This window comes from Vicugna pacos, chromosome 22 (genome assembly GCF_048564905.1).
Source record: "Vicugna pacos chromosome 22, VicPac4, whole genome shotgun sequence".
Lineage (NCBI taxonomy): Eukaryota > Metazoa > Chordata > Mammalia > Artiodactyla > Camelidae > Vicugna > Vicugna pacos.
The window spans coordinates 23,374,786-23,658,547 of record NC_133008.1 but is presented as its reverse complement, the minus strand read 5'-3'; the positions used below and the strand labels follow the sequence as shown (position 1 = coordinate 23,658,547).

General features: G+C 48.2%; 12 protein-coding genes and 1 long non-coding RNA gene across 28 annotated transcripts in view; 5 read left to right on the top strand and 8 right to left on the bottom strand.

Annotated features, from left to right (window-relative positions):
- The window catches only part of TEKTL1 (tektin like 1), an 8,790-nt gene extending 1,417 nt beyond the window's left edge, over positions 1–7,373 (top strand). The window contains exons 2-7 of the mRNA XM_072946993.1: positions 488–592; positions 5,250–5,448; positions 5,856–6,022; positions 6,173–6,268; positions 6,358–6,471; positions 7,004–7,373. Of these exons, the coding sequence (XP_072803094.1) occupies positions 488–592; positions 5,250–5,448; positions 5,856–6,022; positions 6,173–6,268; positions 6,358–6,471; positions 7,004–7,267 (945 nt within the window). The 3' untranslated portion in view covers positions 7,268–7,373. The remainder of the gene's footprint in view (positions 1–487; positions 593–5,249; positions 5,449–5,855; positions 6,023–6,172; positions 6,269–6,357; positions 6,472–7,003) is intronic.
- A 24,824-nt stretch (positions 7,374–32,197) lies between these two features.
- CASP14 (caspase 14) lies at positions 32,198–39,407 on the top strand. Its single transcript, XM_006218311.4, has 7 exons — positions 32,198–32,385; positions 34,985–35,054; positions 35,913–36,062; positions 36,164–36,389; positions 36,531–36,647; positions 36,835–36,938; positions 37,450–39,407. Exons 2-7 carry the CDS (start codon positions 35,028–35,030, stop codon positions 37,552–37,554), a joined length of 729 nt encoding a protein of 242 aa, XP_006218373.1. The 5' UTR covers positions 32,198–32,385; positions 34,985–35,027; the 3' UTR covers positions 37,555–39,407.
- Positions 39,408–47,914: 8,507 nt separating this feature from the next.
- OR1I1 (olfactory receptor family 1 subfamily I member 1) lies at positions 47,915–48,856 on the top strand. Its single transcript, XM_015251212.3, is given in 1 exon segment — positions 47,915–48,856. A coding segment is annotated over 1 exon segment (942 nt).
- A 10,473-nt stretch (positions 48,857–59,329) lies between these two features.
- Positions 59,330–66,198, top strand: SYDE1 (synapse defective Rho GTPase homolog 1). Its single transcript, XM_072947495.1, has 8 exons — positions 59,330–59,470; positions 61,040–61,381; positions 61,482–62,126; positions 62,305–62,519; positions 63,150–63,276; positions 63,496–63,656; positions 64,266–64,491; positions 64,802–66,198. Exons 1-8 carry the CDS (start codon positions 59,383–59,385, stop codon positions 65,200–65,202), a joined length of 2,205 nt encoding a protein of 734 aa, XP_072803596.1. The 5' UTR covers positions 59,330–59,382; the 3' UTR covers positions 65,203–66,198.
- Positions 66,199–66,205: 7 nt separating this feature from the next.
- On the bottom strand, positions 66,206–75,850 carry ILVBL (ilvB acetolactate synthase like). Of its 2 annotated transcripts, none has more exons than XM_015251246.3 (16): positions 75,700–75,850; positions 75,024–75,168; positions 73,592–73,793; positions 73,348–73,475; positions 73,114–73,252; positions 72,910–73,021; positions 70,317–70,416; positions 70,087–70,184; positions 69,841–69,977; positions 68,727–68,861; positions 67,640–67,754; positions 67,381–67,550; positions 67,233–67,303; positions 67,079–67,150; positions 66,795–66,900; positions 66,206–66,667 (listed from the first exon to the last, which is right to left on the bottom strand). In XM_015251246.3, exons 2-16 carry the CDS (start codon positions 75,156–75,158, stop codon positions 66,489–66,491), a joined length of 1,899 nt encoding a protein of 632 aa, XP_015106732.2. In that variant the 5' UTR covers positions 75,159–75,168; positions 75,700–75,850; the 3' UTR covers positions 66,206–66,488. The 2 variants fall into 2 exon arrangements, with proteins under 2 accessions (XP_015106732.2, XP_072803597.1); XM_072947496.1 differs by having other exon boundaries at positions 75,619–75,720.
- Positions 75,851–80,685: 4,835 nt separating this feature from the next.
- LOC102531593 (olfactory receptor 10T2-like) lies at positions 80,686–94,984 on the bottom strand. The gene is made up of 2 exons (XM_015251213.1): positions 94,949–94,984; positions 80,686–81,639 (listed from the first exon to the last, which is right to left on the bottom strand). Exons 1-2 carry the CDS (start codon positions 94,982–94,984, stop codon positions 80,686–80,688), a joined length of 990 nt encoding a protein of 329 aa, XP_015106699.1.
- On the bottom strand, positions 94,473–125,696 carry NOTCH3 (notch receptor 3). Its single transcript, XM_072947494.1, has 33 exons — positions 125,512–125,696; positions 122,837–122,915; positions 119,165–119,307; positions 118,747–119,085; positions 118,532–118,654; positions 118,221–118,454; positions 117,447–117,602; positions 117,172–117,357; positions 116,429–116,542; positions 116,064–116,177; positions 115,260–115,493; positions 115,030–115,140; positions 114,355–114,547; positions 114,126–114,277; positions 113,790–113,903; positions 113,188–113,343; positions 111,981–112,206; positions 111,343–111,544; positions 110,938–111,091; positions 110,377–110,561; positions 109,700–109,832; positions 109,356–109,613; positions 109,156–109,274; positions 108,155–108,720; positions 106,445–106,777; positions 104,674–104,828; positions 104,334–104,556; positions 103,227–103,311; positions 100,956–101,118; positions 99,377–99,681; positions 98,967–99,114; positions 97,376–97,473; positions 94,473–96,557 (listed from the first exon to the last, which is right to left on the bottom strand). Exons 1-33 carry the CDS (start codon positions 125,627–125,629, stop codon positions 95,505–95,507), a joined length of 6,972 nt encoding a protein of 2,323 aa, XP_072803595.1. The 5' UTR covers positions 125,630–125,696; the 3' UTR covers positions 94,473–95,504.
- A 9,452-nt stretch (positions 125,697–135,148) lies between these two features.
- On the bottom strand, positions 135,149–139,244 carry EPHX3 (epoxide hydrolase 3). The gene is made up of 7 exons (XM_006218314.4): positions 138,380–139,244; positions 138,119–138,204; positions 137,525–137,682; positions 137,298–137,426; positions 136,156–136,259; positions 135,941–136,077; positions 135,149–135,831 (listed from the first exon to the last, which is right to left on the bottom strand). Exons 1-7 carry the CDS (start codon positions 138,620–138,622, stop codon positions 135,606–135,608), a joined length of 1,083 nt encoding a protein of 360 aa, XP_006218376.1. The 5' UTR covers positions 138,623–139,244; the 3' UTR covers positions 135,149–135,605.
- Positions 139,245–142,070: 2,826 nt separating this feature from the next.
- On the bottom strand, positions 142,071–223,736 carry BRD4 (bromodomain containing 4). Of its 4 annotated transcripts, XM_072947488.1 has the most exons (20): positions 223,484–223,736; positions 176,290–176,608; positions 172,540–172,677; positions 171,299–171,434; positions 169,487–169,776; positions 168,472–168,834; positions 167,490–167,618; positions 161,658–161,867; positions 160,830–161,029; positions 160,175–160,470; positions 158,973–159,083; positions 149,779–149,831; positions 149,274–149,652; positions 148,067–148,663; positions 145,223–145,335; positions 144,954–145,116; positions 144,690–144,820; positions 144,342–144,547; positions 144,016–144,259; positions 142,071–143,667 (listed from the first exon to the last, which is right to left on the bottom strand). In XM_072947488.1, exons 2-20 carry the CDS (start codon positions 176,572–176,574, stop codon positions 143,599–143,601), a joined length of 4,113 nt encoding a protein of 1,370 aa, XP_072803589.1. In that variant the 5' UTR covers positions 176,575–176,608; positions 223,484–223,736; the 3' UTR covers positions 142,071–143,598. The 4 variants fall into 4 exon arrangements, 2 of the variants coding, with proteins under 2 accessions (XP_072803589.1, XP_072803590.1); XR_012063162.1 differs by lacking the exons at positions 142,071–143,667; positions 144,016–144,259; positions 144,342–144,547; ... (4 more) ...; positions 149,274–149,652; positions 149,779–149,831 and adding exons at positions 152,217–154,495; positions 154,686–155,087 and having other exon boundaries at positions 223,484–223,730; XR_012063161.1 differs by lacking the exons at positions 142,071–143,667; positions 144,016–144,259; positions 144,342–144,547; ... (4 more) ...; positions 149,274–149,652; positions 149,779–149,831 and adding exons at positions 152,217–154,495; positions 154,686–155,079 and having other exon boundaries at positions 223,484–223,730.
- A 24-nt stretch (positions 223,737–223,760) lies between these two features.
- On the top strand, positions 223,761–244,508 carry LOC116285070 (uncharacterized). The gene is made up of 4 exons (XR_012063163.1): positions 223,761–223,880; positions 224,928–225,018; positions 242,493–242,829; positions 243,365–244,508. It is a non-coding gene; the product is annotated as an uncharacterized lncRNA (long non-coding RNA).
- On the bottom strand, positions 234,403–250,976 carry AKAP8 (A-kinase anchoring protein 8). The gene is made up of 14 exons (XM_006218315.4): positions 250,883–250,976; positions 248,337–248,375; positions 246,863–246,895; positions 246,063–246,339; positions 245,134–245,617; positions 244,502–244,631; positions 244,210–244,256; positions 243,076–243,109; positions 241,083–241,170; positions 239,238–239,379; positions 238,798–238,891; positions 238,287–238,417; positions 237,039–237,134; positions 234,403–235,726 (listed from the first exon to the last, which is right to left on the bottom strand). The coding sequence occupies exons 1-14, from the start codon at positions 250,899–250,901 to the stop codon at positions 235,274–235,276; spliced, it is 2,067 nt and encodes a 688-aa protein (XP_006218377.1). The 5' UTR covers positions 250,902–250,976; the 3' UTR covers positions 234,403–235,273.
- Positions 250,977–251,281: 305 nt separating this feature from the next.
- On the bottom strand, positions 251,282–280,001 carry AKAP8L (A-kinase anchoring protein 8 like). 4 transcript variants are annotated; one of them, XM_072947492.1, is made up of 15 exons: positions 279,859–280,001; positions 275,055–275,129; positions 270,879–270,911; positions 270,512–270,569; positions 270,329–270,409; positions 267,996–268,449; positions 267,808–267,904; positions 267,654–267,724; positions 267,222–267,285; positions 266,222–266,330; positions 264,627–264,768; positions 264,433–264,538; positions 264,066–264,196; positions 251,772–251,867; positions 251,282–251,669 (listed from the first exon to the last, which is right to left on the bottom strand). In XM_072947492.1, the coding sequence occupies exons 1-15, from the start codon at positions 279,992–279,994 to the stop codon at positions 251,355–251,357; spliced, it is 1,968 nt and encodes a 655-aa protein (XP_072803593.1). In that variant the 5' UTR covers positions 279,995–280,001; the 3' UTR covers positions 251,282–251,354. The 4 variants fall into 4 exon arrangements, with proteins under 4 accessions (XP_072803593.1, XP_072803591.1, XP_072803592.1 ...); XM_072947490.1 differs by having other exon boundaries at positions 270,329–270,569; XM_072947491.1 differs by lacking the exon at positions 279,859–280,001 and adding an exon at positions 278,648–278,747 and having other exon boundaries at positions 270,329–270,569.
- Positions 280,002–282,217: 2,216 nt separating this feature from the next.
- The window catches only part of WIZ (WIZ zinc finger), a 25,947-nt gene continuing 24,402 nt past the window's right edge, over positions 282,218–283,762 (bottom strand). For 5 of the 9 annotated variants that reach the window (XM_072947478.1, XM_072947480.1, XM_072947479.1 and 2 more), the window contains one exon: positions 282,218–283,762. This exon is cut by the window's right edge and continues 172 nt beyond it. The gene's annotated coding sequence lies outside the window, so the exon portion shown is untranslated. The other 4 variants (XM_072947483.1, XM_072947486.1, XM_072947484.1 and 1 more) reach the window with 1 other exon arrangement.

Genomic DNA, 283,762 nt, shown 5'->3' with positions numbered 1-283,762 from the left:
ACATTCCAGCCTCCCTGGAAAGAGAAGAGACCCCACCCACAGGGTGGGATTCCTAGTCCCAGCCCCCAGATCCAGATAGTAAGACCCCAAAAAGGCAAACCCTCATCATCCCTATGAGCCTCCTCCACTTCCAGCCAGGGAGAGGGTATAAGACCATCACCAAAGAAGGGAGAACCCCAGCCCCAGAGAGTGATGATAACCTTCCCCCAAGTTAAGTCACCTCCATCTCAACTCACTGGGCTCCTATCTATTAAAAGGGAGAAGCCCTCAGCTCCACTCTCTAGGGTGTGAGACCTCCCTCAGATGAGAGCCCCATAAAAGGGTAAAGCCTTCTTAGAGAATGAGACTCCCAAAGAGAAAGGGTGCCCACAACTCCACTCCTCAAAGCCAGAGTTTATGAGGATGGCAAACTCTCTACCATCCTGAAGGAGAGCTCTCCACCTAGTCCTCTCCCAGGGGTGTGAGAAATTCTCTTCTTGTTTTCCAGATCCCTGACAAAGCTGACAGTACGCTTACCTGGGAGAAAGAGGAGCTACAGAGCATGAAGAGGAAAATGGAGAAAGATATGGAAAAATCAGAGGCTCTGCTCAAGGTTGGGCATGCCCGGGGCCAAGTTAAAGGCTCTGCTAGGGGATCATTGGCTGCCTAATGGGTGAACCCCTCTAACCTCGGGAACTGTAGCAACAGCCGATCCCTCAACCCACACACCTACCGAACCCTGTCCTGACCGTCACCGTATTTCCACTTCCTAAATGGAAAAACTGGGGCTCTGAGATGGAGTTGGACCTCAGAACAGCAACAAACATCCCCTTTGTGCCAAGCCCTGTGCAGTCATTGAGTTAACTCCTTAAAACAGTCCTGTGAAATAGGAACTATGATCCCTTCATTAGGGATGGAGAAACTGAGGCTCAGAAAGACAAGGGCTCACCCAAGGCATGGGGCTAGCCAGTGGTAGGGCTGTGGTTCCAGCTCAGGTGTCTTTTCCCCCCAGCTTTAGTATGGTATAATTATTCACTTAAAATTGTGTATGTATTAAATAATGCCATTTGCAGCAACATGGATGGACCTGGAGATCGTCATAGTAAGTGAAATAAGCCAGAAAGAGAAAGGAAAGTACTATATGATATCTCCTGTATTTGGAGTCTAAAAAAAAAAGACATAAATGAACTCATTTACAAAACAGAGACAGACTCACAGACATACAAAATAAACTTCTGGTTACTGGTGGAGGGGGAGGGGATAGGCAGGGATAAATTGGGAGCTCAGGATTTGGAGATACTAACTACTATATATAAAACAGATAAACAAGGTCTTACTGTGTAGCCCAGGGGACTATATTCAGTACCTTGTAATAGATTATAATGAAAAAAAATATAAAAGGAATATACATATATATATGTATAACTGAATCACTTTGCTGTACACCAGAAATTAACACATTTTAAATTGACTATACTTCAACAAATAAAAAAGAAAAATTATATATATATTTAAAGTGTGCAATGTGATGATTTGATATATGTGAAATAATCATCACAATCACCTCACATCGTTACCTCTGTGTGTGTGTGTGTGTGTGTGCAGTTTAAGATCTACTTTCTTAGCATATTTCAATTTAAAAAGACAGTACTGTTATTCATAGTCACATTAGATCTCTAGAACTTAATCCTCTTGCATAAATGAAAGTTTGTACAACCTGACAGTTATCTCCCCATTTCTTCTTACCCCCAGTCCCTGGCAGCCACATTCTACTCTAACCTATGAATTTGACTATTTTAGATTCCACATATAAGTGAGATCTTTCTCCATCTGGCTTATTTCAATTAGTATAATATTCTCTAGGTTCATCCATGTTGTCACAAATGGCAAGATTTTCTTTTTTAAGGCTGAATTATATTTTATTATATATATTATTATACAATATTATAATATATTAAGATATCTGCATAGTATGTTATTAATATATTAATGTTATTGCCATATATTATTAGTATCATAATATACTTATATTAATATATAATACAGTAATATTACTATTACCTAGCAATATTATTATATTATTATATTATATGTCACATTTTCTTTATCTATTCATCTGTCAACAGACATTTACATTGTTTCCATGTCTTGGCTATTGTTAATAACGCTGCAGTGCACGTGGGAGTGATTTCTCTTCGACATCCTGATTTCCTTTGGATACATGCCCACAAGCTGGAGAACTACTTTATGATTCAATTTGGCTGGCTCTTTACACAGTACTATATGCTTGTCTTTGTTGACTTCAGCCAGAGATGGGTTCTCACTGCATCCTTCACTCTTGCAACAAGGATTACTTTATGAAAGCACTAATGGAGATGGGCGAGTAACCAGGTTTCATGGAGCCTGTGTGTACTCATCCACTTGACAAGTATTAATCCAGTATCCTGGTGTCCCAGGCACCATGTTTGACACTAGGGGCAAAGCAGTGAACAGTATAGAACTGGCCTTGCCCTCGAGGAGGTCACATTATAGGGCCCTTCAAAGAAGAGACTGGCCAGGGTTGGAGGCCGGGGCAGAGGGTGGGGGTGATGAGGGCGGGGCGGGGGGGGGGGGGAGTTGAGGGAGGGGATTTAGGAGCTCTTGCACCACTGTCCATGGTGCTGAACCTTATTTGTGCTCAGCCCACTGCACCTCTAGGTTGCTATCACATTCCTTTAAATCTGGTGATTCCTGAAAAATCCCCCAAGGAAGTCTGAAACAGACAAGGAAGAATACATGACGGTGGCACTAGTAGGGAAGGGCTCACAAGAGAGAAAGGGAAATACAGAGATGAGAAAATACAGACACACTAGAAACACAGAGGGCCACTGGAGAGGCCTGTAGTGAATATTTCTGCAGAAAAATGTTCACCACCAAGTAGACATGCTTCAACTTAAAATTATGAACTTAGATTTAAAGTTGACACTCAGAGTTTTCCCAGAGGTGTCACCATGTGTCTCTAGAAGTCTTGTTATCCCACTGTGCAAGTTATTTCATATCTTCTCTTCCTTCAAACTTTTCCAACTTCTTCCTCTTTCTTTATTCTCAGTGAATGACCTCAGTGCATGGAAACCATGGAATGACCTCACTCATTTTTCCTCTGCCAAGCCTATAATTCCATCTATCTACCACACCCACCTTCTGCCCCTTCTCCTGCATCATCAGTTTTTCTTTCTTTATTCTCACCAGTGAACAAATGGGGAATTATTCTTTAATGGGTACAGATCTGTTTGTGATGATGAAAAGTTCTGGAAATGGACAGTGGTGGTGGTTGCATAACATTGTGAATATACTTAATGCCACTGAACTGTACACTTAAAAGGTTTAAATGTCAAATTTTTATGTCTATTTTACCACAATAATAAAACCAACTCTCTTGATCCCATATACCCTTCCAGATAATCCCCATTTCTCTGATTCACTCACTAGCCAATCTTACCTGCACATGTCGACCCTCTTACTTCCTTTGGGCAGGAACTGGACCATTTTCCCCCACTGCAACCCTGCCACCTGGCACCTGCCCAGCATACAGGAGGGATTTGGTGAATAGTTGAATAAATGAATAAAAGACTTTTTAAATCCATTTTTTAACCCAAATGGATGAATCCCAAAGATAGGATATTCAGCAAAAGAAGCTGGACATAAAGAGTACACACTGTATAACTCCACTCATATGAAGTTCTAGATGTCAAAAGCTTTTTCTTAAAGAGTTGGGTAGTAAATATTTTAAGCTTTGTGTGTAATACTGACTCTGTCACAACTACAGATGGTCCCCAGCTTATGATGGTTCAACTTATGTTGGTGCACAGGCAATAAACATTCCGTAGAAACTGCAATTCAAATCTTCAGTTTTCATCTTTTCCCCAGCTAGCAATATGGGATACAAAAATCTCTCATGATGCTGGGCAGCAACAATGAGCCACAGCTCCCAGTCAGTCACTCATAGGGTAAACCAATCCACTCATAGCCATTGTGTCCATACAACCATTCTGTTTTTCACTTTTAGTACAGTATCCAATAAGTAACATGAAATATTCAACTGATACACTTATAACCATTCTGTACCCATACAACAATTCTGTTTTCTCATTTTCAGCACAGTATCTGATAAATTACATGAAATAGTCAACATTTTGTTATGAAATAGGCATTGTGGCTTTGTGTTAGATGATTTTGCCCAACTGTTGACTCATGTAAGTGTTCTGAGCACAGTCAAGGTAGGCTAGGCTAAGCTATGACATTTGGTAGGTTAAGTGTATTTAAATGCATTTCCACATTATATTTTCAACTTACAATGGGTTTAATGGGATGTAACCTCATCATAAGTTGAGAAAGATCTATGCTCAATTTCACAGCATCTCACAAAACAACCAGAAACAATACATACATGAATGAACGTGCCACATTCCAATAAAGTTTTATTTCCAAAGCCAGATGGACAGTCCATAGGCTGTAGTTTACCTGAGCCCTTAAAGAACAGACAAAATTAATCTACTAGGCAGATTAGTGGAGAAGGGGTATGGCACCAGGGAAATTTCTGGGGTAATGGAAATATCCTGTATTTTGATAAGGGTGGTGTTTACATGGGTATACACATATGCAAAAAGTCTTCTGTTTTAATATAATTCTCAAATAATTGCAAATATCCAAGGAATGCAATATATTTTATAATGGTGGAAGTAGGATTTGGGTGGGGATGGGGGTCCAGATGCAATGGAGCCTGGGAGGAGGAACTCTGAAGACAGCAGAGGGCTCTTGATATTGATTAGAGAAGAGGAAGGGAGACCTCAAGGCTGGTGCTGGGGATGGGATAAGCCCTGAAAGCAGTTGAAGAGACGGGATGGCACAAGAAGACCAAAGTGTAGATGCAGCTAGCTAGCTCTCCACTTCACAGATGGGGAGGGGATGCTTTCTTAGGGTGCCAGAGCAAAGCCAGGCACAGAAACCAAGCAAGTGATACCTGGGACATGAAAGCTGCCACCAGCCCCTAATGCTTCTCCTCTCCCCACCCAGGAGTGGCTTCTGGACAGATGATGAGAGTTTAGGGCATCTGAGCTTCAACTTGGAAACCAGTTTCTCCCTTCCAGCTGTGAAAAGAGCTGGAGAAAGCCAATTTGGAGGCAGAAACACTTTAAGGCCTCCTGGAGAGAGATCACTTTCAGCCACTTCCCCCAATCTCCCAGCTTACAATTGGTCTCTTCTCTGCCCTTCTCTCCTTCCTTGTACCCCAGGCCCTGGCCTCCTGTCGTGACACTCTGGTCTTCTGCTGTAAAGAGAGGCTCCAAGCTGTGGAGCTAATGAACCAGCCGTTGGACAAGGTTCTAGAACAGGCTGGCCGCCACTCTTGGGTGAACCTCTCCCGGGTTCCGACCCCGCGCACTCAGGGCCTGAAAACACCGCCTCCAGACCCCGTGGGCACCTACACCCCAGGTAACTCCCCACAGAGGGGAGTCCACTATACTGGGTGCTCTTGGTGCCAATTTCTCCCCCACTTCTCGGCTGCTGCCTTCCCTGGGTAATTGCCCCCCTTGACGAAACGGGAGGGCTGAGAGCAAAACCCATGTTCTTGGTTAGCTCTTCCCCCGTGAGCTCCTGCTTCCCACGCTCGAGCCCCGCCACCCCCCGCAGCACTCGCTCAGTCATTCCCTGACGCTGCTCCTACTACCCCCGCTATTGGTCCCTCCCCTTGGACTTTCTCCCGGCCCCTCAGTAAAGCCCCCTCGCTTGCCCGAGGCCCACCACCACCTGAGAATAGAGAGGGGGGACTCGGAAAACGAGGCTCAGGAAAAGGAGACCTGGCGCCACACACGCGTCCCACCTCCCCACCGCCTCCGCAGAGTGCGCCACCGCGCTGTATGAAGCCAAGCGACTGTTGATGGAGTCCAAGGACACTTTGCTAGATATGGCAAAGAACGAGGAGGACATCCGGGAGCAGCAACAGCAGATAAGCGACCGCGTGTGCGCCTCCCTGGCGCAGAAAATGCGCGAGACTTTGGAGCTGAAGGTAGGCGCAGCTTCTAGTTGGCAGCTGAGGTCTGGGATGGGAGAGTACCGAGGTGCGAGACGGGGGAGGGGGTGGCGGGGGAGGGGGAGGGACGCAGGAGGAATGGGGACGTGAAGCCAGTGTGATCCCCCTGTGCTCCCACCTACCCAGGAAAAAATGAACATGACCTTAGGGCTAATGAGGGGAACTGTCCACCGGTGCACAAAATTCAACCAGGAGATGTACATCACCCGTGACCTCATCAAGGTATGGTTTGAGGAAAGTGTCTGCAAGGGTGAGGCCAGGGGTGTCCGGGTAGGCTGGGCCTCACTGCTTCGTACACCGCACTCCTCCAGGGTCCTTTATCCAAAAATTACCTGGAGACTCGAGAGAAGTTGGACAGACCTCTGGTGCGCGTGTACCAGAGACACGTGGGCACCCAACTCCCCGAGGCCACCCGCCTCGCCCAGGTACGTCCCTTTCCACCCCCTTTCCGCGCCTATCCACCCTCTCCAGGAACCGCCCCGCCATGGTGAGACTTCCTCCTCAGGCACATCTAGCCCAGGTAATACCCTCTCACCCAGGTCTGTGAGTCTTTCAATTCCCACCCAGGAGGAGGTGCTTCAATCCCGACACCTGTCTCAAATAAGTTCTCTCAACCTCTGTCCAACCCCACCTTGAGCCCTTCCCCTCACTTTTTGGGTGCATTCCCTCCCTCAGCCCTGCCCTGCCTCGTGTTCTTTTCCAAGTACATTTGGCCCAGGCGTGAAACCCCCAACCGCATTCAACGCTGGCCTCTCCTAGCTGTCTGTGCCCTTCCACACGCACACCTGACTCAAAGGTGTACACCGCCCCCCCCAACCCGCATCCGAGGCCCGCCTCCTCTTCGGTTGTGCTCCTTTCACACATACACACACACCTGGCCCAGGTGTGTCCACCCATCCCACACAGCGCCTGGCCCGGGCTCGCCTGTCTCCCAGCACCGCCCTGCCCCCTCTCCAGGGCACTGACAAGCTGCAGCGCCACATCTCCCATGTGGAAAAGAACCTGCAGGAGCTGCTTGCCATGCGCGACAATCTCACCTGGAGCCTCAACTGCAAGAAGATCGGGCATGACGTGGACTACAACGTGGTGCGCCTGCGCCTCCGCCAGCGGCACCCGCACGTGTCTTATGAGCAGGCGCAGAGCCTGGTCAACGACTGGGACCCACGCACGCCGCCGCGCCCTGAATCCAGCACCTACCCCAAGGGACAGGTGCACCTCTGACCCAGTGGCCCTCCCTCTCTCCAGGCCCGCCCTCCCTCTGAGCGCCCTCCTAGCAGAATTATAATTAAAAATAACAATAATTGCCATTTGTTAGGCACCTAATATATATCAGCCACTGACTCTACTTTACAGGTGGTGTATCCTGGAGGTTAACAGGATGGATTTGAACACCATATTTCTGGGGTTCAAATCCTGGCTCCCCAGTTTCAAATTATGTGACCTTAGGTAATTCACTATTCCTCTCTGGCCTCAGTGTCTCCAACCCGTAAAACGTAAAATTGCAGCATTCACCTCGAAGCTTTGTCATAAGGATAGATGAGTCCATAGTTAAGGCTTGTGGAATGGTGGCTGCATATAAAACATCCTCAAAGCAGGTGAATTGTTATTCCCACCTTACAGCTGAGGAAAGGGAAGCACGTAAGGTTAAGCGGATGCCCAAGGTCACACAGCTTATAAACAGAAGAGCTGTCATTTTAATACCTGACTCTACAGCCTGCATTCTAAGCAGAACTTGGACTCTGCCTTTATTGACAGTGCACGCGCATGCGCGCGCGCGCGCACACACACACACACACACACACACACACACACACACACACACATGCAGCTTCCACTGGCGCTGTCTCTAGTGGAGGTTTTTTATTTTTCCAGATCCCAAGCAACTCCAATGAGAAGGTGGAAATTACTCCTCCCACTCGGCATTGCCTTCTCCATTTACATGGGGCTGGGGATACTGCTCCTTCAAAATCCACGGCATCCTTCGTTCATTTATTAACTTCCTATAAAGTGCCAGGTTCTGAGTCAGGTGCTGAGAGGGCAGCAGCGAGCAAGGCTCACATGGTCCCTGTTCCCAGAGGGCTCACAGGCTGATTAAGTGCGGTCAACATCGTCCTTTTGGACTCAGCTCTAGTGTGGCCGCCTGCAGGAAGCCCACCTGACTGCACCCACCCATTCAGGCATAGCTCAGTTTCTCCTCTCTGTTCCCTAGGACACCCTCCCATCACAGAACTCCTCACACCAAGCTGTGATAACCATCTGCTCTCACTGGAAAATTCCAGGGTGTGGCATATGTAGAATAAGGGGTGTTCATTCAAGCCACAAACATTTCCCGAGCAACTGCTTCATGTCAGAGTCTGTGTTAGGTGCTGGGGTTACAGCAAGGACCAAAACGCACATGGTCCCTCTCTCATGAAAGCGACTGTGCATATGCCAAGAATGGCCCTCACAAACATTATCTTTTTGGCAAAGCCAACCAGTCTCACAGACACAACCGAGCCCAGGCAATGTTTTACAGAAAAAGAAATGAAAGTCAGGAAGGGCCACAGAGCTAGCAAGGGACACAGCAGGATTTAAACCTGGATCTGAATCCATGCTTTCTCTCTTACTCCACACTACGAGCATCCATGGGCTCACATGCTCTTCACTGATCCTCGTAACAGCTGAGTGGATATGGGACAAATTATGCTCATTTGACAGGGAAATAAACAGGGAAAAGAGGGGAGGTGAATCATGCCTAGGATCACAGATCTGAGGAGTAGGGCTGGGAGTTCAAATCGGCAGTATCCGACTCAGAACCATTGGGCATCACAGCCAGTGCCCTTCTCTAAAGAGGGACTTCGCTGCCTGGGGGTCATCAGGGACTCCCTGAGGTTCCGATTCCCCCTGGAATGTTCTTCAGGCACTTCCTCCCCAGGAAGCAGATAGCACATGCAATCTGAAGGAAGTTGAACGAAGAAACAATCGTTGATCCCCATTATTCAAAGGTTCTGTATTTGTGAATTCACCTAACTCACCAAAATTTATTTGTGACCCCTAGTACTGCAGTGCTTTCCGGGTCATTTGCAGGCATGTGCAGAGCAATAAAAGATGTTAGTGTTCTGACAGCACATTCCCAGCCAAGGTCCAACAAGGCAACGCTCTGTCTTCCCGTTTCAGATCTCATCTGGAAACAAGCATCATTTTTGAGTCTACTTATTAACCCTTTTTGTATTTTGGGGGCTTTTCGTTGGTGATTTAACTGTTTTAAATGGCTTCTAAGCGTCCTGCCAAAGTGCTGTTTTAAATGGCTTCTAAGCATCCTGTGTTCCAAGTGCAAGAAGGCTGGCATGTGCCTTATGGAGAAAATGCATGTGTTACACAAGCTTCCTTTAGGCATAAGTTATAGTGCTGTTGGCCTTGATTTCAATATTAGTGACTCACATTAATGTATAATATATTTTATTGAATAATATATAATTATATGTCATCTTTAAGTAGAAAAACACATAAAGCAAAGCTATGTATTTATGAGTTAACGAAAATATTGTGACCAGAGGCTCACAAGAAATTACTTTCTGTGTTCTCCTGGGAGCAATGGTTCAGTATTTGGGCAACTTTGTAGAACATAACTGCCATAAATAATGAGAATGGACTGTATTTGCAAAGGTGTAGGTAAGATGTAGGGAAATCTCAAGGGCTAGCACAGTACCCAAGGGGCTAGTGATTATGGAGAGATGCCTTTGCCACTCATTAGTATGAAGAGACAAGGTGATCAGAAGCAGCCAACCTTGCAATGCCATTTTGTGAACATTGGAGGAATTAATGCCTCTATCCCCTCTCCCTCCATTGGCCAGTGCTCCCTATTGGTCAAAGCCAAAGGAAAGGGAGCGCCCATTGGCGCAGTCCATCCATCCTCCTGGGGCACAGAGCCATTACCATCCTTCTGACTTCTGAACCTCTTACAGATCCTTCCTGGATCCGAGGACTGACCCTTTGCCTGTATCTTTGTCCATCCATCAGCCCCAGAAACCTTGCATGGGGATGGACATACTCCCCTTTCACGTAATGCCTTACCCTCTGGGTTGCAACCTTGCTGACACAGCCCCAGTTTGTCACCTCAGCTCACCCAATGTTACTCAGTGTTTACACAATCCCACTGGTTGCCTCAGAGCTGAGATTTCAGCTGCTGCCCCCAGGTCAGGTTGTGGGCACTCAGGGAGTCTCTCAATGACACCATAAGGTGAATGTCATCATTCGTATGTTAGAGATGAAGAAATTGAGCAGTGGCAAGACTTAAAATGCCACCCAGCAAGTGAGGGGTTAAGTCTGGGCTTTTAAAAGTGTAGGGATGTCCCCACATGGGGATACTGCACTGTCCCCAAAGAATGGCCCAGGTGTCATTTGTATGAGAACACCTACAGTGCCTGACAATGATAAGATTCTTGGGCCACACTCCAGACCTACAGAATCTGGATCTCAGGGATATGAAATGCATACCATCCCAGCTGCCAACTTCCCAGGGCCGACTTCTGCATTGGCCACAGTAGACACTAATGAAAGGGCCCATGAAATTGCTTTCTTTTTAATTTCTTTTAAATCCAGAAGAAACATAGAAATAGGTAAAATAAATATATAACACATAACATTATGTATTATTCATACTATATACAATGTAGTAGGTTAAATGTCATAGGATATAATTATATAAAATATTATAAATATTAAAATTATTAAAGTTACAACTTCAGCCTGGGTTATATTCATCTTTATACCAATGCAAGAGATTTTTTTCAATTTTTTAAATTATGGTAAAATACACATAAAAATGTTTACCATCAGAAACATTTTTAAGTGCCCGGCTCAGTGGCATTAAAGACATCCACACTGTTGTACAACCATCACCAGCCACTCATTTCTCTTTTCATCTTGCAGAACTGAAACTCTAACCCCATTAAACAATAATCCCCTATCCTCGTCTTCCCCCAGCCCCTGGCAACCACCATTCTACTTTCTGTCCCTATGATAAAATTTTTAAATAACTTTTTTATACTTTTTTAGAGAGGAAGAGTCCATCAAGGTGAAATGCCTCAGGTCCATGAAAGCCACAATTGGGTCCTGCAACTGCTCCCTTAGATATTGTGTGCATTCCTGTCCTTCATTTAGTCACTCAATCAACATCATCCAGTAGCATCAACTGAAGCCATCAACTGAGCCCTAGAAGATATTTTTTTGCAGTCCAACACCTGTTTATTTTATTTCTAACAATTAAAAACCCATCTGTTTTCCTCCATCTCCTTCCTTACATATCCCTTTCACCTTCCGGTTTAAGTCATCATCAGTTCTTGCCTAGATGGTCCATAGCCTCCTGTTGCAGTCATTCCCCATAATGCACAGACACATCTTGTCCCGCATGAGCAGGTTCTAGTCTACAGAGCAGGTCATTGCATCACCACCAACAGCACCCACCACTCCTAGAACAGTCTTTCTGTCTGAGTATTCTTTAACAATCATTCTCATTCTTCCTACTCTAAGGAAGATTTTGCTGCTTCTCAGAGATGTCGAACCATAGGGGAGAGGAGAGTAACTTTGTGAAGCGGTGAGACCCTGACACAGCAACAATCAAGCATGGGCTAGAATTTGCCAGGGACATTGTACTGAGAGTCACATAGGACTAAAACAGTAGTTCTCAACCAACAGAGGTTGGATAAAAACAGAAGATCTCAACTAGGAGCAATTAGGGCCCCCAGGGGTCATTTGGCTGTATCTAGAGGTATTTTAGGTTGTCACAACTAGGGGGTAAGAGTTAGGGGATGCTGCTGGCATCTGTAGAGGCTGAGGATGCTAAATGTTCTGCAGTTCACAGGGCAAGACCCTAACCATGGCAAAGAATTACTCAGCCAAAGACAATTAATTGTGTTAAGATTGAGAACCCCTGGATTAAACTAAGTGCCTTTCAGAGTCATCTTCAAAATCAAAGATTCTTTCTTCATAAGAGCTTTTTTGAAATGTAATTGACAAATAAAAATTGTATCTATTTAAATGAGTACAACAATGTTTGATATATGTGCACATTGTCAAATGATCATCACAATCAAGCTAATTAGCATGTTCATTACCTGGCATAGTTATCATTTTCTTCCATGTGTGTGGTAAGAATACTTAAGATCTACCCTCTCAGCAAACTTCAATTACATAACACAGTATTACATAACACATAACTAGAATCACCATGCTGTACACTAGATCTCCAGAACTTATTCACATTGCATAACTGAAAGTTTGTATCCTTGGACCAACATCAGTCCCATTCCTTCCTCCCCCCAGACCCTGGCAATGACCATGTAACTCTCTGCTCTTATGAATTTGCAAAGTCAAAAATTCTTGAGCAAATCCTGGAAGAAAATACCACATGTTGGGAATGGTCATTTCAGTTCATCCTTCTTTCTATTTAGGCTAACACCCCAAGATCCCATTATAAATACTTCTAGTTTAAACTCTAGGACCTCTGGACAATGAGTAGTTCTCTCTGTCGTCTACAAGACTCAGGGTCTTGTAAGTAAACCAAACAGTGAGTCATCTGCCCCATACACATCCAATAAACACTGTGGAGATTCAAACAAGAGAGTGGAGATTTAAAATCTCCACTATGAAATGGGAAGAAGAGTTAACACTGAGCAATCCCTGGTCATTAGCAAATGGCAAATTCTTCTGTGCAGAATATTAAAGACTTTCTTTTCTGGCAATCGAATAAGCTCCTTTTGTTCAAGAAAAGCTCAGATGTTGTTTGAAGGCATATGTGTGCAACTAGCAGATAAATAATTCTTGGGATCTGATACACAGTACAGTCATTATAGACAACTGTATTATAAACATTAAACTTACTAAGAGAGTATATCTTCATAACTCCCACCACTAGAAGAAATTGTAATTATGTGATGTGACAGAAGGGCTAACACTACCCTGGCAATCACATTGCAACATAAATGTATCAAACCAATATGTCGTGCCCCTTAAACTTACACAATGTTAGATGTCAATTATAGCTCAATTTTTTAATAGTTAAAGGACAAACTCAGGATTAAATTTGAGAGCTGAGAACTTTTTTTTTAACTTGCAGGGAAGTCACACCTTCAGAAGACTGGATCTCAGAATTAAAATTTAGTACATATTTAAAAGCTAAGCCCACAAAAGTATTGTCATTTTGTTCAGTATTCTAATTGTTGGGGGAAAAGTAGCGGTTCCTTATTATGATTTAATGTAGGGGTCAGCATTGTGGAAAATCAAGAATATATTGTTTTCTTTTAAGGAGTCAGCAACATATGGTCGTATTAGTTATCTACCATTAGGTAACAAATCACCCAAAAACTCAGTGCCTTGAAACGACATTTATTATCTTTCAATTTTCCGTCCAAAGGTCTCTCACAAGACTGAAGTTAAGATGTCAGCTGGGCTGTGGTCTCCTCTGACAGCTCTACTTGGGGAGGCTGTGCTGCCAGGCTTACCCACAATGTCCTGGTAAGATTCAGTTCCTCACAAGCTGTTGCCCAGAGACCACCCTTCATTCCTTGACACACAGGCCTCTGCAACATGGCAGCTCCATCATCAAAGCATGAAAAGCAAGGGAAATGAGACAAGCCAGAGAGAGCAAGACAAAAATCAGTCTTTTTGTAAAGTAATTTCAGAAATGACATCCCATCACCTTTGAGATACGAGATATTCTATTCATTAAAACTAAGTCACTAGGTCTAGCCACACTCAAGGCAAGAAGGTTACAGAAGGGAGTGAGTACCAGGAAGTGAGGACCATTGGAAACAACGTCAGAAGCTGCCTCTCATGGGTCCCCATAGTTAATCTATTTGGGGTTTAGTGCTAGGCAAAACTTGTGAGTGATATAAGAAAAGACAAGGTGCGATTTGGAGGTGATTTTCTCAGGATGCAAGGTGTTTTTCTGACTATGCTATGTGATGTCCATGTTTAACCATGGAGGGAAAAGGTAGAAGCTGATGGTAGGTTGATATTTCACTTTCTCACTTTATTCTTCTCTTTTTAAAGAAATTTCCTTATCCAGTGTCCTCCATAACTTCTGGCTTTGCCTCTGGGAAGGTCTTCTTTGTCCATTGTTCTCCCCAAAATACATCTTAAGAAGGCATAAGAGATCGAAACTTGGGGAGGAGGAGTGCAGATCTCAAAGTTCACTTCCTGCTCATATAGAGTTAGAGCCAGAGATGTTTTGGTGATTGAACAGTTATGGGTTTTTTTGACACAAGCCAAACTTCTAAATTCTTCAATAATAAAATTCTCTCAGAAAGTTAGTAGGCTTCCAGTCTATTGATTTCTGGTCAGTTCCAAATGCAAGGAATAACTTAATCAACAAGTTCATCCAAATATACTTAATATGCCTAAACGTTCAGGATGGCTCCTGTTTCTCTCCTTCTCTCTCTCCTCTCCTTTCCTCACTCATCAAGCTCTCCTTCAGCAGAGCTTCAGTTCTTACATTCACAGTGTTCTGCAACCATCACCACTATCTAGTTCCAAAACATTTCCGTCACTGCAAAATAAAACCACCCCACCCCCCCTTAAGCAGTCACTACAGATTCCCGCTCACCCCAGCCCCTGGGAACCACTAATCTACTTTCTGCCTCTATGAATTTGTCCATTCTGGACACTTCACATAAAAGGAATCACACAACACGTGAGCTTTTGTGTCTGGCTTGTTTCATTCAGCACGATGTTTTCTCCTTCAGCACACAGGCTGGCTCCATTCTTAGTCCATCTTTTCTTTTCCTATAACTTTGCTGACAGCAGCAAGAAGTGGTCCACACACTCCAGCATTCTAAGTTTTTAAAAACCATTTCCTCTAGAGCCACAGGCTTTACCAAGTGTTTTATTGTTGCAGAGCATGAGTGACCAGCTCTCCAGGATATACACATGTGTCCTCACCACTTCCTGATGAGCCAGGGTTTCTCTATCATGGCACTGTTGACATTTTGGACCAATTAATCCTTTGCACTGGGGGTCTGTTCTGTGTATTGTGGGATATTTAGCAGCATCCTTGGCCCACTGAATGCTAGTGGCATCTCCCTCCAATTCAAGACAACCTAAAATGTTGCCAGACTTTGCCAAACATCCCACATAGAGGGGCAGAATTGGAGAATTGCTGCAGATTGAAAATCACTGTACAAAGTCAGTGTCATATATCTGGGGTTCTGCTGAGGAAACATTCTTCTCCTGGTATGAAGTCTTGTATCAGTTAGATTATAGATTTGTTTCTTAAAACTGAGACCCAGCATAACAGAGTAGCACGGTAAGAGTCCAGGTCCGGAACGGGAATAGGGTCTCCATGATTATCTTGCTATGGCTTCCACCTTATGTTCCCCAGTGGCTGCCCAGTGACCCTCCTCACACCTGTGGCCAGCAGGAAAGAGAAAGGAAGAAGGAAATGAGTCCTGGGACCTTGGAGTCCCACAGCCAGCCACATCAGGAGGCAGTCCTGACCACCAGGGACAACACCAGCTCCAGGACATCTTGGGCCCCTCAGTCAGCCACCCCAAGATCAGGCCCCACCCACCAGCGGGTCATCACTAGCTACAGGACCCCTGGTAACTACAGTCAGAGACCTGAAGACCTGGCTGTGCCTACTAGTGGGTCGATACCAGCACCAGATCCTCTCCACTCCAGCTTGTCTCTCCAGCAGGCTGACACCAGGACCAGGACGTGCCAAGCCCTGCGGCCATTCATGCTGGGACCCAGCCCAGCCCACCAGCAGCTGGCAGCCTCCACACAAGGCAGGGTCTGGCAATCAACCGGGCTGGGGGCCAGCCATGCCTACCAGCTTGCCCACAGTAGTCAGCCACCACATTTCATGGAATTCTGTGGAAGATGATGAGAAATGTTCTGGAACCTAGAAGAAGATGACAGAACACATGGCAAGGGGTTAAATAATTTACAAATGGAGATGCTGATACCCAGAAAGGAGAAACAACTTGGTGTAGGTCTCACATTGAGCTTGTAGCAGGTTATGGCTGGAGTTGAGGTACCCCCCAACTCCCTGCTGAGAGTTCTCTTCACAATTCCATTCATTTTCTAGAGCTGCAGTCTGAGGAAGCAAACCATAAGGCTGTGGCTTTGACATGTAGGAACCAGGACACCACCTGACCCTTGAGAAGGAAGATCTTGGCTGAGGCTGGGTTGGGAGGGCATGGAGAAGCCAGAGAGGCTAGGGATAGCTACAGAACTATATTCTGTGAGTAGAAGTGATACGTGCAATATCCCAGTCATTCCAGTAAAGGAAAGGAACGTGCTCCACCCTGCCCCTTTCCTCTTTCCTGCCAACTGGAATGTGGGATGTGATGTTGGGAGCTGGGGCAGCCCATTTGGGCCACAAGATAAAAGCTGCATATTGAGGGAAGCAGAGCATCAAAATAGAGGGAGTTTGGCTTCCTGGTGATTGCTGGGCTTCCATTCCCGCTCTGGACCATCTATCTCTATTTTCACATGAAATAAAAAATGGCCTTCTAATTCTTAAGCCAGTTACAACAGCCAAACATTTTCTAAATAATACCCTTTAAAAATATTATTCGTAAGGGGGAAGGTATAGCTCAATGGTAGAGTGCATACTTCGCTTGCACGAGGTCCTGGGTTCAATCCCCAGTACCTTGATTTAAAAAATAATAATAAAATAAAGTAAATAAATAAATAAATAAACCTAATTACCCCCCAAAAGAGTAGAACATAAAAAATTGTTAATTTATTATTACAGAGAGGGTGTAGCTCAGTGGTAGAGCACATGCTTAGCATGCACAAGGTCCTGGGTTCAATCCCCAGCACCTCCATTAAAAAATAAATAAATGAATAAACCTAATTATCTCCCCCTCCCCGCCAAAACAAACAAGCAAACAAAAACGTTTTATTCTTTTCCATTCCCACCTTTTGTTAACAGAAGTAGTCCAGGGACCCACTTGACTCTTTCCCCCAGAGACATAGCCACGCACCACTAAGCAGCTATCTGCTCCCACCTTCCCCATTTCATCACCTGAGCCACCTACTGACTCAGTCCTTACATGTCCCTGCAAGTCATCATATCCTTATTTGGCAAGAACTGTCATGAGGCTTAATGGTCCCGGTTTCCAGGGCAAGCTCCTAGTGTCATGGTGGCCTGGAAATAGCAAACCCATCTTGCTCTGAGAAGCCCCTGTGTAATTTACCCCTCTTTCTGCTACGCTGAAGGAAGTAGTGAAGAATACGGACACTGGCGTAAGAAATCAGCTCAATCACTGGTGCTGCCAAGTATTAGCTGAGAGACCTTAGCCAACTTATTGAACCTCTCCGTGCCTCAGTTTCCTTGAAATATAAAATGGTCTTAATTGGATGGTCACTAGACTTATTGTGGTGATCATTTTGCAATGTATACACAAATGCTGTACATTTGAAACTCACATAATGTTGTATGTCAATTATATTTCCCCCTTTTAAATGGTCATTATGACAGTTTTTAACCTCACAGGGCTATGAGAATTAAATGGGATAATCCATTTAAAGTGCTTAAGATAGTGTGTGACACACAGCGAGCACTCCATAAACAGGACAGATTTTGACCTGAGTAATTAGAAGTTTTATAAAGGAGAAGAACAAGGTGTAATGGATGCATAAAACAAGGGAGATCTTACCCAGGGGGAAGGAGGTAGGTCATAAAAAGCTGCCCTAAAGATTCTGGCATTAAAGCTGTCACCTGAAATATGAACAGGAATAAGTTAGGTAAGAAAAAGGAGAGTGGGAAAGAATGTTTCAGGATGGGGGAATAGTCTGGGCAAAGGTTCTGAGGCAAGAGAGAAAACGTATGGTGCACTTGGGAGGCTGAAAAACATTTTTAGGGTGGTAGTGGATGAGGCTGGATAGGTGGCCAGGGATCCAATTCTGCAAATCAGATTCCTGTTAGGATGCGGTACATATGCCTCCTTGCTTGTACTCATTTAAATTGGGACCACCCCACCACCACCGCCCACTTTATTCTGTATAATCCTCATTGTTTTTCTGTCACCAGACTCTGTTAGAAAGTCACTTTCTTCCATCAGGAATCTCATTAGTACTGATGGACAATTCTGCAATCCATCAGTATACTTGAGAGCTCAAGAACTGTCAGGATCAGTGGCCATGAGTACCAAATCCGTCTTTAGTAATCAACAGATTCCAAAAGGCTCATCCCCTCCAGGACATTTACCAAATGCCCGGCCTAATGCCTTATAAACTGAGGAGAGGCTCCTCTGGGATTGATTTGGATGGTCAGGGAGCTAGTTAGCTTTCTGAGTTCTGACACTGCCACCTGTAGCAATTGGAGGTCAAGGTGGGGAGATCCTATTTGGATCTCCATTTGGAGGAAAGAGTCATTTTAAGACAGAAATCTGAGGGGCTGGATTCTACCTCTCTCTTTCCATTCACATCTTGGACCATTCCCCCATCATTGTCCCACTGGCTTCTTCACCAGCCCCAGGTCCGTTTGTCCTCATTGATTCTGTACCTGAGCCACTCTTTCTTATTACCACCCCTATTCTACACATCTGCCCAGAAGATCCCACACCGGATTTCTATTAATTTGGGTTAATCATATGACTGCAGTGGCTGGCACAAAATTTACCAACCCTGAATAATATAACTTAGTCAAACTTTTATTTATGACTTAATTTTTATCACTGCTGTTTCCCATGGGGGTGTGGTTAAGCAAGGCGTTATTAGCTACAAAACTGTGTGCTTAATACCAGCTCCTTTATAATCTACCGTGATTTAGAGTGCATTCAAGCATGTCTCCCTCAGGGAAGTCTTCCCATGTCCTTTAGCAGCCTCAGTTGGTCTCCTTCAGTTCTCAGAGAACATAGTTCTCTCCTTCAGCATACTTATTTCAGCTTTTGATTATGTATTCATTGGTTTGATTGTTTTGCTATTGACTTTCTCCACCCAGTAAATGAAGGTCTGTGACAGCGTGGACATTGTCTAATTTTTCTCCATTATATTCACTATGCCTGGGACATAGTCGGCAGTTAACAAATGTAGCGAGAAGGAGGGGAAAAAAATGAAGGAGAGAGGGAGGGAGGGAGGGAGGAAAGATTGAAGGAAGGAAGGAAGGGAGGAAGCAAGGAAGGGAGGAAGTCCTACCTAAAAACGGTCCCCTTCCCATGTGGGGAAAAAACACTTTTTGTGTAACACCATTAAACATCCCCCCGGCAGGAACCCTCCTACATTGCTGGTGGGAGTGCAGTATGGTGCAGCCACTGTGGAAAACAGTATGGAGATTCCTCAAAAGACTAGGAGTAGACTTACCATATGACCCAGGAATCCTGCTCCTGAGCATATATCTGGAAAGAACCCTACTTCAGGATGAAACCTGCACCCCAATGTTCATAGCAGCATTATTGACAATAGCCAAGACATGGAAACAGCCTAAATGTCCATCAACAGATGACTGGATAAAGAAGAGGTGGTATATTTATACAATGGAATACTACTCAGCCATAAAAACCGACAACATAATGCCATTTGCAGCAACATGGATGCTCCTGGAGAATGTCATTCTAAGTGAAATAAGCCAGAAAGAGAAAGAAAAATACCATATGAGATCGCTTATTTGTGGAGTCTAAAAAAAGAAAACAAAAACAAACAAACAAAGCATAAATACAAAACAGAAACAGACTCATAGACATAGAATACAAACTTGTGGTTGCCAAAGGGGCAGAGGGTGGGAAGGGATAGACAGGATTTCAAAATTGTAGAATAGATAAACAAGATTATACTGTATAGCACAGGGAAATATACACAAGATCTTATGGTAGCTCACAGAGAAAGGAATGTGACAATGAATATATATATATTCATGTATGACTGAAAAATTGTGCTCTACACTGGAATCTGACAAAACATTGTAAAATGATTATAAATCAATTAAAAATGTTAAAAAAAAATCCCCCTGGCAGAAGCAGCTCTATGTCTTGCCCGCAATCAGGAGTCCTTCATGAGGTCAGCATTTGGAAGGTCTGATTTCACATAGACATTTCCCACTTCTGATGAAAAGGCACCAAAAGGATTCAATGTGTCATCACTAGATCCCCTTGAAATTCAAGATGTCTTATCAGTTGACAGGTAGCTTCAGCACTGGGACTGTCCCTCTGTGGAGAAATGGCTTTGTGCTGGCAATTCTATTGTAATTCCTCTTCCAGCCGTAATCTTCCACCCAGGCACCCTTTCATATACTCTCTGGGATTATCGCCTGTATTTGTTCCTGTCTCTTTCCTCACCCATTTCTGAACACAAAAACGTATCCGTGACTCTTCATTGCAAGAATAACCACAATTGCTATTTCTGCTTGTTCATGGCACTAATACACTATAATTATTCTTTTATCTTTATCTCTTGCCTCATTAATAGCACAACCATTTCAGCCATCATTAATTGCGATTAAGTCATTGCATCCCACAGCAGTTTGAACCTGTTCCCTCCCCAGGAGACTTGGCTCAGCCAAGTATCAGTTTCTGGCAACCTCTTTCCCTCTCCTCTCCTTCACTCTCATCATAAAAAGAACGTACAATGCATGCACCACATCTCCTCCAAAACACCAACAGGCAGAGTAAAGCCAATCTCCTTGTGTACAGCGAAGAGGCAGGTGTACTGAGGTGTGGCAGGGGCTTATCCAGGCAACACACCAGCTAGTGAAGATCAAATAGGAGTCTGCAGCTAAGTCCAGGTCATGGATGTTGGCCATCTCAACTAGGAAGTGGCGTTGGAGGAAAAAAAGATGAATTCAAGTAGTTTTTTGGAGGTAAAAATAGAGTGCTTTCTAAACAACAGACACTCTTCTAAGCGCTTTGAGTATATTAACTCCTCACAATATTCAAGTAAGGTGGGCGTTATTAGCTCTTATTCACAGACATTGAGCCACAAAGAGGTTACATAATTCAAGTCACTGAGGTCAGGCATTCAACCCGGAGAGTTTGATTCCAAAGCCTACATCTTTTACCATTATCCTATTGTGACTTTTGTTCAATTATTTACTTGCTATAGAGTGAAGATTGCCCACTTATTTGCATCTCTTCCACCTGCACCCCCTTACACATACACACAGGCACACTCTCATACACATATACGCCCATGCAGCAAATTGGTAGGGATGGGAGCAACTGAGACATATAGATGCCCAAGGGGTGGACCACGCCAGAGAATGTGGCTGGTCAAAGTGGGTGCACTCAGTCAAGATCAGAGAAAGAACTTCTTTGGTTGCCAACCTGCTTCAGGTCGCCTAACTCATTTATTCTGCTGAGCTCATGTGACCTTCTTAACTCTCAATTTGTCCTCTTTGATTTCTTTTTCATTGATCTGACCCTCGAACCATGAAGGAAGGAAAGTAAGAGGACTTGGGAGTCTGAAACTGTTGTTCTCTGAGACCAGTTGCATCACTGTTTAGCCAACTTAATTAACTTTTCTAAACCTCAGTTTTCTCCATGCAATCTCACAGTCATTATTGGGATTTGAGTTCCCATTATTCAAATGCTCCATGTGGGTGCCTGAGAAATGACACCCAATGTCATTTCCCCGTTGTATCGCAAGCTCAGTGACTTGCAAAACTTTGATACATTCAGGGAGGGAAGGACAGCCTGGGGCACATGGGTGTCTTCCTCGACTGTGGCCGACAAAATCCTGCCTGACGAGATGATTTCTTGTCCAGTCTTGCCAGGCACCCATGGATTGTTTACCCCCAAAGGGAGCCTGGGAGGGTGAGAACTTGCCAAGTCTTTGATCAACACCCACTCCTTTCATCATAATAACAGCTCACTGCTGTGGCTCCCGACACAGGCAAAGGGGGACCCAGAGGTCAGGACCTGAGGTTCGAATGCAACCATGAGCTGGTGTCACAGATGAGAACAGAGGCATTGAGAGAAAAAGTGCTCTATTGCTATAAAAGATGAATTCATGGATGTTCCCAGGAGGTGAGTGTGTGAGCTCTTTGAGTGCATGGCCAGTCTCTGGTCATGCGTGAAGGCAGGACATAGCCACCATGCCTCTGAACTCATAGACAAATAGCGCCCAGAAAGTGTATACCAGTTCAACAAAGCACTTCCCCTCACTTTCCTGCAAAACAGTCTGAGAGACTGAGCAGCTAGGGGACTGGGTGTCATCACCCCACATCTGGCTGAGAAATAAGTCCACTCTGGGTCTGGGATGCCTTTGCTGGTTTTTATTGTGGGCAGTGTCAACCCACACCTGGACACTGATCTTTTATTGATTGAAACCCAGTATGGAATAAAGCAGTGGTTTGCAAGCTTCATTGCACATTACAGCCCCCTGGGGCTTTTAAAAATCCTATGGCACCATACACTATACATTACATGGTCCTCTGTGTCTGACTCCTTGCACTTGAGCACGATGCTTTCAAGGTCCATCAATATTGTTGTATGTATCAGAGCTTCACTCTTTATGACTGAACAATATCCCATTATATGGATATAGCATATTTTGTTTAGGCATTCATCCATGGATGGACGTTTGGGTTGCTTCCACCCTGTGGTTAGTGTGAATAAGAATAGGCAAATGTATGCAGCAGCATGGTGGACCTAAAGATTTATTATATTGAGTGAAGTAAGTCAGACAGAGAAAGACAAATATCATATGATATCACTTTTATGTCAAATCTAAAGAGAAATGATACAAATCCTACTTACAAACTAAAACCAGACTCACTGACATAAAAAACAAACTATGGTTACCAAAGGGGAAAGGGTGGGGAGGGATTAATTAGGGGTTGGGGATTAACAGACTCACACTGCTATATATAAAATAGATAAACAACAAGGACCTACTGTATAGCGCAGGGAACTATATTCAATTTCTTGTAATAACATATAGTGGCAGGGGGAGGGTATAGCTCAAGTGGTAGAGCACATGCTTAGCATGCATAAGGTCCTGGGTTCAATCCCCAGTACCTCCTCTAAGAATAAATAGATAAATAAACCAAATTACCTCCTCCTACCAAAAAAAAAAACATATACTGGAAAAGAATCTGAAAAGAAAATAAATATGTATGTATATGTATAAGTGAATCATTTTGCTGTACACCTGAAACTAGCATTGTAAATCAACTACACTTCAATAAAAAAATTTTTTTAAGAAAAAGAAAAAAATGTTTTAAAGAATAGGTAAATGTATATAGAGAGAAATAATCCAGAGTTATGGCTGCAAGGGCTGGGAGAAGTGGAGAATGGACTGCTTAATGGGTATGGATATGGGGTTTCCCTTTGGGGTGACGAAAATGTTCTGGAACTAGATAGAAGCGATGGTTGCACCACACTGTAAATGCACTCAGGGCTACTGAACTGTACCTTTTAGAATGGTTTCAATGGTAAATTTTATGTTACTTATGGCTTAGGCTCCACTAAATCTGTTGGGCTCCAACTAAACCAGATCTCTGGGATTGGGAGCCAGGCATTAATATTTATTTAAACTCCCTCAGTGACTCCAAAGTGCAGCCAAGCTAGAGAACCAGTGGTATAAAGAAAAGAGGAAGAACCACGTGAATTAAACACCTACACTTCCCAGGATGCAGTAAGTGCCATTTCCTCCAAGACCTACCCTGACTATGCTCTCACCACTCCTGGTCATTTCTTGTCACCCCCATCTGGTCTGTTCCCATTTTAAATGCATGTCACCATCGAATTATCTTGTTCATTCATTTGTTGAGTTATTATCTGTCCCTTCCCAAAAAACCAATGGTGTTCGACCTTGCAATGCATTCAAATCACCTGATTTTTAAAAATGTCAGTGTCAGGACCCCAGCTTGATCACTTAAATCAGAATCTTCTGGAGGAGGGTCCAGGCATCTGTATTTTTAACAGCTCCCCCAAGTAACTGCAAAGTGCAGCCATGGAGGAGAAGCACTACCCTGCAACGTAAGCCTGGGAGGACTGTGTCTACAGCTCCGAGAACTGGAGCTGACGCAGAGCCTACCGAATGGTCAGGTGATGTCAGGCCACTTACAGAAATTATTTCACTTCATCCTCATAACAGTATCTCCAAGTAGGTTTTAACAGGTGAGGCGATTCTGGCCCAGAAAAGTTGAATGATGGGCCTGCAACCAAGGCAGAATGGGGACATAGTCTAGGAATAGCCCAGCCAGCTTTCTGTGCTAAACCAAGTCAGGGGTCTTCTGCCAGCTTCCTCTTGTATCCTCTGTTTATGGGCTGTCTGAATTCCCCCAGGAGAACTCCATGAAGACAGTTCACCATCAGAAGACAAAATAATAAAATGTTATCGAATAATAAGATTAGATAACTATTGAATTAGGAATAATAAATATAATTCAACTTAATTAGTTGATTAATTAACAGTTGCTCCAGTCCACGGTGACACATCCTCTCCTGCCTTATCATCCTGGTTCATACGCCAGTAAGACTGCTTGAGTCCCCATCCCTAACCTCAAGTCTTGTGTTAGGTGTGTTCATACTACAGTCTTGATGAGGGAGATGGTATTAGTCCCAGTTCATACTTGCAGGGTTAAGGAGCATGAGTATCAATTCTGAAAAGGTCAGGCTCCCAATTCAAGGACCTTTACTGAAAGTTTTCCAGGAGCCATGCTGGGTGTAGCTCACATACTTACTAGCCAGCTGTCCTTGGGGGAAGGAAGGCATCAAGCCAGCATTATCAGAGCAATGTGATTGCCCAGTAGAATGCAGAGAGCACTGGAAATTGGGATCTGACCTGGTCCAGGGAGGGTTCAGGGATGGCTTCCAGCAGAAGTTTCATTTCATTTGAGATCCAATTGATCGTTTAACAATGAAAAGTTACCAAATTGCCACAACCACTCAAAACCTATGGGACACAGCAAAGGCAGTGCTAAGAGGGAAGTTTATAGCGATACAGGCCTTCCTCAAAAAAGAAGAACAATCTCAAATAAACAAGTTAACCCACCACCTGAATCAATTAGAAAAAGAAGAACAAAAAGCCCCAAAAAGCAGCAGAAGGAAGGAAATAATAAAGATCAGAGAGGAATTAAATATAATAGAGATTAACAAGACCATAGAAAAAATCAACCAAACCAAAAGCTGGTTTTTTGAAACAGTAAATAAAATCGACAAACCTCTGGCCAAACTCACAAAGAAGAAAAAAGAGAGAGCACAAGTTAGCAAAATAAGAAAGGAAAATGGAGAAATTACAACAAACAAAATAGAAATACAGAATATCATACGAGAATATTACGAAAAACTATATGGAACCAAACTGGATAACCTAGAGGAGATGGACAAGTTTCTGGAAACATACTGTCCACCAAAACTGAATCAAGAAGAAACTGAACACTTGAACAATCCGATCACTAGAAAGGAAATAGAAATAGCAATTAAAAGCCTCCCTACAAATAAAAGTCCAGGACCAGATGGCTTCACCGGGGAATTCTACCAAACAGACAAAGAAGAACTCATACCAGTCCTTCTCAAACTCTTCCAGATGATTGAAAAGGAGGGAATACTCCCAAATTCATTCTATGAAGCCACCATCACCCTGATACCAAAACCAGGCAAAGACACTACAAAAAAAGAGAATTATAGGCCAATATCACTGATGAACATAGACGCCAAAATCCTCAACAAAATTTTAGCAAATAGAATCCAACAACACATAAAAAAGATTATACATCATGACCAAGTGGGGTTCATCCCAGGGACACAAGGCTGGTTCAACATACGCAAATCAATCAATGTAATACATCACATCAACAAGAGAAAGGACAAAAACCACATGATCATCTCAATCGATGCAGAAAAAGCATTTGATAAAATTCAACATCCATTTATGATAAAAACTCTCGCCAAAGTGGGTATAGAGGGAACATATCTCAACATAATAAAAGCTATATATGACAAACCTACAGCCAGCATAGTACTCAATGGTGAAAAACTCAAAAGCTTCCCACTTAAGTCTGGGACAAGACAAGGATGCCCACTATCACCACTCCTATTCAACATAGTCCTGGAAGTCCTAGCCTCAGCAGTCAGGCAAGAGAAAGAAATAAAAGGGATCCAAATTGGAAAAGAAGAGGTAAAAGTGTCATTATATGCTGATGACATGTTACTATATATAGAAAACCCTAAAAGGTCCACACAAAAGCTACTAGAGCTGATTGAAGAATTCAGCAAGGTAGTAGGTTACAAAATTAACGTTCAAAAATCAGTTGCATTTCTTTACACTAACAATAAATCAACAGAAAAAGAAAGTAAAGAAACAATCCCCTTTAAAATAGCACCCAAAGTAATAAAATATCTGGGAATAAATCTAACCAAGGAGGCAAAAGAATTATACGCAGAAAACTATAAACCATTGATGAAGGAAATTAAAGAAGACTTTAAAAAATGGAAAGATATTCCATGCTCTTGGATTGGAAGAATCAATATTGTTAAAATGGTCACACTGCCCAAGGCAATCTACAGATTTAATGCAATCCCTATCCAATTACCCAGGACATATTTCACAGAACTAGAACAAATCATAATAAAATTTATATGGAACCATCAAAGACCTAGAATTGCCAAAGCATTACTGAAGAGAAAGAAAGAGGCTGGAGGAATAACTCTCCCAGACTTCAGACAATACTATAGAGCTACAGTCATCAAGACAGCATGGTATTGGTACCAAAACAGACATATAGACCAATGGAACAGAATAGAGAGCCCAGAAATGAACCCACAAACTTTTGGTCAACTCATCTTCGACAAAGGAGGCAAGAATATACAATGGAATAAAGACAGTCTCTTCAGCAAATGGTGTTGGGAAAGCTGGACAGCAGCATGTAAAACAATGAAGCTAGAACACTCCCTTACACCATATACAAAAATCAACTCAAAATGGATTAAAGACTTAAACATAAGACAAGATGCAATAAACCTCCTAGAGGAAAACATAGGCAAAACATTATCTGACATACATTTCAAAAATTTTCTCCTAGAAGAAATAAAAGCAAGAATAAACAAATGGGACCTAATGAAACTTACAAGCTTCTGCACAGCAAAGGAAACCAGAAGTAAAACAAGAAGAAAACCTACAGAATGGGAGAAAATTTTTGCAAGTGAAACCGACAAAGGCTTGATCTCCAAAATATATAAGCAGCTCATACAACTCAATAAGAAAAAAATAAACAACCCAATCCAAAAATGGGCAGAAGACCTAAACAAGCAACTCTCCAAGGAAGACATACAAATGATCAAAAAGCACATGAAAAAATGCTCAATATCACTAATTATCAGAGAAATGCAAATCAAAACTACAATGAGGTATCACCTCACACCAGTCAGAATGGCCGTCATTCAAAAATCCACAAATGACAAATGCTGGAGAGGCTGTGGAGAAAGGGGAACCCTCCTACACTGCTGGTGGGAATGCAGTTTGGTGCAGCCACTATGGAAAACAGTGTGGAGATTCCTCAAAAGACTAGGAATAGACTTACCGTATGACCCAGGAATTCCACTCCTGGGCTTGTATCCAGAAGGAAATCTACTTCAGGATGACACCTGCACCCCAGTGTTCATAGCAGCACTATTTACAATAGCCAAAACATGGAAACAGCCTAAATGTCCATCAACAGGTGACTGGATAAAGAAGATGTGGTGTATTTATACAATGGAATTCTATTCAGCCATAAAAACCGACAACATAATGCCATTTGCAGCAACATGGATGCTCCTGGAGAATGTCATTCCACGTGAAGTAAGCCAGAAAGAGAAAGAAAAATACCATATGAGATCGCTCATATGTGGAATCTAAAAAACAAAAACAAAAACAAACAAACAAACAAAAACAAAGCGTAAATACAGGACAGAAATAGACCCACAGACAGAGAATACAGACTTGTGGTTACCCGGGGGGGTGGAGGATGGGAAGGGATAGACTGGGATTTCAAAATTGTAGAATAGATAAACAAGATTACACTGTATAGCACAGGGAAATATACACAAAATGTTATGATAACTCACAGAGAAAAAAATGTGACAATGAGTGTGTATATGTCCATGAATGACTGAAAAATTGTGCTGAACACTGGAATTTGACACAACATTGTAAAATGATTATAAATCAATAAAAATTGTTAAAAAAAAGTTACCAAATTGCACCCCAGCTCAGAATTCCTCAATGGATTCCCACTGCCTATTGTATAGGGGACGAATTCATTCTGCTTTGCCTGGGACTTCTCCAGGCTTTTTCACACTTAAATCCCTACATCAGTCCTGGACAAACCAGAATGGTTGTTCTTCCTACAACCCAACCAAATCCAGACTCCCTAGAGGAGCCTCAAGTCCCTTCATGATCTCACTCCTCCCTAGACTCACGTCTCACTTTTCATTCCCTGAACTCAACACTCACCTGGACTCACCTCTCACCACCATCACTTACACTAGCCACACGGAAGCCGGCATGGTACCTTGGAGCCACTGAGATCTCTCGTTCACCTCTGCTATTGCCAATGCTGGGATCTCTCTGCATAGGCTGCCTCCCCCAGAGGCCCACCTGGAAAGCACCTACTCACTCTTTTGGTCTCTGATGAAATGCCAGCTCCTTGGGTAGCCAACCTGCAACCCTATAACCTTATGCACGCACCCCTCCATGCAGTCTTTAACCAGGTTGCCTTCCTCTAGCTAATTGTCAGATAACCCTGATCTATATAATTAATCTATTTAACTAGATTAATTAACTAACAGTTACTCCAGCCTGTAGTGACACATCCTTCTCTCACCCACTGACCCCGTGTAAATATGTATCTCAGAAGAGACAGGACCTTCCGAAGTCTTGTCATTGATGGACTGAGGAGGAATTAATGAGGAACCATCTCTGCAACACTCCCTTTCAAGAGACAACTGGACTCGCCAGCATATTTATTCACCCAGCTCGTCCTCTTGTGACTGACTGTGGCTCTGAGTGAAATGTTCACACGTAGTCCCCCCGCCAAGGGATTGGTCTATCTGGACCCACATGCTTTCCTGAAGAAAAATGACCTCAGGCGACACCCTCTTCAACCCTGCGCACATGAGGTCGGACCCTCATAAGTACTTTCTCTTAGACACTCAGTGGTGTGCTGCAGCCAACTCTTCCCACCTCCACATTCAGTGATGTCACGTTGGTAACTTAAAATCAGCCACCATGGGAGTATTTACACCACAGCATTTGACAAACACCCCAAGTCAGGACTTTCTTGCTTTTGTGGTTTGTTTGTTGTTTGTTTAGAGCAAACCAGTTGTTAAACATTTTCCAGCACATCATTGCAAACACCTGCACTCCCAATTTCTTCCCCGTAGATCTGGTCTTCTTAACTTACCAGACTCTAGGAAAGAAAAAGATTTCAAGAAGGAAGAAGATGCATAGCTTAGCTAAAATGTCTGGCATGGGATGAGGATCAGATCTTGGGTCCAGTTTGATTAAGTCATTCTCTGGTTTTTGTTTCTCTTCCAGTAAACAATGTGTGCTTTTTAACATCGTCACAGGACAAAGTGACATCATGTTTGGAAAAATGAGTTTTGACAGATTCACACAATGGAATACTATAAAGCACACGCCCTTGGTGAGAGCAGTATTTTACCTCCACAAGGGCAAAAACTGGTCTGGGGGAGTAAAAAATATACAGATATACGTACAACATATAGATATAAATAGAGATAGATATATAGATAGATGGTAGGTAGGTAGGTTGGTAGATAGATACATAGAGTATATATGTGATATTAGATTTCATGGAGTAGCAATTAAGAAAAATGTCTAAAATGGCTTCTGGCAGAGGCAGTAATGAAAAAAAGATTGAGAAATAAAACAATAAGATTGAAGATCTACAGACACATACAAAAAAACAGCTGAATCTCACACAATTAATGTTGAGTGAATGTAGTCAGACACAAAAAGAATATACTGTGTGATTTCGTTCACATAATGTACCAAAAACAGGTAAAGTTCATCTATAGTGTTCTGTATCAAAGAGAGTGTTCAGCAAGGCAGGGGTGGGGTGGTAGGGACAGGAATCAGATCACATTCTTTTTCTTGATCAGGTCCTGGTTGCGTGGATATGTTCAGTGAATGAAAATTCATTGAGCTCCACACTTATGATTTCTGCTCTTTTTACTGCAGCACAATAAATGAAAGTTATTCTTCAATTAAAAATTTTTTAAGAAAACTAAAAATGAGTTTTTCATAAGGACTCCCATGGAAAGATGACTCAGACATATAATTAAGTGAACAAAGCAGGTAACAGGACAATTTGGTAGAGTGAGCCAACATGTGTAATAGCTACAAATGTGTCAGCCAATGCAGAAATGGAGATTTGGAGAAAGACCGCCCAGTCTGGTGCCTGAGTTACCTGTAAACAAAAGGATGAATTGGGGTAATGAGAATGTCCCTGCTTTTTAATTTTTGTTATTGTGGTAAAATATACATAATGTAAAATTTATCATTTTAACCATTTTTAAGTATCCAGTTCAGTGGCATTAAGTACATTCACATTGTTGTGCAAACATCACCACTATATTTTTTCATATTTTTTCATTATAGGTTACAACAAGATATTGAATATAGTTCCCTGTGCTATACAGTATAAACTTATTGTTTATATAGTTTATATGTAGTAGTTAATATCTGCAAATCTCGAACTCCCAATTTATCCCTTCCCATGCTTTTCCCCTCCCTAGCAACTGTAAGTTTGTTTTCCATGTCTGTGAGTCTGTTTCTGTTTTGTGAATAAGTTCATTTGACTTTTTTTAAGATTCCACATGTAAGTGATATCATACAGTATTTTTCTTTCTCTTCTTGGCTTTCTTCACTTACTATGACGATCTCCAGGTCCATCCATGTTGCTGCAAATGGCAGCATTTTATTCTTTTTATAGCTGAGTAGTATTCCATTGTATAAATATACCACAACTTCTTTATCCAGTCGTCTGTCAATGGATATTTAAGTTGTTTCCCTGTCTTGACTATTGTAAATAGTGCTGCTATGAACATTGAGGTGCATGTATCTTTCTGAATTAAAATTCCCTCTGGAAATATGTCCCAGGAGTGGGATTGCTGGATTATAGGGTAAGTCTATTTTTAGTCTTTTGAGGGGTCTCCATGATGTTTTCCATAAAGGTTTCTTTTTGAAGTGATGAAAATATCCTAAAATCGACTGTGGTGATGGTTGCACAACTCTGTGACTACAATAAAACCATTAATTGTACACTTTAAGTGGGTGAATTGTATGGTATGTGAATTACATCTCATTAAATCTGTTAACATAAAATAAGGGAATTTTGCTAAGTGAAATAAGTTGAACAGAGAAAGACGAATACTGTACGTTGTCACTTACATGTGGAATCTAAAGAATACATCAAACAAAAAAGAAGCAGACTCACAGATATAAAGAATAAACTAGTGGTTATCAGTGGGAAGGGGGAAGGGGAAATGAGAACTATAAGGGTCGGGAAGTGAGAGGTACAAACTATTGGGTGTAAGATAGGCTCAGGGAGGTTTTGTACAACACGGGGAAGACAGCCAATATTTGGTTATAACTCTAAATGGAGTGTTACCTTAAAAATTGAATTTTTTAATTTTTAATAAAATAAAAGTAAATTGAATGTAAAAGTAAAATAAAATTAAAATTGAAAAAGAATATAAGAGGAAGGTCATAAGGAAGAGAAGAGGGATTGAATCAGCTGTGAAGCAGCAGTTGAGGCAGCTGGACCAGACCCTCTGAGGCTGGACCCTCCTAGATTTGAATATCAACTAGACTAACTACTGGTTGGGTGACCTTAGGCAGTCCTTTTGCCTTTGTAAGTCTCAGTTTCTTCATCTGTAAAATGGGAGCAACAATGCTGATCTCTTAGGGCAATTGAGGACTCGGTGAGATGATAAACAAGGGAAGCTGGCATTATCCACAGTTGAATGTGGAAGGGATGGAAGCAAGTGTAATGATGGAAATGTTGGATCGATGACAGGTAAGCTGGACCTGGGGGGCGCTTTGTGGTTGGGCTGGCATAAAAGCCCTGACTAATCTGATGCTCCGATTCAGCCTCCTTAGCCCGAGGGTGTCGGCTGAGCTTCACTGTCATTCATTCCATGGGCATTTGTTTCTATTTCCTCACACAGGCTGTGCCAAGGGTGTGTCCCTCCTGTCTTAAGGTTTCTTGAGCAACAGAAAACTTACTGGCAATAAAGGCCCAGACAGCTGTGCTTCCCAGTTCACACGCTTGTCAGCAGAAACCTGGGAAGGTCCCACTCGAAGGTCAGCATGTGGGCCTGACCCCTCCTCGGTGCCCAGCTCTGTGGGCAGCTAGGAGAGTGGTGGGACAGCCTGGCTTTAAGGAGCAACTACCTCTAGATTCAGTAAGTGATTTGGAAAATATTAGGTCTTCTCTAACTCTGTCTCGCTCCTTCTCTCTCCCCTCCTCCCTTCTCCCTGCATGAATGGATGCTCTGGCCAGTTTGGGCCAAATTGAAGAAATTTCCACATTTATCCATCCACATCATCCTTTCTTTCATTCATTCATTTGTGATTTTGTTTGTTTGTTTGTTTACTCATAAATTCTCCTTGACACCAGGTCTGTGTCCATTCCCACACTGGTGACCCTGATGGAGACAGAGATGAAGAAGTCAGGCTTTCAACCCTAAAAATGGAGCTGTCCATTCAGCCACTAAAATAAAAATCAAAAGCACTGCTATAGCACAAGTATAAACAGGCAGCGCTGTGGGAGCCCAGACAAGGGAGAGGCGGGTTCCAGTGGGTTAACAGAGGTCGTAAAACCTACCTTGCTGTGCCATTGCTGTAAAGCGTCTAGTGCTCTTTCTAGGTCCTTTTCAAATGGGAAGAGTGAGTCTCAGAAAGAAGAGTGAGATGCTCAGGGTCACACAGCTGGGAAGGGGCCAAGGTAGGAGTTGATTCTGAATTGGCTCCAGACTCCATGCTCATTCCACTTTCTCGAAGTATTTGGCTCCTCCTTCTTCATAGCACTGGTTGCACTGTGTGTATGTGTGTGTGTGTGTGTGTGTGTGTGTGTGTGTCTGTAACCATGGAGGAAAGAGAGAGATTTAATGTTCATTCTGTCCTAGACTAGAGCTACATGAGGGCGGGGATCATGTCTGTCTTTCAGGTAGTGTTCTTCAAGTGCCTAGTATGTAATAGACACCCAGAAAATATTTGCTGGGTAGATAGATATATGGATGATTGGATGGATAAGTAGATGGAAGGATGGATGGATGGATCGATTGATGGATGAATGGATGGATGGATGAATGAATGGCTGAGTGGATGGATGGTTGCATGGATGGATGGATGGATGGATAAACGGATGTGGGGGAAGACATAACAGACCTGATCCCCCCTAAATTGGCAGAGAAGTGTCTTGACTAGTAAAGAAGCACTCCAGGCTGAGAAGAAAATGTAAGAAAAGGTCAAGATATGAAAAAATGCCAAGAATATGGCAAAAGCCAGTCTCCAGCCAGAGAGTAAAACAAGACTCAGAGATGAGAATAAAGAACTTAGATATTCAGGCTCAAGGTAGAGAGAGGGAGATGGATTGATCTGTTCAGATTGGAGACCTACTGGAGCAAAATAGTGTTCCCCACTTTGATGACATTCTCATATTATTTTTTTCAGTTTTATTGAGATATAATTGAGATATAGCACGATGTAAGTTTAAGGTGTACAACACAACGATCTGATTTACATTCATCATGAAGTGATTATCATAATGAGTTTAGTGTGCATCCATCATCTTGTATTAAAGACAATTGCAGTATAGTCAGTTTACAATGTTGTGTCAATTTCTGGTGTACAGCACAATTCATTAGTCATATAGGAACATACAGATATTCATTTTCATATTCTTTTTCACCATAAGTTACTACAAGATATTGAATATAGTTCCTTGTGCTACATAGTATAAACTTGTTGTTTATCTATTTTATATATAGTAGTTAGTACCTGCAAATCTCTAACTCTCAATTTATCTCTTCCCACTCCCCTTCCCCTCTTGGTAACCATAAGTTTGTTTTTTATGTCTGTGAGTCTGTTTTTGTTTTGTTAATAACTTCATTTGTCTTTTTTTTTTAGATTCTACATACAAGTGATATCATATGGTATTTTTCTTTCTCTTTCTGACTTACTTCACTTAGAATGACATTCTCCAGAGCCATCCATGTTGCTGAAAATGGCATTATTTTATTCTTTTTTAAGGCTGAGTAGTATTCCATTGTGTAAATATATACCACAGCTTCTTTATCCAGTCATCTGTCAATGGACATTTAGGTTGTTTCCATGTCTTGGCTTTTGTAAATAGTGTTACTATGAACCTTAATTCAAAAAGATACATGCACACTGTACTTTTCATACCCATGACTCATTTATTTTGTTACTGGAAGTTTGTACCTGTTGATCTCTCTCACCTATTTCTCTTAACCCTCTCACCTCTCCTCCCCTCTGGCAACCACCTGTTTGTTGTCCATATCTATAACTCTGTTTCTGTTTTGTTGTTTTTTTTTAGATTCTACATATAAGTGAAATCATACAGTATTTGTCTTTCTCTGTATGACTTATTTCATTTAGCATAATGCCTTGTAGGTCCATCCATGTTGTTCCAAATAGCAAGATTTCATTCTTTTTATTGCTGAGTAATATTACATTGTGTGTGTATACGTGTGTGTGTGTGTGTGTGTGTGTATGTGTGTGTATTCTTTATCCATTCATCTATTGATGGGCACTTAAGTTGCTTCCACATCTTGGCTATTGTGAATGATGTTGCAGTGAACATAGGGGTGCACATCACCAATGTAGAGAGGATGCACTTCATGGTTATCTCTTGCTCAGGGCTGACCATGAACCAAGTCCCCACCACTAGAGCCTTATTCAGTCCAAATAGGCAATCTAGTCCATCTCCTGAGCCCCTCTGTCTTCAACCTATCTTCTTTTGACCCTCACCCTCCCCAGGATCAGCCAAGGGTGGTGAAAGCCATATTCAGAATCAGAAGACATGAGTAATCCTCAGCCTTTGAAGGAGGTAAGCTGGGTGCAGTTTGTGGGGAGAAGGGTGGGAGCATCTAAGAAGATGGGAGGCGAGGAGCTTAATGTTTCAGAAAAGTGGAGCGGGTGAAAAATCATGACCTGGGTTCAGAGCTATAAGGTGCTTAGTGACCATTCAGATGGAAAAAAAAAATAGACTCAGAGGTGGAACCCAAGTTGTGGCAGTCAGGGGAAGAGGGGAGGGACCCCTGCTACATTTGTCTCAATGATAAAATTCTAATCGTTATGGTACTCAGTATTCTGCTTCTCTTCTAAAAAGACATTTTGATCCTAATATCCTTCTTCCTCAGATGGGGCAACATAGAATCTCAGTCCTAGCTTCAGAAATTCTGAGACTTCTGCAAGTAAGAAAGTAATGCTCAGAAAATGATGGAGAGGGAGACAAAGCCACCAAACATGATAACTGAAAGGGACCTTCAAAATCCTCCACTTCCCCACCACGCACACACACATTCGTTGTCTCTATTTGGAAACTGAAGCTCGAATAGGAGCAGTGACTCACCCAAGTTCACTCAGGGCTAAAACAGAGCTGGACTCCAGGTTGACTTTCCAGGTTTGGCAAATAAAAATAAAGGATGTCCTGTCAAATTTGAATTTCACATCACCAGCAAGTAATTTTTTAGTGTAAGTATGCCCATGCAATATTTGGGACATACTTATTCTTTAAAACTTCGTTTTTTGTTTGTTTTTTTGTTTTTTTTTTTCGAAACTTGAGTGTGCCTGGGCATCCTGTGTTTTACCCAGCAGCCCGAACTCCAAGCTTCTGTGGAACTCAGCTCTTGCTTCTTCTTGACCTCCCACCTCCTTTGATGATGTTTGTCTTTTCTTGGCCCAGGAAGCATACGACATGTCAGGTGCTCGCCTAGCCCTGACACTGTGTGTCACCAAAGCCCGGGAAGGCTCAGAGGCAGACCTGGATGCCCTGGAACTCATGTTCCAGAAGCTGGGATTTGAGAGCACCATAAAGAGAGACCCCACCGCCCAGGTACTGTGTTGCCAGCCCCAGGCCAGCAGGGGAGGGGACTGGCCTGGAAGGAAGGTGGGCTCTGGGGCCACATCTGAATCTGGCCATTCCTCTCACTCCAGCAATTCAAGGAAGAGTTGGAAAAATTCCAGGAAGCCATAGATGCCCGGGAAGACTTTGTCAGCTGTGCTTTTGTGGTGCTCATGGCACATGGGTTAGAAGGTCGCCTCAAAGGGGAGGATGAGGAGATGGTCGATCTGGAGGACCTCTTCCAGGTTCTGAACAACAAGAATTGTCGAGCCCTGAGAGCCAAGCCTAAGGTGTACATCGTGCAGGCCTGTCGAGGAGGTGGGGACAGAACCAAGAACACAGAGCACCATCCCAGATCCGGAGCCCCAGCTAAGCCTTGGGTTGCCCATTAGTCTTACAGCCTTCTCCTTTCTCCATCTTTCTCTCTCATTGTGACTTTTCCTCTTCTTGATGTTTCAGAACAAAGGGACCCTGGCGAAACAGTAGGTGCAGACAATTCTGTGATGGTCGTGAAATACAGTCCCGAAACCATCCCAACGTACACAGACACCCTCCATGTCTACTCCACTGTGGAGGGTATGAGCTTCCAGCTGACCTAGAGTGACCTGCTCCTCCACCTTGCCCACCACTCCTGACCCCGAGACACTCCTCCAAGACCCACCCTTGTCCAAGGCCTCTTGTACCACACACACACACACACACACACACATCCCCTCCCATCCCCATTGGAGCTCCCCTGAGCCTTCTTCTCTGGAATTCCCAGGGTACATTGCCTACAGAGATGACAAGAAGGGCTCCTACTTCATCCAGACCCTGGTTGATGTGTTCACGAATAGGAGAGGACCCATCCTGGAGCTTCTGACAGAAGTGAGTTGGGACAATGTACTTGGAATCCCCCACTCAGTCTTCAGGGAGCAAGCAGAGTGAGCTGAGCCTCTTCCAAACCTTTCTGCATTTTCCCTCTCCCCTGCCCCCAGCTCCAAAGATAACCTGGGTCCCAGCACAGAAACTAGCACACCCATCTCCCAACAATGACCTTCCCTAATGCAGAAATTCCAAAGCCCATGGTATGTGAGATAATTTAGGTGAAATACAGATAAACTTCTGTAAACAAACCCTTCAGGGTTAACCAATGTTTAGGCAATGTTTGGACAATTTGATGGCTATGCGTTATTATGGGGGGTTAAGAAAATATATATATAACAAGAATGTCCGACCAATAATTCCATAGAGATTATGCTGTAGGATGACACAATAAAGGTCTCCCGCTTTAGGACACAGAGATCCACCAGCCCCGTTCTCTAACCTTCTCCCAATAAGCCCATTACACAACTCCCCCAGAGGCCCAACCCTAAGCTGACCACATCTGTTGCTGCAGGTGACCCGGCGCATGGCAAAAGAGGAGGTGGTTCAAGAAGGGGAAGCAAGGAAAGTGAACCCCGAAATCCAAAGCACTCTTCGGAAACGGCTGTATCTGCAGTAGAAGTAGAAAGGGCATGGAGGGGCTGTTTCAGGTGCTCTCTCTGCCCCACAGATACTCAGAGGCAGCTCTCACTACTTCTCCCAAAGCTAAATGGCACCCAGCCTCTCTTTCATCACACCTTTCATGCAGGTTCTCCTTCAATCTATCCCTGTCCTTCCTAGGGCGAGCCAACTGAAACCAAGCACAAGGTATGGCAGTAACATTAACATCACCTCCCTCAGGCTGGACTCTGTACCTCTATTAATGCAACCTAAGAGGGCATTTATTTATCCCACTCTCTGGTTTCATGCTCAGCTGAAACCCTCTTCTTTCTGCCATGAATCATACCTATACAAATGTAACCGGATAAAGCTCAAGATTTTCCACTGTTAAACCAATACCCACTCAGAACCTCCCACTCCAATCAAACCATCACTGACTCTGGAATTTCACTGAGAGTTATAACCTCCTCCTGAGAACCACATCCATTCCCATCTCCCAGAGATTCCCTCCCAACCTCTGAAAATTCAGCAAGGCAAGAATTGTTCTCTCTCCAAGACCCCTCTTTCTTGGCTAGCAAGCTGGTGCCTTGACACCATTCTCCTTGTGGGCTCTCTCTGGCTAATAGAGCTGCTTCTTCCTTTTCTGGATCTCTCCCTCCTAACTAATGCCACCTCCACCCACTGCAAGGCTCTGGGCTCTGCCATCTTTCCAGGACAATCCATCCATTCACCCATCCTCACAGTTTCAACTTTCAACCACTCTGAATCAGAACATGTTGGAGCTATGGCAAATCCCCTAGTGTCACCCTGGTTATTTTTCCAACAACGTGATAGAGGTCCAGAGAGGTTAAATGGCTTGTCAAACACCACACAGTAAGTGAGTGGCAGGGCCAAGATCTGGCTTCCAGCCCAGCCCCCTTTCCACTGCCTACTAAGTCTTGGTCCATCAGAAAACTTTTCTAACTAGAGGAGCTGCCTAGTAAAAGTTCTTCTGACCTTGGAGGTAGGAGCTCCCGGAAGATGTCTAAAAATCCTTAACAAACCAGCAGTCAAGGCCAGGTTACTTCCATGGAATTCTGGTATTGGGCTATTAGCTGGATTAGAGGCACTGTCTTCCAAGTCTATAATGCATGTCTACCTATCTCCAGCCCTAACTTTTCCCATTGAAACAACCTGTGGTCATGGCCACCATCATTGAAAACTCATGGCTTAAAGATGAGTCTTTAGTTCCTAGTCCATCCTCCAAGTGTTCCCTAGACCTCAAACCTCTGTGGTTAGCTAGGACTCCCCTCTTCCTGCATCCTTCATATGCCACTAGCCTGACTGGCTTTGAAACGGTTCTCTTTCCTTTCTTCCAATACAAGTCATCCTCTTGTCCCCTCCTTGCTTGCCTGCATCTTTGCACCAATTTCCTTCCTTGCCTCTGTGCCCACCCATCTCACCCCTCCTCTGCCCTCCACACCATCTACAATTCTTGATCACCCTAGAACACTCAAGAAGACACAGTCGTGCCTCACTATTTAGAGATCAAGACCAAACTCCACAACCTGATTTCTCATAACTTTACAATTCTACCCTCTACCAGCAGTCGGTCTCATTTCCCACCTTCCCCACTGTGAATTCACTCTTCCAACAAGACTATTGTCTTCTTACTCATCTCTGCCTCTAAGCCCCAAGCTTGAGTGTACTCTCGCCCTTTACCCTCTTCCCACTACCTCCAACCCCTACTTATTCCAGAAAACCATTCCTAATATTCTTTCTGGTTGATTCTGCTCTCTCGCCCAGGATGAGACACTGAAATTATAATTTCTCCAGGGCAGGGAACAAGTCTTTGATCAACCTAATGGGTGTTCAATAAACAGTTGTCAAACTTTAAAAGAATGTGTTGGAATCTTTGCTCTGTGCTTAAATAGTGAGGCTGGTATGAAAGGCATTATGAATTTAGTTTCTTTTTCCTGATGGTCAGCTGCCTCCCAGGTATATTTATCATGAACAGAGAATCCGGAGACTCTTCCTTTTCATAAAAGCAGATGTGTTGGGAATTTGTAAAGTTAGAGGCCACACTTCCACCAAGTGGCTATGGCTATATTTTACCTGAATGTTCCATCTCTAGAATGTCCCCAAGGAAGAATCCAGACACAGAAATGTAGCTCTTCAGAACTCTAAGAGACCTTGGAGATCAATCTGTTACAGGATCACAAGTATTTAGCAAGTGTGCCACCTGTCTCTATATAGGTGCCCATGGCAGACATGACTAATCAATCATGGCTTCTTTCCTACCAAACTAGAGTATAGCCTCAGTCCTTCTCTTCCCAGCACTGCAGGAAGCATAGGCATATCATTCCAAATCCAGATGAACCCCTTCATTAGGAAGTGATTTGTGTATGGTCACCAGGTGTTTAAGTAATAGACCCAGAGCTCCTCTGTAAAAGCCATGGCAGCAATCAGTGTGAGTCAGGATGGTAAACAAAGTACTCACCCTAAGACAAGGGTGAGTACACAGAGCTAAGTAGATCCGGGGTGACATACAGGATGTACTGACTCCTGTACACCAACCCATGGGCAAACTGTGGTCCAAACAGGGGTCCAACGATTGACACCCATGATCCAAACAGTGGTCCAGCTGTGGTCCAACCAGCTGAATACAGGTGTCAGCAAATGATGGGCTGCTTATCAAATCTGGCTTACATGTTGTTTTTATAAATAAAGCTTTATTAGCACACAGTCATACTCATTCATATACATATTATCAATGGCTACTTTCACTCTACAATGGCAGACTTGAGTAGTTACAACAGACAACCCACGGCTGGCAAAGCTGAAAATACTTACTATCTGGCCCTATACAGAAAAAGTGTGCCAACCCCTGCCCTAATATCCTTCCAAAAAATTCCCATTTTGCTGAAATCAGCCAGAGTTGCTCACCACCAAGAACCATGCCTGAAACAGCAGGCAGCACGGTGATGAAATCCATGGCTTAATTCTCCAAGGCCTCTGATTCACAGTTTGCCCCACCCCTGCAATTGTTTAGTAGAGATTCGAAAGTTTATCCTGAAAGTTTATTATTGAGTGTCAGAGGAAGATCTGGGTTTTGTGGGACACGTGCAATTGGTGCTGGAGGTGTATTTCCTTAAGAAAAATACAAAAGTACTAACACAGCGTTAGTGCAGCCATGTGAGCCCATTGTCAGGCCTCTCCCAGGGCCTTGGAGGGGCCTATAAAGTGAGGATCCTGCAGTTCATGCTGTATGACCTTCACAGTGAATCCACCTCTCCTCTGTCTACCACCTGTTCTACAAGCCATTCTCCACCAGCAGTCAGAACAATCTTTTGAAATAAAAATCTGGCTTGCTGTGCATCTTCTCAAAATCTTTCAGTGGTCTTCTACTGCTCCTTGGATAAGCAAAAAGTCTTGATTCAACTTCTAGTTCCGATGTTCTCATCTCTACTCCCTTCCTGTTTCTGTCCCCAGGGACTTTGGTCTTCTATTCCCCCAGATAGGCTCTTTCTCCCCTCGGGTCCCTTTGTCCAGATCATTTCTCCCAACCACCTCTTTGTCATTCATATTACACCTCAAATATCTTTTTTTTTCCAGAAAATTCTCCTTGTCCATCACCCCAGACAAGATCCAAGTTTACTGCTCTTTGAAGACTTTTTCTTCAAACCACGGTCATACTTTAAAATTATGTCTTTAGCTTTGTGATTATTTATTTAAAATCTAGCTCTTCCACTGACTGGCTCCAAGACTAGACTTCTGTGGTCATCAGCCTATGAGATTCAGGGGTCATTTGTTACTGCAGTGTAACCTAACCTATGCTGGCTGATACACCAGAAAATGTTAAAGGTGTAGAGGAACCAGGTTACAAGCACACATTAAAATGAAAGATAATATGAGGCTCCTAGAAGCCAAGTAAGAAATTCACAGAATCTGTGAGACAAAAACAAATCCACTTCCTATGTCTAGGAGAAGTTTACTTTGATCATGTTAAAAGTGTATCTACTTAATCATTTTTCTATAAATTCATGTATCAAATCATCATGTTGCACACTTTAAACTTACACAATGTCCTATGTCAATTATCTCTCAATAAAGCTGAAAATTTTTTAACTAAAAAAATTCTTAATTTTTAAAAAGTGTATCCACTAACAAGGGAAACACAAGGAATCAATGTCCTAAGCCATTTTAAAAGCCCCCATTCAGCACATGACACGAGAAAAGTGATGGGATGTCTAGTTTTGAGAACTTGGAATACAAACTGGTCTGCCTTCATTCTGACTGGTTGGGCTACTTGGGAAATAAAACATTTCAGCTATTTATGAAGTTGTCCTTACAGGTGATCAATTATAGGAAATGAGGTCAGTTGGCCAATTAATTTAACCTCCTTGCCCACAGTCCACACCCATGGCCTCAAATTGGGTTCCTTATGCCTAGTTGGCTTCTAGTTACATTCTGACCACATGAGACACAAGAGAGAGAGACAGGAAGGAGGAGGAGGGACAAAGGACTTGAATCTTCCTGTCTGGGGAGCCAGCAGTATCAGATCATTCCAGTTTTCAACTTTTTTGGCCCACACGCAGAACCAGCCTTTCAGGCCCCCTGAAATGTACCAGCACCCCTTGTGAGCAGTCCCTCCTCACAAGCTGGGTACCAGATCCACGTGGCACACTCCTCTCCCTCCTCCGTGCTTCTAGGATCTGATAGCCTCAACTCTTCCCTTAGTTCCCCAGGTCTAGTCAGGTCAGTCGGTTCCCACAAGAACTATCTCTGTTTTAACCCTAGTATTGCCTTCTTGCCTTTCCAATCCCCCACTACATGTATAATCAATTCTCACATTAAATTCCCTCTGTTAAAATAACGAGTGTTTTTACAATGTGGATAAACTTTGAAAACATTATGCTCAGCACAATAAGCTGGACACAAAAGGAGAAATAGTGTATGCTTCCATTTATATGAGGTACTCAGAACAGGCAAATTTGTAAAGACACAAAGTAGATTAGAGGTTACCAGTAGCTGGGGACAGCTATTATTTAGTGATGAGAGTTTCTGTTTGGGGTGATGAAAAAGTTTTAGAAATAGATAGTGGTGTTGGTTGCACATTATGAATGTAATTCATTTCACTGAATTGTACACTTTAAAATGGTTAAAAGGTCAATTTTTATGTCATATATATATTACCACAATTTTTTAAAGTTAACAATGTAAGATACCAAAAAACTGTGAATGGAACAGTTTAAATGGGTAAATTAGATAGTATGTGAATTGTATCTCAATAAAGCTGTTTTTAAAAAAATAGTATCTTGGTTGCTCTGCAGTGAATAAAACTATCTTAAAGTTTTTAAAACTCCCTCTGTGATTGCAACAGAATTCTTCATATACACCAAAGACCATTGAATCTTTTATTTTCAAAGGGTAAATTTTGGGTGTGCAAATTATATGTCAGTAAATTATTTTAAAAGGAAATGGTTACCAATTATGATAAGCGGAAAGTCAGTATCACTTGCCATAAATAGGAAATAAGCATAAAAATATTCCTCAGCCATGAGAAAGAAGGAAATCCTGCCACTTGCAACAGCATGGATAGACCTTGAAGGCACTATGTTAAGTGAGACAAGCCAGACAGAGAAACAATAACATTGTATGAAATCACTTATATGTGAATCTTTAAAAGCTGAACTTGTAGAAAAAGAGGGTAGAATGGTGGTTTCCCAGGGGCTAGGAGGCTGCGAAACTGGGGAGATGTTTTAAAGGGTACAAACCTGCAACTTATAAGATTAGATCTGAAGATCTAATGCACGGCATACTAATTATAGTCAACAACGCTGTATTACAGACTTCAAAGTTGCTAAGAGACTGGATCATAAGTGTTCTTGCCCCCAAAAAGAAAGGATAATTCATATGATGCAATAGAGGTGTTAGCTAATGCTGTTCAATGGAAAATGAGGAGCTTTAAAAATATTAAGGATATGAAAATATCGCCAAGATAAGTGAGAAATAAAGCAGTATTACTGTGTGCTACTTTTATGTACAAAAAAAGTGGAAGAATGTGTGTGTGTGTGTGTGTGTGTGTGTGTGTGTGTGTAGAGAAACCCTGGAAGTGTACACAAGAAACTATGAACAAGGGTTATCCATTGAGGGAGGCTTGCTAAGAACTGGAGGGATGAGGATGCGGATCGGGGGAGAGAATTTCATTATTTCATTGCATGACTACTTTCTTAACCAAGAGCTAGTATTACCCATTTTAGAAGTTAACATTTCTAAGAAGTCAAAAAAACCATTGGGAAGAAAGTAAAAGTAGAAATGTTCCAGGAGACAGAGAGGCTTCCTGGGGAAACAGAAATGGGAGTCATGACACGGACATCCCAACACCAAAGAACACAGTCCACCACAATTGTTGGTGGGCAAGCGTAGGAGAAAGATTCCCTAATCCCCGGCCAAAGTGGGGTTAGTAGGGACACAACAGGTTACTGAAGACGGATCCCTTCACGTGGCTGACAAGAAGTCGTTTTTAACAAGGATGTGGTGTGAAACCCCCGTGCCAAGCACAGCACCTGACCTATGGTCAAGAAGTGTTTGATAAATTTACTTACTTGACATATATTTATTGATCATTTATTACTTTCCAGGAGTTTTTGTTGGTGAACCCAACAGTGTAAATTCCCTTCCATCATGATGAGATGAGTGAAAGGACATCAATTCAGGCATCTGAGCACCCTGCCGAGGGGCTTGGACCTCCAGACCACCCTGCCTGAGAACTTCCATGAGGCTCAGTCTGGGCTGGGAGGAGACACTGCGCTGGTGGGGCTATCCTAGTGAGAGTGAATCCCTAGTGACGTCTCCATTTCCTCACTCAATCCATCATCCCAAAGCAACATACCCCTGAGAATGGGCCACAAGTGGCAAGAATCAAAAGAAAATAATTAGCATCTTCTTTCTAAACAAGAAGCCAAGGGATTGCAATGCCCAAGAGGCCCCAAACCGTAAATACCCTGCTGTGTCCCTGGTCCGCCGCTCACACACCCCAGGCTGGGGTGGGAACACATGATTTCCCCCCACCGCATCAGACTCACCCCGGCCATCACAGCTGAGGGGTCTCCTCAAGCCGTTCCTGGTGGCTGAGCACTGACCTCAGAATCCTCTGGGGGTCCATGCAGAAGGAGTATGCCAAGGCCATACTCTTGATAATACAATCCTGGTAAGTCAGCCAAGCATGCAGAAGGGGAGTGAGTTGGATGGGATCGGAGAAGAGAAATTTCTTTCTTTCCTTCCTGGATGGAGGGGGAGAGAGAGAGAGAAGTGACTGCGACTAATTCTATATCCTCTGAGTGGACAAAATGTACAGGGAGCAGACCCTCTGTAGCTGGACATGTGGAGAAAATGCATTTAGGGTCTATGGTTGGCGGACACTGGTAAACAGCTTTCTCCAATGCGGTGGTTCTCCAGGTGTGGTCCTGGGTCAGCAGTAGCAGCACCCCCTTGGGAACTTCCTAGAAGGGCTGATTCTCAAGCCCCATCCCAGACACTCTGAGACATGGGCACAGCCCCCGGTGTTTTACCAGCCCCCTGGGGACACTGGTGTATGATCAAGGCTGAGAACCACTGCCCTAGTGCAACCAAGTACTTCATGTCAACAACTAAAGACGGTTGCAGCTGTGTCGCCAGGGACTCACAGCAGTACGCGCAGCCCAGAGAAGCCTGGGAATCACCTCGCAGACACCTCAAACCCAGCTCTAAAAAGCCTTGAAAAGTCAGAGAAGTCTCTGCTGCAGATCTCCTGAGGCTATCCTGCTAGCCTTCCTAAAAGCCCCCTTTCATCGCCTCTCTTACCTCTAATGGTCCTGCTCCTCACACCAAGTATTTGCACCTCTTCCTTGTTCTTGAGGCACCTTGGGGTCACCGACCACCTTTCTTATACAGACCTACCTATGTACGATGTTCTATTTATTTCAGCAAGCCTTAAATCTTTCCAGAGGACAATGTTCCTTGGACGGCAGGGAAATAAGATTCTAGAGCACTTGGAGTTGAGGAGTTTTACCTAGCACGTGTTGACAGCACAGTTAGCTTTGCAACGCCACAGCTCATAAAGGGGTGTGAGTGGCCGTGCTCAGAGGCAATGGAGTGAGAAAGCAAAAAAGAATCTCAGCTCAGATGAGGGACCGAGCACTTGCAGGCTGAGCGCCCCCAGCATCTCTCTCAGCCCCAGTCTCCTCATCGACGGCTGTGGCCAACACCGTCTCCCTCTCTGAGTTGTTGTGAGACCTACATGCAGAGAAACTGTGGCTCCTGAGAAGGCTCACAAGTGAAAGAAAGGGTAAATATACCCACTGAGAAATGGGGACTGGGAAAGGCAAATGCAACCAGGCTTTGGCGGTCTTGCACGAATGCAATAAAGACCTGTTCTCTCTGGGCTTTGATACGAAGCTGTTTAGTCCCAATAAATAACGGGGACTTTCTAAATAGGTGCGGAAATAAAGCTAGGGTCATACCCATTAGCGATTTTAAATGGATGACTGAGAAGAGTATCAGGACCTGCCTACGTGCTTGCACTTCTTTAAACCTTACTCTCTCGTATACACTCCTTTAGTCAGTGTTTTTATATTGGCTTATGTCAGCGTGTTACTTTATAAACTCGCTTTTCTTGTCATCATATTAACTCCAGGAATAAGTATCTGGCACACCCTGCTTTCCATCAAGGAGGCATGTGATCACACCTTTGTCGTTTCTATGAAAACAGCGTATCTTTGAATAGTCCAGGCTTTGTCTGGAAGTTTGCGTTTTGAATAAACTTTTTAACAGCTGTTTGACGTGATATAACAATGTATATTTTACAGAGGGTGCAAAACTGTTTCAATTGGCAGTGACAGTTTGCCTAGAACATAAGAAAATATAAAATTTCTTGTCCTGCAAAGCAACTGCTGAGGGCAAATAGGCTTCCAAAACACTGTTAGCTTTAAAGCTCCATAAGTTCTTTTTTTTTACTATGAAAAAAAAGAATTTTTACTCTTCAAAACCTTAACCAACTCTCTAGGTTCATCTATAGACTGTTTCTCCTGAAAATATACTGACTGCTGTCCCAGTACACTGAATGCTCTAGGCTAAAAGGCTACTCACTAGCTTGATGAAACATTTCTGCTTAATTAAGTTGAGTTTTACGTAATCCCAAACCTGATTATGCTGATTGTAGTTGCTACTGCAATTGTATCATCTAAATAATATGTAAATTAACAAGCTACAAGAGAAGGAAGGAAGGAAGGGAGGGAAGAAGGGAGAGAGGGAAGGTGGAAGGAAGAAGGGGAGGAAGGAAGGGAGGAAGGGATGGAAGGAAGGGAGGAAGGGATGGAAGGAGAAGGAGGGATGGAGGGAGGGAGGGAAGGAGGAGGAAGGGAAGGTGAAAGGAAGAGACAGGGAAATGTGGTTTTATGAAATTCAAGCTGAATAGTTTGTAAAGACTTAATAACAAAAAGGAATCACTGTTTTTTTTTAAAAAAAAGTGCTGTCAAGGGGATAGGGTATAGCTCAGTGGTAGTATGCATGCTTATTTTGCACCTAGATCGTTTTGCAAGGATCCCTAATTTTTTGTTCCACATTAATGAAGCACACTGGAGCAGAGATTTCAGCCTATATGTATGGCTGAGGCCAGACGGTTGCTACAGAGCCACCACCAATGCATTCACGCGCAGAGAAAAGAATTTGGCACTCATTCAAGGGCCCAGTTAACAAATTCACATACTTGACTTAAGTTAAAATGTGAAAGGGATGTTTGTGCACATTTATGTTCCCATCTTTTTGCAGGAATTTTCAACACTCATCCTCATCACAACAAAGGAGAGGTGGGTCTACCGTGGTGATCATGTGGTAGCAGATCATAAAGTGTCCCTAACGAACTTGAAGTTCCTAGGAAGCAGTGGAAGAGTGTCATTTGTCCTTATATCCCTAGCCATTAACCCCAAATTGATGCTAAAATTACACCTTGTAGATGGAAGGATGAAAGAGAGGGAGGAAAGAAAAGAGACAAAGGGGAAAGGAAGAGAAAGAAGAAAAAAGGATGATCAGTTTCCCTTTTAAAACTGTGTCAGGTTTCAGTTTTGGTTTGATTTCTCTCAATTTTGTTTTCTGTAAAGTTTTGAGAGAAATAAGGGTATTTATGGACAATACCCAAGGTGTCTCTAAACAATTAAGTTAGATCTTTGACACTGTCTCAGTTTGGGGAAGCAGAAATCCACTAAAAGGAGCCTAACACTAAGATTTACTGTAAGGATTCTATGAATTCCCGCAGAACCTACAGGCCTGTGGGGAGCTGGGACTGGAGCTCCGGCTCCGACTCCCAGCTTTATGTCACTCCCTTCTCCCCTTTTTAATTTCATAGTAGACACAGGCTGTCCATGGAACCAGAAAACTGAACAGCAGTCTCTGATTTCTTCCTCCTGGGACTCTCAGAAAAGCCAGAGCATCGGATCTTCCTCTTTGGGCTATTCCTCTCCATGTACTTGATCACCATCTTTGGAAACCTGCTTATTGTCTTGGCCATCATCACGGACTCTCACCTCCACACACCCATGTACTTCTTCCTCTCCAACCTGTCCCTCATCGACATCTTGTTCTCTTCCACCACCGTCCCCAAGATGCTGGTGAATCTCTGGACTCGGAGCCAAGCCATCCCCTTTGCGAGCTGCCTTGCCCAGATGTATGCCTTCCACCTGTTCGGGACCATGGACAGCTTCCTCCTGGCTGTCATGGCCATAGATCGGTTCGTGGCCATTGTCCACCCTCTGTGCTACTTGGCCATCATGAGCCCCTGTGTGTGTGGGCTGTTGGTGGGAGGGCCGTGGCTGATCACCAACCTCCAGTCACTCGTGCACACCTGCCTCATGGCTCAACTGACCTTCTGTGCTGGCTCTGAAATCCCTCACTTTTTCTGTGACCTCATGCCCCTGCTGAAGCTCTCCTGCTCAGACACGCACACCAACGAGCTGGTGATCTTTGCTTTTGGCATCGTCATGGGCATCAGCCCCCTCGTCTGCATCCTCCTTTCTTATATCTGCATCTTCTGGGCAGTCTTCAAGATCCCTTCTGCTCAGGGCAAGTGGAAAGCCTTCTCCACGTGCAGCTCACACCTCACCGTGGTGTCACTATTCTATGGTACCATCTTTGCAGTGTACCTGCAGCCTGCATCTTCTGCCTCCTCCCAGAAGGACAAGGCAGCTGCCCTGATGTGTGGGGTGGTCATCCCCATGCTGAACCCCTTTATCTACAGTTTAAGGAACAAGGACATGAAGGTGGCCCTGAGGAAGCTGGTCGGCAAAGCGGCCCCCTCTCAGTCCTAGGGTAGACCAGTTGTTGGGTGCCTACTGTATTCCAGGACCACTGTTCAGTGCGTGGGACACAGGGATGCATCCCATCTCTGCCCTCAAGGCATTTGGAGTCTAGTGGGGGATAGAGACATGTCACTAAATCGTCACAGAACAACATGGTAAATGTATCACAAGATATGAATGGAGTGCCATGGGAAGGGAAAGACGGGCATTTTCCCTTGAAGATCAGAGAAGCAGAGAAGACTCTGAAGCAGCCTTAAACTGGCTCCCTCTGGGGTATCGGGCTTATAGGACTGTGACATGGATAATCCCAGTGGAACGAAAGATTGACTACACTCATTTTAATATTGATAAAGACAATGTGGATTAACCCATGACATCACCCGGTTTCCTAAGTGACTTGTGGAAGGACTTTAAAGCATCTTTTGAGATTAGCTCACATGCTACTCGATTCAGCAGCAACCAGCCTCAGTCTCATAGGGGGCCCTGTGGTCCTGATTTTGCATGGGAATCATTGTCAACAACAGACCTCACATATCCCCGACTTGGGACATAACAGATACTGGCATTTGGGTCATGGGGATTGTGACTCAATAGGCTGGCCCTGGACCCTGGAATCTGCCTTCTCAACAAGCTTTCCAGGTGGCACTGAAGCAGGGAGTACACAGACCAGCGTGGGAGGACACCAGCACTGGACTAGCTTCAGAGTCCGTGGGTTTCCTGTGATGTCCGTCACCTGACTCCAAACCCAATATGACTCTACAGGCACTACCAGCAGTAAGAGTCTGGGGTGGGCTGGAACGCATGGAGAGTTAGAGTTAGGGGTTGAACTGTGTTTTCCAAAAAAAGATACGTCAAAATCTAATCCCCAGTACTGCAGAACGTGACCTTAGCTGGAAGGTCAGAGGTCAAGTTAAAATGATGTCATTAGGGTGGGTCTTATTCCAGTATGACTGGTGTCCTTGTAAAAAGGGAGAATTTGGACACAGACGCACACTCAGGGAGAACGCCATGTGAAGATGAAGGCAGAGGTCCAGGTGATGCTTCAACAAGCCAGAGTGTCAGCAAACCACCAGAAACCAGGCAAGAGGCACCAAACGGATTCTCCCTTACAGCCTTCAGAAGGAACCAGCCCTGCTGACAACTTTGATGTCGAACTTCTAGCCTCCAGAACCGTGAGGGAATAAATTTCTGTTGTTTAAGCCACGCAGTTGTGGTACTTTGCTATGGCATCCGTAGCAAAGGAACACAGTTAGTTCAGGGAGGGCTTGTATCACGCAAAGACCATCCCTAGACACATCCTCTCAAGCCCGTGACCTACCCTGTGCTCTGGTTAAGGGAGTCTGTGCTACAACTGGAGGAAAAAGATGAAAGATTCGAACTGCATGGATTCACTTTCCAGGTCATGACAGTGTGATGACAGTAATGATACCAACAGCTAAGTCCTTTATATACATTATCTCATTAGATTTTAAACAATAACCCTACAAGTTAGGTAATATAACCCCTTATTTTACACATGAGGAAACTGAGGCATGAAAAGTGAAGCTGCTGATAAGTGGCAGCAAAGATTTAAATAGAGGACCCATTCCAGGGCCCCATGGCTTAACAACACACAGTGTCGTCTAGAATTTGGTGCCTAGAGCAGGGGTTTGCAGACCACAGCCCAGTCTGTTTTTGTATGGCCCGCAAGCTAAGAATGACTTTTACATTTTTAAATGGTCAGGGAAATTTTTTTTAAAGGAAGACTATTTGGCGACAGATTAAATTTATATAAAATTCTAGTTTTGGTGCCCACAAATAAACTTTTGTGGCAACACTGCCCAAATCATCTTTGCCTACTTTCAAGCTACAAGGCAGATTTCGGTAGTCTCAACAGAGGCCCTAGGCAATCAAAGTCTAAAATATTTACTTACTTTCTGGCCTTTTTTTTAACAGAGAGATTTGCTGACCTCTTTTCCATAGAAAACGTATAGCCTGATACTCAAAGTGGTCCATGAATCAAAAGAGTTATAGGGAGTTTGTTAGAAATGAAGACTCAGATGCCATCCCAGACCACTAAATCGTAATTTTAACAAGCCCGAGCAGGGAGAGGGTGGGTGGTTATATGAGCCTTAAAATTTGAAGATCACTGGGATAGATGTGAGGTGGGAGGACACCTGGAGAGATTTGGGACCTGAATAGTCATCATTTCAGAGCTATGCGAGAACCAGATCTGAGGCATTTTTCCATGGGCACTTTCCATGTTTCCCTGGTTCTAGAGAGGATGGTCCACGCCACAAGCTTTGAAAAAATTGCAGCTGCAGTTGGAGGAAGTGGCCATCAGGTGGCGATAGTTTCATTTCACAAAATGGACTGAAAGCTTTCAGAGATACAGACCCTGGCTGTGAACTGGTCCAGTTCCACCCACTTCAGGTGTGCATAATCGTCCCCTGGGAGGGAACATCATGTGCAACATTCTCGTGGCGGGACAGAGCCGGGGTTGTTCAGAGAAACCACGGAGACCCATGTGTCCTTAGCACACAGTGAGCAGACAGTGAGGGTGCAGGGGGTGTGGTCAGACGGGGATTGGACATAGGGCAGAGAGGACCATGATAAGGGTTAAGCAGGGGTATGGGAGGGCAGGTGCTTCAGAATAAACCTGCTACTCAGTCATACCATGGATTAGGGATGAGCAAAATTTTTCTGTAAAGGGCCAGATAGTAATTATCAGCTTTATGGGGCATGCAGTGGCTGTTGCAGTGATGACACAGCTTTGCTATTATAGCGTGGAAACCACTGTAGACCATACACCAAGGAAGGGGCGTGGCTGAGCGCCCATGAAACTTTACTTATGGACATTGAAACTTGAATTTCACATCTTTTTACATGTCACAAAATATAGTACCTTTTTTTTTTTACTTTTGCACTGAAAAATGAAGTCATCAAAATGATCCAGAAAGATTCTTAACTAATATCTACCTTCTGAGTGTTCCTCTCCCCTAAATTTTAATGATAAAATATAGCATGTAGGTTTTCTGGGTTTGTTTTAAAGAAAATTTAAAAATATTGCAGAAATGGATCTAGCTGTTTGGGTTTTAGTGACTGGTGTTTGTTCACTCCTTTTCTTCCCCCTACACTGTCCCAACCCCAGAAACCCTCCTACATACTTGCCTTTTCGAATACGGCTACCTGACAACAGGTGTTCTCAAATATAACAACTACCAAAATATTTCGACTACATCTCACACAGAGGAAATCAGGAGGAAGCCTCCACTTTTTTATCAAGTGTCCAGGCTCCATGATTGCAGAAAAACTCGAATTAATTGGCAACCCAGAAAATCTTATCTAAAATCTTCCATCTAGTATGGACTTTCTAAAATTACATATCACTGGATACATTAATCCTATGGTTATCACTGAGGCTTCTCACATAAACGCTAGGTTTGAAAGTCTTAATTACCAAACAAAATATCAAAAGCAGCATGAAATTTGGTTCATGAAATGTAGTCTCTTGTTTTCAACCATTTTAAACACTTTAAAAGCTTCGTAATTATCATGCTAAGTGAAGTCAGAAAGAGAAAGATAAATATCATATGATATCATTTATGTGGAATCTAAAATATGACATAAATGAACTTATTTATGAAACAGAAACAGACTCATGACATAGAAAACAAATCTAAGGTTACCAAAGGGGAAAGGGGATGAGGAGGGATAAATAAGGAGTTCTAGATTAGCAGATATGAACTACTATACATAAAATAGATAAATAACAGGGTCCTACTGTATATAGCACAGGGAACTATACTCAATATCCTGTAATAAACCATAATGAAACAGAATGTGTATGTATATGTATAACTGAATCACTTTTCTGTACACCAGACACTAACACTACGTTGTAAATCAACCATACTTTAATAATTAATTAATTAATTAATTTTAAAAAACCATTTGTAGCTTAAGAGCCAGATTTGGCCCTGGGGCCCTAGTTTGCAAACCCTCTATAGATAGATGGGAGTGACAAGTGGCAGGGAGACCAAAAGGGACTAAAAAGTGAGACATGAGGCAAGCTGAATCCCAGCATCAGAAAAAGGATAGGCAGAGGTGGTGCCACAGGACCTTTGCATATGCTGCCCCTGTCTCTCCATTCTTTCAGAGTTAATGCCTCCCTGGCTTTGAGATTTCAGCACAAACCCCACTTCCTCAAGGAAGCCTCTCCTCACCAGCTTCTCATACCAGCTATATCAGGTGCTCATTATCCCCTCATTCTCATTATATCAGTGATTTTTTTAATCACTTAAATGTGGAACTTTATTTTTTCCCCTGTATATTTTTTTCATACAATTTTAAATGGCTACTTTCCATTTACAGTTATTGCAAAACATTGGCTATTTTCCCTGTATTGTACAGTACACACTTGACATTATCTTATACCCAGTAGGTTGTATCTCCTATTCCCCCATCCCTATGTTGTCCCTCCACCCCCAGTGGTAACCACTGGTTTGCTCTCTACATCTGTGAGTCTGCCTCTTTTTTGTTATATTCACTACTTTGTTGTATTTTTTAGATTCCACATATAAATGACAAAATACAGTATTTGTCTTTCTCTGACTTATTTTTTGTATATATATATTTCACTGAAGCATAATCAGTTTACAATATTGTGTCAGTTTATAGTGTACAGCATAATGCTTCAAGTCTTTCTCTGTCTGACTTATTTTACTTAGCATAATGCCCCCCAAGTCCATCCATGTTGCTGCAAATGTCAGTATTTTGATCCTTTTTATGGCTGAGTAGTATTCCATTCTTCATCCAATCATCTACTAGATGGACATATAGGTTGCTTCCATATCTTGGCTACTGTAAATAACGCTGCAATGAACGCTGGGATGCATGCATCTTTCTGAATTAGTGGGGTTTTTTTCAGATATATACCCAGGAGTGGAATTGCTGGGTCATATGGTAGTTTTACTTTTAGTTTTTTGAGGAACCTCCATACTATTTTCTACAATGGCTGCACCAATTTACATTCATATGAACAGTGTACGAGGGTTCCCTTTCTTCACATCCTTGCCAACAATTGTTAGTTGTGTTCTTTTTAATGATAGCCATTCAGACAGGTGTAAGGTGATTTCTCCATAGTGATTTTGCATAACAGTGATTTTATATCTATTTGTGTAATCATTCAATGAATGTCTATTTCACCCACTTGGTGAGTGGGTTTCTGCCGAAATCCAGGAGAGAAGCCAGTGCCTCATCCTTTAGACAAGGAGCATTGAGCTCACAGTGAAACTATTTAATTCAGCAGGAACAGGAGATCATGAGAAAATAATCATCTAGAGATTCTCCAAAATCTCAGCAAAGATGTTGGAAGAGATTTGAGCCAATCTTATCTAGATCTGAAGGAGCAGAATGACCCTGGCGAGTATTAGGGTAAAAAACATTCCTTTCTCTTCATATGGCATTTTATTGGTTATTCAAAGCAGTTTTGGAGATTCAGACCCTGAGGCTCATAGAGGGAAAGTGACTGTCCTAAGGCCACATGTGGATTGGGTAGGGTGGAGAATTCCAATCCAGCTTGTTGTGGAAACCCCAAACCCTGACCCCTCCCTCCACCAGGATGCTGGATGGCCTCCCAGGTGAGTGACTTCCCCAAGGTCATGCTTCAGCTTGGAACAGCTCAAGTCCTGCCCCATGTGGGGCTTGGGGTGTGGGGAGCAAAAAATTCCACCAGATCCTCTGGTGGGAGTGGCTAGAAAGCCACTTCTAGCAAGGTATGAGGAAGAACTCAGTAAGGCTGGAGCTTGAGGTCCCAGAAAGGGAGCTCCTATTTGAAAATGTACATTTGCCAGGGATTTGGGTAATCACTTCTATCTCTGTGGATCCATGTAATGGGAAGTCCCCCACAGCCACCCTCAGGTTCCATGATTCACTAGAAGGACTCACAGAACTCAGCAAAGCTGTTATATTCGTGACTTACTACAGGGAAAGGATACAGATTAAAATTAGCAAAGGTAAAATGTACGTGGGCAGGGTCCAGGAGATACCTGGCTCGCCTCCAGTTTTCCCTTCCCTGTGATGTCAAGTGGACAGCGCTTAATTCTCCCAGCAATGATGGGTGACAACACACATGGTGTGCTACCAACCATGGACGCTCCCTTGAGTCTTGGTACCCAGGGTTTCAACTCGGGGTTGGCCACTGCATGAGTTTCCCATGGCTGCCATAACAAACTATCACAGACTGGGGGGCTTAAACAACAGAAATCCATTTTCACACAGTTCTGGAGGCTGGAACATCAAGATTAAGGCTTCCACATGGTTGGTTTCTTCTGAGACCGCTCTCCTTGGCTTGCAGATGGCTGTCTTCTCCCTGTCTCTTCACATCATCTTCTCTCTGTGTGCACACATGTCTGTGTCCAAATTTCCCTTCTTCATAGGACACCAGTCACATTGGATTAGATGAAAGACTTCATTTTTAAAATTTAATCACGTGTTTAAATGCAGTCACACTCTAAGGTAATGGAGGGTTAGGACTTCAGCATACAAACTGGGAGGGGCACACAACCCAGCCCATAAGAGCCACATAGACAGGGCTGACTGCCTATGTGGCTCACCCTAGTTACTTGGTCTCTGGCCCCTTCAGGGGTTAAACTGATATAATGTGGCCCAAGGCCCCCACTATAAACTACACTGTTCATAAACTATCTGGCATGGCCCCCAGGTATACAAAGAGGTTCTGATCAGGTAGGATATTCCAAAGGCTTAAAGGTTACCTCCCAGGAGCCAACCAAGGGCCAAATTACTCTTTGGAATATGCAGGAGGGCCCAGAAACTTGGGAGAGAGGAGGAAAGAGCTACAGAATGACATGGGGTCTCTTATCCCCAGCTGACTGGCCTCTTGCCCACACCTGACCAGCCACCCCTATCCAGGCTGACTCCCCTTGCTCTGGGACAGCCAGTATCTATGAGACCCTGGTGGCCACACCAGCACTCCCAGGCCCTGCAAGTTAGCACTAGGGCAGCTCTTCGAATGGCTGCAAGTGGCCCAGTGCTGAATGTGTCCCAGGGCTTCTGCAAGGGCGTGGCCAGCAGGAGAGCCCAGCAGACCTGCAGCTAATAAAAAGAGACTATTGCACGGGTCTCAGGGTGCCCCACTACACCTCACTTCAGCTCCTCAGCTGCCTGGCATGGCTTTTCCAAGGGGTACTAGGAGGCTCTGGCCAAGATATGTTGCCTCAATGACTGCCTCCCAGGTGACACATACTGCCTCAGCAAGCTACCTCCTGGTAACTCAAGCACTTTCTGTCCCTCCAGCTCCTCAATACTGCCCCAGCGGACATCTCTGGGCAGCCACCTCTTCCCTGACACTTCTGAGGACTGACTCCCAGCCAGAGAGTCCTTCACAGGCTGCAGCACCTGCCTCATCCTGGAAGATGCCACATGCAGGTGGGCCTCCAACATGAGGACAACTGGAAGGACAACAGGAGGTGGAGGAAACTGGGGGCCTGCTCCCCATAACCTGCTCCATCTTTCATTTCCCGGGAACTGAGGATCCCAGAGAGATGGCAGATAGGGGACATAGCCCACAGACACATGCCCCATTCCCATGACCTCCTACCCCCCTAACCTTGATAACAGGGGAAGTGATTCTTCCCTTTGGATGGATGAGGAAAACAAAGCCTAAAGAGGATGACTTCATTGGTGTCTCTCAGATGCTGATCCTGAAATAAGGATTCAAAGGCAAGTAGTTTAGTTGGAAAGTGATCTAGGAAATGCTGAAAGGGAGGTGAAGTGAGATAGCAAAGGGAAGGAAATCACAAAAGAGTGTATTGATATGCAAGTTCCCACTGTAAGCAGCTGGAGCTCAGTCCCACAGGGACTTCTGGGAGTCACTGTGGAACACACACCTCAGTCATCCCACATGAGGGGTGATGAAGCTAGAGTACTTATCCACCAACTCCCATTGTCTGCCACAGAGGTGTCAAGCAAGCTCCACTGAGACCTGCCCTGCCCCCTCTGCCTGCATTTCAACAAATCCCTGTATCTGCTGGGGGCTGATTTATCCAACAGGTACCATAAGCATAGCACATTAGCCAATGATATGAACATTTGGAAAAAAGAAAACACACAAACACACACGCTCCAAAATCCGAACAGCAACTAGCAAAATCTAGATGAATAATTTATAAACTTCACACAGTGTGAAATTTAGCATTCATAATCATTTATTATATACAGTTTGTAGATCATTTGTTCTCATATCAAGAATTTCTGATTGCTGAGAAAGAATCATACCCAACTGTGAATTAAATAAGCTAGATGTAGCCAAATAAATGCAACAGGAAAAGTACAGAAGCCCTGGATTTAACCAAAAATCATCATCATCATAACAAATATTGATGTGACCTGTGAGTGTTCTTTAATCACTTGATGTGATATGGGTGAGGCTAAGGGCTGCTCTCACCCTCAAATTGGCCTTCAGTTCTTCTCAGGGTACCTTAGTCCTACAGCCCCACACCTGGGCTTGTGAAGAGGTGTTGTCTTGACTCATGATCTCTCTCCTTACTGTCAGAAGTTGCCTCAAAGGCATCTGGACAGGAATCTGATGGTGTGCAACCCAACTCTCTCTAAACCTGACTCCTTCCAAACACACACAACCAAGAAATAGATGTTAACAGAGCCTAAGAGACCTGTGGAACACCATCAAGCATATCAACATACGCAAATTGGGAATCCCAGAAGAAGAGAAGAGAAAGGGGCAGAAAGAATAGTTGAAGAAATAATGGCCCCCAAATTTCTAAACGTTGATGAAAGACATGAATCTACACATCCAAGAAGCTCAATGAACTCCAAGTAGGATAAATACAGAAATCTGCACCAAGACATATTATAACCAAACACACACAACCTCCTTGGTCCAGGCCTCCATCACCTGGCACTGATCTCCCACCTGAACATTCAGCAGTGAATAAGAGACAAGCATTACCTGGTGCAGCCCCAGTCTGGACAAGGGGACAGATAATCTAGAATAAAGCACTGGAACTATAAAGTTCAAGTTTGTGGCAAGTGTTAGAAGCAATGAAGCAGTGATGTAATAATGACTGCATAGTGGTAGGTGGTCAGGGAAAGCCTCCCAAGGAAGTGCCTTTGGACCTAAAGGATGAGAAAGAGGCAGCTTCAGAAGAACCAGGGCTCCACAGGAAGAAGAAACTGCATGTGCAAAGGGCCTGGGGAAGGAGGAGTTTGATGTGAAGGAGAACCAGAGAGGAGGCCACCATGAGCGATGGGGACAACAAAGGAGATGAGGCTAGAAGTCTTGTTGGGACTGGGTTTCATTTGTGGGAATCTGGATTTTATTTTAGGTGGGGTGAGCAGTCATGGGAAGACTGTTCAGCAGGGCTGTGCCATGATCTGATTTCAGGGCTTTAAGTCCACTTTGGGCACTGTATGGAGAATGGAATATAGAAGTGAGGTGGGTTAACTTTTCCCCGATAGCCAACAATAATATCTTCCCTCCCACATTCTCTTGCACAAGGTCATCTTGCCACATGGCTAACTGAGAGAGGTGGGTCTATGTCCCCTCCCCTTGAATCTGGTGCCAGAAGTAACACAGTGTGACACTCAAAGCTGGGTCAGGAAAGGTAATGGAGCTTCTGCCTTGCTCATTTGTGAAGCCTTAGGTGGCTGTGTAAGAAGCCCAGCTACCCTGACTACTGACCTGCTAGGAGGAAACCCAATTCACACGGAGAGGCCTGTGTAGATGCCCTGGTCCACAGCCCCTACGGAGTTCCCAGCCCACACCCAACAATCAATTGCAAGACTTGTACGTGAAGATGCTTCCAGATGATTCCGGCCCCTCCTTTGTAGAGTCACCCCTAACCCTCGAAGTCTTTTCAGCTGAGGAGTAGAGACAATCAATGTCAGCTCTGCTCTGCCCAAATGTCTGACCCACAGCGTCAGTGAGCATCATGAAATGGCTGTTTTACACCACTAAGTTTTGGGATGGTTTGTTAAACAGCAGCAGCAGCTGGAACTAGGGAGGTGGGGGTAGAGAACTGGGTGGAGGAAGGAAGTACCAGAGTGGCATCCAGGAAACTAAGCAAGAGGGGGTGTCATCAAAACGAGTGATGCCAGGGTTTGCACCAGGCTGGAGAAGTGGGAGAAAGAGAAGGGACATGTGCAAGGTGCATTTTGTAGGTAAACCCAAGAGAACTTGCTGTTTGAGATCATCAACGGAAGGTGGGTAAGAGGAGAGACTAGGGCCCGGGACTAAGCCAAGATATTCAGAGTTGGAGCCCAGGAAGGCAGCACAGAGCCCCCATTCCTTCCCGTCCGGGCCCAGACAACTGACTACATCTCCCAGCATCGCTCGCTCAGGCCGCGGGAAGGGAGAAAAAAAAAAAGTTTGGGCCAAGCATTCCCGGAATGCGCTTCCTGCTGGCGCGGGGCGGGGGGCGGGCGGGGAGGCCCGGGCGGGGCGGGGAGGGCGGGGAGGGCGGGGGGCGGCGCGGCTGGAGCCCGGGGCGCGCACTCCGCCCGGCCCGGGCCCCAGCATGGCCGAGCCGCTGCTCAGGAAAACCTTCTCCCGCCTTCGAGGCCGGGAGAAACTTCCCCGGAAAAAGTCAGACGCGAAGGAGCGCGGTGAGCCGGGAGGTGGGGAAAAAGGGGCGCCGCACCCCGCCCGGCCTGGGAGGGGATCCCGGAGCCCCAAGGAGAGACCGCTGAGGGGACAGGGAAAGACCCGTGGACCCCCCTGCGGGCCGGGGTTGGGGGCCGGGGCAGGCAGGGGTCCTGGAAGTAGCGGGCTAGGGGGAGAGGGGGCGCGGACCGTTATGTGCGCCCGGCCAGGGATGCCAGCGCTGCGCGCTCCTTGGGAGGCCCGGGAGGGGGCCTCGCCCCTGACAGGAAATGGGGCCGAGACACAGCGCCTGGAGAGTAGAGGGGAGGAGGAGCCGGGAGGCCGAGAAACTGGGGCTTAGTCAGGCCAGGCAGGGGACACTCCGAGCCCTAGAGACCTGGGATGGGAGATGGGGGGCGTAGTCCTGCAGGGGAGGGAGAGATGCGGTGCATCAATCACGGTGGCCAGCCCCCACCTCCTCTCACCTATTAACCAGTGACTGCCTCTGCACCCACCTGAGGCAGCCCCAGGAAACTGTTCCCGTCATACAGATGGGGAAACTGAGGCATGGAGCAGTTGGATAATTTACACAGTGCCAGTGAAGTGACTTAACAGCTCATAGGACTATATTATTAAGTGAGACTCCTGCGAGAGAGTCCTGGGGAGTGGAAATCTGAGGTGATCAGTGGAGGGATTCGGCAGGCAGGAAAGACCAGACCTTAAAGAAATGCGAGCTGCGTGGAACAGGAAGTCCAGGAAAGGAAGGAGTTAAAGGAGGGAGGGCAGAGGACTCCATGGATCAGACCTCCCCCAAGCCCTTCCCAGATTCCCAAGGTTCCCAGAGCCGAGAGAAGGGACCGGGGTGCCCACGCACAAACACACACAGGAAACAGCCCAGGATGTCAGGGAGAGGAGGATGGGGGTTGCGAGGCGGGGCTAGGCCCCAAGGCATTGACCATGGGAATCTGGCCTGAAGAACAGGGCACAGTCCAGGATGGGGGCAGAGTTTGGAAGGTTGGCAGGGAGGTGGGGGGGGTGACGTGTCACAGGTAAGGGAAGACTCTGCACTCACTGTCATGCCTGCTCTTGTCTTCCAAGCAAGCTAGCCATCGTCCACTGTGGGCTACGTGCTTGACCAAGATCTGAGTGCCTAGGAGGTGCTCCCCTCGCGGAGCTCCCTGAAGCCTCCTTGGGGGAAGACCTCAAATCCCCCCATTTCACAGGACACTGAGGCTCAGAGATGGAAAGTGACTTGCACAAAGCTACCTAGTGAGAAGGGACAGGGGAAGGGCTCCACACCAGAGTTAATGAGAGGCGTGGGGAATGCAGGGCCCAGGACCAGAGAAACCCCACTGGACCTCTGAGGCTGGAAGGCTGAGGCAGAGTCCTGTTTGGAACAACAGGGCGGGGGAGGGGGTGAAGGGGGCTCTAAGCTGGTAACAGATTGCTGGCTGGACTGCAGCCACTCATTCCAAATGAAGGTATGGAGTGTCAGTGCTGAGTGCCCCCCAGCCCCAGCCCCTGCAGGAGGATGATCCCTGGGCTCTGGGGGAAGTGGGAGGCTGGCTCTCACTCCCCTTGCTCTCTGCCAGGCCGTCCAGCCCAGTGCCCAGAACCCAGCCCTCCAGAGCCAGAGCCCCAAGCCCCGGAAGGACCCCAGGCTGGAGCAGAGAGGCCCCCCAGCCCTGAGACATCTCGGAGCCCTGCTCGGGGTGCCTACCTGCAGAGCCTGGAGCCCAGCAGCCGCCGATGGGTGCTTGGAGGGGCCAAGCCACCAGATGAAACTGCTCTGGGACCTGGGGCACCTGGCAGTGGGGAGCCTGCCGGTGAGATCTGGTACAACCCCATCCCTGAGGAGGACCCCAGGCTCCCAGCACCTGAGCTCCCTGGGCCACAGCCAGGCTCAGCGGAGCCAGAGGGCCTGGATTCCCCAGGTGAGCACAAGCCTCACTCTTAGGCGCCCCAAGATGACTGCAAGCCTCATCCCCATCCGAAGCCCAGATTTCTGGACCCTGAGACCTGCTCTCCCCACAGGCACAGCCCCTGCCAGTCCCCCGACCAAAGCTTCCCGCACCAAGTCCCCCGGCCCGGCCAGGCGCCTCTCAATGAAGATGAAGAAGTTGCCCGAGCTGCGGCGCCGCCTGAGTCTGCGGGGCACCAGGGCGGGCCGAGAGCGCGAGCGGGCCGTCCCTGCAGGCTCGGTCATCAGCCGTTACCACCTGGACAGCAGCGTGGGGACCCCGGGGCGGGCGGCAGTGGCTGAGGGCGCCCCGGGCCCCAGGGCCGGTTACCTCAGTGATGGCGACTCGCCTGAGCGTCCAGCGGGGCCCCCATCACCTACCGCCTTCCGCCCCTATGAGGTGGGCCCATCGGCCCGGACGCCCCCGGCTGCACTCTGGGGCCGCCTCAGCCTGCACCTGTACGGGCTGGGGGGGCTGCGGCCGGCACCCGGGGCCACTCCTCGAGACCTCTGCTGCCTGCTGCAGGTGGACGGGGTGGCCCGGGCCCGAACGGGGCCGCTGCGTGGGGGACCAGACTTCCTGCGGCTGGACCACACCTTCCACCTGGAACTCGAGGCTGCCCGGCTGCTGCGGGCCCTAGTGCTGGCTTGGGACCCGGGTGTTCGGCGTCACCGGCCCTGTGCCCAGGGCACCGTGCTGCTGCCCACGGTTTTCCGAGGTAGGAAGCATGGCTACAGGGGAGGAGGGGTGGGGCACAGGATTCAGCTCAGGGCTTCCACCTTTCACCAGAGTGGCCAGGGTACTAAGCCCAGGGTGGGGGTGTGGCTTGGAGTAGCAAGCCAGGGCACAGGAGCCTGTGGGGGCGGACCCAGCTCAGGAGGCCCCCTTGCCTTCAGGGTGCCAGGCCCAGCAGCTGGCCGTGCGCCTGGAGCCCCAAGGGCTGCTGTATGCCAAGCTGACCCTGTCAGAGCAACAGGAAGCACCAGGCACTGCTGAGCCCCGTGTCTTCGGGCTGCCCCTACCACTGCTGGTGGAGCGGGAGCAGTCTCCAGGCCAGGTGCCCCTCATCATCCAGAAGTGTGTTGGGCAGATCGAGCGCCGAGGGCTGCGGGTAAGCCCCTCACCCCACCCTAGATAGCCCCCAGACATCAGAACCACTCACCAGAACACCCAGGGTACAGAGGCCAGGCTTTCCCCTATCCCAACCTGAGGAACTCCTAGCTCCACTGCTAGCCTAGACAAGGGCAGGAGGCACCCCCTCAGACCCTAGCACCTAGCCCAGAACCTGTAGGTCATCTGATCATTTAGTAACAGAGGATCCCAGACCTTCCAGAGCTCAGAGTCTGATGGGGAAAAAGACATGACTCCAATAAATCACAAAGGTAAAACTGGCTGAGACAAGAGTGAAGAAGCTGGGAGAGCTTAAAACAGGACCTGGCCTGCTGGTTAGGGTAGTCAGAGAAGGCTTTCCAAAGGAGGTGACAAGTAGAAAAGGAGTCAGAGTTTCGTGATCCAAAGGAACTGAGTGCCAGGACAAGTGATCCGGAGGGTTTACAGGGCCAGGTTGTCCAGGCTGCCAGGTGAGTTCCCCATGACAAGTGTCAGGAAGCAGGAAGGCAGCCAGTGAAGCTACAGCTCTCAGCCCATTGCCACCCTGGCACAGACCTCTGGCCCCCACCCTATAGGGCCCTGATCAGTCTGTGGCCCTGGCAAGACATGCCCTCTCTACTCCTACCTCCAGGTGGTGGGGCTGTACCGTCTGTGTGGCTCAGCAGCCGTGAAGAAAGAGCTTCGAGATGCCTTTGAGCGGGACAGCGCAGCTGTCTGCCTCTCTGAGGACCTGTACCCCGATATCAATGTCATCACTGGTCAGCATGCCCCTTCTCTCTCCTGCCTGCTCCCCATTCAACCTTCACCTCAAAGCAATTCCTGTGGTCCCTCTGGGACATCACCCCTTCTGTCTAGTCTTGTTTTCACCTTCCTCCACCTACCTATCCTCCTCCCCTTTCCTCCCCTCCCAGCCCCAGCTGAACCTCCAGCCTCAGAAACCATGGGTGCTCTGACCAGAGTGGGCCCTGTGTCCACAGGCATCCTCAAGGATTATCTTCGGGAGTTGCCTACCCCGCTCATCACCCAGCCCCTCTATCAGGTGGTGCTGGAGGCCATGGCCCGAGGGCCCCCAAGTAGGGATCCCTCCAGCACTGAGGCCACCCGTGGGCTCCTCAACTGCCTGCCAGATGTGGAGAGGGTGAGTTGGGCCTGGTGGGAGCAGGTGGGAGCAGGCGGGACAAGGAGTGGGCTGACATCAGCAGAGTACTTCACCCATGCCTGGGCCAGTGATGGCCATGAATATGTGGCATCATCACAACCCTAGAAAATAGGTGCTGTTAGTATCCCCACTTTATGGACATGAAAGCCCAGGTCCAGAGCAGTTGAGTGAGTTACCTAAGGTTTCACAGGCAGGGTGTATCAAAAGTACAGACTCTGAACACAAGTCTGTCAACCTACCATGAGCGAGGTTCCTGGCTGTGGGATCCTGGACAAGTCCCAACCTTCTCTGTGCCTTAATATCCTCATCTGTAAAATGGGATTAATACCAGCCCTGCCTAACACACAGAGGAGTGTATTCAAGCCCAAGTTCTGCCATGTCAAAGCTAAATTACCTTTGGCCTCGGTCTCTCCTTCAGCAAAATGGGATCATAATACGAATACCTAATGGTTAAGTCTTATCTGGGTCATCTCTCAGCTATGAGACTTTGAACCTCAGTTTCCCAATTCTGAACCGCCTTAGTCTCCCTCAGGTGCGACAGGGAACCAACTTTGACTCCCTTATGCCCACCCAACCCTCTCCTCTCAGGCTACACTGACTCTTCTCCTGGACCACCTGCGCCTTGTCTCCTCCTTCCATGCTCACAACCGCATGAACCCGCAGAACTTGGCGGTGTGCTTCGGTCCCGTGCTGTTGCCGGCGCGCCAGGCCCCCGCCAGGCCCCGCATCCGCAGCTCTGGCCCTGGCCTCTCCAATGCAGTGGACTTCAAGCGCCACATCGAAGTGCTGCACTACCTGCTGCAAGCCTGGCCAGGTGAGCCCACCCCTACCCCGCGCCACCAATCCGGGCCAGGCCGCCACGAAGGTGCTTTCTCGACCGGCCAATCAGAGTTTCGGCTTTCAGGAAAGCCACGACCCCTCGTCAGAATAATCCGGTACCTGGTTGCCGCAGCAACCAATTCTAGCTCAACCAGTGAAATCCTGATCCGGTCGAAGGCCTTGCCTTTCGACAGGCCAATCAGAGGCCTGGTTACCTAAGCAGCCAATCAGAGGTCTGGTTGCCGCCGCTGGGCGTGACATCATCCAAGCCCTCCCTCTCTCTCTCTCTCTCTCTCTCTCTGCAGATCCCCGCAGGCCCCCAGAGGCTCGGGAGCTGGCCCCGTATCTGCGGCCCAAACGACAGCCGCCGCTGCACTTGCCGCTAGCCAACCCTGAAGTAGTGACTCGGCCCCGAGGCCGAGGCGGCCCCGAGAGCCCGCCAAGTAACCGGTACGCCGGTGACTGGAGCGTTTGCGGGCGGGACTTCCTCCCCTGTGGGCGGGACTTCCTGCCCGGGCCAGACTACGACCACGTGACGGGCAGCGACAGTGAAGAGGATGAAGAGGTTGGCGAGCCGACGGGCGCCACAGACTTCGAAGACGACTTCGATGCTCCCTTCAACCCGCACCTGAACCTCAAAGACTTCGATGCCCTCATCCTGGACCTGGAGAGAGAGCTCTCCAAGCAGATCAACGTATGCCTCTGAGCCGGGCGGGGCCGGACCCCGATTATTAAGGCCGGGCTCCTGGTTGCCAAGGAGGTGCCCTAACGACCTAGGGGAACCAGACCTGTAGCTCAGGCCTAGCTCCTGGTTCCTGGGGAGCTGCCTAGCGACTAGCCAACCCGTTGCTGAGAATCATTCCTCCTTTCCAGTGCTCAGTATTTGGGCACTGTTTGCGAAGGCCAGGGACTGAATTTTAGGGACCAGGTTTTGTGGCCATCTTTCCCGAGTACCAAGGGCTTCTCCCCTGGCTGCCAAAGGCAGTTACCCTACTTGCAGGGCTGGCCTCTCTTGACTCCCCATGGCCAGGGAAACACCAGTTACTGTGAGCATCACCCAGGGATGGGGAGACACGCCCCCAGTCAGTCCCCTTGCTGCTGCCAACCAAATCAGTATTAGCTTTGAGCAATGCACTCTGCTTCTCCTTCTGTGGACCCAAAGACTTACCATGAGGTGCTGTTTGAGGCAAGGTGGGGGGAAGCCCCTAACCTGGGCTGTTGCTGGATAGGGGCAGCCTGGGGCTTATAGGCAAACAGCTGGTTTCCCTACCCTCTTTTCCAGGGAAAACCCCATGATTGCCTCAAACCAGCAAATGGAGATAGCAGTGTCTGGCCCTCTCCCTTCCCAACTCTTCTTCCCCATTCCTGAAGAAACTGAGCACTTATAAGACCTCCCTTTTGGAGGGACCCCACCTGAAGTGTCAGGCTGGGGGCACTTTGGTACGGAACATATTTATTGCCTCCGTGCGTGTGTGTATGTGTGTGAGGATTAGTGTGCATGGACATGTCTAGAGCGGGCATGTGGGGCTCTTTCAGAGACCACAGAGTGGGGGAAAGAGTTCGTGTGCCCAGGCACCCTGAAATCCCCAATAATGGTGCCTCAGTGGGCCCCAGAGTTCAGTGGGAGAGTAGGGTCCCCTCCTGTCTCCCCCTCCTTTCCCTCACTTCCATCTTTGTGGACAATAAATCAATATGCACAGGTTCTGGGATGAGTACTTGGGCTCACATAGACCAGAGGTGTTTTATTCAGTGTGTGAGAGAGAAGGGGAGAGAGCACAGTTGGGCCCACAGAAAAAGGCCCAAGGGCTCTCCAGTGCTGCCAGGGAGCCTCCCTGAGCTCTGACCTCCATTAGTCCCTCCCTGTCATCAGGGAGGATTGTAGAGTCACTGGGCCTCATGGGATAGGCCCAGGGCAGGCAAGGATGAGACTCCAAACCAGCTAGGCACAGTCCAGCGGTGGGAAGGGAGCCAAGGGCACTGACCCACAAGACCCTACACGGCAATGGAGCCATCTCGGAAGTCCGTCCTCCCGATGAGGATGTTGACAACAACCGAGTGGCCATCTCGGCACTGCTGCTGGGCATCACGCAACACCTTGATCACCTGATCCTCACTCTCTCGTGAAAGCAGCAAGCCCTGGGCCCCCAGTCCCATGGCTGCCTTGTGATAATCTAAAAGGGGAGGTCAAGTCAGTTGGTGGCAGAACCCCACCCACCAAACAGCCTGCCCAGGAGAGGAACTGACCCTCAGCCAGGCCTGAAACAGCTTCCACCTCCCCATCCTTCCCAGGCCCCTCACCAGTGTAAGCCAAGCCACAGGCCACATTGCTGCCCAGAGAGGGCACTTGCTCCCGAGAAATCTGAGTCCAGCCAGCATCATTCCCTATCAAGGCGATCACTGGGATCTGCAGGGAGAGGATGAGGCCAGGCCGCTGCCTTCAGTCCCAAGGCTTGGCCAGCCATAGGACAAAGACAGGGACAGGACCTCTGCCAGATAAACAGCTCCCTTCCCAGCCCACCTCACCCCTGATGACATCTCCCAGAACCCCAGGCTCTGAGCTTCCCTTGGGTCAGCCCAGTCACCTTGTGTCTGACGAAGGTGTCAAATTCGATGAGGCTGTAGCCAAAGGCTCCATCCCCAAAGAGGCACCAGACCTGAGGAGGTACCAAGGATGGTTGGGGTGGCTCACAGCCTGGAAAGCAGCAAGCCTCCTGCCCCCAGTGCACTCGGACTCACCTCAGCATCCGGCCGACATAGTTTGGCCCCAAGTGCAAATCCTGCACCAACCCCCAGAGTCCCGAAGGCCCCTAGGAGAACCAAGAGCAGATGGGTATGAAGGGGCCGAGGATGGTGCAAGCTGCCCCAGGCATAGGCCCTTCCTTACCAGGATCAAGCCAGCGCAGGGGGCCACGGGGCTGCACCAGGTGGGCGGCAGTGCCCACGAAGTCCCCACCATCGACCACCAGAACTGAATTGTCGGGCAGAGTCTCCTCCACCAGCTGCAGCACCCGCACTGGGTTAAGGTGCTGGGCCACGGGCATCAACGCCTTTTCCCTGTGACGGAGCAGCACAGATCAGCGGAGCCAGCAGCACGGCCTGCTGGGAACCCACGACCCCCCAAGCCCGCTCCAGCCAGCCCGTACCGAAAGGTCTGCTTCTTCTGGTGGTCAGCCTGCCGAAGCTCCTCTGCCCAGTCTGAGGCCCATGTCTGGCCCTGAAGGCCCTGCACCAGCTTGACCACGAAGGAGCCCACGTCTCCTGGGGAAGGAAGAGGGCACAGCTGCAGGGAGGTGGCCTCCTCCTGCCCTTCCAGCAGCAGAGGCCCAAAGGCAACAGGCAGCCAATGGCGGCATCTGAGGCAAGAAGGCAGGCCAGGGGAGCTCCTAGGGCAGAACAGGTGAAAACACACCCCGGAGCCCACCAGAATCAGGTTAGGGCAACCAGGGGGACAGGGAGAGCGAGGCCGAGGAAGCGAGGTTTAGGGAGCACAAAGCAGGTTAGAAACTCACACCAGCTTCATTTCCTGCCTTCCCCTCACACCCCAGAAGACGTAGTCCTGTCAATTGTGTCTCTGAAACATGTCACTGAAAACACCTCCAACCTCCAAGCACGTCTCTAAGTGCAGGCAGGCAGAGTGCTTACAGAGTGAACAAATAAACAAGCCAGTGGTGACGTATTTTTCACCATCTCCATTTCAGGCATGGTCACACAGAGGATCAGAGAAGTTGAGTTTCTCGTCCCTGTCCATCCCCACTCCAGCCCTCGTCGTTTCTGTCCTGCACCTAAGAGCCCCCTGCCTCCACCCGGCCCCCTCCAACTTGCTGCCCACCAGTTGCTACAGGGGACCTTGCCGAACATGAATGCACAACGGTGCCACTTCTCTGCTTGGCCGAGTTCCCTTGTCGCCTACCCTGTAGGATAGAGTCAGCATCCTCAGAACACTGGGCAAAGCAGGGCATGGAAAGGTCATGGGAGGGGACTGCACAGGGGAGGAGGGGCCGTGACAGGACAACAGAGAGCCCTCAGGGCAGGCTCTAGAGGCAGCGCACACATGCACATCCCCGGCCTTCCCTCTGGTGCACACCCTACGACTTGTTCACATAGAAGCACCCATCAGTCTGAGAGCCAAATACATGTCTCTGGCCAACTGTGTGCCCCCTGCTGCAGCTCAGGCCAGGTGGAGAGGGACCAGGAAGCGCTCGTTATGTGTGGGGGCTGTTAGGGACTCACCCTGCACAGCCTCCTGGGGCTTCCAGAACATGTCCGAGTTGATCAACATCTCCTTCCGGTTACGGTTGACAACGATGATTTTGCTGCTGCGGCTGAAGACACGGCCATAGGACAGGCGGAAGTCACACACCATTCCTGCGGTAGTGGACAGGGGGTGAGGTCTCAGTGGATGAAAGGCCAGCATCCTGGGGAGTGCCCACCACCTTACTTAATGCACCGTGGTAGACTGAATGCAGAAAGGTCTCTGTGTACCAGTGTCACCAGCAATGAGGTTTTGCAGCTCCCAACCCCTTGATCCTCGGCAGGTCTCAGGACGTGCTTTGGCCAACAGGATGTCTCAGAAGTGATGGCATGCGTTCCTGAGACCAGGCTTCAAGGAGCCTTGCAGCTTCCTCTCCCTCTCTCTCTCTCTCAAATAACCTTGCTTCCCCAGCCCTCCAAGTTTCTCATCATCCACCAAAGTGAACAAGCCCAAGCTAGCCTGCTGGATGATGAGAAATACAGAGGAGGAGGTAGGGAAGAGTGAGAGGATTCACTTACCCAGCAGAGGCCACGCTAGCCCAGCATACAGCCAGACAACCCCCAAGTGTCCAGAGCCTGGGTCAGCCCAGCCGCCTTCCTGCCTCCTGACTGCAGACTCAGGAATGAGCACCACCAAAATGAGAAAAACGACCCCCTAACTCCCACAGGAGGTTCTTGAGGAACAGTAAGTGCATTTTAAGCCACTGAGTTTAGGACTGGATGTTACAGAGCAGTAGCTAACTGATACAACTATGGCATGTCTGGCAGGATTCAGAGCACTTTATGTAAAAACATATACACTGTAGGTGGACATGCTGTGTCACTGCTGTGTAACACGGACAAATGCGGTCCCTAAAGGGCTGCAGGCACCCACGACCTGTGCATCCTCCTTTGTGCAAAGCTGGGTGACAGCACACAAGTGTAGCCTGAGAGTTTACCTGGATTTCAGGTCCGGGAGGGGGTGGGGTGAGAGATAAGAGGGTGGACGATTATGAGGCTGGGGTGCCCGCCGGGACCCCACTAGGAGGGGCAGGGTTACACAGGGACATGCCTAGAGGGAGGGAAGGGACGGGGTGGGTAGGATGAGGCCCACCTGCTAGGACAATGACATCTGCCTTCTTCAGGGCGGCGCTGCGGTTCTGCCAGATGTGAAGGGGGTGGTTGCGACCCAGCAGCCCCCGAGCCATCCCCCCCAGGAAGCAGGGAACGCCCAGGGTCTCCACAGCAGCCCTAGGGGTCAAAGCAGAACAGAGGTGAGTGTGGCAAAGGGCCTGCCCCCCATCCCAGGGCAACAGGGGACCACAGATCTGACAGTAAGGGCAAGGCAGGGGCTTCTCACCGAAGTTTGTCTGCAGGCGTCGGGGGCAGCACGGCCTGGCTCCCGAGCAGCATAAGGGGCCTTTTGGCCCGGCTCAAGATCTCTACACAGTGCTGAACCTGGAGCAAAACGTGGGGTTCAAATAGCTGACCCGGAGTCACCATCAGCCCCAAGATCACAGCCCCAGTAGTGACTCAGGAAGAAGTCATTCTGCAGGTGGGGTCCCTGGCCAGGGAAGAGAGGCAATTCACCTGCTGGGGGGAAGCCTGGGGGATGTCCAGTGGCAGGGGCCCCTCAGGCTGAGGCTCCCAGGCTCCTGCAAAGAGGTTGGCCAGGTGATTCTCTAAGTACCTACAAAGGGGAGAGAAGATGCAGTTACCAAGAGTAATTAGCAGGGTTCCAGAAGCTGAAGGAGAAGGGCCAGGAAAGAGATCCGGAGGGCAGTAGGACAGGAGCAGAGGTGGATGAGCAACGGCCCAGGGACAGCTAGACTCCGGCTGAGTGTCCAGTGGCCTGTTTCCCCTCAGAAGCTTCTGGTGACCACCCCAACTGGACACAGTCCCTCAGAAACAAGTGACACCGGCATGGAGCACCAGGATCCGGGCCAGGGGCGAGAGGTCAGACAGAGGTGGGCTTGAGCCCTGGCTCTGCTGCTTCCTGTGTGACTTTGCACAAGTGACTTAACCTTTCTGAGCTTCCTCCTCTATAAAATGTAAATGAGAACATCTCCCCCACAGTTCAGTGATCTATCCACTCAGGACACAAAGCACCTTGCAAAATACTCAATTGATGGGAATTGGTAACATCGTCCATCCTCTTGCCTTTCTCCAGCCTCTGACATCTTTCTCACTCGGTCACAGGGTCCTGACTTTCCTTGAGGCCCTGTGCAGGGCCCTGGAGACACACAGATTAAATCTGGCTCACCTATGCCCTCGAGGAAACCCAACGCAGCCAAAAATATGCAAGTGTGGGCGCTGGCTGGAACTAGGCAGAGCCTGAAGCCTCTATTTCTCTTCTGAGGAGGAGTAAAGACTGCAGAAAATGAGAAGAGGCCAAGGCTAAAAGGCATAGGGAACCCTCACATGGAAAGTAATGGCGAGGCATGAGGCAGCCGGGCAGGGAGCAGAGATGGGACGGCCCAAAGAGAGGAGGAGGAGAAGTGGAGGAGGTTGAGGGGTGGAGTCAGGGAGGCCAAGGAGCAAAAAGGCTGTCACAGCCACAGGACAAAACTGCTTCAAAATTCAGCCTACCTGATATGGTCGGTGACCACTTCCTATGTGTTCAGGACTCCTGAATCCCCCCCCTCTATTTCTGGTTCCCTAATCATGTTGGCGGAGGGCTGGGAGACACCTTGCCTTACTCTTGATGTGACTCTGGACACAGCCCTGTTCTTATTTAAGATAATAATCATTAGTTCTTTTCTACTTCACCATCTACGTTCTACTATCAAAATGATCTCATTTCATTCTTCGCAGAATCTTAGTCTAGAGAGAAAAGTGGGCAACGTTGATGCATTTTACAGATAAGGAAGCTCGGGTTGAGAAGGGTTTAATCACAATACCTGGAAGTCAGATCATTGTGCTGTACCCTTCACACTCACACAGTATGTCCATTTCAGCTCAATAAAATTGGAAGAGGGGGGAAAAAAAAGAAGTTGAATCATCACTTCAAGGTTATCACAGCTAGTTAGTGGCAGTCCTGTGATTTGAACCCATCTCTCTGGACTTTCATGTCCCTCACTGGAACACAGCTCTGTGGATAAAGCCTTGAAGCCTCCTCCAGGCTGAATCCTAGTCTGCCATTAACAAGCTGGACAACTTCATGCAAGTCATTCAGCACCTGGATCTCAGTTACCCAATCTATGAAATAGGCATAATACCTCTGAGCCTTATTAACTCAAAGGGTTGCCATAAAAGACACGTGAGTAAACTGGTTATTTCTTGAGCTGGCTCTCAAAGCACTTCTCACATGCCCCAGGGTGCAGGGACCTGTCTGTCCTGTTCACACCTATGCTGGTACCTAGAACTTAGTGGCACTCATTAAATATTTGCAAGTGGAAGGCAGAGGGGTGACGACAAGCAAAGGGGAGGGACAGAGGGGAAGCAGGAGGAGAACTGATTCTCCTTCATGTGCCCTGTTTCAGCCAGGTTCACCTCAGTGGTGACCAAAAACAGATCCCTTTCACATACCTCTGCTCAGGCCATGCCACTACCTGGAACAATTTTCTATATTACAAAGCCCCCACTTGAAATCTGAAGCTCTTCCAGGAAAACCATGGAGCTTGTCCCAGGCCAGCCCCACTGCTCTGCTCTCTCTGAGATCCTGGCCACTCACCACTCACAGCTTCTGCCCAGATCCCAGGCCACCATCCCTTCTCAGCCCAGTGACCGCCACATCTCCTCCCTGGCTTCCCAGCTCCCACCGACCCAGAAATCCACTCTCCAGCAATAGCCGGACAGAATATAATAAAAACCTTAAGCACAGTATCCGATGCCAATGCTTAAGGCCCTGTAATGCTCCTCAATGGATCGCAAATTAAAAACCAAGCCCCAGGTCCACCCAGTGGCCCCCTGCTGGCTGCTCTGAGCTCAGCCCTTGCCCCTCTCCCCTTTGCTCACCTGCTGCTGCTACATGGGCCACTGTGCTTTCCCTATCCACCAAGTTCATTCCTGCCTCAGGACCTTTGCATATGCTATTCCCTCTATCTGGAATGCTCTTCTGTGGCTGGTTCTTCTTAATTGATGTGCGGATCAATGAATAAGTCAAAGGAGGAATAGGTGCTGGTAGGAGGTTTCAGGAGAAGCCAGGCGATAGGGAGGGCAGGGGAGGTAAGGAGCTACTTACCAGGAGACCCCTCGACCTATGAGGCCCTTGGGTGGCTTGGCTGGCACCATCTCCTTCTGAACCATGAAGTATGGGTACAGCACATCAATAGGCAGTTCCACAAACACTGGGCCTGCATGGACACGGAGAACACTGAGCCTGCTGTGCCTCCTGGCTCCCAGGCCCGAGGCCTGACCGCTGCCCAGCCCCTGCCCTGCCACCTACCTGGGGTGCCTGACTGAGCAGCAGCCATCGCAGCCCTCAGGGTTGGGATGATATCCCGCACCCTCCGCACAGAAGCACAAAACTTGCAGAGTGGCCGGAACAGGGACATCTGATCGATAGCCTGGAGCGCACCCCGGTTCTGATGGAGGCAGGAGTCCAGGGAGTCAACACGTAAATTCCAGGCTCCCTGGGGCCCCTGCCGCCACCACCCCCCCCCTCACAAGGATAGGGCACCTGCAGCAGGGTGCTGGCAGCCCCACCCAGAAGCAGCACTGGGGACTGGGCCATCTGGGCATTCTTCACTGCCGTCACTGTGTTGGTGAGGCCGGGACCTGCCGTCACTGCTGCCACGCCCACTGTCCCTAGAACACAAACCCTGTCACAGCTGTGCCCACCCTCCTGGCCACCACAAAAAACTCCTGCCCCTCAAAGACATCCCAGTCTGACCAGCCCCTAGCCCTCTCCACTCCGCACTCACCAGTCAGGCGGGCCACAGCATCCGCAGCAAAGACAGCTGTGACTTCATGGCGGGTGTCCACCACGCGGATGCCCAGCTTCTCACAGGCCACCAGCAGTGGGGAAATGTGCCCGCCGACCAGCGTGAAAACGAACCGCACACCATGGGCCCTGAGCACGGCTGCCACATTCTCCCCGCCATGCCGGATGCTTGCTTTGTCCACCTGGGCCCAAAGAGGGGGAGGAGCAACACTGTCAAGGACCAAGGCAAGAGGACTAGGGCAGGCGGGGAGAGGGACGGTGCCTCTCCTCCAGGAAGGCAGGCAGGCACAGGGGCGAAGGTCAGGGGAAGCTCAGAGTTGATTAGGCACGTATAATACTATACACCATGCCCAGAGCAGGACACGTTATCTTACCAGATCTTCTTAGCATATCCTTTTACAGCTCCGGAGACCAAGACTCGCCTGAGCAAGATTCAAAGTCCCATAGAAGCAATGCTCTTAAAGCACTGCACCCTGTCACACTGCCTGCCTAGGGGATGGTGGAGCAATCAGGGAGAGACGTAAGGGAAGATGGATCCACAGAACCCAGGGGAGTTTGGCCGGGGCCATCTGCTGGGACTCCAGGCGGCATGCCCTCCAGTATCTGGGTCTTGTAACGTGACTGTGGGCTCCAGTCTACCAGACTCCTTCCCACTCACTGGGCCAGGCCCAGCTGCCCAACTGCCAGCTGCCATGTGCCCGGCACAGAAGCAGCCTGCTATTACCGACAGTGCTGGGCCTCCCAGCCCCAGCTTCTGCATAGCCCTGCACACCCGAGGCCTTTGCCTTAAATCTCCACGAGTCCTCAAGGCTAGTGGCAGCCTTACTTCCGGTTAGAAGAGGAAGAGGGGAAGGGGTCGAGGTTGCTCCAGGCGAGGCAAGGAAAGACTAAAGAGGAAGTCTGGGTAAGTAGTTCAGAGCTAGGTTTGTGGGGTCAGCTCTTCCCCAAACGGGTCACCGAAAGCAAGCTACCACACGACCTCTCTAAGCCTGTTTCCTCTTGTGGAAAGCGAAGACAGAAACAAGAGCATCTATTCAGGGACGTGTTGGGTACATGGGGGAAAATCCCTAAAGCGTTCAGCTCAGCAGACAGCAACTGTCACAAAACTGTCATGGCCACATTCTCTGGTGCCTGCCTTCGGCACTCTGACCTCACAGTGTTAGTGAGCACTGCTCTGTGAAAAGGGCTCGGGGCCCCTCAGGAAGGGGGTGGGCGGGATGTCGAGTGCCCAAGCAGCTGTACCTTCCCCGCTATCTCTTCCTAGAGGCAAAGTCCAGGGCCCTGTAAGCACAATAGCGACAGGACCGTGGATTAGTTCGGCCTCACTTTCCCTGCCTGCAAAAACGGGTTGGCTGGTAAGAACTCTGGACATCCACTCCTTTGGCTGCCCCCGGCCCTGTATTCCCCCGCACCTTGTGCATCAGCTGATAGAAGAGCCCCAGGTGGTGCGCGGCGCCCAGCAGAGCGGCCATTAGCGTCCCGAAGGCCAGGAGCAGGAAAGAGGGGAAGAAGCCCCCTGCAGGGGAGGCGGCCGTGGAAGTCTCCATGAGACAGCACCTAAGGGAGAAAGGGTAGTGCCAAGACCTGGGAGCGACAATTTTATCCAGAGAAGGGCACGCCCCCCTCTCTCAGCCTGGATCCTGGGCCACGCCCCTTACACGTTTAGGCTCCGGGCTAGGCCACGCCTCTCGGGGACCAGGCCACGCTTCTTGCAACGCCAGGACGCCCCCCTTTATGTCACCACGACCAACTAAACTGGGCTACCAAAGGTCAAGGCGGCGACAATGCCTCAGAATAGTTATTTTCCCACTTACCTGCTTCTCAATGGATCGGCGGAAAGTCCCGCCTCTCTTTTACATCAAAGATCGGAATCTCAGCCCTCGGAGTGAGCCCACCCCACGCCTACGTCACCAGAAGACCCGAGGCCACGCCCCCAAGTTAGCACGCGCGACCCTCTCCTTCAAGCCAGGAACCGCCCCGTCGCGACCGCCCGAGCCCAGGCCTGACCCCCGACCGCGGGCCGCGAGTCGATGTCAAGTCGCATTAGGATGCTTCTCCGACCCCCGGGGTACTTCAACATTCACCTACAGGAAATGGCGCTGACTCCGGAGGAATTCGGCGCTCTTCGTGTCACGTGACTGGCCGCACGGCCTGAAGGGGCGGGGCCTGGAACCTGTGGCCTTGCCCCTTTTGCCCACTTGGATCACCGGCGCCCCGCAGTCCGGGCCCGACGCGCGTGCGCCGAGCCGTAGCCAAGCGCCAGGAATCCAGCACCTCCTATAAGAGCACTGTCTCTACTGGCCGCCTCTTGCACAGGCCCCCCTCCCCTCTCTTCTCATTGGCTAGCACTGCAGCCTTCACACCCTTCTTTACAGGAGGCCACGCCCCTCGGCTCTTCCAGTAGCCGGGACCCTCGCGGATCCGCCTTCCGCGGCTTTTCGTTGGTCCCACGTTGCAGGTCTGCAGATTCCGGGCCGTCCAAGCCCGGCCGCCTTGCACACAAGCCCCTTCACCTCTGCAAAGGTAGAGGCCCCGCCCTCTCTCTCGTAGGCCCGCCTCGGCTGTTGCCCCCACCCCCTTAGGCTTTGCGGGCTTCCAGCACCCTTGGAATTTTCCCTGCTCCCAGTGCTGGGGAATGAACGCTTTGAGTGGTCCCTGGTTTCAGCCTGTGTTCCACCACATTACAGCTCTCTGATACCTGGAAAATGATCTCCCCATCAGTAAAGGGGAAGTAATCTGGTACCAAACGCCCTGCTTCCCTCCAAGACAAATCCTGCCACTTCTACACCGGCTACCATCCCTTGTCAACTTCTGGGATTTCCCTCCGAGGATTCCACCCCATCGCTAATTTTATTTCCTGTTGAATCATTCCTAGGTTTTCATTTCACCCGCTTTAAAAAAAAAAAATTAAAACAAAAAAACCTTCGTTGACCCCACGTTCTCCGCCTGTTACTGTCCATTTGCTACTCTTTTTAGCAAAATTTCTCCAATGAGTTATCTATACTTGCTGTCTCCGTGAGCCCTCCTCCTATTCCCTCTTGAACCCACTCATACCTGCCACTCTGTGAGAGCTGTTCTGGATTTTTCCAACAATTTCCAAACTGGTCCCTCTCCCCACTACCACCTACCACCTCAACCCCACTCTCCCCACCAATAATTAACAGGGTAAAATGCCAACTTCCTAGAAGGGACTTTTAGGCCCATATAAACACCCAGAGCCAATAGTGAGATAGTGACTATTACCTGATGTCAAGCACTTACTATGTGCAAGGGGCTGTTCTATGCCCTTTTGAGATGTTAACTCATTTAATCCTCACAAGAGCCCTGTAAAGGAAATGTGTTATCAATATTTCCATGTTATGGATGAAGAAACTGAAACACAGAGAGGTTAAGGAACTTGCCCAAGGTTGCACAGCTTTGTAAGAGGTAGAGGCAGAATATGAACCCAAGCAGTGCTGCCTGGGCCTCCAGACTGGGAGCACCTTAACAATGGGTACTACGCTTCAACCACCTGGCTCCCCCATGCCTATCACAGGGTGTAGTGTTGGGCCCACCCAGGTCCCCCCACACTTAGTTGGATTTTATCCTAAGTGAGTTGGAAAACCAGAGAGGACTTTGAATAATGGAAGTTACTCGAAACCTGCACATGATTGTTCACTGGGGCTTTATAGGTAATAGCCAAAAACTGGAGAAACCAAAATGTCCCTCAATAGGTAAACAGTTAAACTGTTCATACCATAGAACCCTGCTCAGCAATAAAAGGACACAATGTGGCAACACAATAACTTGGGTGAAACTCAAAATAATTATACTCAGAGAACAATTAGTGGTTGCCAGAGGCAGGGGTGAGGGAAATGGGTGAAAGTAGTCAAAAAGTACAAACTTCTAGTTATGAATAAGTCCTGGGGATGTAATACTGTACAACATGGTGACTACAGTTAACAATACTACATTGTGTATTTGAAAGCTGCTAAGAGAGTAGATCTTAAAAGTTCTCTCAAGAAAAACAATTTATAACTAAATGAAGTGGTGAATGTCAACTGAATGTATTGTGGTGATCATTTCACAATAAATACAAATAATAAGTCATTATGTTGTATACCTTAAACTTACACAATGTCATGCATCAGTTATATCTCAATAAAACTTGGGAGGAAAGTATTCTCTATCCACAAGCTCAAAAAAAATTATGCTGAGTGAAAGCCAATTTCAAAAGTTTACATAGTATATGATTCCATTGATATGATAGCCTCCCAGTGACAAAACCATGGTGAGGGAGGACAGATCAATGGTTGCCAGGTGATAGGGAAAATGTGACTATAAAGGGGGCAGGTAGCACAGGGAGTTTTTTAGGGGGATGGAGCTGTTCTGTTCTCAGATTGTGATTATGGTGGCATGAATTAAAATTCATTGAACTATAGACAAAAAAATCTACTTTACACTATTTACAATAGCCAAGCCATGGAAACAACATAAGTGTCCATCAACAGATGACTGGATAAAGAAGATGTGATATATATATATATATATATGCAGTTGAGTATGGAAAAAATGAAATATTGCCATTTGCAGCAACATAGATGAACCTAGAGATTATCATATTGAGTGAAGAAAGACAAACAGAGAGGGACAAATATTATATGATATCACTTTTATGTGGAATCTAAAAAATAATAATAATTTTTTATAAATTAGTTTTGTAACTAATAATAGTTACAAATGAACTTATTTACAAAACAGACACAGACTCACCGACATAGAAAACAAATGTATGGCTACCAAAGGGGAAGATAAATTGGCAGCATGCGATTAATAGATACACACTACTGTATATAAAATAGATGAACAACAAGGATTTACTCTATGGCACAGGGAACTGTATTCAATATCTTGTAATAACCTTTGATGGAAAAGAATCAGAAAATATATATATATATATGTAAAAACTGAATCACTTTGTTGTATACCTTAAACTAACACAATATATTGTAAATCAACTATACTTCAGTTTTTTAAATCTACTGTATGATGCTTTAAAAATAAAATTATGTAATTTCATACATGTGTGTATATAGACAAGTATACATACTCACTGCTAGGTAAATAAATAATTTTTTTAAAGATACAGTAGCACCAAAGTGAAATTTTTCCTTGAAGGAATCAGCAGCCTCGAAAGATAATTGGGAAAGGGAATAAATTTCTGCCTGTATAATTCAAAGGTTTCTTTCATGCCACATGCAGAAAACATTACCATTAAGATCTTCACATTTTGGGAAACAGCAAACTTACCAGACCTTCATATCCTCATCAATCCTCATAGTTAGGTGTTTTAGAGAAAGCATAGGATCTGAAAATGTCAAAAAGGGAAGAGATCATCAAAGTCCTTTCCTCTGATTAATGACCCCTGGGACACAGAGGATGAGCTTGGCCTGCAAAAGACCATGACTATCTGGCATATAAAACAATGCCCCAAGGTTGTACCATGAGGTCCTCAAAATCATACCAGCACAAAATGAAATGAGAACACTTCAGAAATAGTGATGGGGAACAGAAGCCAGTGAGAAGCCTCCCAGAGGGCAGAGCCAAGAGCCTTGGAGGACAATTGACAAAGAACTTACAGTGAGGCAGGAGTCTTCCCAATGCCTGCCTAACTAAATGTTTTCACTGCTAAGTTCAGTGACTTTTGTGTGTTTCCCACACCCCTACTGAAGTCTTTTGTTTACTATGGCTTTAACATTTGTTTTGCATGTAGATTAGAAAGGTTTTTTGGGGTTTGTTTGTTTGTTTTTCTAATTTGTAGGTCGCCAGGCCATGAGAAGGCATTCCAGGGCTTGAAGGACAGACGTTGTATTTCAAACAGAATGCTCTGAATGGATGACTCATTAGGCTGTGTCCTTGGAGAGGATGCTATCTGTTGGAGGAGAGTGTGGCGGCTGTGTGGCATTTAGTATAGTGGTACCAGTCCTTCTGGTTCCACTTGTCTAGGAAGATGCTGTCAGATCTTTCAGCGCCAAGATATTTACCGGACAGATTAATCTTTCTCTTCCAAATATTGACTGCCTCTCATAGCCTCACTTTTTAAACTCTAATTGTGGTAGACTGCACATTACATAAAGTTGGCCACCTTAACCGTGCTTAAATGTGCAGTTCCATAAAGTGTTAAGTACATTCACATTGTTGTGCAACCATCACCACCATCCATCTCCAGAACTGTTTCATCTTGCAAAACTGAACCTTCATAGCCAAGAAACAACTCCCCAGCCCCTGGCAACCACTATTCTACTTTCTCTCCCTGTGAATTTGACCACTCTAGTCACCTCATATAAGCAGAATCATACAATGTTTGTCTTTTTTTTTAATTGAAGTATAGTCGATTTACACTGTTGTGTTAATTTCTGGTGTATAGCATAGTGATTCAGTTGTACATATATATACATATTCCTTTTCGTATTTTTTCATTATAGGCTATTACAAGGTGTTGAAAATAGTTCCCTGTGCTATACAGTAGGACTTTGTTATTTATCTATTTCACATATAGTAGTTAATATCTGCAAATTCCAAACTCCTAATTTATCCCTCCCCACCCACTGTCCCTCTGGTAACTATAAGTTTGTTTTCTATGTCTGTAAGTCTCTTTCTGTTTTGTAAATGAGTTCATTTGTGTCTTTTTTTTTAAGATTCCACATATAAGTGATACCATATGGTATTTTTCTTTGTCTTTCTGGCTTACTTCACTTAGAATGACGATCTCCAGGTCCATCCATGTTGCAGCGAATGGCATTGTTTCATTCATTTTTATGGCTAAGTAGTGTTCCATTATATATATACAACCTCTTTATCCAGTCATCTGTTGAGGGGCATTTAGGTTGCTTCCATGTCTTAGCTATTGTGAATAATGCTGCTGTGAACATTAGGGTGCATGTAGCTTTTTGAATTAGAGTTCCTTCCGAATATATGCCCAGGAGTAGGATTGCTGGATCATAGGGTAAGTCTATTTTAGTTTTTAAGGGGAACTGAGTGTCAGACAGGGCACAAGTTCATGAAAAAGCTAGAGTGGGAATGTAAAGCAAGTATTTATTTAAATCCTCCGCGGCTTCGCGCCAGGGTCCTCCTGAGAGCCACCCTCACCTCCTTATTACGCAGAGTGTACACCACTGGGTTCAGCATCGGTGTCACCACCGTGTAGAACACAGCCACCAGGCGGTCCTGGCTGGGGTTTCCGCCAGACTCAGGCCGCAGGTAGATGATGGAGGCGCAGCCAAAATGCACAATGACCACGGTGAGGTGGGCCGCGCAGGTAGAGAAAGCCTTGTGCCTGCCGGCGGCCGAGGAGATCCTCACGATCGCGGCGACGATGAAGGCGTAGGAGAGGAGAATGAGGAGGAAGGAGACCAGCACCACGAGGATACTCAAAAAGAAGATGGCCAGCGCTTTGCTGGCACTTTCGGCGCAGCTGAGCTTCAGGACCGGGGCGATGTCGCAGAAGAAGTGCTCCACACGGTCTCCGCGACATAAGGGCGCGGAGAAGATCAGGCTGGTCTCGATCAAGGCCACGGAGAACCCGGAGCAGAAAACCAGGGCTCCCAAGCAGAGGCAAACTGTGGATCTCATGATCACCGAGTAACGCAAAGGATGGCAGATGGCTACATAGCGGTCGTAACCCATCAGGGTAAGGAGGAAGCAGTGGCTGCACCCCAGGCCCAGGAAGAAGAACATCTGAGCCCGACAGCCGGGGACGGGAATAGTCTGGCTCTCTGTGAGCAGGTGAGCCAGCATATTGGGGATGGTGACCAGCGTGTAGCAGGTCTCAGAAAGGGACAGCAGGGCCAGGAAGCGATACATGGGGGTGTGAAGGGTCCCATCCACATGGATGATGGTGATGATGGTGACATTGCCACTGAGGGTGACCAGGTAGATGAGGAAGAACAGTGCAAAGAGGGTGGTCCTCAGGTCCGGGAGGTTGGAGAAACCCACCAGCATGAAATCCGTCACCGGCCAGGTGGCATTTTCCAGCTGCTTCTCAGGAGCCTGAGAGGCGGGGACAGAGGAGATGGAATAAAACAACGTAATAAGGCTCTGCTAAGCATCAGGTACCAGAGAGATAGGAGATTTATCCCTGTTTTATGGAAAAAGGAAAGAGGACTCAGAAGTTAGGTCACTGTTCTCCTAATATCACTCAGCTAGCATCTCTTCAATTAGACAAGAAAATCTACAGATATAGAAACAGCCTGAGTGCCCACTGACAGATGAATGTATGAAAGAGATGTGATACATACACACAATGGAATATTATTCAGCAGTGAGAAAGAAATATTGTCATTTTTGACATGTGTTGACATTATGCTAAGCGAAGTCAGACAGAGAAAGAAAAGTCCTGTACGATTTCACTTTATGTGTGGAATCTAAAAGCCAAACTTGTTATTAAATAAATAAATAAATAAATAAAAGAGGACTGGGAGGGTATAACTCAGAGGTAGAGTGTGTGCTTAGCAAGCATGAGGTCCTGGGTTCAATCCCCAGTGCCTCCATTTAAAATAAATAATTTTCAAAAAAATTTTAAAGAGTGAAATGGTGGTTATCAGGGGCTGGGGACTGAGTCAGGGAATAGGAGAGATGTCATTTAAGGGTACAAATTTGCAACTAGTAGATAAATAAGTCCTAGAGAGCTAATGCACTGTTTAGTGACTACAGGTAACAATACTGTATCATAAATATCGAACCTGATAAGAGACTAGGTCTTAATTATTCCCATCATAAAAAATAATTGAAGTAGAATTGAAGTAGTATCAATGTTGGGTCCTTAAATCGTAAAAAAAAAAAAATAGAGTGTCAAATTTCTAAAAGCAGAACTCACTTTGTACAATGAACATAAGGAAAGACTACTGTATAGTTTTTTTGTTTTGGGTTTTTTCTTTTAAATGAAGAAAAGCTTTGCTAAAATGTTGCATACTTTTATTGGAGTAAATCTGAATGATCCTACTGCTTTGGAGAAAAACGTAGTGCTTACCAGTTTCCAATTGTATTTAGCCTTTGGTTGAATTCAAACAAATGAAAACCAAAATCTAAAAAATAAATAAGTGATAGTTATGTGACGTGATAGAGATGCTAACTATGGCTACAGTGGTAATCATGTTACAATATACCGACATATCAAATCAGCATGTTGTACATTTTAAACTTACACAGTGTTATATGGCAGATATATTTCAATTTTTTTTAAAAAATAAAGAAAGTCACAGGAAACTATGAGGAGTAGATGCAATATTTGGGGCAGGGAGAGATGGTAAGAAGTTCAGTGCTTTAGTTTGAATTCCCCTAGAAACAGATCCTGAGGCAAGAATTCAAAAGCAAATAGTTTATCTGAAACGTCATCCCCAAAGACGTGGGGGGGGGGAGTGGAGAAGGGAAACAGATAATAAAAAGTGCATTATCAAGGAAATCACCACTGTTGACTGAAATAAAAACACACAACGTGAGAGCTGTGAGTTTCAGTTTTATTTGGGACCTTGCTAAGGACTATAGCTCAGGAGACAGACTCTCAGAGAGCTAGGAGCAACTGCTCGGAAAAGATGGGGGAGGGGTTGGGAGGAGGGGAGGTCAGCATATCTGTGATTTTGGAGGAGTCGGTGCAATCAAGCACACTTCTCAGTAGAAAGTTACTGCTAGCCAAAGGTACAGATACCTTAGTTAAAATTTTAGTGCTAAGTAGAGGAAGATGCAAGAAATTGGGTTCATAAAAATTTCTCCTGAAAATATCTAACTACCTGAAGGGCTGTTCTGCCAGTTTTCCTAGAGCACACAGCGCTTCATCCCTGATCTCCACCCTGAACTCCTTTCAGAGTGAGTTGAAGGTCAGCGACTGGGGTGGCCAATGACTCAATCCTTGTAGAGCTAGGTGGCGTGGGACATTCTTGAGTTGGCACCACTATGGACAACTAGAATTTAATCCCACTGGGGGATCCAGAGGGAAGCAAGAGAACTGGGGTGTTTATCCACCAACCCCCTCAATCATCTTGCTCAAGTTTCAACCAGAAGACGTTAATCTCCCAGTATTTCCAAACTTACCTCGTGTACAGGGAATTCAAAGTCTGGTTGGTAAGAAAGGAAATAAGGAACAAGGGGATGTGGGCCAGGAATTTACAGGGTCCTTTACAGTCTGTAACATCTGAAATGAACAAAATAACACTTTTAGGAAACTTAATATCCAGGGCTACATCAGGACTTCCATGAGCTCTAGGCACTTTTGCTTTCCTCCCTAAAAATTGTTTTCAATTTTTATTTATATTTTGTTTTAGTTTTTATTTAGATAAATTTATTTAATTTGTTAATATTAATTATAACCAATTAAATATAATTAATTTTGTCATTTATTTAAATTTTATAAAAATTTAAAATTTTTACATTTTAGGACTGTGTTGGTATAAAGATAAATATAATTTTCACCTTAAAGTTTCACTTATTTCTTCTGATCTTGAAATTAACACAATTTCGAGGGCCCCCTAATAGTATTACAGGCTCAGGCACAGTGCTAATGGATACACCTGTGTTAATCAAATGGAAAATAACTCTGAAATTATTGATCGTTTTAATTCAAACAATGAGACATCAGTAAAATCCTGGATTGGTGGTAGTTTTGTCATTTTGTAATCAATTAACCTGCTAGCTCAGGAAAACTATATATCTATATTGGAATATTTCTGAGTATTTTGCACTCATTTAGAACATGGGACTTTATTTTAAGGAAAGTAGGCCTAATGCAATCTTTCCCGGCTTATCAGGAGTTAATTGGTTTGGAGAGACACGTGGTTTGGAGAGAATCTCAGCCTTGAGATCCTCAAATTCCGACTGAAACAAGGATGGGTGGCGGTGGTGGAGAGAGTCTTGATTTATGCGCCATCTAGTGGCACTTGGAGTAACCCACAAGCCAGTGACCCTTTGAAGGAGAGAGTGAATAAACGAGTGTGCCCCTGAGATTACTCATCTGCAGCAACAGGAAGAGAGAAATGGAGGATCATCATTTAAATGTTTTGAAAGTTTGTTGAAATTTTAATTTGGGAAAAATAATTTTTTAGCGGGGGAGGAGGTAATTAGGTGTGCCTATTTTTTTTAAACAAAGGTATTCAGGATTGAACCCAGGACCTCATGCATACTAAGCACGCACTCTACCACTGAGCTATACCCTCCCCCTTTTTTGTTTGTTTTTGGTTTTTTTTTAATTTGGGGGGGAAGTAATTAAGTTTATTTATTTATTTTTTAATGGAAGGGAAAAATAGATTTTAGATTTTAGTTCTGAGGATATATGAAATAGAGAAAAACAACAAACATGTGCTTGGTTGAGTCCAAAGATATTCTATTCATAAATAAAAGACTAGTCAGGACAGTTCAGAACTTAACAGGAGCAAAAAGACAGTAGGGAAGGAATGCCTATTTTTCATGAAGAAAGAAAGGAAAACCAGGAGCAAGAAGCAGGCTGCATGTCAGTCTAGCACAAGGGGGGCCAACTGTTTCTGTAAAGGGCCAGGTAGTGAATACTTGAGGCCATTTGGGCTGTACAATATGTCATGACTGCTCAAATCCCATTCCAGTGTGAAAGCAGCCCTAAATGATGTATAAGTGGTGCCCATGGCTGTGTTTCAATAAAACTTTATTTACCGAAACAGGCAGGGGGCCAGATTTGGCCCTCAGGCTATAGTTCACCAACTCTTAAACCTGCACAAATAAAACTAAAAGAATATTCAACTTAGGGAAATTCCAGTGAGGTCCCCTGAGGGATTTATGCTATAAAAGGGGGGGGGGAGCAAAGCCTGACTTGAAGTCTTCAAAAACTAAAACAAAATGAAACTCCAAAACCAAGAAACTCAGATGTCACTTAAGAAATCTAGATCTAAGAAAAGGCACACTGGGCAGAGCTGCCCAGAGCATGTGTCTGAAAGAGGCTCTTTTATTGGAAATTAAAGTCTATCAGAAAGAACATCAAAGCCCTTATACAGTGAGAATGACAGAAATTTAATTACTTGGAAGACTTCATGGAGAAAATAAGTAATTGGATTATGACCACTAAAAAAAGTATAATTTCTGAATATTACAAAACATTGTTAAATTGAACTTACAGGCCAATCACAAAGTAGAAGTTGTGGCCCTAAAAAATGTTGAGCTTTTACAAATCATTAAGAAGAAAAAGAAAACATCCAGTTATAAAATAAATAAGTCCTGGGGAGGTCATGCACAGCTTAGCCACTGTGGTTAATAACACTGTATTGCATATTTGAAAGTTGCTAAGAGAGTGGATCTTGAAAGTGCTCATCACAAGAAAAAAGAATATTTCCTAACTATGTGTGGTGACGGATGTTAACTATGGTGATCAACTTGCAACAGATACTCATATGAAATCGCTATGTTGTACACTTGAAATTAAGGTTATGTATCAATTATATCTCAACTGAAGAAGAAGAAGGGGGAGGAAAAGAAAAAAAATGAATACTCAGGTCCACCACCCCCAACATTCGTGGAGTTCAAATGAAAGCTCACATGACATAAGACTGGATATTTTAAGTTAACACACAGTTAGATAAAGTATGTTCTAGCTCTTTACATTGAGAAGCATACCCCCATATTGACCTGGAAAGCCAAATCAAAACTGAGAATTCCTGGACTCTTTTGATTTCCACACTGGAATGCAGTGGTGTGCAGAGAGGTGGAGTGCTCCAGGCCTGACCCTGGCCAGTGGACTGTCCCCTTCTCCCACTCAGGCTCCATCCTGCACTTCCAGGGGCCTCATGTGTATGCTAAAGCTATAACTACACCTGACACATGTGCCATTCCTTGACCGCACCTAGCGGAGATCACTCCCACAGAGGGGTCCATGCCAGGGGGGTGGACCCAGGGAAGGGGCACGCTCTCAGGCCCTGCTAGTGACTTGGAGACACCTGTGCAGGGAATTCTGTGATCGTGTACAGCGTTGTCTATAAGGTGCCTGCAAACTCAAGGTCAACACATACTCTTGGCTTTGTGGACGCTTCATCCCTTGAATGCAGTAGGACAGGAGAGGGTCAGAGTCAGGCCCTCAGCAGCATCAATACAGGGCAGAAGCCCCTCTTACCTAAGGCTAACTACGGTTCTCTAACACCTCAGTAGAAAAATAAGCAGATGGAAAATGCAAATGTCCAATATTCATATGGAGGTTATGTTAATCCCACGGTAATTAAAGGAATGGGAGTTAAAGCAAGATTGCCCATTCCTCAAAATCAAACACAGCATTACCATAGGACCCAGCATTTCCACTCCTGGGTGTACAGCCAGAAGAATGGAAAAACGGTGTTTAAACAAAAACTTATACTCGAATGTTCATAGCAGCACTATTCACAATCGCCAGAGGTGGAAACAACCCAAATGGCCATCAGTGGAATATTACTCAGCCATAAAAAGAATGAAGCCCTGGCACATGCTACAGTGTAGATGAACCCTGAAAACATCTCGCTGAGTGGTGGGAATGCACCTGGTATAGCCATTACAGAAAACAGTATGGAGAGTCCTTTAAAAACTACAAACAGACTTACCATATGATCCAGCAATCCCACTCCTGGACATATATCCAGAGAAAACTATAATTCAAAAAGACACAAGCACCCCAGTGTTTATAGCAGCACTGTTCACAATAGCCAAGACAGGGAAGCAAGCTAAATGTCCATCACCGTCTTATGCGTATGTGAGCATTCATGCCCACGAAGCATCAGTGTCCATGTGTGCATGTGTGTGCCTGCTGCTTGCAATGCACACATGTGTGCATTTGGCACCCCAAGTGCTCAGACCACATGTTAGCCCTGCCCCTCTCCCCCTGTCTGCTCACACACCAGTGTGGGCCAGGGTTCTGTGTGTGGGTTCTGGGTGCAGGTGAGCGTGTGTGGCAGAGGACGGTTCTCCTCGAGAGTACCCCAGAGGCTCTTACTTCCCTTCTTGAGCAGATATCATCTCCTCCACCCCATGTTTGGCAGAAAACAGAATTGAACATCTCTCGAGCAAAAGCTATTCAAATCCTGTTGGCGGTTTTCAGAGGAACACTCAGTCACTCTGGCATTTCTCACTCCACCAACTCATTTTCAGATTTCACCCCTAGGATCTGGGATGGACCAGGGTGGCTTCTCCAGCAGGGAAAAGGACCTGAATCCACACTCACCATGGGCGAGGGAGGCTCCTCCGGTGCCTGCCGACGTCACTCTCTGATCGCTGCCTGAGGAAAGTGGGGCTGAGGACCGGGGTCCTGTTATACACGGGGTCCCTGGAGCTGCTGCCCCAGGGTCCCCTGCAAGCCACTAACAAGCCCCCCCGGGGCTCAGGTTGGTGGAACCCTGAAGGGTTTTTCCCTCCTGAAAACTGAAGACCCCAGGGTCTGCATCCCCAACCCCCAGGCTCTGATGGCAAAAACTGGGGGAAGGACTAATTACGATTTCTTTCTGCAGACGGCGGCACAGATGCACTCCTCACTCCATCAACGCTCCCCAGTGCCCGCCACTGCCTAGCACTTGCTGAGCAAGGCTGCTCTCCCAAGGAGGATGCAGCCTCCCTGCCCTGCCCTTCCCTCCAAGGGGAAAGGAAGAAGTAGATCACTTTGATGTTGTTACATGAATGTTGCCCAGGCTTAACTTCTCAGGGTTATCCCTCTCTTGCTCCCTCCAGAGTTAATTAGTTGCCACATCTCCCTTATTCTTTCTCCTTGACTTCCCCTTATTCCCTCTGCCCCATCCTAATTCAAGCTGCATCCTTATTACCCATTGCAAAATCTTGCAGTGTCTTCTCCCTCCAGTACGTGCTCTGCACTGGCCACCAGAATGGGAGACTCTGGCTGCATTCCCTCACTACTCAGGGACGTTTCATGGCTCCCCATTGCCTTCAGAGTAAAGTTTAAAATTCCCCATCTTCACTTTCTTTCAAGGCTCTTGTAATCTGGCCCCGGATAACTTTCCTAGTTCCAAATCCAGCCATTGCTCCAAGCAAACCGCCATACATCCATTGATTAAATTACTAAGTGAGGAAGTGAAGTGTAGACCCAGCCATTCCAAATTGCTGACCCTTCTTCTGAGATTTCCTTCTGTTTCATCCCATTTTGTCCCTTTCCACCATATTCTCTCAGAATTTCTACCCTCCTCTTCCTAGCCTCCCAGCTAAGTCCTACTCTTCCTGAAAGACATATCTCTGGTATCACCTCCTCCAGGAAGCCTTCCCTGATCACTCCAGGATAGTCACATGCAGCATCTGTGCTCCCAGAGGTCCCGGGTTTCTTCTTCATATTGTCTTTGTCCCTGTGTGGCTCCCCCTAGCCTGTGAGCACCTCAGAACTGTCTTCATCTATTCCATCTCCCAAGAGCATTAAACCCAGATGACAATTCCCTCCCTGCTTTTCTTTCCTCTCTTGCCTTCCATGCTGCCTGCTTTCTCTCCCACCTCTCTGGCCACCCTTTTTCAATCTCCTTCTCTCACACCTCCTAAAAAGAAAATTCTCCAGAGTTCAGTCCTAGACCTTCCTCTCTCCCTAGCTGAGACATTTATATTTTTAAAAATTTCCCCTAGCTTTATTGAGTTACAGTTAACATACAACATTATGTAAGTTTGAGTACAGTGTGTTGATTTGATACATTTATATCTTCCAAAATGATGACCACCGTAGCATTAGCTAACACCTCCATCCTGTCACATAATTACCATTTCTTTTTTGTGGTGAGAATATTTAAGATCTATTCTCTTAACAACTTTCAAGTATATAATACAGGGTTATTAGCTATAATCACCACACTGTACATTAGATCCCCTGAACTTACTCATCTTAAAACTGGAAGTTCCCTTTGGTCAAACATCTCCCCCATTTTCCCCTCCCTCAACCCCTGGTAAACACCACTCTACTCTCTGCTTCTCTGAGCTCAGCTTTCTTGGATTCCACATGTGAATGAGGTCAAACAATGCTTGTCTTTCTCTGTCTGAACTATTTCACTTAGCACAATGCCCTCAAGGTCCATCCTTATAGTTACAAATGGCAAGATTTCCTTCTTTCTTGTGGCTGAATATAATTCCATTGTCTATATATACTATATGATATACATACGCAATATATACACACATTATATTATATATTTCTTCTTTGTCCATTCGTTCATTGCCAGACACTTAAGTTGTTTCCATATCTTGGCTATTGTGAATAGTGCTGCAATGAATCTGGGAGTCCTAGCTGAGCAATTTAACCCTGGGAGTTGAATTTCATGATTGTACATAAGCACAATGGTTTACTATACCCACCTGCTCTATACCAACAACCCCTATCATATTTGAAATTCCCCTAGAAGAAGACACTGAAACAAGGATTTGAGTGGAAGTAAGTTCATTTGAGAGGTGACCTCAGAATACATAAATAGGAGAGTAGAGAAATGAGAAAGGAAAGAAACGGAAACTCATAAAGCATGTGTTATCTAGTAAGTTTTCCCTGTGTCATCTGGGGTTTATTCCCACTGGAAACCACTGCATAGTGCATTCACCTGAGAGAGAAGAGGGAGCTGAGGTATGTATACACCAGCTCCAGGCAGTCATTCTTTGGGGCTGATCCTGGTGGCATTAATTCCCCCAGCGTGCCTATCCTGCCTCACATGTGAATGGAGTAAGCTTTCAGGGCCCGAGAAAGCCCTCTGACAAATACAGCACTGGCTGTTGGGATTGAGACTGAAATGGTCAGAGCTAAGAGATATGGACCAGAGACTGACAACATCTGCTGCACCTGGTTTTCCTCTTCATCTCTGCCCACTCCTTCTCAGTCTCTTTCTTCTCCTCTCCAACCCTAATACTGGAGCTGGAGTCCAGGACTCTACTCTCTGCTCTGCTCTCTCTCCCTAGCTGATTAGTACAATCATACGGTGTTGAATACCACTCCTGTGCCAATGCGCCCCACGTCTCTATCACAGACCAGTCATTCCCTCTGTACTTGGAACCCGTAATTAAAAATCCAACAATTAAAAATCAATCAAAAAAGTAAAAATAGAGTTATCATATGATCCAGCAATCCCACTCCTGGGTATGTATCTGAAGGAAACTCTAATTCAAAAGGATACATGCAGCCCAACGTTCATAGCAGCACTATATGCAATAGCTGAGACATGGAGGCAACTAAATGTCCAAAGACAGATGACAGGATAAAGAAGATGTGTGTGTGTATACATATATATGTAATAGTATATATGTATATATTACTCATCCACAAAAAAATGAAATAATACCATTTGCAGCAACACGGATAGACCTGGAGATTATCATCTTAAGTGAAATAAGTCAGACAAAGAAAGACAAATATCATATGACACCACTTATATGTGAAATCTAAAATATGATACAAATGAACTTATTTACAAAACAGACTCAAAGACATAGAAAACAAACTTATGATTACCAAAGGGGAAAGGAGGGGAGGTATAAGTTGAGAGTTTGGGATTAGCAGATACAAACTACTGTATATAAAATAGACAAACAACAAGGATTTACTGTACAGCACAGGGAAGTATATTCAATACCTTGTAATAAACGATAATGAAAAGACTATGAAAATAAATGTATATATGTACAACTGAATCACTATGCTATACAGCAGAAATTAACACAACAGTGTAAATCGACTATACTTCAATTTATAAAAGACAAATATCATATGATTCTGCTTACATGAGGTGACCAGAGTGGTCAAATTCATAGGGAGAGAAAGTAGAATAGTGGTTGCCAGGGGCTGGGAGGGAGGCGCGGTGGGGAGTTGTTTCATGGCTATTAAGTGTCAGTTTTGCAGGATGAAACAGTTCTGGAGATGGATGGTGTTGATGGTTGCACAACAATGAATGTACTTAACACTTTACAGACCTGCACAATTAAACATGGTTAAGGTGGCCCAACTTTATGTGATGTGTATTTAACCACAATTAAAGTTTGCAAAGTTAGGCTATAAGAGGCAGTCAATATTATCAAGAAAAGGATTTATCTGTCAGGTAAATATCTTGGCACTGAAAGATATGACAGCATCTTCCTAGATAAGCAGAACCAGAAGGACTGGTACCACTATACTAAATGCCACACAGCTGCCACACTCTCCTCCAACAGATAGCATCCTCTCCAAGGACACAGCCTAATGAGTCATCCATTCACAGCATCCTGTTTGCAATACAACATCTGTCCTTCAGGCCCTCGAATGCCTTCTCATGGCCTGCCGACCTACAAATTAAAAAAAAAAAAACTTCCAGTCTACATGCAAAACAAGTGTTAAAGCCATAGTAAACAAAAGACTTCAATGGAATGTTTAACTAGATTTTATCAAAATTAGAACCTTCTGTTCTGTGAAAGATACAGTTAAAAGACTGAAAAGATAAGCCACGGAGTGGGATAAAATATTTGCAAATCACATCTGACAAAGGTCTTTTATCTAGAATATATAGAGAACTCCCAAAAATCAAAAGTAAGAAAACAAAACAACTTTTTTAAATGGACTAAACAGGCATATATCCAGAGAAAACTCTAATTTGAAAACATACAGGCACCCCAATGTTCATAGCAGTCCTATTTACAATAGCCAAGACATAGAAGCAACCTAAATGTCCATTGACAGATGATTGGATAAAGAAGTCATGGTATATGTATATACAGTGGAATACTACTCAGCCATAAAAAGGAATTAAATGATGCCATTTGCAGCAGCGTGGATGGACTTAGAGATTATCATACTAAGCGAAGTAAGTCAGACAGAGAAAGACAAATATATGACATCACTTATATGTGGCATCTAAAAAAATGAGACAAATGAACTCTTTTACAAAACAGGAACAGACTCACAGATATAGAAATCAAATTTGTGGTTACCAGGTGGGAAAGGGTAGAGGGGTGGAGGGATAAATTGGGAGCTCAGTATTTGCAGTTACTAACTACTATACATAAAATAAACAGCAAGTTTCTACTGTATAGCACAGGGAACTCTATCCAATATCTTGTAGTAACCTATCATGAAAAAGAATATGAAAATGAATATATGTATGTATATGTATGACTGAAACTTTATGCTGTACACCAGAAATTGACACAACATTGTAAACTGACTACACTTCAATTTAAAAAAAAGAAAGGAGATGAGTATTTTTAAAAAGAGAGAGAGAGAGAAGTTCAGGTGTTTGCAGTTAATGTCAAGCACGTACTGGAATAGTAAGATCCAAAAAGACACCACTAACTAGCCTGAAATTCCCTAAGAGCAGAGAAGGAGCATGCATAATTCACCATTCTACTCCCAACAAATTGTTCAGGACTTGGCATGCAGTGAGTGCCTAATAAGCATGTAGAGGATAAATAAATGAACAGAAAATAAACCTGAGACAACAGTAAAAGAGATTTTCCAACTCCAAAGACTTAGCCAAAGGAGAGGAGGTGGAGTGAACATTTATTGGTTGTTTACACAGAATTCCTGCTTCTGCAAACCTGATTGCCTTTCAATTTACCCCACCCTCAGTTCCAGAGCAGAGACTGATTGCTATAGGAAGTCAGCACATCCTGTATCTGATCGCCATAGTGACTGGTTAGCACAGTAATGCTCGAAAGCAAGTTTGCATTGCGTGGCAATTGACAGTGTCTAGAGGCACTTTGGGTTGTCACAGTGGAGGAGGCGGTACTGCTGGTATCTAGCGGGTGAAGGTCAGGGATGCTGTTAAACATCCTGCGATACACAGGACAGCCTCCCACAGCAAAGAAGGATCTGGCCCCAAATGTCCATAGTGCCAACATTAAGAAATGCTAGGTTAGAGGATGAATGAGTGACTCAGTTGAAATCATTACAAAATCAACCCCCAGACTAGAATCTTCTCAATTCTCTGGAACGTGTAGTATGGTCTATAATCTTTGCACCTATTTGGCTAACCAAGAGGGAGGGCTGGAGCTGTGAGTGGGAAGAGAAGTTGGGTTTGGTACCACATGGAGCATGAGGATGAAACTGATGCCCAGAGAGAAGTCTGTAGAGGTGAAGAGGAACTCAGCTCTTGTTGATCTCATTTGAGCCACTAGATCAAATCTCCCCTGAAACTGATCCTTTTTAGTTACATGAATTAATAAATTGGGTTTTTTGTTTGTTTGCTGGGTAGATTTTTGCAACCAAGAGCGCTCCAGCTGAAGGGGGAACCACTGAATATTACATTCCATCCTCCTTTCCTGGAGGACCCCACCATAAACGCAACCTTGTCTTTGGGCACAATTATTTGCAAGACATAGAAACCCGTTCAAGCTGGTATGTGCAAAGGAGTATTTATTATACGAGTACAGCATTGTCTCCAGAACCCAAGGGAGCATGAAGTAGAGGTGAGATCCACGCAGAACCAGCATTGGGCACTTAGAAGTCAATAAAAACCCATTGATGTCAATGGAATAAATGGTCAGTTAACTGGAACTGAGACTCTATCTAGAACTGAGAAACTCCCTCCGACACTCTGGAGCCATTTAAGTGCTCACCTCTGATTCCCCCTGCATAGCTCCACTCCTCTGCTTTGTTTTCTTATTGGTACCCACCACCCCAAACTGGCCATCAATATTTCTCCATCTGCCCTGGGCTTAGAAGCCACCAACCGGTAACTTTCTTAGCATCTCCATTTGAAAAAAAAAAAAAGTTCTCAAGCAAGAGCATCCGATTGGCTCAATTTAAGTTAAGTGACCACCTCTGGTCCAATCAGTGGAGTCGTCTGCCAAAAGAGGAAGCAAGAGTGGGCGGGCAGGCAAGCCAAATGGGCTGATGGCAAGACAGGAGTTCAAGTTAGCCCTGAAAAGACAGAAACGCTACCACTACCACCCTTGTCTTACCTAGACACAGAACAATGACATTGAGTGTTAACTATTCCTTTATTAGGTGGTGAGGGGAGAGGGAGCTGTACAATGCAAGGTCTGGGAATTTAGCTACACAGGGATTGTGACCAGAAGCCATATTACAAAAATAGCCTACAAATACTTCTATTCTGCCATGGGGCTGGGCCAGGGGAGTACTAGGAGGTGGGGGTGCCATCCAGGCAGCTCCTTCCCTTCCTGCGTTTCCATATTTACAGGGAGACAAAGCGAAATGCACACATCTCCCCTGGTCCTTATATTCCCCCTGGCCACCCCACCTCCCAGTTTCTAAAGTCTAGGATGGGGGCGTCTGGGGGCAGGCTCTCTGGGCCAGAAGGGCACTTCCCCAGCAAAGCTATAGAGTTCCATCTGGAATGCAGTGAAGTGAGGGAGGTGGGGTGGCGAGGAGGCTCCCAAATCTCACCCAACCCCTAGCCCCAGAGGGTGCGCCCAAGGGTGCCTACTTGGTACACACCAGGGTCGTGTACTCGGTACACAGGATCCCGGTCATGCCTGTGTACTTGGTACACAGAATCCAGCTTGGCCAAATGGGCCCACAGACTCAGCCCCACGGGGGCACTGGGGGGTTTGCAGGGGGGCAGGGAGCATCTCCATATATATATTTTGTAAAAAATAATAATATTAAGTTTGTTTAAATGAATTTGTTTCTATACAAAATGTAAAAAAAAAAAATAAAAATAATCCACTCGTGTCAGAGCATGAAGAGTGAGAGAGGCCAGAGGAGGCAAGAAAGGAGGGAAGGGAGAATTGGGGGCGGGGGGGAGGAGAGAGGAGAGGCAGGAGGATGTCCCAGGCTCATCACAAGACCAGAGGGTGGGAGTCAGCCTGCATCCCTTATAAATAAAGGAAGACTGAAGCCCTAGGCTGGTGACCTCTTGGTCACACCGCAAGGCGGGGTGGGGTAGAGGAGCAGAGGGGAATGGAGAGAATGAAATGGACTAAAAGGGGAGAGAGAGGAGTCAGGACGGGTTGTCTCTTCAGCCTCCCTAAATCCAGGAACTGGGGGGCTCTCAGGCCAACACTTGCCTCTTGGGGGTGACTTCAGGCTGGGGCCCCAGCTGAGTCTGGGCCTGAGCCAGGGGGCCAGGAACCGACAGGGGGAGCTGCTGGGCAGACAGTGTCCCAGCAGCCGTGGCCGTGGCCCCGCTGGCAGTGGCCGGGCTGGGCGTGGAGTCGGACCAGTCCGAGAGTGAGGGAGGCGAGGGGCTGGCCCAGTGCTCGGGGGACTCGGGGGATGGGGTCAGGTAAGGGTGCTCGCTGGGGACCCGCAGGAAGCGGGCCTTGGGGGGGCTGCCGTGGGCCCCGGCCGCCGGGAACTCCTCGCCGTGTCCGGGGGCCGCCAGGTACGGTGGGGGCCGCTCCTGGGGGGACACGGGGTTCCCGGGGTTCAGCAGCTGGGGTCCCGGCGCCAGCGGCAGCAGGAAGGAGGGGCCCGGCGGGGCCGGTGGGGGCAGCCGGGTCCAATCGAGGGGGACGGCCACGGGGTTCAGCAGGCCCAGGCTGAGCACGCAGCCCCCGGGGGGCTGGCGCCCGAGACTCGCCCGGCCCGCGCCGCCCAGCTGCGCCAGCGACACAGCCGTGGCCGCGGCAGCCGCGTAGGGCCCCTCGAGGGGGAAGCCGCCGGGGGACGCGGGGGGCCCACCAAAGGGCCGCGGGGAGTCCAGCGAGTCCACGGGCGAGAGCGTGACCGAGCTCTCGGCCAAGGGCCCGGGGCAGGCCAGCGTCAGCTTCTTGCCCCGCCCGCGGGCGCCCTGCGGCCCCAGCCCCGCCTTCCCCGGCGGCCTGCGGCTCTTCTTGCCCCCGGACTGGGCCACCTTGAGGCCTGGCAGGAAGGCCCCGGGTGGGCAGAGCAGGGGGCCCAGGCCGTGGGGGCCGGGGGGGCTGCGGGGCCCACTGGGCTGGTCCAGCAAGCGAACAATGTCCTGGTGCAGCCGCTCCTGGGCCACATCCCGGGGCAGCCTGTCCAGGTGGTCCGTGATCTCACGGTTGGCAAAGTGGTCCAGCAGTAGCTTGGCAGCCTCGAAGCTGCCCTCCCGGGCGGCCAGGAATAACGGAGTCTCCTCCTGTGAGGGCACAGAACCCACAAGATGACAGGGTCGCAAGAGTCAGGATTAACTCCTGGCCCACATCACAGAGGCCTCCCTCCAGTCTCTGGGGAAATCTGAGAGCTAAGAGTTCACACTCTCCAGACAAGTTGGAATCTCAGCTCTGCTGGGAAAAACTGGGCAAGTTATTTCCTTTAAGCCACCTTCATCCAGCACCTACTAAGCTCCAGGCTCCAGAGCCAGGACTAGGGTGAGGAGATTGAGGCATTCGCCTTAGGCACAAGATTTACGGGAGTCAAAAATCTCAGTCATCAAAATAAATGACATTTTAACGCAATCTTTAAAAATTACGATTAATGCAAAAAAAATCCATGACGAATATAATATGGAAATTTAAAATAAGGATGGAATCCATCCCGGCCCCGCTTTAAGCCTCACTGTTTCATCTGTAAAAGGAGAGGAATACCACCTTGCAAGGGTTTTTAAACAACAATCATAAGAGCTATCTTTTACTGAGAATCCGCTAAGCACCCTACAAAAGCATTAGCACAGTGAATCCTCAAAAGAGGCAATGAGATGGGTACTGTTGCTTCCCCACTTCAAAAATGAGAAGAGAGGTTCAGAGTAGTTAAGCAACTTGCCCAAGGTCACACACACAACTGCCATATACTTCCTCCTCTGATCCATTATTGGAGACTCTTGGGCCCAAATCCCACACCTGAAAGCTGGCTGCAGGCAGGGTAAATGCCCCCATGAGCCTACCCCAACCTGCTCTCTGCTACCAGTGAAGGCTGTGCCAGGGCTGGCTCCCAGATGGGCCGGGGGCTGGGGCTCACCTTGCTATCCTGCATGTCCTTATTAGCTCCATTTTTGAGCAGCGCCAAGGTGGCCTCCACGTTGTTGACAGCTGCAGCCCAGTGTAAGGCAGATTTTCCTGGGGGGAAGTGGGGAGAGGTCAAGGTCAGGACCAGGCTCATTTACTGCCCACCCCACCCCCCCAGCAGGAGGACAGGAATTGTCTAGAATATGGCCTTGGATAGGGAGCATGACCCAGCAATTCTGCTCCTAGGGATATTCCCAAGAGAAACGAAAACGTACGTCCACACAAAATCTTAGATGTGACTGTCCATAGCAGCACTATTCATAACAGCCAAAAAACAGACACAATCCAAATGTCCATCAATGGATGAATGGATGAATGAACAGTGGTTTATCCATATAGTAGAATATTATTTAGTCATTAAAAAACAAAAAAGAAATAATACTGATATATGCTACAACATTTGTGAACCTTGAAAACATTATGCTAAGTGAAAGAAACCAGTCAAAAAAGACCACATGTTGTATGATTTCATTTATATGAAATAACCAGAATAGGCAAATCCATAGGGAAAGAAAGTATACTGACGGTTGCCTAGGGCTGGGAAGATGAGAGGGTTGGGGGGATAAGGGCCAAGAGGGTTTCTTTTTCAGGTGATGAAAATGCTCTAAAATTTACTGTGATGATATCTGCACAACTATATGGTTATACTAAAAGTCATTGGATTTTATACTGTAAATGGATGAATTGTATGGCATATGACTTATATGTCAATACAGCTGGTTGTTTTTTATTTTTATTTTTAAACAGGCAAGACAAAGGTTAAGACATTCAGTGAAACAAAACATTTAGTTCTTTGTTCATGACAGTCACATTTCAAGTGCTCGACAGCTACCGCGTGTTGCCAGTGGCTACCATATTGGACGGCACAGACCAAGAATATTTTCATCGTCACAGGAAGTTCTACTGGACAACCGTATTTCTCAGCCAAGGGTGATTTTCCCCTGTGGGGCATTTGGCAATGTCTGGAGGTATTTTTGGTGCTCACAACTGGGAGGTGCTGTTGGCATCTAGTAGGTCAAGGCCAGAGATGCTGCTTAACATCCTGCCTGGCACAGGACGGCCCCCAGCACCAAGGACCCAACCCTAAATGTCAATGTTGCTAAGATTGAGAACACCAGCTCCAAAGGATGCTTCTGACAGTCTGAGTGTGTGTACGGCTGTGTGAGGTTCTCTACACACGAGGGCAGGTTGCCGTGAACCTGCACATCTCTGTGCAAGTAAGCCACTTCCAGGGAGTGACCTTCACATACAGATTTGCCTGATTTGCAGGTGTATTACACAGCTGTCCAGTAGATGGCAGCAGAGTAAGTTCTAACAAAGCCGATGGAAGTGAAGTGCTGGGAAAGGGCACCTTTTTCTAAATCACTGCCATGTAATATGGGCTAATGGGTGCCTTTATTTTTTTTTTTAATGCATGAGAGTGTAAGTCCATGTTGAAACCCTTTTATGTGTGTATGTGCTTCAATGTCTGGGTCCATGTGTGGGTGTGAGTTCACACCAACAAGATAGTCAGCCTCCACCCACCGCTCTCCCCAGCAGCCTACCGAGCTCATCTACAGCATTGACATCAGCATGGCTAGCAATGAGCTCTTCCACCATGCCCTCCACCGCCAGGCGGGCCGCCAGGATCAGTGCCGTCGAGCCGTCTGCCATGCGGGCATCCAGGTCTGTGGAGCGGTTCCGGATGAGAATCTAAGGGAGGTGGGGTGTAGCAGGGAGAGTTATGGCAAGAACAAGAGAACCAGGACCACCTCTAAGCCCCCGGAGGCCCCCAGCCCCTACACCCATGGAACTGATGAGGTTCAGGGAACAGCTACTTGCCAGACTGTGATCTCACATATCCCCCATTTTACAAATGAGAAAGATGAACTCTGAAAGGCAGAACCAGAGCTCAACTCAGATCAGTCTGAGGCCTGTCCCAGCTCTGAAGTCCAAAGAGGCAAGCCCATCTCACCTGGAAGACGCCCTGGGCATCGGCAGTGACGGCTGTGTGCAGGGGGGTGCGGCCTGAGTGGTCCTGCGCATTGGTGTCTGCCCCAGCATCCAGCAGCCGCTTGGCCGCATCGGCTCGGGCGTAGCGGGCAGCCAGGTGCAGGGCCGTCTCACCGGTGCGGTCCGTCCGCGCCCCAAGCTGCGCCCCCTGGCAGATCAGGTCTGAGATGATGCTGGCTGATGTGTCTTCTGCCTCGTCCTCCTCGGTTGGAATTGGCTCCAGGGCCCCTCCGCAGAAGGAGGCCAGCATTAGCGGGGTGAAGCCATCTGCAGGGACCAGGAGTGTGCCACAAGGGAGGTGGGCAAAGGACCTTTCCAGGTAATACAATCACGGGTGCCGCATCAGGAGGAAGTGGGACACATGGAAGCAAAAGAGGGAGTGGCAAACTCTCCCATCACACACACACACACACATACACGTATCAGGTGCCCCAGGAGCCAACCCAGAATGAGGATCCATGGACATGTGATTTATCACAGAAGGGCTCCTATGCAGCAGGAGATACAAAGATGTGTGCAAAACCTCAGGCATACCGTGAAAAGGAATAAGAAAACGAATATAGGTATATTCATGTATGACTGAAGCATTATGCTGTACACCAGAGACTGACACAACACTGTAAACTGACTATACAATAATACCAAAAAATACAACACAAAAAAAAAACCAAAACCTCAGGCAAACTCCTGGAGAATTCTCTCAGCCTGATCCCAAAGGGAAACTCTGCAGGCTGCGTTGCACCTCAGAGCTATAATCCAGTTCGAGGCAAAGGAATTGTGCCTTTCACACTCGCACACTCACTGGTTAACAGCTGCCCCCAGGGACATAAAATACCAGACACCTCAGGCCCCAGTAGCCTGGGGGACTTCAAAAGAGAGCTAGAGATGCAGGCCATTTGGAGCAAAAGCAAAACAGAGCTGGGGGAGGAACACCCCCGGATATATCAAAGAGATCTAAGAGGCTCCAGGTAACATGCTCTCCTATACTCTGCATGAGCGTTTGCCCTGGTTTCCCTTAGGGAGCCACCTGTACCCCATTCTCCATCCTCACACGCTCAGTAGAGCCAAACCCCCTCCCCCAGGGACAGGCATCTAGCCCAGGCCTGCTCAATCTGCATATTCCAGGCCCCAGGCCACACTGATTGGTTCAGGGATGGGTATCTGACCCTAGTCCATCCAATCAGAACTCATCCTGGAACTTTTGATGGTACAGATGGGGAAAAAGTTTTATGAGGCTTGTCCCACCTGTAGCCATCAGTGTCCCCAGAAGAAAGCCTGCCTGGGCTGGAGCCAAGAGGTGGTAAGTCCTGGATCCAGATGTGCCTGAAGCTTCCATTTACAAGAGCCAGTAAATCCCCTGTTTTAACTCAGTTTAGGCTATTATCACTTACAACCAAGAGTCCTGATTAACACATACCCCCAACAGATGGATGCCCAGACACACTCAGCTCTTCCCAAAACACAGACCCAAATGCAACCTCTCACCAGCAGGATGGGTAAGGGGCATTCTGGGGGCAGGGGGGAGGGACACCATCACTGACCTGGGCCACGCACGTTGACATCCATGCCATCAGCATCGGCGTCACCCTGGGGTGGTGTCAGCGCCATGGCTGGTGCCACGCGGATGTCGGCGGCAACCAGGTGGTGTTGAGTCCACTGGCGGCAGTCTACGGTATCCTCAGCCCCCACACCGGGCTCCTCTACCTGGAGGCACAAGGACCAAGGTTCTCACAAGGAGTTGGGAGAGACAGAGACAGTCTGGGCATCCCCACAGGCCTCTCTCACAGAGATGCACACGTGGCCCCGAGAAACCATTAACATCCTGCTTCTCACATAGATAAGGAAGTGGGAAGCCGATGTAGTGGAGCTCAGAGAACACATAAGAGGAAGAACTTCATCCAGGCTGGAAGGGGAGAGGGACCGGGAATCCATGGTGGGGGATCAAGGGAGAGACCCAGAGCACAGCGCCTGTCAGCGCACACCTGTCAGTACACGAGGCAGGAACATACCAAAAACAACAGTAAGAGGACAGTTCTATTGATAACAGTAGCAAGAAGGACAAGAAAACCTTTAAATTTAACAGAAGAAATGCAAAACGTTCCAGTGCTTGAGTCGCTGACCTGTAGGGAATGGGGACCATGGGATTGAAGCAGACCATTTTATTTCATATGTTAAGCATATTTTATCAAGTGTAGCTCTAGGTATTTTGGTTTTATTATTGTAAATGGTGTATTTCCCTATTGATATCTTCCAGCATTTAGTTGTTCATACGAAAGTACTGAGTTTTGTGCATTTTATATCCAACTCTACCGTACGGAATTGACTAATTTTCATGTTGGCTTTCCGGTATAATTCTGTTGGGTTTTACATGTTTGCAATAATGGCTGAAAATAGTAAACATTGTACTGCCTTCTTTGAAGTAGTTCATTTCTAATTCCTTTCTCTTGATTTCAATGCCTCACACCTCCATAAAAATAAAAATAAATAAATAAAAAAGTCTGGGCTGTGGACACCAAGCTCAGAGACCGATCAAGCCAGATCTGAGCTTAAGCGCCCAGGTAGGGAGTTGAATTTCATGAAAGGGGAGAGCCAGGTGATGGACAGCTAACAGAAAAAGTCAAGGAGGATAAGGCAACCTTTCATGTGGATTCAATGTCTGACACTGTCACTTAAGTACGCTTGTGACCCTTGGCAAATCACATCAGAGATCTGAGCTTCTCATTGGTAAAATCAGGATGATGCCGTCATTGCTCAGTGCTAAAACACCCTCAAAAACACCTGCTCCATCTACTTAACACTCACTTTTAGAAGAAAAAGTGGGGGGAAAATGCCTGGGGCAAGCAGATTTCTTTAGCTGTCGACTGCAATAGACGTCTCCATGTCAACAAACATCAAAATACAGGTGGGGCAGGGGCAGCTAAGAATGGAGGGGTGTTTCAATAGCTACTTCATAACATCATTATAAAAATGAAATAAGGTACTTTCTGTGCATTTAAGACATTCAGCGAGTGTCAAAGTAATGCTAGCAAAATAATAATGGTAATAATAATAATAAAAGAAAAAAGACAACAAAACAGTGAAAAAAGAGAGAGAAAAAAGTGTTGCTAGCAGGAGCCTGTCATGGACTGAACTGTGCAACAAAAGCCGAACACTGAAGCCCTAACCCCTAACATGACTGTATTTGGAGATAAGTCTTGTCATCTCTAGTTACTTTAAGGAAGTAATTAAGATTAAATGAAGGGTGGAGCCCTAATCTAATAGGACCGACGTTCTAATAAGAAGAGGAAGAGACAACAGAGTGGTTTCTCTGCGTGTGCACACACAGAGGAAAGGCCACATGAGGACACAGTGAGAAGGCACCGTCTACAAGCCAGGAAGAGAGTCCTCACCAAGAACTCACCCTGCCAGCACCTTAATCTCGGACTTCCAGCCTCCAGAACAGTGAGAAAATAAGCGTCTGTGGTTTAAGCCACCCAGTCTCTGGTACTGCATTATGGTGCCCAAGCTGACTAAGACAGGGCCCATAGGTGAGGCCCAGGACAGGAAGAGACTAGCTGGGAGCTCTCTCAGGCTGGGCACACTGGACTCAATTGGATGCAATGGAGAGAAAGCAGAGTCACTGTCTGGACCAGGGCATCCCATCTAGGAAGAGGCCAGGCTGGCCTGGTTAGAGGCACAGGATGGGGTGGGTGCCAGGACTGTTCTCCAGAGCTGGCAACAGCAGTGACTTCCCTGGCTCTCCCACTGACCACTGAGCCCCCACCCGGGACCCTGAAGGCAGGGATCAGAGGGGACACAAAAGGGGACACAACCTTCAGTCGCTTGGCCTCTGGGCACTCTGTGTCCATCCAGTCTGTGGCCACCTCCCCCATCAGACTCTCACCCTTGGCCATGTTCCTGTGGGAACAATGGGAAGAGGGGAGGGGAGAGGGGACAATGGAGACGTGCTGGGTCAGTAGGCGCAGGGGGCAGGGTCCGATGAGGGGATACAGGATGCAGTCAAGGTTGCAGGGGGTACCGTCAGGGATTAGCACGGATGGTGGCTAGGGTCTTAAGATGGAACTGGGAGGCGGAGGGTATAGCTCAGTGGTAGAGCGCGTGCTCAGCATGCACGAGGTCCTGGGTTTAATGGTGCCTCCACTAAAAAAAAGTCTCTTAAGATGGAAGTGGGGAAGGGACAGGGGTGGGGGCAGAGGCCAGAGCCATCACTATAGGACAGGTGAGGATCCCAGGCACACAGCAGGGGTTACAGAAGATGACGTCAGGGGTCATGGACGATAGAGTTATCTTCATAACAGGTGAGAGATGTAGACAGGGTCGAGGAGGTTGCTGGGAAGGGTCAGGGGTCATAGGTCACAGGAGAGGGGTAAATTCAGGGATTAGGTCAGAGTGGGGTTGGGGTCTTGAGGGTCAGATCAGGGAGTCGGAAGTGAGGCTCAGGGCCAATGTCAGGATTGTGGATCATGGGGAATGAACACTGAGCTGGGGCAGAAAGGGGGTCAGAGATTAGGTCAAAGGTCAAGGTGGTTAGCACCAGAGGCACTATTGGGGCTCACAGAGGATAAGGTCAGGGGGCCAGCAAAGGATTGGGGCATAGACAGGGGTCATGAGGTCAGAAGTCACGTGGGAACTAATTTTGAGTATCAGGGTGAAGTCTGAGAGGCTGGCATCAGGTTGGGGTCAGGGTGGGGTCAGGGTAGGACTGAGTCAGGGGAACCGGATCATAGGAAACGAGGTCAAGGGTCACAAATCAGGGATGACCCCCAGGGATTATGGAGTCAGTGGTCAAGGGAATGGGCACTGTGGTCCAGGCTAGAGTCTGAAGTCAGTTGGGGTCAGAGGTCAGAGTCAGGTCAGGATGGGGTCAAGGGCTCACAAGGCCCCCACGGTCAGGGACAGGGAAGGGGCAGGGTCCTCACTTCATGCCCAGCGCGTCTTGGCCCACAGGCTCCCGCCGGCCCTTGTGGCCGGCAGCCGCGTCCTTGTGCAGCGCAAAGCCCTCGGGGAACCAGAGGGTGCTGTGCTCCCGCTTGCGGCGGGCCACCATGACGCCCAGGACGAGGATGACCAGCAGGAAGACGGCGCTGGCAGCCAGCAGGGGCAGCAGCGGCACACTCGGCTCCGGCAGCTCCAGCGGCTCCCCTGCGGGCAGGAAGCAGGGGGTCTCAACCAGGGGCTAGACCCGCCCCACCGTGGGAGGCCCCCGGCTCCAGCCGCATCACCCGCATCACCGGCATCACCCGCCGGGCTGGGCCTCACCCCGCGCGGCCCGCAGTGGGTACGGGAAGTCAAGGCGCTCCACCGCTGACAGCGCTCCCAGGTAGTCGGCCGCACTCTGGGCATCAGGAAAACAGTGGTCGTTCTCCGGTGACTGCAGGCACAGACGGTTGTCAATCTCCAGCATCACCACCGAGCTGTGGGGACACAGGGGCCGGGACAAGCAGGCTCAGCAGGCACCTGCTACAAACCCCGCCCCATCTCCCCCACCCCATCTCCCCCAACCCAGGCCAGGCTTAGAAAAGCATCTCTACTTACCAGTCTCCACCACCCGAAGCCCCTCATCTGGCATTCAACCCCACCACACCCCTAAAACAAGTGCTGTGGCCACCAGTGCCCTCTGAGCCATGAATCCAATGGCCGTTGTTTTCATGTCAGCAGCTCCTTTATCGGGCTGGTGCTCATAGTGCCAGCTAAGAGCACTGGCTTCCACCAGGTGACAGCTGCCCATTCTCCAGGGAACTGGCCTCAGCAAAGTGGGGATCCCTTCCCTCGGAAGGTGACACCCCTTAGGGAAGCCCTCCACCAGTGACTGGCTGACATGGGGTGTACAAAAGCTGTCCTGCCTATTTCAAGGTGGGACCAACTCTGAGGTGCTATTCTTGCTCCAGAGCTCCCCAAGGGAGCAGGCTGAGGCCAGACCCTGACTGAGAGGCTACCTCCTGCCTCAGTTTTTCCCTTGCCGCATCCTGCTTCCTCATTCTCTCACTCCCTCTCTCCTGGGAGCATCCTTTCAATACATCACATGTAGCTAACTCTCCATCTCAGGCTTTACTTCCAGGAACCCAGCCCTGCAAACTTTCTCCTTCTTCAGGATCCTCAGTACCCCCACGCTCTGGGTCTCCTATCTCTGGCTGCTCCTTCTTCTCTTTTCTGAGCTAATTTTCCTCAACCAGTCCTTAGGACTCAGCATCCTCAGATCATTCTTCTGTCCCCACTTCCCTCCCCAATTCTTTGAGTCCCTCCCATGGCTTCAGTGATGGCCACTTTCGTCTTTCTTGTCTCAATCTTCAGACCCCAGCTGCCTCCTGGGGGTCTCCCTGAGGCCCCCAAACTCTCCCCAGACTCTGCAAGTCCCAAAGCGACCCCTGGTTTTCACCCTGTGTCTTCATCTTGATGAGACCCCTTCCAGTAACTGGGTCACCCCAGCCAGGGGCTGGCACATCAGCCATCCTCTCCATCTCCCCCATCCCAGCTGCACCCAGTCAGAGCCCCTGCCCCTCACCTCTAAAACCCAGTCCTTCTTTCTGTGTCAGTCCCACTCTGCTCAGAAGCCACATGTCCCTTCTGGCCCCTGTACCAGGCCACCAACAGGAGAGTTCTATATTTTTCATTTCTCAAAAAACAAACAAAACACTGCACATGCCCTTAAACACTCTTCTATACCCCTGCCTCTCCAGATGGAAGTAGCTAGCACTAGACCAGGAACTAGTCTGCTCCCCAGAGGACCCTTGGAGGCCTTTTGGGGGTGTCACATCTTGGGGGAGAGGGGTGTGCTACTTGCATCTAGTGGGTAGATCTAGCCAAGAACGCTGCTAAGCATCCTACAGTAGACAGGACAGACCCTCACTGAAAAGGACGATCCAGCCCTCAGTGTCAATGGCGCCGAGGTTGGGATGTACTGGACATACTGCCAAGAAGGTTCTCCCAGATGTTAATGCAAGTAAACGCCCAAGACCTGACCACGTGCCCCTCCCACGCCCTGCGCAGCTCCTGTGTGGCCCCCACGGCTCCCAGGGGTGGAGTCACTCACCCGATCACCTCCGGGGCCAGCTCCCGCCGGTTCCGGGATTCGGAGCCAGGACCAGGCCGGTGGTAAGGGAAGACCATGGCCTGGCCGTGCTCGTCCAGACGGAAGCGCAGCGAGGTGCGCAGGATGCCACTGAGCCGCTGCAGGAAGTCGGCGCTAGAGCGCAGCAGCTCCTCGGGTGGCAGCAGCACAGTGAGCACCAGGACGCCGCGGGCCAGCAGGGCTGGCACCTCACCCGCACAGTCCAGTCCATCCCAGCCGCACTCCTCTGTGTTGCAGCCCTGGTCGCAGCGGCCATCGGCAAAGTGGTCCGCACAGTACTTCTCGTACACCGGGCTAGGGGTGGAGAGAGGCGTGGTCAGGGGGCCTAGGACACCTATGCGCACACACCCTAGAGCCCCTGGTAGAGCACCCGATGGACTCTGGAGACAGCGCAAGCGCAGAGATCTGAACTGTAACTACATGAGTCAGGCTTTCTGCAAATCCAGACATTCTCCCTGTAACTATTAATAAGTCAATAACTATTCACAGACGTCTGCTATGTTCTGGGCGTTGCTGTAGGCACTAAGAATATGGCCCCAACACAAATCCTTGCCCAGGTGGAGCTGGCTTTCCGCTGGGCAGAGACAGATGTTAAAGGAAATGAATGAATAGAATATAAAGCATTTCAATTACACACCAATAAAAACTAAACGTAAACACACAGTGCTATATGGAATTAAATGCTAAGGCAAAAAAAAAAAAAAAAAAGGCAGGGGAAGTGCTGAGGGTGGCCAGGAAGGAGCTCACTGAGAAGCTCACTGCTTGAGCCAAGACTTGAAGGAGGTGAGGGAGGAGCCATGTGGCTTCCTGAAGGAGAGCATTCCAAACAGGGGGAATAGCCAGTGCAAAGGCCCTGGGGTGGGACCAAGTTTAGGGAATCTGAAGAACTGCAGAGAGGGTGGCTGGAGCAGAATGAGCAAAGTGGAGAGTAAAAGTGGGAATGAGGATAGGGAGATAAAAGTGAGGAAAGGGTTCCAGGCAGACAGAGGGACACACAAAGGATCACACAGGGCAGAGCACAGGGATGGACAGATGGAATGCATGGGACAGATGGACAGGGCTCATGAACAGACAGAAGAGCAGGAGGACAGGGATTGACAGGCAGGGGCATAGACAGATGGATGGCCATATAAAGGGGCAAAAAGGGTGCATGGATGGACAAGTGGGCACAAAGATGCACAAGTGGACAGATGGGGCACACAGATGGACAGACTGGCATAGAGACAGACAGATGGACAGATGAGGTCCAAGGATGAACAAGCAGGGGTGCAGACAGAGAGCTAGGTGCACAGAGGGATGAAAGGAATTCATGGGTGGACAGGAAGACTGACAAACAGAGCAAAGGAAGAGACTGATGGAGTACACAGGCAGACAGAAAAGCAGCAGAAGGGGCCCAAGGATGGACAGACAGCGCACAGGAGTGGGAAGACAGACAGACATAAATGGCACATGGATAGGTTGATGCGGTGCACAGACAGACAAACTGCATTCAGATGGGCAGACAGGGTACACCAAGAAACAGATGTGGAAAATGAAGGGGCAATCCAACAGACGGACTAAGGATGGACTGACAGACCAAGGCCAATGGGTGGGCAGATAGAGAGGCAGGGCCCATGGATGGTCAGATGTGGCACACGGACAGACAAGACACAAGACTGAGGACGGGCTCACTTGCAGGTGCGCTCGCGGCCGCCGGCGCGGCAGTCGAAGTTGTCATAGAGGCAGGCGGGCGAGCTGCAGGCGGGGTCGCAGCGGCTGTTGTTGAAGAGGAGCCAGCACTGCAGCGCCGCGCACTGCCGCCAGGGGTCGCCCACGCTCAGCGAGCAGTCGCCGCCGTCCCAGCCGCAGCCCGGGCTGTTGCACTCGCGGTCGCAGCGCTTGTCCCCGCTCTTGGCCTCGCAGGCGGCTCTCGGGCACGGAGGCTCCTCGGGGACCTCGGGCCCCGCCGCGGGGACCTCGCAGCGCGGTCCGGTCCAGCCTGGCCCGCACGCGCAGCGGAAGAAGGGCGCGAGCGGCTCGGGGCGGCAGGAGCCCCCGTGGAGGCACGGGGAGGTCACGCAGCTGGCGTTGGCGGCCGCAGGTGGCGACCCCCGGGAGCCCCGGCAGGCGAGACCCGACAGCCCCGGGGGGCAGGCGCAGCGCGGCCCACGGACCGTCTGCTGGCACGGGACGCCTACGGGGCACTGCAACTCCCGACAGGAGCGCGCCACCCGCTCGCAACTGGGGCCCCAGAACGGCTGGGGGTTGGGTGGGGGGACAGAAAAAAAAGCGAAGGGGGCAAGGGGGAGGGAAAGAGAGAAGGGGAGAAGCAGGGAGAGGGTAAGGAGGGAAAGAGAGAAATGGTAAGGGTGGAGAAGATTAAGGGTTAAACGGAGAGAGGGGGAAATATGGGGGATCAGGACTTGGGAAAGGTTGGGCTTCCAGTGTCCCCAGGTCCAACCTCTCCCCCTTCCACTGGAGACCCACCTTGCAGGTAAGCCCCGCCTTCCACAAGAGGCCACACCTCCGAATCCCAGCCACCTTCCCCACACACAACCTCCAGATAATTTCAACATTTCCCACAACCCCCTTCTCTCTCACACCTCTTCTCCCATAAAGCCACACCCTCCCACGAGGCCATGCTCTCACTCAATCTCCCAGAGACCCTGATGTGACTGGTCACCTCCACCTACCGGGACACAGTGGCAGGAGAAGGTCAGCGCACTCCCAGGGCCCGGGGTCGGCCGGCACTGGCCTCCATGCTGGCAAGGCTGAGACTCACAGGGAGACAAGACAGTCTGACAGCGGGGGCCTGGGCAAGCAGGAGCACATGGATCAGCCACAGTGGTGAACACAGGCAGAATGCCAGGCCAGCCCCCTCTTCCATGCTCACCTGTGAAGCCGGCAAGACAAAGGCAGCGGAAGCCCCCACCTGGGTCCTGCAAGCAATCCCGGGTATGCGCTGCATGGCAGACGCCTGGGCGACATTCATTGATGTCCGCCTCACAGCGCAGGCCAGTGTATCCAGGGGGGCAGGTGCAGCGGAAGCCACCCACCAGGTCCACACAGGTACCATTGTGCAGGCACCGGGGGCCTGGGTCCAGGGGCGGGCCTGGGCCACAGTCATCCTCATTAATCTCGCAGAGCACGCCTGGGGGAAGGGAAGATGGGGGAACAGTCAGGAGGGGACAGAGACCCAGCCTCCCGTCCTGTCCCCCAGCTCTGGCCCTGGCCTACCCAGCGTTCCTGGGGGGCAGGAGCAGAGATAGCGGGCCACGAGGTCAATGCAGAAGCCCCCGTGTTGGCAGGGCTGGGAGGCACACTCGTCCACATCATCCTCACAGTTGTCACCAGTGTAGCCAGCCGGGCACTGTGGTGGGAGTGAGACAGGGACCCACTCAGATACTCCCATGAAGACACAGAGAATCCCAATGTGAAAGGACACACTGTTATCCAACACATGGAGACATGTCCCGTGTACAGACACACAACCCCCCGGTACATGGAAACACACCCAGACACAAGACACCAGACAAATACACCCAGTGCAAAGGGACACACACATACAAGTGCCCAGGACAGACACACAGGAGAAATACCCAGACACCCAGATACATCCAAGACACACACACCCAGAGATGCACACTCAGACACCAGCACGTGCATTCACACCCAGAGAGACACAGAGTCACATAAACATGTCCAAGAGACAACCAAAGGCAGGAGTACACGCAGACAGACAGAAACACCCTCCAGATCTACCAGAGTGACACCCACAAAGATATACCCAGAGTAACAAAAGCAAGACCCCAGACACACCTAGAGAGAGACACACCACACCAGGATATAGACACACAGAAATGTGTACCCAGACACCCAGGAGTGACTAGCGCCCTCCCCTGGGTGCTCCTTACCTCGCACACATAACCCCCCGTGTAGCCTCGGCAGGTGCCCCCATGCTGGCAGGGCTGGGCCAAGCAGGAATCTACCTCCTGCTCACAGTGGCTGCCCGTGTGGCTCTCTGGGCACACACAGTAATGGGAGCTGTCTTTGTCCACACACTGCCCACCAGCCTGACACAGCTGCTCCAGCGGCACCCCTGGGCAGAGAGGACAGTGGTGTCAGGCACAGCACCTCCTCTTCCCTGCACCACCCAACATCCCCCCCCCAGCATGTCACCAAGGTCTCACCCACACTCCATCAAGTTGTCACACATCCCCTGAAACCCACACACACACCCCTTCGAAGCTCACACCAGCTAGGTCACATGCAGAGTTGCAGACATCTCCGTTGTCTCAAGGTGAGGAACATACACACCATCCTGCCCCTGTCACACAGTCACATATCCACAAAACACTTGAACACACACCCCATCATGTCTATATGCTGTTGCACCCTCCTCTTCACACTAGAAGAAAGTTTGTGCACACACACCCTCCTGAGCCCCGTACACCCGGCTACACGCTCCCCCTCACCGATTTGGGCTGCGGCCTCCCTGCAGGGCAGGCTCTGGATGTCACAGAGGCGGCCGCTCCATCCCGGGGGACACAGGCAGTAAAAAGAGGCCCCAGTTCTGGCACAGCGACCTCCATTCTGACAGGGCGCACGGCTGCACCAATCTACCAGCGTCTGGAGAGGAAGGCCACAGTGTCCTAGCTTGGGGACCCCTAGGAATCATGCCCCAGCTTCTCCTCCAGGGTCCTGGGCAGGCTCCAGAAGGCCTCTCCTGATTCCTACCCCAGGATCCCAGGCAGGCCCCTCACCACTGTGCAAACCCATCCCCAGGATCCAGCAGACCCCCAGACGTGGATTCCATGCGGGCCCCTCCCTGAGAGCATCCCTCTAGATTCCTGCCCCAAGACTCCAGTGACCCCGCCCACCTGGCACTGAGTGCCCGTGAAGCCCTCTGGGCAGGCACAGCGGAAGCCCGGCTGAGCAGCAGTGCAGACGCCCCCGTGCAGGCAGGGCCGCGAGAGGCAAGGGTCGGCCTCATGCTGGCAGTGTGCGCCGGTGTAGCCGGCGCGGCACAGGCAGCTGAACGAATTCACACCATCCACGCAGGTCCCGCCATTGAAACAGGAGCTGGAGAGAAAGGTTGCGGGTGGGGCGTCAGGTCCCGCCCCCTTGGAGGCCCCGCCCCCTTGGAGGCCCCGCCCTCGCTCCTAGGCCCCTCCTAGCGTTAGGTGAGCAAACACTCGACCCCTACCCCAAGGAGAAGCCGCGGTCCCTGCAGAGGCCCCACCCCGTCGTGTCCTTTGGCCGCAATATACCAGGTACTTCAGGGCTCCGTGGGAGCCAAGTGGAGGCGTCACCCTGGCCTGGTCTTGCCCTCTCAGGGACCAGCGTCCCTAAGGTGACCTCCCAATAGACGCCCTGCGCCTTCCTGGACACTGCCCCATCAGGCATCAGAGTCCTGAGTTGAGTGCCAAGCCGAGGATTCGCCCCTTGTCCCCACTCCTCAGGTCCCACGCCTCATCCAATGCCAGGGTCCCTGACTCCCAGGAGAGGCCCCACCCACCTGGGGCTGCAGTCGGGCAGGTCCTGCTCGCAGTGGAAGCCTCCATAACCCGGCGGGCAGGTGCAGGTGAAGGAGGCCACGTGGTCTGTGCAAGAGCCTGGGCCGCAGGGGCTGCTCAGACACTCATCCACGTCCCGGGCACAGCGGGGACCAACAAAGCCAGGGAGGCAGGAGCAGGAAAAGGAGCCCACTCCGTCCTGACATGAGCCGCCATTCAGGCAGGGGTCTGTGGCCAAAAAGGAGGAGGTCTGGTCACCCACCTCACCCCCGATCAGCCCAACCTCACCCAGCCATGCCTTGCGTAAGGGGGAATCGGGAGGAAACTAGGCTGAACTGGGAGGGAGGGGCACATTTGGGCAGGGGGATCAAATTCTGTCCTCTCTGTGGCCTCGTCCCCACCATTATCTGGAAACCTCACCTATGTGGAAGGGGGACGGAGTTGGAGGAGCCAAAAAAGGCTCCTTTGAGCCTTTAGCTGCTAGTTGTGTCTGCTTAATTCCTGGGCTCAGCACAGGAAGCCTCCTCCCTCTGACCTGTGCTGGCCAGTATGGTGGCCACTGGCCACATGTGGCTCTTGAGCCCTTGACGTGTGGCTGGTCCAATTTGAGATATGCTATGAGTGTAAAATAGACACTCGATTTCAAATTGGGAGGACTTAGTATGAAGAAAAAGGAAAAAGAATGTAAACAATCTCGATAATTTTATATGGATTACATGTTGAAATGACAATATTTTTACGTATGAGATTAAATAAATTGTTTAAATTTCATATCACCTGTTTTGTTTCCTTTTTTGTTTTGTTTTTTGTTTTGTTTTGTTTCCTTTTTAATGGGACTATTACCTAAAATTTAATTCATATATAGATTGCATTTTTTGACTATGGATCAGTGCTCCTAGAGACTCGCCAGGGGCCTGTTATCTCATACTTTACACACAGTCCTAACTTGTCAGCTGCCAGAGGCAGTCTATAGGCTTCAGAGTCCAACAGACCTGTGCTCCTATCCCAGCTCATCCCTCTACCTGCTGCATGACCATGGGCAAGTCACTTAACCTCTGTGGGGCCTCAGTTCTCATGAGTAGAACAGGGAAAGTAAGAGAACTGTGAAGATGAAATGAAAGCACAGAATTGAAATGCTAGGAACACAGTAGGAGCTTGAGATACATGTTCCCTAGGGCAGCACCCTGACAAGAGCTCCCCTGAACTCACTGGGGTCACAATCATCGATGTCCTGATCACAGGAAGGGCCACTGTAGCCCTCTTGGCAGGTACAGCTGAAACTCCCTGCCAGGTTGGTGCAGGTACCATGGGGACCACAGGGTGAGGGGCTGGCACACTCATCCACATCATCCTGACATCGTGGGCCTGGGAGTGGGGAGGAAAATAACATTCAGGATTAGAGGGTGCAGGGTAGGGTCTGAGGGTACCTGGTGCTCAGGAAGAACCTGAAGACTGAGATGGGTGAAAGCAAGAACAGTTTGCCTCTAGGCGTCCTGCACATGCTGTTCCGGAACTGCCTTCTCCTTGTTTCAGTGGGTGGCGAATGCATTCTGTGATTCATGTCTGCTCCTCCAGGAAGCTGTCCCCAAACTCTCAGCATGAGCCCTAGCTTCCCCATGTCCCTTCCTCTTCTCCAGAACTGACCACATGGGCTGCAACTGTCTGTGTCTAGCTCTGTTTCTTCCCAGAAGGAAGCTCCCCTAAAAGGCAGGGCCAGGGATGAGCACCTCTCTGGGTCCCCAGCATCACCCAGTATGGGGCAGGGGGCAGAGGAGGTGAAGGAGAGGAGGAGGAAGAAGCAGCTGGTGTACCTTGCCAACCAGTGGGGCAGGAACAGACAGCCAGCTGGCCCGGGCCGGAATCGCAGTAGCCCCCATGCTCACAGGGGTTTGGGGTGCAGGGGGACAGCAGCTCACACTGACGGCCTGTAATGGGCAGGCAGGGTGAGATAGTCTTGAGAGATTCCTTCTTCCCATCTCCCCCCAGGGTCCCCACCTGGATACACACCTCCCAAGCTCCTGGGTAGGGGTGGGGGAGGAAAAAATAAAAAGGGCAAATGCAGAGGAGGAAGAGAGGGTGGAGCATAAGGGAAATGAGAATGAAGAAGGGAGGAGGAGGGCCTGGGGAGGGGAGGTGGGGACACACACCCTGGACACCAGGGGGACAGGTGCAGTGGAAACCCGTTCCGTCGCTGGTACAAGTGCCGCCTGCCCCGCAGGGATGGGATTCACAGGCATCTCGAGCGAGGCTCTGACTGCACTGAGGGCCACTCCAGCCAGGCTCACACACACAGCGGAACCTGGAGGGGGAGGCAGTCAGGGCTGGCAGGAGGGCAGGGAGGCAGGGGTGAGGTCAGGGGTTGGGGAGAGGCCTCACCCTCCGGGCGCATCATGGCAGACGCCATGACTGCAGGGTTCTTGGGCACAGGGATGGCTTGGGGGGAGGCACAGTGGGGGCAGGGAGCCAGGTGGGCAGAGGCAGCGGAAGCCGTTTTCCCCATCCACGCAGGAGCCTCCCTCTCCGCACGGGCTGGACGCACACTCGTTGATCTCCACATTGCAGAGAGGCCCTGGGGAGCACACAGACAACCTCGTCCCAGGACAAGGATGGCCAAGCCAGCCAGGGAGGGACAACCTTGCCCCATTTAGCACAGCAAGACCTTTGAGCAGGACAATCTCATTTTTCTTCATAACACACGAGCTCTTCTATAAATTAAGACAGCCACCTCCTCAACCCAGAGATGCCTTGCCCCAAATCAGCCTCATCCCTAAACTTACACGAAGTCACTTTCATTTCCACCAAGGATTACCTTGGCCCCACTCAGAAACACCTCAATCCCTGAACCTGAACACCCTCATGTAAGTTTCAGGATCATCTTGAGCCAATATGGGGATAACATGCCAATGAGAGAAAGCACGACCTCAGAGCAAAGTGTGGACAATCTCGTTGGACAAGCATGTGCAAAGAGAGGGGCAAAACCCGGCCAAGAAAGATGGGTGATTTCACTCTCTTTCTATAAAGACCCCCTTGCCCTGGCAGCCACTGGCCCACCTGTGAAGCCAGGCTGGCAGACACAGTCATAGCGGTTGATGCCGTCCCGACAGACTCCAAAGGTGCAGGGGTTGCTAGCACAATCATCGATATTCACCTCACAGTTCACACCTGAGGAAGGGAACGTGGCAGGGGTAGCCACCACTGTGCCATGCCAGGAGCACCATTCCCAGACCCTCTGTGCCCCACCAGATGTACTGTTCCTGCCCCAGCCCAGCCCCCAGACCCACCTGTGGTGCCGGGAGGGCAGCGGCAGAGGTATTTGTCCACCAGGTCTAGACATTTGCCCCCATGGCGGCAGGGTTGGCTTCGGCACTCGTCCACCTGGCTCTCACAGCGAGTGCCGGTGTAGCCCGGGGCACAGGCGCACGAGAAGCTGGCGATGCCATCCACACAGCGTCCGTGGTGGCATGGGTCTGGCGAGCAGTCATCCACGTTGCGCTCACACACTGTGCCCTCGAAGCCTGTGGGGCCAGAGGGTCAGATTCCACCCACTTGCCAAGGTCCTGCCCAGAGCTATGGCCTGTGCCTAATCGTGGCTTAGCTCTTCCTCAGACCCTGCCCATCGAGCCAACAGGAGGCGGGTTCATCTCAGGTCCCACCCCCACCCCCACCCCCAGCTGGACTCCGTTTCATCCAGCTACAAGTTGCAAGACTGGTTCCTGGCCAGGACCCTTCCATAATTAAATCTTACCCCTACTTGCGTGACCCTACTTCCAATCTTCACACCATTAGCCCTGATTTGCCTCGCCCTCCACTGGAAATAGGGACATATGGGAGCTGCCTGGGGATGGAGGGGATAGGACCTGCCCCGTCTAATTAAGTGCACACCTATCCTGCGAGACCCTTTGGCCCCACCCCTAGCCTTACCTCTGCTTACGTCCATCATTGGCTCCTGGCTTTGTCATTGGCCCTGCTCGGGTGCTGCCTTGCTGCAGCCCTGCTCCCAACTTTTCCCCAAGGCTATTATTGGCCCTCTTCCCCACTAGGCCCGCCTCCAGATTCTCGCCGGCCTGTCATTGGCCCGCCCTCACCCTCTGCGCAGCGGCACTCGTAGCCATCAGGCTGGTCAACGCACTTGGCTCCGTTCCGGCAGGGTGTGCTGGCGCACTCGTCCACATCCAGCTGACACATAGCCCCGCTGAAGCCTGGAGTGAGGAGTGTGGGATGAACAGGGGCCCAGATAGGGTCAGAGCGGTCACCCCTCACCAGCGCTGCCTTATTTGGGTGGTTTTAACTTAATGTCATTTACTTCGTTTTAAATTAATGTCAATGTTTTGCATAAGGCGGTTTCTGTTATAACAGTTATCCACTAACATGGCCTTATCAGGTCCCACCCTGGAGCCTTTGCCCCTGCAGGGACACATCTTTTTCAGGCTCTCTGGCCCAGAGTCCTTACCCGAGGGGCAGGTGCAGCTGAAGCCATTGACTCTGTCCTTGCAGACCCCGCCATTGACACATGGGCTGCTTTGACACTCGTCCATGTCCACCTCACAATAGGTGCCTGTGAAGCCTAGAGGTAGAGGAAGGGGGATTAGGCAGCGGGGCTTAGCCTCTGGTCCAAAGGGAGAGCAAGGGGGGAGATACACCCCTCCCCACTCATAGACAGTTCCCCTGAGTCTTGGCCTTGCCCCCAGCCCAACCCTAGATTCAGTTTTCAGACTTAGGTTGGACCTCCATCCTGCTGTGGTCCCAAATGGTTCAAGGCTTATGAGACTCCATATGGGCCTTGCCTTCAGACCATCCCTTCCCTCTCCAGTCCTCAGATGATGCCTGTCCCCAGTTCCCAGCCCCAGGGCCCACCATAGCCTTGTGTCCAGCTTCAGTCCCACCCCAGCATCAGTGCAGGGCTGTCTGCAGGCTCCACCTCGACCCCTACTCCAGACCCTGGTCCTGCCCTCTTGTCTCTCCCGCCCCTCAGTGGGTCCTAAGTCCCAGATTCCACTCCCATGAGGTTCTACTGACTCCACTTGACCTGCCAACAGCCTCGAAGAAGATTCTGCTTTAGCTCTGCCTCCACCTCATCCCAGGCTTCAATCTCTCAGGATCCCAGTTCCAGGTCCTCCCCCTCCTGCTCCCCTCCCCACCCCTGCAGCCTGCTGCCTTTTCTCAGGCCCTGCCCCAGCCATGCCCACCACACACCTGCCATGCAGATACAGGTGAATTGGCCTATACGGTCGAGGCACGTGGCTTGATTGCGGCAGGGCCCAGAGAGGCACTCATTGACGTCGGTCTCACAACGCGGACCAGTGTAGCCACGGCCACACTGGCACAGGAAGGAGCCCTGTGTGTTCACGCACCGGCCTAGGTGCTCACATGGGTTGGCTCCTGCAGGAGTAGTCATAGCCAGTAAGGGCGCGGGCAGCTGATAACCTGCCCCTCCCCTCCTTCCCTACTCTCAGACAGCGCCCCCTCACCGATGGAACATTCATCCACATCCTGGTCACACGCCCCGCCTGTGAAACCAGGTGGACAGGTGCAGATGGCCCTGCCATTCACCGGGTTCGTGTCGCATATAGCATCCTCGTGACAGGGGTTGCTGACGCAGGCGTCATCCAGATGACACAGAAGCCCTGGGAAGGAACAGGCAGAGGTCAAGGGCAGACCCCCCCACCCCAGCTCTGCCCAAAAGTCCCAAACCGCCAAATATTGTTTGGTGTTTTGGTTTTGGTTTTGGTTTTTATTAACCAGCAGTGTTCTTAGTAGCTATTTCCCCCCAATCATTTATTATGAAAAATTCATACAGGTTTTTTCATAATAAATGAAAAATTCAAACATACAGTAAAGTTTATTCATATACCTACCACCTAGATTCAACTACTGTAACCATTTGAAAATAAGCTGGAAACATCTACATATTGTTTTTAAATCTGTTGACCCTTTTTCTGATTATAAAAGGGTCCTATGCTCAAGTCTTTGCTTCTGCAGTACCCTCTGCCTCTCCATTTCCAAGTCCCGCTCCCAAACACCCTCTCTGACCTTTGCCACTTCCAAAGATTTAGCTCTCCAGTCCTATGGCTTCTGCCCTGGACTGTTTGCCAGCCTCCTCCCAGGCCTCCCCCAGGCTCACCCTTTACCCCAAATCCAGCTTCCACCATAATCATTCTAACACTCAAGTCAGACTCCATCCTTGCCCCCACTCAAGAACCATCAACGACTCCCTGCTGCCTCCAGGGAAAACAGCCACTCACCAGTTTTGCCCATGGGGCAGGCACAGTAGAAGGAGGCCACGCGGTCATGGCAGGTGGCCCCGTGGAAGCAGACGGCCGTGGCACAGTCATCAATATTCTGACTGCAGCTCTCGCCTGTCCAGCCGTTGACGCACACGCAGCTGTGGCCACCCAGCGTGTTGAAGCAGGTGCCCCCGTTGTGGCAAGCATTGGGCTGCAGCTGACACTCATCCACGTCCTCTGTGCAGAACTGGCCTGTGGAACAAAGATGCCCCAGTCCAGACACCAGCGCATGTCCCACCTGAGGTCTTCCCTCCAGTCCCACTGCTCACCTGTCCACTCGGGAGGGCACTGGCAGTTGTAGGTGTTGACACCGTCCACACATGTCCCCCCATTTAGGCATCGGTGCCCCGGACAGTCATCCACATTCACCTCACAGTTCTGGCCCTCGAACCCTAGCATGGGAGGAGGAAGCAAGTAGGGTCACTTCCTGGCTAGTCGGCTGTCCCCCCACCTCTGCTGTCTCCCCTGGGTACAGCTCCCTCACCAGGAAGGCAGGCACAGTCATAGGTGAGGTCGCCACTCTGCCTACAGGTGCCCCCGTTCCGGCATGGTGAGGGAGCACAGGGCGCGGCAGGGTTGTCACACAGTGGCCCTGTGTAGCCAGCTGGGCACTGGCAGCGGAAGGAGCCAGGCGTGTTGAGGCAGGTGCCACCGTGACGGCAGGGCCCGCCCACTCGGCACTCGTCCACGTCGCTTCGGCAGCTGCGGCCCTGGTAGCCAGGTGGGCAGGAGCAGACGTAGCGGCCTTCGGGGCTCACCGAGCAGCGGGCACCATGGGCACAGGGGCTGCTGAGGCAGGGGTCCGGCAGGGAGCAGTCTGGGCCTGGAGGGAACCAGAAAGGGTGAGCTTGGGCTGCCCACACCTTTGCTTGTCTCAGGCTCCCCTCCAGACCCTCTCTTACCTCGGAAGCCTCGGGGGCAGCGGCAGGAGAACCTGGCAGTGCCCGCCACCACCGAGCTCTGGCAGACGCCACGGCCAGCACAGGGGCCCGAATGGCAGGGGTCTTCCAGCTGGCACCGTTCACCCACCCAGCCCGGTGGGCACCTGTGGGCAGAAATGGCTCGGTGGGGGAAGTCAGGGCAGGACAGCCCCAAACCCAGAGATACGCACAAAACAGACAAGAAACACACAGGCAAACACGCCCACTCATTCATCCAGGCAGCTAATAGCACTGAGCACCTACTGTGTTCTTAGCAATAGGAATACAGCCGCAAACACAATAAAAGTAGTCCCTACCCTCTTGATGCTCACAGCCAGCTCTGGCGAAGAGAAGATATGCAAATAATGCATTAATAAACAACATGAGGGGCGGCGGTAGCTCGGTAGTAGAATGCCTGCCTAGCATGCATGAGGTCCTGGGTTCAATCTACAGCACCTCCATTAAAAAATAAATAAATAAACCGGATTACCTCCCCCAAAAATACAAAAAAAGGAAAGAAAGAAAGAAAGAAAGGAAAAGAAAAGGGTAAAAGGAAAAAAGAAACAACATGCCGGAAGTGGCGGGGCGGGGGTTGCTGAGGGCCATGAAGGCCATGAAGGATGTAGTGGGTTGAGTGGTGGCCCCAGAAAAGACATGTCCATATCCCAGAACCTGTGACTATAACCTTATTTGGAAAAAAAGTCATTGCAGATGTAATTAAGTGATGGATGTCAAGATGAGATCATCCTGGCTTGCATCCAAGTGAGCCCTAAATTGAATGATAAGTGTCATCACAAGAGAAAGGCAGAGGGAGACTTGAGAGAAAGAGAAGGGCATGTGAAGAGCGAGGCCGAGATTGGAGTGTGGCACCCACAAGCCAAGGAACACCTGGAGCTTCTAGAAGCTGGGAGAGGGAAGGAAGGACTCTCCCCTAAAACCTTTGGAGAGACTGTGGCTGCCAACACCTTGACTTCTGGCCTCCAGAACTGTGAGCAAGAATAAATTTCTGTTGTTTTAAACCCCCCAGTTTGTGGTAACTCGCTGCAGTGGCCCCAGGAAACAAAAGACACAAGATAAGGAGGATGGTGGTGGGCGGGGGCAAATACTATATTTTCACAGATGGAAGTAGAGGCTATGGGGGAGGAGCATTCCAGGCAGAGAAAACAGCAAATGCAAAATCTCAGACTCCAGAAGACAACCACCCAGGCACACAGACAGACCCCGAAACAGACACAGATACAGAGGGACATCCCAACACTGTGTACTGGCCTGGCCAACATTCAGACACCACCCCATAGCCTCTTTCTCGGATATGGGGGGCGACCCTCACATGGACAGACAGGAAGACCCCTCACAAATCCTCAGCTTCTTCCCTGGGGACACATATATCCCCGTTGCGGGGAGGAGGTGGACACCAATGCTGGAGCCCTCTTGCTGGGGGACGCCCTTCCGCCTGCAGCCCACTCCCCAAACCCACCAAGGCAACCTCGAGTGTGAGGGAAATATGAGTGCTGGACTTCAGACTGGAAAGCTCCAAAGGGTGGAGTCAGAGGGAGGGGCTTGGAGAAGCAAGAGGGTCCAGGCCCTGCCCCCGACGCTACCCATCCCTCGCGCCCGTTCCTCCCTCTGGCTTGCGGCTAAACTTAAGTAGCTGACTCAGTCCTTAGCGTCACCCACAAGATCCCCCCACCCCAGGCCCCAGCGAAACAAGTCGGGGCATGGACGGGTAGGGGTGCAGATGGTGTTAGAAGGGGAGAACCCAACTTCCAAGCCCCCTCCCCAAAGGCCCGCAGGGCAAGGACCGCAGCCACGACTGCGCGCCGGGAGGGGGCGCGCTAAGCTGGGCGCGGAAGACTGAGGGTCCCCCCCGCCCCCGCCAACCCAGTCAGGCAAGGCGTGGCTGCGCGGCCCCCTCCCGGCGCCGCGGGCGAGTTCCCACGCTCTGCGCCCCGCGCCCCTGCCGACCGGTCGGGCTGGTTTCAGCCTCCGCCCGCGCCCCGCCCAACTGCCTGGGCTTTGCGGGAGACCGACGGGGGCGGGGGGGCGGGGGCAGCGGGGAGCGCGCACTTGGTGGGGGGACTGGCCCGAGAGGCGAGGACTAGGAGACAGAGACAAGGGTTTGGGAGCCTGCTTTAAAAGGGAGAGTTAGGGAATTCATGGAGGGGTGATAGATTGGGGCGCCCCTGAAAGGACACGAGTATTTGGGACCTTGAAGGAGACTAGGGTGTGGGGAGGGGGGTGTGGGGTATGGTTCCCACGGCCCAGCTCTGGGGACTGAGCCCGCTCCACTCCGGGAGATCCGGACTCCGGGCGGACGCGCGCGCCAGTGATTCACCTGTCGGGGGGCGGGGCAGCCGCGGGCGCTTTCACCTGTCGGCAGCATTCCAGGCGCGGAGCTCCACTGCGCAGGCGCCCGGCCCCGGTGGCCTGGCCTCCCAGGTGAGTGGCTCCAGGTAAGGCCACACTTTCCCCCCCCCCCCCCGACTCCCACCACCGCAAACTCCCAACCCGCGTAATCCGCTCAGCCAGGCTAAGACCCCTACCCAGGTGATCCAAAGTGGGGCTCCAAAGTGTGTGTGTAACTTCAAAAGGGCTCTCAAATCACCCCAGACCTACCCAAGTTGGGTCTGGCACACTTGCTGAATCAGTGTATACATTAATGAATAGATGAATGGCTACTGGGTGACCTGCTATTATTAATGACAATATTATAAAAGGAACCAAACATTTCCCCATAACCTTGAGACGATCTCCCTTTTGGCATCTATTTCCAGTGTCCCTACCATTATTATTATTCCTAATAATAATAATCTCATTTATTGCGCACTCACTCTATGCCCAGCATTATGCTGCATTCCCCATATGAAAAGTCTCTTTTAATTTTTACAATCAACCCCATAAAGGGACTATTCTTGCCCCATCTTCCAGATGCAAAAACTGAGGCTCAGAGAGCTCAAAGCACTTGCTCAAGGTATCCAAGAGCCGAGAATTCAAACTGAGCTCTGTTTGCTTCTGCTCAGCAATTTCTCAGGCCCTGCCCTGCTCCCCCAACCCTCTGCCTTTCCTTGTATTATCCAACAACTGCATTCTTGCCACAAGCCAAGGAGAAGTACCCTCATTCACAGATCAATGAGGTTCAGAATGGGAAAGTGACTACTAACTCAAGGTCATACAGCAAGAAAGAGGCAGAGCAGGGCTCCTGTGCCCCTGCCACTAAATCTTGGGATGTGGGAAGGTGCAGATGCTGTACCCACTTACCCACTACTGCCAAGCTACCGCCACTGGTCCCTTAAGATTTATTGATTAAATAATAACTACCTCCACCAGGGGATTTACACGTGACCTTAGGCAACCGAGAACTCTGTGAAGTTGGGGTTGTTGGGCCCATTTTCCAGACTAGGACACTGAGGCTTAAAGAGTTTAAGTCCCAGGCAGTCAGCAATGTGATGTGGGATTTGAACCAGGACAGACAGACTCCAGAGCCTCTGCTTCTAACTTTGCTCGATCCAATGAGGAAACAAGGGGTTGACCAAGCCACACACATGTAGGAAGTGGTAGAAGCATCCATGATGAACACGGAGGTGGGGGATGGGGAGAGAAGACAGACCGCCTCCCCACACCGGGCCCACTGATGGCTCAGAGCCAGGCACTCACAGGCAGGCAGCCTCCCGGGAGGGCAACTGGGTGCAGCGACCTCCATTGGCACACGGACTTCCATCCAGGCAAGGGGGGGCTGGGTGGGGGTGAAGGAAGGTAGGGGGGTCAGGCAGGCACCCAGGAACCCCAGCCCAGAGTGAGACTCCCTCCTTTCCTCCCTCAGGCAACAGCTGCGCCAGGCTGGGGGCGTCTCTTTGAGTACCGGGAGCACCCCCATCCACAGTTCCCACGACCCCCCCACCCCCGCCCCGGCCCCAGCTGTTGGGGTTGCAGCTGTCCCTGCCAGCTCGAGCCCTGGGAACCACAAGGCAGGGGTGGGCAGGAGGAGGGGCTGACTAGTGCCAGATGTGAGGCTCAGAAGCTGCCAGAATGGGGGTGGTGGTGCTAAGACAGGAAGTGAGGGTGCTGCCGAGTGTGGAAGGGAGATCTGGGACTGTGTGCCCAGATCCTGGGGTTGTGAAGGGGGCAGGGGTGGGGAGTCTTGGGACCATGGATCTTTCTTCCCCTGATGCTGGGCATCTTCTCCAGCTGGGCAGGCCTGCATGCTAGCTCTGAAGAGAGAAGCCAAGGCATGTCCTCCATGTGCAGCCAGAACTGGGTGTTGCAGGGATAGGGTATGTGTTGAAGGGAGGGGCAGCTGGCATAAGGTGTGTACTGCTCTGTCCAGCGTCCCCATCCCTGAGGGCTGTGTCCCTCTGGGGTGTGACCCAGTCTAACTGTCAGATGGTCAGGGGTGTGGCGGGGTGTGAGCCAGTGGAGACTTGTGTGTGCCAGCAGGTGTGGGGCCACTGCATGTCTGTGTGCCCGTTTGTGCCTGTGTGAAAGAGGGGTGGAGAAGATGAGGAACACAGAGAGATAGAAGAGAGAAAACCAGAAGCAGGCAGACCCAGAGGGAAGGAGGGAAGGAAAGAGAGAGAGATAAAAAAGGGAGAGAGTGAGAGACAGAACAAGTTAAGCTGCACAAGAGAATGCAGCTACTTGGCTTGTGTCCCCTTCCTTGGGGGACAAGCGGACATGACACTACTACCCAGACAGGGACCAATGGGTGTTTGTAAACTCACACTGGGGGCCACATGACACAAGCCATGGGACTTGCTGAGCTGTGGGCCCTGTGAGCCACATGTGCGTTTTCATGATCTGCATGGGTGTAGAGATGTGTATGAAATATTTGTAGGCTGGAACTTATTGTGTGTCCATGTATGTGAACCACGTATCTGGGAATACATCTGTGTGTCTGTGTGTGACCTGTGTTTGCATGGGTGTGTCCGTGTGTGGGTTGAAAGTGCCCATTGGCCTGCATGTATATGAGCTGGCTGCAGGCATGTCCTTGCATCTGTCTGTGTGGACCTGAATGTGTGCAGGCAGTGTGTGTGAGGCCTTGGACTGTGGTGCACAGTAAGTGTAAACATGTGTGACTGTGCATGCATGTGTGAGCATGTGTGAGCTGGGTGTGCACATCTGTGGGTGTATTCTGTGTGGACTCTCTGCCTGTGTGTGCTCGTGTGCACGTCGGCATCTCCGCACGTGTGATCCAGGATTGTGTGTGCCTGAGTGTGTGACAGGCCATGTGTGTGTGTGCACTGGCCTCACGAAGGCGGCTGCTCCTGCCCAGTCCTGCCCCACCACTGGCCCCGGGCCGGGCTGAGGAGGCTGGTTCCCTCCCGCAACCCCCACCCCTCCCAGCGCCGAGTCCCACAGCAGCGCCTAGGGACCCGGGTCAGGGCCACTCGGCCCGCGTCCCTCCTCTGGCGGCCAGTCCTCCCTTGGGGGGTTGCGCCCCCGCAGCCCCCTCCCGGCCCCGCCGCCGTCCCGCTTTGTCTGGCAAAGAAAGAGCTAGGCCGGCCGGGGGGAGGGGGTGTCTAGACGGCGCGGCCATTGTCCCGGGCGGGGGAGGGGAGAGCGGAGAGGGGGAGGGGCGGGGGCCCCCCGGCGGGCTGGGGAGGGGCTCAGGCTGCGGGGAGGGGGCGCTGGAGCGGGAGAAGAGCACGTGGGCTCTCGCCCCCTGCCCTCCGCTCCCTTCCCAAGGCGGGGACTGGGTCCCGGGGCCGCCAGGTCCCGGCGGCCAGGGAGGGAGCGGGGCCGCGGGCGGGGTAAGGGGCGCGGGCGCCGTTCTGGCTCCAGCTCCAGCTCCGGCTCCGGGTCTTGCCGCGCTCCGGCCTGGGAAGTTTTCTCCGAGTTTAGACCTCCGAGAACTTCGCGCCCCCTCCCCGCCCCCCGCCCGGCCAGGCCTGCCCGGAGTGTTGAAGGAGGGGGGTTGTGTGCGAGGGGCCACCGGCCTGGGGGTACTTGGGTTCCAATCGTGACCTTCCCAGGACTCCAGACGGGCGTGGGTTGTGAGAGAGCCTCGGACTCTTGGTTACCCCCCGCTAATCCCCGCACCTCGAGCTCTCAGTCCCGGACTCCTGAGTCCCTTCATTCCCAGCCCAGATCTCTCCTGGGCCCCAGTTCCTCGGGCCTCTGGGGTCCTGACTCCCCTCTACATTCCCAGTTCTGAGTCCCTGGCCCCTGGGACTGGCACACAGTGCCCGAGCTCCTGCACTCCCTGCCCCTGTTCTCTGGTCCTTGGTTCCCAGGACCCCCAGCCCCAGACTCGGGGGGGCCTTCCTTGCACTCCGTTCTTACCCTTCCCCCACCACCCACCCCATCCCGCCCGCCAGGTCCCAGCCCCTCACCTGCAGCCCCCAGCCCCGCTAGCAGCAGCAATAGGGGCAGCGTCCGCACGGACGGCAGGGGTGGCGGCGGCGACATCGGGCGACGGCGGCGGCGGCGGCCCCGGGGCCCCGGCCCCATGGCGGCCGGCCGCGACCCTCCCTCCTCCCTCCCTCCTCCCTCCTTCCCTGGGCTCCGGGCGCGTCCGGGGCCAGCCTCCGCGCCGCCAACTTCGCTGAAGTGAGACTCCAGGGCCACCCCGCCCCCAACCCTGGGCCGCTCGCCCCGCCCCAGGGCCGGCCCTGAGCTCCCCCGCCCCCGGCCCGGCCTCCCGGGGTCCCTGCCCACCCTCCACCCACGCAGCCTGGGACCCGCAGACCCTCTCGAAAACTCAGGCCCGCTATGCGGTGAGACGCGGGCCCAACCCGCAATGACCGACACACCCAGCGTCCTAAACACTCCCTACTCCCCAACACACATCCAGAGCCGGGACACAGAGCCAGGACACAAACACAGACACCCCCATACACACACCTCGCAACTGAAGCCAGGCACGTCCTGCAGGGCTCATGAACAACACAGCCAAGATGCGCAAATGCAGAGACATGCACAGAGCTTTGTGGGGACTTAAAACCTCTGACAAATCCTAAACTCAGGCTGGGCCAGGCCTTGAGCCTTGGGTGATACTTGAGGCCTCAGCCCTCAGACACCAGCCAGGTGTCTCACTGCATGCTCGCAAACACCTACATCTCTTCGTACTCTAAGCCCTTCCTGAAAGCAACCCCTTCCTGTGTGTACCCCCAAAGGTCCACCCCACCCCCCAGCCCCACCCTAGCCCCTACACAGCTTTGCCGCTCCAACCAGTCTTGCTGGATTTGATCAAACTGCCTCTTCCAAAATCAGTCATGCTGCAAAGCCACCTTGGACTGGGCTCTGTCCCTGTGGTGAGAGTGGGACCCCCACAAAGGCCCCAAACCCAGCCCTAGAGGAGCCCTCAGTCTGGGGAAGAAAAAGCCAAACACAGACACCCCCAGCCCTGTGGGCTTTGGGCTGGGCCAGAGGGAGGGACAGGGTCTGGGGAGGGCATACAGAGGGGCTGGTGAAGGCTCTGCCTGGGAGGGAGGGGCTTACTTATTCCTTCATTTATTCAGCAAGTAGGGAGAGAGCTCCAGCTCTATGTCTGGCTTTGTTCCAGGGACTGAAAGTACACCTTCCTCCCCCAGGGAGGGCTTCCCCCAGGAGGGTTCAGGGGGGCTCCGCCCAGAAGGATGAACTGGAAGAAAGACATCCCAGCAAAGGGACAGGTCTGCACCCAAAAGGAGGGGGCAGAGTCAAATAGGGAGGGAGAGTGGGCAGGTCAGGGGTCAGGCTGGCTCTGAGAAGGAGGAGGAGGAGAAAGAGGCCAGACTGATCCACAGGTATTTGGCTTGGTGATGAGACTGTGGGGAGGAGGAATCAACTGGGGGTGAGGTGCCAAGACCGAGGAGCCTGAGGGTCACCCACAATGCGGTTGAACACGAGCTGAGCACGGGGCCACCAAGGTGGGAGATAGTCACATGGGCACCTCAGAGATCTCTGGTCAATTTTTAAACATTTTATTTTGAAATAATTTAAACATAGAATAGTGCAATTCCCATATGCCATTTATTCAAATTCACCAATTCTGCCAAATTTGTCTTATAATTATGTACATATTTTTGAGAGCAATTTGCAGGCATGATGTTCCTTTGCCCCCAAATTCATCACTATGCGTTTCCTAAGATCAAGGGCATTCTCTTATCTAAGCATACCACAGTTTTCACCCTCTGTCCATATTCAAAGTTCTCCCATTGCCCCAGTAATACCCACTAAAGCATATTTCTTTGCTGGTCAGGATCTACCCGTCGACCACGTGCTACATTTGCTTGTTATGTCTCTTGAGGTCCTTTAATCTGCATCAGTTCCTCAGCCTTTCATTGTCGTTAGTGACACTGACAATTTTGGAGGGTCGAGGTCATTTGTTTTGTAGAACAGCCCTTAGCAGGCTGACCTGCTGGTTCCTCAGGACCAGGTTCAGGTTGTATGTCTCTGGCAGGAATTGCTGAAGTGATGCTGGTCCTCCCTGGTGCGTTGTGTCAGGAGGAACCTGATGTTAGTTCCCAACTGATGTTAACTGATGTTTAACTGCTGTTAAACTTTGATCACTCAAGAGAAGTCGGCTCAGTAAAGGTGTGGTAAAGGTACCATTCTCTTCCCCATCTCCCCTTGTAATGAATAAATATCAGTATCTTGTGGGGAGATACCTTGAAACTGCATGACTATCTTGAGGCCTGTCAAACTTTCACCCATTTTGGGCATTTATTGGTGATTTTCTCTGATGAATTTTTAAAATTGAGATAAAATTCACATAACATAAAATGAGCTATTTACCATTGTGAAGTGTACAGAGTGGCATTTAGTGCAACCATCACCTCCATCTAGTTCCAAGATGTTCTTCTCAACCCTGAAGGAACCCCTGTGCCTATCAGTAGTCACTCCCCAGTCCCCCTCCCCCATCCCCCGGCAGCCATTAATCTGCTTTCCATCTCTATAGATTTACCTGTGATGAACATTTCACACCAGTGGGATCATACCATGTGTGGCCTTTGGTGTCTGGCTTTTGTCACTACGCATAGCATTTTTGATGTTCATCCACGTTGGGGCATGAATCCATGCTTCATCCCTTTTCACAGCTGAGTAATGTCCCATTGAATGGCTGTACCACATTTTGCTTATCCATTCATCTATGAATACTTTGGATGATTTTTAAACACTGGAAGAGGAAGATGAAGGAGGCAGAGAAGTACCATTAGAGTGAAAGAAGAATGAAAAGCCAAGGGTGAAAGCTGAATAACTGACCAGGGCCCGGCATCAGAGATGACCCCCCAGCCCTACTGAGGCTGACAGGAACTGAGGTTGTTCCGCCACTCCCAATTTAGGAGTGCAGCTCCCATCTAGGAGGGGAGTAAATGGTGCCCACCTTACAGGTCAGCCCCCATGGAGGTGGGTATCTGCCCATCTTATGGTGAATTGCCAGGTGCTTTCCAGAGTGAGATTTGAACCCAAGTCTTGAGTGACTCCAGGCCATGTGGAGTGAGAGTAGTGGGGACAGGGTGGGGATTGGGCAGAGAACAGGAGGAAAGTTGCATAAGAAGGGGCATAGCCTGACTCACTGTGAGTGTGCTGAGTCACCAGGCCCATGGGGCAGGCATAGTGTGAGTCCCCACCGCCGCCACCATGGCCATCACCCCAGGAGGAAGGCCAAAGCCCCCTCCCCTGCTTTCAGAGCCCTCATTCACCTGGCTTGGACCCTCTCCAGTTCCTCCCGCCTCCCTCATCATCAGGTGGAGTCAGGCTCCATCCTCACCCAGCAGGCTTTGACCTCTCACAGCCTTTGCTCAGGTTCTTCTTTCTACCCAGGACACCCGGCTAGTTAGGAGGACCCTTTTGCTTCCTTCTCAGGCAGGAACTCACAGCAGATTTGTTCTCTTTAAAAAATGCATTTCCTGAGGGGAAGGGGAGTAAAACTCAGTGGCAGAGCCTGTGCTTAGCATGCGCAGGGACCTGGATTCAATCCCCAGTACTTCCACTAAAAAAAAAAAGTTAAAAAAACAAAAGCATTTCCTAGTAGAATGTATTTTTTTTTTTTTTTTTTACTTTTGGGGTGTCTGTATCCAGCTCTTTCTCCCCTCTATACTGGAGGTTCCTCAGGGGTCAGGCATTGCCCAGCATGAGTCAGGCACTGAGGGGGCAGCATAGTGGGGCTTGGTGACTCAGGAAGTGGCTGAATGAGTTGGGATGCTGAGCCCAGAGGAGCCACCACAGGGGACCCAGACCACTCTCTTCAGTACCATTCTAGAGGTCTGGGGGTCCAGAAAAGGATCTGGAGGTCCAGGAGCAAAGGTAGAGGCTTTAGTAGTGGGGCTAGCTCCTCCCCTGACCCATCTAAGAAAGAACTTTCTGCTGGAATAGCTGCTCTAAGAGGTGCTGAACTCCCCATCACAAGGAGCAACCAAGAACCTGTACACACATTTTGCTTGGCAGGAAGTCCAAAGCCTGCAACTCTGCTGATCCAATGACCTGTGGCAGACAGAAACGGAGAGAGAGCAGTAATGGTGAAAACACAGGCTGAGTACAGCATGGGGGGAGTGGGGACAAAAGGAAATTACGTATACAAAGCCCCTACTGTGTTCCAGTCCCTTTCTGAAGCCCCCAAAACTCCAAGGGCACCCACTTAGCAAGGCAGAAGTTGAGGGTCCCCTCTCCAGGTTTCTGCTCTGCCTTCCAGCCCTGGTGGCAGGAATAGCCCAAGGTGTCTGGATCCTTGGAGGACAGGACATTCAGAGCAATCATTCCCACGGCTTTGCAGCAGGCAGCCGCCCAGTTCCCAATGTGGTGGGGGTAGGGGTGGGCTTGAGCCGTCTCCCCTGCCCCTGCCTGCCTGCCGCCTTGGCCAGGGACTGCATTTCTCCTCAATGAGCTCAGTCCCCAGGGATGCGGGACCTGGGGCCAGGCCAAGACACAGCTGCTGGGCCCAGGCCCGCTGACCAGGAACCTGAGAACGTGCCCTCAGCTTGTCCCCTTGGGACCACAGTCCCGTTCTCTATACACAGAAGCTGGGGCCAGGCCCTCGTGCCCCAGCAGTGGGCCATGGGAGCCCAACAAGAACTGGCAGGAGGGCTGCTGGGTCTGGGGCCTGGGCAAGAGTGGGAAGGCTGGACCCCAGGGGCTGTGGGCTGCAGACCCAGCCGGCTGTCCTGTCTGCTACCTCTCTGGAGCTCTCTCACACTCAAATCCTCCATGGCTCCCCATTATCCAGAGTGACATCCTCCTCACATCGCCAGTTTTCCTTCCCTGTCTCCCAGCCTTCCCAGTCTTTGCATAGGCTGTGCCCACTGCCAGGAATGCCTTTCTCATACTCAGAAGACTCCTTTCACCTGGCAGCTCATTCTGACCCGCCAGCTCCCCTCACTTCGTTCAGTCATTCGACAAACATATACTGAGTAACTACTTGGTGTAAGACCCTATTATAGGTAGAGGTGACAAAGACAGCCATTTCCTGCTCTGATAGGGGAGACAGATAAGAAACAAGAAGACAAACAAATAAAAACCAGCAAGTGAGACAGAGATGGAGAGATTTCAGTGTAGGGGGTCAAGACAGGCCTCGCTGACAAGCGAACATTAGAATTAAGACCTGGAGGAAGAGAACAAGCTATCAAGGCAAACAGTCTGGAAGCACGTTCCAGGGAGAGGGAACAGAAAGTGCAAAGGCCCAGAGGAGGAAAGAGTGGGTGGATAAGAGGAACAGCAAAGAGGCCAGGGTGCTGGGTGCAGAGTGAGCAAGGGGTGGGAAGTGAAGGAAACTGATGGGGCCAAGTTCCAAGGGGCCAGAGGGTCTGGGATTGTATCAAAAGCACAGTAGACACCGCTGGAGGGTTTCAACACAGGGGAGATGATCTGATCAAGGCTGGAAAAGATAACACCGAAAGGTCTGTCATTTCTTCTCCCAGGGAAACTTCCGAGGTTTTCCATGGTCTCCTCTGGCTCTCATGGTCCCTTCCATCTCAGCTCCTACCCCACTTTGTGATCCTACATGTCTCCTACATCATTCTGAGCTCTACGCACCTCTGTCTTGCTTGCTGCTGGATCCCCAATATCTAACATAGTGCCTGACATCCAGTAGGTAAAATACTTGTCAGTTGAATGAATGAATGTGCCCAACACAGCTCAGGGGAAGAGCAAGACCCAGAAGCTGGAACCTGAAGCTGCCCAGAGCCAGCCTTTGAGATGTCCCTTTCTGAACACAGACATGTCTGGCTTCCATTAGATCAGGGCTTGATCAGAGGAAGGGATCGGGGCTGCTGGGGCTTCCTGGAGGAGGAGTGGGTGTGAGGACTGAATGTGGAAGAAAGGGGAGTGAAAAGAAGGGAACTCATGTCAAATCAAGTACCTACTGGCTCTACAGCTCTAGGCAGAAGAGGGGAGGCCATACCCCATCCTTTTGGCCGGGGTGGGGTGTTCCCTGCTGTAAGACCCTCCATTGGGCAGAACATCCAATGGATGTCTTGGCCTCATAAGACCTGGGCCCAGACCACTCCAACCTTCCTTGCCCATGGCCTCACCCAGGAACCCATCTCCACCTGCTCACCTCTGAACTTTGGCACTCTGATGTCCTTTAACTGCCTCCTTGCCTCCCTGGCTCCTGAAACTTGCCTTCCTTCTTCCCCACAGGTGTGATACTTGTCTCTCCCCACTCCCCTGGCCACCTCCTGCTTCGGAGAAGGGGAGCACCTCCCTGGGCTTTTCATTACTTCCTCCCTTGGCCACAGGTCGAGGTCTCTTCCGTGATAAAGTGAAATCTGCAGCAAGTGCTCATCTCACACACACACCCCTTCCCCAAGCTCCTCTTCCCCACCTCTCACCCCCCCGCCACTGGCTCTGTTCTTCCCTGCTTCACTGTTCCGCGCCCTGAGAGGCTGACCTCTACAGGCTGTATCAATGGACATCCTTGTCCTCTGGCTTCCAGGTGGGTTTGGCCAATAGGAGGCACTGGTAGAAGGTGAAGTGGGGATGAGGGGAGCGAACAGGATATTAATCCTCCTGTATCTTTCCCTGTAGGGTCACCACTTTGACTCACTGTGTCTCTTGACCAAAGGCCCTGTTCACACAAACCTCTCTCTGGGCTCTGCTAACATCCTTCCTTCCCTTTTCCCAGTCAGGGGGACCCAGAGATAGTAATGGCTCTCCAGGAGTGCTTATCGATCCCTGATGTTTTCCCCAAGCCCTGCCCACTGTATATGATCCCTGTAGCAGCCCTGCCTCAAATTGCCCCATTTGAATGTGCCAGTTGTTCCCTCCAGGCTCCCGACTGGAGTCCCTAGTCTTCCCTCCCATCCCTGCTTAACTGCACTCAGAGTATGCAAGCCTGCTGTCCTCAGCCCCCACTCTCAGGTTTCCTCCCTCACGATCTACATGGCTCAGTCCTCTCACACCTGTCTGCCCCGCCCCCCAGGTCTCTCTCCTCTGCCTGTCCCTTAGATGTTGAGGGGGTCTCCAGGGCTCAGTCTCCAGTCTTGTTCTCCTCTCTGTTCTCGGGAGACTTCACTCTCTCTCCCAGCTTCACTGACCTTGTGTCCCACCACACACTGATGCTTGCTGGGACCATTCATCTTTAACCCCTTAGAGGCTTCTATGTTCCTGCCTCAGGGATCCAGCCACAACAGATTGAACATACTCTAAACCTGTTTCTGGCCTTCCCTGTGTATCTGCTCCTCCCCCAAGTGCCTGGACTTGGACCTCATCCTCTACTGCCTGGACCATGTCCATCCGCCTTCCAGGCCTCCCCAACCTCACACTTCCCCCCTAGTCCTGCCCCCTCACCAACCCCCAAGTAGTATTCCAGACACACAGATATGTCCCGGACCTTCCCCTGGGGCCCCCATCACATTGGGGACCAAGCTCCTGGCCTGGTGTTCGAAGCTCTTTGCAATTCCACTTCTTCCTCTTCCAAACTTTCCTCCCGGTCTCACAGAAATGCTAAATCACTCGTGAATGAGAGGCTTCCGTGGATTGGGGCACATTCTTGTCAGGTTGAGCTCTAAGGCCACCTCCTCCAAGCAGTCTCCTCTCTTCCCCCAATTTCCTTATTCCACTGAGGCCTGACCACATAGGGCTGGGAGTATCGACCCGGCTTCTTCTCTCCCGTCCCTCCTCTGGTGCGGGGCCCCGGCTTAGAACTGGTAGCAGGGACAAGTAAATGAGTGCGTGTGTGAATGAATGAATGAATGAATCAATGAATGAATGAATGAATGAATGAATGTAGAGGGAGTAAACGATGGAAGGCGGTCTGGAGGCGGGAGCTCAGAGCCCCAAGAGGGAGAGGCTGAGCCTGGCAGGGGCCTCAGCCGGAGCTGTCCGAGTCCAAACCCTCAGGGTGCCGGCTCCCTTGCGAAGTGATGCGCTCTCGGAGCCCGTCGGCCGGAAGAAAGACGCGCCCTGATTGGTTCAGGTTGAGAGGACGGGCTTCAGCCGAGCTACGAGTCGCTATTGGCTTAATTGCCAGGACTCCCCCCAATCAAATCGATCGCTTCCCTTCCTCCCCACCCCACCGCACTGCATTTCTCCCGCCTGCAGCCGCGGAGGCGGAACACAGCGCCTTCTCGTTACCTTAGCAACCGTCAGCGGACCCTGTCGCCCCGGTAACTCTCCGAGGCCTCCCGTCAGCCTTCGCCTGGGCCCCTCTGGTCACCCAGACAACCACTACCCGTTCCGGTTAACCATCAGCCCTTTCCCCGTCACCTTGGCAACGGTCACCAGACCCATCGCCCCCCGGACACACCATCCTCGTCCTGCACGCAAGCTTCGCCCCAGACTGAGGTCTCGGGTTCCCTCCTCCTCTTGCCCATCTTCCCGGCCTTAGAGAGGGTACTGCTCCCACTTTGGCAGGGGGTGAGAATGGGTCGGGCCCGAGGGACCGTCTAGCTCTGATGCCGTACGCAGCACTGGGCCTGTATCCTAGTTCTCAGTCTTGCGTAGGACTGTTCAGCCGCCACAGGGAACTTCTCAAAATGCAAACCATGTCCCTCCCCTGCTGAAAACCCTCCCCTGGCTCCCCTTGAGAATCAAATCCAAACTTTTCGAAGCCCCTGGCGGTCTGGCTGTGGCCTCTTCTTCTGTGCTACACCTCGTTTGCTCTATCCTAGCAGCCACTTTTCTCCATGTTGATACTCCAGTAGCCCAATCTTAGTCCAGCCTCTGACCTTCCTATTTACTGCCTCCCACTCGTGAAAATTCTGTCCCCCAGCCAGAGAAGCCTTTCCTGGGCCCCATCACACAGCTCTCTATGCCTATTCTCTGTTAACTCCAGAATAGGGGCTGTGTCCTGGTTCACACTCTATCCCCAGCTCCTGACACATATAATGAGTGAAAGGATTTTATGTCGGGGACAAGGGAGGGCAGAGGCGGGGGACCAGTAGGCAGGCTTTGGCCAGACAGGCCCATCTCAGAGATAAGAGAATGTGTTTCTGAGGTCCGCTGGGTCCCCAGACTGATTCATCATGAGGCTGCAAGTCAGTGTTCCCAAAGGCCAGGCAAAGGCTGGGAGATAGAAGTTAATGCTGTGACCGGTCTGGGCTAGGTTCATCCTCTACTTGTACGGCTGTCATTTAGAGGCTGGAAGGAGGAGTCCCCAGAAAGAATGAGCAGAAACTGTGGTTAATTTAGAGTAGAGGATTCTAGAAACTAGAGAGACAGGCCTCAGACCCCAGATGGCCATTCAGGGAGCAGGTCCCTTCCTGTGTGGAGTCCAGAATCTCACATATCCTAACAGGGCCGAGAGCTGTTTTCCCATGGTTCTGAGACAGGGGTCCCAGGGAGCTTTCCCAGGCTGTGGCGAGAGAACTTGACCTTACAAGGCCTGGAGTCATAATCGAGAGGGAGATCATGGGAGCTGCCCAGGGCCTGGCTGGAGAGGAGTCTGGACATCCACCTACCTGCCTATGACGGTCCTCCCTTGGTGAGGTGCTCCGGCAGGGACGCCCCCTCTTCTTAGACTAGGAATACCCTCACCAGCACTGTCCTATAGAACCTTCTATGCTGATGTGGCAATCAAGCCCTTGAAATATGGCTAGTGTGACAGAGGTATTGATTTTTCCATTGTATTTCATTTTAACTCATTTGCATTTAAATTGAAGTAGCCAGATGTGGCTACAAGCATCGTATTGGACAGAGCAGCATTTAGCTGAAGACTCAGACTGGAGGTGGAAGCCAGGGACAGAAAAGTCAGAGTTTCTGGTTTGTGCAGCTCTGGGGACTGACTTTGGCCAGAAGAGTGGGGCCTCGTGGAGGGGAAGAGAAGAGGTAGGACACTCAGCATCTGTCTCCACAGAGAGGCGTACCTGGTTTCAGGCTCAAAGAACTTGCTCACCCGTGCATGCACTCACGCACATGTATGAGCATCTGGGGGTGGGGTGTCTGAGAGCACCCACAGAAGCACTTGTGTTCAATTTAGGAGTTCCACACCTGTGTGACATCAGGGGTCCACCCTTGTATCTACGTTCTGTAAACTCCCAGGTGCATGTAGGCCAGTTAGCAAGGGCCACTAGTCCAGCAGGTCTTGCAAGAAGGCCCACATATACTGGTGCATTTCCTTTGGGTTGCTCTGTGGGATCCAGTGCCCCACACCTGGCAGGATGTGGGTCTCCAGCCGGCCGGGCACAAAACGGCTGCTGATGGCCTCCACCAGCCCCAATTCAAAATATGGGTCCTTCTCCCCCCACAGCAGCAGTGTGGGCATGGCCAGCTCCTGGGGCTCCAAGGGAAAGTTCCTGTGACCAAGACAGATAGACAGACAGGCAGAAGGATGGCTGGCTCCCCGCTCCACCCTACCCTAGGCCCCACAACCCTCCAGAGCTTCTGCCTGGGGTCTGGTCTCACCTGAAGATGTTTCGGTAGTAGTTGAGGGGCCCAGTGAGGCAACCGGGCTGTGAGAAGTCATAGAGGAAGGCCTCGAGCTCATTGGGGGTCAAGTGTGGGATGCCCCTCTTGCGGTGGGTGAGGGTGGTCTTCAGGATCTGGGGACACAGCAGGACTCTGGCTTCAGTCACAACCCACAACCCTCCACCCATCCCCGGGCCTGCACCCTACTGCACCTGGAAATCAGACATGGACAACAACTTCTCGGGCAGCCAAGGAAGCTGGAACAGGAACACATAGTTGGAACGGAAGAACTGGCCGATGTGGCGCAGAGAGTAGTCTAGGGGGAGGGGAAGGCAGGCATCAGGCCTGGGCCTGGGTGGCCCCATAACTCGGCGCTCTACACACACCCAGGCCAGGAACCCAGAGATGCCAACACTCATGAATGCCACTGCCGCCTGCCTGAGCCTGTGAGGACAGGCACCAGCTTCCTTCTCTGCCAAGTGGTCACTGTGCCCATAGAATGGGGGTGCTTCCCCTCACAGCTCCCGGGAGCCCCACAGCCACTGGAGTGCTTCCCCTGCCCAGGCTGTGATGCATTTCCCCCACTTCACTCAGCAAACATTTATTGAGCACCTATGGTGTACCAGTTCCTGTTCTAGACCCTGGAGACACAGCAGTGAATGGAAGAGACAAAACTCTTTTGCCCTCAGGGAGCTGGAGACCAAGACACACAAGAAACAACATAAAGAAAGCTTATTGGGGGGAGGGTAATAGCTCAGGAGTAGAGTGCATGATTAGCATGCATGAGGTCCTGGGTTCAATCCCCAGTGCTTCCATTAATAAATAAGTAAGTAAGTAAATAAATAAGTAAAAATAAACCTAATTCCACTCCCCCCCCAAAAGAAACAAGAAGAGAGAGGGCATACAACTATGATTATAATGCTGGGAATTAAAAGCAGGTGATGACATCTCAGGCTATCGTAGTTGCTTTTAGTTATCTCTGTCTTCCCTGCCAGAAGAAAGACATTTAACCTCTCTTGCCTCCACTTCCTGACTGGGCCATGGGGATAACACTTTCACGAGCCCAGGAGGCTTGTGTAGGTTACTGTGACAAGCAGGCTCCTTGTCAGAGCAACTGTAACCTGTAAGTGCTCAAAAAAGTGTGGGTTACTCCTAGGTGTATTGTCATGGACAGTAGATTGGGTAGGAGAATCATGTGGGAAGGGACCCAGGTTCACCACTGTGCCTCCAGTCCATGTAGTGTTGACTGGCGGACAGAGAAATGCCGTCAGACACGCGCGCGCGCACGCACACACACATACACACACATCTCTTCATAAAGGTACATCCCAGCATCCCAGACTCCCCAACACACCTTGGTACACTGACATGGGGGCAGCGCTGACCACCACCATCCGCTCCACCAGGGATGGGTAGTAGATGGAGAAGTTCCAGGCTAGGAGTGCACCCCAGTCATGGGACACGAGGATGCACTTGGGGTAACCTAGGGGAGGGGTCAGAAGAATCAGTATAAGTGAGATGCTAGGTAGAAGTGAGGCAGGGATGAGGGAGGCCAGTGCTGGGATTGGGGAACATCCCCACCCAGGCCCAGAATGACATCCTGAATATCTGTCATCAGCAGGTCAATGGTGTAACAGTCCACATCCTTCGGTGCATCAGAGGAGCCGTATCCCCGCAGGTCCACAGCTACAACATGGAAGCGGCTCTGGAACTCCCAGAGCTGGTAGCGCCAGGAGAACCTGCCAGGCGGGCCAGGGAGGGAAGTTGAGTCAGGGTCCCCAGGCTGCACCTCTGCCCTATGCCTAGCAGAGACCCTGGGTGACCTCACCTTTCTGCCTTGGATTTCCCAGAAGGGAGGATGGGGAGCCCCAATCTGAGGGTGAGGCCATGTGTGCCCTGGATCCAGGGCAGCCTCAACATGGATACTTTTTGTCCCAACCTTTCAGACCCTCTGGTCCTCATTTGTCTTCGCAGAACCCCTGTTAGCGAGTGCCCTATATGGGCCCTATACACTTTGCATCCCTAGTCTACCCAGCCTTGTCCTCTTCTCCTGGGTGCTCTGGTGATCTGAGCTCCACCTCCCCCGAGCCTTCTGCGTCCAGACCCCTTGGCCTCAGACGTATCAGTTCTCGGGTATGTAACAGTCCACATCCCTTGTGTAACATTCTGACATACCAGTTCTCCGGGAAGCCATGTAGAAACAGCATGAGGGGCCCATTGCCACATCCAGCAGAGACATAGTGCAGGCGCAGACCCGAGCTCTGGGGGAGGGCACAGTCTGAGTCCTGGGAAACCCTTCTTCCCTAGGCCTGAACACCTTCCCTTTCCCCCTGCCCAGATTTGGATTCAACCATTTGCCACCCGGGGCTGGCTCCACACGGCCCCCCTCCCAGGTTCCTCGACCTTTGAAACCCGATGGCACCCCCGCGCGCTCACCTTGAGGGTCAAGAAGCAGTGCTCGCCCAGCGTGGGGTCGCTCAAGCAGGCGGGTGGGGTGCGCCGGGGACGCCCGCAGCAGCCGCGTCGGGGCCTGCATAGCACGTGCGTGAGCGCGATGCAGCCATAGACGGCTGCGGCCACCAGAGCCGCGGAGAACACGAGGCTCCACATGAAAGCGCGAAGCAGTTTCAGAGTGAGGCGCGACGGCGCCAGCAGCGCTGTCACCACCAGCTCGGGCATGTCGACGCGTTCCGGAACGGCCGCGCTGCCGTCTGGAGTACGGGCGGGGGGCGCGGGCAGCTGCTGCGAGGCGGGATCCGGGCCGGGGAGCCCACCGCCTTTGATCTGGGGCCCTTCGGTGCTGGCGAGGCTTGCGGAACGCGTCGAGACAAGAGGCGGGGCCTCAGACCGAAACTGCCACTGTGAACGACTCACTAGGTAAACACCTGGGCTGGACCGCGACCGGGAGCAAGGCTGGAGGTGCGGGGGTGGAGCCTGCGAGGACTAGGCTCCAGTGGCTGGGGAGGAGCCTAGAGGAGAGGGAATGCGAGGGGCTAGGACAATGCGCAGGACCTAGAAGGGGTTGGACGGGGATTAAGAAGTGGTGGGATCTGGTAGGACCCCCGTATTGGGGTGGGGGGTTCCAAAGTCTGGAGGGAGATCTGGTCCTGCGCAAACGGAGAGAGGGGCCGCCCTGGGTGAAATGGGCGGAACCTGGAGCACAGGGGCGGGGCAAATCAGCGTAGGTGCGGCCTACCAGCTGGAAAGGTGGATCCAACTTGGCCCAGGAACATTTTTAAGGGATAGGGGCGTGGCTTAGGCGGTGGGATGAGGGTGGAGCCTAGGAGAGGCGGGGCCAAACGTTGGGCGGAGAAGACCCGAGCCTGGGCGTGGATGGCTCGGGTGCAAGAGCTGGGCCAATGAAATGGGGGTCAGCCTGGATACGGGCCAATGAGACGGAGGGGCGGGGTCGGAACCTAATATGGCGGGTCAGGCGGGTCCGGAAGCGGAAGGAGGGGGCGAGGCAGTGCCATGGCTGGGGATAGGGGGAGGCATAGGCTGTCGCCGCGACCCAAGGAGGCCCAGGAAACCACTGCTGCCTCAACCATCCCCACTCCGTGAGCTCCCCGTCCTGGAGCGTGCGACCCTCCCCTCCGTCTGGCTCCGAGAGATCTAGCAGCACCTTCATCAAGCCCTGATTCCAACGGTAGTCCAGCCGCCTCCACCCGGTGCTGGCCTCCAGTTGGTCCAGCGGACTCGTCGACCTGCCCCCGCACAGATTTGATTGGACAGCGGCGGTCATTGACTTGCCGGCGACAGGTCCCGCTCAGAAGCCAATCCACCGTTGTTGAGGCCGGGGCTCCGCCGGTGGCGACCAATGAAGGCAGGAAGACTGACTGCTAGAGGGCAGGCTCGGCTCCGGCGACGGAGAACAGGGCTGGTTGAGTCACCCTTGGGGCTCTGGGCGAAAGAGGAAGCGGAGCTGGGGCGGGCGAGAAGTTCGGTAGGGTAACTTCTTCCTCCTGTTTTGCAACCTCCCCCCAAGATCCAGAACATTTCAAGGTCACTTATCATTTAACCCTTGTAACAATTCTGTTAGGTGTAGGTACTATTATCACCTCCATGTATTACAGACCACCTGAAAAATTCGTGAATTAAGTCATTTGCCCAAAGTCTAACAGCTGGCTTAACAGCAATCCATGACTTGAGAAAAAGTAGCAGTCTTGGGCTCCACCTTTCTTTTCGCCTGGAGGAAGTTATTAGATTTTAGCTTTCTTCTGATGGTTACCTAGTTATCTCTAAATGTGCTTATGTGGCTATTTCTTGATTATGAATTCGGGGCATTATCCATTGACTTACCTCCTCACCACCATTGCACAAGTCATTTCCATGTTTAGTTTTCCTATTGGTTTCCTCTAACTTGAAACACTCATTTTTGTCACCTTCCTTTTTCCCTTACACCTAACCTTATTTGTATTGTCGAGGCTGCTAAAATAAACGTTACACTCTTTCTGGGACCATAATTAAATCCATGGGTTCCTATTTATAAGGGAATAGTGGTTTATGCGGTTCTGCCTTAGTAAATGGTGTATCTCAGAACCAAACACGTCTCTGATTACACTGCCTATATTGTACAAACGTTTGTTCTCCCTGTACTTATCACCTACCTTTTCTTGCATGATTAGCCGGTATCACAGCTTTGGTTTCATTTATATTTTCCATCAAGTCAATTTTCCAAGCATTTGATCCAAGCAGTATCACTCGAGTCTTCTAATCTGGCTGCATGGCTGGTGGGTGTTTATGGACCTCCCTTCTTTCTCAGCCACAGAACACTCCCCCCATCCACCCAGCTCTGCCCTTAAACAAAAAGACAGCAGTAGTCACAGGAAGGTAATTTTATATTCAGTACAAATGTTTATTTTTGCAATGAGAACTGCACAAAAAAAACCTTTAGTATATAAGTGAAAAGTCTACGAATTCCCTTCTACAAATGTCTAAAGTGTTTAATACAAGTCTCAGGTTCACTGACATAATTATTGGCCAAGCGATCCGTGCATACAGTACAGTAGGGGCTTGTACACACCTCTTACTCTTGTATAGAACTAAGATTTCTAGTACTGTGGGAGGGATTGGGAAATGGCCAGAGAAATTAAATAGTAGATCCAAGTTCTAATTACAACCCAGTTAAACACCCATTAGGGAGGTGTGGAGAGGGCCATGGCAGAGTTAAAAACCTTAGAAGGAAGGTGCAGACAAAACCATTTCTCCAGCTAAACAGTCAGACTTGGCCTGGGGTAGTTTCTGAACAAAACAACAGAAAAAAATGAGGGAGTGGGATGAGATGGAAGGAACCCCAAGGGACCAAAATATTAAGTCACACTTGAACCAGCACAGTGGTATATGAGGAAGTGCTTGTTGGGGGAAAAGGGGAGAAGTGCCTGTAGCAGGGGCAAGACGTCTCTGGCTGAATGCCTGAACTACACCATTGCTAGGAGGTTTAGCAGATCCCAAACACAAGACAATACAGGGCCTTTCCGGTTGAAAAGGTGGGGTATAGGTTAATAAAGAGTGCTGGAAATGTTTCACTTTGTGTCTTTGCATACATATAAATTATATACTTTCATCTTACATCCTGGGGGCCGCTCTTGGGTACTGCCATCACCCTGTGGCTGGGGTGTGTATACAGATGGGCATACAGGCAGGGCAGCAGGATATCCACCTGGTGGACTTTCTCGGGCAGGAATGTGTGTGTGTGTGTGTTCTTGGGGGCGGGTGAGGATCCTATTTAGGGGGTTGTACACTTATCTAAGAATACCTGGTTAACCCTGAGCTTAAATGAAAGGAGGAATTCGGTAGACAGGCAAGGTGGGGGAAGTGACTCAAGTCCTCTGGTAAGTGGGGTACTAGATGGAGGAAGGGCAAAGGGGAAGAATACTGTCTCGAGTTTGGCCAGGTTCTGCTGGAGCATGCTATCAACCTAGGCCAGGGTCCACAGGAAGAACGGGTACCTGGGCTCCCTGTCATAGCTTCAGCTTGTGGGGGCAGTTCCTGCCTAGGGACAGCAGTCAGGCCAGACAGGCCAGGTGGTCCCCGGTGGTAGTTCTTGTACAAAGGTGGTCTGGAGGGCCCCCTGGGCCTAGCCTAGGCAACAGGTGGTTCACAAAGAAATGTCAGGGAGACACCAGCATTAAAAAAGAGAGATGTGTTTATTCCATGATCAGTACAGACCAAATGCATATTCACTGTATGAAAGTCAAACCAGTCAGTGACTCCAGAGTTTGGCCAACACTGAGGCACCAGCGTCGTGGTGTAGAGTGGGTTCTCATGGCACACGTAAACTCACCAAGGGCTCCAATTACAAAATTTTTTAAAAAGTGGGGGAAGGGGCAGCCGGCTGATAAGGGCCAGGCGTCAGGCAGGGAGCCTCTGCCTCAGTCTGTGGCCTGTGGCCCCTGGCCCCCTGTGCCTGCCTCATGCCCTGGCCCTTCCTTTCCTGGTTAAAAAAACAAAACAAAACAAAAAAACCCTCAAACAGATTTGACGTTAAAAAACAAAGAAGCCGACGAATAGGGGCAGAAAAAGGGGAAAGAAAATGCAGCTTTCTGACTTTATAATTAAAAATAGACTAATAAAGTTTGAAATTGAGTAAAATATAGGCAGTTTTTTTTGTGTGTTTTGTAGGTTTTTGTTTCGTTGTTTTTTGTGGGTTTTTTTTTTTTTTGAGCTTTTTTTTACACCAGTTTGGTGGAGTCACCAACAAACTTCAAACAAAGATATGCCAACTATGTTTCACTACACAGTACAGCCACGGTCACACACTACCCACAGCGCGGTGGCAGCCGCCGCTCAATGAGGAGACGATCACACCATTTCGGAGATAAGCAGTGCCATTGTGTCTGGAGGAGAAGAGAGAATTAAAAATAAAATAGAATCCAACAAAAAATATATATATAGAAAAAAACCCAGAAACACAGGTGGGAAGGAACTGACTTTGGTTGGTGGCCTCACTCGCCTGGCGAGGCCGGCCCACATACGCGCGTGTGACAGTCACCTCACTCCAGATTGCCATGGACACACACACACCTCCACGGCACTATTCCCTTTTGCACAAGCGAACACTTACAGAGAGCGGCTCTCGATTAAAGGCTTGTGGGGGGAGGGGAGGGGTGGGGTGGGGTCTGTTCAAGGCAAAGTCAGTGCCAGCAAGGGGGTGGGCCAGCTCCCTCGCCACCTCCAGCTCTTGCAGGCTTGCCCTGGTCTCCTGGGTGTGGGCAGCAGCAGCTGGGGGTGTGGGGAAGGACTCCTGGCAGGCAGGACGTCATGAATGTCACGTCCTCAGGGACAGAAAATCAGTCATGGTGGCGGCAGCAACGATGTCCTGTGTATACTGTGTAGACATTTGGCGGAGAGAAGGGCCTCTGCCCAACACGCGGAGACTCGGGGCTTGGGTCTGGCCGGCACTTGCTCGTGGTGAGGCGTGCTCTGAGCCGACGTCCTGTGGGGGGGTGATGGGTGGCGGGACGTCTGGCTGGCTGTAAGGCAGATAGGCTCTGCGATCCTCAGCTGCCCATCAGGCCTGCCCCAGGCGTAGCATGCAGGAGGGCCAGGCCCGGAGACACCCCCTTGCCGCTGCTACTGCCTCCACTGCTGCCCCTAACACTATGGAGAGTCAACGTTTTGCCAGAAAATCAAAGTCAGAAGTCACCTAGGTGCTCTCAGAAAAGATTTTCTTCAAATATTGACAATAGATCACTCTGGAAATTCATGTCAATGGTAGCTGCCATCTGGAGAAGAGAGGAGGGAGAGAGGGAGTGAAACTCGGTGCCTTGCCCTTGTGGTGGCTCCCAGCCCCCCACCCCTGACCTGCAGCATTGGCTATTCTCTCAGGGCCCACACCCTGGAACCTCCCAGCACCCAGCCTGAGCACCTGAGGCCAGCATAGTGCTGACAAGGAGGCCTGTCCCGAGCACCCACTCGATGGCTCTCTGCTTGCACACCCCAACTCAGAGAGTGAGTGCACCCTGCCTCTCTGGGTTCTGGGCCCCCTTTCTCAGCAACTCCAAGGGTGGATGGTTCCCTGCCCTGCGAGGTCCACCAGATCCCACCCCGCCACCCCCCTGGACCCCACTCACCGCTTCCCGGCGCCTTCGCTCCTGTTCCTGCTTTCGGGCCAACTCCCTCTGCTGGTCCAGCATGGACTGGGGCTGGGAGCTCCGGGCCTGGGGCGCGGCGGCGGCGGCGGCAGCCACGGCAGCTGCCTGCTGCTGCTGCTGCTGCTGTTCCTGGCGCTGCTGCTGCTGCTGCTGCTCCTGGCGCCGGCGCGCTTCCTCGTGGGCTCGCCGGGCCTGCTCCAGCGCATCCTCATCCTCTCGGCTCCTGAGCAGGGCGGGACTCCTTGTCAGCATGGGCACCAGTGCAAGGTCTGGGAGCCCTGCACCCACCCAGAGACCGCACCCACCTCATGCGCTCCTGCCGTAGCCGCTCCTTCTCCTTCTCTGCGTGCTCAGCCTGCGCTTTCAGGGCCTTCTCGCGCTCCTCCTTCTCCCGGGCCGCCCGGCGGAACTGCTCGAAGCTGTCACTTGATGACTTGGCTGTGGAGGATGGGGTGGTGGGATGCTTCTGCACCAGGCTAGCCCAGGATCCCATATTCTTGATTTTTAGGTCCTGCGAGGCAGAGAGACCACGGGGCAGGTGAGGGACCCAGCTGTGTCTGGACTCCTCCAGAGAGGCCTGAAGTCTGAGGACACTCACCAATGCATCTCCCTGGAATCAGGGTGAGGGGCACTCATGGGTCCACTGTTCCTACCTTTTTGGGTGCAACTGGTGTCTTCGGCTCCTGTTTCTGTTTGTCCTTGTCGGGGGCCCCTGGTGGGGGTGCGTTCTGCTCAGGGGGCCGAATCACAGGCCTCCCGACATCCACGGGCTTCATCTCAGGCCCTGGAACACAAACAGCCCATGGGCCTGTGCCCACCCCACCTCAGTGGGGCATGGTTGACCGGCCCACAGAAAGCTCACATCCAGCACAGGCCTGGGGGCCTCCACCTCGGCTGGGTGCGGAGAGGGCACTCACGCTGGGGCAGGTGGACGGGGGCCTTGATGTTCTCCGGATGCTTGGGGGGCTCCGGCCGCAGCGAGGGGCTGAAGGGCTCACTGCGGATGATGGGTGAGTGGATCTTCTCCTCTTTCACCACCACCAGGGGCTGGGGCTGGACCACAGAGGCCGCACGCAGCTCCTGGGATGGCACAGGCATGGCAGCCGGTGAGGCGTGAGGCGGACAGGCGCCCCTGGCCCTGGCCTGTGCCTGTCCCTGGGGGCCATGGCCCAGCCCTGCCCTTTACCTGCTTCTTAGGCTGGACGTTTTGCTGGGGTGGTGACTGGTGGGTCAGGCTCTGGAACTGTGGCATCTGAGGGGAATGTATCATAAGCGGGGAGGGCGCTTCACGGAGGTGACCTAGGAGAGGAGATAAGAAGCTTACCAGCAGGTTCGGTACGAAGGCTGCCGGCCCTGGGCCCCTCTAGGCACACCCAACCCAAGGGAAACCCCACAACGGCTGAGCCCCTGGCATGCGGGGTGCTGTGCTCAGTGTGCAGCGGGGCTCTGAAGCCATGAGCTCAGTCCTGCTGTTTGATACCATGTGTGTCAGAAAAAAAGTTCCCACTAGGAAACTTGGAGAAGTGTGGATCCTGATATTTTTGGTCCCACGTGGAGTCTGAGCTTGAGTACGTTTTAAAAGCTCTCCAGACGGTTCTCTGGTATGGCTTGGGTTAAATACCAGGGATGTCAAAAACCCCACAGAGCAGGCAGCCTAGGCCCCCTGCCGTACCCATGTGGCTCGACTTGCCTGCCTAGACAACTGCTGTGGGCCAAGGGCCGGGTCCCCAGGAACCTCCCCAACACAACTCAGCCTTCGAGGCCCAGTCAGAGGAGGGGCGAAGCCTGGAACTGGCCTGCACCACAGTGGGAACGGCAGAACAGGTCTTGGACTCGTGGTTCTTGCAGAAAGTGGGCCAGCCCACTCAACCCTTATCCAACCAAAGGCTGGGAGACCCGGGTAAGCCACAGGGTCCAAACATCCAGCACAGGCTAAGAACCCAGAAAGCCCCGCTACTGGCCCCTAGAAAAGGCCTGTCAAAGCACTTCAGCCTGATACTTTAGCTTCACTGGTGAGGAAACAGTCCTAGATCACAGTAGGCCAGCACCTCAGGACCAAGAAAGCTGGCAGAGCTGAGTCTTGTCTTTGACGACTTCACCCACCCCAGTTACAGTATGTGGACACCTCCTTGCTTGAATCCCTGGTATGTCCTGGCCAGCTCCAGTGTGGGACAAGCCATACCTGTCCACTTAACATAGCCGCCTCTCTGCAGTGCCTTTGGTCCCGGCCCTGCCTTGTGCCTCATGCTGAACAACCTAAGCTGGGTGCTGCATGCCAGCCCTTCCACCAACCTCCTTCAGGACTACCTCCAGCTGCTGTCTGCCAGCACAGACACCCTTGGGCCCTCCGCAGGTTCCCTAGCCAGAAGTGCCCATTTTCATGGGCCCAGAACAGATCTCAATGCCCCAGCTATGGTGGACCTCCCAGCCCCTTCAGAGCTGGAACTCGCTACTAACCCCAGAAGTCAGAACAGCTGCTTGCAGAGGGCATGGCCATGAGCACCAGCCTGTCCCTGTGCCTTGGCTCCCGGCCTGTGTGACTGGTTTTGCTGGCCTTGGTGCTGGGCTTCTTCCCAGGTCTGGCCCGGCCAGTGATCCACAAATACATGACTACAACGGCCTCTTGTCTGGGATGGCTCCCCTGGGTGCATCTGCTGAGGATTACCTGGATGATGGCAGGCTCTCAGGCCCACGACTTACAGGAATCTCCTGCCCACTGGTGGCTTCATCCACTAGAACCTAGACAGGAGCCCAGTGGCTCAGGGGTGGTGCCTGCAAGTTGGCTAGATGCCCAGGGATGCCTGCCAAGCCTCTCTGGACGCCAACAACTTGGCCTTTGGCCCAAATTCCCCAGCTGGGCTCCAGCCCACATCATCCCCTGTGACCCATTTCAGGCCACAGGAGCTCAGGGGGAGATGGGCCCAGAGACTCAAAGCACAGGTAACCAGAGGGAACCTGTCCTGCCCCAAGTGCTGACTCTTCCAAAGGCACCTCATCACCTGCCCATCACTGGTCCCCACAGGGAAACCCAGCGTTGCTCAAGGGTGGAAAACAGGCACAGCTGCATGGCTGCTGGGACCACCACTGGTCTTTCCCAAGGAGGTCAGCCAACTGTTCTTGGCTCAGGGTGTGCAGCGATCCACTTGGCACCTGGCAGCTTTTGCGGGGTTTAGGAGCAGTCACAGCCTAAAGTTAAAAGCCTTGTTTAATTTGCAGGCACCACCCACTGCGCCCCCCAAGCCAGGCTGCACGGTCTACGTGCCAAGTCCAGAAATCTCAACCCTGACCCTCACACGTCACCACATCATGAAGCATCTGCTAGAACACTGCCCCACCATGGTTGCCAGAATGTTTTGGTCAGACACCTGGAAAACAAGTGCCTAGGGAAGGTGAGAGGGCATGGCTTGCACAATACCACTGACAGGAAAAGGGCAGCTTAGATCAGGCTGGAGACTGGGAGCAGGAGACAGGGACGGCTCATGGGTGAGCCCTGGGCTACTTTTAAGTCTTGACCCAATTCTCTCTGACATGGCCCCAGCTCCACCAGGAGGGCCTCCCAACACCAAAAGCAGAACATCTGTTTTCTGCAGGTTTCCAAACAGACCTGCCCCTGGCTATGCCTGGAACTCACCCCCCACTGTTCATTAAACTAGCTCCTGCTTGTCCTCTGGTCACCTCCTCCAAGAAGCCTGTCCCAACCCCCAGAGGTGAAGCAGGTGCCACCTCTGAGCTCATGGCTTCCCAACCTAGCAGGAATCACGATGAGCTTATGACCTGACTATGAGTTCCAGAAAGGGGTCAACAGGGGCCTGATTCCGTCATCTCAGCTTATAAGCAAGATGAACAACTGATAAATTCATGAAGTATCATCACTCTCTTTCAGCTGTTCCTCTTGAACCCCAGGGCCTTTGAGGCTCAGCTCTGAGCCCACTTCAGCCTGCAGCACAAACTGACCCATCTGGCTTCTCAAGAACGAAACTCTGGACCTAGCGCCAGCCTCCCCAAGGGCCCAGGGGCGGGGGGCACTTACCAGTTGAGTAAGGGTCTGACTTGTGGTGCCGGGGTGAAGGGTGGTGCTGGATGACTTGCTGAGGCTTGGCGGGCTGTGGTGGGGGTGGCTGCTGGCCCGTGGGCGGGTGGGAGGGCTGCTGGCTGGGGGGTGGTGGGGGTTGCTGGATATGGGCCGGGAACTGCATGGGCTGCATGTGCACGGGCCGTGTTGGGGGCTGGTGCTGTGGCTGGGGGGGCGGCTGTGGCTGTGGGGGCGGTGGAGGTGGCTGCTGCTGCTGCTGCTGTAGCTGCTGCTGCACCGAGGGGTGGGGTGGGGGTGGAAGGGGGGGTGGGGGCTGGGACTGCACCTTCACGGAAGGGAGTAGTGGTGTAGGGGGCTGCACCTTCTGCAGTTGCTGCAAATAGAGCTGCATCTGCATGGAGGTGAGGGGTGGGGCAGGCGGATCTTCATCCTCCTGCAGCAGCACTTGGGGGGGCTGAGCCATGGGGGGCTGCGGGAGCAGGGGCGGCTGGGCCAGGGCGGGCGACACGGCCGGGGGCCGGGCGGCCTTGGGGGGCAGGGCAGCAGCTCGGTTACTGGGCCGTGATGGCTGCTGAGGCAGCGCGTTGTGCAAAGCTGGAAGGACACAACAGCGCGGCAGTGAGGCTCACGTGCCCTGCGGCCCCCAGCCCAACCTTTCCACTCCACCCTGACCTCCTGCTTGTCTCTCTCCAACTGGTAATCTTTCCCCACCTTCCTTGGCTTCCCACAAACTCAAGAACAAGGACAGTTTCCAGGGAGAGCTATGGGATCCGGCCCCTAGCCAGCATCTTCCTGCCCTGCGCTCCATGAGCCCAACCTTCCTCCTTTCCAAGTGCTTCCCACTTTCACACTCGCCCTTCAGGTCTCAAAGCAAGCCTTGCCTGAAACCCACAGGTATGTCCTCTCTGCGGTGAATGTGTGTCCCCTCAACCTCCACTGCTGACTGGGAGCTGCAGAGGAGTCACATCTTTCTCCATCTGTCTGACACAATGGCTGGCCCAGCAGGAGACCCGAGCCATTATCTTCTGTACCAAAGCACTAACTCTCCATGCAAAGCCCACCCTGGGGCCTCTTGTGTAATTTCCAAAAAGGCCCTGGGAAGCTGCTGACCTCCCCTTAGAGATGAAGACAACCGAGACTCTGAAAGTCACCCAGGGTGGGAAGGGGACCTCCCCACACCTCGGCAGGTGTGGCTGCAGCTCACCTGGAGGAGAGACCACCGAGTGCTGGTTGAGATGAGGCGGAGTGCTGTGCTCGGGAGGCTGGGGCAGGTGAGGGGGCAGCTCAGGCTGCGGCAGGTGCAGGATGGGCTGGGTGAAGTGGCCAATGGGGTCGAAGACGCTGCCTGGGAGTTGGGGTTCCAGGACGGGCACCTGGGCGGTGATGAAGGGCGGAGGCGAGGACTTCATCGCGGGGGCTGCCTGCTGTGGCATGGAGGGTGGGGGTGGTGGGGGTGGGGGCTGTGGCTGCGGCTGCGGCTGCGGCGGCGGTGGAGGTGGTGGAGGCTGCTGGGGAGGCGGTGGGGGCTGCTGGGGCACGGGGGCCGGGGTCTGCTGCATCTGCTGATGGTGGTGGTGATGGTGCTGCAGACAGACAGGTTGATGTCAGGTAAGCCGAACCTGCCTGGGTCAGACACAGGGGCCCCCCAGGGCCCACAAAGGCAGGTGGCTACTGCCCACCTGCTACAGGACACCCCCGAGACCACATACCTTCTTCTGCTCCCTCCCGGGGTGCCCCTTCTTTTTTGACTTCGGAGCCATCTCTGTGGAGGAAAACAGATGGTGGTGAGGCTACGGGGAGAAGATTGGGAGCTGGTTTTGGACGCAGAGTGAGAAGAAAACAGAGGGTGAGTTCACGAGAAGGGCCAGTGACAGTGAGAGGGAGGGTGGCTGGGTTCTGTCTGGGATGGGAGTTGGTCACGGAGGAAGGAAAGACACGTTGGGTGTCACCTATCCATTTGCCTGCTACTTTTTTCTAGTGGGGACCATGCCTGAAAAGCTGCCCTACCAAGTTCCAGACCACCAACTCCATTAAAAGATGACACCCAAGTGCACTGGGAGCTGAGCTATGGAGACCTCCTTGCCCAAAGCCTCCCCATATTTGCTAGTCAGAGGCCACCAGAGTGACCTGAGCATCTGCATCCCATCCTGCTTTGCCTTGGAACAACCATGGTGTTTGAAATGATCATGTCCATTTGACAGAATAGCGAAGTGAGGCTGAGAGAAATTAAGAGACTTGCCCCAGGTCACATAACTAAAAATTAACAACTCGGCGGCCTCCAACTGCATTGCCTCTTGAAGCTCACTCCTTCCCATTCTCCCATGGGAAGCAGAGATGCATGATTTGGGATGAGAGAGACCAGTGACGTCAGCATGGGCCAAAGCCCGAGCACTTTGTGAAGGGAGAGGAGAAAGGAAGCAGGCCAGCCAGCCAGCCTCCTTGGATGACCAGGAGCAAACAGGGGAGGTGCTAATACCATGGCCAACAAAGGAAGAGTCCACTGGCCAGACTCCCCTTGCCTGCAGGAGACTGGCCTCAGAGAAGTTCCTGTGTTGGGATACAGTCAACGTGCTGCAGGGAGAAATCCCAGTTCTTCAGGAGCCGATGACTTGTTGCTGCCACTGTGTGGACGCATCTGGGGTGTGCCTGTCTCTGTGAGGACTGTGTAAGCACCAGCATGACTCCCTCCGCCCCTACTCCAGAGATTTATGCTAAGGAACTTTTGCTTGATGGATGCCCCTTGCTAAACACTGCTGGGTGTAAACCCGAGAGAGGGAGAGAGGGAGGGGAGGCTTGGCCAGTGCTCAAGGGCTAGACAATAAGTCACCAACCATCAGGTGGGAGGGGGGACCCAGGATGCCTTTCAGATTCTTGTCCCTGAGAGGCACCTCATGGCTTTGCCTGGCATCTCGAGCTCCTTGCCAGGGTTCTGGCTCTTGCTGCTGGTGTTGGAGGACACATGCTTTTGCCCAAAGCAGAGTAACCTCCACTGGAAGCTGCTTCACGGAGGGCTGTGCTAAGCTTCTGTGAGGTGCATGGCCTCAGGGTGCACTGCGCCACCCAAAGGGATGAGAAGGGACTTCATGCCCTGCAAGAGCTCACCATTTCATGCAAGAGACAAGACAGTGACACAGACCTCAGCAGCTACAGACGTATGTCCTCATACAAATGGCAGTGACTGGGGACACCTGGGACATGGGAACTGCAGGCCCAGTCCCAAACCCAGAGACTAGAGATGCCAGCATACAGAGCTCAGGACTCTTTGGGTCACATATGAAACTTGGTCACACATACAAAAGGGAGAAGTTTGGATGATCTGCAGGACCAGGGTTCAGGATGTCTGGCAGCCCCAGGGTGGAGAAGGAACACTGGACTATAGAGGCTGGAGGCCCAGACCAAGGGAACCCTATATACACGAGGGTAAAGTCTGGTACACAGAGGCTGCTGAGCCAAGGAGGTGGGAGAAAGAGGCCAGGGCATTCCACCAGGCTGGGCTCCTCTCCCAGCATGGATTTCAGTAACATAAACTGCAGTTCAAGGGAGGCTGGGGGCAGCTGCTCCCATGCTGGTATGCCTTTGAGGGGGCCTGGGGGAACAAAGGGGCCAATGGGTAAAATCTGACCAGTAGAAGACACTGTGTTGCGGGGAGAAGGCTGGGTGGGACCAGGACGGCCTGTCATCTCGGCCTTGGGGAGAAACACCTCTTTCCACCATAAAAGAGGGACAGTGGCTCCGAGCCCTCATACCTCCCCACAGCCATGAGCAGAGAGGCCCACGAGGGAACTAGGGGGACACAGTGCAATGGGGCCCTAATGGTTTCAGGGAGCAGGTCTCAGATGCCTTAGAAAAGTCACCAGGAGTATCCTCCCAGGGCCCCACTGAGGTGCTGAGTGGGGCGAGCCTAGAGTGGGAGAGAACGTGGGAGGTGCACAGCAGACCCCCAGGACCAGAGAACTGAGGGGGCCAGCAGGGAGGACCAAAGGGTGCTGGAGCCTGTTTGGGACAGCCACGCCTGGCTCATGTGGCCCGAGCCTTGTATTGGAGTTACTGGTAGGAAAACAAGACAGGAAATGCACAACTTTACAACACACCAGCCCCAAGACACCCCCACACAAAACTCTCTAGAAAGGGTTACATGAAGATGGCCTCAAGTACTGTGTGATCTTTATTCCATGAAAATCTTGAACTCAACACAAATTTTATCTTTACATAGATGGTAATTGTACAAAGAATTAAAAGTTTTTTGTAAAATCTGATTAAAACACTGATTCCTCCCCACTCCCTCCCCCCAACTCAAGGGAAGGAGACAGGACAAAAGGTAAGGGCAGAGGTGTGGAGCCCATCAACTGAACCGACCGGGAGCCTCAGCACCAGCAGACACCTTGGCCTCCCACCCCTCCTTCAGCAACTCATCAGGCCCGGCTGGCACCTCCCACTGCCCGCACGTTGGAAGCTGCTGACAAGGGGTGAGTGGGCTTCTGCTCTGTTCCTGGGGCACCAGGTATAGGTGACAGCTTGAGTCTAAAAATCAAGTTCTCTGCCAGATGTAAGTCCCATAGGCAAGAAGGACAGGATTCCTGGAGAGCGAGGGTGCAAGGACCACACAGGAGAGCTGGTCTGTGGCTATGGCCCATGTGCACACGTGTGGGAAAGGGTAGGGCAGTACCACAGGCCGACACTGTGGGAATCTAGCCTTCCATTTGTTCCAAGATGGCAAAATCTTCCCAGAAAGACAATGCCAGTGGCTTCCTAACTGTCCTGTGGGAATCTCCGGGCATGAAGCAACCCTGGCTTGAGCCAGGCAGAGCTGCACTGGGAACACATCAGGCACAGGCCAAAGGGCAGCTCAAAATAGTCTGGCAAATGGAGCTTGACTGGAAGCTAACTGGCCAGAGGATCAGGGGGCAATCTAGGAACTTCCAAGTATCAGTGCAGGGCCCTGGAGGTTCTGGGGAGGCTGAAACTAGAACCCAAGGCCAAGGCTGGTCTGGGACAGTTAGAGCTGCTTGGGCCTATGGCCCCAAGGAGCTGGGGATGGGCGCCAGGATTTGCACACACGCAGTGGCCAGCTGCACCTCTCCAGCCTGCCCCGAGCTCCAGAAGGCAGACTCCAAGATGCCAGGAGACGGCTAGGCCTTGAAGTGCACACAACCTACACTGAGAACAAAAAAGCTCTGACACGCAGATGCTATTCCTTAGGGGATTTCTCACGTCAGGCAGTTTTCCGCTGAGACGCTGGATTCGTGACCAAAAAAGGGCTGGTATTTATTTTTAGAGCAAAAAAAGCCTATTCAGTGTCTCTTAGAGGGCTGGATAATGTGGCTACCCTGGCCTGCCCCACCCTCAGTGGCTGTCATCATTCTAGAGGACTAAAGACTAGGAGGGTACTTGCACTGGCAGTGCCTCTCAGAAACGTGCATGGAACAGGCCCCGAAGGCTCTGATGCCCTCACCATCAACTGGTCCAGCACACTGGGTCTCAAGAGTCCTTTCTTTCTCACTAGCCCAGATCCCAACCCTACTGAGGAGAGGGATAAGCTAGAGGAGCCAGGGCAGCTGGCTGCACTGCCACTCCTCCCCAGATGTCCCTCACTAATGGCCTGCCTGGCAGCTCCTGACCACTGCAGCCTGCTTCTAATTACCTAGAAAGGACGGGAGGCAGTCTAAGAGGTACCTTCCCCATTCGACTTTTGGAGAAAAGAACAAAGAAGTTGGGGAAATGCCCAAATGGCAATAATGGGAACAATGAAAACAGGAGGACTCCTGGGGGCTGTGTCAGCTGTGGCTGGTGACAGACTGGCTAACGGAGCCTCCTCATAGGCCACCGGAGAGAAGGCATGCTGAGGGACAGCCCCGATGAGCCTTCGGGCCCAGCTGGCCTCCTCTAAAGCCCCGTTCCTCATCTGGGGAAGCTCTAGATGTTAGCATGTTCTTCCTTAGGCTGAATGGTATCTTTCCTGGGCTAATGTCATTGCAAGGCTCAGGAGAGAAGTAGTTAGGATCCAGAGTCCCGGAAAAAGAGGGAGGATTGAAGAGAAAACATCTGTGATAGGGCCTTGCACACAGAGCAGCACCACATGTATGCGTGTGCAGGGGGGATTGTCATCACCCTTTGAAAGATGCCACCCACCCAGAGGATCCCAGACAACCAGGGAGGCTGGGTGGGACAGCCAGGCAGTCTTTACACAGGAGGCCACGGGCTGGGCAGCCAGGCAGGCAGCCTTCCCAGAGGCGGGACTAGGCATGAGCTGCTGGACATGACTAATCCACCCCGGGGAACAGGCCCAGGGCTCTGAGGAATTCCATAACTTGATGGAGTCCTGTCCCTTTCACGGAAGAAAATGGACTTAAGCTATAGCTTGCTGGGAAGGAATCTGGAACTGAAGACCGTTTTATTAAGAGTCCGTGTCCAATGATTAGGCAGGACCTACATAGAGGGAGAGAGAAACCAGTGTGAGAGAAATGGTGTGGAATGTACCATTCAAGTCATAAGAACAGAAGAACCGCAGACTGAGCCAGCCTCCTGTGCCCTGTTTGCTGACAGGGCACAAGAGAACAGTGCCGCAGACTAGGAGTTCCGCCCCCTGCCTGGCCAGCTGTGGTGGGGACAGACCCACCTTCCCCTTAGAAGGGCCTTGGATCCGGAAGGCGTGGATGTCTCCAGAACCGCCCTGAGCCTGTTTATGCTTCTAGACAGAACTGCTTCCAGTAATGAATGAGTTCCATGTGCGCCGAGTACATGCTGCTGTTTCCTTTACTGGTCTTTGCATCTGAGAGGCTCCCCTGACTGTTCTCCTTGCCATCACTTCTGAAGACCAGCCTGGTGCGCCACACCCATTAGGCACCCACTGATTCGAGGATATCCCCCCAGGGTCTGCTTTTCTGCCATCTTGCGTATCTCAGGGAGGTGACGCTGACCTTTCCTCAGGACTTGGGTGGAAAGAGGAAAAGCCCCCAAGAAAGGGGCTCTGGAGTGCAGGACCTCTAGCTAACAGCTTCACATCTGCATTCCTACAAACCTCAAGAAACAAGCAAAAAATTATAAAAAGAGGAGCCAGTTATAGGAGAAGAACAAATACAAAAATATAAACAGGTTGAGGCGGAAAAGTTGTCCTTTCTTTTTCCAGGGCATCAAATGCACCTCCCCTTGCCTGGGGAGGGGACATGGGACTCATCCCCACCCACACAGCAGAGCAGATGCTTCTGCTAGAGTCACAGACGCAACCAACACTGCACTCCCATGGTCCCCAAGTGCGTGTGTGGGAAAAACCCGCCCACCAGCCAGTCTCTCATTCAGGGCACATTCCACAGGGCTCACCCTTGCCCATGAAGCTCCAGAATCCCTCCAGCTGCAACCTCTGCATGTGTGGGTGTGTGAGGGGTCACCTGGCAATGCAGGTCAACCAGCTATAACCTTGTGCTCCAGATCTCTTCCACTCCCACCTCTGCCAGGGGACTTACTCTTTCCCCAAGAGTACACATCACAGCCTTGGCGCAGGCAGCAGCGGGCCCCAAGATGAGACTGGAACTGAGCCCTTCCAAGACACTCCCCCGGGTTGGGGATGGGGGGTCGCGGAAGCTGAGGTTGGCTGTCTGGGAAGAATGCTCCATGGCCTCTGCCTGCACTTTCCAGCTCAAATCTTTCCAAAACACCAAGCATTCCTTTTCCCCCTGAGGCTATTAAGAAACACCCACATGCACTGATCCTGGGAAAAGGAAACCAGGAGACTAAAATAGCTGGAGTGTGCTCCCTCTGCAACTAGAAGACCAGGACCAAGTCCAAGAAAATTACCCCAGAATTCCCTGAATCGTCCCAGCCTAGGCCAGGGGCATTCTTCAGTGGGACAGGAGCTGTGTGTCCACCTCTGCCCATAAAGATCTGTGGAAGGCAGGGGACATTTGGGAAGAGCCAGGCATCAGCATTGTGACAGAGGGGAAGTTGAAGACGGCTAAGGGCAGTGGGAGGGCGGCACTTATACCACTGCCGCTCCCTTTGCAATACTGAACCCTCAAACGGATCCAGGGTTGGGCCAGAATCAAAGCTCAATGAAAGTCCATGACCAACAGCTGGGTTCAAAGGATATGGTGGGACTGGCCAAAATTTCTGCGTGCTGCTGGGTGGGAGGAGGAACACATGGTGGCCTGGGACAGAGCTGGTAAAGAAACACCCCCTCTGCCCCAGTCTGTGGACACACCACAGGCTGCTTCCTGAACAGCAGCCTGGCCCCAAGGACCAGCCCCATACCCCAAGCAGTCGGCAACAACCTTCCCTATGGACAGTGGCCAGAGAGGAGTCCACATACCACCACCCTAGCCCCAATTTACTGCCTCTGTTCAATTTCTTTTGGTGATTCACGTCTTGGGGCTCTGTCAGCACAACTGACAAAAACAGGCCCTTTCAGGAATTTCGGCTCTAATCCAAATGGAAACACAAGAATAAGAAGGGCAAAACAATTAAGCCCCCAAAGACCAAGAGAAATACCTTCAGTGCCCCCCACCAGCCCTACCCCCGAAGGCAGAAACACCTATAACTGGTCATTGAAATCTACCTAGCTCCATGGACCCAGTACAAGCAGCTGCTGGAGTTTCCTGTGTGGGACTGGGTGGTAGATGGCCACATACAGTGGTACCAGGGTGCAGGCTGCCACTTTGGGACCTGTAGAGTCTGAGCCACAAGGCACAAACCTACAGGGTAGGTCCTTCCCAAGAGCAAAAGCAAAAGCTCTCAGCTGGCCCCCAACAGAGCTTTCCAATGAACACAGATGGCAAAGGAAAAGCCAGGACCACGAAAACAAAGGAGAGCCTCGCAAAACCCAAGGTAGGGAGGGTGCCGGGGGAGAGGAAGGAGCTGGAGGCCGCCGAGGGAGCCGCCAGGGCTGGACTGCTGGAGCCTGGGAGCCTGCAGCCTGGCGGCTCTGAGACTGTAAATCTCTCTCTCCTTCCCGCCAGGACAGCTGTTCCCAGGACTCTCAGATTACTTGTTGCACAATCTTTCCACTTTCTTTAAAATGGGGGAAAATGTGAAAAAGTAAGAAATGCTGTCATGTTTGCTTCATAGCAGGGGTGTACGGCACTCAAGAACCCGGGAATTTTCCTGCTTAAAGCAAACCCACCCTGAAGAGTTCAGTGGCTAGGGACAAAGGTCATAGTCACAGATTCACAACTGGGACATCAGGATGTGATGGTAACAGCCCTCTAAGATGCCATGTTGGGTGGGGCCAAGCCACACTGTTTTAACTGTCTAGTCTCTGTCAGTTTCAGTTTTTGGGGTTTTCTTTGGTTGCTCAGACCCTTAGGGGGAAAGGCTGCAAAACCCCAAGCAGGAGCAGCCCTACAAGAAAATGTAGGTGAGAAACCCCAGAGGCAAAGGCAAACCTGAGGCCGGGCTGGAACTGGAAGGGAGAAGTCAGTAGTCATCAGGAATGCTAACTGGGCCCAAGAATACGGCCATTCACCCGGCTGAGGGCAGCAGGCCCTGGCCTGGGGCCAGCCCTTCCTGAGCAAGTATAGGGTGTGGTGCCCCCTGCTGGTTGACATTATTTTTTAAAAAAAAGCAATGGAGGGGGATGCAGGTTAGGAAGAAAAAAGGGTAAGAGACAGCAACAGAGGTGATCAGCAAATTACTCACAGCAGTCTCTGCAAACAACAGATCAATAAATACAGAACATAATTAATTTCATGTCACTTTGGCCCACTGAAAACGAGGTAGGCCAGAGCATTTGGAGTTCTACAGAAGTCCTCACCAACCCCCCAGGTGAGCCCTACTACTCACTTGGAAAGCCTGGTGCCCTTACTGTAAGAAGATGAACAGTGACAAGGCCCAGAGGCCCCCTTGTCCCAGCTTTGCTGCACAGAGGCAGGCTGAGCTGATACGAGGACCTGTGGACCCACACACCTCAGCGCAGCATCACTCTTCCCAACTGCTATAAGTTGTCCTCAAACTTCTTAGTGTGGCCCCTGGGCACCACCAGGTCACATTATTTATTTATGTGAACCGATGAAGTGGAGCTTATCGTTTATTTCCAGTTAGAAAGAACATGCCAGCAATCTTTGTTGCCCAAACACATTTCCCACTGTCGATGTGCACAATGCAGCCCGCCAATCGTCTGCTCAGCTAATGGAGCTAGACTTGCCCAAAGACAACCCCGTGTGCCCAGGCACAGATGGCCAGCTCCACCTCACGTAATAGGCTGGTCACCAGGCTTCTTCGCTAGCCTCTTCTCTGGACCAAGCTGACCATCTGCTCCCCTGAGAAAAACCAGGGAAGCTTATAACTGGAGAAGTCTCCTTCCCTACCACCACGCAACTGTCAGCATCTCCACCTGCCCCCAAGGTCCTACATCAAAGCTGCTCCTCAAGTGTGCCAGAGGGCACAGATGCGGGCCGATGGAGCACAGAGGAAAGAAACTGTTACAAGTACAGGACATACATATCCTAAGTGCGTGTGGAAAAAAGCAGTCAGTGCAGCAGTGAGCACACCCTGGGGAAGGTGGCAGTACCCTAAGCCCAGAGCACAGCAGAAATGAAAGCAGTCTGCTCCACACCTGCCAAAACACATCACCTGGAAGGGCTGTGCTGCATGCAGCTGTGATGCAGGGAAGACCATGGAGGCTGGGCAGGGTCACACTAAGATCAATTCCATCATCTGTCCTCCTTTCTCTTTCCCCGGGGCTCTGCAGTTTCAACACCCTTGGCCACTTGTCCTCCCCTGCAGCCCAGGTCACGAAGAGACAGGTGCTGGGCTACCCATCACCCCAGTCAAAGGTTAACATGGCAGCCAGGAAGACGGACAGATGAGAGAGCCCAGCAAGTTCTTCTTATGACTGCCATCTCTGGTCTCTAGTAGCCTGGACACAGGACTGAGCACAGGGAGCAACAAAACTCTTAAGTTAAAGACATCTAACCTGTTTCAGAGTCTTCGCTGTCAGAGGAGCTGGACTCGCTGGTGCTCTCCGACTCGGAGGACGAGAAGCCCTTCATCTTGGAAGAGCCAGCAATCACATCAACTTTCTCAGCTGCAATAAAGCAACAAGGATAGTTGTCAGGCAGGACCCTGAGTTCCATGAGCCAGAGGGCTGGCTGCTCCTAATGGCTGGCTACGGTTATTCCATACCCCAGCCAGTGTCACACTTTCCAGCGGTTAGCTGACAGTCTGTCATGCACGCCAACCAAAAACTTGGCTTATCCCGGACTTTTTAAGGTCCCTCCAGTCTCTCAAAATACCCTCTTACAGGAGTCACTGAGGATTAGGAGACCAGGGTAGGAGGGAATTCCCTAACACAAGGCAGTGCTGGGCTTATGCTCGTCAGCTACTTTTCTGGCAGTGCGTGAAGAGGACCTAAAGGGGACACAACAGCCAGAGGCAAAGCAAGACAAAAGACAGAGCCCCAATGGATCTCCCAGCACTTCAGCATGCAGACGAGGAGAGTGTCACCATGTGGCACCCTGGGGAGAGGCCCAAGGACCCCAGGGGTCAGTGTGGCTGGGACAAAGACTGCGTGCAAAGTTCTGACGCGGATTAAATCCTACTAGTTCTAAGTCAAAAACTGTGAGCTAAGACAAGGCACTGATAACACAAAAGAGCTGCCTGAAGGACTTGCAAAGAGGGGACTACACAGAGCTAGAGAAGACAGTAGGCAGGTGCAGCCTTTCCTCCTAGCCATGCCCCACCAGAGATCTCAGAGACGTGGGGGGCAGGGAGCTGTTGGGGAAGACTTGGTGGCAGGCAACTGAGGATGAAAGCTGTTGCTGCTTAGACCAAGGCTTAGGACACCAAGGTGTGCAGGTAGACCCCAGATGGATACCGGCCAGAGAAGTCAAGAAAGGCACCAACAGCACACAGCAGGGTCAAATGTGATGTCATAACCCTTCAGAAGTTTCAAGGTTTCTACGTTGAGAACACAGATTTTATAACTGGGGGTGGGGTGTGGGGAGGATCCTGCAAAGGGAGAGGGTCAAGACTGGACAGCAGAGCTAACTGAAAACCGAAGGTGCCAACAGGGGCCTCGTTAACTGGTGGGCAAAGGGGAGCAGCTCAGCCCACCTTCTCAGTCCCCTTCTTCACCAGGGACTGGGAACACCCCTGCCCCAGGGGGCCCAAGGGCACCTTGAGGTTTCCTTTTCTTCCGCAAACAGGAGGTGACATAGCGCTCCAGTTCACGCAGGGTGGACGGCTTTAGGGTCTCAAAGTCAATCTCGATCTCGTCTGGATTGGAGTTCTTGAGTGACGGCTCCCGCGACTGGATGATGTGCACCACACGGCCCAGCTTCTCGCCTGGGAGCTTGTTGATGTCCAGGCTAAGCTGCCGCTTCTCCTCATACGACATGGGCTTGCACTTGTCCTCCTCCTCTGATTCGTATGCAGGAGGGGGCTTACTCTTCATGGGTGCTGGCTCCTTCTTGCTACGAGCGGGTGACACAGATACCATCAGAAACTGGTCCTGGTGGGAAAGCAGGGCACCCAACCCTCCATCTGGGGCTTGGGGAGGCTTCCACACCCCCACCTGTTGGTCTTCACAGGAAACGGGATGCTGGCAATACCTTCCTGGGAGCACGCCGCGGCAGTTGAGACCGCAAATGGTGAACTAGGGGCTGCTGTGGCTTGTCCTTGCCATCAGCACCACGCTACCTGCTATCCTCCCTCCCTCCCTCACCTAACAAGGTGAGCGCGAAGGGCCCATCCAGAGGAAAAGGCAGAGGCAGCCTCCCTTCCCACGGCCGGGAACCCCCACCTGGACCGGGGGCAGGGGCAGCCCACAGACCTCGTGTTGCTGTTACTGCTGTTATTTTTCTTGGTCTTTTTGGGAGGAAGTTCCTTGGCTTTGCTTTTCTTATTCTCTTCCACTTCCTCTTTCTTTTTGTGCTTTTCTTTTTTCTTTTCCTTTTTGTCTTTCTCCTTTTTCTTTGGTTTGTTCTGCTGGGGCTGCGAAAGGGCTGCAAGCTGCTCGTGCACGGCTTTGAGCTGTGGAGCAGACAGGCAAGACACACACACTGATCACCCATCACCCTGGTCTCTATGGACCCCCATCACCAGGGTTTGGAGACAAGGGAGGCAGGGGGTGGGGGCTGGCCTTCAGCTCTGTGACCTGTCATCTCACCAGATTTCCAAAGTGCCCACACCCACCCAGACCCTGAACTCCAAAGGTGGCCCAGTGTCTTCCTTGCCAGAGGAGCCACCCAAGCCCCATGGAGATTCTGGTCCCAGGAAGAATCCCTAAGACGCTGGGCAAGAGTGCACAGACACTTGTGGGCCCTAAAGGCCTAATGGCCAGTTTGTCAGGAGAGAAGCACCCAGAAGCCCCAGGAGATAAGGACATGCTACCTTGGCCTCCTCCTTCCAGACACCAGAAGGATCCAGAAGCCTCACTTCTGCCCAGAGAATGGCCATGTCACCCCACCTCCATTACCTGCATTACACATCTAAGTATGATCAACATGCACCTGACCTGCCATAAGGGGCCCAGTGGGAACTCTGCTCCTGCTAGAACTCAAAGCCAATGACATCATCTGGAGACCCCTAGTGAGACTACCCCAGTCCACGGATCTGAGGGGGAAGGGAGGACTAGAAATGGGGCTGTCTGTGTCCTCACCTGCTCCTGGAGCTCGGCCAGCCGTTGGGCTCGCTCTTCCTCGGAGTCATCAGTTGAGCTGTCACTGTCTGAGGAACTATCGCTGCTGCTGTCACTGGATGAGGGTGGGGCCACAACCTTGGTGGGGGGTGGCACCGCTGGGGAAGACACGGCCACCACAGGCTCCTCAGGCTCATCCGGCATCTTGGCAAAGCGCATCTCAAACACATCCTGGGAGGGGGTGGGGGGAAGCCGTGCCCATGAGGGCTGCTGGGCGCCGAGACAGGTGGAATGGGGGCGCCTGCACCGTAGCCCTGCATCACCACATTGTGTCTGGCTGCTGGGGTTGACTCAACAGGAAGCAAGTCGGAGGTTTAAAGAGGGCCAGGCTAGTGATGACCCCCTTCCCACCACTAAGGCAAGGGGCCACCCAGGCCCCCTTGATAGTTCTTCCAACACTCCTCTCTCAAATCTCACTTTGAGGAGGAAGATGCTCCTGACATGGCCTGGCACCCACACCCTGGGAAAGAGTCCAGGTAAAGACATGTGACCTACACCACAGGAGACAGCTGGCAGGCCAGGTGAGGACCGACGGAAAGAATACTCTTAGGCTCCCATCAGGTTGGTGTTCATTTAGTCAGCACATCCCAAGGGAGCCTTCTGGATGCTGGGCTGGGCACCAGGACACAACAATGAACAGCACCGGAGGCTCTATCTCACGATTCATGTTCTTGTAGGGCGTGTGCCCAGCACAGAGCCCACAGCCAGCGATGAGACCAAGCCCTCACTGCAGCGAGCATGTAACTGAGCAGAGCCATGCCACTAGCTGGGGCATCTCCATGGTACACTAGGCAATGTGAGAAAGATACGGATGGGAGATGGGGCGCTGAGGATAGACTATGGGAAGAAGCCAACCCTGCAAGGTGCAAGTAACCTTGTGCAGATCCTGGGTTGACTGAGCACAGTATCCCACCCCAGGAGATCCTAAAACCTCCCAACTCTGAGATTCAGAAATCTGATGGAACTGTGTGGGTCACAGAACGTAGGGGGCAGCGACCCTTCCTGGGTACCTGGGGGTTCAGCTGCGTGCTGCACCAGCCAGCTACCCTTGCTACCCCAACAGCTCCAACATCATAAATCTCATGATAACTCAGGACTGAGGGTTGGCTTTCCAGCAGGATTTTGGTACCTGCTCTAAGCCTGGATTGCCAGTCAACATGGCAACTCATGCAACAGAAGGGGCCTTTCCCAAGTGTGAGTCAATGCCTGAGAAAGCAGCACAGCCCAAAAGAGTTGTGGGCTCAAACTCCAAGGCTGCTGTTTCAACTGGGGCGTACTTGACAGAGCCAGCCCTAGACGGCTTTCCTGACGTCTTCGGAAACACAGCTTCAGGCCTCCTAGCCCTCAGGCAGCTGGGGAAGTGACCTGGACAGCAGGGCAGGCATTCCACACAACTGTGGTGCTGTCCCCTCCCCTCCAGACAAGTTCACTCAGTCTCCTTGAAGGCAGGTTCTCCTCTCAGCAAGGCGTCTGCCTGAACTCTGTTATCGGAATGGTTTTGAGGTTAAGTGCTAGAAGGGCAATAACTTTCTAATTTACTCAGAAATAAATCCTGGAGCACATCTGAGGGCAACAGAGAAGACAAACAGGAGGGATGACCAGAGGCCATCACCAGCCAGGTGATGCCCTTGATGTGAGCAGGCTCAGGTCCCCAACTGATCCACACAAGCATCTTAAGAGCCAGGCCTGCTCTTAGAGAAGTATGTCTAAGAAGGTGGCAGGGCATCAGGACCCCACAAAGGGAGGAGGGTGGCAAGCAGGGCCTAGCACTTGGTGCTGCTGGGAGGTGACCATTTATCAAGCAGAAGCTGTCTCGTGCCACCTGTCTGTGAGGCTAGCCTCCCCCGCCAGCTGCCAGACAGCACTACCTTTGCCCCAAAGACATCACTGTTCCTACCCTCCCCTAGCTGTGACTGTTACGGAAATGGGGGTGACACCCACCTAGAGACCTTCTTCCACTCCCCTGCTGCTTCTTGGTCTCTGCCCTCCCAAGGCCCCAAGCCCCAATAGCAAGGAGCATGTGACAGGTCAGTTGGGCTGGCTGGGAAGGCACCATGGGGTCTGCAGGGCTGAGGGCCTGTAATCCGCCCATCTGCTCCAGCTCCAGTGGGGGACCATCCTAGGCAACACAGTCAGGCCTGTATGCCAATGAGCCAAGGGCCACTGCAGAGAACTATCCCTAGTGGCTGAGACAGACTCACACTTAACCAGCGCCTGCTCTGTAGTAAACAGGAATGATGTGCTCCCTGCCCTCAAGGGGCGAACACAAATAGTTGAGAAGTGGTCTCAGTGCCAAGGCAGAAACAGCAAGAGGTGGCAAGCAGCCTGTGGGGGATCTAAGACCTAAGAGTAGGACAACAACATCTGCAGACCCCTGGGAAGATGGTGCAAAGGGAGAGGTCGAGGAGAGCGGGGTCAGGGGAGGATGGCAAAACCCAGTAAGACGCATCTGGGCAAGTGTCTTATGCAGGAGGACAGCAAAAGGGAGGAGCAGTGAACACGAACAAGCAGCACCCTCCCAAGGGAGCAGGGGCTCAGGCTTTCTGCGTTAGGGTCAACAGTGTCTTGAGGTGGACCCATCTCCTCCTCCGGGTATGACATTACCGGCCCCCCTCCTCCAACAACCTGAGCTCATCAAAATTCTCAACATCAACCAAGAACACTGGTTTCAGAGAGCAAGTATCTCCTCTTGCTAGAATGTTGACCAGAGTCATTTATTCTGGGCTACATCAAACTCATGGAGAAAGCTCCTTATCCCCTCTTTAGTTAAAAGGAGATGCTCAGGTACTGGGATGTTGCAGTACCCAAAGACTCCTGGGCAAACCAGCCTGCGCCTCTGCACAGCTGGAGACCCTAGGGGGAAGTACAGTCCAGTCAGCCCCTCCATGGCCACGCCTGGATATTGCTGTGGGGCTTGGCCATACCTGGGCATCCCCCAGGGCACAGCGGCTGGAGAGTAGGGGTGGGGAACAGGACATAGGCTGTGGGAAGCCCACCAGTCCCAGGTGCTGGAGATGCAACTGTGCGTGGACACTAAGATACACACACACACACTGTCTCTTTCTCTCTCTTACATATATTTCAAAAGCTTCCTACCTCGGGGGTCTGATGCAGGACCCAAACACACTTTTCCGTTTAATTTTTTTCCTTGCTGTAAACACAACTGCATACCACCTTGAATTTGCACTTTCTCTCAAAATAAAACTCTGGTAAGTCCACATAGGTACCAAACTTCCTAAATTACTCCTCACTTCACAATAGAGCAGACTAGGGGACAGTACCACCAGCAGCTCTGGGCCTACCAGCTGGGCTGCCAGCCCTAAACTCAAGCCACCCTCAGGCTCCTGAGGAACCCCAAGCCTGAGGGCTCCTGGCTTTCTTTGTGACCACAGCTGCCGAGCAGTGGGATGTGGGTTTTCTAAAGGCCCAAAACCTAGAGACTAGAAGAGGAAAATTCCAGTCCTTTGGCACAGCCTAGTTACAACCTAGTCAAGAGACAGGAAGTCCCAGTACCTCTCACTGAGGTAAACAAGGTGTGGGGTTTTGTTGCCCCCTACTCTCCAGTGGGCAATCTAGCCACCTAAACCATACTGATCCTAGAGACTGTCAAGATAAAGAAGAAAAAGAAAAGCCACAAATACAGGAAGTACCTTCCAGGGGAAAAGCCTGCACAGGTGGCCTGCCATGTCAACTCTGCTGAAGCGGAGACACCCCCACCAGCCTCCTGGCATGTCACTTTCAGTAACACAGAGATCCACCCTGCAGCAGGCAAAGCAGGCTACAGGCAGAGGCAGCCCCCTGTTGAGTGGCCCACTGGGCACTGTCCCCTGCCTCTGCCTGAAACGAACCCTTCTCAAGAGCAAGGACCTTGTCCCATCTAGCCTGGTATCTGGAGTCAATGTTTAAAAAAGAAGCTGCTGTGTGGCAAACATCTCAGTGTCCTTGCTCTGAGTAAACCCTGTGTTAGGGTGTGCTCATACTACTTCCAGGACAAAAATGCAAAACAAACAAAAAAACAAAAACAAAATCCCAAATGATCTTAAAACAGGCACAAAAATTAGGAAGACAAAAAGCTAGAATATATCAGAGGATATTCTCTATCTCCTTTTTAAATAGAGTAGCTCAAAATAGTAATCTTTGGTGCTGACAGAGACCTTGTTTTGGTTTAGCTGTTTTCATCAGGGCAAATAAAGGATGTGGGTATTTATCTGGGCAAAAGCTACTACCCCCCAAGTCCTCAGTAGTGGGGGGGGTGAGCTCACTAAGATGCTGCTCTGAAGGAGGAACCATTGCCACCTGGTGATTACGTATGAGAACTACAGCAAAATTATAAAGCCTGAGTTTCTTCAAGGATGGGAAATGCATAACAGTGAAAAAAGCAGCTTTATGAAGAAAGCAGACAAGATAGTACCGAACTGAAGAAAAACAAAACAAAAAACCTGAGAGAAAACACAACTAAGAAACAGCCAGTAGAAATAAAAACCTTTGAGTCTGAGTGTGTGTTTACATGATAGCCAAGTCCACACTAGTAAGGTTTTTTGCTACCCCTAGACTTTTTAGGACACATTCTGTGAACTAAAGGCTGGCCCAGACAGGGCCAAGTGAAAGAACAGAGGAGACCATGCCTTGGCTCCAGTGTAGATGACATAGGAGACACTATGCTGGTGAGTGTGGGACAAGGTGTAGAGCTAAGAGAGCTGAGAGGCAGGTAGGTGGCAGGGTTCAGGTGACTTCTGACAAACACAGACCCACCCACAGGTCCTTTTGCAAGTCCTTGATTCTGCCCTGGAAGCATTTCACAGATGGCTGAGAAAGCCTGGTGTGAGGAAGTCCTGCTCACATGCCAGGAGAGGGCTGGACACAGGATGTGCAGACTGGACCTGAGATCCAGCTAGAGCACCTATACCTTGTGACAGCAGGTGGCCCAGCCCACGGCCTACTGACACTGAATGCAGAAGTGCAACCTGGGGCCTTGGGGATGGGAGGCTGGAATTTTTATATTATATATGTAATTTCAAAGTATTAAAAAAAAACCAGATTATAACAGTTCTAAATATTGATTTTATTCTCCATAATTTTGAATTTCTGATCTTTCTACCCAAAGACATACTTCCGTTGAAATTTGAATATCTTTCCTTTTTTTTAATAAAGAAAAGTGGAGTCAGTTCACACATTTATGCTGTAATCTTCCCCCTCCCTTCCACCCATGTGTGTATTCTGCAGTGTGTACCACCCAGAATCAACCTGAAAGGGCCACGAATCCCACCCACTAGGGCATCATGGCCACACAGAACATAGAGAAGCAGCCACTCTGCAGCTGGAAGGCAAACAAAGACTTTCAAGGCTCTGGTGAATAAATGCCCACAGTTGAGGAATTACTTCAGGTCACAACTGTGACAAAGAATCTACCTGGCAAGAGTGTCCCTCGTCGACTTGAGACAGGTCTGTTTTCAAGAGGTGGGGCCATGCACAGCATATGCACTCTTCCGGCCAAGGGCAACCGAATGCAGGTGGGGTGGGGGGGTGGGGGGGTGGGCTTTCAGTGGGACACTCCAAAACAAAACCCAAAATGCCCAAGACCAAAACCAACCAACCCTGCTTTACTTGTAATGAAATAATCCCAACGTAAGATGTACGTGTTATCCTGACTTTAGTCCACACTTCCAAAGCAATGTGACATAATAAAGCAAGTGAGAAATAAAATCTGCCAAGGCCCATAGAGGCCTGGCCCACCCAGGACCCCAGCCTGCTCTGCTGCAGGATGCCACACATGGAGCTTCCCCAGAGCCTCACCTGGAGCTTGCGGGCCATGGCTACCACCTCATGGTCAGGAGGGTTATACTTGTAGCAGTTGGAGAACATTAATCGGACATCAGCACCAAATTCCTGAGCATCACGGTACTCACGGGCCTCCAGTTTAGACTGTAAGGACAAGACAGGTCCCAGTTAGCCATGGCTGCCCCTGTTCCAACAGGAAATGACAGCAAAGAGGGCTGCCTGTAGGAGCAAGTTAGCTTCTCGATGGCTCTGGGTTTAACTCAGACCCTAGTGGGAAGAGGTTATCATTCCAACTCTCAGCATCAGGGGGACAAGGAGACACTCAACAGCAAGGCTTAGGGCCGAGACTGCCCTGCTAGCACCCAAACCACTCACTGCGCCGGACTAACAGGCAAGTGGACAAAGAATCCAAAGAGGCAGAGCTTAAGCCAGAACCATAAAGGGAAGTTTGGGTCCAGTTCTGACCTGGCGTGTACTTGTCTTGGTAATACAGGATAGGACACCGGTCAAAAGGAACACAGCAGTGTCCCCTGCTCTGCCCATTCCATGTTTGGGCAGGTTTACTCCACTCCCAGAAAAAAAATGCCAAAAGGCTTAAAATAAGTAAAACCAAAAAGGCTTCAAAACACTACAGTGAAAATGCCAGCACTTGTGTTTCTCCTACTGACGAGAGACATCAAGGCCTTCTCAAAGACACAGAGCCTGGCAGAGTGACGGCCCTCCAAACTCTCCGGCAGCATCTGCCGCGTGAAGGTGTCTGTGGACACTGGGCCTCAAGGCCACAGAGGGCTCTGAGGACAAGGGGGCAGCACCGCTGTCTACAGCACACAGTCTCGGGGCTGTCCCCACGATCCCCAGCAGGGGGCGCTGGGCTTCTCTGGATGGGTAAGAAGAGTCTAGACAGCTAAGACTGGGCCCTTGCCCGGACTGGGCTCAGAGACGCCAGCCATCCTTGTCCTGGGGAGCCCCCGCCCCAGCTCCAGGGCACATCCCCCACCTTGATTGTGCTCATGTCCATGGGGTGCTTGATGATGTCACAGTAGTCATGCAGGCCCAGTGCCTCCACGTCCACGGGCTTATAAAAGGGCCAGGCATAGGCCGCGTGCTTCTTGGCGAACATCTCCTTGAGGATGCCGCTGCAGCACTTGAGCTGCTCCGACACCTTGCTGCTCTTATCCGGTGCTGGGTGCTGCTGCGAATCTGGCACGTCCTTCTTCGGGGGCTTAACAGGCCGGCTGCTCTCCCGCCTGGGGCCCAGCTTGGTGGTCTTGGGCTCCGGGGGCAGTGAGGGCGGCTCGTGAATGGGGTCGATGGTGGTGGGGGTGGTGGTGTCTGCTTTCCTCTTAACCCCCTTCTTTGTCTGCCGAGAGCACAGGCGTGACAGGCATAGTCAGAGGCGGCGGCCGGCACAGCGGGCCCTCAGGGTCACTCCTGAAGGCAGGTCCTTTCTAGGGTCTCAACACTCAAAGGGAACAGGGCCCAAAGGCAATTCCACAAATGAAGGACTGGAAACAGGGAGACCCTGTCCCACCACTCTGTTCTGAAGCTGGGACAGGACGCTGCCAGTGGCAGAAGGCACACAACTGCATGCGGGATCTGCTCACTGGAAGCCAGAGAGACCTACCTCCTAAAGCAGTTTCCTGCTTAATGCCAGGGAACTGTCCCACAGCCAACCCCGGTCACTCTGGCCACCCGTGGGAGGCACATTTCCGACACTACTTAAACAGCATCTGCAAATGTGCGGTTCTAAATCAGACATGGGGGGTGGGGGCAGCAACCACCTGAGAAGTGGGATCTTGGGGTCAGCAGGGCAACAGCTTCTGGGCTGTGCTGATTTAAACACAGTTTGACCCCCTTCCTCCCCAGAAATACCCACAAATGCCCAGGGAGCCAGAAGCACTGGCAAGGGTGGGTGAGTGTCTCCTATAAGCCTCATTGCAAACTGGGGAGGGAGGCAGGTGGCAGGACCCAACCAGTGGCCAGGCTGGGCGGCATACGCACAGGATGCTCACCTTCACAGGCTGTGGGGTGGCTGCGATGATGGGTGGGTGGCTCTGCACGGGCTGGGGGGCTGGCGCAGGTGGAGGTGGTGGCTGGGGGGGCACTGGTGGGGGCGTCTGCAGTGGCTGGGGAGGCACCACTGTCATAACAGGGGTCTGGACGATGAGGTCTGGGGTGACGGCGGGGAAGGGGTGAGGTGTGGCCTGCACAGATGGAGCATTCTGCTGAGGGGTCTGGGTCTGCGGAGGAGTAGACGCTTGCGTTGCGTTTGGTACCGTAGAGACACCAGGTTTTGCGGTCCCTACCAATCACAAAAGGGACAGGTTAGATGCAGTGCTTGCATGCTGGTTGACCTTGTGGGGACACTGCCACAGGTGGCAAGCGCATGTCTGCATGGGCATGGCACAGTGTCACCATAACTATTTGTCTAACAGAACAGCCTGAACACCCTTGACCTCAGCCAAATCTGTCCACCTGTCCCAGGGCGCTCCGAGGGCAGTGACACATGGCATTCCACACTTCCTGGGGTGTCCTGGCTCCATGTCCTGACTCGGGCACAAAGACCCCTTCAGGAGAATGAAGGCCTGAGCCAAAGGAGCAGGAAACACACGCTGAGAGTCAGCACCAGGATAGTGATGGAGAGGGGAAAAAAAAAGAAAAAGCTCCTTGGCACTTTCAGGCAGAGCTGTCCTCATTCCCAGAAACACTGCCTTCTGAGTAAGCATTTCTGGCAAGGGGCCGGCATCAGCAGCCCTGGCCAAGGTTTCTGGGAACTAGCAAGCTACCACCACTCTGAGCCACAGAGGGAGGCTAGGCAGCTACTGCCCTTCATGACCAGCTCAGGCTGCCTCCCTGCAGTGGTGTGGGTGAGCCAAAACATACAACACCCCACATCTGCCCCATGTGAAGACCAAACCCCTTACCCAGGCAGAGGGTAGGCCTCCTTGGCTGTAAGGTTACTGGATGCCTTTGAGCAAATTCCACGGCCAAGGGGTGGCCCTCAAGACCAGCTCTCCTTGGCTACCCCTCGGCCCTACAGGGGATCTAGCCAACCCCATTTTGCTCCTTTGAAGCCACCACTTCCAAGCAGGGTGGGAAGCCAGGTGAAAGCCTGCTCCTCAGAGAAGGAAACAACTCACAACACGGCCCACCTTGCAAGCACTGCTGTTGTGCAGCACAAGCTGTGGATGGCAAGATGGCAGAAGCAGCTGTTAGTACTTTTCCTAGAGAGAAACATTTTATGAGCAGGCTACTCCCTACCAGCTGGCCTCTGGAATCTTGTGTCAGGCTGAGAGACAGGGGTGCGTGCTAAGATAAACAAGGAGAGCCTGACTTTAGAAGACTATCAAATAGCAGGCATGGCTCTGACACAAATGCATTAAGATAATTCAAGTAACAAACCTCAAGGCTCTAGGATCAGGGTATTAGTATAGCCTTTGATCAGGTTAATTTCTTTTTTATCTAAAACAAAGAAACAAAGACTATGGCACTGGTGGGATGAAGAATTCAAATAGCTTAAAATGCTTTGAAAAGGTTACACTTTCCTTTTAACTGAAGTCCATCAAAAAAGGCAGTGTCCAATTTTTTTCTATTTTGGGGGGGGGTGTCATGTGACCCTCTGGGGTGGTTCCCACGATGAACTTGGCCCGACCATATCCAATTAGCAACAAAGCAGCCAGTGTATAATGCAGCTGTCTTCCCACCACGCCTAGTCCTCCAATGAACTTGGAGAAAGTTGGCAAAAACCTAGGGAGAAACAAAGCCAATTTCCTTGCTATTTCAGTGTGAAGCTAACAGTGCTGCGGACACAGAAGGTACCCTACCTGCTTCCTTCCTCCCACGTCCTCTTCCTTTTGCCTGGACTATCATGATCTCAGTTTCTTCTGTGGGCAGTTCGTTGATTTTCTGCAAGAAGAGCTTCTCCAGAGCTTCTGCCATTAAGACTATGTCATCTCCAGGCTAAAAGAGGAAACACATGGGGTGAGGGTTGGAGAGCCCGCCCCACTTTTCTAGACAGTACAAGAGCTCCACACCCTATGCCCCAAAGCATGGAGCATCATATTCAGGGTCCTTCCCCAATATGAACCCCAAAGGGCCACACAGCTACACCACCAGGCATCACTGGAGGCTTCATATGTCTGCAGGTCTGTTGCCTCTCTAGTCTTTTAAGTTCTGGCCTGAGAAACCATCCTAATACCTTAAGTATCCATCAAGCTCTGCCGATCACAGAGGCCCTCTATTGCATTAGAGCCTCCTTTAACACAATTCAACTTCACTTAAATTACACAGGATTTCTTGCCACAGATACAAGAGCATGGCTCCAATAATGTTCTCCAGTGTACCCCAAAGGCAGCTGGGACTCAGGGCAATGTCCATCTCTCACTCCCTTATAGGTCCCCACTCTGCCGCCTCATCGGTAATATGCTGTTTCCACTCGGCTCTAAACTGAAATCCTCATCTGTGCGCATTTCACTTAAACCTAGTGGTGAGAGCTGAGACTAAACAAATGCTTCGGCTTCATAGAACAGCCAAACTGAATGGTTTGGCTACTGGGTTAAGAAGCGATCTTTAGTTCTACATTTTAGGTCATGGGGCAGTTGATTCTATGGTTGTGAGTCATCAATGGTCATGTCCACAGTTGCAGATGCGGCAGGCCCCAATGCACCGTCTCTCACGTTTGGGTTTCTGTTTGAGTGCACCTTTGCACAATTACATTTTAGGAGGCTCCTTCCTGACAAGTCACGTCATCCAAACAGATTTCTTAGTAAGAGTTGTCACTGTCCTTTTCAAGAACCAAAACCCCAAGGGCTGAGAAGTACATACTTCAAGCTAACAAGGACACGTAGAAACACAGCCAGAATGTTTTTGGCCTCGAAAGAAACAGAACCAGTCACAAGCAAAACCAGCGCTCCTATTTACTTCTGCCTCCAATGGTCTCCTCTCATGAGACTCCAATCCCATCTGCTCTCAGTACCTCTGCCCACAGGTTCCAGACATGCACACCTCCTCCTCCTTTACCTCCTCTTTTCCCCAGGGCAGCTGGACATCAGCCCCCACATCTCACCTTGTTGTAGATGTAACAATTTGTAAACATAGTGTTGAAGTCCTGGATACATTCCTGAGCATTCCAGTAATAGTTGTTTTCCAAGCGCTTCTTTATTGTTCCCATATCCATAGGCGTTTTAATGATCTTATAGTAATCCTGGAGAGCAGAGAGCAAAAGGCCAGTGTCACCTCCACAGCCACGCAGCACTCACAGGCAGGCCTGTGATCTCACTTCAGGTTATTCCACAGGCACGCAGATCCAAGCTCTTCCATGGCATCTGTGAGCTATCTCAAGGGGGACTCCCAAGATAAAGCGGGTCAGGAAAGGATTCCTAAAGGCTGTGTGGCAACTCAGAGGGAAAATGTGCAAGCTTGCCAACTGTCCTGTCCAGGAACAGGTTGCCTTTATTGAGATTTATGTTTTCCTCTTTTTTTTTTGATTTCTAATAAATAATGGGGAAGGCATACAGCCTTTAAAAAAGTTCTTATCTGCTAAGACAACCATGGTAGGTTCTACTTTCTTCTCACTATTTGGAATTTTCTACATCCATAAAATGTAAAATCCTATGGAACTGGCACTGCAAGCCCATTCACAAGTGAATCCCTTGCTTTCTGTCACACTGAAGAACCACGGAGCAAAAGCCTCCACTTCCAGTCAAGTTCATTACATTTCCATTTCTTTTACCTGCACACAGTTCAGCATCTAAGGATCCACTAGTATCTGGATACAGTTAAGTGCCAGATGAAGATTTAAATGAATGGCTTTCACAATCCTTATTTTAAAAAAAAAGAAATCCAGCAGACCCACTCTCCAAACTTTCAGATCTTATTGACAAGTGCTAAACAGAAGGGGCCAGATGGCAGGTGTCCTGAAGTCCTTCAAATCAAACTCTCTACTATCATCACAGCTTTTCTCTAAATCTAAACCTAAATTTTAAAACCAAACACTTATTTTTAAAAACCACCAAAGGAGGAATTTGGGGACAGATCAGGAAGTGGCCAGGTTCCAGGTGGAATGACCACAGAGGGGCCAGGCCAAGGAGGGGAACCTGCATACAGCCAGCCAACCCCACTGAGAACCACATTCTCTGAGGTTCCCCTAATGAGGCTAAGGTGAGGTATCAGAACCAAGTACAAGAGGGAGCCTGATGACAGAGGGACAGGCCTATGGTTTAGCAAGCACTGAGGTCCTGCCCAGGAACAGTGGTGGACTACTTAAAAGGTAATCATGGGGTATGAGGTTCTGACTTGTTCTGACATCCATGAGAAAGGCACAGAAGCCACCAGCATACACATCAGGGCTGGCAGAGATCTCAGCCCTGCCCAAACAAGGGCTGCAAACAGAGGCCTAGGTGCCCTGGCCAGGAGGCCTCAAGGGTAGACTGAAGCAGACTTTCTACGTTACACTTACACTGACCACCTTTCCCTAGAGAACCAAGTCCAAATATATTTTCCCTAGGGGAAATTTAGGTTTTATTCTATGGCCAAAGTTCTCTTAGAATGGTATCAGGTGCTTGAACTGGCCTCGGCATGTGTCAAGTGGTTCAAGGCCAAAGAGGATAGTGGCTGAGGACAGAATAGGAAGGAGGTGAGATGATGACAAAAGGGGGTGCTGGGGACTGAAAGGGAGGCAGGGACTTGGGGCATGACAATCCAATTGTACATGTGTACTGAACAAAAGAGCCAGGCATTCTAGTAAGAAGTCCAGCAGGGACCAGAGGCCAAAACACAGGTAAAGATCTGGTGGGCATCAGAAAACAGGAAGAAACTTTTTTGGGTGGCGCTATTAACATTTCCTGGAGAAGTGGGTTGTTTATGGGAAACTAGGCTTTAGCAAGACATTTTCCCCAGCCAATCAGCCCCGCCCCATCCCTCTGGATCAGTACCACACTCTCCCCATCTCTCTGAAGACTTTGGACCAGTGCCACTATCCACAGGCCTCTTCTTCCTATGTCAGAGCTGCTGAGGGTGACATCTACAGTCACACTGTGGCCCCTGGGGAACCTGCTCTCCACTTCAGAGAATGACCTCAAACCCCCAAACCCCTTGGCCTAACAGACCTCCCACATCCATGTCTGTCCTACTGGCTGGGATGCTGCCTTCTTGGAGTCTCAGGCCCCCCAGTCCCCCTTTCTCCTCAGTCTTCACCCTCTCAGCTCTCCTTGCCTCTGCACCCTCTGCATTTTCCTGTAACAAACCAACCCCTCCTCCTTCTGGCCCTGCTGCACTTTCCCTTCAAAGCTAAATTTCTTGAAATGATGGCTTCACATCCTCACCTTCTCATTCATATCGCTGTGAATCTGGTTTCTACTTCTGTGTCACATGGTCCTAAGGTCACCAACGCCCTCCTAAAGGCCAACAGGAGGGTCAGGTTGGAATCCTCATCTCTTTGACCTCCCTGTGTAGTCTCTGATGTAGCAACTTGGGGGGCTCCCCTCTGCTGGCAATCCTCCTGGCCTCCCACCTCCCTCCAGTGCTGTAAAAAAGCACACTTGGATTCCAATCTCCAGCTCCTTCTACCCCCATTCTTTGCATTTGCTCTCACAAGGTTACTTCATCTAGGACCATGCAGAGCTCAGCCCATTAGCCCAGCTAGAAAGTGATACAGCAATCTCTCCCAAGAGCTTCCCTCCAGCGGCAGGATCATTGCCTCTACTCCTGGTTGTGGTCAATGGATGAGAGTGGCCTCTGAAGTCTGGATTTGGTGGAAGACCCTTCTTTTGCCCCCAACTCCCTTCCTGAGCCAGTTCGTTACCCAGACCTGCAGCAGCCCCTCCCAACTCTCTCTGTGAGTGCATACGATGCGTATTCAATGAATAGATAGTATCAGACAGCTGTCACAGACACAGCGGCTTTCAAACAAGGAAAGTCATGTAGTGTGTTCCTCCTCCTTGAAACCAGACGCCTGGCAGAGACTGAGGATCCTATACCCGTGCAGAGCAGTTCTAACTCGCAGACCCATGCCTAGGTCAAAAGCAGCAATCGTCTAATTCCAATTCCCTTGCCCAGGGGTGTGTGTGGAATCTGGCAACAGCAGAGAGCAATTTAAAGATAATTAGCCCATGACGCTTTGAAGAAAGGAAAAAATTAACACATTTATGTCGTTTGCTCTCCTAGGTTCAGTTAGAGGTACAAGTTGAGTTTCTAGGACCATGTGCTAGGGGTGTGGGCAAGAGGAAAACTCCCCCTACCCCAAAGGAGAGGAACAAGAGTACAAAACAACAAGAGCCAGTACAGTGTGGCCACAAGGTGGGCAGGTGTGAGGGTGTGTGCAAAGGTATCCAGGGACAAAGCTGCACCCCTACCCCTCTCTTCAGTCAGGCCACTTTCATGTACCTGGCTCCCTGGGAGGCATTTCACTGCCTTCTCAAACTGCCCCGCACTCTGGGTGATGATGACACCAGTACCAGAAGAAGTGCTGTAGTCAGCCAGTCCTCTTCTGAAAACTCTGATCAACCATGTCTGAGAAGGGAGGGCTTGACCCCACCATGGAACTGGAAGGAAAGCTGCAAGCACTCCTTCATCCACTTCAACCTCTTACACAGTACTTTCTGGGATCCTAGTATCAAAGAAACCAGTTACTGCTTAAGCCAGTCAGCAGGTTCTTTCTCCTTCCCAATTTTCACTCATCAGGACTGCCGAAACCACTCACTCAAGGGCCCGTGCTTTCACAATGACTCCAAAGGTATATCCACCCTCCCATAAGTCCACCCTCACACAGGAGGAGACCTGGAGGATGGCAGCCCCAGGCCTTGCAGAAGTTACTCACAGGGAGGTTTAGCTTGACGGCGTCCACAGGCTGCTGGAAAGGCCACGCAAACTGGTGTTTCCATAGTGTCTTGAGCACCACTTTGAGCAGATATTGCAGTTGGTTGGTCTGTCTCTTGGGCTTGTTGGGGTTGGAAGTCTCCGGGGGCGGGGGATTGGTGCTGGCTGTGTTGGCTTGCTGGGGTTGGGCCTGGGCCTGCGTTGTAGACATCTGGGTAGTTTCTAGTCCATCCCCCATTACTGGCAGATTTCTCAATCTCGTCCCAGGACCGCTCTCCGCAGACATGCTACTGATCCCATCACATTCTTCGCCGGGCACTCTACAAGGGAAGAGAAAAGCCATCATCAGAGACCAGGCAGCAGATGGATGCCACTCACAACGACACATGCCCCTGGGCTGTGGCTTCCGAGAGATGAGTTCCTCTGGTGAAAACCAATCAGGTTGGCTGGGGAGACGCTCCATGCACTGATGAAAGGGTCGCAGTATCTGCTCTCCTTAAAGACTCATCAATCAGTAGGAAGGAAAGAGGCCCCAACTTTGAGGGCCAGGGCATGGAGTCCAGAGTCAACCAGGAGCTGGAAGAGGCTGCAGAAGGTATGAAGTTCATGGGGAAGTGGATACAATAATCAAGTTTTCACATCTAAGAGTTTTTAGGGGACACTGCTTGTGTGTTAGACAGGATTATTTACAAATCCCAAATTATGTCATTTTCATTAAAATTGTATTTGTGACTCATGAAGCATCCACCCAAGTAATTCCATTTGGTAAGCAGGGGCCTGGCAGGAAGCAGTAGGAAGGCCAGGCTGCCCACCCTTGAATGGCCCATGCAATACACTACTGAGCACTCAGGGACAAACCTCACACTTACGAAGAACATTTTTTCGGTAATTTAAATAATGCGTGTTTGCTAATTAAAGAAATACCACAAGGTAACTGCTGATAACATAAAAACAAATCCATACTCAACCTACTGTTTTATTAACCAGCTTTCCAAAGCTTATTTATAAAAGCACAGAGAGGCACCTGTGATCCACCAGGACGGGGCGACACAGGAGACCCCCGATCAGTGCCTTATATGTATCCTGTTCAGTTACTTACAGGAGAGCCACAGGGCAGCGGGTACATGTTTTTTACTGTCAAACTGTCCCCTAACCCGGAAACACATTAACCCACTCATTACTCAGAGTGCCAAGAGTTTCCACACTCTATTCATAAGAAGAAACATCTGCTCAAAAGTGTACCGACCATTTGCACCTTTTGTGCGCTATGCTTCTGACACCTTTCTACTGGCAAGAAAAAGGAATGAGTCTGCGGAGGAAAAAAGACTTTGTAAGCTAGGAGCTGCCTGCATCTAATGGGTGACTCCAGTAATAAACCTAGGAGTTCAGTCAGGGTAAGAAAACCTCTCTAGCTGAGGAAGTCAGGCAAGGTTTTAGGAAAAGAGAGCAGAGCAGATTTTTAGGATCACAGGACTCTGGTGGGTAGAGGGGTCAAGCTGGCTGGCTATGTCACAGCTTTTGCTCTGGAATACACTTAACAGATACTAGTTATTCTACCTGCTGTTGAATTACTATATAATTCAGTCCAAGTGTAATTTAAAACAAGGTTCTCGCAATGGTTTTTGTAAATGCAGTTCTGGCAAATTACCAAATTTTAAAGGCACGAGAAAGGAACTCACTGTGTGAAAAGCAACTCACTCAAGTAAAAGCAACTTAGTCCATCATGGCAGGGCTGTAAAGAGCTAGACCTCAGCCCAAGGCCAGATAAAATCAGCATGGCCAGGGAGACTGCTTTCCTTCCAGGGTGCTGACTGCAGGTCTAGCTATCAACTGCTTAGAGAACACACGTAGAGCGTGCTGCTCTAAGGAGAAGGCTGTGGCAGGGAGGGGACCTGTGTGGGAGCAGCCCATGGCCACTGAGTGTAAGACTCCGGATCTTACAGATCTGAGAAATGAATCCTTTGCTTTAAGAGGAAAGACTGCTCTCTAACCCTTTTCAAAGAGATAAGTGATTTAAGAGTGCCTTTTGCCTATTCAGAAATGAGATGCCAATCACTCAAAAAATAATGAATAATTCATTAATCCTTTAGCTCAGAGAAAAGGGCGATACTGTCCAATGCTGGAGGGAAGGAATGTTACAGCAATGTGAATTAGGTGTCTAGAGGTGGTCTTGCATCTGATGCTAAACTTAAGTATTTAATGATGTCCAAATGCATCCAAGATGCCAGCAAAAAATTCAGTTTGCACCCTCTCAGGGTAACTCTCAAGACTTTAGAGGCAAGGGACAGCTCCTACGGAAACCTCTAAGTTCTCTACATGGAGAACATCTGCCCAGGAAGAACACTCACAGGAAGGGGGCTTTTGTGGGTGCAAAGCCAATTCTTAGCACCTCTCTTGCACACACGGTGCTAGAGATGGGGAAGGGGCACCCAGAGATAAAACTAGACAGGTATCTGACATGAGAGTGTGTTGGGGACTGGAGGTGGGGACTGGCTGGCCAGCAGCCAGTGAAAGCATTCCCCAAGCCAAGACAGCAGTGTGCCTGGGGTTCAGTACTAAGAAGGGGCACTTCCCTGAAGCAACTTAATTTGACAGTGGACATCATGAAACTTTGCAACAACACAACCTTGCAGGAGCACTGTGGACTACGATAGTTTTCAAAGGCAGGCATGACTGGGTAGGCTTGCTTCAGGCTCTGGGGATACAATGCACTTCCCTTTACCATCAGGGATATTTCTGGTACAAGTTTGGCCAGAACTAAGGGCCATGTTGTCCTGGAAATAAGTGCCATGCAATGAATCAAGGAGGGAGGGTGCGCTTGGAGGTCTACTGGTGGGGGGTACCTAAAGTGTACCTGGCTGGGAACTTGGAAAGGATGGGGTGTACCCTGGAGCCCAGACTTGAGTAAACGCATCTCAGTGAAAGCAGGAAGGAGGTCACATACAGATTCAGGGTGGGGAGCATCCAAAGGCTGGGGTAAGGTGAAAGAGCCTGCTCAGAGGGAAGAGAGAACAAGGGGCTAGGGTGAATCACCTGACACTGAGTGTGACTGGGGTGGGGGGGATTCTGGCCGAGAGTATGTCACTGCTGACCTAAGGTGAAGCAGGGTATGGAGGGCAGCGTGAGAAGGCAGCACACTGGAAGCTGCATTCGACTGTGCATGGAGTCTTGCAGACAAAAAGCATGCCTTCACTCCTGAAGTGAATGGCAGGAAAGAGGAAAAAGATTCCTCCAAGTTCTGAGGTTTAGTTGATAAACAGTGGGGACCTCAATCTCAGAGAAGTAGGGTCCACAGCCACCTGCAGAGAGACACGCCAGGGCTCGGGGATGGGGCCATGGAAAGGTTCACAGAGCCATGTCCCCAAAGCCACCAGGAGAGCACAAATTGGCTTTAGATAGATGGCATTTAATCATTTAGTGCACATTCCCTTCTTTTCATTTCCTTTTATTCTCATTCCAGTATTGACAGGTAATCCCTGTTTGTGCTAGTGTGAAAGGCTGTGCTGAGGGATGACAGCAGACAATACTATTATCTAGATGGAATTTAACAATATTGTTTTGTTCTCATGGTCTTTAAAAAACTCTGATGTCAATGTTACTTCTGATTTGGTATCCTTTCAAAATAAAGCTGCTATAAGCAAAACAGTAAACTGGTAAAAACAAAAACAAACAGTTAAGGATATCACGATAGAACAGGACAAGGATAAAGTAAGGAGTGGTGAGGGCAGCCAGCTAAGACTAACTCCAGGTTCCAGGTGGGGAAGCCAGTGGGCTAGAATTTGCAGAAAATTGTTGGAAGAGGGAGAGAGGATGGAGAGGCACTCACAGGATGGCAGGAACTATACAGTGCTCCCTCACAAACCCTCCATAGGTTAAGTGGATGGGGTAATCATTTACGGGGCAACTAAAGAAACTGCGGTTGGAAACCAGTAAGACACAAGGGGAGACAGAAAGATGAATGGCACAGGCAACATGCCAGCTAGCCAAGAGCCTGTGGTTTGGTGGTCATGAGCTAGATACAGAGAGATACAGGACATGCTGAGTGCTTGGATACAGGTATTCACAGAGAGGCAGCACAACAGAGAAAGAAATATGTCAGTCGGGTTTAAGGATGCCTGGAGTTGGCTGGAAGAGGGTTTCCATGCATCAGGACCAGCAAGAACAAAGGAGCAAAAGAGGATGAATGTAACTGTGGCCCCATCATGAAGGGAGGCTTAGACGCACTGGAGAAGTGACCCTGGGAGTGAGGGTGGCATTTAGTGAAGATGAAGAATGATCTGCAGTTTGGTTTCTACTATTAAATACCTCCTACAAAGAAGCTTAGGAATTACACAGCTAAGCACGTGCCGGGTAAGCTGTGGCAGGCAAGGAGCAGGAGCAGCCCCACTTCTAAGGAGATGTGCTGGCCCGAGGGCAGTGAAGCTCTGTCAGCCACAAGGACACAGGCTGCCAGAGGGCTGAAACAAGCACCTCCCACCAGGAGGAAGAAGCTCCATAAATTTTCCATTAAGTAACGATGTGCTGGAAATCTTTAAGCAGTGTCTCCAAGGCAAGATGAAGTCAAGGCAACTGAGATCTGGAACTTCTGGGCTGTGTGCCTCTTCTCCTTCCAAATGGACTCTCGGCAAAGCCAAGGATGGAGGGCTCTAGACACAACTACTTTCCTTCACCTTCAAACCACGCCCACATGGGCCCTTGAGCCAAGGAAGCTGAATTTTCTGCTCAAAAAATGAACAGAGCTTTTTCTACAGAAAATGTGACACTCTAACTTTGTCTCATCTCTGCTTTAAACCACTACCTCCACCACAGAAGCCAAAACACCCTTTCCAGCCAGAACACCCAACCACCTCCCATCTGACACACAGTGGCATTTAATCTTGACAACTCAGACTGGTTCTAGCCTCATCCCCATTTTAAAGATAAGAAAATCGAGGCATAGAAACGTAACTGACCCAGGAAGTAGAAAGATCAGGCCTATCCAGTTACTGTGGCCCATAATCTGGCACAATTCCTGGAAAGTTTCAGTTGGCTTTTGAGTCAAAGTCCCCATCTGTGAGCTGAATATGCACCTCTAAGAGAGTCCAATGCAAACAGCTGGGAGAGGCTGGCCCATTTTAAGTAATACGAAAAACCAACCACAAAACCCACACCCTTGTAACAACTGAGGTCAATTCATAAGGAAAGAAAATGCTGGAGGCTGCCAGCCCAAATGTAAAGAAATGATGAGTCTGACAGATGAGATGGATCCACAAGTACCTCAAAGTTTCTTTTATGAAGCTCTGAGGACAACTGAAGACAGGTGACATCCATGGCCCCAATGTATGGGATCACCACATATGACAACTAAGCCATGAGGATCATCACAGGATGCCTGGGATTCCTGTACTATATTCACTTGGGGGCCTGGGCAGCACTCATACCTCAAGAAACCACACCCAGGATAGTCTGCAGCTTGCAGATCAGCTGTTTGAGGACTGCAGACAAGTAAACTCCTCAAAAACTTTAAAAAGCCATTCATTCATGCTGAAGCAAAGAACACTAGGGAAGACAACAAGAGTCTCTAGTCTGTTGTGGGCCAAGGAAGCGAGGCACTGGTGAACAGCTCCCTGCGACAGCCAGGATGACTTTTGTAAGGCACAGGTCCAACTGTGTTGCGACATTGGGTAAATCCTTCCCAGTAGTCTCCCCTACCGTGTACTGTCCCAGTCCCTAGCATCAACACTCCAAACAACATGGTAGCCACAATGGGCCCCTTCCCTATCAGCTTCATGCCTTTTATCTGCTGTACCTGGTGCTTCCCTGATCTCTGTCTAGTGGCTTCAATGGTCAGCACACACACCTGGAAGCCCAAGGGCAGGGCCATCTTTACTTCACTCTTGTCCTCTGAATACACAGCAGGTGCTTAGTGAATGACTCAGGTAAAGTAGTCACCCTACAGTGACCACACGGTTGTCACCCTAGGTCTTCTAAGCCCAATTCAGAGCTCTGGAAAAGGAAACCAGCTTGCACTCTCACACAGAAAATTTGACTGTTACACTCTCACTTAATCAGCTAACGTGTCCTGTCTGAGCTACATGCCAGGGCTGGGGACTCTGCAGTCAACATGATGTTCTTCGGGTGATTAAGCAATACTTGGATGAGTATTGTGAAAAAGAATGGTAGGGCCACTGTGATCACGGACAAGGAGGGTGTGCACTCCTGTGGTGGGTGAGGCAGAGAGGGACAAGGCTTATGACGGACAGGAGAAGGAAAAACTGACGCAGTAATACAGGCACAGGTATGGAGGCAGGAGAGATACCAGGGCCTGTGAAGAGCTGAAAGGAGAACAGGCGGGGTGGCACAGTGTAGGGACCATGTGACCACGCTGGGTTTTATCCTTCACAAGTCCCTGACTGTAGGGCAGGAGCAAGGGGGTGGGGGTGGGGGTGGGGGAGCCCTTAGATGGAGCACTGAGGTTGGATTCCAGGATCATCGGGAGGTAGAGACAAGAATCGCATTCCTGCCTGGAATATAGTTTCATCCTCAACTATACCTGCACAATGCAGCATAGTGTTTACAGATGCAAAAGATGGGGAACCAAAGAATGGGTGAATGGAGACAGGGTAAATCAGTGAGGGTGCCTATAAGATTGCTCTGTGTGCTCTGAGTCCTGCAGAAAATCAATGGCTCTCAGCACCATGGCTCAATAGGGAGAGGAGGCTAAAAACTCCAACTTATAAATCTATATGTAGATACTAGGAGGAATTTATTACTTGGATTCTCATGACAGTGTAGACACCAACTTCAACCAATTCAATCAAAATTTTACATCTAAAAGATCCAAAAATGCTATTCCCTTTATTTTCACACTTACCTGTGGCCAAGAGGTGGGAGCCACCAATTACTGTATTCAGTTAGTTGAAGGTCAAGGGACAGGAAGAGAATTTGACGTATCGTATCCAAGCAAAAGAAAGCTGCATGACCCAACCAGGTGCCCAATTTCTGGATCTACTCTCAACAGATAGCTTACGACGTTATTTCCAGTTTACAGGAATAAGAAGAAATAGATGAAGAGAAATTAGTGCCCTGATTCCCCAACGGGATGCTGAGGCACCCTAGGGAGTCACAGTAACTCAGAGAGGCACTGTGAGAACTATAAGCTCAAGGTAATTGATAATTTCAATGTTAGACTGCACTGTATTCCTTTCGACGTCATATCTTGCAACACCTGTGTTTAGCAGTTGTGATAAATAGCAAACATGGTTAGTTGGCCCTTGGTATCTGCAGATTCAATCAACAGCTGATCAAAAATGTTGGGGGGGGGGTTCCCGAAAGTTCCAAAAAGCAAAACTTCAATTTGCTGTGCACTGACAACTACACAGAATTTACGCTGTGTTTACAAGTATTTACATAGCATTTACACTGTATTAGGTATAAGTAACCTAGAGATGATTTAAAATGTATGAGAGGACAGAGGACATGCAACAGGTTATATGCAAACACTATGCCATTTTATATAAGGGACTCGAGTACCTGTGGTTTTGAGTGTCTGGTGGCAGGTGTATATGTCCCCGAAATAATCCCTTGAGAATACCAAGGGATGACTGTACCATGTAAAAATCAACGTGGGACACAGAAAATGTGGGCAGTGGGTGTCTGATCTGGTTCTAACGTTTGAAGAGTTGTGCAGTACCCAACTGGCACACATTCCATTAGGAACTGGCTGTAGTTATGCAAGGATGTAATATTTCTTCCTTTCAATTTATGTCTTTTATTTTTTTCAAACAGCTATATACAGTTGTCAGGACATTAGTACATATTCATTTGTTTATATCTAACTACCTAATGAAATTGTTAAGTATTTCCTTTGGCCTAAGATCATGATGAAAAAATTGAGATGCTAAGGGCACTATGAACCAAGAAAGTTTGGGAACCGAAGGGCTAATGAAAATAAAAATGTAAATTCTTTCCCTATGTTTATAAACCCTTGATTAAGCATTCCTGCTTTCAAGGATGTTCTTTCCTATCATTCCAACTCATCTAAGTGATTTGAGAAAATTTTAAGGACAGATAGTATTTAGCAGACAACACAACTGTAACATTTTTCAAACTTCAACAGTATTTTCTTTTCTGGAGATTAGGAGTTGAGACAGAGAGAGAAAGATAATGGGCAGGTTTGGGTCTGGGCTTTGGAAGGCAAGAGAGGTAAAGAGAAAGACTGATCCCTGGAGATTAAGTTCAAGTTCTGTCCATTGTGAGAGGGTGACCAGCTATACATTGTACCTATAGTTCCACCTTAAGTCTTGGTCTCCCAGAGAGCCCACGAAGCCCAGAGACCACAGCTTGACTCTGTTCTCCTCCCTAAAGTGACACAGCATGTAGGCAGCAAGATGGAAGGGAAGGCAGGAGCAGTGCAGGTTAACTGGAAGGCTTCATGAACTCTTTTGTGAAATACAGAAACCACACTTGGCAGAACTTTATGCGAGCTACCAAAACACACATCTGCACTAGGGCCTAGGAAAGCTCGCCAGTAGGGACCAGCCGCTTCCTGGGCTGATGCCCCGTACTTGACACTTGACCTGTATTTACTTATTTAATCTTCAAAGCAAGCCTACAAGGCAGGTGGTGGCATCATTACCTTCATCTTCATTCTCTTGGCAACAAAGAGTGGGTGGTGGTCAGCCGGAGGTCACCCAGGGTTGTGTGTCCCTTGAGTGCCTGTGCTCACCAAGCCCAGGGGCAGAGGCCCAGTCAACCAGCATTGGTGGGCCAGGAGGGTCTGTGGTTTGGCAGAGGGCACCCCCACCCCACATCTACGTCCTGGCATGTACTATCAACAGACCTGCCCTCTCTGAAGAAATAGCTGAATGTCACAAAACCCTCAAGAAAGTGAGGTTAATTTCCAAAGAATTTCACTCCCCTAAACAAATCAAAGTCAAGATAACTCTGGCAGCACCTGGTCAACTGTGACTTGGTCCAAATCACAGGTGAAATCAGCATCACACTTCCCTGCTGATGCCATGGGGTGTGGGGTCAAGGGAAGCAGAGACCAAATTGTTATTCATGCTTCCCAAGCATTGAAGGGCCCAAAGGGCCATGGATTGAACTTGTCTCAGACCAAGAAAAATGCTGGCCAATGCCAGCTGACCTCAGCCTCTTATGAAATTACAAGTTCACAGTAGTACACACATACCCTTCAGACAGAGAAGGTCACCTCTCCATCACTGCAAGGCTCCCCTTTAAAGAATCATTTGGGGGAAGAGTGAGATTCTACTTAGGGACTAAGAGAAGGGGATGGGGGACCTTAACTTTGGTTTAAAAAAATAGCAAATTTCTTAACATTATTCAATTCGCAGCAAATCTTATCTGCTACTAAGAACATTTTTTCTTGAAATGTTACACAGGTTCCAGAAAACTAGTATCAGGTCTGTTTCCTCCTGATCCCAGAGCTGAAGCTCCTTCCCATTCATAGTGAAGGCCCCTGTTTCACTGTGTGACCTATGTCAGTGGGGAAGCACAAACAGGATTACTTTTCCATCTGACCAGCTCTAGCAACTGATGAGAACAGCACTCGTGTCATCAGCCAGACTGAGCTGTCTGGAGTCTGGCCAGTGCCTGTGCCCTGAGGCAGCTCTTAGAAGTCTTAATCCTCCTTCACGTAGCTTGTACACGGCCTACCCCTTTGCCCCCTTGGACTTTGCCAGGCAAGGCCCTATAACCTCAAGCCTCAAGCCTGCAGCTTGCCTTAAACCAGGCAACCCAAGACAAAGATGAGTCAGTCTTCCTGCCAGGGTGTGTAGACACACTCAAGCGCTCTTTCCCCCATGAGAGGGAATCAGCTATACAAGGACCACGCAGCCAGGAAAACCAGGATCCAGGCCCAGACAGGCCACAACCTTGTCAATCAGAATTCCAGCCAGCCCCTCTGCTTTAGAAACCAATCAGCAGGCACATTAACTTAGGGGCAGTGAGAATTTTGTACTGTCTTTTCCCTGTGAAAGCTGTCAGCAGCTGGAAGTACAGTATAAAAAGGTTCTATTGTTACATTCGGCTTACATCATGCTATTGATGGTTAAATCTTGGAGGATGGATTTGTGAACTTAAAATGTTCCTTAGAGGGGCAGGCAGTTAAAATGAAAACAAAACTTTGATGTGGACAAGATCAAAACTGCTAAAACATATACCAGCATGGGTAGGCTAGTTTTTCCTACAAAGGGCCAAAGAGTAAATAAAGTCAGCTGTGCAAGACACAGTCCTTGCAATACTTCATTCTGTTGTTGCAGAACTGTTACAGCAGCCCACTGACAATCTTTAGACAAATGACTGTGGCCACATGCCAATAAAACTTGTATTGGTCTACAGGCCTTAGTTTGCAACCCCTGTTCCACAGATTTCTAGACTTTGTGTCAAAATGAGGGAAATGCAGATTAAAAAAACGTTATGTTAGAAAAGCAGAATGCAAACTTACAGATGAAATTAAGTAAAGATGTGCAAGTGGGTGGGTACATGAAACCACAAAATGAAGTGGGATACAGTGGTGGGTTTGTGGAAGACTATACCTATTTATATTTAAAAACCAAGCAACCAGCCAACAATGCACCCCCTTTCAGAAGCTCCCACTGATGTCTCTGTTGGTGTGGTCTTTTGATCAGTCTGCCTCAATCTAGTGAGCCGGCCTCCAGGCACTGCTTCTCAAAGCAGCCTTGACCTGGGGAAGTCTCCAAATTAAGAGGCTGAAAGATTGACAGAAACACAATGCCATTAATTCAAACCCTGCGTTCCCACCGACCTATGTCTCAGGTTGTGCCCTTTACAGGTAAGGTGGTTAAGAGTGATATTATTTCTGGTTGCCTCTTTTAAAGTTGTTACTCCCATTCCTCTGTCTTTACTTTTACACCTTTTATTTTTATTTCCAAAACAGCTACTGTGGTGTATGTAACGCTAAGATTAACCCACACTGTAATATGAGACGCAACAAAACAGGAATGTTATTTCACGTAGAAAAATCCTCCTTTGAGAGGTGCACTCTGATATGGCCAGAGTCATGCAGATCATAAAGCCAAGGCAGGTAGTGAGGCCAAGCACTCTACTTAGATGAGAGTTTCCCAGTTGGGAGCAAGCACTGGAATAATGGAGAACAGAAGAATCTGCAAGGCAGCAAGAATGGGAGGTGATGTTCACTTTTCAAAAGATAAATTACTGAAATGAAGAGTAAGAGTGAGAAACTAGGATTAGCCAAACCAGGCTGCCAGTACAGTCCTGGGCTGCCCAGTTGTAGATCAAAAAATTTTTGAGGGCGATGTCACACTGGTTCTCTGAAGCCTCCCATTTACAACAGAAGGATTAAATCCAAGTTCATGATCCTCATAAAATTTAAAACTAGTACAAAAAAGACAACTAAGTGGTTTCCAGCACAGCAAACACCATGGAAACACATTAGAGTTGACCTCCAAGTAGGTGGTGAAAGTCAAGCTGTTTGGGAATTTGGGAGGCCAAGAGAAAGGTAAATCAAATGCAACAGCCAATGGCTAGCACCATACAGGGGAGAGGTAGTCCACTGCCTGTGGCTGAAAAGTTCCAGAACACGTCAGCTCACAGGCATACAGTCCTGCTGTGTTTAAGCAGAAACAATATTCAACTAGTGAACAGACCCATGAGTGGGAAAGGTGATATTCCAACCAATTTTGCCTACAATTTCATCCCCCAGGAAGCAGCCTCCATGAGTAGGCAAGGCTGGCAGGGTGGAAGGTATCTCTAAGAGTACATCATGCCTCTAAGCTTCTCTTCAAAGTAGCAGAATGGCAGCTGAGAGGGAGACTCAAAGGGATCCACCTACGATTACTGGGGACAAAAGGGGCTCAGGGTACAAGCCTAGCACGAGAGCTTCCAGAGACACCACAATCTGCCATCCAAGTGATACTTCAGCCCTCGCTACCGAGAGTCCTCACTGAGAGGGAAGGCCAATTAGGCCTTCAAAGGCCAGGAGGAGACATGGAGGCACACCAAGGAGCAGATGCATCTATCAAGGACAAGGCACACAGCGACTCAGGGTTTAGAGATGCAGGAATCCAGTTACCTTGATAAAGAACTGATGCTTATGGGTGACCTCTTCTTTAATGATATTATCCTCTGACCTTCACTGTGAAGCTGTATTTTAGAAGAAAGATCTGAGAAAAAGGATACATCTGTCATCATCAGGCACTCTCAAGAAGTGGCTCCGGCTAAGATTACTTTTCCTCTCATCTTGCCTTACTTTTCATCAAGTATAGAACCCAAATAACAGTGAGAGGTGACAGTGTCTAAACTAGACATGTGCTCCCAAGGGTACAGCAAGGGCCAGTGCTCTGACAGTCAAGCAGCCTCAGGGAAACAGGCAGACGGGCCCTGGCTCCCACACAAAAGTGACTTCCTGATAGGTAGGGGTAAGCCACCTCTCCATGCACAAGAAGGCTTCTGCCCTGTGCGAACACTCAGTGTCTCCTTTTGCTGTAACAACCTAACCATGTCAGTTTGAACTGTATGCATGGATTTAAATAACCAACCTCCTCTAGATCTCAGTAACTTTCAGAGTGCGAAGAAGCCAAAATTAACACAATTTCAGATGAGAACGGAAAGGAAAGTTAAGAACTTCACAGGGATCTGCTGCTTCGTGAAAACTAACATTCTTGTTTGCCACGAATCCCACCTGACTTCCGCTGAAGTGACCCACAGGAGCCAACTGATCCAGCTGACACTGACAGGAGAGCAGGCGTTGGGAAGAACAGGGGGAACAAAGCAAAGTGTTCTGATTTCTCGCAGGAGCCCTGCAGCCTGCTGTGCCCTGGGCAGCAGGACCCTCCTCAGGCAGTGACCACTGGCAAAGCCAGCCCTAGGGGCTGAGCCCTAGGGGATCCTCAGCTGCAGCCAGACATCTCACAGACTTAGATTCTGTTGCACAGCCCAGGTTTACTCCCTAGCAGACAAGGCCAGGGCAGCTTGTCCTTAGTTCACTTAGGAAAATAAGAGCTGCTCATTGGAGAGGAGCTGTCAGCTCATCAAAAACAAAAACAAAAAAAGCCCCAGTGCACAGGTTCATACTTTCAGTGAACTTGCAGCATTTGAACTCCTTGCCGTCTTTGCGTTAAAACTTGAAAAGTATTTAAGGATGTGGAACAAACATTCATCACAAACGATGCTTCAAAACCAGGATGTAGAGCACAGAATGACTAAATAAAAACTATGTGCATATGCATCCCTGTGAGTGAAAATGCCACCTGCATTCACTGAGTTTAGCAACTGATTTGTGAGTCATGCACCAGGAAAGCTAGAGACCCACGTGCTGGGCAGCTTGTCCCCAGCTCACCACATCACTCTATGCGATTCTATGAGCTCTCCAAGACTCCATACTGGACATGTCTCACACAGGAGAGAGCAGAGCTGAACGGGGCTGGTGCCCCCAGTACCTTCTTTGGGGTCTCAATGCCCTCCCACCAATGATTCCCATACCTCTGTGCTGCTTGGGACCTTGGGCAAAGAGCTAGACAGAAGAGGGTCAGAAAAGTGTTCTCATCATGTTACCAGTAACAAGGATGGGTGGCCACGTTCCTCCCCTGCCAGCCTTACTCAGGTGAGAGATGTGGCTGAGCCCCTTCCCTTCACCAGTCTAACAGTGGAGAAGCAAAGGCTTCAAGAGGTGTGCCCAGGGTTCTGGTACTCACAGGTCCCAGGCCTTATTAGGACAGAAGGACCAATGAGAAAGAATTCAGCAGAGAAGTCACCCAAAATAATAGGTTTTCAGTAGCCCAGAAAGGGAAATAAGAGAAAAACCTGGTGGAGGGTGGCCGCGCAGGCTGCTGCAGAGGAATAGACTCTTTACACTTGCACCACATCTATATGTGTGTTATAGAAATAAATGTGACCACTCAAACACTTTAATTTTCTAGTAGCCACATTAATGTAAAAGGGTGAAGTTAAAAGTATATTTCACTGAATCCAATACACTTAAAATATCATTTCAATGTGTGATCAATGATTCAATGTAGAATCACTATAAAAAAGGACATTTTATCCCCCCATACTAAATGTCTGAAATCCAAGTGTGTTCTCCACACTTTCAGCGTATCTCAATTCAGGAGCTAAATTTTCATTCAAAATATTTGATCTTATTTAGATTTCATGAAGTGTGAGGTTTAAAAAGTAGATTCACATACCTAAGATGTTCCAAATATACTTAAATGTTCTCCAATTGACATCAGTTTTAAAATTAAAATTAGAATTCAGTAAAATTTAAAAATCCAGTTTCTCAGTCACACGATCACATTTTGATGTTTAAGAGGTTAGTGCTGCCCTTACTGTAAAGATATAGAAGGTTCCTCCTGTAGAAGCTAGGAGGCCTGGGGCATACACTCTAGGAACTCAGCTCCAGAGCCACAGCGACCAAGACCACTACGCATTCAGGGTTTGACCCTGGTCAGTCCACATCTACCACCTTTATCACCCTGATTCACTTGTGCTTTATATCAACTTGCTCTTTATAAACTTAAAATATATGTATTTAAAAGAAAACATTAACATATCACATGGATGTGTGAACCTGTCTGAATGGGCGAGACAGACATTTTGGGAGACAATTGGGAAATCTTAATATGGGATGCAATTATTGTTGATTTTCCACAATGTTTATTGTGGTTTTACAGGACAGTGCAAAAGGAAGGGAGGAAGGAAGGAAGGAAGGAAGGGGAAAGAGGATAAAAACATAATGGCAAAATATACATAAAATTTACCATTTTAACCATTTTTATGCATACAGTTCAGTGGCATTAAATACAATCACACTGTTGGGCAACTGTCACCACCATCCATCTCCAGAACTTTTTTCATCTTGCAAAACTGAAACTCTGTACCCATTAAACATTAACTCTCCATTCCCTCTTCCCTCTAGCCCCTAGTAAGCACCATTCACTCTACTTTCTGTCTCTATGAATCTGACTACTTTTTAACTATCTCATAAATAAGTGGAATCACACAGCATTTGTCCTTTCGTGACTGGCTTCTTCCACTTAACCTATAATATCTTCAAGGTTCATCCATGTGTAGCATGTATCAGAATTTCCTTTCTTTTCAAGGCTTAATATTCTATTGTATGGATATACCATATTTGTTTATTCATCCATCCATGGACACTTAGGCTGCTTCTACTTTTTGGCCATTATGACCAATACTGCTATGAACATGGGTATACAAATATCTGCTGAAGTCTCTGCTTTCAAGACAATGCCCTTATTCTCAAAGAATAAGAATAATTCGTTCAAGTACATGAAGTACCACATTTGCAACTCACTTCCAAAGGATTTAGGGGGGGAAAAAAACCTGTGCACTGATAAAGCAGATGTGTCAAACATTAATTGGTAAATCTACTTTTTGTAGATTTGGAAATTTTAAACATAAAGAGAAAAAGAAAAGTCATTAACTTAAAAACCAGCAACAGCTGTTATGAAGAGAAAGGCAGTGTAAAAGTAAGTACAATGAAAACAACACCGGCGTGGCTGCTGGCCCAAGATTCTGAGTGGCACTCAGTGTGCACAAAGGGAGATTAGCACCCGACAAGACTTTCTCCTCAAAGTGAACAGGACTGTGGGAAACTGAAAAAGTAAATGTGCCCTTCTCCCAGGGGGACTGCTGATCTTGGAACAAGCTGAAGTCACCTTACTTGGGGGTTAGACATCCCACAGTTTGGGAACCTTGCTGAGGGGATGGAGAGCAAATTTATCACAGAAGCTGTATTTCAGGAACAAAACAGGGCCAAAGTGGGGCGGGGGCAAGGAAGGATGGTGTCAGACCCAAAGATAATTTCAGAAGCCAAATCTTAATTGTTGAGGCCAAAAGGGAGCCCTGGATTAACAGCTAAACCATGATAACACAAAGGAGCTGAGCAGAATAGCAACTGAATAACAGGACTGAGGATGATGAATCAGAACATTGTGTGTCCAGAGGAAAGCGCTCAATTTAAAATCCCCACCAGGGAGGCAGGCAGAGTTGTGGGACTCAGTAGCTTCCTGGATGGTGACACCACACGGGGCAGGTTAGAAGAGGCAGGTGTGGGCCACATGGTCTCAGGCACCACAGCTGCTCATGGAATTTTCAATAAGGCTGTTCGCAACTTAACTGGGGAGTGAGGAGGACAGAAGTTTGTCCTCCAAGAATTAAACAGTTGATGTGAAAGCAGAGGAAGTGGAAAACATTTCTACAAATGTTAAACATGAGGTACACAAAGGCTTTTAAAGCATGAAGAGTTGTGGGTCACGGCAAACACACCAAAGACAGAGATGAGATGAGAAAATAACTTCCAGAGCCTGAGCTAAAATCCTCCTGGGCCTCAGGGTTCCTCATAACTAGAAGGAGGGGACTGGAACGCAGGCTCCAGAGATGAACTTAGCTCCCTCCCAGAGGCTGTTTTCTGAAATACGCAGAATTCAATCAGGACAACTGATACTGCCCTGAGCCCTCTACAATCTTAGATGGCTCCTCTCGCTAGTGGAGCCGTTTTGCATTTCCCTTGTTCTGGCCTCAGCCACAGAGCAGCTGGTGCTACCCAGGACAGTGCACAGCACCAGGCCAATATGAGGAAGTCAGCACATGAGGACGGCTTCCCAACAGAGGTGGAGGGCGCAGTCTCAGGCAGATGGAGGAAGGCAGAGCTGAGTCTACCCTCAATGGCATGAATGAGCTCTTTCATTAGGAAAAGAGAGCACGCAACAATACCATCTGCTACAGAGAGAGAAAGGTCAGAAAACAGGCGCCGAGTCTTCAGCCTTCCACAGGCTGAGAAAACAACCACCTGGGTCCCCATCACACCAAGGCCAAGGCAGCTGGAACAGGCAAAGCCTGAACACAAGAAGCCAAACAATGTGAGCTACATAGTCTGTCTGTCCATAACACCTAGGGGAAACAAAAGTGCAGAACCACCCAAGAAGTGCTTCATCTCTTCCACCTCCACCTCTGGCTGCCCTGTTCAGCTCCCCCACAACCCAACTCAGCCCCCGACATTTTTGTGCTCAGGTATCAGTACCCAGAGTTAGTGAGTGTTGAGGTGCTTCACCACTATGCCTCCAAATTACTCCAGCAGAAAGTTAGGCTTCTTGCCAACTTAAAATCAGAAAATAGCTGGGCATCATTTCCCCAACCCCAAACCACTAACAGGATAGCTCAATCTGATGAAATCGAGAGGGGAAACTGGAAAAAGTGTGGCTCACAGAGGCATTGTCCCCTCCCCATGGAGCATCACCCACAGCCAAGAACAGGGAGGCACAGGGCATTACCTCCCAGGGTGCCACCAGTGCCCCAGCAGGGGGCTCAGATCAGGGAAGGCTTCTTGAGGGAGGAATTCACACTTTCATGTTGTCTTCTGGAGAGATCTGGTTTAAAGGCAGGTTAGACAAGTTAAAATCATCTGACCTCGAGGCTGAGGTGGGGGTAGGGTGTCACACACTTGAACATAAGAATCGCCAATGATAGAGGTGTGTGAACAAGGTTTTGAAACCCAGAGAATGGAGTCCCTGAAGATTTTACTGAGGACCCACCTGGGATCAAAATAAGCTCCTATCAAGCCCCTCCCCTGACATTTAAAGCCAAGACTAAATTGAGTGACATGCAAGTTATTAGAAGTGTACTCAAAAGGAGTCAATGTTAAAAATTTACTGCTGGACCATTTCAATTCTCTTCTAACTGCAGCACTGACTTACGGTATTTTCACTGTGCTTTCACTAATCCTGTTACCATGTTAGAACACAAAAATAGAATCTGTTCCCTTGGAGTTCACTGGTTGCCATAGGAATGGCATCAAAATGCATTATACTTTCAGGTGAAGAAATGCACCATGGGTGCTTAAGAAGGAAATCGCCCTTATCAAATCCAGTTCAAACTCGAATCTTCCCCTCTTTCTTTCCAAATTCAAATCCCTTTAACAATAACAGTAACACCACCACCATCACCACCACCACCACCACCAGGTTCAAGTACACCTGGAGCACAACTCAAAACAGGTGTGCTTTAGGCGGGGGAAAAAAGGAAATTTCACTCAACACGAACACCAGCCCTGTGGAAGACCCTTGAGGAAAACACAACCAACCTGGCTGGGACCTTCTGGCCAGGGCCTACCATACTCTGCCCCCCAAGCCTGGGCACATCCCAGAGGCAACAGAGCTCACAGCACACACTCCTTCCCATTCCAAGTCCAAGGTTTCATATTTCTTATTTATTCTATTTTCATATTGACCCATATTTGTTAAAGGATAAGCTTTCACCCTCAATAGATACAAGTCCTCTCACGGGTTAGGATCATTATCTCCAGTGAGTAAAGATAGACATATATGCTATTATAGATTTAACTTCAACCCAAGGTATGGTTTGAGGTTTTAAAAGTGTTCTTTATAAAGAAAAGTCTACTGCATTACAGAGTTAATGGTCCCAGAAGGTCCTAAAAGGTTAAGAGGTAGGCATGATGGCACCTTAGACTCTGCAAAACTTCAAATCAAAGGGTTCTATTAAGTTTTGAGCTTGCTCCTTTTGCTAACTTTGCTCTTGTGGTCCAACTATTGCTCTTCTCATAATTATCTATCTGGCCTGCCCTGCTTCTGACTTCTGATGCCCCACTTCACTGATACGTGCTAATGTGCATCTGTCTTGCATGGGTTTATAAGGCGATGGTGCTGAGATGAAGAACAGGCTGAAAAACCAACTGGTTCAGGCTGGCCAAGCACCAGAGTCCTGGGGACAATTGCGTATACCTCTGCCATCAGAGGTGTTTCTGGTTTAGACCAAAACTTTGGACTTCTGACTAAGCCATTCAACAACTTACTGTGTACCCTATAACACTACAGACTCTTTGGAATTCAGCACAAAGACATCTACCCCCATGGGCTCATATTTTGGCCCAGAGGGAGGGGACTGGGGACAGACAATCAAGAATGAAAATAACTAAAACTATGTGATGTACCATGGAAAAAAGAAAGGGTGGGGACTTAAAGCACTGGGGCTTTTTAAAGTCTCTACTCCTTGGGACTTTCACAAGCAAGGCTCTGTTGTTCATGATCTCTTCCCATTTCCTCCATATTAATGCATTAAATGGAGTAACAGTCCACCTGGCAAACAAATTTTCTTCATTGAAACATCTCATTCATGTGTAAACTGCTCTAAAGACAGTTCCCAGGTTTGAATCTATTTTGAACATAGGGGTTTGTGGCTTTCTTAAAACCACAGCGTCCATTCAGTGACAGAATCTTTACATTATCACCTCCAAAGATAATGAAAAAGGACAATTTAATTACCTTTGAGTTTTTGCCTACATGTTTATTATACAAGCATTATTTTCCTGCAAAGAGTCAAGTCTGAGAGACAAGTCATTCTTGACTCTACCCCTTAATGGAGGATACAGTAACAGCAAATCATAGGTTTACATTGTTACAGCCAGAAGAACGCAATTCCTTCTGGTATACCAGTTACTTTGTTGTAGTAACAAAATTATTTCCTAAATAAATGTCACAATTTTAAGTCCTCTGGAAGGACAACTTCTCAGCTGACCAAAGCCTGATTTTTCATTTCAGATATGTCCCACTTTTAATTAGGAAAGCAGGCCAAAAAGAGTATCCTAGTTATAACAAGCCACTGTACTTAAATGTTCCCTACCCTGATCTTCTCTCTGTCCCAGAATTCTGAGAAGTTTCACAGCTCCTATGTGCCAAAGGCAAAAGAGTTTCACATCACAACCATCTGAGGAGGTGCCTTCATGACCCCTACCCGTGACTGCAGACTCGGGTGACTTACCTATACCCCAAAGTCTCCTCTTTGCTGCTGGAAACTGAGGCCCCAGAAGCCCTTGCTATTATTTAGGCTAAACAATGAGCTATGGAGAAAGCGGCTTGCCTAAAAAAGCACTGTGAGCACATGAGAAAACACCTATAGCTGTTTCTTTGAAAAGCCGCACACCCCAAAATGAGAGTGTTCCAGGTTTTGGGTTTCACAATTTTGGGCCCAAGAAGATTCTACCAAAGGAAGGAGAGCAGATATGTGCTCTTCACTGGGCAGGCAGGCAGGACGAGCACCACCTTTTGGAGTTCAGTGCCCTTGGAAGGGCTGGCTCATGTGAGACTACCATGTCCAGTGCACACACCAAGGCATTCTCATAACAGCCATCTACCATCAATGCCAACAGGTCACAGAGGCCCACAGAAGCACCATTCAAAACAGTGACATACAGACAGAAAAAGAAAAGAAAAGAAAAAAAAAAAGAAACTCACCTTTAACTCAAAACAAGATTAGCTAGTTGAACCCCAATGCCAATGTAAAAACTGAAACTGAAAAAACCCTGAAACTCAATAACCAGAGTGGTTGTTTGAGGGATTTCTGGCCACTTGATGTCCTGGGAGGGTGGCATCGGGTAAGGCTACCACAAAGCCTAATACCACCAAGAAGGCAGGCTTATCTCTGTTCCCAGGACACCAGATTAGAAGCAGCCACTGAAAGGGGAAAGAAGCAGTTGACAGCACAGCAGGAAGAAACAGCTGGCAATCTGATAGCAGGCGAGGAGACAATTACACTGTTTTACCAAAAGAAAAAACAGCCAGTAACTTAACTGCCAGGACAGGGAGCAAAAGCCTTACGCGACCTGTGCAGGCACCACCTGTTAGTCTGTGGTGAATACAATCAATATCCAGCAAGGGGGGCCCAGCTAGCTACCTGGAAGAGGTAAGGCACACACATCAAAAAAATTTTTTTAATTGAAGTAAAATATACATAACATAAAGTTGACCTTTTTTAAGTATACAGTTCAGTGCATGAAGTCCATTCACATTGTTACGCAACCATCACTACCATCCATTTTTTAGAACTTTTTCATCTTCATTTCATCATTTCAAGCTTTCCACCTCAAATGACTACCAAAATAGCCTCAGCACTTAAGTCAGTCAGGGCCTCACATCCCAAATTTCAACAGGGCCCAAATATAGCCAAAATAGTTAACTTAGCTTTAGTAATAAAACTAGACCACAATTCCCTCTGTCTTGAAGACAAAGAAATTGGTGTTCTGCAATGAGGATAGCAAAGGAAAAATTCAGGGGCAGATACAAATGAAAACCTTTAGCCAAGCATGTCCAGAAGAGTCTGTGACTTGCCCAGCGTACACCTCTCCTCACTAGATTGTGTAGCTTCCAGATTCTCAACATTCAGCACCCAACTTAGGGTGATATCTGTGTACAATGGTTTACAGAACTGTACATTGGTAGCATCTGGAAAACCTTAAAAAAATAAAAAATGAAAAAGATGCCTGGGCCCCTTCCCACAGAGATTCCAATGAAAAACGTCCCGGGTAAGGGCCAAGTATTAGGATTTTCAAAAGCTCCCCAGGTGATTCTTAACATTCAAGCCAAGACTGTGAGCCACTGCACAAATCAAGAACTGCAGCGCCAACGCCAGGATATACCAGAATTTTGTGACTTTTCACAAATGTAATTCACAAAAATGTGCTCAAAATCTGAAGCTAAACATTTCTGTGTTGAGTAAAACACAAATGAAAACACCGAAGTCTAATGGTCTCCTTCCCCTGCAGCTGATAAAATAAAGGTCTAGATGCATAGTTCACAGCCGAAGAGAAAGACAGGCTGGCCTCTACATACATCTGGGAGACAGTTACCAGGCACTCTGCTGTGATCTCCACCAGCTAGGTGGATACACCCTCATGCAGAGATTTCCTGAGTCCACTTGTTTCCTCTCCAGTACAGAAGCCAGAAAGACAGGAAGAGGAATGGTAATATATGATTCTGCCGCCAGCACTGAACACAACAAACTTGGCTATAATTCCAGGGCTAATTTCTGGGTGTGGGATTTCCCTGTTTCCCACATTTTTCCCCCAGAAAAGTCTTCTTAACATACCATGGGCAACCAGCAACCTAGGACAGGCTCATGTTCCAAAGGTTCATCAAGCCAGTACTTGGGACCTCTCTGCCAGGTTCCCAGGGAAGAATGTTGTAAACGATGGCTGGATGCCAGAGCTAATCCAAAATGAACAGAATTGCTGATCTCCTTGGAGCCGGGGGCTCTAGCGCATGGCTGACATCCAAGATTCCCAGGATGCAGAGAACCAGTTTAGGGCGATGCCTGGAGTTTGGGCCCTGTGTGGAGGTGGCAAGGCAGCCAAAGATACAGTCAAAGATAATCAGTGGTGTGGCAGGCTGTCCCAGACCCCAGAGGCCATTCAGACAACAAAGAGGGGAAAAGACAAAACTATTCTTTAGGTACGATTCTTTCTCCAATCGCCCCAACACTCAACCCCATAACATTACTTTATCCTGTTTAGAATTTCCAAGTCAGGTACCAATTGGAGGTGCCATAGATACGCAGTGGTCCAGGGAACAAATCATACAGTTGAAGCTGAACCTTGGCAGACCCTGCCTACTCCATAGAACCAGCTTGCTGAAGGAAGCTGCACCACATGTAAACTCCTACTGCAGCCTGGCGGGGGGGGGGGGCGTCACAATCTGTGACACAGAATGTGTCCTTGGCACCTCCGGGCACATGATAGGAGCCCAAGGATTCCGGCCAGGTTCCCCACCTTTCTCAAAGAGATGCTTGCTGTTGTTCACATTATGTACCATTCTGACACTCCTGATTTCTTCCTTTGAATATACGAGGCCTTCCCTGCCTGAAATACCCTGTTCACAGCACCCCATCCTGGCAAACTACTCTCCTTCAAGAAGCCTTCCCTGAGTCCTTACCCACTGCCCATTCCAAGTTTGCCTTAGGTTGGCAAGAGTTCTTGTGGCCAGATTTTATATTATCACAATCACAGGATCCACTTAATACTGAGAAACTAGATAATTCCCTCTTTAAGAGCAGGACCAAGGCAAGGATGTCCTTTCTCACCACTGGTTTAACACTGTGCTGGAAGTCCTAACTAATGCATTATGACAAGAAAAAGATACAGACTGGGATGAAAGAAGTAAGACTGTCTTTATTTGCAGATGACATGATTGTCTATGTAGAGAATCCCAAAGAATCCACCAAAAAACAGCCTGAAACGAAGAAGCAATTACAGCAAGGTTGTAAGATACAAGGTTAAAGTCAACTACTTTCCTATATACAAGCAACAAACAGCTGTAATTTGAAACTACAAGCAACCACAGCATCCCCATTGAACTGTCATCATGTTTGTTCCCCTTCTCCAAGTTCATATTTCTGTGGACAGCGAATCAGTGCTTGCCAGGTTGAAAGGCCCCAACAAACATTTGAAGAAAGCCAGAAACTAACCATGGATGCCAGCCATACAAAACCCAAAGCCTGAGACAGAGGACCCCCAACCCCAGAGAGGGAGGGCAGGATGCCTGCAGACAAGCTGGTGTGTTTTTAGACAGCAGTAATGCAGTGTGTGTCATGGCTGCTGCAGTGAATAGGGAACAGAGAGGATCAGCGTAGGGGGTGAGGTGGCACCACAATGTGCAATGTATTGATCTCCTAAACTGTACTGAGCTTCTGAATCAGCACTCTACCCACTGGGAAATCTAGAGGACTAAAGGGAGACAAACCAATTTACTCTCAATCCTCTGAAAATCTGCTTAACAAAAGTCATATGTTGATAGAGGCTTCTCTAATCTTGTTCCCTAAGCACATGACCCCTTTGCCTCTCTTTTGTGAGGAAGTGGTCTCTGATGGTGGTGACCCCCCAGGTGAAAGACTTCAGAGCCAACAAGACCTTGGTTCAGATCATGCCCATGTGACCCTGGACAGTCACCTTTGCCTGAGGCCCTTCTTCTATTGGAATTTTACAATATCTACCTTGTGTTTTTGCAAGTACTTAAAAAAAAAAAAAAGAAAAGAAAAGAAAAAAGAAAACAATCAGCACAGCTTCTAGCAAATAATTTTTGAAAAACTTTTTGTCGTTCCTTCCCCTCCTACACACAAACAGGTAATCACAAGAAGTGTAACAGTAGCAGCCCTCAGTTACAGTCTCACAATCTTCATAAAAGACACAGCATGGCAGCCAGGTCTGGCATCATTGCTATTATGGCACTTTCAAATGTCAGAAAGGCCAGGGAGTCCTGACACCCTCCTGCTGACCAGCCCACACAGATTGTAAGGCCTTCCAAAGCTGTTTCTTCGCGGTTCTAAATTTATGGAGAGCATTTCTCTTTTCTGTCACTAAGAAAATATCAAATGGAATATATTACCCATCTTCACAAACAAGCAATGTACAAACAAGGCAGAGATGCATTCCAAGCCCCTGGACTCTGTCTTTACAGAGTTTGTAAATCGCCTTGGGGGGCTTCAATTGTTTCTCAAGTTTTCTACTCACCAAAGCCTGACACACTCCCATACCTTCCTTTGTTCTGTCTACTGGGCAAGTACAAGGAACTTTCTATTTGCATAGTTAACAGGTCTCTTTCAGAACTTGTTGACATTTCATCTGCTATTGGAGTTACTTGCACAAAGGGCTCAGGTCTACCTAGTGGGAGATACCGCACTTGCTGAAAAAGGGAATAGAGGCGTGGGTTCCAACTATGAGAGTCCTCATTTCCTCTTGTCCAAGGCCAGCCCTCATCACAGGGGATATAAGAGGCTGAAAGCAGCCAGTTCACTTGGAAATCGAAGATGGAATGGTAACAGCAACACAAAGGGCCCAGGAGCAGGGAGGAAGGCATGCTATCTATGTGTCTTCATTCCCAATCTCAGGCATTTCTGTGATCTCATCTTCAAGGTGAAGGCAAAGCATAACAGGAAGTTCTGTTACAACCAGCAATGTCCCCAGATGGGAGAACCACTACCAGCCACAACATAACAGGTGGTCAGACACCAGGTTATGCAGCAGCCAACAACTGTGACAAAGACTCCTGTGTGTCTGTTCTAGGCAGGCAATGGGCACAGGTGTGCCCCAGGCAGGCCCAAAGACTCACAACCCAATTGAAACTTCATTATTAAGCGGTGGTTTATCGGTGGGCCCTGCATAACACACATACATGGGTTGAACTCCACAAAAGGAAATACTTACTTTAAGAACTGCTGGAAAAGTTTTTTTGCCTGAATCTTGGCTAAATCTCTATGAGACTGGTTAACTCAAATGGCTGTTAGGAAAAGAACTGCAAAACGCTTTCCTTGCATTCTTAACGTAAAAGCTGTGGTCACATCATTCCTCACCCCACTGTACCCTGAAAAAGGGAAGAAACTGCACTTCCATATAGCTTCCCTTACACTTGTGAACTAATCTACAATTTTAACAACCTATTTCCCACAATCAGAAAATCAGCTTAATAAAAAGAATGCTGAATCATTCATCCCTAGTAAAATACACAATCAATCCAACTCCACAGAGGCCTAGAAAAGAAAATAGTTCCCACAATGAGAGATCCCTAAGCAATCCAGGCTATTTTCTGAGATTCCAGCATTTGGGTCACTGCTGGCATGTCACAATGTCACTTGTATGGGTCATGCTCCAGGCACTGTAGCAAAAGCCCTCTTCTGTGGGTACAGAGAAGTTCCTTAGTCAAGGGGCACCACAAATACTTGTAGAAGTGACATTTGGAGAGCAAACGTGTTCAGTTACCACAACTGCCCACCCAAATGCCAGAGGCTTCTCTGCCTGGCACTGCTTGTGACCCACGTGACTATCTCATAGCAGAAGGATCCCGTATTTTATTAGAGGTGATCACTCTGCATGAATGGGCAGAGTGCTCCCCTCCTCACTTAAAAAAGAATCCTCCTCTTAGAGAATTCTGCAACTTTCACAGGAAGTCACACAATTCTTTCACAATGATCTGTGCTAGGTCAGCATAGTAACCAACTCATAGTAACCAAGTCCCTTGGTGGGGGCAGGGAATAGGATGAAGGGACACAGGGATAGGACACGGTGTCCAAGCTAAGGCCAATCCAAGCTAAGAAGCTGTTTACTCTGTGATTCCCCAGCAATAGACACCCTAGCCTCAGGCAGAACTCCCAATGCAGACAGATGTAGAGAGGCACACAGAACAGGGACACATTTCCATGGCTCCCAGCATGAATGCACTCTGTGACATGACATTCATGCTTTCTCCTTCCTCCTCAAAGCAAGGCTGCAGAACAGACTGCCACTAGGCAGCCACTACTCAGGAACAAGGCCCAACATTCCAGTGCTATCTGTCCTTACAGTAAGTGGCCACCTGCTTCTGCATCTTACCCACAAAGGCTCAAAGCAAAAAACACGACATAATTGCTACTCTGGAGAGAGCTCATAAAGTGATGGCTCTCATCTCCGCTGCACAGAGAACTGCTAGGGAGCTTGTTTTACAATACTCATGTATAGAGCTGGGTGTAGGAGGAGGGACTGACTGCAAAGGGGCACAAAGGGAATTTGGGGGGATACTGGAAACATTCTGTATTATGACTGCTGTAGTGCATTTGTCAGAGTGGATTTTACAGCATATAAACTTAAGAAAATGAATAAACAAACCATGTCTAGGCCCAACCTACTTCAGACCTGCTACTGTGCAGGGAGGGTGGAGAGAAACCTACAGGAGAAGAACAAAAGCAGCCTGGTCTGAACCCCAACCTCCAGAACTAACCTGGGAGACTTTTAGCAACAGGCATCATGGTTAGACTCATGATTCCTCAACTGTGAAACAGCGTGGTTCACAGGGCCCATCCTCAGGATTGTCCCAAGGATCGGCAGGCTCACAAATGCCTGCCGTATGTGAAGTGCTCAGTGTTGTTCAATCACAGCTATTTGAGCAGAGAGGTTGATTGGGAAGACCCAAACTACTCTATTTTCTGGAATGATCCATCCACCTTGTGTAGACTGGAAATTCCTCCAAGATGAGAGCAGCTACTGGAACATTGTTGAACAACTAAGTGTTATAAAGTGCCCTTCTGAAAGGAAAGCTCAAGTTCAGGTAAAGAATGGGTTCTGTGACTTGTGGTTTACACTTACTTAAGGCCGCAAAGGAGTAAGACTAACAATTTTAAAGGAGCAATAAAAAAATCCTTGTGGGCTGCAAGACCGCATTTTCTGCATTCACATCAGTTGGAGAAGTGGGGCTACTCCTAGCTCAGAGTAGGGGGAAAGCTGATACCCAGCTATTCAGGAGTATTTAACGTACAGGACAGTTCAGTAATCTTTTGAGAAAATTAACTTACCCTGTAGAACAAAGCTACCGTGTAGAATAATTTCCATACTAAACGTTTCCTGGAGGACCTTGGCCCAATTTTAGTTTTGGTTAAATCTCAAAACTAGTAAAGATATTTACTGCTGCTGGGCTGGGAAGGGGACTCCCAGGCAACAAATGCTGGAGAAGCAAACAACTCCCTACTGGCCCTGACAAGAGAACACCTTCAGGTTCAGAGGGAACAAGCAGCAATAAACAGGTCAATTTTGCTCATCAACTGAGATCTCCTGATTAAAAGATTAAGCTGTCATTACATTAAAATATAACAAAGCCACAAACAGGGGAAAGGTCACCCTGCATCACAACACCTATTTTCACATGTTTAAGCTCACATGGTTACTTACAATCAATATTCCCCTCATACTGTGTTCTGATCTTGATGGGGCATGTGTACAGACTGGCACTTTAACTGTGATACGACAGCCACTACCCATCATAAAATGCCAAAGCTTACAAACCGTTCCCCAGCTGTTTTGTTAGGATGTCTCCAGTTTTTCAAGTGTGGACACTAAAGGGTTGAGAGATATCAACAAACATTTGATAGCTTATTACTACATACCCAGCTCAGTGGTCCCCTCTATAAAAGATACATGACAAAGCCCCTGATCAAAATGGCAGTAGGAACAGGAAAAGGCTCATGAGAGGTCAATATCCACTGCAACAGACTCCGTGAGCAATGCTTGAAGCTGATGCCCTTTGGTCTCCTCACTCTGACATCTGATCTCCCAGAGCACAAGAAGAAATCTCTACCCATTCTTCACGGTAATCACTCTCCTCTGGAGGGAAATGCAAAAGCATCTTTGATCACGAACATCTCTAACTCTAACATCACACAGTCCCAGCCCATTCTCTCTCTCCATGAATCAATCAGTGAAGGCATGCTGTGACACAAATGCCAACCACCACCAGATCCCAACCTTCTGTTTGTTTGCTCAGACACACACCATGTGTCTACACATGTGATCCTTAGAGTCACTAAACAAGTTCCTCTCAAGGCCCAAAGATTCTGGTTAGAAGAGTGTCCAGACTCAGTTTTGTGACTATAACAGAGTTAGGAAGCAGTCATTTCTACAATGCATCAGATTTGCACAAATCAGCTCTAAGACTGACTGAGCACCTGTCATAACCGGGCAAGTTTGCACACGGCTAGCTGAACATTCTCCAAGCCGCCAGTGCCCTGCTGGAGGATTTACTGAGCAGTCAAACCCAGCTCAGCCTGGCCATGGTGGCTGTAGCAGTTGGCAGGCAATGTACTAGCAACAACTTTCCCAGTTTATGTGCCAACTTTCCCTAAGTGTCCACATGCTTAGGGAATGCAGTTGGACTCACACCAAGGCATAATTACCAAATGCCTACTGAGGCTTGTGGCTCAGTGTGCTGGGATGCTGTCTTTGGACCTCACAAGAACCTTGCACACAGTAGGAATTAGGATCTCATTTTGCAGCCAAGGACACTGATGTAAAAGATATCAGTCATTTATATGAGGTCACAAAGCCTGCAGGGATTTGGAGGCTGCACGACTCCTCATCCTATACCCAAAAATCATTTCTTGGTGGATTAAGAGCATACATTTGAAAGATAAAGCTTAACAACGTTTACAAGATAATACAGAATATTTGACTTCAGGTAGTGTTCTTCCCATTAACTGTAAAAAATAAAAGATTCATACATTCAACTATGTTAAAACTAAGATCTGTCAGAAGATGCTGTGTGGGGGGGGATTGGGGAGGGAGACACTAAACTAGCGGAAAGTATTTGCAAATGTATTACCCACAAAGATTTGGTACTCAGACTCTATAAAAGAACCCCTGCAAATCAATTTAAAAAGATAAACAAGCTAAAGGAAAATGAGCAAAAGTCGGAAATGGCTATTTTAAACAAGGACAATAAATAAACACAAGAAGATGCTCAGGCTTGTTAATTTGCAAATGTAAGTTCGTTAATGCCAATGTTGGTGGGAACATGGTTCAAAATTTTGGGTTGTGGAAAGGTAAAAGGGTATTCTTTAAAAAGTGAACTGGCACTAAGGCATCCCCAATGGCACTCCTGTACACTACTGGGACACCTGCACACCTCTTAAATGCATGCAAGCATGCAGAAGAATGCTACAGCAAGAATGTCTGCTAATGGTGCTCTACCACCCACCCCTCTCCCTTAGATAAAGGCAAATCTAATGACCTAGATGTCCACCAAGAGGAGAATGAGTACACTGTGACACACTCATACTTTGGTGAAAATGAATGAATGAATGAATGAACGAACGAACTATGGCTACCACAACATGGATGAATCTTAAATGAGGAAGTGGCAAAAGTCTGCAAACGATACACTGCATTGATAATAAAGCTGAAAAACAAGACTAAACAATGTACTGTTTAGCAGTACATGCAATTGAGACAAAAGTAAAAAAAGGATGGTGACCTCAAAATTCAGGATAGACACGAAAATGAGGTAGGGAAAGGAGCACACATGAACCAGAGTTGACTGAGCTAGTCTTGCCAGGTCCCCTCAAGTTGGGAGATAAACATTAGAAATTTTTCAAATTTCAAGTGCAAACCACTGCACCTTTAATCACATGATTACAGTCTACAGTATCTTCTGCAAAATCAGAACACCTCAAGGTAGGAAGAAGCAATCCTCTCTGCTGTCCCTGATTCTTGTTCCTAACAGCAGAGCTACTTGATCCCAGACACAGGATCTTCACAACCTTGAGGTAGGTGGGGTGCCTTTTTTATCCCATTTTACTGATAGGGAAACAGAGGTTCACAGGTTAAACAGCCTGTCCCACATCACTGCTAGTTTCTCCAAATGCCAGCAAGTCCATTTTCATCTTCAATACCACCAGTCACAACTCATCTGCTCACCTCCTTAGGTAATACATTCCATTTTCAGAATACTCTAATGGCCAGTGTAAAACACATCATAGGTATAGAGATCTTCAGCTAAGCATAAAATGAAACACTTAATGACTAGCTCATTTCCTTCCCAGGACAAGAGAACACTAATGGCAGTTTAATAGTAATAAGAGTGACTTCAAAGTTATGGCTGGTTTCAAAACCTGTGAGGCACAGTCTGCGTAATTCTTTGATGAATCAAGCCTTCACCCTCTGCCCTTGACCAGAAGCTGTTCAGTAACAAGTACAGTGAATGAGATGGGCTCTGAAACACATCTTTCTCCTTAGGTATGCAGGCATCCCTGGGAGGAAAAAGCTGGGAGGGAGAATGTGGACTGGAATCCCCAGCTCAAGATCTCAACATTGTATTACCTAAAAAATCAATTAAGACATCATTACACAAATAGGACCTAAATAAAACTTACAAGCTTTCGCACAATAAAGGAAACCATAAGCAAAACAAAAAGACAACCTATGGAATGGGAGAAAATATTTGGCAAAAGATGAGACTGACAAGGGCTTAACTTCTAGAATATATGAACAACTTACTAAAAATACAAACAACCCAATCCAAAATTGAGCAGACCTAAACAAGCAACTCTTCAACGAACACATACAAATGACCAGTAGGCACACGAAAAAATGCTCAATATCGCTAATTATCAGAGAAATGCAAATCAAAACTATAATGAGGTATCACCTCACAAAAGTCAAAATGACCATCATTAAAAAGTCCACAAACGATAAAAGCTGAAGAGGATGTGGAGAAAAGGGAACCCTCCTACCCTGTTGATGGGAATGTAGTTTGGTGCAGCCGTTAAGGAAAACAGTAAGGAGATTCCTCAAAAGACTAAAAATAGACTTGCCCTATGATCCAGCAATCCTACCCCTGGGCATATATCCAGAGGGAACTCTAATTTGAAAAGATACATGCACCCTAATGTTCTTAGTAGCACAATTTACAACAGCCAAGTCAGGGAAACAACCTAAATGTCCATCAACAGACGACTGGACAACGAAGCTGTGATGTATTTCTACAATGGAATATTACTGAGCCGTAAAAAAATAACAAAGTATCACTTGCAGCAACATGGATGGACCTGGAAATTTTCATTCTAGGTGAAGTAAACCAGAAAAAGAAAGAAAAATACCGTATCACTTATATGTGGAATCTAAAAAAAAAGACAAACTTATTTACAAAATAGAAACAGATTCACAGGCATAGAAAACAAACTTGTGGTTACCAAAGGTGAAAGGAGGGGAAGGATAAATTAAGAGTTTGGGATCAGCAGATACACACAAAATAGATAAACCACCAGGTCCTACTGTAATTGCACAGGGAACTATATTCAACAACTTGTAGTAACCCATAATGGAAAAAATATATACACATGTATAACTGAACAGCTTATAACTGAATCGCTTTGCTGTACATCAGAAACTAACAACACTGTAAATCAACTATACTTCAATAAAAAAGACATTACTAGAATACAAGTTCACAGAAAATGAGTCCCATGATACAGACTTAAAATTCAACCTCTTGACATCATGCATCCAGGTCTGCACACAGAGTCACCGTGTAATTGTTGTGTCACATGACAAGACTCAACCTCCAAGAACACTGAGAAAACATGAACTACTTATCCCGCAATTGCTGCTCAACTCAAAGATCAAAAGGAAGGGGGAAAAAAAAGTAAAAGCTTAAAACTACTTCTGCCAGGTTTAAAAGGAATCTGTGCTATGATAAGAAAGATAATAACAAGCATCAGCAAGGATATGGGAAACTGGAACCTGGAATCCTCATACATTGCTGATGGGAACGTAAAATGGGGCAGTAAATGGAAAAGTCCAGTGGCTCCTTGAAAAGTTTAAACTATAGTTATCATCTGATGCAGAAGTACTACCCTTAGGTATATATCCGAGAAAGAACATGTCTACATAAAAACTTGCACATGAATGTTCAAAGCAGCATTATTCATGAGCCAAAAGGTAGAAACAAATGTTCATGAACTGATAAATGGATTATCCTATTTATAAAGATGTGACCAGATTTTCTGAAAATGGGGGAGGGGGGACTAAGCTACTCCCTTTTGGGGGAACAAATTGTCTAGTGGGGCAATTGTTAGGCTCTGTGCTCCCCTTTCAAGGACAGACGTTTGGTATCCAAGGAGCACAGGGACAGAGCATGAAGCAATTAAACTTGTCCAGGGTGAAGTCAAAACACTGAATGCAGGGAGAAGCAGTCTGCTTAGACTGGTGCTGGAGGCAACTCTCATCTCCACTCATGAGTTAGTAAGGGCCCTCTCACTTAAAGGATTTCAAAAATTAAGCTGCCCTAGTCACATTTTGAGGTACTGCATGGAGAAATGTTAAATTACAGTGATACTGTGAGCCTTTTCAGGGTTAGACTGGCTGAATCAAGACACAAACCAAGCCATGGGGAATATAGCCAATATTTTATAATAACTACAAGTGGAAAATAACCTTTAAAATTGTGAACTGCTATGTTGTACATCTGAAATTTAGATAATAATGTGCATCAACGATACAAAAAAAAAAAAAAGACACAAGTCAAGCTACTTGCTTTGGAAAAGGTTGTTCAGTGGGTTGGGTTGAGAAGCCAGAACTGTGGTAACTGACAGACCCTGAGAAGCCAGGAAGGGGTGGGGTCCAATCTAATTTTAACCAGTCACTTATTTACTTTTAGGATGCCCTGAAAGACATCTGGCTGGACACCATGGTGCCACTGCTTGAACCATCTCCTGTACACTTCTGTCCATCTTTCATAGCTGCCTGATAAAAATCCCCCAACCACAAATCAGTTTCAGAGTGAAAATAAGACAAGGGAAATCTGTAGTGCCTAGTAAGCTTCTATGTTCTATGTTCAAGTTCTAAGTTCAAACTTGTATTCAAAATAGCCAAGAGGTGGAAGCAATCTAAATGTCAACCAATAAACAAATGCATAAAGAAAATTTGGTATGTATGTACAGGAATATTAATCAGCCTTAAAAAATAAGGAAATCCTGTCATTTGTGACACTGATTAACCTGGATGGCATTATGCTAAGTGTAATAAGCCAGTCATAAAACAACAAATACATACATGACTCCACTTACATGAGGTATATAAAACAGTCAAACTCTCAAAAACAGAAAGTAGAATGTGGTTGTCAGGGGCTAGTGAGCAGAGAAAGGAGAGTTGTTCAATGGATATAGTTTCAGTTTCGCAAGATAAAGTTCCAGAGATCTGTTGCATAACAACACGCACAGAATTAACACTACTGTACGCTTATAAATGTTAATGGCAAAATTTTGTTGTCTTTAACCAGAAAAAAATAGGTAGATAGTTTCAGCACAGATTCCTCAACTCTAAAATGGAGATCCCCAACTCTTACAGGACTCGTCTAAGAGTCAAATAAGATGCAACAGAAAGTGCTCAATAAACATTATTAATCATAATATTAACTAGAGTGAATGTCATGATTTAGTATTAACTTTTAAAATATTCACATTTCATGAGCCTGCAAGCCATGAAACATGTAAAACCAAATGGGCCGTGAGATCTGGTCTGCAGCGGACTAGACAGGCTTTTGTCTACCTTGCTCAATTGATTGACTTCAGGCGGACCCACCACTGGCACCTTCTAGAGGCACCACTCAGCCTTTGACCTCTGCTTGAACCTTCGTTCATATTCTCCGCAAGCAAAGATAACGAGCCAAACTGGCCAGCCCTGCCCCCGAAGCTCGGCTCACAGAACGGGGGTGGGGGGGTGGGGGTGGGGTGGGGTGGGGTGGGGGGTGGAGAAGAAGTCAGATAAAGCAAATTCCAAAGAGGGGAGGGGGATTGTCTAGGCTATAAAAATAGAAAGTCAGAGACTAGAGACAGAATGTGATCTTTTCTAGATAACTGGAGTTCACTCCAGGATGAACAGTTTTTGAAGAAAAAGACCTTTTCCTGATAAAGGCTAATTCTCCCCTTGAGTTCTTACCCTACACATGCTTGGCTTTCTCAAGCCTGGGATCTTACCAGGATTCCTTTTCCAACCTCCTAGGGGGAGAGGGGAAACTTGCCTATCTCCATTAAGTCAGGATTCAGTCCCTGCTATCTTCTTACCCAGGCCCCTCCTCATCTTTCTCCGCACAGCCCCAAGGAGACCTCTCGCACCCTCGTGACAATGCCCAAAGCCCCCACGTCTGGCCTAGACCCACCCCTGCATTCCAGAACCAAACAACCACTTGCCCTCAGGGCAATGTCAACTCTTAAACATCTTAACATCTTAAAGTACCACAGGACTAAAGTGAGCTTAACTTCTCTAAAATCTGTCAAAGCCTTCCAGCTACCCTCAAGACCTTATCTGCCATTTGGAGGTAGTGCTAACATGCTAGATAACCCCAAAACCAAACATTTCCACCATGCAGAAAAGTTTCACCAGACACCACGTTTTATAAATTGGGTAGGTTACTGTGAAGTAAGAATGATCCAAACTGGACCCTGAAAGATGGAGGAAGTGCAGACGACGCTAGGAATCAAGACATGATTTGGGACAGCAGTCTGTCACAGAAGCTAGGAGCCCACAGTACCACAGGATGGGAGTTTGGATTTTATCCTATATGCAACGGAGTTTTAGAGCAACAGAATTATGCTGCAATAAGTGTGTTATATTTTTATCATGTACTGTCCAACTAGTTTACTAGTCACGTTCTGCATGGAGCATCTTTAACCACTTCTACCATGTTCTCTTGAGTGGATTTTTATCACAGCTACTCAAATCCAAACTCTATCCAATGACATCATTTCTTATTTTACAACGTCAAAGAAAAGTTTTGAAAGTAAAATGAAAACTTATTCCTCAGGGCACTTGTTAAATGAGTTACCAGCTTTCTAGCACTGGGTCACTGCCCACCACTGGAGATTTGCCTCACTTCCCCCCTCCTACAGTCATGTTTGAATTGTACATGGCACACTGACATGGGAAATAACCTTTACTCACTACTGAATCCTCACCGCACATGCAGAATAGAGCACAGCACCTGATTACCCAGGAAGTCCCACACACACACTGGCATAATCACCCAATTCAGCATTGCTTGCTTCAGGCAGGAGATTCCCTTTAAATGAATCCCTAAGTGGGAAATAAACACCCATGAGCTGGAACTCAATGCCACCCAACATAAGCGGTGCTTTGAGATTGAGAGGCTCATTGTAATCCTAACAGATCATCTAGTTCACACCCCTGACTTAACAAGCCTGGGTTAAAGATAATGCTTACTCCAGCTTACTGCTCCCCCAAACTTCCTCTTCTGTACTCACATACTTTCATTGGAGTTATCAAGGGAAAAAATGGAGGTGAAACTAAATCAAGGCATCTTGGTGCTCTAAAGTAAATCTTTTCAAGGTGAGGTTTAATTTCACTTGTGTGAATTTCCTCACAAGACTCCTCAGGAGGGTGACACTGCATTTAATGACCATAAATGTGGATGAAAAGGAGATCTGCTCAGCAAAGTAATGAGCCTCTTCTGACTATTCTCTGCCCTGGCAAGGGCCTCTAAAGGACAAACGTTTACTTGCAGAACTATCCAGGTCTCCATCCAGGCCTCAGCTGTCCTCACAGATGGATCAGCCTAAATGCCAGCTCTTTTCCTATGCTCACAGCCGGAAGGTCTACTCCTTCTCAGACTGCTTGGCTTGCAACTCTCACACAGTACTTCCAAGGTCTACCTCGTGCTCATTTGTACAATCCCAACCATCTGTACGTGGTGGATTCCTTCCTCCCTCCTTCTGTTGTAGAGCAAAGGTCAAGAACGCCTGGGCTCTTCTCTGGAGCCAGGCCCTGCCACTTACGAGCTCCGAGGCCTTGCAACCCTGCCCAAGTGACTGAGCTCTCTGGGTGTCAACTTACTTACCTACAAAATGGGCATGATACCAGTACCCAGTTAGTAAGGTTATTTTCTGAGGACTTAAGGAATACGTAAGGTCTTAGAAACCCAGCACCTGGCACACAGTAATCAAAAATTCACTATAATAGAGTGATCATAAATGGATGTACAATCTCCTAGACTGTTGAAGGGAACACAGTGAAGAAAGAAGTGACCCACAATGCTGCTCCTTACATTAAGGTTGACACAGACAGCAAGCAGGGTGAATTCTGTTCAAATTTACCATTTGAGAATAGGCAAGCAGTAAGAAACAGAAAAAAAAAGGTCCATTCTGAAAAGGAAGATCTACCCTTTGCTGGGAAGTCTATTCATAGGCAACTATTTGCTAAAAGCCTTGAATCTTTTCACAAAGAGTCAATGGTCAAAGATAAGTAATGCTTCAAGCTTAACAATTTGGGAGGCATGGGCGAAGAGATGAAAGAGCCACAGGCCAGGGTGTACCTAGCTTTTAGAGGCACAAGGGAAGGATGCTGCGCACATGCGTTTCCAGAGCAAAGAGGCCCTTAGATGTCCTGAGAAATGACACTGAGGACAGGCAAGCTAAGCTGCAGGCCTGTCAGCTCCAACATTAGTAATTCAAAACTGCATTCCTGTGATTACAAATATATGAGTTATTATCTTGAAATAGATAAACATGAAGGTGATGTTATTTCCAGACAACTAATCTGTGAGCTCAACTGTTTCCTGGTGTCAAAAGGAAAACAAATGAAGACACATACACACAACCTTTATTACTTGGCAGCTTTTTGTAACTGAAAGCACTTCAGAACTAAGGAATTTTAAATGATTATAAATGAAAAACTACACATGGATGGTACCAAAACTCTGTAAGCTATCTTGTCTGTCTCTTTTAATTACAGAATAGAAAGGGGTAACTGCTTAAGTAACAAAGCCCTGCCTGTACAACACGACTAATTCAACTGAGCAAAGCAATGGGATTAATTAAAGCCAAAACCAACAGTAAGGGAAATACCCATTAGCACATACAAGTTTAATTTTCAAACTTTAGAGATTAGGGATGAGCAAAAAGGTTTTTTAATACTGTTAAAAAGAGGACAACAGGTTCAAAATGGAGCCACATATGCTAAGCCCAAAGCCTACGAACCACAACTTAACTACTCTTGGCTCTCCCAGAAATAATGTTAAACCAGTCAATCAGGAATCACCTGGTCAGCACTAGTGAGGTAACCTGTTCTTTGATAGCGTAATTTCCCTGATCTCACTCTCTCTAGTCCATAATAGTCTTTCATTTGTGCAACTCCTTGGGAGCTCCTTCCTATCTGCTAAAAGGGATACTGTCCCATTCATGAATCACTGAATAAAGCCAGCAAGATTATTTAAAATATACTCAGTTGAATTTTTTTAACACTATGCACTATTCTTAGAGGTAATTGTTCTTTCCCGTCCTTTGACAACTCTGCTCCAATTACAGAAGTATGAATTATTCAAGTTTATGATATTGGACTTCCCATCCCTTCTACCAGACCAGGGTTTGGGGAAGGAGAGTGGCATCATGCATACCACCCGTGTAGCAAGTTCATATTCCTAAGCATAAACATCTAATGCTGAAGAATGATACCTTCCCATCCCACAAGGTCTGTTTCCCTCAGTCTGCAGGTTCAAGTGCCTGTATGGAATAAAGGTGCTGCAACAGAGAGCAGGCACTAAGCCACATAAGGGACCACAGCCATAAATCTTTCTAAGTCTACCCACATCCAACACCACCAAATGATCAGGCTGGCTAGCAGCCCATTGGATTCTTCTGCAGCAAAGGCTCCAGGCTAACACCAAATCCTGGAAACAGTTTTATGAACAGCGGAAGCAGTTTCAGTGAAGAGCCCAAAACAAAAACCTTCCTTCATTTGTAGCCGCTGCAACAGGCCCATTCTGGCACACTGACATTCCTCATCCCCAAGAAAGAGAACAAGCTGAAAAAGAGGGGTGCACGGGGGCCCAGGGCAGACCTGTACCAGAGCTGTCACAGGGAACTTGATAGCCTCTATAAAAACCTCTGGAGGATTTTCACAAAGACAAACCAAAATGGGTGCTCCACATTGTTCCTAGTAATAACTTTGTAAATGTCTGCAAAAGCAACATGCATGCAAAAAGGAAAGCCTTCAAAACCATCAGGAGCCTTTTAATTAACATAGTAATTTCCCATTCTCTAAGTAATATCCAGCAAATACATTTTAATGTATGTTCCTTGGATGGGCTTTAGGGCTCTAAAAACTGCCCCTCCCCCAAACAGGTCAATGTTCGTGTATAGAATATGCATTTTTCTGGAGCAATGTCACTTTCTCAAAGGGGCCTCCAATCTCCCCTAAAATTAAGAACTGACGCTCTAGCAAAAAGCAGCGCTTGGCCTCATCCTTGGCCTCTGGACCCCTCAATTATTCTGAGCCCCTTAAAGAACTGAATAAATTCAACAGCGAGCGAGAACTGTAGGAAAATGATTACTCTAGCAGTGCTTAACACTTGTTTTTGATTATGGAAATCTGAGTAGGCTTTCTGTAATACTAGAGGAATGCCAAGCAGCAGACTTTACAAGAACTTAAGTACAGAAACAGCCTAACAAATGGCAAAATTACAAATGTAGTTTTTGTGTGGACAAAGATGAATCCAGTCTACTGAAATGTTCTCCATTACAATTTCATTCATGCAAGCACTGACTGATGTTTACCTACCTGGTCTCTTACCCGAGTCTTCCCCTGCGCTTCCTCCTTGATCTAAACCCATCTCAGCCCTGTACTTCCTGAGGGCTGTTTTTCTGGCCAACCTGGGCTCTATCACTGGTGGCGAGGGTTCTCTTGCCCACCCAAGAGACTACTGAGACTTGGCCTGACTTCTCCCAGAGCCCCCACAGCAACTCCCTCTGTACTTGGTACCTGGTAAGATAAACCATGTCTTTCACTTAATCCTCTACCAAGGATTTGGAATATACATACTCCTAACCATCTTCACCCTATCCTTTTTCTTGAGTAACTCATTCTAAACTTTTTTCAGCTAATTCTGGTTTATGACCTAGTATGGAAAATTAGCTTCTCTTTCAGCCATCCAAAATTTCTTGCTTCAAGTTAGGGGGTACACTCTACTTCTACTGTAAAACACAGACTGTTCAACAAAATTATCCCATCTAGCATGACTCATAATGATGAGCAAGATGTTGCTGGGGCTACCACTTGAGCAAAGCAAGTGGAAGGCAGAGACAGGGTAAATGTGCCATGTTTGAGGCGAGGTGGTTCAGCATTCCCACTCTACATATGTTAAGGAACAGGCAATGATCCAAGCCAGAGTCTTCAGTCGTCAGAGCACTACTGAGGAAGGCTCACTCTTGACCTTCAGGCCAGGATATCAGAGACAGAGAACAAGCTCTGATGTCTCTGTATGAGCCCCTGGGATCGACTCCAGACTTCTCACATCAACCAACAAATTCCCTCTCATTTTAACCAGTCTTATGTGTATTATTTATACCAGAGAGACCTAGCCAATACAGCTATTTTCTAAAAGAACCCACATCTTGATTAAAAAGCTAGGAAGACAGCATTTGATAATAAAAGACAAGACAACACACCTCTTTATATACTTGTTTTGCTTGTTGCAAACTGACAACCTTCACCACTACATGGTGAACTTTCTCACCATTCCTCAACTTCCCCATCTCACTCTACCCTCTGAAGAGCTTCCAGTAAGCAGGGCACAAGGAAGAAACTGAAGATCAATGCAGTTCACTTACTACTAGAAAGCATATCCAGGACAGTCACCCTTGGGCAAGTGATGGAGAAACAGACTGCAAAATGACCACTTGCCACCAAATCAAGGTACCCACAGTCACCACTGAGTATCTAAAGCAAGGTTATTTCACACCACTCTGACATGATTCACAGTAAGAAACACATTTTGTCATGTACACAATAATACATAAAAATTACAAAAGGTTTTATAAATTACCCTTAAATGTGTGACACCCTTTGACATTCCCTTTGTCTCCTCTCTTAAACAATGATTGCCATCTACTAAACTCATTTCATTACCCAGAGTTTGAAAAACACATATGAAATAAAAGTTACTTTCTCTTAAAATTCAGATTGTGGTCAAAGATCTCTGGAGTCCAAACCTATTATCCCATTTTACATACGAGAAACTGAGGCTTGAAAGTGTATTTGACTGGTCCAAGGAAAGTACACAGCAGGTGTGGTGTGTGCCTGCAGCCCAGTTCCTTTCTTCCCTCCTTCGTGCGTGTGTGCGCGTACACACACACACACACACTGCACTGGCAGGTTCCATACTCCATGCAGTCCTCCTGTTTCAACCCTCACAATAACAATCTGCTCACCTGCAATTTATGTTTCCTTAAACATAGTGGAAAATGTTTTAAGTGCAAAATCCCCCAATTTATCTCTTTTCCTTTTCTTTTACACAAAACAATCTCAAAGGCCAATTCACCCATAGGTATGTATATGTTATTGTCTGGGGGAGGACAACTGGAGACATTAGCCACACGCAAGGACACAGAAATTACTAATTTCTGTTTCTAGAAATTGCATAACACCAAGTCCAACATCTCTCCCTGGCACTTCTTCCACAGTGTGCCAGTGTCTCTTGGCATAACAGCAATGAGGAACAAATAAAGAGTTTCAGCCCTAAGTGGACACCAAGACAAGAGAGATGACCAGAGGCAAAGTGAGGCCTGGACAGTTTTTCTCAAAGCCCTTTAGGCAGAGTAAAAGCAGCACACCTCCCCCAACCCAAATACAATACAGGTCAGGCTCCCCTACTCTCCCCCAATCTGAATACAATACATAAGCCAACACCCCCACCTAGTCTACCAAGTCAATGCTTAAGCATACAGATCCCATTTTACAAATAAGGAAACTGAGGTTTAGAAAGATTATGTAACTTGCCTGAAGTCAAGGCCAGAAGGGGGCAGGGCTGGGACTGAACCTCGACAGTGGACTCCACAGTTCTCCCTTTCCAGCACAAAGCTCCACCCAAGCCCAACCAACTCTTCCAGCCACAGCACAAAGACCTGGAACTTCCTACATAGAGTAGAACAGGCCAAAACTTGTCAAGGAAAAGGGCACAGAACAGTTTATACTTAGGGTGAACTTAAAAAAGCCTTTATTTGTTAATTATGTCACAGATTTAAAAAAATGGCTTCTTCATTCAAGTACACTTAATTTGTGATTAAATGCTCAGGTCTGACCAATCTGAAAAAAAGATACTCTTCAACTGAGTTTAACACAAACAAAAGGCATTCCACAGGGAACTGGATCCTGACCATTCCCCTAGTAAATGGTGACCAGCATCAACTGGTTCTTCTGGTCAACAGGCCCAAAGTCCACTAGCAGGAATTCAGCCTCCCGGCCAGGAATTCCACTTTCCTGGCCTGTCATCCAGCTGCCCGCCTCCCTTCCAAGGAGACCCTGACCTGTAATACAAACCTTCCTGGAGACCAGAATCCTTTCACCAAGTCCAGATGTCAACACAATTCAAATTAGAGCCAAAGGAGGCAAGGATGATTTGGACAGATGCTGTGCCTGTGTTCCCGAAAAACTTCCTCTACCAGTAACTTCTGGTGACCAATGTCTTTGTTCAGATAACCAGATTTTAATGAAATGATTAAATTACATTTTAGGCCTGAGGATAAACTGGACCACCTTCCCCTGTTGGATCTTTTCTCCAAATTCTGCAGGCAATATCCCAGGGTGGGTGCTCCCAGAGCTTCCTGAATTTCCATTAATTCTTTTATCATCATTTTTAATCTTGTATCAGATAAACACAAATCTTCATTTTAAAAACCCTATCTTCACTTTAAATTAACTCCTCCATTGATCTCTACTCACAGCTCACATGAAGGAAGACACAACATAGAGAGGGATCTGAAAGGCACCTGGCTTATCTCGGTATCACCTAGTGAAACCTGGTAACATGGTTTTGGGGCATGTCAGCTGGTACACCTTCCTAGCCCTCAGATGCTCTACTTTAATACCTGACTACCTCTTCCCACTTTTACTCTTCACCAGGGGCAGTGACAGCAATTAAGTACCTAACTTTGGGAGGGCACAGCCTCATTTTACCCTCAAATGAAAGATGACAAGTGAAGCTGACGGAAGGCTGAGTGACAGGCTGAAGGTCACACTGTGCCACAATGGTGGCATCAGTCTTTTGAAGCAAGTCAGTAAAAACAAGATGGGACTAGATGCCAAAAGGCAGTTCAAGCCCTTCCAGGTCACCCTCCCTAGAGCATTCAGGTAACACTGGGCTTCTATCACAGGGTCAGGAATTCTGAGACTTGATTTCAGGAAACAAAGTCCAACTCTGGGCAGGAGAGAGCAGAAAGGTCAAAGACCAAAATCTTCAAGACATTTCCGCTTAGAAGACTTCAGAATACACTCAAGACCACATTTGGTTTTTACACAATTGCTACTTGTAAGGTAAAAAAATGTTAAAAGCCTCACCCTTACAAGCCAAGACACTGACAAGCTTTGACTGGAGGAAGGGAAATGCGTGGAACTTTTCTAGAAAACTAATTTGTATTAATTTTTCAAAAATGCACAGCCTTTGTTCTAGTGATTGTTTCTAGATATAAAAAAAGAGAAAACTTGAAAATCATGTCCAGAAACAGCAGAATTAAATTACGGTACGTTCATGATAGAATTTCAGGTGACCATTTAAAACAGAGCATTTGGAAATGTTCACAGTGTAGTATTTTTTGAAAACTTAAGCACACAATCCAGTTTTGTTACGCATACAGAAAAATAATGGCATAAAAATGGGATTAAGAAATACTAATTTTTAAAGCTTAACATCTTTTTAACACTCTGTATTTTCCAAATTTCAAAAAATGACCATGCACTACTTTGATCCAAAGAAAAAAACCCTCATAATCTCTTTTTCAAATGATACGAAACAAACAGTGCTATTCCCCCTTTAGGGTTCAGTCAAGAACAGAACAGATGGTTGCTCTGCCCTAACTTTGACACTGGATCCACTCTCCATCTATTTCTTTAGAATGGAATATATCCCATGATTTATGCTAGGACATGTGGATGCAGTTTAATCAAGTTTAATCAGTGGTAGCCTGTCTGGACTGAAAAAAAAAAGTGTCTTTACAATTGCCCTTTACAACAATAGTACAAGTTTGGGATGCATGTTCCAGATTGTTTTCTGTGTCTCACCAGTATTTCAAATTGTTCTCTAAGAATGTACAATTTAAAAAAACAGCTAGGGATCAAACCATGCAGGCTGCACTGCATGTCAACATGCTAACATCCTTGCACTTACATTTCCTCGTTCTTTTAAATGGCTACACCTCATTCCATCAAGCTTTTTAAAAACTCTCTGTGAAAGTACTAGAAAAAAACCCAATGCAATTAAAGTTATTGCACATCCTCAAAAAGTTAGGTACCACGGCCTAGCAATTTCATTCCTAGTTATCCACCCAAGAGAAATACAAAATGTCCACACAAAAATCTGTACATGAATGTTCATAGGAGCGCCATTCACAACGGCCAAAAAAGTGGAAACAACCCAAACATTCATCAACGGAATGACAGATAAATAAAATGTGACATATCTATCCATATAATGGACAATCACTCAGTCATAAAAGAAGTACTGACTGATTCACACTACAACACAAACCTTGAAAACATCATACCAGATTAAAGAAGCCAGACACCAAAGGTTATATATTGCATGGTTCCTGAAATATTCAGAATAGGCAAATTTATAGGGACAGAGTAGATCAGTGGTTGCCAGGAGTTGATGGGATGGAGAGTGACTACTAATGAATAGGGGTTTCTTTTTGGAGGGATGAAAATGTTCTAAAATTGGTTGCGGTGGTGGCTGCACAACTCTGAATACACTAAAAACCACTGAATTGTACGCTTTAAATTGGTGAACTGTATCATTTGTGAATTATATCTCAATAAAGCTGCTACAAAAAGACTAAAAACAATAAAAGTATAATGCTCAAATCACACATGTTATATTCAATAAATGTTTGAGGGGATGAATACATTAATAACAAATACATATACCATAAAAAGCCACTGTGCAAATATCTTTGTCTTCCTTTGTACATAGTAGAAGCTCAGGAACTGTTGAGATAGACTGGCCAATGACACACACATGAATAAAAAGAAAGGGCTCAATGTTTAAAAAAAATTTGTTTTTACTGACAAAATGAGATTCACATTAAGAAATGCTACCCATACTTGTTTATTACCCACTTCATCTCCCTCTTAAAACACTTTTCCCAGGTCAGGATTGAACCACAGCCCACATTTCAAACTGCTAAGTGGGTAACTTACAGCAGACAGTGCACAGAAGCAACTGTACACCATGCTGGTTCGATTATTAATAAGTTCACTGCAATTTCTAGGGACCTTAACGTTATCTCAGTTAAAAATCACATTCCTTTTAAGTCACTACTGGCCAGTTTGTCTACTGATAATATTTTATTAATTTAAGAGGACTTATTTGCATTTGGAATTATGGGCATGCCAACTTCTTGCTCAATTATCTCCCCAGTTTATTCACTCAAGGAATATTTTAGCTGCTCTTCTAGGTGCTGAGGACACAATAGAGAATAAAAATAGGCAAAGCCAAGTAAACCAAACTCTGCCCCATGAAGTTTACATTTTAGTTAAAAAATAATTTTAAAAAACTTAGTTTTTTTAACAAACTCATGTCTTACATATTAAATAAAATGTCAGTACCAGCAAAGAATCCCCACAACTTTCATCTTGCAAACATTCACTCTTTTCTAAACACTAAAAAATTTACGAAGATTTATGAAACAGCAGCAGTTTTCAATAACAAGCTTTTCTTTTCTTTTTATAAATTTGCCAGGAACATAAATACAAACACGGCTACAAGATTATTCAAAATCAGAATTTGAAACTTCACATCCACACAATCGTGACTGACAGCAGGCTGTCAGAGCATATTTAACAGCCAGGGTCTTCAAATCATTGAGATACAAATGGTTTTTGCTTAAAGTTAAAAAAAAAAAAAACAACTCCAATCTCCTCCTAGAATTCATAAATCTCAAGTCATTCAATAACCTGAATTGTGTAACATTAAAATATTGCATCCTCTCCACCTCCAAAAGCAAAAGTGCAATTTAGTACAAAGATCACAACAACTGGCTCAAAAGGGTAACTTTTGGAAACAAAGTCTAAATTCCTTTAAACAATTCAATAATTTAGTGGAAATTTTACAAAGTGGCCAATGATTCTCTTAAGCTAGGGAAGATAGCCATATAGGCACCTCAGAACAGTCAACCGATCTTTAAAATGCAGCCACTTTCACGTTCTTTCATCTACAGACTAAATTATTTAGCTTCAACAATTAGGCTGGGGCTGAATTCTAGCAAGATTCACACAGGTGAGCTCAATGTCCTTCAGGGTCAGACCAACTAAAACCATCTTAAATGACATTCACTCCATAGCTTAAGCCCTTAGAAACTGTTTCCTACCAAGGTTAAGATAAGATACATAGTGAATAACACGGAAGCAATGCATTGTTTCAGATCACGCTTTTCCTTTTCGGGAAAAAGGAGAGGTTTATCCTCCTCAGGTTGAAGATTCTGAGAAGGAGTTGATTATCTACAACGTCTTGGTTCAAAGATAAACCCCAGCCAAATTAAACCATAATGAATGTATTACACACTGGCAACATCATAAAACAGATCGTGCCAACCAAAAACTTCTTGAAATTGGAAACACATTCATAAATCCTGTTGAGTATCCCTTTCTTTACAACCTCCAAGGACTAAACTCCAAGGACTAACAATTTAAGGAACCTGACAACCCCATGCATAAAAATCTCCCAACCATTATTACAGTACCAAAGACTTATGGGCTTAGAGGTACCTTTAGACTTCGTTTTTTGTAAACACCGACAGGTAGAGCTCTCTCGAAGGTAAGCAAAGACATTTCAATTCTCATTAGGTAGAGTCTCCAAGAGGTCACTTTTTGCATCCAACACACACATAAAAATGAACCCAAGGACCAAGACCATTAACCCCATCAGGCTGCACAAAACATTAAATGGGTAAACAAGCAAATAAAAACAACACTTCAAAAAACAATGCGTGGCATTGAGTAAAAGGGAGGTTAGCCACTCAGCAAAAGCACATGACTCATCCACGGGCCTGAACAGAAGTATTTATCCTATCCACTATACCAAAGTGGGATTTCCCATCTTCATCCAAGGCTAGGCCTTGGGGGTATCGGCGAAGTTGTGCTATTTCCGTTTGGAGGGGGGGAATCATTTTATTTCGCTGAATCACAACTCCTCCACATCCCCACCCAAAACCACCACCACGCACAAGACTGCAAATAGACCAGGCCATGGCAAGGACGCCTGCGAGCACCGACCGAGCAAAACAAAGCGCCCAGTGAGGGGCTGCCAGGCTGGGAGTGGGTGGGTAAAGGGGGCCAGGCTCACCCCTCTGAGTACCGCTCCCGCCCTCAAGGGTCTGTCTCCAGGCAGGTGTGCAGCTGCAGCCTCCTCCCTCCACTTGGGGGTCAGCCTCGTCCTCCGCAGAGCTCCAGGGACAGCCCGGAAGATGAGGAAATCAGGGCGGGGGTGCGCTGCCCCGGCCGGGGCAAGAGGACCCAGGAGCCAGAGGAAGAGCGCGCAGGGCCCGTCCCACAAGAGCGCCCAGGCCGGGGCCGAGCTCGCTCCGGGGACCGCGGCCCGGGGCAACGGCGCCCGCGACCACCAAGCCGGGCCCGGACTTACCCGGGCCGGGCGCGCCGCGGGCTCCGCAGCGGCCGCTTCCTCCTCCTCCTCCTCCTCCTCCTCACTTGACAAAATGGCGGCGACAGGAAGTGCCGGGCGCCTCGGCCCGCCCCCCGCCCGCCCCCGGCCACCCGCCCTGCCGCTGAGCCCGCGCCCCCCGCCCGCGCCCCTGCCCTGCCGACCGACTGGAGACAGGGGACGACGGCGCCAACTGTGGGGCGCCCGCGAGCCGTCCTGCTGCCCCGACGCCAACGGCGCAGGAGGCCCGGGCCCGGCGCGAGTGGCGCGGGGACGCGGGAGGCCCGCAGGCCTGAGCCCGCGTCGCCCCGGCCTCCCCGCCCCCGCGCCGCGCCGATGGCGTAGCTGCTGGCGCACCGGCCCCATTACGCAATGCAGGTTACGCGGGCCGCGCCGCGAGTTCCCGCCAGCTGCCCCGAGCCGCCCGCCGCTCCGAAGGGCACTGGTCCTCACCTGAGACTCTAGGCCGCACGCCGCCCCCGCCGGCCGCCGGCCGCCGCCGCCGCCCCCTCCTCTTCGGGCTGCCTGCGCGGCGTCGGGGCCCACCCGCCGCGCCCGCCGCTCCGCAGCGCTTACAGGCCCCGCTCTCCCGCGGGCACTGCCGGCAGCTGCCGCCACCGCAGCCACCGCTTCGGTTCCTCGGCTGCGGGAGAGCAGAACAAACAGCCCTGCTGCCGCCGCCGCCGCCGCCGCCGCCAGCGCCCTGACGTCACCGCGCACGCTGCGTGCGCGGCCACGCGCCGCCGCCCGGCGTGCGCGCCCCGAGACGGTGCTTTTGCGCGAGCGAGCTTAAGACAGCTGGCGGCGAAGAGGTCAGTGGAGAAAGCCAGCGCTCGCGGCCCTCGGAAAGGTAAGAACCCCTCAGACCAAGAGGGCTGAGGAGAGATACTGCAGAGAAAGGAGACCCCGCAGACCGAGGGAGGGGATGCCTTGGACTGAGGGAGGGGACCCCGCAGACCGAGGGAGGGGATGCCTTGGACTGAGAGAGGGGACCCCCGCAGACTGAGGGAGGAGACCCCGCAAACCAAGGGACCCGACGGAGGGGAAACTGAAGGTTGAGCCTGAGGGAAAAGATCTGAAGGCAGATGGAGACGTCCAAAAATTTAGACCCTCAAAGAGAGGGAGGACAGTGAGGCGAGGGCCCATAGACTGACGGCAGAGGCCGAAGAGAGACACCTGTCTGAGGGAGGAGGCCCTGGTGAGGAGGCCAAAGGGTGTTGAAGGAGGCTGGGGGTCGGGTGGTGCTGGAACGCTAAGGGAGAGAGCTGCGAAGAAGGCGCTGGGTTGAGGCAAAGGAAGGGAGAGAAGGCTGTTAGCGAGGCTGAGGAGGCGTCTTTCTTGGCTGGCTGGACGCCACTAGGATCTAAAGGCTGGAAGGTGCTGGTCTCTGGGCCTAGAACGCTCTCCCTCCAGTTGTCCCCCAGCTGACCTCCTTTTCACCCTTCAGATGCAAACCAAAAGCTAGCGCTATAAAACGAAGAGATTAGGCTTAGGTTGCTTACGAGTTCAATGATGATACTGTTCAAGTTTTCAAGTGGGGAACCATAACTTCCTTTCCCTTTTTGCCCTTATCATCACTCTTTTAGCATTTTAAGTCCCATCTTTTACAGAGACCAAATTGAGTTCTTCTAAAAACCCTAGGTAATTAAAAAAATTCCTGATGGCCCCTTCTTTCAGAACATATGGATACACTAGAATAGCCGGGAAATAGTTTTGTCTCTATGGTGTTTACTCACTCTTCACTGAGGGCAATCGTAAATTACTGATAGCTGGGCAAAGACTTAATTTTACCCTTTATTTTAACAAAGCATTAAGTAATAAATCATTGAGTGCAAGAAATAAAGGAGGTAATTGTAACTATTTCATTAGTAAGATTCCTTCTAATTTTGTATTACAGAACATTGAAATTTGTGAATATCTCTGGTTCCTAATTTTACATCCTTGGCAATTTGCAGAATATGATCAGAAATGGAAAAAAGAATAAGAAGGTACCCAGAGCTATATGAATATGGAATAACAACTTTTTTTTTTAAAGGAAACTGGAATGTATCCATTTTAAGCTGACCTTCCCCATAGTTGTCTTGTTGCATTAACTACTTAATTTATTGTTGTTGCTGACAGTAAATGGTTTTGGAAGCATTTGGAGCTGCCAGTTTGCAAGGCATATAATAAAATCTTTTGTTATGCTTCATTTTCGACAGAACTATCATCTAGATTGATTTACTGGACTCAACTAGGGGGCTTTTGGCTATCGGTAGAAGTCAAATCCAACCTGAAGAGAATTTACAAGCTGTAAAGGCAGCTCCAAAAGCTTTTCCAAAAATCTTTTAGAATAACAATGTCTCATTCTTTTTATCCTCCATAGTGCATAGCCTGACTCCTCACAGATAGCTCAAACTCAGAACATATTTATCCAGTTAAGACAGTTTAATACAAATAGTCTTATTTAATGGTTCACATTTTGAATAAGCTCTTTTACTTTCTCTTGTTATTACTGTGTTTGCAATACTAAAACCCAGTCAGAAGAGATTTATAAAAATATTAAGGTATGAAACATGAAGTACATAATATATTTCTGACTTGTTTTAAATATGTATTACTCATTTTTAATAAAGTAATACATGAAATCATTTTAATTCAACAATACAAAAGAATTAGCGGAAAAATAGTGTCCCCCTTCACCTTTCCCCTCCTGCACCAGAGTAATCACTGTTATCACTTTGATGTGTTTTAGACCTGTGCTGTCTGATATGACAGCCACTGGCCACATGTGGCTATTGGGTGCTTGAAATGTAGCTGACCTAAATTGAGATGTGCTTTAAATGTAAAATACACATTGTATTTCAAAGATGTAGTAGGAAAAAAAATGTAAAATATCTTACTTTTTTTATTGATTACATGTTGAAATAACTTTTTATATATTGGGTTAAATAAAATATTACATTTAATTTTACTTGTTTCTTTTTACTTTTTTAATGTGGCTACTAGGAAATATGACATTATAGATATGGCTTGCAATGTATTTCTGTTGGACAGCACTGGTCTAGACTTTTTATTCTATGTATCAGAATGTATCTACATATAGAAATAATTTTGTTGTTATAAAACAAAAGACATCATTCTGTACCTGTTAATTTGTAACATGCTTTTTCATTTTATACATTTTGGAAGTCACTCCACGTGAATACTTGAAGATCTGTCTAATTGGGAGATAACTTGGAGATAATATAGTATTTTAACCTGGTATGGGATATATCACCATTCCCCTATTATATACATTTAATTCATTTCCAGTTCTTCTATCATAATAACCAGTATTATGATAAGCATTCTCACACATTTTCATTTTCTTTTCATACTTATCAGTATTTTTCCAGGTTGAAAAAATTGTACAGTATTTTCTTAAAAGCAGGAGTAAATTTATATAGCATGGTCAGCTTTGGAAAAGCTAGATATGTCTCATTTGTTATAACCCAAATCCATGCCCACTTTCCAATGAAAACTTAGCCATGAAGTTATAGTCTGGAATTTATGGTTAGGGCCTAGCAATGGTGAGTAACTCACCCAAGATCACGTATTTACATAGTTTTAAACTCAGATCTCTTGACTCCACGAAGAATGCCTGCATTTTCTCTCTAGCGTAGGAGTTGACAGATTTTTTCAGTGAAGAGCCAGGTAGTCGATATTTTTGGCTTTGTGGGCCATACATTCTCTGGTACTTTGTGGATCTTTGTAGCTCTGCCATTGTAGTGCAGAAAGAGTCATAGTTAACACATAAACAAACGGATGTGGCTGTGTTCCAATAAAACTTCATGGATAGTAAAATTAGAATTTCATGTAAATTTCAGGAGTCACAAAATAGTATTCTTTTGATTTTTTTTTCAACATTTGAAAAAGGTATAGCCATTCTTAGCTGGAAAGCTGCACAAAAACAGACGGCAGTCCACATTTGTCCCATAGGCAGCAGTTTGGTGACCCCTGCTCTAGAATCTCAAGTTTAGAGAAATGGAAATTTCTTTACCATTATACAGAAGCTATTCTGCTTGCAACTTTTTTCAATTAGTAGTTTGAGGGGAGCAGTTTTAGATTTACATTAAAATTGAGTAGAAAATCCAGAGTTACCCTACATCTCCTCACTTCCCCTAGTGTGGTACATTGATTAGACTTGATGAGCTAATAATGATATATTATTATTGACTAAAGCCCATAGTTTACATAGGTTTCACTTTTTGTATTGTATATCCTATGGGTTTTGACAAATGTATAATGACATGTATTCACTATTTTGCTTGCCGATTTTTAATTAATTCATAAACTATCTAAGAACAAAAATAAGCTTCAGAATAAAGCACTACAATATTGTGAGCCACAAATAGGTATGAGATGGCTCTAAGGGTCATTTTAGTTTCTGCTACTTCGTCAATATTTATTTTGCTGTGTTTTTGCTTAGTTTCGAAGTGTTTTACAAATATCATTTACTATCACACTTAAAATAATGAGATTGTTGGAAGACCTAGTGTGAAAAGCCGTACAAATGAGATTTTAAAAAAGGAAGTGATTTAAAAAAAAAAAGTTTCAAAGTGGAAAGAAACTGCAAATGTTGCACATGGGATAAAAATGCTCAAGAGGAAGGAGACTGGAGGCCAGAGAAGGAATGTAGAAAGCTGTTTGGCCTTATCTGATGAAGTTAAGGCTCCACATACTCAGTGGCCCACTGATCCCATTCCACAGAAACTCTTGATGACACACTCGAGAAAGTTCAGAATAGCACTGTTCCTAAGAGCCCACACTGAAAACAACCCAAATGTCCATCCATGGTAGGATGATTAGATTGTGATACAATGAAAATAAACAAATCGCAGCCACATACAACACAGATGAAATGTACAAACATAATGGGAAACCAAAGAAGCAGGGCATATGTGCATATGTGATGAGTCCGTTTCTATGTTGATTTCTAAAACAGATAAAAATAAACTGAAGTTTTTAGAGAAATAAAACTGTAAAGAAAAATAAGAGGAAACTACCACTGGTGACTTGACAGGGCGATCAGGAAGGAATGAGGGGGATGGTGCAGGTGGCCAGTTTCTGAGTTACTCTTATTTTTTTTTTTAAATTTACTTTCCAAATCAAAGACCTGGCATGGCCTTGCTTGTTCACTTTTGTATGTGTGTGGTAAAAAAAAAACACAACATAAAATCGATCCTCTTAAATTTTTAAATATACAGTACTGTTAACTTTATACAGCTGGTCTTTTTCATCTTACATGACTGAAAAGTATTCTGCTTCTTGACTATGCATTTGCTTTGTAATTGTTCACTGTACTATATGTTTTGTGCATATTTTGTGTTATAGTTCATTTTTTTAAGGAGAAGAAAGTATGAATCATATAAACATAGAAAACTGTGCCTAAGTGAGAGAACTGAATAGAAAAGGTTAATGATGAAGTTGAAATGAACAAAATTCTGTATGTATGGCCAGGAAATGAGGAGGACTGCAGGTTTCCTTCCAGTTTAAGAATCACACAGAAGGCTGGTAATTTAAAAGCTTAGAGGCTAAGTATGGTGAAAAGTGTTCCTGGTAAAATATTGGTCATAAGCCACTGATGGTCCCACAGATCAAGCCCTTGTGGAATCATCATGGAATCAAAATGAATGGCAATGGACCAAGTGAGCCTGCTCCAGCTGCTACAGAAACTTCTCTTTGGCATTTGCTGAGCAGGATGGGTTTCTTGCCTCGACAGATTTTCACTAAGTTGAAGCCAGCCTATTTTGGTGAAGGATGCCTGATAGAATTTATTTCAGCAAGGACTTCATGAATAAGCCCATTTAAAAGCTTTATTGGAATAACCTGCTCTCATAGGTGTAAGTACATGTCAGGATTGAAAGCTTATGTCTCTTTTGTTCCTTTCATTTTCAAGACAAATGGGCTGATGAAGCAGGTTCTTGGAACCTCATATGTTTGTAAGAAGAACATCTGAAATTAGGAGTTTGGGATTAACACCCTACTATATATAAAATAAGTAAGAACCTACTGTATAGCACAGGGAACTATTTTAATATCTTCTAATAACCTTTAATGGGAAAGAGTTTGAAAAAGTATATATAGGTATATATGTGTGTGTGTGTGTGTGTGTGTGTGTGTGTGTATGGAATCACTTTGCTGTACACCTAAAACTAACAACATTGTAAATCAACTATATTTAAATTAAAAAAATAGAAGAGCATTTATATCCGTATTTATTCTAGTATTGACTGGTAGGCAGCTTTCAAAAACGGCCCCCAATCATCTCTTACCTCCTGATATTCATACCCTATTGTAATCTCCTGCCTTTAAGTATGGGCTGGACCTGGTGAGTTGCTGGTAACAAAGAGATTATGGCAAAAGTGATGGGATGTTACTTTCATGATTAGGTTACAAAAGACTGACTTTCATCCAGCTGGACTGTTTTGCCTTCAGAGCTTGCACATTTTGATGAAGCAAGCTGCCATGTGTCAGAGAGGCCCATGTGGCAGGGAACTGAGGGTAGCTTCTGATCTTTGCCATTGAGGGGCTAAAGCCCTCAATCCAACAGCTCCAAGGAATTAAGTTCTGCCAACAAACACATTAACAGCATTGAAACTAGGATCCTTCCATAGTCAAGCCTTCACATGAGACCACAGCCTTGGCCATCACTTTGACTGCAACCTTATCATTCCAACTAAGGGCGCAGCTAAGCCACACCTGGATTTCTGAATCCCAGAAATTTTGAAATAATAAATGTGCTTTAATTTTAAAGCCACTAAATTTTGGAGTAATTTGTTATGATTCAATAGATAACTAATACATCCTGGGACCAAATATCCCCTTGCCCTAGGGAAGACATATTTCAGCCTTAGTGGAGTTGATGAATAGTGTAGAAAGCAAATTCTTCCTTCTCCCCAAATATTCCCTTAGGTTCCTCTGGTTTTGCACTGTTGAACTAGACAAAGCGTATTTCAAACACTGGAATATTGTTGTGGTCTTAGTTTGAGACAATTAGTATTGTCATTTTAATTCTCTTCCAGTGGGAAGGAATTAAGGGCTTAAGACTCTCTAAGGAGGCTACAGTTTACCATATGGGGGCCATTGTAGTAGACAGTTCACACATTCTGTTCTCCTCAAGTTAGTCACTGGTTCTTGGGGGTTATCTCTAAAGAGGAATTCTTTTTAAACATAATTTCATGGCAGCAAATAAGGGAAATTTGTGGTGCATTTGTGCACTCTCTCTTCATTCCTATTTAGAAAAATACTCCCAAATATTTGTAGGCATCTAAGAAGCTAAGGTCCCCAGGCATTTCCCATGGGGCAAGTTGAGGGTTTGTCGTGCCTATCTGGGCAGGTTGCTGAGCAAAGACTTGATACATGCACTCGTGATGCCTAAGCCCAGCACGCACTAAATAGCCAACATGTTGACTCAAAGTTAGATCCCAAAAGAAGATGTTACATCCTTTATGTTCTTTATTCAGGTAATCCAGTTTAAATGGATTGGCTAGAATTGGAGTATTTGCAGAAACCTAGACAAATGGTCTTCCACATAAACTTAATGGAAGTTAATACGTAATCAGTTAGGAGAACAATTACTGAGGCTGTAAGTGACTTTAAAAAGAAATGTTACAAGGATGCCAGCAATGGGTGGGAGTTCTAGCCAGAGGGATCAGGAAAGAAGAAGACAGGAAAGTCATCCGTACAGGAAAGGAAGAAGTAAAACAACCTCTATTCACAGATGACATGATCTTACACATGGGAACTCCTAAAGGACACACCCAAAAAATCTACCAGGGCTATTAAGCAGATTCAGGAAAGTTGCAGGATACAAGATCACACAAAAATCAGTTGTATTTGTATACACTAGCAATGAATAATCCAAAAGTGAAATTAAGAAAAGTATTCCATCTACAATTGCATCAAAAGAACACTTAGGAATAAATTTAACAAAATAAATACAGACGTTATACACTGAAAAAGTATAAAACTGCTTAAGTTAAAGAGGAACTAAATAGTGGAAAGACATCCAGGTTAATGAATTGGAAACCTTAACGTTTTAAAGATGGCAGCACTCCCCAGATTGATCTGTAGATGCTATGTAATTCCTATCGGAATACCAGCTGACTTCTTTGTAGAAATTGATAAGCTGACCCTAAAATTAATATGGAAACTCAAGGGATCCAGAATAACCAGAAGAATCTTGAAAAACAAAATTCGAAGATTCACACTTCCCAATTCCAAGTCTTACTATAACCTCCTGTGTAGTACTGGCATCAGGACAGATAAAGAGGGCAAGAGAACAGAATTGAGAGTCTAGAAATAAACCCATGTAGCTGTGGTCAACTGACTTTTGACAGTGCCAAGACCAATGCGGAGAGAATAGTCTCTTTTAATAAATGATGCTGAGACAACTGGATAATCACATGGAATAGAATGAAGTTGAACCACATACCATATAAAAAAATTAACTCAAAATAGATCATAGATGAAAGGATAAAGATGTGGTATGTATATATTATACATAATGGAACACTACTCAGCCATTAAAAAAATAAAATAATGCCATCTGCAGCAATATGGATGGACCTGGAAATTACCATATTATGCGAAGTAAGAGAAAGACAAATATCATATGATGTCACATATATGAAATGTAAAATATGATACAAATGAAATTATTTATAAAACAGAAACAGACTCAGATATAGAAGACAAACTTATGGTTACCAAAAGGGAAAAGACGGGAGGGATGAATTAGGAGTTTGGGATTAGCAGATACAAACTACTGTATATAAAATAAACAAGATCCTACTGTATAGCACAAGGAAGTATATTCAGTATCTTATGATAAACCATAATGGAAAAGGATATGAAAAAGAATATATAAACTGAATCACTTTGCTGTACCCCAGAAGCTAATACAACATTGTAAATTTGTCAATTTAAAAAAAAAAGAAAAAATAGATCATAGACCTATGTATAAGAGGTAAAACCATAAAACTCTTAGAAGAAAACATAGGGGTAAAACTTCATGACCTAGGACTTGGCAGTGATTTCTTACATATGACACCAAAAGTACAAGCAACAAAGAAAAAAGATAAATTGGACTTGACCAAAAACAAAAAAATTTTTGCATCAAAGGGCACTATCAAGGGAGTGAAAAGACAGGTCACAGGATGGAAAAAAATATTTGCAAATTATCTCTGTTAAGTGTTGAGTATCTAAAATATATAAAGAACTCTTACAACAAAAACACAGCCAGATTTTAAAATGGGGTGAAGAAGTTGAATAGATATTTCTTCTAAGATAAACAAATGACCAGAAAGCACATGAAGGGATGCCCAGCATCATTAGTCTTTTGGGAAATGCAGCTCAGAACCACAATGAGATAATCAAGTATCACTTCATACCCACCAGGATGGCTAAAATGAAGGGGGTCAAAAAAAAAAAAAGGGACGAAGAAAAGGAATATAAGTATTAGTAAGGATGTGGAGAAATTGGAACCCTAGCAAATTGCCGATGTGAATGTAAAATGGTGAGGCTATTGTGGAGGTTTGGTGGTTCCTCAAAATTTTAAACATAAAAACAACCGTATGACCTAATAATTCCACTTCTAGGTATATACCCAAAGGAATTGAAAACAGGTACTCAATACTTGTTCAAGAATGTTCCTAGCAACACTATTCACAATGTGATGTTGAGCTTAGAAGCCACTTTTTCAGTAGTGCCAAGTATTTATATCTCACTTAATTCTGATAACCATCCCTGAGAATACATTGTCCCCTACCCCACTATATTGTCCCCTAAAGTGAATTCCAGTTTCTTTATATCTAAAGTATACACTCAACCAGATAGTGTTTTGAGAGGAGGTGCATAGACTCTAAGACTGATTGCAGAAAGCCAACTAACCACATAGGCCTTAGTGTTCTCTTACAAGATGGAGATGGCCCAGAACTTTCTCAATTATCAAAGAGCCATCAATGTCAAATCAGTACAAAGCTGTGTTCATGGGTTTTTATTTCCATGGCCATCTTTTTTATTGAGCACTCCAAAGAGGCTGCTGCAAAAAATAGTAATAAAATGCTACAAGGCTCTTCTACTGTAAGTTATAAAACTCTACTTGAACTCTGCGGTGCCTGTCTAATCATTACTGGCCACACTTCTGGTGAGCAAGGATCACTTTCAGCCAAGTCATCAAGCAGCAGAAGTGATCTCTTTATGGTCCAAAGTCTAATTGGAGAGGCTTTGGTAATACTGATCATGTACTCTTGAAGGAGCACTTTACTCATTACATTGTACTGTTTCCCCTTTTGCAACTGTATTAATTTCATAAAAACCCAATGAAATTACACAGGCCCACAATATTACATAAAGTTGAAACTAGGCTGCCAGTCCTAAGGGTTTTTTTTTTGTGCTTGTGAATAGCAGGGATTGCCAAATTCTCTAAACCTGTTTGTAAATTATAATAAAGGTACTCTATAAAAAGTTCATGGCCATTGGTGTCTCATGGGCCTGTGTATTAATCTAGGTAGTGGGGCCCTAAAAGTTACTTAACCTCCCTCTCAGGTTTCTCCCCTACAGATGGGAAATAACTGATAAAGATTAGTTCCCAGTGAGGAAGCTTGCAATTTATTCCCATCATCTCAGGAATACCAGGGCATCCCTTTGTGCAACCCAAGTAATTACTCCCCATCTTGAGGAGATGAGGTTTAACTGGCTTAAGTTTAGGAATAAAATGATTCACGTCACATCGTTTCACACCTGGTGAGGGGTGGAAAAATTTAACTGAAGTTTAGATTTAATTACAGGCCTTCTATGAATTTTACAAGAAAAGCAAAACAAAGCAGTATAGTTTTGTTGTCCTTTTTCAGATTACTTATGCTCAATACCACCAACATTTTTGCCTCAAGAGAAAAAGCTTCAAAGGTCGTGTGCGATCTGTGGCTAAGCCACATATATGTAGTATTAAGGGATAAGGGGAAAAGATTCAGAGGCACCATTTTCTTGCTTACTAAGCAGTTTACTTCTTTTTAGTTCTCACATTGACTTTTTTATAAATGTTCATCTCATATCTCCAATAAGGCTCCCTGAGAGTAGCCCTATATCTTATTTTTTATCATGAATTAGCACCTGGTACACAATAGATGCTCATCAAGTATTTTACTGCCCCTTTTTACAAATAATTTCCCACTGGCCAGCGCTTCCCCAAATGTGACAGTTTGAAGGTTTATAGGAAAACAGACCCAGCAATATTTCCAAAGGAAGGTACCTTCCAATTCTGATTATATGGAAGTGTAACTGTTGTTTACTACCCTTTAACACATGCTAGCTTTCCTTTCTCACAGACTCAGAAACTTCCAAAGGAATAGTATTTATCTAAATTATTTATTTTTCATAGGTAGTGTCTGTCTATGGCAATTTATATTGGTTTTCCATTCATGAGCGTGACATCATTTTCTTTTTAAATGTATTTAATTAGAAGTAACTCAATTTAAAGAAAAAAAAACCCCACAAAACCCTGAAGTAATGCAGAGATGGAATACAAATGAGGTAAAAGATTGTAAAGGCGATTCACCAAGGATGAAAGATTGGGAAATAATGCCCTACACAAAGTGTCCTCATTCTTGAGGGGCAAGTGGGTGTCCATCTATGGTGCAGGTGTGCCAGATTCATCAGGCCTTTGAGAGTTCACTGATGTGACAGAATCAACATCACAGTTAAGAAGATTCTGTTACATCTTGTGAGGGAGGACCACACACCATGCAGCACACCACAGAAGCAGAGGTTAAAAAAGGAAGCCAAAGCAAATTCTTGAAACTTAACTCCCTTCCCCACCTCCGCAAAATAAAGCAAGATACATTCTAGTATTGAGCTGCTCCCAGACAAAAAAAATTTTTAAATTTCTAAAAGGGATGGGGGCAGCCTTTAGCCAGTAGCTAGACTTAACAAGCAAAATATCATCAAAATCTAATCACTCAAATTTTTATTATTCCAACTGCAGTGTAAAGAAATGTTACAGCCGCCTGGGGGAATGTACAACTTCTGCAGCCTTCAAACCAGGGCAAAAAGCCACATAGCTCTGCAAGACAAGCCTGTGAGGTACACTTTTCTGAAGGAAATGGCTGGGTCTCTTCACCAAAATAAGACTATTCCAGTAACACCCTAGTACTGCTCATGAACCAAAGGAGAAAGAACAATACACTATACAACATATCCCTTGAAACAGGGAGAGAAGGCTCATTCTGTGGGAAGAGCATCTCTGCAGTCTGCAGCAGTTTGTTCTCCGTCGGCTTCTGTGGCAGCTGGGGCAGGAGCCGTGGCCGTCAGGGTGCCTTCCGCCTCTGCTGCCAGGGTTTCCACGTCCCCTCCGGCCTCAGCAGCTTCACCTCTGGCCTCTGCTTTGGCGTTACCCTTCTCAGATGCCACTCCACAGAGTGCCTCTGCTTCCAGCGGCTCTTCAGCGTGGGGACCACTCGTGGCCTCAGGTGTGGCTTCCCCTTCAGCCAGCATTTCACTACTTTCTGGAGCAGGTGCTCCTTCCCCGTCTACTGCTCTCACTGCCGCTGTAATCACCTCAGCTAAGACCTCTGCAGCTACCTCCTCTGGTGTCTCTTCCTTATCCTCACCTCCTAAATTGTCATCTCCTTCTATCTCTGGATCGACGGCTTCACTGGTGAAAGGGTCTTCACCCTGGCCAAGAGGAGGAAACACAGGTCAGCACAATCCAAAGAACTGTCCAAATGAGAGCTCAAGGGATGCTCAGCTTGCTGGGAGTTTATGTTTTATGATGCTTGGTCAACAACAGAAACTTTATATTACAGCAAGTGAGTCAATCCTACAGGTGCTCAGAGCCTATAGATTCAGGAAAGACATCTCAGAAAAGCCTTACTGGAACTATTTTACACTTTGTATTCAAGCAAATAATGGTGAGGAAAGATTCAACAAGACCTAGGTTTTCTTAACCCAATTGAAAAAACAAAGCCTCATAATAGGAAGTTAAGACTTTTTTTTTTAAGGCACACAGCCCTGGCATGAAGGTTATCCCCATTTTACAGATAAGGAAATGAGACCTGAAGATCTTGTCAGGTCACACAACTATTAAACATGTCAGGATTCAATCCAAGCCTGGCTCTCTCAAAAGCTGAACTTCTCATAAGCATATGCTACAACCGTGTCTAGTTTAGGAAAAGTAAACTAAACGTTATCACTAGCAGATTAGAAACTGTGTTTTAAAGTACGGTGTTTAGAAGGTGTTGAGTCTACATCTGACTCCAGAAACTAAGTCTGTTTAAGTCACAAGGTAAAACACTGATCAGACATGGTTCTTAAACTGGCTATTTAGCATCTATCCTTTTATGGAAGGAATTGCCAAATACTGAAGCAACTAGTAACTGAGAGGAGGACAAACAAGTCCTAGTTAGGCTGCACTGAAGCTTAACTCCCAGCCCTAAATGCTGAGGTCATGGGGCTAAGCACTTAGCAAAACGGGCTTCCCAAGGAGGAACCGGAGACTCTTTCAACCAGACTTCTCTCTCGGGTACCCTCTTCGGGAATTTTTGTTATTAATCTGCTCCGGCCACTAAGACTCAGGATTGTGGCACCACTGGCTCTTCCTCCCCCTCATTCCCCATCTCACTGTTGGTTGTCTCTGCCAGCAAAGCTTTTTAGCTTCTTTCTGGAATTATCATCTACCTTGGTTTTTATTTTGTTTTGAAGCATCTCATCATCATCTGCCTGGTATTTTATGGGCAGATGGCCAAGGTTTCTCATGGAGAGTTAGCAGCATGGCACACGTTAATCAAGCAGGAGCACACCCCAAGTCCCTAGGCAAGCAGTCGAGTCTCAGGAAACCCGCAGTTGTGGAATTCCCCAGCCTGATACGTAGTCTGTCTCTCAATTCTTCGAAAGACTCAGAAATGCTAAACCCTGCACTCTGGGTATCACTCCAAACCCACAGAGTTCATCTTCCATTTCAAAAGCTATTGGATGCCTAAGCACAAACCTTGAGGTATTTCTCCAGCATCTTCACTATATGTCTGTTGTTCAAAACGCTCTTAGCCACATGGAGACTCGTTTTCTTGAACTGTTCAGCAGCCAACTACAAAGGCAATCAAACATGGTCTTTTAAAAAAAAGGTGTGCATAGAGGAGCAAGACAACAAACCAGCCTGGCTACACTGAGTTGCTCGGAGATCAGTCCTATGCAGAGGGACAACTAACATCTTTCTTCACATCATGACAAATCCGAAAATGCTAGACTCCAGTAACGAAAAGGAAAGAAGACTCTGGAACTCAGATTGTGAAATGGTGTTGAAAAGTCTGATAATCTAAAAAGGTAAAAGCACAGGCACACCACTGATGTGCAGGTACCATGTGCACAAGCTGGGATGAAACAGGACTATTAACAGATCAGAAGCTACGTAGTCTCAGTAGTGGAAAAGGACAAGATTTTCTTTTCGGTTTTTTGAGGTATACTGACTTTACAAGTAAATTCTAGAGCAAAAATATGAATGCTGCAACCATCTGACTATTTTAGAGCTTGACACATTCATATGACAATCCCTTGTCTGTATAGTGCTTTCCAGTTGATCTGTAATCCTGGGAGATGGGTAGGCAGGCATTGGTATCTCCAATTTGGTAGTTGAGTAAACTAAGGAGAGAGATGCTAACCCAAGGTTCAGCAAGCTGGAGCCTTCAGGCCAGTGAGGCCACAGCCATTCCTTTACTCGTGGTCTGTGGCTGCTTTTGCCCATCAGAGGCAGGCTTGAGGTGTTACGCAGATGGCTTGCAAAGCCAAAAATATTTATGATTTGACCCTTTATTAAAAAAAGAAAAAAGTCTGCCAACGCCTTGAGTTAAACATTCAGCCTCAGGCCCCATCAGCTAATAAGGACCAAACCAGTCCTTAACCCTCGGTCCTCTAGGCCACTCTGCCCTCAACCTCAGCTTATATATAAAAAATCCAGTTTTTCAGCAATTGGGGAATTTACTCATGTGGTTTACAGGGAACATTCTCAACTCAGGAGAATTTCAGCTACTGTATCTAGTCAATTTTAAGCAATTCACTTTTTCACATTTTAATAGAAACTGGGGTGCCTTTTACAATCATTGATGGAGTGATTTAAGACTTGGTGGAATATGGCAAGAGCCCTTAGAGATGTTTGCATTCCCCTTAGGACACAGGAAGTTCTAAACCCCTCCCACTGGCAGCTAGGTGGGCCTGCCCCACCCAGCATCAGGAGAGCACTCACCCGGCGGTTGTGATTGTGGTCGACAGAGTGCAGGTGCCGCTGGAGGAGCTGGTGCTGTGCAGGGATCAGCATGTCACAAGCCAGGCAGTGAGCAGCCTCTATCTTCTTGAAGAAGTGCTCCTGGCCAATCCCTGTTGACAAACCCAAGTCTTATGAGATTCGGGACAGCACGCAAGTGATTCTTTCCTCCTACTTACTCCCCAGTAAGACCTGACTGCTGGTCTCCAGCAGTATTGTGGAGACCAAACAAACAGCGTCTACACTTGGGAACTTTATACTTCAACTTTTCTTACCCTTCCTGTCCTTTCTCCTCATACAAAGGAGGAAAAATCAGAGTGCTTAACATCACTCCAATAAGCCGCCTGCAGAGCCACGATCTACATGAAGCCACACCTGAAGGCTTCTTTCCCCTGCTAAGTACCCCTCCCACGGGTTTTCCTGTCACATTCTCAACCACCCTGTGCTGGACTTTACCACCTGGAAGAGCACACACCCCAGGATCACAACTCACCTTTGAAAGGATCTGGTTTTGGTTTTGTGCTTTCCTTCTCCATCAACTCCTGACGCCGCTTCTCAATTTTCTTATTCCTGTTCACAATGTATTCCTGAAGAAGTTGGGAGACAGCACCAAATGAAATGAGAGGGTGGCATGCGTGGATATTTTTCAACTGCACCAGAGGCAGCTCATGACAGGCGGCTACCAAGCCCCTGGCAGATGACAGCCTTGTCTCAGCTGCTCCAAGGATGGGAAGGCGGCTGTCGGAGAGCTCCGTGTGTAGAACTAGTGGGACCCACAAGGGCTGGAGCTCTCAGGTATTCCTCTGACTTGAGGACTTGTACACTGTTACTCTGGAAAAAAAAATCTTGACCAAGTTTAGGCCTTTTATTTCCCTTCCCTTCTCTGTGAGAGATCACTGGGAAATGCTGTGATGGAAGCCAGGTGTGACTTACCTGAAGGAACTCCACTGTCTTGTCGGGCAACTTGGTTCCGATAAACCGCAGTGTCTCTTTGTGAAATTTGCTTTGCAGGTGCTTCTGGATTTCTTCGTCTTCAAAGCTACGAAACTTGCACACGGAACAGGCAAACTGAATCCTGGAGAAGGAAGACAAAAAGAAATGCAGTGATGCAAAGATAACCAGTTCACCTCTGGTTAGAACAAAAATGGAAATGGGAAAGCAATTTCTGAATTAAGACTTCTGACTTGTCACAAGGCATCCGAGTAGCAGTTACCCCAAGTTTCCACATCTTAAGAGAGTGCAGCCTTGCAAGCATTCAGAAAAATGACTCACGCAGCACCTTACCACCAGTCTTTTTGGCCTAAAGGCTCATAAAAGAACACAGAACACGCAAAGGTGGAGACTTTTCAAAACTGTGGACTCCCTAAGTCTGCAGCCGACTGCTCTGGGGACCTAATACCTACTCCACAGCTTCTCAGATGTTTCTCTCTGCAGCCACGCAGATGATACAAGGCAACCCCATTTAACATAATTCTCCAAAGGGAGTCAACATTAAGACATGTCACATCAAGTTCTATGGGTGAAAACCGAGGTTTCTTTGTCATATGCTTTCAAAGTCTCACCAAACGCATGCATGCCATATAGCAAGGAGAGAGTGCCCTGCGGACCCCCGTTCCTGCACAGCGGGGTGCTGCTTCCCTCAGCTCTGCCCCACCTGGGGTGATATCACAGGCCCTGGGCACTCAGGAGTCCTCCTCTGCCAACCCAAGAGTTCTCCTGGCCCTGATGTCTGGTTTCTGATCTCTGGACAAGTGCCACAAGGCAATGCTTGCTTTTGCAGATACCCTTGAAAGAGTGATGAGGAAAATGTGCCCGGCCCTACGTGCAGGGCTGTCAGGAAGCTACCAAAGAAATACATGGTTCCCGCTCCCTGCTGCATCTTTACCTCCCCCATGACGATTTCCCAAGTCTCTTTGAGGATCTTCAGTGACTAGGGCAGTCTAAAGATTTCTTTAAAAAAGTCATCTCAAAAAAAAAAAAAAAGTCATCTCAGTCAACCATGTGGCGTGAAAGTTGATCTAACATAGCCATCATTTTAATCATCTGTTTAAAAGCAAGGATTTCAATGAACTCTGTAACTGGAAACTCCTACTTTTCGGTTCCTGACTTCTCAGCCTTGACGGTTAGGTCTTTTGCTAAGCATTTCTTTGCATAGGGAAACTACTACCCATCTGAGCCTTAAGAGCAAGGAGTCCCTCTCAAGTCATAAAGAGAACCTGGGCAGAGAGTAGCCGCCACATGTGGGCATGGCCTCATCAACCAAATGCTCACACGGCCACCGGTGGTTCACAGGGAGAGGGGCATGTTGTGGTCACACCAACGCCCTTTGGAGTTTGCACTTTGGTATTTTTTTCTATTTAGAGACAAAACCTTGAAGGTAGCATCTGTACACACGCAACTGCTATGTTGAACTCCACAGGTGGTTCGGATTTGGACAAAGCACCCAAAGCACCTTCCTGGCAGCTCTGCTGAATGAAGTTCACTTGTCTGGGATGACACACACACGCCAGGGGACAAGGGAACTCCTGATAGGCCTGCAGGAGGGCAAGAGAGCCCCCTGTTGAGAATGTGAGGGCCACACAGGCCCACTGGCAAGGATATGATTCCATATATTTCCCAAGTTTTGTCCCCCCTGGACCTGTAGGATTTCCCCACAGACACCTGGAGTCAGCTCATCAAACCAGGCTCCCCCACTACTACTAGAGAAGACAGATGAGCCCAGGGGAGTCTTGATAGTGCCTAGGTCCAGCTGACCTCCCACCTCGCCGGCCTCCTCACCTGTCAGCTGCTCGGTCTCGCATCCTGTCTCTCCTCCTTTGCTTTTCCCTCCTCTTCTTCACTTCATCATCCTCGTCATCCTTCTCTCCTACAACAGAGAAGTCCCTTCCAGATGCTCTGAGTAGCTTGCAGAGGAGCGAGCACAAGGGCCTTGATGGGGACCATAGTTCGGCCACCATACCCCACACCCCGCTGGCCACCTCCACGCATGGCAGGGTGCAGACACCCTGAGGCACCAAGGGGCTGTCAAAGGCTCCCAATGGGGATGGGCCTTTGAGGAGAACCCTCAGTTGTTCCCAGGGGAGTCACCTCACTCCCCATGGCCGATAAGGCCGGGATGGGCCAGGGATACGGCCTGCCCATCCCATTCATACCATGGCCCACCTGCTCTCTCTGTCCTTCCCTGTCTTACTTTTCCAATCCAGCGCCCTACCACTGGGCTTTCTCCCAACATTACTTAAGGAGAGAGAGAAGCCTTTCTTCCCAGATAAAGAGGCAGCAGCTGGAAGGCCTCAGAAAACAAAACAAGCCACTCTACCGCCCTCCGTCCCACTCTAGGTGGACCATAACAACTGTCCTGGCAGCTTCGTCTGAACTAGGGCCTCAGCAGGTTTGACAACCCCTGCTGGCCTGAGCTCTATCTTTCACTCACAGAACTGTTGCTCTAGGGCTTTCCCAGGGATACACGGGAAGCAATCCCAGAAACAAAAGTGGAAGAGACCAACTGGTCTTCCATCCATCCCGTGGGGCCAGCGCAGGAGCTCCTCTGAGAGCCGTGCAGCCCAGAGTCCCAGCATGAGGCCAGGCCAGGTCACCGCGGCTCAGGGCCAGGGCCAGACACTGAAAAAAGGTTGGATAAGCATCTGAACTGTAACCCCTACCCCTGATGCCAGTCACGAGACTGTCCCACGAAGATGGCGACCGGCGTGCGCTGCTCAGAAGCCTCTCATAAGGGCGTGTGGGATTTTTGGCAAGAGGTCACTGCCTGAAACTATTACTGCTGTTTAATAGCAAAGTCATCCCGGGTAGGTAGCAGGACCTGCGCGCAATAAACATGTCACCTTTGCTTTAGCATTTACCCCACTGCACGAGCTGCTAAACGTTCTGTGTGGTCCCATGCTATAGACATAATCGCTTCAATAAACAGGGTGGGACGACCTCAGAGGGTTGGTCAAACCTGAACAAGAGAAGGAGCATCTAAGCCAGAGGCCTTCAGAACTCATGGGAGCAGAATCACAAAGGAGCCAGTCTCTGAGTCTTAAGGGAAACCAGCTATGGACGGACCCGTGGGAACAGGGAAAGAAACAAGTGGCTTCTGGGTAAACTCAAAGCCACCATGTCTCACGCTTCTCCATGTCCCCCCAAGGGGTTAATGTTGCTCTGTTCTTGCCACTTATTTTGGACTCTTAGGCCTCCCGTGCTGGAACTGGTGGGCAGTGACTGCCTCTGGAGGATCCGTGTCCGAGTGTGCCTAACAGGACTCCCCACCCCAGGCTCCCGACCCGGGCCGTGTCCGGACTCTGCCCCACGCAGTGCTGATGTCCCCATCACAGAGGCTGAGAGCATGGCCCTGGCCTGGCAAGCAAGGGAACTGTGGACAGAATGAAGCCCAGGAGAAAACAGTATAGGGACCTGCATTGACCAAGGGAAGAACAGAGAAGACAGGCCGGAGGGCGCCGCTTCTTCCCTCTTGCATCTCTGAGATTCTCCCTTCCCTGCCACTGCGAGCTGTTGCAGACACCCAGAGGTGAGTTTCCCCGTCTCCGCAGCCTGCACCGAGTGAGGCAAACAGACCTGTTTCCAGCAAATGCTGCTCCAAACACCGAAGCAAAGCCCACCAGGCAGCCACGGCCCCTCTCCTGCCTTGAGCCGCCAGCCCCTCCATCCAGGCCCTGGGTTGTTCAGAAGCCCAGCCCAGCTGGGAGCTAGGCGGTGAGTGCAGGGTAGCTGGGCAGACACAGGAAAGCTCAAAGGGATGCTGGGCGATGCCTACCTCGCTGCCTCCCGGAGTCGAAGTATTCGTCCTCCTAAAAATAGGCACAAAGTCGGACTGTGAGGTGGAGTTTCCAGAATTCTCCACAACCAGCCTAGCTCCCTGCCACCACCTGGTGGTCACTGTGCCACCAGGGACACCACCCCAATGTATCAGGACAAGTCCCAGGGCCACGGGACAGAGAGTGAGTGTCCCGTCACTAGTCCTGGTTGCCTTCTGAGATTTTGTGATGATGCCTAACTTGCTTTTTTCACAAAAGTCACTGACCACATTTCAATTCTTTCTAAAGGTAAAGAAGTACCTCTGGCAAATGCACAGTTCTGCACACAGGAAGGCCAAGAGCCCATCCATCAACTGTGTCAAGAAACCCCCTTTTGGACCAGTTTCAGTGTTCTTTAATGAAGATGGGCTTTATGAAGTTTCTCAGCTATTTGTTTACATTTACCAAAGACTATAACAAGTCAGGTATAGATAAAAATGCCTCATCTAACTGAAAATCAGCACTGAAGCTCATTCCTTAGACACTGAGCTGAAGATTACATTATCAATCAGTAGACAGGCAGAGATTCACAAGCTGAAGATCTAAGCAACCCAGACAGGGAGCAAGCACGACCCTCAGAAGCACCTGGATGAAGCCTCCATATACCCACATCTCCAGGCCCTACCCCCGACTTGGACCAGAATTTGCAGGGGGTGGCAAAGGACCGCTCCCCACATGCTCATGCACGGTCCTGGCTGAGAGCCAGCCTTCAACACCCATCTCCCGTGATTGGTTTTAAGAGGTGAATGACAAGGATGCACTAAGCCCCAGCCTGGTGCTGGCAGCAAAAGAGCCTTCAGTGCACATTTGGAAGCCCAGGCCCACACAGCCACCCGCTGCAGTTACCACGCACATTGCTACGAGGACACAGGGATGGCTGGGGAGAGGGCTGGGAATGTTTTCAGGGAAAGAAGGATTGCCGCAAGTGGAAAACTCATAGAAACCTAGCTGCAAGTCTGATTATTAAATCTACTCCTGAGGCAGAGAGGGATCCACCACAGCAGCTGTTCTTCCTCTCTGTGAGGAAGACACTGAAGGAAGGAAGAAACCCTGCACTAGAGACACCAGAGGTTGATCAGTAAAGGTGAACTTACACCCCTGAATTCTTCATCTCCTGATCGGAAGTCACCAGCTCCATCATCTATTGGACACAAAGGAAAGGGAAAGTCAGCTCCTCGGCACCGGCCCACCCCATTTTCACCTCCCAGACTCACTGTCCAGAGTGACTGTGCTTGTCCTGACTACAGTGGGGATTGTTGGAGTGCAGGTTGACACACGCCACCCTTGAGTTCCCATGTGTCCACTGTCCAGACAGGCAGGCAGAACACCAAGCATGCAACTGACTCATCTTATACCCACCCAGGCCTATTGGCCCCCAGGGCATACCGTTTTCGGAAAAATCGCCTTCACTGTCAGCCCGGGCCTGTTTGGTGTCTGGCTCGTCGTAAATCTGCAGCTGCTTCCGTTTCCTGCCCAAGCTATCTGGGCCGCAGCGATCAAACCCTCTCCACCTGGGCTACAGACACAAGCATATCCCACTGTACCGCTTACTCAGACAGGTAACACACCCCAGAGAAATGAAGAACAAAAAGGTTGTAAGATCAGAGAACGAGGACAGAATATGTCTTTTCAGAAAGCAAACAACATAGTTGGAAAACCCTGTTCCTCAAACTCAAAAACTACTCTGAGTGAAAGAAGCCAGACAAAAAAGTTGACATGTTCTATGATCGCATTCATATGAAATGTCCAGGAGAGGGAAATCTAGAGACAGAAAGTAGATTAGTGGTTGCCAGAGGCTGGGGGAGAGAACAGGGAGTGACTGCTAACAGCAGAGGTTTCTTTCTGGGATGATGGGAAACATTCTAAAATTACATGATGGTGAAAGGTGCACAATTCTGTACATTTTTACTAAAAGTTGAACTGTACTTTTAAAAATAAGTAAACCTTACAGATACCTCAACAAAGCTTCTTAAAAAGAAAAAGCAAACAAGGCAGGTTAGAACTTGGCAAGGGCTTACCCGATCCCTGATCCGGGTCTGTGACCGGCCACATCCATAGGGCACAGAGTTGTCATAACCACCCGCCCCTTGCATGCCCATCACTCCGAAGTCAGGGGCCATGGACTGGGAGAAGAGGGAAGGCGGGGGCCTGCTGGGGGAGGGGCCTCCCAGGCCCCGCCCACCCACATAGTTCATCTCAGTCCACGGAGCAGAGAGAGGCTCAGAGGAGGCTGCAGGCGGCATGAAGGGGTCGCTGCGCATAAAAGTGCTGGGGTTGCTCCGGTCCTGGAAGCGGACCTGGCCTCGGCCCCGCATGAAGCCATCGAGGGAGCCCCGCTCACGGGCTGGGTCCCGGCAGTCGCTGTACTGACCACCAAAGCCACCATTGCGGTCAGGCCCCAGGTCAAAGTCATAGTCGAAGCTGTAGCTGGGGCGGTAGGGATTGTGCTCCGGCAGGCAAGGCCTGGAATCATAGGGCTCAAACGACTGGAAGCGGAAGGAGCTGCAAAGAAAGCACAACCCATCACCACACTGTCCAGGCACGACCTCAATGCCTCCCGCAGAGCTGACTGCCCTACGTTCAGAACAGCACAACCAAGCCACCACGCATCCCTTGCTCAGAAAGCAAGAGACCAACCATCCCTTTTGAGTATTGCTGAACAAGGGGCATGAAGCCGTTGGCCATGAGAAGGGGAGGGTCTGCTGGGCGTCTGATGCAGAAATAAGGAGTCTGACATAGTCTAGTTAACAGTTACACCCTAAACCCCACCGCTCAGGAAACCAGCAAGTCCCATTAAATGTCTAGCCCAACAATGGCTCAACTTCTGTACTCCATACTCAAGAGGGAATGGGGGAAGAGTCATCCCTGAAAGAGCAGGTGCCCACTCCCATCCGCACAAAGCTGGGTATGCAGGATCCCCCAGGGAAGGGCTCAGGCCTGTAATCACCTCTCCCGGTCCTGCATGCCCTCCCCACCGCCGCTGCTCCCGCCCCTGCTTCCTTCCTTGGACATCATGTCCAAACGTTGGTTGATCTTGGCAATGAGGGAGTCAGAATTGTCGGTGCACGGCTCTGGGCCATAAGAAGCCATATGCATGGCAGGGCCCCCAGTCGCCAGGCCATCGCTGGCCTTGGTGGCCTCCCATGAGGCTGGGCCATAGCTGTAGGTTGCTCCTGTGGTGACGCTGGTGTTCTGGGCACCGTAATAATTGTAGTTCTCATAACCTGCCAGAGGGAGGAAGCGCCAAATCAGATCTCAGCAACTGGTGGAGAACTCTGGGGAGAAGCACCCACTGCCCACAGGGAAGGAAGAAAGTCCTAGGACCAAGTGCTGTTGGCTTACCCCACACTGCACACGTCACCTGCCAAGAGGCAGCAGGAGGAGGGCAGGGGCCGCACCTACAACTCTGAGCAGTGGGTTTTCTATACCAGATCCTAAGACTTGCTTCTCATTCAAAGCCAGAGGTGGCTGAAAACCCAGGAGCTGGCAATTTGGGCTAGTGACAGACCCACCAAAGGGCTGCTGCTCCCAGAAAACAACCACAACCCTCTCTACCTGCTGCCTCCAGCAAGTTCCCCTAAAGGCTGGCTCCCTAACCCTCCTCAGCACCTCAGGCTCAGCCCGCTGAGCCCTCAAGACAGCTAGGAGCACATCTAGGATGGGAGATGGGGGTCTCTGCACCCCAGCCCCTCTAGGTAGCTGATCAAAGGCCCGCCCACCAGCCCATGGACCACCGGAAGGGCCTACCTTGCCAGCTGGCCACACTAGTTCCATATGCACCTTAGAGGAAACAAAAACAGACAAGAGTTTTATTTGCAAAATGAAGGCGCTGAGACGTGTCCTCTCACCCCTACATCGGCCTGGATGTTGAAGGACATTTGTCACTTCCACTATCCACTGGGCCTGGACTGAGGGTGGCTGTGTCAGTGTTCCAGAAGGCACCTTTGGTTGCTGATTAATGCCGTGAAAGGCCTGGGTCCACTAGCTGTAAAACTCATTCCCACAGAATACTCAGCTAAGCATAATCAAGGCTTCTCTCCTTGATCTCCTCCACTAGGGCAACAGAAAGGACACTACAGCCTTTTTCCAGGAAGCTCGTTCAGTGTGGGCCACCAGCCAAGAGGCTCCTGGGCCAGGTCCCCAGGCAGAGCCTTTCTAAAGGGCCAGTTCTCACCAGGAGCCAACAGCATGGAGAGTGCACGGGTGGAAAATCATGTCCCCAACTCAACAGAGCAAGGGAACATCATGTGCCTGAGAAACACAGACCTCCTCCTGGGAAACTTGGTGATGGGCAGAAAAGCCACCCTGCTTCCAGTGGTGCTAGGGCCAAGTTCCAGGCTCAGAAAACAAAGGAAGCCCTCGTCCCCTCCCCAGAACAGATGCTGGCAAAAAGCAGAAAACCTCCCCCAACAGGGAGCACATTCTGGTCCTTCAGACACTTAGCACCATGATACAGGCTCCAGAATGGGGTCAGCAAACAGGCCCCGGGGGCCAAATCTAGTCCAAGCTAGGAGTGGGTTTTATGTTTTTAAATGGTTGGGAAAGAAAAAACCAAAACAAAACCAAAGTTGAATGACCATGCCATGATGATGAGAATTTTGACAAAAGACCTATCATTTATGTATTTGTCAAAACTCATAGAACTGTATAACAAAATGAACATTAATATAAACCATAGACTATAGCTAACAACTATGTATCAACATTGGCTTATAAACTGCGACAAATATATCCCACTATTGCAAGATGGTAATAAGGGAAACTGTGCCGGGGTGAAGGCAGGGTAAGCATACAGAATTCTACATACTATCTGCTCAATCCTGTACATCTACAAAGTAAACTCTACTAATTATGAAAGTCTTCAATGATACCATCAAGAATTAGAATAAAACACCAAAAATTCTTAAAGACTATTCCGTGACACATGAAAAATACATACCTTGCAAATTTCAGCGTCTTTAAGTAAATATTATCAGCACATAGTCATACCTACTTGTTTATAAACTGTCTATGGTAGCCCTTGCACTACAGAAACCTGCAAAGCCAAAAAAAATTTACTATGTGGCCCTCTACAAAAAAAGGTTTCCTGATCCCTGGGCTAGCCCAAGCGCCCCATCAGCCCATCCTGGCTACAGTCCACTATCAGCAGCAGCAGCTATGTCATGCCGACGCTGGGGAGGGCGGGTAGCCCATGCCTCCCTGAAAAGCGGGTCCCACTTACCCTGGGTGTTGGCAGGTCCAGCACTCCATGCTCCATAGCCTGTGAACAGAAGACTTGTGAGTTATGGTTGCCGGTCCTATTTGTCAAACCAGAGAACAGGTGCTTCTGAGGTGCTCTAAGGAGTATAAAGGATCTCCTTGAAGGAGTTCAGGGCCAGCCTTACAGGAAGCAGCACAACCACAATGTCCCCCTAAAAGTCATTCCACAGATGGCTCTTCCATTTCCACACTCCACCTGCCTGAGATCAAAGTGGAAAAAAGAGGAGCAAGGAATAGGCTGCTGGGGCAGTTCTGTCCATTACCTGCTGAGGGACCTTGGCCTAAACCTCAACCCACAACTGAGGAAGACACAGGACTGGCCACCAGCTAGCCCATCATTAGGACAGAGCCCACAACCCTCCCCCTGCCCAGGCAGCCGTAAGTACCCTACAACTGGGAACAAACTTTGAAAATTCGGAGACAACTACTGTGCCTCTCTAAGCCTCACCTGTGTGTGACTTTGAACCTTCCAATTCTCCCCTGGGCCTTCAAATTCCAGGGCTTCAGCCTGGCCCTAAGGCATCAGATTGCACCCTTCTTTGTGGTGGCGCCCTCTGCCCCTCCAGACAGCCCACTACACCATCTGTCTGGCTCCTCTTCATCTGTGTCCCTAGAGGCCTGGCAGAGCTGGGCACAGGCGGCCATCCATACCCGTCATACAACTTTATCTTTACAAAGCATCCTCTCTCTCCTACCAGAACAACCCAAACCACCAGCTGAGTGCCTACTGTGTGCCAACATATGGTGGGTACTCAGCAACCATTAGCTGGTCTCAAATGCTGTTCAGCGATGAGAGAGCTAAGACTCAGAGGTAAGGGAACTTGATCCAAAGTCACACTGCTCAAGTTTGCCCTCTGCAGGCTATGACCTCTCCATGTCACACAAGTTCACACTTCGGTGTAGGAGAAAAGCAGAGCAGTGATTCTAACAGCACTGTGGGACACTGGTCTAGCTAAGTGGCATATGCTATTCAAGTAACCTCAAAACGACCCTTGAGATAGGTACCGTTCACCGTGTTGTATACAGAGGCCCCAAAGGATAAGTCACTTGCCCAAGAACACGGAGCTGAGGGGCAAAAGAACAAGTATCTGAACCCAGATCTAGGTGCCCGCTATGGTCAGGGACCAGCTATCAAGCCTCCGCGTCCTAGAAAATAACTCTAGATGATAAAGCTACAGAAGGATTCACCAAGGTCACAACATCTAAATTGAGTCTGGAAAGATTTTTAGCAAGTAGGAAGTGGCCGTTGTGCGTGGGGGAACCTCTCTAGGGCATGAGGCAGAATTACTACTGGTTGAACGATCTGTTGGAAAGGCAAGCAAAAAATGGTGACACCCAGTCAGAAGGCAGAAAAGACTGGAGACCCAGGTTGAGCGACCCAAAGACCCTGGATACACCCAAGTATGCCATGCACCTCAGGACGTCTCTGCTGCATTTCCTGTTGCCTCCTTTCAAGACACGCGCCTTCTCTGCCGCTGCCAAGATCAGATCGCTTGCTTCTGGAACCTCATACACCTGGATAGGGATCTGCGCCTGGTCAAGCTCTACCCAACTACATATTTCAACTGTTCTCTGTGGGCATACGCGACTCCCAGCACAGAGGAAAGGCCTCTCAGGAGGTGATAATTCTAGAGACTGAGAGTAGACGGCCCGAGAAGGTCCGTGCTGCCGCAGGCCTGAAACCCAAGTGGGGAAAAGGTTTGTTCCCTCTTACACACTCCCCCTGGCATCTCCAGGCCACCACATGGGAATGCCTGACCGAGCGCCAACAATCTGTCGGGTTTCCAAGGTTTCACCGATACTCAGTATCTGACTCTCACTGTCTTGTCCTAGACCAGCACGAGCAAGGTCCACGGCAGGCGCCCAGTGAGGTCGACAACTGCAGAGGCCGCACAAGGCCCGGGTGCACTGCACCGCGAGGCTGGAGCGAAGGATCCGAACCTGCGCCGCCCATACGACTTCCGGGACCGGAGCCCCTGGCCACGGGTGCCGCGCGGAAACACCGGCCAAGCCCCGCGGGTGCCGGGACAGAACCGACTGCCCAGAAAGAGGCAGCAGTCCCGCCTATGTCCCCGGCCGCAAACCCCGCGCCCCACGAGCTCGCGCCATGGCTCCGCCCCTGGGCGCCGCCATTTTGTGGCGTTTTCCAAAAGGGAAGGCGGGCCTGCGCGCAACAGGGAGCTGCAGGGCCCGGCCGGCATCGCCGGATCAGAGGAAGAGAAACGGCCCAGACCGCCCAAGGCGCCCCCTGAAGCCCGCCGCAGCGTCGACCAGCCAAACTTCGCCAACGTCCCCACGCCCCGCCGGCCAATCGGCATGCAGCGCCCCGGGAGCGACGGCGCCGAAGTCCAATGAGTTGCGCGCGCGCGCCCTGGCCGCCTCTCCGCAGGGCCGGAATGCGGTAACCGCACTCGGGTGTAGGCCCCGGCCCGCGGCCCTCTGCGCGACGGCGGCAGTGGCCAGGGACCGCCTTCTCGCCCCAACCCGCAAGGAGTCGCCGACACTAACCTCCGTAACCGTGCTCCATGTCTTCAGCTCCGCCCGCCAGCAGCCCCTTTTTCTAGGCTACCAAAGGACGCATGCGCGCAACGAACCTCCCGCCGTCCTCCACTGGTAGACCAGGCGCACACGTCACTCCTCCCGTGCGCTACCATTGGCTGAACTTCACTGTGGGCCCGCCCCTATTGCCCCAGCTGGCCTTCCCGTCGTTCCGGATAGGTGTTTGTAGCATCTTGGGAGTTTTGGGCCCTACCGCAGAGCCTCACTGTACGCAGGCGTATCCCTTCTCCTCCCAGCCTCCAGTACGCAAGCGCAACGCGCTCTGCCTGGGTCCCGCCCGCAGGCACATACAGCCCAGCAGCAATACCTGCCCACGCCGACCGAGCAGCACAAATGAGGAAGAGGAGGTGGGATGGTAGTAACTTTATTAGGCTCGGCTTCCAGCCTCGGCCACGCGGGCCCCGCCCGCCCCAGGCCCGGGTCACGGGGCGCCCCCTCCGCCCTCCTCGTCGTCGTCGTCGTCAGCCACGTCGAGGCCCGGAATGCCTCGAATCTGGCGCTGCAGCGCCCCGCCCAGCAGGGGCACGGCCTCCTCCTCCTCCTCGGGGGGCGGCGGTGGGGGCGGGGACACAGCCCCGGGGGCTGGCTCTGGGGGCACCGGGGGCTGCGCCGGCGCGCCCTCTGCACCCTTCGCGACCCCTGAGGCTTCCACCAGTGCCCCCTCATCCAGGCCACCGCCCTCGGCTTCCTCCTGTTCCTTCTCTTCCTCGGGGCTGTCGGTGAAAGGGTTCTCACCCTGCGGAGAAAGGTTCAATACTGAAGAAAGGGAAGACCCGCGGGGCCAGGACTGGGCACCGTGGCTGGGGACAGGCCGGCGTACCAGGGGCGTGAGCCTCACCTTTAGGTAGCGCTCCAGCTTCTTGCTGATGAGCTTGTTGTTGAGGATGCTACGAGCCACCATGAGTGAGGACTTCTTAGACTGCTCCATCATGAGCTGCGGGCAAGGCAGGCAGGGCTGGAGAGGCTGCTCTGAGCACCCAAAAGCGCCCCCCTCCCCGTGTCAGATTGGCAGAGCCCACCTCCTCAGCACAGCCAACGACTCCAACCAGACTGCATAGGTCTTACATGCACCCTTGTGTACAAGCACGGAGCCACGACCTGATTTGATCTTTGCTCCAATTCTCCATCTTTCCACACCATACTTACTGTATGTAACTGATAAAAGACATACATGTCTTTACAGCTGTACTGCAGACATCTGATTTGCTTACATAAACGTTGTAAGCAGTGAACAAATTAAACCTACTAAAGACCAAACAGGCAATCTAGAACAAGGGGTCAACAGCCCTTATATGCAAAGAACTGTTTAGGATAAACAAGGAGGATATAAAAGCAGGAATACGAATGTCAAACAGTGTATTTAAGCAATATACAGCCTTTTAATCCATAGGATTCCCAGGATGAAGAATTATACCCCTAACAGTAAAGGTTGAAAAGAGGTATTTCTGCTCTGTTGGTGAGAGGCTCAACTGTTCATTTTCTGAAAATCAGTTTGACAGAATGTCTCAAAAGTAAACATTTCTCAGTAATTCCTTCCCAGAATCTGGCCTAAGTTTAGAATTGGAAACATGCACGCACACTGGTTGCAGTAGTGAAAACTGGAAAGAACTAAATGTTCTGCAGTGGAGAAGCGGTTAAATAAATCAGACGTTCAGAAGAACACCATGCAGTCCTTAAAACAGGGCTCATCTCTCCCCTGGCATAGTGAGAAAGAGGTGTGATGGGACACTGTGTAGCATGCCAGAACCCTTTTTCTCTGGGAGGACTTATACTAAAATGCTAGGTGTTTTCATGGTAGTGAAAGGAAGGGCAATTCTTACTTTCACTGTTATAAAAGTAAGGCAAGTATAAAGCTATAAGCAAGAAAAAAAAAAAAACTGATGGGGGGGGGTGGGAAAACTCACCACCAGCACTGCTACTCAACCCTAGCCAACTCTTTACATCACATTTCATACAGTCATCTCACTGTTTCTACTCCCTTTCCCCTCCCTTCACCCTTTTTTTTTCCTTTACATATTTTTCTCTATTACTTGGGAAAAATATTAATAGACCTCATGCATGCTCGAAATGAAACAAGTTAAAGATGCACAAATTAGGATACTACTACAGACCAGTTCCTCTGTGACTTTCTCACTAGTCAACACCTCCTCCTCCCTCTAGGTGCACAGCTGGACACATGAGAACATCTCCAAACTGAGAGACATTTACACTGTTTTCAGATTTTTGCTATGATAACCAAATCCCACCAGAGTAAACTTACAATACTTCCATGCTGGTACTTTTAATTCTACCAAACAGGTTCCCCAAAGTGATAGTGTCTGAGCACTCTGCAAAAAAGCCACAAGTTGTGCTTCTTCCACCTGTACTAAAAGAGTGCACTTGTCTTTTCCCTCCCATCAGCATTAGATGTTAGCACTGTTGGGTATTTTCACTGTAGGATGAAAGTGAAAAGAATGTATGCTGCCTCCCATGGCACTCCCCTGCCCACCAGCAAGTGCTCTGACATGCACATTGGGCCACCTGCCCAGCGTTTCTATGAAGTCATCTCTGCTGTGGTTTCTGGGTTTCCCAGCTTGCTTAGGAAGGCTTCCTTTAATGTCAATGTAAACAAATAATGTTCTATCTGGGTTGTTTTTTTTTTTCCCACACTTAAGATTTTGAGAATTTAATACGTGGTATGAGATAGGAGTCCAACTTTCCTTTCCAGAAAAAGATAAACCATTGTCTCCCTCATTGAACTGACACAGACGTCTACAATCCCTTACCTACAAATCTTTTTCTTCAAAAGGAAAAACTTTACCCCCTAAAATTCATTTGGTGGCAAAGTATGAGCTGACATTATATTTTTATACCATTTTAATTTATCCCACTTAAGCAAGTTACTTGAAGAATTACTGATGACTCAACTATAAGGCACTTTCCCAGATCTTGATGGGGATGTTAGTGATCATACCATGCAGCTGTTCTGAAATCCAAATATTAATTCAAAAACATCTGGTCCTAGGGTTTCAGATAAGGGACCTGCACTGACTTCAATATTGAGTTCCAAAATATATTGGGATCTTTCATTAGATTCTATTCTGGTTCCACAGTTTTATTACTGTACCAATATCACTTATGTTATTACAGAGCCACTACAATTGAAAACAAATCTGTTAAAGCAAGTCCCTGAATTCACTGACCTTTGTATAATTTTTCTGGCTATTAGACTTAACCCTACAAATAAAACTTTAATTTCAGCCAGTCCTCCTCTCCAGATTTTGACTGGAATTGCACAGTCCATGTTAATATGGGGGGAAATGGTCTTCATTTTGTTTTGCTATTAAATCTCCCATTTAAGAACACAGTATTTCCTCTACTTCAGGATGACACCTGCACCCCAATGTTCATAGCAACACTATTTACAACAGCCAAAACATGGAAACAGCCTAAATGTCCATCAACAGGTGACTGGATAAAGAAGCTGTGGTATATTTATACAATGGAATACTACTCAGCCATAAAAACCAACAACATAATGCCATTTGCAGCAACATGGATGCTCCTGGAGAATGTCATTCTAAGTGAAGTAAGCCAGAAAGAGAAAGAAAAATACCATGTGAGATCGCTCATATGTGGAATCTAAAAAACAAAAACAAAAACAAACAAACAAAAACAAAGCATAAATACAGGACAGAAATAGACTCATGGACAGAGAATACAGACTTGTGGTTTACCAGGGGGGTGGAGGGTGGGAAGGGATAGACTGGGATTTCAAAATTGTAGAATAGATAAACAAGATTACACTGTATAGCACAGGGAAATATACACAAAATGTTATGATAACTCACAGAGAAAAAAATGTGACAATGAGTGTGTATATGTCCATGAATGACTGAAAAATTGTGCTGAACACTGGAATTTGACACAACATTGTAAAATGATTATAAATCAATAAAAAATGTTAAAAAAAGAAAAAAAAGGAAAAAAAACCCACAGTATTTCCCCCCATTCACTGAAGTCTTTATTCATATCCTTGAAGTTTAAGATCCCATACCTTTCTTCTTAAAACTACATTCCTAGTTATTCCACACATTTTGTGGTTACTGTGAATACATTTTCCCCCATTTATGTTTCTAACTGGTTATTATTACTAGAATGGAGAAAAACTACTACTTTTGGTATATCATCTTGAATCCTACCCTCTTACCAAATTCTATTAATTCTAAGAATATTTACTGGAATCATTCAGCTTTCCTAAGAATATAATCTCAGTATTTGTATCTAAACAGTTTTATTTTCATTTCATTTCCGGTAATTTATAATGATAATGTTGCTAATTTCTGAGCCATCCTTGTATTCCAGAAACAAATTTTACTTATAGTGTATTGCACATTTACAAATATTTTACTTAGCACTTTCATTCTTTAATAAAATAAACTACAGTTTCATTTGGTTATTATCCTTACCAGATCTTTGGAACTAAGGTTAAAAAGGCTTCCTAAAAATTAATTAGAGGACAGACTTCTGGCATGGCAGCCTGAGAAGTGCCATGAACTGGCTCCCTAGTGAAACTGATAAAGACTATAAAAAAAAAAAAAAGCCATTTAAAGTCTCTGAAAATGATCCTAAAGAACATACAGCTTAGTGAAGAAAATCTACTCTAGACGTGCTGTCAAGAGCACAGGCCTCCCTCTCCACCCAGCTCATCACAGTTGAGGGACACACCTTCCCAGGAGAGGGAGGGTGTCAACATTTCTCATCCTGCCCCTAACTACCTGCTGCTGAGGCTAAGTTCTGGGCAAGTTCAGCTGAGAGGTGGGGGCTATCTTCTGTCTAGTCCCACTCATGGAATGGGGGCTTGACCTTCAGCATGGCATGCTGAGAACACCGGGTTTTACACTGCCCTAGCCCTGGCTTGTTCATAAAGCAGAGTTCCACGCCCAGAGAGGAAAACCAAACCAAGTCAACCAGAGGCTACAGCTGTTCCCACACCCCATCTCTTCTAAAACTGCAGTCAAAGAGAAGCACTCTTGTCCCCACCTCCAGCTCAGAAGACTAGGCTCAGAGAGGTTGCCCAGGGGGAAAGGCATGTTGTAAAACAAAACAATGAATTCCCAAATCTCTTCCCAAAGGAACTTAGTTCATTTTCCAAAGTGTGGGGAAGTTCAAGACTAAGGGATCTCTCAAACATTGGAGGATATAGAGAAAAGCAATTACAAGGAGACTGGTAGATTTGACAGCAACACAAATTAAATTAATACAAGGCTATCCAGGTTACCAGAGAAAACCAGTAAAACAGACAAGAAGAGCCTCCCTGGGCTCAGAATAAACCTCAGACAATGACCTCAAAAAACCATCCCTGTAAAGAAGCCTAAATTTGATTGGATTAATGCAATGTAATTGGATTAGAGCAATTTAATTGGATTAGAGCAATTTAATGCCTCTAGGCATTGTTGAAAACAACAGAGCAATCAGCCAACAACTTGTGGAGATTACCAGCTTGGTACAGCATGGGAAAAAGGCAAATAGAGCCCTACGGAAATCACTGTCATCCCAGGGTGGCTGTGCACTGGCCCATGGCTTCCTCTTCCAAGGCACAGAATCAGAAGCTTCACACTGTCGGGATGAAAGAAGCTTCACTATACTAATTTGACTAGTCATTGAACAGATAAGCAAATACAATAACAAGATCTGGAGCAGAAGAGGACTAGTACCAATAGCTGCCACAATATGTTACCTAAAACATATAGTTTCCAACAAAAAATTATGAGGCATGCAAAGGAAGCTCTGATCCACACTCAGGAAAAAAGGCAGGCAACAGAAACTGCCTGTGCCAGTAGCCAAACGTCTGCTAAGATTTCAAAACAGCCATTATAAATACGTTTAAAGAACTAAAAGGAACCATGCTTGAAGAAGTAAAAGGTATAATGACACTGTCTCATCAAATAGGAAATATCAATAAAGGGACAGAAATTATAAAGAAATAAACAAATACAAATCTTGGAGCTGAAAAATACAATTAATTGAAATGAAAAATTCACTTTCACTAGAAGAGCACAATAGTAGATTTGAACTAGCAGAACTGGCAAATCTGTAGATTGGTAGAGACCATACAATCTGAAGGACAGAGTGAAAAATAATGAAGAAAAATGAATAGTTTCAGACAACCCTGGATACCATTATGACCCAACATATCCATAAATGGGAGTACCAGAAGAAAAGAAAAAAGAGAAAGAAAAAATAAATGAAAAAGTAATGGTTGTACAAGGCCCAAATCTGACGAAAAACTAATCTACACATCCAAGAAGCTCAATGAACTCCAAATAAGCACAAAAAGATTCACAAAAATACACATTATAATAAAAATGCTAAGAGCCAAAGAAAAGGGAAGAATCCTGAAAGCAGCAAGAGAAAAATGAATCATCACTTAAAAGGGAACACCAACAACATTAAAGCTGACTTCTCTTCAGAAACGAGGCCAGAAGGCAGTGGGATAAGATACTTAAAATGCTCAAAGAAAAAAACTGTCAACCAAAAGTCCTATGCCAAACAAAGCTATTTTTCAAAAATGAAAGTGAAATAATGACATTCCACAACAAAGAACTGAGAGAATTTGCTGCTAGCAGACCTTACACAAAATATCAAAGGAAGTTCTTCAAGCTAAAAGGAAGTGATCCCGGACAATAATGCAAATCCACATGAAAGAACAATAAAAGTAATTATGCAATTACAAAAGATGCTATAAATGCACATTTCTTTTCCTGTCTTCTCAACTGATTTAAAAAGCAGTTGTATAAAACTATATTTAAATATTTAAAAAATATATATAGTTCTAAATATAAATATATAAAATTGTATTATGTCATCTATAACATAGAGAAATGTAATATATTTGCCAATAACAGCACAAAGGTTGGGGGAATGAAACAGTATTGGGCTAATATGGAAATGACTACAGGCGGTAACTAATGCAAAGGAAGAGTCCAAATGAAGAAAACTGAAAAAGAGCAATAAAAAGGCTACGATAACAAAAGGTAGAAATACGTAAGTGCTCTCCTTTCTTCTGCCACCTTCCTTAAAAGACAAATCATATAAAGTAAGAATTATGTATGTTATATTACATTATTGGGTTTGTAACACATATAAATGTACTACTTTATACAACAAAAACCTCCTATGTAGAGAGGGACATAGGATTAACTTAATCTCACTGAAATGAAGTTATTGTATCTGAAGGAGAATTTGAAAAGTTACTATGTATAAGGTAAAACCTAGAGAAACCACTAAGAAAATACTTCCCAAAAATGTAATGCAAAAAAACCGTTAAAGAAATTAAAATGTTACACTAAAAAAAAAAAACAAAAACAAACCTCATTTAATACAAAAGAAAGCAATAAAGGGGAAATAGAACAGAAGTAAATCTAATAATAGCAATAATAACATTAAATGTGAATGGATTAAATAATCCAATTGAAAGGCAGAGATTATCCAACTGGATAGAAAAGCAAGATTCAATTATATGTTAGTCCACAGGAGACACTCTTTAGATCCAATAGATTCAAAGATAGAAATACACAAAAAGGAAAAGAATGGAAAAAGACATACAAACATCAACCATAAGAAAGCTAAACTGGCTATACTAGTATCAGACAAAAGAGCGTAAAAGAAAAAGCGTTACTAATATGGAAAGGGACATTTTACAATGATAAAAGGGTAGCACATCAGGAGGATATAACAATTGTAATATAGATACATCTAACAACAGAGCACCAGAATACATAAAACAAAAACTAACAGAGCACGGAGGGAATAGCTTAGTGGTAAAGTGCAAGTTTAGCATGCATAAGGTCTTGTGTTCAATCCCCAGCACCTCTACTAAAAATAAACAAGTATCTCTAATAACCGCCCCCCCCGCCCAAAACAAACAAACAAACAAAAAAACTGACAGAATGAAGGGAGAAAGAGACAATTCAACAATCACTGGAGATTTCAATATCCCACTGTCAATAATGTATAGAACAACTTGGCAGAAGATCAACAAGGAACTTAAAGGCTTGAACTACACTAGAAAACCAAACAGGCATAAAAGATTGTCTATAGAACACTCCATCCAACAACAACAGACATCCATTCTTCTCAAGTGCACAAGGCACACAAAAGACCATATACTAGGGCCACAGAATGAGCCTCAGCAAATTTAAAAGGACTGAAATAACAACGTATATTCTCTGACCACACTGAATAAAATTAGAAATCAGTAACAGAAAGGAATTTGGGAAATTCACAAATATGCAAACATTAAATCACAAACTACTAAATAAGTAATGAGTCTAAGAAAAATAGAGGGAAATCAGAAAATACCTTGGGATAAATGGAAATGAGGATACAATACACCAAAATTATGGCATACGTTGAAAGTAGTACTCAGAGGAAAATTTATACCTATAAATGTTTACATTAAAATAGAAAATCATAAACCAATGACCTAAACTTCCACCTTAAGAAACTAGAGAAAAGAACAGCAAACTAAATCTAAAGCAAGCAAAATCAGAGTGGCAATCAATGAAGCAGAGACCAGAAAAACAAAAGAAGAAAAAAAAATCAATGAAACCAAGAGTTTGTTATTTTTCATGAACAAAATTAACAAATCTTTAGCAAAACTGACCAAGAAAAGAAGACTCAAACTACAGGAGTCAGAAATGAAAGAAGGGGACTATTGACATTACTGAAAAAAAAAGGATTAAAAAGGAACACTAGAAATAAATGTATGCTAGTAAATTGGATAACATGAAATGGACATACTTCTAGAAGGACACAAATTACTGAAACTGACTCAAGAAGAAACAGAAAAATCTAAACAGACAAATAACAAGTAAAGAAACTGATACAGCACAGGGAAATGTACAAGATCTTGTGGTAGCTCACAGTGGAAAAAAAAATGTCACAATGAATATATGTATGCTCATGTGTAACTGAAAAATTGTGCTCTACACTGGAATTTGACACAACATTGTAAAATGACTATAACTCAATAAAAAAAGTTAAAAAAAAAAGTAAAGAAATAGAGTTAGTAATTTAAAAAGCTACCCACAAAGAAAAGCCTAGGTCCAGATGGCTTCACAGGCAAATTCTACCAAACTCTTAAAAAGAATACCAGTTCTTCACAAACTCTTCCAAAAAACAGGAGGGAAAACTTCCCAACTCATTCTCTGAGGCCATAATTACCTTGATATCAAAACCAAAGACATCACAACATAGACCAGTATCTCTTATGAATACAGATGCAAACATTCTCAATAAAATACTAACAAACCCAGTCCAAAAGCATAGAAAAAGAATTATATACTGTAACTTAGTAGGATTTTCCCCAGGAATGCAAGGGTGGTTTAATACCCCCTAATCAATGTATACCATACTAACAGAATAAAAAACAAAAACCACATGATCATCTCAATAAATGCAGAAAAAGCATTTGACAAAATCCAATACCCTTCCAGGATAAAAACATTCAACAAGATAGTAATAGAAGGGAATTCAGCAACCAGATAAAAGACACCTATGAAAAATCCACAGCTAACATCATACATATTGATCAAAGACTGGTGCAAGATTAGGAGAAGGAAGACATTGCTCTTCAAACTGTGTTGGATGTTCTAGCCAGGGCAATTAAACAACAAAAAAAGATTAAACAGGATCCAGACTGGAAAGGAAGTAAACTGTCTCTATTTGTAGATGACTGATCTTGTATGCAGAAAATTCTAAGGAATCCACTAAAAAACTATTTAGAATTAGTAAACAAATTCAGTGAGGTTACAGGTTACAGTATCAACATACAAAAATCAACTGTATTTTGATACATACACAAAGAACAATCCAGAAATAAAATTACAGAAAATAATTCCACTCGTAATAGTATCAAAAATAAATACTTAAGAACAGATTTAACAACAACCAAAAAAGTTATAAAAAACCTACACAATGAAAACTACAAAACATTGTTCAAAAAGATTAAGGAAGATCTAAATAAATGGAATGACATCCCATATTCATGGACTGGAAGACTTTATATTGCTGAGATGGCAGTACTCCCCAAATTGATATAGAAATTGAACACAGTCCTTTCAGAATACTAGCTGTCTTCTTTGAAGGAACTGACACATTGGTCCTAAGACTCATGGAAGCTAAAGGAACACAGAATAGCCAAAACAGTCCTGAAAAAAAGGAACAGAGTTGGAGGAGTCACACTTTCTGATCTTAAATCTCACTACAAAGCTACAGTGTGGTGCTGGCGTAAGGAAAAACATAGAAAACAGAATTAAAGAGTCCAGAAATAAACCCATGTAGCCATGGTCAACTGACTTTTGACAATGGTGCATGATCATTAAATAGGGAAAGAATAGTTTCTTCAATAGTGTTGCTACACCTAGAAAATCACATGGACCAAAATTAAGTTGAACCTTTACCTTATATCATATACAAAAATTAACTCAAATGTTATCAAAGATCCAAACTATAAGAGCTAAAACTGTAAAACTCTCATTATAAGAAAACATAAGGGTAAATCTTTGTGATCTTTTATTTGACAATGGATTCTTAGATATGATACCCCAAGCACAAAGAAAAAAAGAAAAAAACAGATAAACTGGACTTCATCAAAAGTAAACTTTTATGGTGCAAAGACACATCAAGAAGATGAAAAAATAATCCATAGAATGGGAGAAAATATTTGCAAATCATTATGTCCGATAAGGGACTTGTATCTAGAATATATAAAGAAATCTTAACTCAAAAAGACTACACAATTAAAAAAAAAAGTATCTGAACAGACATTTCTTCAGCTCCAAGACAGGCAAATGGCCAACAAGCCCATGAAAAAGATGCTCAACATTATTAGTCAGTTATCAGGGAAATGCAAATGAAAAATAAAACGGATACCACTTCATATCCACTAGAATGGCTGGAATCAAAATCAGATTATTACAAATGTTGTGAGATGTGAATAAATCAGAACTCTCGTACATTGCTGATGGGGATATAAAATGTACAGCCACTTTGGAAAACGGTCTGGCAGCTTCTCAACAAGTTAAAGTGTTACTGTTTGACCCAGACATGCCACTCCTGTCTAAGAGAAATGAAAATATATGCCCATACAAAAACTTGCATCATAACAGTATTATTCATAATAACCAAGAGTTGGAAACAATCCAAATTCTAAGAATGGATACACTAAATGTGGTGTATATCCACACAAGAGAATATTTTTAAGCAGTATAAAGGAAGGAAGTTCTGATACACGCTACAATGTGGATGAAACTTGAACAAATGCTAAGCGGAAGAAACTGAACACAGAAGACTGCATACTGTGTGATTCCATTTAGATGAAATGTCCAGAATAAGCAAATACATGGGAAAGATAGTAGATTAGTGGTTGCCTAAGGCTGGGGGAACATGGGGGTTGGGGAGTGATAGCTAAAGGGTGTGAGTTTCTTTTTGAGGTGATGAAAATGTTCTATAATTGACCATGGTGATAGTTGCATAACTGAACATGTTAAAAACTACTGACTTGTACATCTTACATGGGTGAACTGCATGGTTTGAAAATTTTATCTAAATAAATCCATTACCAAAACAATAACAACAACAACAATAACAATAATAAGCTTTTTATTCATTTCTAAGTCTGAAATTTTTAAAATTTAAACTGTATCCAAATTCTTTTTACAAACCACCACTTCTGGTACCTTCAAAGTATCTTCTATCAGCCTTCCAAACTCTTCCATGGTTACTAGTTGTTATGACTATTGTTTTCTTTTTTCAAATTGCTTTAGAATCAATTTTGAGCTTATATTTTGCTAGCTATCATTCACTTCACCTAGATTTTCCAAGTTTTAATACCATGCACTGTCTATCCTCTCAATCTGCTCTATACTCTCTTTCTGCCTCCTATCAGCTCTCAACCCAAGAGCCTCACTTTGGCAAGATTCCTATAGCTTCTCTGTTGCCAAAGCCAATGGACATTTTCCTTATTATCTTTTCAGATCTTTCAATGGCATATGCCAATCCTGAATCTCATCAACTACCCACGCCAGATCTCTAAGCCCATCCCACTGTTGAGAATCCCTGCACTGAGAAAGTCCAGAGACGAATTTGATGGGCATCGAAAAAGTGAGAAATTCTACTTCCTACACTCCACTTGGCTGCTTTCATTTGCTCATAAATCCCATCAGCCTCCTCCAGAACAACAGCCAAGCCTCTCTAGCCCAGACCTGGTCCTGGGTCTCTCAGCTCTCTCCCTATTGCATAGCCCTACCACGCCAACCTGATCTCTAACAGCCACCTCTAACTCAGGATGTCACTCATTCAACTGAAAAAAAAGCCACCTACTCTGACTACTGTGCTAGGCACTGGGGATACACTGCAAAACAAGACTTTGTTCAATTTCTTGCCAAACTTGCTCCTTTTCCTGTACCATATACTGCCCTCCCCGTTTAAGTGGCACCACTGTCCACCAATTAAACAAGCCAGAAATGAGACATCCCAGACTTCTGGTCACTCCCTCATGCTGACTTCCAATTTACTTCCTTAAACAGCTCTTCTCTCCTGCCCATCTCTTCATCTCTAAGGTGGAGGCACACCTCTGTCTTGATACTGCAGCAGCCCCTCATTGGCCTCCGCCTCCCTCCCACACCAGGCGCCCAAAGTTTCTAAGCCAACACCAACTCTAATCCTACTAGTCCCCACTTTAAAACTTTGGTGCCTGTAGGAGAAAGACCAGGCCCCTCTGCCCAGCCCTTGTGAACCTCTTAAGTCCAATGCCTCCTCCAACTACATGTCCACCATACACTTCTCCCTATTTGGTTTCTGAACCTAATCTGGCCGTTGGCCTCTATGCACAAGGAGGTCCCCATAACCCACAGCCTACTATCCTTAAGATCTGGATCTGATGCCACCACCTGCCAGGTACAGTCCCATTTCCCAACTCTCTCTGTAGCTGTGTTGACTGCACTGGGCTAGAAATGTCTGTTATCTGCCTGCCCCTGCAGGCCCCACAGTTCCTCACCTCCCTGAGGAACTTATAACCTCAGAACCTCCCCAACAGCCTCATTCAGTCAACCCACAGGATGGTGGGAGGGCACTGGTGGCCACTCACCCTGCGGTTCCGGTTGTGATCCATGGTCTTGAGGTGCTTCTGGATGATCCCAAACTGCATGGGAATGAAGAGGTCACAGGCTGCACAGTGGGCTGCCTCTACCTTCTTCACAAAATGCTCCATGGCAATTTCTGCAGAGGGGAGAAGAAGGGAGTAGCCACTGGTCCCAGGCACCTGAGAAGAACTCAGGAGTTTGGGGAAAACACCAGATCAACTCCTCACCTCGCCCTGCCACTTCCACGTGGGCCTGAGGCTGTTCTCACTGACCCTCCCTGGGGGAACAGAGGGGTGTCGTGACCCCACTCTGAGAACCAGAGGAGGGAAGGCTGAGGCCTTGACTGACAGAAGTGGGACGGAACCTCCTCACCTTGGGTCAGATCTTGGTCTCTGTAGATCTGCTGGATCAGACCATCAAGGTCCTCCACTGTTTTTCGGAGCTCCTCTGTCTTCTTGGTCTTGTTGGTGACGTACTCCTGCCAGAGATATCAAGGAGGTATCAAGGTTTGCATGGGCTGCTCTATGTCCTGAGGGTAAGAGCAGCTGTACCAGTCCAAGGCTCACCTGCAGGAAGTCAGCCGTCTGCTTGGGGAGCTTGGTGCCTACGTACTTAAAGTGTTCCTTGTGAAACTTGCTGTCGAGGTGGCTGGCCATCTCATCCTCGTAAAAGGTCCGGTATTTGCAGAGAGAACACACAAACTGGATCCTGTCACAGGAGGGAAATGAGAGGCTGAGAATCGAGAGGGCCTTAGGGAACAGTGCTGCCGCCTCACCCAACCCAGCTGCGAGCCCTGTAACAGGCCTTGCTCACAGGCCTCTGAAGTGCGGTCCCAGCAGGGGGACAGGCTGGGACCAGTGGGGTTGGGAGTAGAAAGGGACAGAAAGTCTGCAGGCTGCAGTTACTGCAACATAAGGGACAGGGAGGAGCTTTTCCTTCCCACGGCAGGAGGCTGAACCCTGAGGCAGCAGCTGCTGCAACAGGCAAGGAGTCGCTGGAAGGTTGCCGGACGGCCTCTCTACCAAGGCTGGGCGGGAGCTTGTGTACTTGGCCCAGCTGGGGATCAGAAGGAAGGACGCCCTGGCGTGAGCCAGGTGGCCCTGAGGTGCAGAGTGGAGTACGCAGTCCTGAGGCAGGGCCCGAAAAGGTGCTGCATCTTCCTTCTGGGGTCTGAGGGACTGAAAGGCCCAGCCCATCCTCTGCTCAGAATGCTTGGGGGTGGTGTCGGGAGGGATGGGAGGCAAGCAGGCCTGGGCACCTGCTGCCTCATCTTCCTCTTCTGAGAAGAGACCAGTCTGAGCTGGAAGGAGGGTGCCCGCCTGGCCTGCCAGAGGGCAGCCTGGAGTCACCTGAGCGAGGTGCTCTGTCTGGGCCTGGTGTCCACAGCAGAAGCCCGGGGTCTGGGGCCTGGGCTGGAGCAGGCCGCCGTGGCAAGGGGCGGAGGAGGCCAGCCGCCACCGAGGCCTCGGGGCAGGTCCCTACCTCTGCCGGACGTCCTTATCTGGGCCACGGGGTCAGCTTTGTCTGGAGAGCCCAGGGGCCGGGCGCCGGCGAGGCTGAGGAAGGTCCAGCAAGAGCAAGAGTCTGAGGCGGAGGAGGAGGAGGCAAGCGCCAGTGCGGGAGCCCTGAGGGCAGACAGACCCGACCAAGGGGCGTGAAGGGCTCAGCCGCAGACAGGCCCGGCCTGACGGGGCCGGCGGGCAGGGCAGAGGGCAGGCCCGAGGCTGCCACAGCCCACAGGTGCTGCCATCTCTTCTGGGCGCGGTGGCGGCCTCTTGGCAGCTAGCTGGGATGGCACAGGCGCCTTGGACCTCGAGTCTCTGATGAGCTGGCCCCCTCCCGCAGGGGCATCAGGCCCCCAGTGCACCTCTGGGCTCGTGCGCCGAGTGACCTAGCGCCGGAGCTTCTGGGCAACGGTGCTGAGCAGTGTCAGGTCTCAGGCCAAAGACGCTAGCGGTCGCCAGGCGGCCGCAGAGGGGCAGGGGGACGAATCAGGCCTTGGGAGCTAGGCCTGGCAGAAAGCAGGGTCCATGCACGGCCGAGCAGGTTGCGGCTCCCAAGGGAGGCCAGAGGGCGGCGAGGCAGCAGAGCCATGGCCCTGCTCTCCTGGAGGCAGCCCCAGAGCGAGGCAGAGGCAAAGGGGTGGTGGGAAGCTGGTTACCTTTCCACCATGCGGTCTCGCTGCCGCTTTTTCTGCTTATCCTGGCTCTTCTTGCCTGCCTGCAACTTGTGCTTGGTCTGGCCACTCTCATCCTGGGTGCTCAGGGCCCCTGTGGGAGCAGAGGGTCACAGTCACCAGTTTGTGACCTCTGGCTGGATCACCCACCGTCTACTTCAGAGGGTCCGCTTTGAGAGCAGCTGTCCGAATAAGGCCTCTGGCTGCGAGCAGAGCTGGGTACCCTGGGATGGGCAGGGAGTGATTTTGGCCTAGGCCCTGAAGATGGGAGAACCCATGCTGACTCCACCACTTTCCAGGACACTCACACTCTACAGAGTGGGCCACAGGGAGGCTGGAAGGTAAAGAGAGGCTGTCTTGGTGGGGACACTGGCATAAGTTCAAGGGGTCAGGTGGCAGGATGTAGGAAGGCCTTGGCTGCAGCCTAAGTGCAGACCCCAAGGATAAAGACCCCAAAGCTCACATGGCCCTGCCCACCCCACACTGGGCACCGCGGCAAGTGGGCTAAGGCTGGATTGACTGTCAGGTACCTGCTGGCGCTCATCACTCGAATAGGGGGACACGGATTCCCAACGGGGGCTGTAGAGGCGCTAAGGGAGGACACGCAAACCAGAGCCGTAAAAACTGCACCAAGGGTCCCAGCTTGGACAACAGCCACCGAGGACTTGGAACTGCATGTTACTGAGGGCCTCAGGGCAGGGGGTTTGCCTGGGGTTCCCCCACGCTTTGGCTTGCTGCCCCAACCTGAAGGCAAAACCAGTGTGCTAGGCAGGGGCCATCGCCACCCATAGCCTCTGCCTGGGAAGAATAGGGGCAGAGTGCAAAGGGGGTAGAGGAAGAGGAGCCCCCTACCAGCACATACCCAGCCACATAAAGGACGGCCCAAGCTGGCATTTCTGCCACAACCCTGCCCTCAGCCAGACCCCCTCCCACCACAAGCACCTGGAAGAGCCACCCCAGCACCCGTGCCACTCAGAAGACTCACCCTTCTCTGCATCCTCTTTGCCTTCTTCCTTCCCCTCCTCTTTTCCATCTTCATCCTCTCCTTCCTAAGACACAATTTCAAAAATTCAATGTTAAAGCATGTGCAGTTGTTCATGATGGCTGTAAGGACAAGGCCCTGCTACAGGCCAGGCACTGAGCCAAAAGCCTCACATCCTCCCAAGAGCCCTTGCACACAGACTCATTCTGCTGTTTTCTCATAAGAAAATGCACCCTCTGGCTCAGTGGCCTGCTGGCAGCCCGTGCTCTCTACTAGACCTCTGCCTCCTTGTGCTAGTCGTGTGTGCACACAGAGCTAACTCAGGCTGGACTGCAGCTCCCGTGGAGAGGCCTGTTCTATGGCACCGGGGCTCAGGCAGCCCACTGTTCACAGGCCTCATCTGCAGACAGAGAGTGCAGGGCTGGGGCCACTTACTGCTCTGAAGCCCTTGTCCACAGCCTCGGTGCCTTCAGTGCCCTCTGCAGCTTCCCCCTCAGTACCCTCATCTGAAAGGTAAGAAGAGACAAGCTCAGCCCAGGAGCCCCACGGGGCAGAGGCCCGGGGGCAGGGACCCAGTGCCCAGGCTCACCATTATCTGAATCACTGTTATCAGAGCAGTCTGTCCGGGTGGCTTTGCTGTCCGGCTCGTCGGGACTGCCGCATTGCTTTCTCTTCTTTTTCTTGGTCTGGGTCAGAAAGAGGGAGCCAGGTCAGGGTGGGTGGCTCCAGGCCCCTCCCTCTGCTCAGCCACAGACCAACAAGCCCTCCTCCACTTACCCGGAAGTCAGCCGTGGTCCAGGTCTTCCAGGTCCGCCTCATCTGCTTCATGCCATTGCCAAACCCAAAGCCAAAGCGGGAGCCACCAGGAAAGGTGCTCCCGCCACGCATGCCCTGGAACATGCTGTACTCAGGGATGATGTTCTGGGAGAAGAGGGAGGGCAGCCGGGAGGCACCAGGCATGCACTGGCCCCGGGCCCCCATGGGGTCTTCCCACATGCGCCCATAGCCCGAGGCCACTGGCCGGCCACTCCGGGAGTCCCGGGCCCAGCCCGGAGCCCGTGGGCCAAAGGTGTCGCCGCCACGCATGCGGAACTGGTCGCGGTAGGCATCGTACTGGCCCTCATAGGCCATTTCCATCTCAGGGTCAAGCTCGCTGTAGTCATAGCCCGACCGGTAGAGGTCACGCTCGCTCAGGACAGCCCTTGAGTCACAGGCCTCGTAGGAATCATATCTGCAGAGGCAGGTGGCAAGCATCAGGGAGGCCCTCAGGTCCCATCACCCTACTGCTCCTGCCTTCCCCAGAGCCTCCCTGTCCTGGGGATAGGGAGCCCCACACCAGCATCTACCCCGCCCTATCATGGAGGCTCAATGTTCAGAAATGCCAATTAAAAGGCCTCTCAGGAACACAGTTCTAGAAGCAGGAAAGGTCCCTCCGCTGATATCCCCAAGCCTGCATGTGGCCATACACCAGCTTGAGAACCTTAAGAAGTACTGAAAACTAGAGTGAAGTACATCTCAGGGGAAGAGACAGCCCACAGCCCATAGCCAACAGGAAATGTGCATGTGTCTTCAGTAGCCACAACGCCACGCATGGCATGCTCCTCGGGGGCAGAGGCAAGCACCCTAGATTCCTGCAGTACATGGGCGGTCTAGCACATGAATTTTTGTCTTCTGGGGCTGGTAACACCCGTGAGACACTTACAATGCCTCCCAAGGCCTTCACCACTCAAAATGAAAAGGAAGATAAAATGAGGAATGTTTGCCATGAAAGACACTGCAAGCTTGCCCAGGGACTAGAAAAGAGCTCTTGTGATGAGCTCTTATCAACCCTGGAGCCCAGGACAGGGCATCAAACCTTACAAAGCAACTGGGAAGGCAAGCTAAATATTCCGTGTAGGGAAGAGAGGGCATCAGAGAGAGCTGTTCTAATCATGGCTGCAGCCCACAGGCCCAGACCTCACATGTCTCCTTGCCAAAGCAGGGCAGTCAAGAAGCACCAGCAGCTGTGAGAGAAGCGGCCAGTGCTACCCAATTGCCACTCCATACTTCAGCCCTGCTCTCTGGCTCCAGGTTGTTGCAAGAAGGTACAAAGGCAGCTGGCACCAGCAACAATGCCAGCCCAAGTCAACCCCTGCCTTTCATAGCTTCAGCTCCAAGCACCATGACTGCTGGGCACAAGGGCAGGGGGTGTGCTGGGTCTCCCCACCCAACTTTTTGCTTACTACAGAGCCCATGCAAGCAAAAGTCTCCTTGGCACCCTCCCCTCTAGTGGCCCCACCAGTGCCTGGCCAGGCTCCTCCTTAATCTCTGCTTTCCCCCATCTGTCAGTTGTCATTAGGCCGCTCCACTCCATCCTGTGCCAGAAATACGAGTGCCCTCCTCACTGAAAGCCCTCAGTAGTGTACAAGAACTCCTGGGCCAGCACCAGTTCAGACAATAACAAATACCCACAGCATAATGCTATGAGGTAGGACAGATCTCAGTGGGAGGCCCAACTCCACCATTCACTCCTGGGTGCCTATGGGCAAGAGGTGTGACCTGCCTGTGCTTCACTTTCTCCATCTGCAAAATGAGACATCAACACTTCCTCACGGGGGCACTTCTGAGGCTCAACAGGTACACATTTATAAAACACCAAAGGGTGGCCAGGAAGTGTCCCTTATGCCCCTCATGTGGACTGGCCCAGCTGGCTGTGATCAGTCCCATAGGCTCATCCCATCCTTCACAACCACTCCAATCTGTCCTGCCTTGATAAAGTATCACAAGGACTTCAAATGGGTGTCTCCAGAGGGAGGAACCACTGAACACTGTTCCTGAGAAGAGCCATTCGGCAGGTACACTGAAGCCAGCCTAGTCTGAGCTTGATCCTCCCTCAACAAGCTGGAGGAGAGGCTCATCACCAGGCAGCAGGGTGAGGATGGAGGGAAGAGGGGTCACAGGCCAGAGAAGAGAAAGTGCACTGGACCCCAAGCAGTCTCTGGGAAGCCCCAGTAGCAGAGTAAGGAGGAGAAAGCAGACACAAGAGGCAGGTCAGAAGAGGGAGATGTCAGGGGACAATGGTCAAGAGGTGACCCTGCAGAGCCTCAGCCCCTAGGCAGGTGCCCACTCACCTTTCTCCACTTGAGCCGTACACGCCTCCTTGTATCATGTCTGTCTCCAAGTGCGGCACCATATCTAAGCGCTGGTTAATTCTGGACAAAACGGAATCGGCACTGGTGCTACCCATGGCACTAGGGTTTGCATTTGTGTCAGAGTTAGGCATTTCCCAAGAGTTTGAAGTGGCCATACCATACCCATAGTTGGTGGTGTTATCCTGGCCATAGCCATAGCCATAACCATAGTTCTCGTAGCCTGCAATGGGGGAGACAGAAAGACAGACAGACAAGATGGTGGGGGCAAGGAGAGGCAGACAGAGAGACAAACAGAGACAAGAACATCTTCGGTCACAGAGACAAGCCGAGGACCCTGGCCACCTAAGGCTGGGTGGGCCCAAGTCATTCTGATAAGTCCTCTTGTGAAGGAGGAGCTGGCCCCAGGGCACCTGGGGTCCCCAAAGGCAACCCCCTACCCTGAAACCTTGGCTAAGCTGGGCAGTGGCAGAAAAAAATCAACCAGTTCAATCCCAAGGGAGAGGAGAGTGACCATGGGAGTGATACTTACCTCTGTTTGTCCCAGAGTTCCAAGTTCCATATCCTACAAAAAGTAAAAGGGCAATTACGTCCACAATTGCTTAATACAAGAGTTTAATTCAGGCACAAAGACAATGATTCCCAATACCTGAGTGGTTACAGGAGACTGAACCTCCCCTAACCGAGATGCCTTGAGCTTGAGAGCACTACATAAATGACCCAGGCCACCTGCCACCCTGGTGCTCAACCTTTTGTGACTCTGACCATCTGCTATTTAAGGAACCTCCCATTCCCAATTCTCTCCGCTAAGGAATTAGGCTCCTATATCCCTTCCTTGAAAACCTAGAATTGGAAGATTACTTCTGCCCCTAAGCAACAATCAGAGACAGAGAGCAGTTTCCAGCACCTCACACAGACCCTACGCTGTACGAGAAGCTCAGCAGAGCTCATATCCACTCTGAAATTATCACTCATGTCACCTGACAAAGCCATCTGGGGCAGAGAAACTGACCACCCTCGTTCCACATATGTCTGCCTTAACAGGGGGAATCACCGAGTCCCTGAACTGTGTGAGTGTGCTGAGCTGGAATGCAGCAGCACAGGGAAAGACAAGACACTGCTCCTAGCTTGCAAAAAGCTGTTGAGAGAACAAACTGGATTATAAACTAAATACTTGGATTTTATCACAGCATATTTAAAAAATTGATTCCTTCGGACACATAAAGCCACTGAGAACTGAAAAAGTGGAAAGCCAAGTGAGAGCTGAGTCATGCAGACACAATTCCTCCCCAGGGGAGTCCATGAAAACAGGTGACCATTTTCACAGTGTCTCTGGTGGGACCCAAGAGTCACCTTCTACTCCACATTGTCTCTGCCCTACAGACAGGCCGTGTTCATTCTAGGGCAGGAGACCAAAGCTCAGTGAGATGGCAGTGTGATGAACAGCAGAATCCAGCCACAGGAAAGCAAGAGTGTATACACTGAGAAGACGAACCAGGGTGAACAGGGGTAGGGGTGGGGCAGGCAGGTCAAGGTCCTACGCTTAGGTTCCTCCTTCGGTGCACAAACGAATGGGGAGGTGTCTGAAGCCAACGAGGAACTTTGGACGACCACTATTTTAATGAACCAAGGGCATGCGAGAGTTCACAAAGCAAAAATCCTTTTCAGCTGGAGAAACCAAAGCAGAGGCTTCTCATCCATCTGCTTATTCAACAATTATCATGCTCAGAGTGCACGGAACAGAGGCTTGCAGCCCTGGGCACTCCTCAGGCCTGGAGCACTGTGTATTAAAGGACACGCTAAATAGAGAAGCAAGGGCCAGCAGCTGGAAATCATGTAAGGAGTGAGTGAGCAGCAAACGAGGTGTTCTTACAGGCAAGAAGAGACGCGGGCAGAGCCACAGAAGGAATAACACACACTTAGTCTCAGCAGCTAACAAGAGCCTGGCCACATGCCTGTTTGCACCCAGGACAGTGGACACTAGCTATTCAAAAAGAGACAGGACTGGGAGGCAAAGGCAGACCCGTTGGGGCCATGCTTGTGAGGGTAGACTATGATGGTCCTGCCCCACACCTGGCTTCAGCTGCTGAGGACTTGCCAGAATGCAGTAAGGAAGCAGAAGGAAGCAGGAGTGAGCGTTAACTGTAAGCACAAGGACAGGCCAGCGGCTGCTATGACAGGGCCTCAGGCAAGCACTTCCTATGTGCTACCTGCTAGGCCTGGAGCAACTCAGACTCCCTGATGGGCTCCCCAGACAGGACCCTTCAGGGGAAATCTTTTTCTATATTATGTTCTTTGAGGACTCCCTAAGACCTGACCCTTGCAAAGGAACATCAGAATTCACTTCCATTCAGAGGGGAGTAGACCATGGTTGACAAAGAGAATTTTTGAGGATATAATTAATTTTTAAAAAGGGGGTAAAAAAAGAGAGTAAGGAAAACAAGATGGTAATAGCAGACAACACTTTAAGAGCAAAAAAAGAAAACCACGTAAATGTTCAACTTTATCGTAACAGTTAATCAGATTATAGCCACCCTTCTCAGTGATATCACACAGGCATCATAAAACAATCTACCAAGCCTTATTGCACAAGAAAATGCTTCTAACAGTAAGCAAAACAGGATACACAACTCTAGCCACGTATTAATTACTCAACTACCTAAAATAAGTATGCTGACAAAAGGTAAATATTAAAATGGTGGGATCTTGGTTGACTGTTTTTCAAAATGTTATTTAAATGTTGTTATATTATTCTTGCAATTTAAGGTAGAAGGAAAGTAAAACCATTCCTATTCCTTCACAACATGACTGTCTATGCAAAACAACTCAAAAAAATCTACAAAAAAAGAGTTACTAGTGAATGAGCTTAGCAATTTATTACAAGGTCAATATACAAAGATCAATCAAATTTCCACATACCAGCAATGAACAAATGGAACCTGTTAAAGTATCATATACCATAGCACCAAAAACATGAAATACTTAGGTGTAAATCTAACAAAATGGGTGCAAGATCTGTGTGTAAAAAACTGTAAAACACTAATGAAAGAAATCAAAGACCCAAATAAATGAAGTGACATACTATGCTTATGCACTGGAAGGTTTAATATTGTTAAGATTTTAATTCTCCCAAATAAACCTATATATTCAAGACCGTTTCATTCAACATTTCAGCAGGAATTTTTATAGAAATTGATGATTCTAAAATTTATATGCAAAAACAGAGGAACTAGAATAGCCAAGTCAACTTAGGAAAAAGAACAAATCTGGAGGACCCACAGTCACAAATTTCAAGACTTACTATAGTGATTAAGACAGTGTGGAACTAAAGGAAATTTAGACAAACAAATCAATGGAACAGAATTAGAGTCCAGATAGAGACACACACATATTATGTTCAACAAATTTTCAACAAAGGTAAGAAAGAATCTTGACCCATACCACACACCTGGTAGAAATATTAATCAAACTGGATCATAAAATAAATATAAAACCTAAGACTATGAAGCACCTAAATAAAAGCTTAGGAGAAAGTCTTTGTGACCTTAGGTTAGGCACCAAAGTCATGCTCTATTAAAGAAAAGATTGATAAAGTGAACTTAATCAAAATGAAGAACTTATATTCTTCAAAAGACACTGATAAGAGAGTAAGTAGACAAGCCCCAGTCTGGGAGAAAATATCTGCAAATGATACATCTGATTAAAAAGCCTGTACTCAGAATATATAAACCCGAGGGGAAATAATTCAAAAGAGATGTGCAGTTTGGGTCTATGACTGAAAAGTGGTGAGGCAGGGAGGGCAGGATAGAGAAGCCATGCAAACCAGTTTTTCCTCATTTACAAACCACCTCCTTACTCAATTTCAAAACATGTTAAGTCTCCCTCTCCCGCTGGGACTATCTGCTAATACTCCGGGGAGCTTACTTATGTCTACTTAATCAGTGACAACTGAGGGAATGTGACTGTAGGCTCAGTCTTTCCCAAGACCTTGACAGTAAAACCAATTACCCATCTCAGCAACCAACTCCAAAGGGGGCTCCTTCTTGACGGACAACTAGGATCACAGACCACAGAAGGGCTAATTTTACTGGCAGTTCTGGGCTGCTGAAGGACACCAACAGAACATCTATGGATCCTGTCCAGTGGCTGCTTCTGAATTAGAGATTTAGTGTTTCTGTCCACAGTTGAGAAATCAACGGGAAATTTTCCCTCAACCCTGTGTGTGAGGGGCCCGCTGACCTGAGATGGTCTGACTGTGTCTATAAACGCCTGCTAGATTCAGACAGGCCGCCTCTCCTGCACAGGGGTCCCATGCACTACCCTAGGGCTAAGTTAATGGCTTGGTTTCTGCTCAGAACAGTCCTCTGGACTTTGGCCACTCTCCTTTCCAGACCCTCAAGGGGATTTTCTGAAGACAGACGTTTGTCACAGACCACAGGTATTTCTAACAAAATGTCAAAGGGTCAAAGGAACCAATATTTACAGCCCCAAGAACTCCAGCTTGCTCAAAAACACAGACATCTTTCCCATAATTGCCCCCAAAGGGAAGTACCAGCTATTCCATCAGCCCACCACACCATTTTAATCAACTTTACATTTGGAAAAGACTGTATGACAGCAAGGTCAAAGGCAACTAAGAAAACATGGGATTGCTCTGCCACTAGAAGGAAAAGCACTCACTCTCCAGTTCCCAGGAACCCACACTTACCATAATCACAGGTGGGCTGAGCGCTCGTGTCTGAGTACGTCGACTGCAAAGTGGTTTCAGATCCCTGGACAAAGCCTAAACATATGTACAGTGTGGTTAAATTCCCCAGAAAGCCGCATGAAAATGACCTAAGACTACTCTTCAGTGGAGACTGGCTGGTAGGCCCTCCCCTCACTGGAAAGCCGCCAAAAACTCTAGCTTCTGAATATTTTAATAACACTTCTAGGACATATTAACCAATGAAAGGCAGGCTATGTTTAACTTGCTATGTCAGAACTAGATAAAAAATTTTAAACCTTTAAACCAGTATCTTGTTTTGATAAACAGGTACCCAAATTATTCAGTTAAATGAGGAAAATATTTTTATCAAATCACTGAAAGGTGAGCTCCAATTCAAAAAATGAGGGGGGTTAGTTTTGAACAATGTTAAGACAATTAATACCCCTTCCATTCCCCCAAATCTGAAACCAAAACAGCTTTGTACTTTTAGTTTTCCCATTAAAAAATGTGTGTATTATAATTATCTCTTAAATGTAATTACCTGGGCTTAGCAAGTTTATATGGAATAAGTATTATAGATGACATATACGTATATATACTATTTCCTATCTTCTCAATTTTCATTCTATTTCTCAACTTAAAATGAGTTAGTACCAAATAAGGAAAATCTGAACCTCTACCAGAAACTACTGCTCTTAAATGCTGATTACAACAGATTATGATGAATCCTGATGCTATCTTTAAAACTATACTTTTAAAATGATTTACCCTTAGCACTGAAATTATGACAGGTACCATAAAAAGCAGTATTTGCCTGTTCTCATCAGAGCCAACTAATAACCTAAAAATCAAAGCCAGCACCTCCAGCAGCTTATTCACAACAAAAGCATACACCAAGTGCATTTCCCTGGGTAGGCACTCACATACTCATTGACAGTCTTTCCAGTTCATTTCTTAAGACCACAGTAACAAAGATGACAGCAACAGCAGCCAACACTGAACAAGTGTTCCCCCTGCAGGGCACTAAGAGCTCTAGCTGCATTATCTCGCTTCATCCTCACCACGGCCAGCGAAAGGGACAGTGCCAAGATCCCTTACCCGGCAATCCCAAAGTCCAAAACGCCTGAAAACCAAGTGTTCTCCTCAAATGTGGTGTCAACAATCATTTGGGGGCAAAACTGACCTGTGAGGACATTTTTTCTCTTTCTTCACTTCATTTGGTGTTTACATAAAGCATTTAATTACAAGGTGCTGCCCCAGACCCCAGTGCGGGTGCTGTGGAATGTCCTCTCAAGCCGGAATTCCAAAACATACAGAGCTCCGACAGTTTCAAATAAGGATCAGAGAACCAATACTTTACTTCCCAGAGGAGGGAACTAGGTACCAGGGAATGAGAGCCAGAAGTATACAGATCCAATCTTTCTTACCTTCCCTATTTAAAGAGGGCACACTGGAATGGATTCCCTCCAGGGACCAAGGACTGTCCTGAAAGTCCTAAATTATAAGTACTGATGATCAATAATTGTACGTAAGAAACACTGAAAGCAATCAAAGATGGTTCACCTGTAGGGAAGCCTCACAGTATAAAAAGTACTAGCCTTTCCCACTGTTAACTCAACTAGCTTCTGGAAACCTGTTTTGTTCAGCAGTAGGGCCAGGGACAAAATGGCCCCAGACTTTAGGGAATGTGGTTTGTATGTAACTGCAGCTGCAACTGGAACCTATCACATGCTGACAGGAATATATACTGGGACATGGTACAAAAACTACTGAGCAAAAGATCTGTGTATTCAGGGGAGAGGGGCCCTTGCACTTCCCTGGGAAAAAGGAAAGACAATCCGTCAAAGCTCTGGAGCTCAATGGCAACCTCTGCTCCGGTTCTGTCCTGCCCACATTAATATACTGCTCCACAATATTGTCTCCAGGGGAGGACCTTCTTTAGCGAATTATGCTCCATTTATGGATAAATTCTTGTCTGACTCAGAAATAATTATCTTCTTGGTTCAATTTACCAGCTTGATAAGCTCTGAGTGAAAAAATAAAATAAGCAAGTTTTTGGCCCTGTAAAGTGAAAGGGCAGGTCCCAGATTTATAACTATGTATCACAGCCCCTCCCTCTTGGCCAGCCCCTCTGACATCTTTTTTCACTCAAAACTACACAAAGTTTCTCAGTTTTATTTTTTCCTTTTTTTTTTTCAGAAGAGGATTCTTTGAGGAAATGATAGAAAGTGACAAAAATTAGAGGACAACTGGAATTAAGTTAGGTTGCCTCCAACCTCTACTATCTGGGGGTAACCAGCATCCAAGACAGCTTCCAGTGATTCTTGCCTCCTGACATTATATTGTCCCTTTCCAAACTAATAGAGGTGGACAGTCTAACCAATAAGATCTTGCAGAAATGACTAAGTCTGACTTCTGAGGCTTCTCCTTGCTCTCCCTTAGATCATTCACTCTCGGGGAAACTAGCCATCATGTAGTGAGGACCCTCTGTTAGGCCTGTGGAGAGGTCCAGATGGTTAGGAACCCACAGCCAGCATCAACCTGTCAGTCACATGAGTCTGAGTCATCTTCAAAGCCCAGTAAAGCCTTTGAAAGACTACAGTCCTAATAGTCAAAATATAACCTCATGAGAAATCCCAAACCAGAAACATCCAGCTAAACCACTTGTGCACTCCTAACACACAGAAACTATGTGAGATAACAAATGTTCCTATGAAAAGACTGGTAGCATTTCAGACCTTTGTTTGAAGGCCTGAAACTGGATTTTTGTCCTGTTTTTCCACTGTTCCAATCTGGCCCTTAGTGCTAGAGATGGAAACTTCTTTCTCAAACATACATAAAGAAACTAGGTTCAAAAGCTGGACAAATCATCAAAAAGATATATTATTTTAACCATAGTTAGTAATAATGGTAACGTTTGCTTCAAAGCCTCCTACAACTTCTCCTTAAAGGCAAATAGTTGTCTGAAATGTGACTTAAAATGCCTTTGGTTTTAATGGTCTGCTTCTTAAAAGGGAAAGACTCATAAAGCCGCTGTGTGGTTTTCAGCTGATCAAGATCAAGGAAAAACTAATCATTAACTCATTAGCTTGGCTACCTCAGTGCCCACTCAAACCCAGAATTACAGCCTACAAGAAGTGGAGTTGAAATTCAGACTTGGTCATTAGCGACCCCTCTAACTCAACTTCCTTGTCTATAAAAATAAATGCTCCATTATTAAGCTATGCCACAGCACCCACCCATTCATCTCCTGGTTTCTTCAGCAGTCCTGCCCCTAAAAAATCACAGAATCTCCTGAACCAGGAATGGCACAGAAAGGCTAGGGCAAGGTTGCTCAACCTTGGCACTACTGATGTTTGGAGCCAGATAATTCTTTATAGTAGGGCCATCCTGTGCACTGAAGGATATTTAACAGCATTCCAGATCTCTATCCACCAGATGCACTAGTAGCACCCCCATCCCCAGAAGTGACAACCAAAAATGTCTCCCAACACTGCCAAGTGTCCCCTGGAGGGCAAAACTGCCGCTGGTTGAGAACCACTGGGCTGAGAGATGGTTGCTTAAAAAACTGGGGTTCTTGCCAAGCTTCTGACCTGGAGTAGGGAGGGTTGGCATCACCTTCTTGTCTAGATCAATATAAAGCAGACTATGGAAGAGCCCCAGGGGGTCAGGTTCCATTTTCAGTCCTAAACATTCCAAGTAGAATGCAGGTTACCCGGCAACCACACATGCTCAAGCCTGCAATAACCCCATCAAGGGGGAGGCTCCTGGCTGAGAAGCCACACCAGTTATTTCCAAGGCAAACCCAGGCAGCCTTTGAATTCATCCAGGGATGATCTGCAATCATCCAAGCATATCTCATGGCCCCCTCTCTAATCTCATCATTCACCCTCCCCTTTGCTCAAATCCCACTGCTCTCCTTGGCTGATCTTTAAACAAGCGAGGCAGTTCCTGCCACCTGGGTCTCTATGCTGAGGGCCCCCTGGGCCAGATATTCTTAAAGCCCTCATTCCATTCAGGTCTCTGCTCAAATGTGCGTCTTTAGCGATCTCCAATTACCCCACGTAATACAGCAACCCCCTCAGGGGACTGACCAACGCATAATATATACCATGTTCATTTGTTTGCCGACTATGGTCTGCCCTCCTCTATAAAATGCTTGAGAAATTCTTGTCAGTATTCCAGTGCCTACTCAGCACCTGACGCGACGAATTTGACAGATGCTGAGTGAGTTAACATGAAAGCGAGTCATCCCTCCCAAGGCCCAGGCTCAGCCCCTAAGGACCCAAGGTTCCCTCCACATCCTGAACCCTTCGAATATACATTTACTCGTCCCCCGTGGGGCCTGGCACCTCTCCCGGCCCGGCGCAGGCAAAGGCGGCCGTGGAGCGGGCAGTTGCGGCATTCTGCAGGGAAACTGCGCGGGGGAGACTATGGCAATGGCGACGGCAGCCGAGTCCACTGACCGATTTGAAGGGCCAAGGCCTGAGAAAGGGCGAAGAGGGCCCAGGAGGTCCGGCCAGGAAACGGAGACGAGAACTCAGGCACTGAGGCCGGAGCCCATGGACACAGGCAGCAGAAATCAAGACTTAGGGAGGCCAGGAGCCGAGAACCAAGGCTGCCAGAGCAGAGAACTGAGGCGTGAGGGGCGCAAAACTGAAGTGACGGGCCCACGGCGCCATTTTGTGACCGCAGAAAGGGCACTGTCCAAGCCCCGGGGGAGGTGCGGACGAGCCCGGCTCAACTCTGGCACATCCCCGTCCCTCCCCACCCGGAGTCCGACCCCCTACGTTGCCAAGCCCACCTGTGTAGCTCATGGCGGAAGCGAACACTGCACCCGAGGAGTCCGGTGGTTGCTCCACGAATCCAACGCAGCGATAGCGGCAACAATCACCCCCGGCCCCTTCTACACACAATCGAGCCCTGCCTCCCGACCGCATTGGCTCGCCCCGGACCCTGGCTTCACAGCTGTTGGATAGCTCCGCTGTCGATCTCAGTGCATCCTCATGCCAGTGGCTGAAGGTGCTACCAATCTCGTGAGAGCCCCGCCCTGTTCCCGCCTCCTGTTATCCAGAGACCACGATGATTGGCTGGGAGACGGCCTGAAGATGGAATCCCGTAGAGTTCGAAGGGGCGGAGCTGTACACTACGGAAAGACTTGAGGCCCAAGCGAGGCGGAGAGGGAGAAAGGCCTGTACCTTGGAGGCCCGCCAGAGGGAGCTGGGTCTGCAACGAAGGGTTCTGCACCAGGGCCGGCTCTTCCACGGTGGGTGCTGTGCCAACCTAGGCTTTTTCTTAACTTCTCTGCCTTCAGCTCCAAAATGAACACGGTAAAGCCATATTGGGATGAAAATTACAACTAAGCGCCAAACAAGATACTGGGCACACGTTCAAACACACAATGTATGTAAAGAAATCAGTCCAGTGCTAAGTGTGCTAAAGAAATGTTGTTTTGTTATCGACCGTTACACAACGATTACAAATATATTTAAATAGCATGTTTACATTATATATGTAATAAATACATTTGTATTATCATATCAAATGCTTCCTCATATCTGCGAGGACACTTTTTGTAAAAATTCCCATTTAATTCTATCCTAGGATGTCCACTGGCGCAACGAAAAAGTAGATTAGATGCTATTAAGAAAGCACCTACTAGTATGTCATGTAAGATGGCAACCGTATTAAAGGAAAAGCAGGGGGAAATTACTATTTAAAAGATAAGAAGACTGAGTCTTGGAATTCATGACTTGCTCAAGGTCCCTGACACTTAAGTGTTAAAGCTGGAGCTTCCCCTCTAAACTCCTCTTGGTTTGTTCTGGACTTTAGAGATCCTACAGCCTAGCCAAGCTGGGCTGTAGATGTGTGTAATCTACTGTCAGAGACCTCTCATAACTTCTAAGAGATGACTTGACAAAGCTGCAGACACTGAAAATTGTACTTAACATGTGTTTGTGACAATTTATCAAGCTGTATGACTTGTGCATCTTGTTTTACTTAAAAAGTATGTTGCAGCTGAATTTCTGATATTAAGGAATTGTCCATTTCTTTAGTTTAACAATGGCACTTTTAAGAGTCCATATCTTTCAGAGAAATATGCTGAAATATTAAGAAATTAATTGATCGGATGACCAGGATGTGTTTCACCATAATTCAGATGGCAGAAAGGGAGGAGGGCACAGAGGGGTTATAGCTGAAGAGTTTGGACATGAGTTTATAACTGATGAGTAGATGACAGTTCATTTTACTCTTCTACTTTTGTATGATTGGAATGCTCCATGATAAAATCTTTTAACTCCTCCAAAAACAGGGCTTATGCGGAACTTGCTGCCACGTAGGACAAGGATCATGATGCATTGAGAAACTACCTATATGAAGCACATAACTCTGATTAATGTGCACTCCAGCTGTGGTGCTCATATCAGTGTCAGGGATGCCTGCCTGTCTGTCCTCCAAACTAAGGCAGGGCCCCAGGACACATCTCCTGGATCCTATAGCTTCCTTCTTGGCATGTACCACACCCATATTTTACCCTCATTTGATGACTTCATTAACATTCAATATTCTGCCTCCAAAAGAGAGGCAGTAGAATTACTTAAAGGGTATGCTCACAAGTTTTAGGAAAAGATCCCTCTGTGGCAAGAACGGCATTCAACCTTTCAAGGACCAACACAGCTATCACTGTACGACTGTGGGTGGGGAGGGGGCTCCCACTTTACAAGTCCTGCTTGTATAGTTTTTTTTTTTAACATCCAGCTGGTTATCACTTTTTTTTAAACTAATTTATAAAAAGTTTAAAGAAAAGGTGCCTTTGGGTCAACTCTCATGCCAAGAGGTGCCTCCCCACTTTCAAAGTCTCAGACATGCCCACCCACAGCGTGGGTTAGACTTAAGTAGTAGAGGCCTTCTCTCCACCAGGCAAGACATGTGTCCAGATCTCACACGAGCAGAAAAGCCAAGTGTGCCAGCCAAGACCACTCTTTTGGGCGTGTTATCACAGCTTGTTCCCTCCTTCCCAGCCAGGGGCATGGTGGGGGGGCCGAGGATAATAGGGTTGGGGCAGAGGAGGCCCCTGCCCGGTGAGGTCATTCCCACTTTCCAGCCCTTGGCCATTTAAGTGAAAATGATGAGCTGAAAAACCACATGCAATAAACAAGAAGGAGCAGCCAACAAAATCTCTTAAAATCTCAGAAATGTTCAATAAACATTTGCAGAACGAGAAAATAAATAACATTGAAAAGGAGCCAGCAGCTCTCTTTTTCCCCTCCTGTTAGTCATGTTCAGGCTGCATGTATCTCCAGATAAGTCACATGTCTTGAAGGCAGGCCGGTCCCAGCTCTCTGAAGGCTCCCAGCAGCTGTGTACTTCACCCTCCCCCAGCGAGTCCCCCACACCCTCGTTGGACAGCTCCTGCCCTCGGAGAGCCCTTCCGGCCTCAATCACTTCTTAATCCTGGCTCCCTTCCCAGACCAGCTGCCCAGGGCCCTGGTTCCTCTCCTCAGCTCACAGGAACTGCTTCACCAGCTGGCCAGGGCCCCCTACCAGCCATGGCATCGAGGGCCAACAGCTGAGAACGTGGGCTCATCCCCAGACAGGTCTGGTGGGCTTGGCGGCCAACGGGAAAACCCAGGGCTTCCAGGGGCTTTTTGGCGGAGGCAGCTCTATCCCAGCCCTGGCTGCCAGACAGACAGTGCCAGCCTGTCCACTCGACAGAAAAACACACGCTGGCCGCCTGCCCCGGGGTGTTTCCAGAAGAGAAATTTAATCTAATTTACATACTTCTAGGTACATTGATAACCAAAATGTGGCCACTGAAAAAAGTTAAAAGGTCAATCAGCTCCCGGTTTCTAGCTGGCCCAGGATTGCAAAATAAAAAGATCCACGTTCCTTATTCTCTACACAAAACGCGTTTTTAAAAAAGTGAAAGTTCTAGGGAGCTATACATAGAAAGCAACAGTGAAAAGAAGGAAGGGGATGGGGGTGGGGGAGGAGAGTCCCACCCCCGCCCCCTCCCAGACCCCGGAGCCCCCGAGGCTCTGGGGGGCCTTGACATGGCAGGAGGCAGCTGTCAGCTCTGAGCTCTTCCCGACAGGGAAGGCCCCTCTTGGGGGGCGGCCAACAAGGATTTCCGTGGCATTGTGGGCTCAGTGGGGTGCTCCCAGGCCCTGGCAGCGGGCCGCATAGGGAGCGTGCCTTCCCCTGAGCAAGCACCGTGGCATGACGTGGTCGTCGTTTGACTCGGGAACTGAAGGGCTGGGGCAGATTCCCGGGTCTCACGAAGTACGTGAGTGCGTGCATGCGTGCGTGCGTGTGTGAAAGGATATTCACAGGGACAGGAGGGGACCTTGGGGCTTTGCAAATGGCCACAGATGGCAAACATAGCCCTGCCTGGCTGCTAGACGTGGGAGAGCGCTGGCCATCCTCCCCTGTGAACAGATCGGCTGCCACCAGAGACCTGGCTGCTGCCCCTGCTGAACCGGGTGGGCAGATGGGTGTGGGCTGAAGGAAGATGCCCTGTGTGTGGCCCCAGAGTCCTCAGGCTAGGGAAAGGGTGGCTAGCTGGCTTCCGGTGCCCCGGCTGTAGTGTGCCCGGCCCCTGAAAGGTGCCGGTTTGAGGTTTTGGCTTGCTCCTTTGGAAACGGAAAAGAAAGAGGGAGGAGAGGGAGGAGGAAGAGGAGAAAGAGGTGGCACGAGAGGGGATCTGG

Excerpts from the sequence above, each read along its gene's own strand:
- AKAP8L (XM_072947490.1), bottom strand. The coding sequence starts at position 279,994 with ATGCGGTCGGGAGGCAGGGCTCGATTGTGTGTAGAAGGGGCCGGGGGT. Across the intron at positions 275,130-279,858 it reads TTCCGCCATGAGCTACACAG|GCTTTGTCCAGGGATCTGAA; the intron begins GTGGGCTTGGCA and ends ACATATGTTTAG. Across the intron at positions 267,725-267,807 it reads TAACAGTGATTCAGATAATG|ATGAGGGTACTGAGGGGGAA; the intron begins GTGAGCCTGGGC and ends CTTACCTTTCAG.
- CASP14 (XM_006218311.4), top strand. The coding sequence starts at position 35,028 with ATGAGTAATCCTCAGCCTTTGAAGGAG. Across the intron at positions 36,063-36,163 it reads AGAGAGACCCCACCGCCCAG|CAATTCAAGGAAGAGTTGGA; the intron begins GTACTGTGTTGC and ends CTCTCACTCCAG. Across the intron at positions 36,648-36,834 it reads TGTCTACTCCACTGTGGAGG|GGTACATTGCCTACAGAGAT; the intron begins GTATGAGCTTCC and ends TGGAATTCCCAG.
- EPHX3 (XM_006218314.4), bottom strand. The coding sequence starts at position 138,622 with ATGCCCGAGCTGGTGGTGACAGCGCTGCTGGCGCCGTCGCGCCTCACT. Across the intron at positions 137,683-138,118 it reads CATGGCTTCCCGGAGAACTG|GTTCTCCTGGCGCTACCAGC; the intron begins GTATGTCAGAAT and ends CCCGCCTGGCAG. Across the intron at positions 136,078-136,155 it reads TGTCCATGTCTGATTTCCAG|ATCCTGAAGACCACCCTCAC; the intron begins GTGCAGTAGGGT and ends CTGTGTCCCCAG.
- AKAP8 (XM_006218315.4), bottom strand. Across the intron at positions 243,110-244,209 it reads GAGATGAAGAATTCAGGGGT|GAGGACGAATACTTCGACTC; the intron begins GTAAGTTCACCT and ends GCCTATTTTTAG. Across the intron at positions 241,171-243,075 it reads CGACTCCGGGAGGCAGCGAG|GAGAGAAGGATGACGAGGAT; the intron begins GTAGGCATCGCC and ends TCTCTGTTGTAG.
- SYDE1 (XM_072947495.1), top strand. The coding sequence starts at position 59,383 with ATGGCCGAGCCGCTGCTCAGGAAAACCTTCTCCCGCCTTCGAGGCCGG. Across the intron at positions 59,471-61,039 it reads GTCAGACGCGAAGGAGCGCG|GCCGTCCAGCCCAGTGCCCA; the intron begins GTGAGCCGGGAG and ends GCTCTCTGCCAG. Across the intron at positions 62,127-62,304 it reads GCTGCCCACGGTTTTCCGAG|GGTGCCAGGCCCAGCAGCTG; the intron begins GTAGGAAGCATG and ends CCTTGCCTTCAG.
- NOTCH3 (XM_072947494.1), bottom strand. The coding sequence starts at position 125,629 with ATGGGGCCGGGGCCCCGGGGCCGCCGCCGCCGCCGTCGCCCGATGTCG. Across the intron at positions 108,721-109,155 it reads TCTCCTGCCACTGTGTCCCG|CCGTTCTGGGGCCCCAGTTG; the intron begins GTAGGTGGAGGT and ends CCCAACCCCCAG. Across the intron at positions 106,778-108,154 it reads GGCCGCGAGCGCACCTGCAA|CCCGGTGTACGAGAAGTACT; the intron begins GTGAGCCCGTCC and ends CTCCACCCCTAG.
- LOC102531593 (XM_015251213.1), bottom strand. The coding sequence starts at position 94,984 with ATGACCGGGATCCTGTGTACCGAGTACACGACCCTG. Across the intron at positions 81,640-94,948 it reads GTACCGAGTACACGACCCTG|GCTCCTGAGAAGCAGCTGGA; the intron begins GTGTGTACCAAG and ends CCCGCCTCTCAG.
- BRD4 (XM_072947488.1), bottom strand. The coding sequence starts at position 176,574 with ATGTCTGCGGAGAGCGGTCCTGGGACGAGATTGAGAAATCTGCCAGTA. Across the intron at positions 161,030-161,657 it reads TGGCCGAGCTCCAGGAGCAG|CTCAAAGCCGTGCACGAGCA; the intron begins GTGAGGACACAG and ends TCTGCTCCACAG. Across the intron at positions 149,653-149,778 it reads CCGGGAGGGAGCAGAAGAAG|CACCATCACCACCACCATCA; the intron begins GTATGTGGTCTC and ends GTCTGTCTGCAG.
- ILVBL (XM_015251246.3), bottom strand. The coding sequence starts at position 75,158 with ATGGAGACTTCCACGGCCGCCTCCCCTGCAGGGGGCTTCTTCCCCTCT. Across the intron at positions 67,151-67,232 it reads TATGTCGGCCGGATGCTGAG|GTCTGGTGCCTCTTTGGGGA; the intron begins GTGAGTCCGAGT and ends GTACCTCCTCAG. Across the intron at positions 66,668-66,794 it reads CTGTGGCTTGGCTTACACTG|ATTATCACAAGGCAGCCATG; the intron begins GTGAGGGGCCTG and ends CTCCCCTTTTAG.